The sequence below is a fragment of the Triturus cristatus genome, chromosome 4_2, assembly GCF_964204655.1.
Source record: "Triturus cristatus chromosome 4_2, aTriCri1.1, whole genome shotgun sequence".
Lineage (NCBI taxonomy): Eukaryota > Metazoa > Chordata > Amphibia > Caudata > Salamandridae > Triturus > Triturus cristatus.
This window is the reverse complement of record NC_140586.1, coordinates 951,083,452-951,371,809: the sequence shown is the minus strand read 5'-3', so window position 1 is coordinate 951,371,809 and position 288,358 is coordinate 951,083,452. Positions and strand designations below refer to the sequence as shown.

Genomic DNA, 288,358 nt, shown 5'->3' with positions numbered 1-288,358 from the left:
TTGTGGGAATGGTATTGCAGTGCCACTGTTGAATATTGGATTGTACTTAGTAAGGATTCCCAAATTAATTTTGTATTATTGTTTGTGTTCCCAATGTTGCTTCGTTCTGAGCTTGCGATTTTAGGTTGGATTGTAGGGTCATGACTGTAGGAGGCAACTAATTCCTCCCACTCTGGAGAGGCTAAGAAGGACATGTCATCATTGTCAACATTTGATGTGTGGGAGTCTTCCTTTGGGAGTGACTGACCTTGTTCTGGTTGAAGTTTTTCGTGGGGATTGCCAGATTCCAAAAAAACCGTCGAGGGCTTTGTATCATCCAAGCGGGAAGGTGACAAGGATTTTGGTTGTAATACATTCTCCCTTGTTTTATTTGCCTCCTGCTGAGTTGCTATTTGTGAGAGGACTTGACGGGACTCGTTGACAAGTCCCATGTCAGGCTCAACTTGCAGCAATGTAGTTGGAGTGTCTATACCAAGACCAAGACCAATCTCTGCAACTTGCGGGGAGGATGAAAAGAATATGGAGTCTGATCTTGGTCTTGTCCCCCCTTGTTGATGAAATATTAAAGACGCCGAGTCTTAAGGCCTTCAAATGTTTCCCTGAGCTTCTCAAGAGCGACATGGCAGTCCAGTTGGTCTAAAACATGCTCCTTGTTTATGCAAAGGTTATTTGATTCTTCTACCGTTTGCATTACTTTGGACTGTGCCAAGTGAGCAGCTCCTCCTGCCTAATGTTCCCTTTGACTTTATCTTTTAGTCCATCTCCGGGATGAGTTGGTTCAGCAGTTGGCTTTGTTATAAGGTGTACAGTTTGGTCGGGACAGCCAGAAGGTGAGTTCTTGTTTAGACTATCTGCTCCTTCTTGATGTCTATCGATGGAGTGAATTAATGCTGTGGTTTGCTTTTTGGTTGATTGAGGAGCTTGAGCAAGACTGCCTGATGATGTGGGTAAAAGAGGAGTTTGCAGCCCTTCTATGGCGCCGCTCTTGGAGAAGATTGCTGTGCCAGGATCTTTCAAGAAGAAGAATTTAGTGTAAATCTTAGTCTGGAAGGAACAAGGAATTCTCCTCGATGGCAACCCTTTAATTCCAATTAGGGCTGATCCTCAGGACCAAGCCTTGTGTTAGCTACAGCTTCCTCTCCCATTGAAGTTCCAGTTGCGCTTGGAGTTGTGGTTAGAGATTTACTTTCTTCCTGGCTTAGAAAGTCATTGCTAGTTGTCACGTTGTGTGACAGTCTGTTAAAGGGATTGAGGGTTGTGTTGGGCACCAGATTGTTTATTAGCCCGTCAGGTTTTTCGTGTTTTATTTTGGGGCTATCTGGGCTAAATTCAGATGGGCTAGTAAACCTAATCCCACTCCTGTCCTAATAATTCCATATCAAAGTGTCCTCATTGCCCTTTCACTCTCTCTCCCCATATCCGGCCGCCTTCCCCTCCAAGAGTTGCTTATAGAATTCTGCTTTTAAACTGTAGATCCCTCCCTAAGCACTCTACGGAGATTTCCTACTACAAGATTCTACCCAAGAGGTTCTATTTTTAACTGAAACATGGCTCAACGCCAGTTCTGAGCCTGACATAGTACAAACTCTGCCCCAGGGGTATGTGATTCAAAGGTTGGACAGAACTACAGGCAAAGACGGGGTAATCGCGATCGTCTATAAGGACCACCTCACATGCCGCCTACTTGGCAATCCTCTCCTGGGCTGCGAGAATGTACGCTTCTCTCTGGAATTCTCACCTCTCCTCTCACTCTCAGGCATTCTGATCTACCGCCCCCCGGTGCGGTCGGCTCCTTTTGTAAATCTCTATTAGAAACAGTCATCGATCTAGCTGGCACTTCCGCTAATTTCATGCTGCTTGGTGATTTTAATCTGCATTTCGATGACCCATGAGCCACCTCTGCTGTTGAACTTGCAAAGGACCTTGGGACACTCCAACTGGTGCAAAAAGTTCTTCTACCCACACATGCGAAGGGACATTGTCTTGACCCAGTGGCCTTATCCTAGCATCCACCAATACCCACCCCCCTCCCACCCCGTACAGACCCTAATCCGACCTTGGTCCAAGCTCTCTCAGGAGAAGTGGATTCAAGAATTGGATGATAACAGACCTCAATCTGCCCCCTGCCCAGTCATAATGTATAATAACTTCTGCAGCTGGATAGAGGACTCATTGAACCAGGTCCTCGCTAAAGCCCAGATCATAAAAAAGAACGCCGCACACAGAGCACCCTGGTACTCCGCTGAATTACGCACCCTGAAACAGGGCTGTAAGATTTTAGAAAGACGCTGGAGGAAAGACTTTGCTTCCGACAGCAAGATCACTTACAGAAAAGCCGTCTGCAAATACAGAGCTGAAATGAAGATAGCGCAGGCACCCTTCTATGAGGAAAGAATCCGGATAGCCTCCAATTCCCCCCGAGAGACCTTTTCCATCATTAAAAAGCTCCTAAAAATCCCAATTCCTCTACAAAGGCAGCTGCCACTATTGGCCCCACGATCACCCATGTTATCAATTCCTCACTTAGCACAGGGGTAGTCCTAGTCCCTCCCCTTTGGAAAGGGGCAATGGTCAAAACCCTTCTTAAAAAGCCTCAACTGGATCCCGCAGACCTTGGCAACTACCGCCCTATCTCTCTTCTGCCTGGGATCGCAAAAATCACTGTAAAATATGTTCATCATATTCTTTCAAATTTCCTGGAAACTTTTAATCTGCTACAACCGTCCCAAACAGGCTTCCGGCCTTGGCAGAGCACGGAAACTGCCCTGCTAGCGGTAGTGGAGGAAAGCAAAAAAATCCTAGATGCTGGAGGCTCAGCAGCCATCATATTATTGGACCTGAGCGCGGCATTCAACACGGTGAACCGCCAAGTCTTGATTCAGCGTCTCACTAACTTGGGAGTAGCCGGAACTGCTCTGAATTGGATCTGTTCCTTCTTGAAAGGACGATCGTTTCAGGTATTTGAAGAAGTTGTGAGCTCCAAACCTCGGCCTCTCCTGTGTGGCGTACCGCAAGGTTCATCTTTGAGCCCTTCGCTCTTCAACGCGTATATGTCTCCTTTGGCTTCTATCGTGGCTTCTTTTGGGATCCACATGGTTACCTACGCTGACGACACCCAACTGGTCGTAGCTTTAAATCAACCCACATAATACTTCACTACCCTGAAAGCATGTCTGACGGAAGTTGTAAAATGGATGGGGGCATCCCATTTGGAACTAAATGGAGAAAAGACCGAGATTATGACTCTGGGCAACTTTGACAAAATGACTCTTAGAACCATCTGGCCAGAATGCATGGGCCTGGTACCTACCCCCAAGCCAGAAATAAAGAGTCTGGGCATCTGGTTAAACCAGAACTTGACTTTCAAAACTCAAGCTAGAAAACAGTTGCAACCTGTTTCAGCCTGATCAGAATGGCCAGGAAAATGCTCCCCCTGCTCCCTTCCCAAGCCAAGAAAATGTTGGTCCAATCTCTCTTACTTTCCAGATTGGACTATGGCAATGCGCTTTATCTGGGAGCCCCTACCTCTGTGATCAATAAACTTCAGATTGCCCAGAACTGCGCAGCCAGACTATTGATGGGAACTCCTAAATTCATATCCGCTACGCCAGCCCTCCGCCTCCTACTCTGGCTCCCAGTCAAAGAGAGAATCATCTTCAAATGCCTTTGCATCGTCCATAGATCCTTGCAGGGCATTGGGCCTCCTCTTCTCTCGGCTGTAATTCAGCCTTATAAAGCAAGGAGAGAGCTTCGCTCGGATGAACTTCACCTAATTGACACCCCTAGAATCAAATGAGCCAGAAGTGGCGGCAGACTCTTCTCCCTGAATGCCGGTAGGCTCTAGAATGCTCTGCCCCTCCACCTCCAGTAAGAGACTCGTCACCTTGTCTTCCGGAAACAACTTAAAACCTTCCTGTTCCCCTAAATCTTTTGCCGTCCCTTCTGATCACTAGTCATGCCTAGCGCTGGGAGGCCTTCTGGTAGCCATGCGCTCTATAAATGTTCCTTTCATTTCAGTTCATTTCCTCGCTCTTTTGTTTTGTCGCATTGGGTTGAGGTTGAGGTTTCGATTTAGCTTTCACTGGGGCTTTTCTTACTCTACCCGGCCTCATGATTCCCTGCCCGCTGATGTGCCCGCAAGTGTGGCTGGCTTGCTGAGTCGGAATTGTCTAAATTCCTTCCCTCCTTCCTTCCTTCCTTCCTTCCTTCCTTCCTTCCTTCCTTCCTTCCTTCCTTCCTTCCTTCCTTCCTTCCTTCCTCCTGATGCAGAGTCAGGTGCAAAGCCAAATTTCCACTAACTCCCAAGAAATTAAGGCAACTGAAGTGTTGAGGTTTAGTCAAAAGTCAGTGTCATTCAGGTGACAAGCAAGGCGTGCAAGGGCCTCAGAAGGGGTCCAAGGGGGAGGCCCCCTGCGCCTTGCACCTGCACCCTTCGAGTGGAGCTATGCGTGCTCTATCCTGCGCTCAGTCCTATGCCCCTCTCAGGTGGCGTGGTGTGTGCGTGGCTTCAACTCCCAGGAATAGTAACAATGCACCTTCTCACATTTCCCGCCGGTTAAGAAATCGGCAATATCCAAGCTGCGACAAAAGCGGCAATAAAAGTGCAGTGAAGGCAGCAGTGAAAGTGGTGGTGAAAGCTGCCCAGATGTAGGGGCAGGGAGGCAAGGAGAAGAAAGGTGGATATAACGGAAAGTTATATCAACGCCGGGCCAATGCCGCTAACCTCGGGGTTCGTTCAACAACCACTCTCCAACTGCAGAGTAAGCCGCCAGGAAACTTGCCGTCTTGCCGTCCGAGCTGCAAGGACCACAGGAGTCGCACTGGTCCGGGAGCCGAGAGCCTGGAGCTGAGAGCCGCTGAAAGCTGCTGGTCTCTTAACTCAGTGCACCCTCTGCGGCTTGCTCCCCGCGCTCCCCGCTGTTGCTGCTGCTCTTGGTGAACTGACTGCCAAACTTGCAGACTGACAAAAAGCCTGGAAACCTCTATGCACCACTGCACTATTCACCACTGTACTGTACACCACCTTACTATATGCCACTTCACTCAATGCCACTGCACCCTACCCTGCACAGCTCCACTCTATGCCACTTCACTCTACTCTGAAACAATCTACTCCATGCCTTACACTCTACACCACTCTACTCCACTCTGTGCCACTCCACTCTGTGCCACTACAATCTATCCTGCACCACTACACTCTACACCACTCTACACTACACCACTGCATTCTCTACCACTCTACAGCAACTACTACACTCAACACCACTGCGCCCTATGCTAATGCACTGTCCGCCACTTTTCTCAAGACCAACACACTATTCGAATATACACTGCACTCTATGCCACTCCTTTCTACTCTGCACTACTGAACTCTATGCCACTGCTCTCTATGCCAGTCTACTCTACACCACTCTTCTCTGTGGCACTGGACTCTGCACCACTCTACTATATACCAATACACTCTCCACCACTAAACTCTTCGCCACTCTAATCTGCTCCACTGCACTCTATACCACTGTACTCTACTCTGCACCACTCTGCACACCACCACATTCTACACCAGTGCACTCTACCCTCCACCACTGCACTGAGACACTGCACTCTATTCCACTGCACTGCAATCAACTCTACTCTATGCCGCTGCACCACTCCAATCTATACCACTTTATTCCACCCTGAAACCATCTACTCTATGCTACTGCACTTTACACCACTCTACTCTATGCTACTCCACCCTGTGCCACTCTCCACTCCACCCTGTGCCACTGCTCCAATCTACCGTGCACCACTCTACTGTACTCTGCACCACTTTACTCTAGGCTACTGCACTCTACACTGCTACACTCTCATCTACACCAATCCTCTCTGCACCATTGAACTCTACTCCACTATACTCTACTATGCAACACTCTACATCACTGCACTCTATGCCACTCTGTTCTACTCTGCATCACTGTACTCTATGCCTCTCTGTTCTACTCTGCATCACTGCACTCTGTGCCACTTTAATGTACGCTGCCCTACTGCACTCTATGCGACTGCACGTTACACCACTCCATGGCACTCCACGGCACTCCACTCTGAGCCGTGCCACTCTGTTCTGCACCACTCTACAATATGCCAATGCATACACTCTGTTCCACTGCACTCTATGCCAATCTATTCTGCTTCACTGCACTCTACACCACTGCACTCTGTTCTACTCTGCATCACTGCACTCTGTGCCACTTTAATGTACGCTGCCCAACTGCACTCTATGCGACTGCACGTTACACCACTCCATGGCACTCCACGGCACTCCACTCTGAGCCGTGCCACTCTGTTTTGCACCACTCTACAATATGCCAATGCATACACTCTGTTCCACTGCACTCTATGCCAATCTATTCTGCTTCACTGCACTCTACACCACTGCACTCTGTTCTACTCTGCATCACTGCACTCTGTGCCACTTTAATGTACGCTGCCCAACTGCACTCTATGCGACTGCACGTTACACCACTCCATGGCACTGCACGGCACTCCACTCTGAGCCGTGCCACTCTGTTCTGCACCACTCTACAATATGCCAATGCATACACTCTGTTCCACTGCACTCTATGCCAATCTACTCTACTTCACTGCACTCTACGCCACTGCACTCTGTTCTACTCTGCACTACTGGATTCTTCACCACTGCTCTCTATACCACTCTATTCTGCATCACTCAACGCCACTGCACTGTATGCCAGTGCACTCTATGGCACTCTGCTCTACACCACTGCACTCTACAACAATCTACTGTGCAGCACTGCACTCTCTGTCACTGAAGTTTATGGCACTCAATTCTACATTCCTCTACTGCACTCTACACCAATGCACTCTACACCACTACACTCTATGCCACTGTACTCTATGCCACTCTAATCTACACTGTCCCACTACATTCTATGCCACTCTACGCTACTCTGCTCTGCGCCACTGCACTCTGCTCCACTGAAATCTACACTGTGCCACTTCACTCTGCACCACTCTACTCTTCACCACTCCACACCACTGCACTCTATGCCAATCTACTCTACACTACTATACGCTATGCCTCTTCCCTCTAAGCCACTCTATGACAATTCACTCTATGGCATTATACTCCATTAATCTCTACAAAACTCGACTTAGCTCTATGGCAGTCCGCAACACTCTACTGCACTCTGCAACACTATACAAAAGTCCCTCTAATCCACTCGATTCCACTTTATTCCTCTCTATTCTATGACACACTTCTGCCCCCTGCTCCACTCCCACTCCACGCCTCTCCACTCTATGATACTGTACTCCACTGTATGCCATTGCAGTCTGCTACACTTCTCCACTCTATGCCACTCCACTTCACTCTACACAGCTCCTTCCAGACCACTCCATGTTACTTTACTCCACTCTATGCCTCTCCACTGTACGACACTCTGCCAGTCCACACTGACACTCTTCAACCTCCATGAGACTCCATGCCACTCCACTCTACATCATGCCATGCCACTCCACTCTCTGCAGTGCCACTCTATGACACTCTACACCACGCCTCCCTCCTTTACGCTATTAATCTTAAGCCATGCTGAACAGTAGCCACGCTGGTGTACAACATGGCTCAAATACATTGGCAAAGCCGCTAGCTCTTGCCTACGTGAGACCTATTGGCTTTGCCAATGCTTGTTTTATCTGCTAGCCACGCTCCTTGTCCTAATGCCTGGTTTCGACAGACAGTTACAGATTGCTTTAGTTCAAACCCATTGAGCCGGATGAGCTGCAATCTTGCATGTATGCGGTTAAGTCTGGCTGCCCCTCCAATCCGGCTACTGGCATCTTGGAGTGTGGAGCAGGCGAACGTCTTCCGACTTTCAGGGATCTTCTTAACAACTCTTTCGCAGTGGGCCAAGTAGTACTTAGATGGAAACATGCATCTGTAATTCCACTGCTTAAAAAGCCTTCTCTTGACCCTACTAAGCCTGAGAATTACAGGCCAGTCTTGTTGCTGCCTTTCCTTTCGAAGATGGCAGAAAAAATCATCAATCAGCAGCTATCGGAATTCATCGAGGAAAAGAATCTCCTGCATAGTACTCAATCAGGCTTTCACCCTCGGTACAGTATTGAGTCAGCCCTCTTGCATGCCACAGAGTCCATGTGCTAAATCATGGATAGGGGCGATACTGCAGCTTTGCTGCTGCTGGAACTGAGTGCTGCCTTCGACACTGTATCCCCCAGACGTCTCCTGGAGTGGCTGTGGGATTATGGTGTTGGTCACAGGGCGCTAAAATGGTTGGCATTTTTTCATCAGGGCTGCACTTTCACATTGTGCAGAAGCCTTTACAGTCAGAGGTGGTCTCACTGCTCCAGGGGGTGCCGCAGGGCTCTTAGTTGAGTCCTTCTTGGTTCAGTTTATACATGGGCGCCTTGGCCAGTATCATCGAGCGTTATGGTTTTGACATCATATCATATGCCGATGATACTCAGCTGATTGTAACACTGTCACAGAATTCCACCACAGTGGCTGCCTCCTTGAGGCATTCCCCATCTGAAGTAGCTCAATGGATGGACCGCAATTGCCTGGCAATTCAACGCAGGAAAGACTGAGGACCTCTTCCTCGGCAGGTCGCCTTCGATCTGGTCACCTGACTGATGGCCAGTGTCTCTAGGTTCTTTTCCTTTGCCAAAGTCTAGGGTTAAGAACTTAGGCATGTGGTTTGATGAACATCTCACCTTTGACAGCCAAATCATGGCCTTGGCAGGCAAGTGCTTTGGGATCCTCAAATCTCTCAAAAATATCATCAGCGTGCTGCCTCGCTCCGCCCAGAAGACAGCGATACAAGCTTGAGTGATCTCTTGGCTGGATTGTTGCAATGTCCTCTACTTGGGAACTTCCCCGTCCAGGCTGATGCGACTCCAGCGGGTTCAAAACTTGCCAGCCTGGCTTCTATTAAATCTCCCCGAAACAGGCTTCCATGAGCTCTGTACTTGTCAAACTTCATTGGCTCCTGTCATTCTGGGCAAATCACAAAATGAATGTGTCCGTCTGTAACTCAACTGGTGCTCATGTAAAACACTCTGATACCTTCAGGTTGAGTTCGCGCTATATAGAACTAAACTAAAAACAAACAAAAGGCTAGATTTCAAGGCCCTCTGTGCCTGCTACAGATTTATCAGGGAGACAAGTGCGGCCTACCTGCACCTGTTTATCACACCATACTCTTCTTGGAGACGTCTTAGGTCCTCTGATGCTCTCCTAGTGCAGGTTCCCAACGTGAAGAGAGTTCACTTAGGGTGGAGCCCTCTCAGCTTCCTCGCATCTAAACGATGGAACTCTCACCCACGTCATCCGAAGCTATTCAAGACAGAACTTCTGTTCTGGAAAAACCTGAAAACATGGCATTTAGATAGGCGGTCTTTGTTTCCTTCAGGTTTCATGCGTCTCCTTTTGGGAACTTGACCTTTTGGGGACACTACTGTGAGAGTAGCTTTTCACTTTACAAGCCTGTTTCTTTCATTCATTCATTCATTCATCTGTTTCCTGTATGGTACAAGTCTGAAAGAATAATAAGTGTGCCACTTGGTGCCAACCCTCCTCCACCCCCTTGTCCTAGGCTCCATTTTCATGTTCCTAGAAACCTTAGCCCGCAACACTCCAGACAAAGGCTTCTATCTTTTTTTTGCAAGGTGACTCTCTTCTCCCTGTGGGTAGGGGAGGGCATAGCTTGGAATAAATAGAGGAGTTATGACAAAACATTAATTTTAACCGCAGGTATCTTTCCCAACCGCTAGAGCAGTAGAGCGGTCCATCTGGTCAAATCCTTTTTTATTTCACCCTTCGGCTTCACCCAGTTAGCCTGTAATTTTTTCTGAAGAGGGAGATATATTTCTACCTCAATACCGTTTGTGATGGATTAAAAAATATTTGCTTCTCAATTGAATCACTTCTTCCTGTGCCAGGTTCATATCTAGTATCTCAGATTTGTCCTTATTAATCTTAAACCCAGCTATCTGTTCAAAATATTCTGAATGGTGATTGACTGCTGCCAAGTACTAGGCCCAGACACACAAGTAGGGTAGCATTTTTATCAAGAGAAGTGAAGGATCCTTGGTTATGAATTCTGTGGATCTGTGTATATTCAGAACCTTCCCTGACAAAAAAGTTAGGAAAATGTGTCACTAGGCAAAGTGTGAGGTTTGTAGGGCTTTGCGATTATGAAAGTGTTGTGGGATCCACGCAAGGGACACTACCTTGGACTTCCCCAGCTCTAGTTTCCAAAAGTGTCTGGGTTTGGTATGTTTCCCTGGGTGGTGGCGAGCCGGGGCCCAAATACTATAGCTGTCCTCCAAGCTAAATTTTGAGGCCTTCTGTCACAAGCATATTGAAGCTAGCAAAAAGGCTGTTGCGATTGTTCTCGTTGGGAAGTGGCATGCTCCGTCATTGGGTAACCTGGGTAATACTCAGATTACGCGATGATGAAGCATGCTACTTAAATAAGTGGATGAGAACTTTATAAAAAGCATAGAAAACCTCCCAACCCCATAGAAATCCTTAAAATGGGCCCTCTGTTATAGTTGGTTTGTATGTATATCCAGTGAGTTTAGACTCTCTAAGATTAGATATTAAGGGGCCTGTTTCTGGGCTGGTTTGCATTACTCTTTCAACACACAACGTGGTGCAAGAGCGACGCAAACCTTACGTGTGATTTATGAAGCCACGCAAGGACACTTTGCGTGGCCCTGAGTGGCTCCATAAATCTGGAGTAATGCAACGCAGCACAAATCGCTGCGTTGCATTACTCTGCCCTGGGAAGGCGTTCCATGGGCGTTGTGTGGGTGTTCCCATGCAACTCCCATGGTTTTTAATACTTTCACAGATTTACCAGAACTGGTAAACCTAAGAATGCGCCAAAAAGATACGCCTACTCGTAACTCCCTCCACCCTGCTACCCTGCTTACTGGAATTTGAACTACCCACTTCCCCAACTAGCAGAGTGCCTGTCGCCCCAAACATATCATCTAGTGGGGGGGTGTGGTGCACCCACCCAGTCAACTGCTTATCGGTTAGATACTTTGTCTATGATAAGAACATCCCCTGTAGCCAAAAAACTAAAATTGGCCTATCCCAGCTTCAGTTTGATGCAGCTTCTCCCCCATTTCTGTATCTGCCGTTAATCTCATCCTCAATCCACCCCCACACACCAGCACCACCCCCTCGGCCAATTACCACCCCGAAGTTCTCACAGTGCAGGTGCTCACGTGGGATGCGTATCTCATTGGCTGTCCTGGGGGGGGCAACTCTCCTCTCGCCGAGGCCGCTAACCTTGTCTTTTCTTCTGTCGCCAGCAGTCCCCTTTCCGAACACTCTCCTGCCCTCTGGCCAGTCCCATACTGCTTCTGGGGTCGCAAAGTGTAGTGTTTTTCTATCTGTGATGGCTGCCAGCTTAGAGGGGTAGAGCATCATATATTTCACTTCCTTGGCACGTAGGGCCTATTTACCTTCGTCAAAGCTTTTGCATTGGTGCTGGACTTGCAGCAGTAAAGTATGGGAAGAAATGGATCACTGCGTTGCCCAGGTGTAAGTCCTCCTGCGCCCATGCAGCCTGTAGTATTGCATCACAATCTCTGAAGTTCAATATACAGGCAAAGATGTTGTGCGGAGGAGGTCCGGCTTCGGCGGTGGGCCCAGCACCCTATGACCCCTCTCCACTGAGAAAAAGGTTGAAAATCGCTTTGGATTTAATTTGTTAAGAATCAAGTCTTCCAGGAACTGGTCAACGCTGGGGCCCTCAGAGTGCTCCGGAACCCCAACCACCCTAATGTTGTTTCACCTCGCCCTCCCCTCCTGATCCTCCAGTCTGGCAGACATGATCACACTATGTTTTGTCAGGTTCTGTACTTGTTCTTCCAGGCGCATGGTTGTGGAGAGCAGTCTGTTTATTTTTGCTTCTGCCACTGCCACCTTTTCGGAGATTTTTTTAAAGTCAGCCCGGAGTAAGTTGACATCCGCCGTTACTGCATCCAGCTTAGGTTCAATCAGGGCTATGGAGCCCCTGAGCTCCTGTATGACGGTCATTATTGCTCACAAGGACGGCTCTCCAGCTGGTTGTTGATCCTCCTGTGAAGCTATGGCCTCCGCCCCATGGGCCAGCGACCCGGACGGGCCAGCGACCCGGACACCGACAATTTCACGGTCGGTGTCTGGGTCGGTGACAATTTCACGGTGTATTTGTCTAGGTTATTTTGTTGTGAGGGCTTCTGGGGGCAGCCTTTTGTCATCGCAGGGGCCTCCACTCCCCTAGTTGCTTGTCTTTCCGCCACTATTTGACACTTTGCTGGCTTCGCTTTAATTGCTGGGGCTATCAGTTTTTGGAGAGCAGCTCTCCACTTGCTTGGGACATTTCCAGTGGGTGGCCACCTACCTCTCCCAATCAGGAGCATCCCAGCACGCCCCAACTGACCAGTTTCTTCGGGCCCAGGTGGATTACTTCAGAACTGGGCCTTCCCAATCTACTGCTTCCCTGTGTGTCAGCGGGCAGCCCCCCTAAACTCAGTCATCCAGGGCTCCTTATTCGTTATTATGTGGGCATGTAGGTCATCGGGTAAGGCCACAATTCACACCACTTTTATTCCGTGAGGTAGGTCCCATAATTTTCAAATCCTTGTCTTCAAGCCTGTGGGGGGGCGAGGAAAAGGACCCCCAGCCGACTTTCTTGCTGTTAGGCCTGTTGCAGCCGCACCTTGTTGCGCAGCACTTCCTGGAGGCCTACTATGTTAGACAGGCCCCCGGCCCAGAGCCGGGTCACCGTTCTTGGGAGGCCCCTTGCCCTGCTCCTATCATCTCTTCAAGGTCAACTGGCCTATCGTGGTCACAGGCAGGGAGAGTAATGGGGGTCAGGGTCCACCTCAGCTGCCCCGTTGCCCGCATCCACCCCAGAGCTTACTCTCGAGGGCCGGGGGGAGGTCACTCAGCTCCGAGCCCCTCAGACAGTTGGATCTTAGACAGCATTTCCCGATTATCTGCGCAGTCTCGCACACTCTTACTTTTCAACGGTCAGAAGATCACCCCTCGCACTTGCGGCTTGCAGCCGGATCATCTGGGAGCTAGCTCTGCACCACACTAGTCGGACCAGGTCCGATTTTCAGGACACAGCTACGGTTATCAGGGCTGCACAAAGCTCTCCTCGGAGGCAGCCATCTTCCTCGGCTGCAAGCCACGCCCCCAAACTCTCCTTTCATAATTCCAGAGAGGGTGAATATGGCCTGGTCAGGGTCAGGAGTCAGTGGTAACCAGGATCCCCATGGTTAGACTGGAAAGCACCCTCAGGCGCCATGGAGGGGACAGATGCCTGCAGGAGCTGTAGAAGAGAAGGTGAATATGGCCTGGTCAGGGTCAGGAGTCAGTGGTAACCAGGATCCCCATGGTTAGACTGGAAAGCACCCTCGGTGCCATGGAGGGGACAGATGCCTGCAGGAGCTGCAGAAGAGAGGGTGAATATGGCCTGGTCAGGGGTCAGTGGTAACCAGGATCCCCACGGTTAGACTGGAAAGCACCCTCGGTGCCATGGAGGGGACAGATGCCTGCAGGAGCTGCAGAAGAGGAGGTGAATATGGCCTGGTTAGGATCAGGAATCAGTGGTAACCAGGAACCCCGTGGTTAGACTGGAAAGCACCCTCGGGCGCCATGGAGGGGACAGATGCCTGCAGGAGCTGTAGAAGAGAAGGTGAATATGGCCTGGTCAGGGTCAGGAGTCAGTGGTAACCAGGATCCCCATGGTTAGACTGGAAAGCACCCTCGGGTGCCATGGAGGTGACAGATGCCTGCAGGCGCTGCAGAAGAGAGGGTTAATATGGCCTGGTGAGGGTCAGAAGTCAGTGGTAACCAGGATCCCCGTGGTTAGACTGGAAAGCTTTGGGCCTCAGTCAGATGTGTCAGCACCTACCTGCTGTCTTGAACATAATGACCCAGCAGAGGTGGGGGCTGCTCTGGCGTTCCAGCTATAGGCCATTGCTTTTACAAGGAGTGTCACCTCTTGCCGCATTCTTCTCATACTCATTTCGACTTTGGCATTGCATGGGTTTCTATGTTTCGAGCTGCAGGGCTCGCACGCATTCACTGTGCAGTGCTTTGTGAATAGAACTAAAATGTAATGAAATGTCACAATTATTGGCTACACGAGCTGTGGGCTCTGAACAAGGGAAACGCCTTCTGCTTTTCTTTTTAATGAAGGGAATCACCAAAGTTCTGGAAAAATACGCACTGTCAGAAACACGTCACTGGTACATGGCGATGATGCAACTGGCGGTGCCCCTGGCAGGCTTTGAGGGCGCACCGGGGAGACCGGGGACCCCTGCTTCAACAGGCCGTTTACTGCGAAGCTTGGCGTGTTCGAAATTGGTGATTGTAAATGTCTCTGTACTTTATCCGCAGGAAAATGGCTGTTCTTTATTTTGTTGTTTGTAAGACAGAGAGGTGTGTAGCAGCCTGTGTGTCCCCAGTCCCTGTAATGCTAAGCTGCTGTTTGAAATGCTGCCAGTGAATGATAACATAGAATGCTGATGTGGTTTGGAAAATGAGAGTAAGGGACAGTGGAGGGATTATGGAATTCTGCCAGGACCTACCTGCTGCTGCCATAACCAAAGGGCCTCTCATAAAATAAATAACTTACCTCCTGCAGACTCTTCTATGAACACTCTGCCCTCCAACTACAAAAGGCAAGCTTCCCTGTGATAAAATCACTATTTGTGGCTTTTGCTACCCTTCCAATCTTCACCTTGTTACAAAGTATTTACTGCACTTGTCTTGCGGTGGCCTGTCCCATCCAACACCAATTATTAACTCACACATTATGAGAAGGTGGCCTGATATATGCTGTCCACTAATTATAGTTGGCACCTTGTATCAGTCCAAACAACCCCTTATGGTGAATAGGTAAAAGACAACCTTTATTGAAAGCTATCCTAGTGGTAGCTATGGAGAGCAGCCTTCAGGCTAAGTCTAGAAGTAATGTAAAGCAGCTTATTTTACCAGTCTATAATCTCTTGAATGATCAAATGAAAGGACAATCACACCAGGTATATATTCAAAATATATGTATTTAAGATAAAACACACCCCTATAGTCTCTTTATGAGACTGGATTTCGAAGTACTTAATTTACAAGTTAGCAATCAACAGTAATAGCACAAATACACGTTTGGGCCCTAGGGGCGTACCAAACCATATACCAAAAAAGTGGTATAAGAACCACGACTGAACTAGACACAAGGCCTAGAGCCTGTAGAATCGCTGGGACCCCAAGGAACCACCCAAGGTAGTGACACACGGGACCCACGGGGGCAGTGTGCAGTGTGTAAACACAACCGCGGGTTCCCGTTAGCTTCTATGGGCAATGTCGCGGTGGAAATGTAAAGATTAGGGACACTTAGAATCGAGTTAGGACCAAACCCTTTTGGACTTAGGAAGTTCTAGGGCTAGCACCCACGGGAGCACTGGAGTACTTGTGTTACCTCACCCAGGGAAGCCGGGTGCATAGGTGTCTTTTAGTGTCGGATCGCGTTGTCGATTTCAATGGCAGCTAGCGAAGTAGTGCTGCTGCCGTGAAGAGGAGAAATGTCTGAAGAGATCCAAGCCTGGATCTAGGACCAGAAAGGTCTGAGGGACTCACCCAGCAAGGGTAGTTCAGTTCAATTTACGTTTATTTAGACCATTGGTCCTCAAACCTTACACATATAATTAAAATACATCTATAATTGCATAACCTTAAATACACTAAACGCATCTTAAAACGCATACAATTAATACACCCTCCATTAATTAATTACTTCTTGGTGGCTTAAAACTCATTTAAAACCAATAAGAAGAAGTGCCTTCACTCTTTGCATAAACTTCCCAATAGCAACAGCAATGTCTAAGTGGCTCATTTCAGTCACCAACGTTACAGCCTGGGCCCTAGATTTTATCTCATATTTCCTAAAAATCGGTCTTAAAAGCATAATTCGAATTTCAAATACCTTCTGGCAATCTATTAAAATATGTAACAAGTCACATGAAGTGCCCAAAGTGCAAGTACATCTTCCCATCTTATCAATCGTTGAACTTTTTACCACATTATTTACATAACACGGGTTTACCTCAATTCTTACCCTTAAAACCTCTCTTCGCAAACGGCAATCGGGTAACCTGTCAACGTAGGGAAAGCATTGTTCATTTTTCTATGCCATAGTCATAAAGTGTACTGAGGTTTTATTCGCAAGGTAGTTTTGATGCTGTGCCTGCGATATTTCGTTCCCCAACATCCTAAGTACCTTCTTATCACAATTAATCGTATAAGTGATGGGGCACAATTTGACCTTCATCGTACAACATAGTTTTGTCATTATAGCTCTAGACTCTTTTGCCCATTTTAATTCGCTGTTCTGAATTTCGTTTTTACACCATTGTGATATTTTGGTGTTCTCACCTACTCCTAGGCGTTGCCAAAAATGGAGAAGAGCCATACTGGCTAGAATGCCCCATGAGGTCAGTCCTAACTCAAGTCTTGTGGCCTGTACCATTGCCCGCAAGGGGAGTGAGAATAGGTTTTTTAAACATTTGCCTTCCTCAATATCCCAGCCCTGTTTGCCGCTCAAGTATAGAAGTTCCGCGCCATACAGAAACTGCGGTGGTACCATGGCAGAGTAAGCTTTTAACACTGGTCTATCTGACATCGCACCATAGGTTTTGTTAAACAATTTCAAACCGCTAATTGATGCTGATGTTCTTAATTTTACCGTATCTAGATGGGTATGCCATTTCAAATTTCTTTCAATCCACATTCCCAGATACCTATATTCTGTGACTGTTTCTACTTTGTCGGTCCCCAAAAACCATACAAACCCAGCTTTCCTCCGGCCAAATCTCAGTGCTTTAGTCTTGTCCATATTAACCACAAGTTTTTTCTTGGAGCAATAATCATTAAATATCTTTAGTTTCCTTTGCAGGCCGATTTCGGTCTGATCCATGATCACCAGGTCGTCCGCATAGAGCAAACATGCAATATGCTTACCATCTTGTTTTGGGCTTGCCCCGTTGGCGGTCTCTAGGGTCGATGGCAAATCTGCCAGGAACAAGGAAAACAGCAGGGAGGCCAATACGCATCCCTGCCGCAATCCATTTCCAATCTCAATCTTCCTAGTTAAACTTCCATCCACATCTAAAATTATCTGGGCCCAATTCTTTGTGTGGAGCGTTTGCACCAGACTTAGCAAATCTTTTGGGGTACCATAACTAATTAGGGCCTCCCACAATAGCTCCCGGTTCACCAGATCAAAAGCTGGACGGAAGTCCACAAAACAACAAAATTAATTTCCCCGCTGTTCGATCGACTTCCGCGCTATGGACCAGAGAGCAAAACAATGGTCAATTGTGGAATGACCCGCTTTAAAACCCCCCTGTTCTGGGGGTATAATCTGATTTTCCTCCGTCCACTCTTTAAGTAGTCCCAAAATGACTTTTGCAAAAACTTTCTCCCCTACATCTAGGAGATTTATGAACCTATAGTTCTTCTGTAATTTCCGATCGCCCTTCTTATGAATTGGTCTTATAATTGCACCCCTCCAACTTTCTGGTACAATTCCTGTCTCCAAGATCACTTGGTACATCTTTGCAAAAAACTCTGCCCACCATTCTGGTCTAGTCTTTATTATTGCTGCTGGAAGATTGTCTGGGCCAGCAGCACGGGTGAGGTACAAATTTGCTATTATTTTCTTTATTCAACTGGAGGAAAATTGTTCTTTTAGGTCGTACCTCACCAGTGGCCAAGCTGGCATCTCAGCCTTATCTTGTATTGGCCAGTTCCCATAAATCTCTCCCAGATAACCCACCCAGTCGTCCTCAGGGACCATACAGTCTAGGGATCCTGCTTTTCTACCCGCACTTTCTTGGACCAATTTCCAAAAACCTTTTACATCTCTGGTTTCAATTACCTCCAGCATATTTGCCCAGCAGTTATGTTTATAAGTTCTTTTTTAATTTCTAATTAATGTTTTATATCTTACCCTGAGTGACTGGAGGGACTGAGCTATTTCCACATTAAACCTACCCTTTAGCCTTCTTTCCTTCTGCCTGATCTGAGCCTTTGCTACTCGGCATTCATCATCAAACCAGGCATGCATATTTTTATTAGCTCTCTGGCTTCCAAGCCCTGACTTTCTTGGTTTACATTTTATCTTTAGGGTGTCCACTAGCTTACTTATAATGGTTTCGAACCAGATGCTTCCATTTCTAGAATGGATTTCTTCTACCGGGATCGTCAGCTGGGTTTGTTTTAATTTCTCAATGTGTTCCTCTGTTATCCTGGTTGTCAGCCGTTTAGGATAAACCACATGTACCTGTAGAACCCTTTCTCTCTTCTTACTGCTTGCTAAATATAATTCTGTCCTCAGAGGGTAGTGGTCACTGCCTTCCATTTTCACCACCTCAAAATTTTTGATTAGCCCAAAATGCGAAGCATGGGCGAACACATGGTGCCGATCACGATCCGGTAAAAATGTACCCCGTACGACTCGTATCCGGTCTTTTTACCGTACGAATCGTACAAGTGCCGTACAAACTGCCAATTACGATTTGCATGGGAAAAAGACCATACAAATCGCATTCGGAATAGTTCCCCACACGTCCTCGGGTCAGAAAATGTGTCCGACACGTCCTCGGACGATTTACCGTACAAATGTGAAAAGTGAAGTCCGATCGCGGAATCACGATCCATCCCGTGCGTCCGATGTTACAACCGTATGGAAAAAACACCATCCGCACCGAACTCCCATAGCAACCATGGAGACATGTGCCCGCATACGCGCCCAACACTCCCCCCAGCCCCCGTACGTTCGAGTCGTACCACCCGTGTATGTTCACCCCCACCCGTGCATGTACACCCGTGCATGTGTCGTACCCCCCGTGTATGTACACCCGTGTTGTACCCCCCGTGTATGTACACCCGTGTACGTGTCGTACCCCCGTGCATGTACACCCGTGTACGTGTCATACCCCCGTGTATGTACACCCATGTACGTGTCGTACCCCCGTGCATGTACACCCGTGTATGTGTCGTACCCCCCGTGTATGTACACCCGTGTACATGTCGTACCCCCGTGCATGTATACCCGTGTACGTGTCGTACCCCCCGTCTATGTACACCCGTGTACGTGTCGTACCCCCCGCATGTACACCCGTGTACGTGTCGTACCCCCCCCTGTATGTACACCCGTGTACGTGTCGTACCCCCCCTGTATGTACACCCGTGTTCGTGTCGTACCCCCAGTGTTTGTACACCCGTGTACATGCCATACCCCCCGTGTGTACGTGTCGTACCCCCCGTGTATGTACACCCGTGTACGTGTCGTACCCCCGTGTATGTACACCCGTGTACGTGTCGTACCCCCGTGCATGTATACCCGTGTACGTGTCGTACCCCCCGTGTATGTACACCCGTGTACGTGTCGTACCCCCATGTATGTCCGTGTCATACCCCCCCGTATTTACACCCGTGTACGTTCGTGTCATACCCCCATGCATGTACACCCGTGTACGTGTCGTACCCCCCGTGTATGTACACCCGTGTACGTGTCATACCCCCGTGCATGTACACCCGTGTACGTGTCATACCCCCGTGTATGTACACCTGTGTACGTGTCGCACCCCCCCTGCATGTACACCCGTGTACGTGTCGTACCCCCGTGTATGTACACCCGTGTACGTGTCGTACCCCCGTGCATGTACACCCGTGTACGTGTCGTACCCCCCGTGTATGTACACCCGTGTACGTGTTGTACCCCCGTGTATGTTCGTGTCGTACCCCCCCATATTTACACCCGTGTACGTTCGTGTCGTACCCCCGTGCATGTACACCCGTGTACATGTCATACCCCCGTGTATGTACACCCGTGTACGTGTCGTACCCCCGTGCATGTATACCCGTGTACGTGTTGTACCCCCGTGTATGTACACCCATGTACGTGTCGTACCACCCCCCTGCATGTACACCCGTGTATGTGTCATACCCCCCCCCGTGTATGTACACCCGTGTACGTGTCGTACCCCCGTGTATCTACACCCGTGTACGTTAGAGTCGTACACCCACCCGCCTATGCATGGAGCGTACCCCCACCACAACATTCTAAGTACGGAGCGCACCCCAGGCCCCAACATCACAACCGCATGTACGAGTCGTACCAAGCCACACACAAGGACAGCACTCTACAACAAAATGGCCCATGTACACACCGTACACACGCAAAAAACGCATGTACACAACCAGGACAAACCAAAACGACACAAGAATACACCATTCGAATGGCACTAAGCCACAAAACATGTCCAACAACCACTAAAACAACACATTCACTGACCTGCAACTGCCAAAAACAAACAGAGGCCCAAAACACAACCACTCCTTATAACACACCCACCCAAAGTTCAAACACAGCCACACCCACCAATGGACCAATAAAAAGGGCCCACACACACAAACCATGAGCCTTTGCAACAGACTCACTGCTGCTAGACCCCACAGACAACCTACAGCACCATACTAGAAGCTTTACCACACCTTACACTTGCACACCTTCACACACACACCTTCACAAACACCCCTTCATCACATTCACACACACACCTGCACAACCACACCCACACACCCACAACCATCCACACACACCCCCCCACCATCCACACCCACACCCCTCACCGTGCCCACTAACAAGAATCCAAAGTTCACTAGCCGAGAGTTGGAGGTCCTTGTCGATGAAATCCTCAGAGTCGAGCCACACCTCTTTGGAACATTGGTCAGACAGACCAGCCCTTCAGCAAAAACAGCCATGTGGCAGACCATCGTCGATGCTGTGAATGCTGTTGCGAACACCAGAAGGACCAGGCATGAATGCCAAGCCAGGTGGTACGATCTGCGGAGGAGGGTCCGAGCCAAGATGACGGATGAACACAACCAGGCCAACGTCACTGGAGGAGGGCCGTCCCGCAGATCCGTACACTACCATCCCTGGGAGGAGAGGGTGATGGCCATACTGCTGGTGGAGGCAGTGTCCGGATTAGGAGGACTCCGAGACCCGGGTGAGTACACAAACAACGCACCTCACATGGGGGGAACGTCATCCACAACCAAACTCACAAACAGGCACGCAACCACCCCAAGCTATCGCATGACTCAACCACACTCCATGAACACGCACATGCCACTGGCGCCACCATGCCCCATGCACCCAGCTGGACAATGTCAAGTCACAGGCCACAGAAGACACCAACACATGACACGGTAAGCCGGATGGCGGGAGGGTGGGCCCCAAAAATCACATAGTGCAACTCAGAAGCAGACAACAATGCCCTCTGCCCATATGGCCTAGGTCACAGCCAGACAAACAGTGTGTCCCCACACAGGAAAGACTTGCCAGCAAATGGCGGACGCCTTGCATTAACACATGGGGGTGAAGGCACGTTTTTGCACATGACAGCAGCTAATGAACAGCCAACACTGTGAAAGAGTGGCAGCACACACCACCACAGCAGCAGTGCAGACACAGACACTACACCCAATGGGTGCCTGGAGATCAGAAACAAACTCACATCAACAAGCCAAGGGCCATTCAAAGATCTGCAAAAAGTGTGTGCCTAGGAAGCTGGGCTGAGGTGACAGAGGGTGACACACAGAGGGAGGGAGAGGGGGAGAGAGAGGGAGGGAGACACAGGGAGACGGACAGAGGGAGGAGGCTGACACAGGGAGGGAGGGAGAGGGGGACAGAGAGGGAGGGAGACACAGGAAGACGGACAGAGGGAGGAGGCCGACACACAGAGGGAGGGAGAGGGGGACAGAGAGGGAGGGAGACACAGGGAGACGGACAGAGGGAGGAGGCCGACACACAGAGGGAGGGAGAGGGGGACAGAGAGGGAGGGAGACACTGGGAGAGCAAATCAGCCTTGTGGTGTGTGGGAATGTCTGCTCGTCAGCAGGTGGACTGCGTGCATGTAGACAAGGGTGGCCAGTGCCAGCACCCCCCCTCTCCTCCATGGCAAAACACAGGGCCATGTCTCAACCTGTGCACGAGCACAACGACAGCTACCTGCATCATATAAGTGTGTGGAACAACTTCATGTGCCCACGTACAGTGCTACACGGAAGGCGCCAATGCACGGCTCGCCACACCTGCCCACTCCACTGCTGACTGCAGTCACACTTGACGCAGCAAGTAAGACTGTGCCACACATAGGTAAAGTCGCCAAAGCTGTGCCCAAGGGACATACCCATGCACAAGTGCACTGTGAGTGGAATGCAAGACATATCTAAATTCCCAGAGGAAAAGTTCCAACTCTGAAACTAATGAAACATGGATGTTGCATGGAACAAAATTAACATTGTCTCTCTCACACACAGGTCAACGTCGTGGATCACCCCCCAACACTGGGGTGAAGACTCACAGGACCCGGCTCGGCGGGATGAAGGAGCCACCGGCAGCGACGACTCTCACCACTCTGTGGACGAACCCGACCCCGACCAACCTGGCCCCTCTGGTGTCCAATGACCTGCAGCACCTGCGTCAGGTACAACGGGGCCAACCACCACCCCCACTCCTGCCACATCCCAGGAGACACCCAGGATCCCTGCCCCACCACCACAAAGCAGCCAGGCTGGCCAGGAGGGACACGGTGTCCCGGGCACCCAGGAGGAGGCAGGCGACAACGCCAATGCCACCCCTCAGGGGTCCCGGAGACCCGATGTGCCCACAAGGGCAGGCCAGGTGCAAGTGGGCAGGGGTGGTGGGAGTGGAGGACGGCGGAGGCGCCAGCCTGACCAGTTGGCTGGGGAACCGGTATATTCCCATGTCCGAAACATCCTGGACACATACCGGCAGGACACCACGGGCATGGCCCAGGTTGTGTCCACCCTCAATGACATGAAGGGGACCCTCGATGAGATCAAGACCCAGCAGGCCCAGCAACATGCGGAGCAACATGCCTGTCTACTGCAACACCAACGGAGGATGGAGGACAGACAGGCTGAGCTCGTGACGGTGTTCACGGGAATTCACAGTACACTCCGTCGGATGGCCGACAACATGGGCAACCCTCCCTGTGCCAGAAGGCGTAGAACATCACCACCCACAGGGAGGGATCAGGAGGAGGAGGAGGAAACATCCGATGGAGCATCCCAAACATCGTCACGGCCTGCTTCTGAGGGTCCCCGCAGGAGGGCGGGTCGTCCACGTAAAAGACCGTGAGGGTCAGCGCTACAGCACCATCTCCCAGGACACCTGGCCTGGCACCTGGCACACTGGAGCAACAGCAGCACAGCATCAAAAGACATTCTCTGCCACATGGCCTTGCTGGTCACTGTCTGACCAATGTTGACAAAGACTGTGGCATGGACTCTGAGGATTTCTAATGGCAAGGACACCAACTCCCCTAGTGAACTTTGGATTCCACACCCCCGGAAAGCCCCTCATGTCAAACCCCCCCCCCCACTAAAATAAAAAGTCACACCATGAAGAGAAGATGCCTGCTGGTTGCATTATTACCTTACATGTGTCTTGTAAAGTCTAACCATGCCTGAGTTCTCATTTGACTTCAACCATCCACACCCTGGGGCCTGAGTGTGGCACAGGACACACGGGTCACAGTGTATTAGGCAAGACAGACATGGAGCACCATACACACCCGTGATGGGCCCAACCAGCTGAGGGGGTGGCCGCACAACCGTGCCGACAGACATATTGAGTACAGCAACAGTCATGCGCAGAGGTCAGGGATCATGTGGAGTGTCCTGGGGGGCACCCAGGTATGTGTGGACAGGTGGCAGAACCATGTCCTGCAAGCTTGAGTCAGGTGGATGCAGAGAATGGTGGCCTGGCCAACGTTGGATGCATGGGGATGGCACATGTCACAATACCCACACAGTCATGGACATCATGCACAATACACGGTCTAATCCCACACAAACAGCTTGCATCTTGCTACTCTACACATAGACACATAGCCACTATCACGGAAAACCATGCCAGACATGCCGGATGCACCGTGGCAACACACCAGCATTGACAGAGAAGAGGCACCTTGGAGGCATAGGGACACCTTTATTAGTCATGTATTTGGGATTGCAGAGGCAAGTCGGAGTACACCTGAACGGGTCATGTGGACTAACATGTGGGTCCAACACTGGCACCCCCCTTCTGCACCACAAATGCGTGATATCCATGGAACTGGCACACAAGTGTCAGCTAACAGCTAAACACCCCCTGCTGCTCACGGAGAGCCTGCCATACACCATTGATCCGCTGATGTGGAAGTCCCACACCATGTCAAGCCAATGCAAACCGTATGTGTCCGAGGGCAGTGTTACACACATTGATGCCATCATCACATTCCACAATCCCATCACTGATGACTGTCAACAAGTCTGACCATCTATTCAGGTGTACCCATCTGCATGTCATGTGTACCATGGTGATGCAACATGTCTGCAGAGGAACCAAACATCGACAGGGGCAGTGTGCATACATCGTGAACTACTGCCACACCCAATACACCCCTGATGCATCCCTTACCCTAAGGAGACTTCCAAACTTGTCCGTGCGTGTAACGCTGAGTCAGCACACGATGACGTGTCCATGAGGAATAGCAGTGCCACAACAATGCAAGCAGCAGACGGCATGCGCAAGTACCTGGGGAAGAGAGACACACAAGAAGTCAGCCACAAAAAGCACAGCCACTTGCATGTGCATGTACTCGACACATGTATGGATGACAACATGCTAGGTCACAATTATGACTGGGGAAATACACTCATCACTGGCACCATCACTCCAGTGACACATCCACACACACCTCTGACTCACGTGCCATACATGCAGATGGAGACACACATCGCAACACATGCCACACGGGGACCAATGCGTGCACACTCAGACACTGGTACTCACCACTAAGCAAAGAAGTCGCGTATGAGCCGAGTCCGGATGTCCTCTTGCGGCTCCACATCCTCCACATCACTAGCCCCATTGCCAAGCCCTTCGTCCTCCACGGGTGGATGGTCCTGGTCATCTTGATCCAGGTTGAGTGGCACAGCTTTCTCAACTGCCATGTTGTGCAGCATGCAGCAGACCATGAAGATTTTGCAGACCTTCGCCGGGGCATATTGGAGGGCGCCGCCGGTCTTGTGGAGGCATCGGAATCGGCTCTTCAGGAGGCCAAACGTCCTCTCTATCACTCGCCTTGTCCGGCCATGGGCGGTGTTGTAGTGGAGCTGGGCCGGCGTGATGGGGTTGCGGAGAGGTGTGATCAGCCATGGCATGTTGGGATAGCCAGGGTCCCCTACATGGAAAGCACATGGACATAAGTAGGACAGGAGAAGCGGTCGTGCTGGAAGTCTACGCAAAATACAGGACAGACAGACTGTACCCACCAACAACACATGCTCGTTCGTTGCGCAGCTGCGTCATCATTTCAGGCACCCTGCTACGCCTCATGATGTAGGCATCGTTTGCTGATCCTGGAAAACGAGCACAGACATGTGAAATCACCATGTTGGACAGACACACCACAAGGGCATTGATGGAGTGGTAGTGCTTGCGATTCCTGTATGCTACCTCCTGTGCCTGTGGTGGTACCAAAGACACGTGTCCCATCTATGGACCCAATGACATGGGGCATCCCTCCCAGGGCATAGAATCCACGCTTGACCCCAGTCAACATTTCAGGGGTTGGGAAATGGATGAAGTCATCCAGGTGAATCAACATGGCCTCTAAGAAATCATGCAGCACACGGCAGAACATGCTCTGGGACATGCCACCAACATGAGCTATGGTATTTTGAAAGGTACCCGTGGCTAGAAAATGTAGGGCTGCCATTACCTTCAGCTTGGGTGTCAGTGCCGTAGGATACCTGTGCAGCGGTTGCAGGTGTGGTGCCAGTCTCGCCGTCAACTCCAGAATCAACCATTGGGGAAAGCGGTAGCACCGGATACAGTCATTCTCCCGCATGGCAGCCAAGTCCGGAATTGGTCGGGGAACAGGCGGCGCTCTGCAGTAATTTGGAAGTGACAAGGAAGAGTGAGTGCACCACAACAACAATTTATTTGTACTGAGCACATGTTAATCTGTCTATACACATATGCTACATACGGAGTCAGGTATGTGCCACATGCCCTGGATACGTATGGCTGCCAGGTGACACTCCTACCAAGACCCAGCTACACACGGAGATTGTGAACCTCCACATGCCATGGCATGGGATTAGCTGTGTCCCAGTGTAAGTGAACAGCCAGACGCAACACAGGAGTGACATACATCCACACATCAGCAGAAGTAGGATGTCGATTGCAGAGACTGGTAGTGAAACACTAGAGCCACAGGTCACATGACATTACACTAGGACAGCCCACACACCTTGCCATTAAGGTGTACATGTGATGACTCACCACACATTCATAGGGAGGATGCAGACATGTCCTTGTTACGCTACTCCGTGTCCCATGCATACATACCCACCTCACATCCGATACCACATGTGGCATGGTGTGCGGAACAGTGTGCCATGTCCATCTACACACAGACACATGTTGGTTGCTGCAACAGCTGCAGCTTTTGAGGGAGCTCCAACATCAAGCTTATGGAAATCCCCCACACATACATGACATAGTCACATCGTGCACCGTGGGTAGTGACATGTCAGGTGTGGTAACCCCTGTACCGGGCCTCAGGGGACACTTCCGTGTGTTGTTGTCCGTGCCATGCCAGTGACGCTCATCCCAAGTGTGCAGTACGACATGCACACATGTCAAAGGAGTCAAGGGCATGCCTGGCACACATTGCACCGTCACACATTACATGTGTACACATCTCATCATACATCTGGTGCCCTCTCGACTCTGGAGTAATGTGCCACATCACAGCCTTTCACACCTGTGCCCCACACATGTAGTACTGCCCAGACAATGCCTTGATGTCCATCCATGGACAAGTATGTCAGCCCTATTCCTTCCTGTGTGCTGCCTGTCACCACTGTGATGTGTGAAAACCACCGTACTTTCGCTAAGAGGGCCTGTGTACGTTCCCGTATCACTATGGGAGTGCTGCCGTATGCGTACCCATAGTGATAGTGAGCGTACAGGCGTGTGTACGGTCCGTACCACCATGAGTACGCATACGCGAGCACACCCATAGTGGTACGGACCGTACAGGCGTGCGTACGTTCACTATCACTATGGGAGTGCTGCCGTATGCGTACCCATAGTGATAGTGAGCGTACAGGCGTGTGTACGGTCCGTACCACCATGAGTACGCATACGCGAGAACACCCATAGTGGTACGGCCCGTACACGCGTGCGTACGTTCACTATCACTATGGGTATCCTCGCGTATGCGTACTCATAGTGGTACGGCCCGTACACACGCCTGTACGTTCACTATCACTATGGGTGTCCTCGCGTATGCGTACTCGTAGTGGTACGGCCCGTACACACGCCTGTACGCTCACTATCACTATGGGTGTTCTCGCGTATGCGTACTCGTAGTGATAGTGAATGTACAGGCGTGTGTACGGGCCGTACCACTACGAGTACGCATACGCGAGGACACCCATAGTGATAGTGAACGTACAGGCGTGTGTATGGGCCGTACCACTACGAGTACGCATACGCGAGGACACCCATAGTGATAGTGAACGTACAGGCGTGTGTACGGGCCGTACCACTACGAGTACACATACGCGAGGACACCCATAGTGATAGTGAACGTACAGGCGTGTGTACGGGCCGTACCACTACGAGTACGCATACGCGAGGACACCCATAGTGATAGTGAACGTACAGGCGTGTGTACGGGCCGTACCACTACGAGTACGCATACGCGAGGACACCCATAGTGATAGTGAACGTACGCACGCGTGTACGGTCCGTACCACTATGGGTGTTCTCGCGTATGCGTACTCATAGTGGTACGGCCCGTACACATGCCTGTACGGGCCGTTGCTATGCATTTGGGGTGCCCTAGGGCCCCGGAACGCACCATACCTGTGTGTGAATATCAAAATTACATAGGGGACACATGAGGGACAAGTATTAAGGCCTACATGCATGCTGGTTGTCATGGAGACCAAGTTTAAAGTTTGAATTTGTTCTGGAAGGTGCACAGCAGAAGTCAGTTGGAATGAATCTACTTTGTTGCAATGTGTTTGTGGGGTTGACATCATGCTGAAGAAAAAAACACAATAAGAACCAACTTACTGTGCTAGGTTTGAAGGGATTGGAGGAAACATAGGATGCAAATGTGAGTGACCAATCACTCTGTACTCCTGTGCATGAAACAGGCCAGCAAGGCAGATATAAGGCAGCCAGGTCCCATGAGGGAGCACTTGCCTGCACATCTCTGTATTCCACGACCCAGCTGCTGCTACTGATTCCCTGGAACCATGTCAAGGTCTGTGGAGAGGTCACAGCCCTTCACCCTGGAGGAGAACATGGCTTTGCTGGATCTGATCCTCCCACAGTACCCCATGCTGTATGGGCAATCAGGGTATCAGGTGAGTCCACTAGCACAGACTGTGTCCCTTTTTTGTGACTGTGACTTCTGGCATTGTGTCCAGGTGTCTCACACATGCTATGTACTGTAGGGGGGGTCCCAGGGGGGGAAATGCCTGATGTCTCCCAGCCAGAGCATGCAGTGGTGCATGTCTGCCGTCCTCACTTGCATCGTGTTTACTGTGACAATCACTGCATGGTGCATGCCACATTCTGCCTGTCTTATCCTCCTGGGAATGTTGCCACTACAGTCCTCATGTGATTATGTGCTCATCCCAGTGTGACATGTGACTGTACCCACAGATGTGTTTTAGTTCTGTGTACCTGTGCTGAGAGTGTCTACATGATGTGTTCGTACCCTGGACATGGGTGTGTGTGTAAGTCCCCTGTCATGTGGGTGGGTGCATATGTGGAGTGTAGCACCCCAGCTGCATGAGTGATGGATATACCCTGGCCATGTGATGTGAGCAGGGAGCAGTGCTGTGTGTCTGACGTGCAGAGCCAGCCCCACACCTGTGAGCCCCCCCGTATAGTGGCACATGTGCAGAGTGAGGCTTGTCGCTGCATTTTGCAATGGCAGGTAAATGTCCTGTGCCTGTGTGTGTCTGTGTACTCTGCTGCGGTAGCGTCAGTGGCCTGTGGCATGTGACTGCTTAGAGGTGCTGCACATTATCCTGGTGTAGCCTGTGATGCACAGTGTGAGCCTGGATCATTGATTGTGTAGTTGCCCTCATTCCACCTGTGTCCTTTCAATGGCACGTACTGCTTTTGCCCTTCCCCAGAGGATCATGTCCCTATGACAAAGGTGCAATGCATTGGATGCATACTATGCCTTGTTGTAAACAGCAAATGTGTTCTAATATGTGTCTCTGTGACATGTGCCAGGTGTATTGATGTAGTGTCACTTGTTCATCCTCACAGGTAGGCGCCTCTGCCAAGGAGCAGATATGGCTGACCGCCGTCAGCGCCGTGAGGAGTGCGGATGGTCGGAAGCGGCGCCTGTCCCAGGTGAGGAAACGCTGGCAGGATATCCGGTGCTGGACGCGGAGGATCGCACGGGTCCTGCTGGGGGACTCACCTGAGAGCCATAAGAACCGCGGGCACCGCCGACTGAGCCACATCCACAAGCGTGTGCTGCCGGTGGTCTTTCCAGACTTGGAGAGGCGCTTACAGGAGATGCAGCAGCAGGAAGGGGGTAGGTACATGTGTGCTTGTTGTGTTTCACCAGCATTTGTAAGTGCACAGTTGCATGGATACACTGCCAGGGTTTAAAGGTGCTGTGCAGATCCAGTTACCCGCTGTATAGCTGTGCTCTCCTGCCTCCCTTCCCCTCCTTGCAATGTGTTCCCTGGTCTGTGTGTAGTCACTCCTTCACAAGGTTATCTAGGCTGGCACTTTCTCCACGTGAACTATGCCTGTAGCATCATTTGTGGGGGTGGTGTGTAACAGGTTTTGGGACCTTGCCTGTGCCCTGTCCAGTTCAGTACATGTGGGTTCCATGTCAGTTGGCACTGATGCAGAGTCCAGACATGGGAGTTAGTCTCACAAGTGTCATGCCTTACAGTGCGCATGTCCTATGTTGTGGCCTGTGACATGATGTGCATGAGTGTGCGATACGCATAGTGCAGGGATGGTGGCGTGTGTTGCAGTCATTCCCATTCAGGACCATGGAGCTGTGTTGCCACTACTGTCCCCTGGGTCATATTTTCCTAGGTGTCATGTGTGTCATCACAAAACGTGGACACTCTCAGTGTCTACAGCATAGGTTGTGCTCTGTGCCATTGTCCCCTGGCACCATGTATATTGCCGTGTCCACTGTACAGCCTGACCTGATTTTCCTTGTTCATAGTCACAGTGGCCAGTGCCTGTGTGTCTAGTTACAATCATCTGATGCTGGCCATTTGTATATGATTATTTGGACAGGCGCACCTCGGGTATTTGGCGTCCAATCTTGCATTTATGCATCCCCTGTGTATTTCACCCAGACTAAGAGATGTAAGTGCCACCTGTGTCTCAACAAATTGTCTCATGTAGGGGGTGGTTGGTGCGGGGCAAGCCTACATGTCAAAACCTGAAATCTCCTTGCTAGTTCTAGCCAGTGTGTGATGTTTGGCTGGACATACACTGAAGGTGCAGTGAGCCAGTCATGTTGGGCATGTGTTGAGTATTACCTATGCAGCATGTGCCTCAAGCTCATGGATTTGGTCCCTCCTCATCCCTATTGTCGGCAACGCTGTGTGGTGCAGATGCAGTGCTGGATTGTCCCCAGGACCTGGCTCCTATGTCAAACTCCATTTCATGTCATTTGCTATTGTGTCATGCTCTCCATGGATTTTCATTGGCATGGTGGGTCAACCAACTGTGTGTTGCATGCCCTACATCTGTACCTTGTTTTGTAGGTGTTACTGATCTTTCTTTGCAGGCTATGCACTGTAACCTATGTAGATTGGACTCATGTGACATATGTATACAGGTGTGTGATTAATTGCTGTCTCATCACCTTGCCCACAGCATCGTCGGGGGACACGGAGGGAGACATGAGCACAGACGGAGCGGAGGGACCGAGCACCAGTGCCAGCGTTGACATCGTGGCTGGCACATTGAGTGGTACAGAGGCGGAGGAGAGTGAGGCCGAGGACCTGTCCACTGGCACCACCGAATATGAAGCCGACGGGTCCGAGGATGATCTCTCCGAGTGGGCGGAGGCTGCACCACCAGCTGACAGCGGCACAACATCGCACCCCGCCCCCTCCATTGCCATCAGCCGCCTCCCACTTGCTCGTGTCCCTTCCCAACGTGCCCGGTCACCACATGTCTCCTTCCTGCCAGGCACCGCACCCCCTGCCCCTGTCTCCACTGCTGCCGCCAATGCCGAGTCTGTGGACATCCAGCGGCAGTTGCAGATTGGTCAGGCTGCGATCCTTAATGTCCTCCATGGCCACAGCCAGGTCCTCAACAACATGGAGGCATACTTGGAGGGCATTCACTCATCGCAGGCTGACCAACGCAGCTTGCTGAGGTCGATAGACTCGACACTGACTGCAGCAGTGGGTCTCCTGCAGCGCTACGTCCAACCCCCTACCCCTGCCCCATCCACACCTCCCACTCCCATGCCTGTCCCACGTACACCCAGATGTCAGCATGCACCCACCACGACGGACACAGGCACCACACCAGCAGGGAAGGTCACCCGCACACCTCCTGGCACGCACGCACAGGGTGAAGTAGGCACACACACTGGGTCGGGGGGCAAACGTAAGACACGCAGCCAGAGTGGGAGTCCGCATTCCACCAAATCCACTCCCTCCAAATCCCCTCCCCTCAGCTCTCCTGGCCACATATCACACAGAGACTCCTTCATGGCCGCTCTGTCCCTGAGCCCCACTGTGACACCACCCCGCAAGCAGTCAAGGGAGTCCCCAGTCAGGGTGGTTGATTCCCCCCCCTGTCTACACCCTCCTCCAGTGGCGCTGCGACCCATCCCTCTGACCCCCCCCCCCCTCCTTGGGGCCTGTGGTTCCTTCGGGTGCAGGGGATTCCCTGGAGGACCTTGCTAAGGTGTGCAGCGAGATCCTGGCCTCCGCCTTTGGCCCTGCCCCACCCCCTGTGGTGGAGTCCTCCATCCCTGCACCCACGACACCTACCCCTCGCACTCCTGTCCCTGAGGTGCCTGGTTCTTCCCCCCCACATGATGCCCTCACCCCTGTGAAGACGACGGAATCTAACTGTGCAGGCAAGCTAGGGGACACGCATCCCACTGTGTCCCCCATCCAGTTGTGACTTCTGGACTGCCCTATGGGCTTTGTAAATATTGAACTTCCTACAAACAAGATTTTTTGGTTCATGCTGAATAAAGGAATTTATTTTTTTCTCCTTGGAACACTGCTGCTTTGCTGGTATTGCTGTTGGTGGGGCTGCTACATGGTTTTGGGTGGTGTTCATGTGTTGGGTGTGTGGGAAATTTTGTAGTGTGCTGGTCATAGGGGGAACCCTGGGATCTGTGTGCCATCACACGATGTTAGCTAGGTTTCTCTGTTCATGTAAGCAGTTGCTGCATGGTGAAATTGTCCAAAGGTGTATTCCTTCCTCTGTGTACCCTGACATCTTCCCTGCAGGGTGTTCCCAATATTTAGCGCTGAGCTGTGTGTACATTAGCTGGGTGTGTGACGGACTCCTTCAACTTTGCACATGCATGCTGAGCAATGTCTCCGCCTGCATCTTTCGTGGCATCCTTGGTAGTCATTGTACTTGTGTATGTGGACTATTGACATGACTTCATGTGGACATGTTTTCTTTTCTGCGCTATGCATGCGTATACTCCCAGCCTCGCACACATGTGGTACATGTACTGCAGGGTCTTTGTGCACCTGACTGAAATTTGTGGGCATGGTATCTGTGGCTACTCCACCCTTTGCGTTCCATGGGCACTGCTGGGAGGACTCTGCCCACACCCCTCCTGTGTCTGGGCACTGCTGGGAGGACTCTGCACCCACCCCTCCTGTCTCTGGGCACTGCTGGGAGGACTCTGCACCCACCTCTCCTGTCTCTGGGCACTGCTGGGAGGACTCTGCACACACCCCTCCTGTGTCTGGGCACTGCTGGGAGGACTCTGCACCCACCCCTCCTGCGTCTGGGCACTGCTGGGAGTGATAGGCACCCACCCCTCCTGTGTCTGGGCACTGCTGGGAGGACTCTGCACCCACCCCTCCTGCGTCTGGGCACTGCTGGGAGTGATAGGCACACACCCCTCCTGTCTCTGGGCACTGCTGGGAGGACTCTGCACCCACCCCTCCTGCGTCTGGGCACGGCTGGGAGTGATAGGCACCCACCCCTCCTGTGTCTGGGCACTGCTGGGAGGACTCTGCACCCACCCCTCCTGTGTCTGGGCACTGCTGGGAGTGATAGGCACACACCCCTCCTGTCTCTGGGCACTGCTGGGAGGACTCTGCACACACCCCTCCTGTCTCTGGGCACTGCTGGGAGGACTCTGCACCCACCCCTCCTGTCTCTGGGCACTGCTGGGAGGACTCTGCACACACCCCTCCTGTCTCTGGGCACCTCTGGGAGGACTCTGCACACACCCCTCCTGTGTCTGGGCACTGCTGGGAGGACTCTGCACCCACCCCTCCTGCGTCTGGGCACTGCTGGGAGTGAAAGGCACCCACCCCTCCTGTGTCTGGGCACTGCTGGGAGGACTCTGCACCCACCCCTCCTGCATCTGGGCACTGCTGGGAGTGATAGGCACACACCCCTCCTGTCTCTGGGCACTGCTGGGAGGACTCTGCACCCACCCCTCCTGCGTCTGGGCACTGCTGGGAGTGATAGGCACCCACCCCTCCTGTGTCTGGGCACTGCTGGGAGGACTCTGCATCCACCCCTCCTGTGTCTGGGCACTGCTGGGAGGACTCTGCACCCACCCCTCCTGCGTCTGGGCACTGCTGGGAGTGATAGGCACACACCCCTCCTGTCTCTGGGCACTGCTGGGAGGACTCTGCACCCACCCCTCCTGCGTCTGGGCACTGCTGGGAGTGATAGGCACCCACCCCTCCTGTGTCTGGGCACTGCTGGGAGGACTCTGCACCCACCCCTCCTGTGTCTGGGCACTGCTGGGAGTGATAGGCACACACCCGGCCTGTCTCTGGGCACTGCTGGGAGGACTCTGCACACACCCCTCCTGTCTCTGGGCACTGCTGGGAGGACTCTGCACCCACCCCTCCTGTCTCTGGGCACTGCTGGGAGGACTCTGCACACACCCCTCCTGTCTCTGGGCACTGCTGGGAGGACTCTGCACCCACCCCTCCTGTCTCTGGGCACTGCTGGGAGGACTCTGCACACACCCCTCCTGTCTCTGGGCACTGCTGGGAGGACTCTGCCCACACCCCTCCTGTGTCTGGGCACTGCTGGGAGGACTCTGCACCCACCCCTCCTGTCTCTGGGCACTGCTGGGAGGACTCTGCACCCACCCTTCCTGTCTCTGGGCACTGCTGGGAGGACTCTGCACACACCCCTCCTGTCTCTGGGCACTGCTGGGAGGACTCTGCATCCACCCCTCCTGCGTCTGGGCACTGCTGGGAGTGATAGGCACCCACCCCTCCTGTGTCTGGGCACTGCTGGGAGGACTCTGCACTCACACCTCCTGTCTCTGGGCACTGCTGGGAGGACTCTGCACCCACCCCTCCTGTCTCTGGGCACTGCTGGGAGGACTCTGCACACACCCCTCCTGTCTCTGGGCACTGCTGGGAGGACTCTGCACACACACCTCCTGTGTCTGGGCACTGCTGGGAGGACTCTGCACCCACCCCTCCTGCGTCTGGGCACTGCTGGGAGTGATAGGCACCTACCCCTCCTGTGTCTGGGCACTGCTGGGAGGACTCTGCACCCACCCCTCCTGCGTCTGGGCACTGCTGGGAGTGATAGGCACACACCCCTCCTGTCTCTGGGCACTGCTGGGAGGACTCTGCACCCACCCCTCCTGCGTCTGGGCACTGCTGGGAGTGATAGGCACCCACCCCTCCTGTGTCTGGGCACTGCTGGGAGGACTCTGCCCCCACCCCTCCTGTGTCTGGGCATTGCTGGGAGTGATAGGCACACACCCCTCCTGTCTCTGGGCACTGCTGGGAGGACTCTGCACACACCCCTCCTGTCTCTGGGCACTGCTGGGAGGACTCTGCACCCACCCCTCCTGTCTCTGGGCACTGCTGGGAGGACTCTGCACACACCCCTCCTGTCTCTGGGCACTGCTGGGAGGACTCTGCACACACCCCTCCTGTATCTGGGCACTGCTGGGAGGACTCTGCCCACACCCCTCCTGTGTCTGGGCACTGCTGGGAGGACTCTGCACCCACCCCTCCTGTCTCTGGGCACTGCTGGGAGGACTCTGCACCCACCCCTCCTGTCTCTGGGCACTGCTGGGAGGACTCTGCACACACCCCTCCTGTCTCTGGGCACTGCTGGGAGGACTCTGCACACACCCCTCCTGTCTCTGGGCACTGCTGGGAGGACTCTTCACCCACCCCTCCTGCGTCTGGGCACTGCTGGGAGTGATAGGCACCCACCCCTCCTGTGTCTGGGCACTGCTGGGAGGACTCTGCACCCACCCTTCCTGTCTCTGGGCACTGCTAGGAGGACTCTGCACCCGCCCCTCCTGTGTCTGGGCACTGCTGGGAGGACTCTGCCCACACCCCTCCTGTGTCTGGGCACTGCTGGGAGGACTCTGCACCCACCCTCCTGCGTCTGGGCACTGCTGGGAGTGATAGGCACACACCCCTCCTGTCTCTGGGCACTGCTGGGAGGACTCTGCACCCACCCCTCCTGTGTCTGGGCACTGCTGGGAGGACTCTGCACCCACCCCTCCTGTGTCTGGGCACTGCTGGGAGTGATAGGCACACACCCCTCCTGTCTCTGGGCACTGCTGGGAGGACTCTGCACACACCCCTCCTATTTAACAATATGTACGCTTAGAACATACACGTGTGTGGGTTCGCTCCATGGGGGTACGGGTCGTACTTACACTGTTGGGGTGGGAGTACGCTCCATACGTACGCGGGTGGGGTACGGGTCGTACTTACACTGTTGGGGTTGGGGTACGCTCCATGCATACGAGGTGGGGGTACGTGTCGTACATACACGGTTGGGGTGGGGGTACACTCCATGCATACGCGGGTGGGGGTATGGGTCGTACTTACACTGTTGGGGTGGGGGTACGCTCCATACGTACGCGGGTGAGGGTACGGGTCGTACTTACACTGTTGGGGTGGGGGTACGCTCCATACGTCCGCGGGTGAGGGTACGGGTCATACTTACACTGTTGGGGTGGGGGTATGGTACGTACATACACGGTTGGGGTGGGGGTACGCTCCATGCATACAGGAGGTGGAGGTACGGGTCGTACTTACACTGTTGGGGTGGGGGTACGCTCCATGCATACGCGGGTGGGGGTACGGGTCGTACTTACACTGTTGGGGTGGGGGTACGCTCCATGCATACGCGGGTGGGGGTACAGGTCGTACTTACACTGTTGGGGTGGGGGTACGCTTCATACGTACGCGGGTGAGGGTACGGGTCGTACTTACACTGTTGGGGTGGGGGTACGCTCCATACGTCCGCGGGTGAGGGTACAGGTCGTACTTACACTGTTGGGGTGGGGGTACGCTCCATACGTACGCGGGTGAGGGTACGGGTCGTATTTACACTGTTGGGGTGGGGGTACGCTCCATACGTCCGCAGGTGAGGGTACGGGTCGTACATACACGGTTGGGGTGGGGGTATGCTCCATGCATACGGGGGGTGGGGGTACGGGTCATACTTACACTGTTGGGGTGGGGGGTACGCTCCATACGTACGCGGGTGAGGGTACGGGTTGTACATACACGGTTGGGGTGGGGGGTACGCTCCATGCATACGCGAGTGGGGGTACGGTCCGTACATATCCGTACCCACGCTGTTGCATGCTTGTGCGGGCCATACCCAGGCCTTTGCCACGTGGGTACAGCCGTCCCGCCATTGTTGGGGTGACGTAGGTGTGGGCGTGGTACGACTCGTACCCATGCTCTTAAGGCGTGGGTACGGGACGTACCTGTATTGTTGTGTTGCCGGTTCGCGTCGTCAGGCACTTCCGTTGTGGCGGACGCTGGCTTTGCTGGACACGCCCCCCCCCCTCGTAGTGACCAGGGCCTGGGGGTCAGGTATGTCCAGGGCATGTGTGCTGTGTGACTTTGGTGGGGGTTTGGTGGCCTGCCCCTGGTCCTGCCCCCCCTTTCCCCCCTCCCTTAGTTGTTCTGACCTTCTGCGGCGTCTGCGTCCGAACCTGTAGAGGAGGTCGACTGCTATGAGGGCCGGGATGACACGTAGGTTCGGGTCCATGTCTGTCCGTCGCGTACAGGTACTCCTTGTTCGCGTCGTACTGATTTCCCGGCAGTTTTTGGCAGCCGGAAAATATTGTCCGTGCGGGATGACGTCGGTGCGAATCGTAATTCCTGGTTCGTGAATGGCAGGCTGCGTGCGTCCCGACGTCACGTCGGCGCTTTCCCGGATCGCATTTGTATGTTTATTTTCGTCGGTCGGGGTTTTGTACGATTCGTACGGATATTGAGTTTCCGTGCGAATCGTAATTCCATGTTTGTATATTGTTACGACCGGGTACGCGTCGGACGGAGAATATGCTCCGTCCGACGGTTCGTACCCGGTTTTTACAGGATCGTAATCGGCACCTAATCTATTGGGTAAAGTTGCTGGCCCTTCATAAAAGTGCGACTTGCTGGCCGATCCAATTGCATTCTCCCATTTAGACATACCATACCTAATGAACCCATCAACTGAGAACATTTCGTATCCTGTGGAGAGGTCTCTCCTCTAGGGAAGTTGGCCACTTCAGTATTATAAGATGTTAGTAGTTCCTTGTGCCAGCTATCCACCCTTCTGGGATCTAATCTATGATTAAAATCACCTAGCACCAATAATATATCCTTCTGATAATTTTCACCTACGAACGCTATATCTTCTTTCAGCTTCCTCAGGTTCTCCTTATATTCATAGTCTTTTCCCTTCTGTATATATACATTTATAATGCATATTCCTTCATAACAGGGATCTGACTTCTGTAGCAGAGCCCTACAGCCTAGTGCCCAAACACAGTTTAGCTTCACATTTTCGACCTTCCTAGCTATTTGTTTAGAGATCAGCGTTAGTTGCCCCCCGATGGCCTCCCCAAGGTGTTTTTCTTTGCTGCTTTAGAGTGTTGGGTGAATCCTTCTATAACTAGGGTTTCTAGGGTATCATCACACAGCCAAGTCTCCTGCAAGCACACAATATCGCTACTTTTGATGAATTTATCAGCATTAGCTTGGATCGATATTTTCTTGTATCCGTTTATATTCCACGATAAGATTGATAAGCTGTGTGACGACCCATGCTCCTAGTCAATTTCGCTCAGGAACCCCTCCTCATCATACTCCCTAAATTCTGGGGTTGCTAGGGCATTATACCTATATCCAGTAAGTATGTCTCTTTCATATCCTGCAATCTCATTATCAGTTATAGTTATTGCAAGATCCTCCTTCTTATTCCAACTTGAGTTGATTAATCTTACTTGCCGTATCCCTAATCCTGCATGGTTCGTAAGGAAGTGCTGCCCCTGGATTTCCTCTATTCTTACCAGTCTAATCCCCTCCTTTTGCAGCTCATTTTTTGCTTTTTCCACCGCTTCCTTTACCAAGGCAGAGTAAAAGAGAACCTTGGTTACTTCCCCCCCTTTACTACTCATAACGAACCCTACTTCTCTAAGGTCCTCTGTGCCAATGCTGCAGAGGCTTGTACATTTTGACAAGGAGAATAGGAGCTGTGAACGATTTAATGGGTTTAATTTCTTAGCTCTTTTCCAGCCTTTACCCTGTCCGGAAGGTTCCAGGAAAACCCATAAATCGGGGGTACATCCTTGCCTTACACCATAGGGGCCCCTGTTAATCCGGTTTCTCATCTCTTTGACAGGACGTCTTCTTTATCTTTTCCCATAAGGACCTTGCTACGCCTAGGGCTTCTAGATCCCAGCTGGGCAATTATCCGCTTTTCTGTGTCTTTCCCCTCCTTTCTATTCGATGTTGGCATCAGATTTCTTTTACTATTCTTTGATCTTTCTAACGGATTCCCGTATTTTTTTTGTTCAACCAGGGGCTTTACCTTATTCTGCTTTGCTCTTTGCGTCACTCTTGATCTTCTTTTTTATTCCTTTCCTCTTTCCCTCTTCTCCCCTTTCTTTTCTGGTTGTTTTAACAGTTGTCTATTTCTAGAGGCGACCACCTCCCCCCTAAACCTTGAGAAGCCCCTCATATTATATCTTCTTTCGCCCCATTTCCATACAATCATGGACTGTCGAGATATATAAACACTCGGTTCCTCTTTTTGTAGATTGGGGGCCCTTAGCACAACTTCCTCTTCCTCTTTACTGCCTACCCCGTCCTGTTCTTCACCAACCGGTCTAACTAATGCCGGCATTAGTCCTTTAATTTGTGTCAACTCTCCCAACATAGCTTTAAACTGCTCCCCTTGTGTTTTTAAAATGTCATTATTTACTACAGATACCTCTAATAGGCCTTTCAGGGTTTTTTGGAGGATCCACATAACCTCGAGCATGGAAGTACTCGAGGCTCCTGTGACCTCCAACCCATGCAATGGAGAGTGCAGAGAGTGCAGAGATTCACTCCCCATACCGAAAGAGCCCTCCATGCCAGCGTTCTCCTTGGTTTGAGCAGTTGTCCCATCTTTGCCTTTTATACTCGGTTCCTTGCAGCTTGGTGTTTCATCTTCACCTTCGCTCTCTGTTTCATGCTCAAATAACTGCTGAAACATTTTTGGTGAAGAGGACAGCCGTGGGTTCAAAGAAGCTCCGGAAATATTGAAGATGGTCTGCATTGAAGAGTCTAAGGGCTCCGAGGTTGAATGTACCACGACGCTTGTTTCCTTATCCATCGTGTCCATCGTGTCCTTCCCCTTAAAATGTCTTCCCAAAAAATCTTTAATTGAGTTAGACACTGATGAACCACCATTTATTATTTTTGATTTTGCTAATTTTACTGACTGCGGTGTTAGCGTCAAGGATTTAGTGTTTCTACATACTGTTTTTTTCTTTCCAGTTGGCTCACTTGTCGCCCCCTTTGGCTTAGAAACACTGTTCACTTTGCCTACTGCTTGAATGTTCGTTTCATTCTTTTTCCCATTTTTTTTGGGGGGGGGGGGCCTTACGGGCTCTTACTTTGGCTGGTGCCATTTTTTAGTTCCTTTCTTCGTTACCCGCCCTCAATTCACCAATTCTGTAACCTGTTCAAGGCTTGGTAATAATAGGATGCAACTGCTTACAATCACGAAAGAAGAGCTACTTGTTCAAAAACTGTACACAACCTCACATTAGGCCAGCAGGGGGCGATCAACGTGAAAGATGCAAATGGCAAGAAGACTCTTTTTTAAAAATGTCACGTGTTTCCAGATCCGTAATGGAGAAACAAAGCAGAAGAACTACTGGCGTGGCTTTGGAGGTCAGTTAAAATGTCTTTTGTTCATTAACCGAGTTTTAGCATGTGAACGTGAGCAAACGACGCTCCCAACGTTCACTTAACGATGCGGGAAAAATTACTCTGGTCTCTCCGCTAAACGAACGGTAACCTTAATATGACAGCGTGGGCTCGACTTGCTCCCAACGTCTGTCATGCGTTACGCGTTACGCGTTAAGCAACAGTGGAGATAAAGGGGCTGAGTACACTTTCCACTCGCAAGCCTCCTCTTCCTCCCACCGCACAATCTTTCATGGGGCAAAAGTATGTCGATACACCTTGAGCAGCGTCGTGACAGTTTATGTGCTGAGTTCAGATTCCTCACTGAAAACGGCTCGAGGATCTTCACAGCATGGAAGGCACTTAACCTCGTCTCCTCCCCTCAATGTGGATCGTGGCACCCACGCTGCGAACAGACTCCTCACCCCTCTTCCACAGCAAAAGGGCACCAGAGTCAGTATCTTGGAGTCCATGGATCTACATCCACACATGAAGGACTGCTGAGCGCCCAGCCTTCCGGCCGCTGACGGGGTCCCGACTCTGCCTGTCCCGCTCAGGGCGTACCCGGCCCGAGGCAGCTGTAGATGTAAACACGACCAGAGTCGATGTCCAGACTTCCGTCGGGGAGAGCCGCCCGGCCCGTACGCTGCATCAGAAGCGCGTCGCGTCCCTTGACCTCCATCAGAATTCTTTCTGGCGTGCAACAGGCTACTAAACATCTTGTGTCTTGAGAAGACAGACCCTAGGTGCAAATTACTCTTCTCAACCACCTCTGTCAATCCCGTAACCTCATTAAAGCTGTGCACGCAATACTACTAGCCGCAGCTCGTGACAACGCATCCATGTTTTTAAGTAACGGGCTCCCAGCAAGGGTAAGTTGGAGCATGTCTGGAGCAACCAGGAAAGCCCAATTAGAAGAGGAGTTGCCTTTGTGGGGACCTACTAGCCAACGGGCTAGCGATCGCGAAGGAGCCTCGAGTGGTCGCACTTGAAAATTGCCCACAGGTTACTCGTGGAGTGGAGGCCAGCAATCTTCGGTGCAGGAGGTGCTCAAGGCTGGGGCTACTCGGAGCCCAAAGCACAACTTCGAGGAAGACCAGGAAGATAGTGTTGCTGCAAAAGTTTGCGGTGTCCAGGGGTCACGGTTCCACGTCACCCACGATAGCCACGGGCCTCAGTTTTGCTGTGGACTCAGGGTAGCCTCGGGGAAGTCTGGAAATCCACCTCTGGTGATGCAAAGACTTCGGCGTCCGGCGGGAGCTTCAGTGATGCAGACCAGTCAGTTGCTTATTTGGTGCCTGCCAAGCAGGGGAGTCACTCCTTGACCCCAAGGGAGATTTCTTCAGTCTTCTAGTCAAAGTAGAATGTTGAAGGTCTAGGATATATGTTGCAGAGTTTCGTCCAGGGTAATCTAAAGTCGCAAGGACTGGGTTCCCGTACTTATACAAAGTTTGGGGGTTGGACATACTCTAGGGACCCACCTATGGGAGTGTTTGGAAAGAGGGGTGGTTACACCCATTTCCTTTGTCCAGTTTTGCACCAGAGCAGGGGCAGGTAGCCCCTGCAACCGGTTTGAACTGGACTATGCACAGGGACACCAAGTGTGCCCCCAGTGCAGGACTTCAAAGCAGCAGAGAGTGCTCCCGCCCAGCCCCAATACACATCTGTTTGTCTGGAGTGGTGGTTACAACTCCCTAGGACAGGAAACCTATTGTCCATGCCTCCCCTGCCAGAGTTTCAATCAGCAGCAGGAGGCCAGACCCGTGTCTGTGGCAGAGGTATCCATTTTGTGATGCCAGGGCTTTAGAAAGTCCTACCGGGTTAGACTAGTGTGAACATATCTCCCCCTCTAGAAGGGTGGAATGCAACCCCCGCCGCCAGAACTGGCAGGGGGGTTGTATTCCAAAGCGTTTGACAACAAACACGACATGTTTCCGTGCAGCCATCCCAAAGTTAGCATTTACCACGAGGTTATAATGCACTTAAGAGTACATGGTCAGGCTGCACCACAAACAGCATCAGAGGAGGTACTCCGAACGCTGCAGAGGGGCTCTGCTCATGCAGGGGCACCCTCTCACATAAAAACCAAGCACTCTGCCTTCAGGATTGTTAAGGCATGCCATAGGAGTGACTTATAGGTTTTATATGTGTGTGCAATGGTAGTGATATAGGTAGCCTATACCACTGTAAGGGGTGCAAGCACACCCTTACCCAGCCTGCAGTAGCAGACCTGTGGTGCCATCTTGGAGTGCTTCCCAGGGGTGGCAAAATACATGCTTCAGCCCCTGGTAGGCCTCTGAGGTACCTATGCCCTAGGTACATAGTATACCATATGCTAGGGGCTTATAAGGCACTCCAGAATCCAATTGTGAATGTACCTAATATACATGAAAACCATTTTAGAGAGGAAGCAGCTAGGCTGGGGTCCTGATTAGCAGGGCCACAGCCAGACTAAGGTCGAAAAACAGTGAAACACCAGCAAAAAGTGGGGGTACCCATGTGAAGCAGATCCTACCCTCCTACACACATCTACACACAACCTATGTTCAGGGACACTGGGGCAGTGTGCAAATAGTGTGCCTCCGAAGAGGAGGTGAAATGAGGATACAGAATCCCATGTCTCTTTGTCATGTCCAATTACTATGTGTCCAGCATTCCACACGACACATAGAAGGAGGGAATTGCATAGATGGTGTGTTAATGGTGCTGGAATGTGTACATAATAGCATGAAGGCTTGTGAGGACATTAAGCTGACACATGTGCACTATGGTACACGGGGGGCTGGTGGTAGCACTAGTAACTATCATGTGATGTTGCGAATGTGGACAAACCGTGGATGTGCTGCATGTCAACTGAAAGGCAAAATCCATAGATTTCCTTTGGATGCACGTTGGCTCAGCCAGTTCACATCCATTGCTAGCCAGGGCAACAAATGCTACATGAGGCCCTGTGTGTGCATTCAGTAGTGTCAAAACCCCTCACAAACGCAATAACAAGTAAAATTATGCTTCCAAATACCCTGTTGAAGCAAGGCAATCCCTTTGTCTAGCCTGTGTCTCACAGGTAAATCCCATAGTCAGGAGGCTTGGAGATGCATCCCAGACCTGTGAAACTGAGATATATGGCCACAGGATCGGCACTAGTATGCAACATGATATCCATCATCATATACACACATCCCATTCTATGTGCATGACATTTTTATTTGTGCAGAAACCATTACAGCATTCATCCAAGGCGCCTGACTGTGCAGTAAGTTGCAGCCTCGTGCACAAGCTACATCTCCCAAGACAGCCAAGATTACAGTTCTCAGGGAAATAATGTGTCTTGGAGTGATAGAGATCAGGGTATCTAAAATATGCCCACTACCACGGATAGAGTAATCACACAGTTACACGCACATACATTCATCATACGCTAGGGCCCATTTCACTAACATACGCTCAAATACTCTACCAGCAATAAACCTGTGGAAAGAAAACACCTAAACACCCTGCATCAATATCAGGTCGATCGGATCTGGTTTAGTGACTGTCCTAATCAAAAACATAATCTACAAAACATTTACAATAATGATCAAAAATATAAACCCAATAATTGACAAGAAAGAAAATTCAACACCATGTTTAAAATTATATTGCTTTATCTAAAATTAGTCAAAGTAAAATCAATCAGAAATAATCATTTCTCATAGTTACCTATTCTAACTAAGTGTCAGAACGGGTCAGGACAAGTCTCTCGGTAAAGTTTCTCAAGACGAAGTCCTCAGCACAGTCCTCAGCAACGCAGCTTCACGCAGCAAAGGTAAAACGGCAAGTGGCAAAAGGGTGGCCAAAAGAGTGGGGGGATCCCTCCCTAAGCTAACAGTTTTTATAATGAAAAATACAATGGAAAGACTCATCAAGTTTGAAAAAAACACTGAATCACTGAGCAGAGCGAGAAGGAAAGGATGCAACATTGCAACATTTATGAACCTCCGCTCAGGAAAAATACACATAGCGAAGACTACGGAACAGGAACCAAGAAAATAAACATGTAACACATTTAATCCGGTTTCTCCTCGGCCATCGAGCCACAGTTCACAGTTTTCCTCTACGGCTCCTTTGTCTCTCGAGATTGCCAAGGACACTTTCATTTTTCTTGGAGAACACCCAAAGCTGCTGCCGTCCTCATGGAAAGTTTCATAGAAGGACCATGGTCAGTCACCCTCAAGACCATTTCCAGCAGGGGTCTCCCTCGTCACGTCTTTCACATATTCACTCGAGGCCAGGCTTCAAAATTAGCCATCATGGATTAGGCCTCCATAGGCCACAATAGACCATCTCAATTAAAAGAAATAAAAACAACGTTACTACAGCATAATGATTAAACAGTGTTAACCCCACTAATACCCTTATGTGTATGCTTTATCTAGCTTTTGCGACATAGGAAAGCATTAATTCAGACAGCGTTTTGTGCTCAAAATAAACAGCACACAGCAACGTTTAAACATGAAAACTTGCACGTTATTTTTTAGAAAACAAAAACAGCACACACATGCTAACCCTTGTGTAACTTTCTCTTATGTTAAGACAAACGAATTGATTAATAAAATACACACTTGCACAAGACAAATAATTAATTTGTTATTTATTAATATTTAATAAAACGCATAGACATACTAGAGCTTCAAAAGCCCCTGAATTTTCATAAATGAAAACTCTGCTCCAGCAATCCCCCCTTTGGTGATTTTATCACCAAATAAACCCAAAAAAAAATTAGTGAAAATTTAGTCCCATTTTAGGAGAAATCAGAAATGTCTTTTCCCCTTACACAACATTAAACACTAGTCACTCTTTCATCATCTCTCTTTGTCTCTAAGTAAACACTCTCCCTCAATTCTTCTAGTTCAATTTCTTGAGGTTCTCTTTTCAACTTCTTATTTTTCTTTTCCTTATTCAATTTCTTTTTCCCTCCCCTGTTTTTACAACACACACACACCAATCTTATTATTAATAAAGCCACAATTATACAAGACAAGGGAAACAATATTCTACCTATAATAGTACTACCTATTTTTGCAATAAAATCCTTAACATCTATCATTTTATTAGCTATTTTAGTCCACAAACTCCCAGCTTCAAGTGGTACTAATTCTTCATGTAAATCAGTAATATTTTTGATATAGACCTTCAGGTCTTTACTTTCGTCAGGAATGTAAGTGCAACAATGTTGAACTTTCAATATTCCACAGACTCCACCCTCCTTGGCCAATAGAATATCAAGGGCAAGTCGATTTTGCATAGACATGGCACGTACGGCACTTAATTCCGTATTCACCAAAAGAAACCCTCCTGCGGTATTTGTCGATAAGCGATCAACCACTGTGGACAGTTTCCGAATTCCATAAGCATTTAAAGAAATTCCCACTGCTGGAATCAAAACCCCAAAAATATCACCCACAATTTCAGACCAAGTTTCTCTCTTTAAACGTGTTAATAAGTTAATATCTTCTACATCTTTTATTTTATCTGTATGAAAAATCTTAGGAAAAACCAGGCCCACATAACACGTGCCATACCAATGGTCAGGCAACTTGTAATAAGCCTTGTTCCCACAAACATAGTACACTCCTGGAAAAATCGTATCTTCTCCACCTCTGAAACCCCAACCTGTCGCAATGAAGTATGTATCATGGCACTCACTAGTTCCCACAAAATATGTATCATATTGGGATTTCCTTCTGGTAATGCAAAGTTTACCCTTCTGTGGCGCATCTAGAGCTAAAGTTGGACTAGCCCCATTCTTCAACTCTTTTCCCATCTCAATGTCCCAAATTGTTTCACTCTCTTCATATTTTCTCCCTTTCTCATGCATGTTCACTCTCCTTTCTTCTACCATATCAAGGAAAGCTCTCTCCTCTTCTTTCAAACTGCAAGTTAAATTATTCTTAAAAATGTAATCTAATGTTAATCCTTTTTCTTCAATAAAAATCTCACCAAAAGTGTTAGCTTCTTTAGCTGGATTCAGCTCTTTATTCATTGGCAAGTGCCCAAAAATACTATCTCTGTTAGACATCTTATAATCTACTTTCCGTAACAAATAAAAAACACTACTCAAAATACTACAAGAAATACCATATGTAGCTGGTAAATGGTGATAAGTAACACCCTCTGAGACGGATGCAGGTAATTGCATACAAACGTAGCAATCCCTTACTTCCATTGTCTTCACATATTCATATAACAGTTTAGAAAAAACATTACTAGAAAAATTATTAATTGACCTATCTTTGTGTATGTAACTACTACTTCTGATTGGAACTACTTTTTGTGAATTCTTCTCTACATTTGTCACATTTTCTATATTCATTCCAAACTCTACTCTAAAAGTAACTAATAAGATTAAAACACCCCATAGAAGCATTAATAATCCAGTACAACAGCAGCACATTCTACACCACCTCTTAAAGAAGGCACATTTATTTCTATTATCCTCTATGTTAGCCATTTTAGTTTAGTCTCTACTATTCCACTACTGTTTGAACTTCTTCAATTCTTCAGCAATTCTTCAGCTTTCAGTTTATCCAAATGATCTCTTCGTTCACTTGATCCAAGTGAATCCTTCTTTCACTCAGTTTGGATACTTGTCATTCTTCACTTCAATTTCTTCAACATCAAATTGTATCAGATCTCCAACATCAAGATCCTCAGTACTCGACTCTTCTCCAATGTCAGTCAAGAGTACTTTCAGAATTTCACCAGTATCTTCCTCAACCACTTCTCTCAAGACCACTTCCGGATTATCTCGAGTCACTGTTTCTTCTTCTCCTCCTTCAGACAGTGTCACATAAGACCATTCCGGTGATCTGTACTTTTGGTTGGGTCTTCTTACTCTTTTTATTTCCACTGGTTCGTTTGACTCCTTTGATTCTTCTCCTTCAGCTTTTGAACTTTGACTTGAAACTTCATTCACTTGTTCAGCTTTCGATGAATTTGCTCTTATTACTTTGTATCTCAGCCTCTTAACTCTGTTGTTAGGCCAACGATCTCCTCTTAACACCTTTTTCGGCTTTGTTTCTTTATTACTCCTTTCTCCAATCCAAGTTCTCTTTCTCAGAACTCGACCCTCTGTTTGTTCATCCTCATCATCTGTTTCAAGTGCCTCTTGTTTCCGTTTTCCAGCAGTTTTCTTCTTTTCCACAGATTTTTTCACCACTGTTTGAGACTTCCCTACTCCTGTCCCTCCTCGGGTCTCCGACACGCAATCTTCTTGCTGTCTACTTGTCCCTTCACCTAGCTCCTCATGAATGTTCCCTACACCTCCTCGGGGGTCTTCCGCAATCTGTCCCTCTCTATCTTCTTCTGACCCTACTTCTTCAAGTATAATCTCAAGTGGTTCTTCAATCTCCTCCTCTTCTGATTCAGGAGTAGTCTCTGTGTGATTTCTTTTTTCTTTTCTTTTTCCTTCACTGCTGTTTGAAACTTCAGGCTCTCTTACAGAATCTGATCTTCTCTCTGATACTCGCAGTGATTCTCTTGAAGCTCTCTCTGCTTCTTTTCTCACTGATTCCGTATCATCAGTATCTTCATCATCACTGGAATCTGACTCTTCAAAATACTCTTTACCAGTCCTTTCTTTCGGGTTTGGAACTCTCAGAGTATGACTTGCATGTACCCAGTGCTTCACTCCAGCACACTTTACTGCAGTCGTCGTAGTCAGAATAACTTGTCTCGGCCTTCCCCACCTTGGAATCAAGCAATTTCTTCTCCTGTGAACTTTTATCCTCACCCAATCTCCTGGACTCAGATCATGGGCTTGCTTCTTCTCAAGTGTGGTAGCTTCTTCTCCAACCTGGTGAAACACAAAATGAACTGCGTCAGCCAGGCCTTTACAGTAATCCAAAATCATGTCATCAGTTATTGTCACCAACTTATTGACAGGCACGAATGCATGGCGCATTGCACGTCCCATGATTATTTCATGCGGGCTCAAACCAGTAGTTCTATCTGGAGTAGATCTCATTGTCATCAGAACTAAAGGCAAAACATCTGGCCATTTCATGCCAGTGGCTAAGCACATCTTTCCAATCCTATTCTTGATCGTACCATTAATCTGCTCAACCACACCAGAAGCCTCTGGTCGGTATGCACAATGTAGCTTCTGCTGAATTTTTAATGCTTCACAAATCAAACCCATGAGCTCATTCTGAAAGTGTCTACCTCTATCAGACTCAACTGTAACTGGAAACCCGTACCTAGGAATCAACTCCCTCAACAGTAACTTTGCCACTGTTAATCCATCATTTCTTCTAGTCGGGTAAGCTTCCACCCACCTTGAAAACAAACAGACTACCACTAGAACATACCTCAGTCTGTTCACTTGGGGCATCTCAATGAAATCAATCTGCATTCTTGTAAAAGGACCTCCTTCTCTGCCTATTGTTCCCAGACTCACCACTGTCTTTTTCCCAGTGTTAAATTGCTGACAAACTAAACACCTCTGACAGATGCTCTCTGCAATCGTCCTGAACTTTGCATTGTACCAGGTCTGTTTAAACGACCTAACCATCGCGTCTCTCCCCAAATGTCCCTGGCCATGATACATCCTTGCCATTGACGACAAGATAGAGTTAGGCATTACTGGTCTGCCATCTCTGTAAACCCAAACATGGTCTGTTTCTCTTGGAGCACATCCTGCCTTAATCCAATCTTGTTTCTCTTCATCTCCTGCCTCATCTTGTAACTGTTTCACTTCATCCCAGGTCTCTAGGACATTAGTAAACATCACAGAAAGAAAAGACATTTCCCTCTCTCTTTCCCTGTTAATAGACTGATTGGTCTTGGCACAATACTGCGCAACATCGTTTGCATAACGGTTTCCAACCGTTATAAAATCCTCCCCTGGACCATGGGCAGCACATTTTACAACTGCTAACTCCTTAGGCAGCTGTATCGCCTCAAGCAATTTTCCAATCATTTCAGCATTCTTTATCGGAGTTCCACTCGATGTCAAGAAACCTCTTTGTAGCCAAAGTTGACCAAAATCATGCACCACTCCAAATCCATACTGACTATCAGTCAACACAGTCGTCCTCAAATCTTTCCCAATTTCGCAAGCTTTTGTCAATGCTATTAATTCAGCAACTTGCGCAGATTTTACTCCTTTCAATGGTGATGCTTCCATGACCTCTGAAACTTTGCACACCGCATATGCTGCACATAGCACACCATCATCATTCCTCAAGCATGATCCATCCACAAACAGCACATGATCATTCTCAGGTAAGGGAATATCCCTTATGTCTGGTCTCGGTTTTGTACAGTACTCAAGCACATCCAAACAATCATGATCATCTTCCATCTTTATACCCACATTTTCAATATCCGGCAAGAGTGTCGCTGGATTCACATTCACACATCTCTCAAGAGTCACATTTGATGCTCCCAGTATCACTTTTTCATACTTAGTCAACCGACTATGTGACATGTACTGAGTTCTGCTTCTTGTCAAAAGAATTGCCACATTGTGAGGTACGAATACCCTTACAGGATATCCCATTATTATTCCCTCACTCTGTTCCAGGCTCCTGCATGTTGCAGCCACAGATTTCAAACAACCTGGTAAACCCACAGCTACAGGGTCAAGTGTTGATGAGAAGTACGCAATAGGCCTTCTCAATTGTCCATGTTTCTGGATTAACACTGAAAGTGCACATCCATTTCTCTCACTGCAGTACAGCTCAAATTCTTTCTCATAATCAGGCATACCCAAAGCTGGAGCCTCACACATTTTACTTTTGAGCTCTTCAAATGCTGCCAATTGTTCTGCATCCAGATCTAATGGATCTGTCATTTCACTTTTCGTCAGTTTAATCAGTGGCTTTGCTATCAGAGAAAAATTAATTATCCACTGACGACAATAACCCACCATACCCAGGAACATTCTCACTTCTCTCTGGGTTTTTGGAGCTTTCATTTCTCTGAATATTCTGATCCTGTCAGTAGTCACTTTTCTCAGACCTTTTTCAATATTGTGTCCAAGATAATGAACCTCTTTCTTGCAAAATTGCAATTTGGCTGGAGATACCTTTAACCCTCCATCTGCCAGATGATTCAGTAAAGCTATGGTATCCACTTCACAAGCTTCACGTGTCTTTGATGCCACCAGTAGGTCATCAATGTACTGCACTAACACTGAGTTTTCGGGCATAATCAAACTTTCCAACGATTTCTTCAATAACTGATTGAATATCGAAGGACTCTCCGTATACCCCTGTGGGATTCGACACCATGCTAAAATACGCTGGCCAAACCTAAATGCAAAAATCGGCTGGCTGTCATGATGCAATGGAATTGAAAAGAACGCATGACACAAATCAATCACTGTATACCACTCAGCATCATGTGGAATTTGATACAGAATCACTGATGGATTTGGCACAATAGGACAACATGCCACCACAATTTGATTAACTTTTCTCAGATCCTGTACGATCCTAAATTTGCCATTGGGCTTTTTCAGTCCCATTATCGGCGAATTACACGGACTACTCAGTAGTTCTCTCAGAACTCCCTGCTGAATCATTTTCTCAATTATAGGAGTTATCCCTTCAATTATTTCTGGTGTCATTTTGTACTGAGGAATGTTAGGATATGTAATTCCCTCTTTCACTGCAATTTTCACTGGATCTACATTATTCATCAATCCCACATCCTCTCCTGTAAAATCCCAAACTACTCTTTTCACTGTGTCTCTCAGCTCTTGAGGCAAATCCTCCGGATTAAACACAGCAAATGCACCAATTAACTCACTCTCTCTATTTTCTAGAGTCATTCGGTAGAAAACATCATCATCTGGTGTCTCAAAAGCTATTCCATCTGGCGTACAAAAAATTGTGCAATTCATCTTACACAATAAGTCCCTACCTAACAGGTTCACTGGACTCGTGTCACAGACAATAAATCTGTGCATGTCTGAAAATTTCCCTATCTGTACTCTTACTGGTTCAGTAAGACGTGTTCTGATTTGTGTATTGGCTACACCAACTACTTGGATTGCTTCATCCGAGAGACGAAGATTTCTAACATCTGTTGACCTGACAGTTGATCTTGTCGCACCTGTGTCTACCAAAAAAGTAACACTCTCCTCATTTATATTCCCATCCACAAATGGTCCTGCCTGGTCTATTTCTAGAGTTGCACCAAGTATGCACTCTTCTTCCTCTCTTCGGCACCGTCAATAATCACCCTCAGACTCACTCCCTTCACTCTTTAACAAGTACTGCTGTACTTTGTTAGAACGTCTTGGTTTGTTTACCTGCTCATCATTGTAGAATCCTGAGTCCTGATTATATTTTTGTACCCCTCTATTCTGCGGCAAGGGCGGTTTTGGCTCTTGACTCTGCTGTCTCACAACTTTCTGTTGTTGCTGTTGATTATTCCCTTCATTCTGGTTCTGCACCTGTTGATTTAAAGGTTTATTTTCATTACTCACTAATGGTGGATTAGGACATTCAGATCTCCAATGTCCCAGCTGGCCACAGTTGTGACAAGGGAACTTTTTCTTTGCTTCCTCAAGACTTCCTTTCCCTTTTCCTGCATATCTGGGTCTATTTCCTGCATTATTTCCTGGATTATTCGCCTGTTCCACTAACTGTGCTTCCTGTCTTTCTGCAACTTTCACTTGTGCCCACATTGCTTTCTCTTTCAGCTTTCTTTGTTTTGCTTCAATTTCATCACTGAAGTATTTTGCATGTCTCAGGATCTCATCTACTTTTTTACTCTGCCAATCCACTGTGTGTTCACGAATTCTCTCACAATGCCAGACTGGTTCTGCCTGCGAAGTCACAGAACCCTGGACACTGAATCATGTGGAAGATATAGCCTACACTGTCCACAAGACGTGAGGCCCTGTAGTGTAGTTAGTCTAGCAGCTGCACTGTACAGTGAATGATCGACACATTTCTTGAACCCCTTGTTTACTTTCACCATAGTGGACCCAGTGAACTGCCAAGTCTACACTATCATGTTCCACATTTATACCCACTGACTATCCTTCCCATGGCGGAGCACATTGAACAATATTGACTCCAATTCTCAGTGCAATATATGTGTGACTGAAGTAACACACATCACCGGCTCCTGTTACATGTAGTCAAATATGACAGGAATCTGTTCAGGAATGCATTAATAGCCATTAATAGACATAATAGATGAATGCGAGACATGTGTCTACTCAATGCATAAGCAGGCATAATAATAATACTTTGATTTGTTAAAAATCTAAGCAACCATGTAGAGAGACAAAAGGTCATTCATTAGATACTGGTTTTGACAATAAAGTTAAAAGCGTCATTGTATCATAGAATCTAAAAATTCATTGAATACTAGCTTTCAACAATTGGTAATTAAAAGAGAATCATTGTAACATAAAAGCCTCTATTGCATGATGCTAGGCCCAAGATGCTATGTAGATTGTACTTGTTTGGAAGAGAGGGTTTGGCATCTTCCTAAAAGAAGGGGGAGAGTTATATGGAGAGAACAATTTGGACAGATACTCTCCTATTGTACCATGCATTTATTGAAAGTCGATAGCATGTCTGTTGGTCGGTGACTGAAGGTGATTGTCTCAGTGAGGGCGAGGGGACAAGTTGCCGGTCTGACCGTCCCGTTCACATCTCGCCTCCTCTAGCTTCTTGGTGAAGCGATCTATAAATCTGACCAATGCACAATTCAGAGTAGTATTTGAGGGTTGAAAACAGGCCAGGACCGCTCCTCTGCAGGATCGTATGTCTTTTGCAATCCAACCCCTTCGTAGCAGAGTCCTTCTGTCTTCTAAGAGGTTGGGGCACAGGCACACTACATGTGAGTAATAAGTCAGGATAACTTTCCTCATCATGCATGTCCCCTAAAGTGACAGGTGCCACGCCCCCCTCGCTGTGTCACCAAAGGTGGCAGGTCCCAAACCCTTATGATGGATATAGGTGTCCATTTGAGCCAAGGGGCGGTCTGCCATAGGGCAGGCTGCTTTTGAGGACATCAGCGAACCAGAGCCCTATGATGCCTGTATGCCCTTGTTGTGGTGTAGAGGTGCACGCCCCCTTTAAGAGACTGTTTAGGATACATATAAGGCATCCTTAAGAGCCTTGTGCAGGAAGCAGACGCCTGAATACGAAAAGGTGCCCATAGCAAAATGTAGAGATACAGCCTGCTTGTGAAAAGACCGGTGTTGGGTGGCTCCCAGGCCACTATCAATAGATATATCCGCAGCTTAACACACCGGGTAATGGACGAGAATGCTCAACAGGAAACACCTAAGGATATGGGCTGCGACGTTACTGGTTTTGGCAATAACCTTTGTTGGGGTGTGGAAGAACTCAGTCTCAAGGATTGCGTATGCCGGATGTCTCGAATTAAGGGCGATAGCAGCGAAAGTGAGGGCTCATGTAGTGGCAGCGTGTTTGCTGGCCTCAGTTTCATGGACATGGAGGAAGATGAGGAACCGCTAGTTCCACCTAACACCCCCTTCGATGAAGACATGAGCTTTCAGGAGGAAACGGCGCCTGAGAAGGTCGTTGTGCAAAAGCCGGGTACAAGCGTCGAAGATGATGGGTCATCCCAGGACATTAGCGACTCTCAAGATTTCAGAGCAGCCGCAGAGGGAGGTGAAAATGCGGAGGTTAGTAAAAATAAAAAATAAATTATGAGCAGGCAGTTACATAAGGATGTATTTTATTTCTTCAACCAATGGCCTGTCAATCTTTCTTCCTTTTAACCCCTAGAGAGCAACTCCAGCTGGATGCACCTAATTCATAATGCGCTATGGTGAAGAAGCTGTAGCATCTCCTAACACACCTGTCTATGAAGACATGGTCCTTCAGGAGGATGCGGATCCTGAGAAGGTCGTTGTGCAGCAGCCGGGTACAAACGTTGAAGATGATGGGGCATCGCAGGACATTAGCGACTCTCAAGATTTCAGAGCAGCAGCAGAGGGCGGGGAAAATGTGGAGGTTAGTAAGAAAATGTTATGCGCAGTCAGCTACATAAAGATGTATTTTATTTCTTCAACTAACGGAAGGCCAATCTTTCTTCTTTTGAACACTAGCGAGAAGTCCCAAAGAGGCCTGCGGCAGAGTGGCGACCTGCAAAAACAAGCAACATGATTTTCAATTGCCTGTGGTGTTCAAAACAGGCTGAAAGTTCCCCATGCCAAAACAGTGATGGGTGTGACAAGTGCGTATGCGGCTCTAAGAGCAGCGCGTGTGTAAAGAAAGATCCAGGATTGTCCTACTACGACCGGCAGGCTGATAAGGGTTTCGCAGCAGTGGTGGTACTAAACTGTGTCAAGCGTGCCTATTACAGCCTTTGTCACGTACATCAAATGAACGATCCACAGCAGGCGGCTCACAAATGTTTTGTGCAAATCATACAGAACAAGAACAATACGATATATTTGTGGTTTGTTAGACCCGTACAAGGTGTATAAACTGATAAGGGTGGTGTACGGGCTGTACACTGAAAAGAAATATGTCCACCCTGATATCTTGTCAGCGGCACTCAATGAGATCCGATACTCCCATGACCCAAGCTTAAAACTACCTGGTATACAGGGGATGTGCACGACTTTGATAGAAAGATGATAGAAAGACTCGTAGAAAGACTTATGTGTAATCTGTATAAGAAAAATAGAAAAATAGGGTCTCTGGCCCCCCGAAGACTATTTAACTAAGGTCTTATGCAACGTTACATGATAGCGTGTATTTAGAACAAAGTAGTGGAATGTTACACCACAAGGTGGCTGTGTGTTAATCCGTCCTTACGACGCTTACTGTGAAAATGTAAAGTGTATGTGTATGTGTATGTTTTGTAAAAAAAATTATTTACTTTTAATAAAAGGTACTTATGCAAAACAAGTGTCATTCATTGCCGGGGGTGTAGCGGATGATAACATGCCGGGGTCCCGGTTAAGAAAACTTTATTATACACGGGGAGTTGGCAGCTTGGGAAGCGCCGAAGCTCTGTGTAGAAGGGCTGTAGATGAAAACGACCCTGGACGCAGAGATCTGGTGAAGACGTGGTTATCAGGAGAGGAGGCGTATTCACTCCATAAACCCGCCAGTAGACGCTTTAAGAGATGCCCTACAATCGTTAATGCGCAATTAGATTATCAATGGCAGGCGGATATCATCAGCCTTCAAGATATAGCAAAACATAACAACGGAGCTCGTTATAAATTAACCGTCATAGACGTGCTGTCCAAGTGCGCCTACGCAGAAGCGCTACACGATAAAAGTGGGGCGAGCGTCACGGCCGCTTTTAAAGCCATCTTTGAGAAGGGTCGAATTCCTCAAAAACTACAAACAGACGCCGGTAAAGAATTCATAAACAAGACATTTCAGAAATTATTGAAGCACCACGGGGTTCAACATTTTGTAACACACACGGAGGTTTAGGCCGTGGTTGTAGAGCGGTTTAACAGAACTTTAAAGTCTAAGATGTGAAGGTATTTTAAAGCCCACAACACCTACAGATATGTCGATGTTCTACAGGTTTTTTTAGCTGTATATAATGCTAGTTATCATAGGACCAACAAAACAGCGCCCTTAGAGGTAACTCCTAGTAATTCTTTAACTGTTTGGAGAACGGTGTACGGACATAAGTTTGCTACAAAGGTGAAGAAGCCTATTTTTAAAAAAGGTGATCATGTAAGGATTTCAAAATTGAAAGGTGTCTTTACCAAGGGCTACCATCAGACTTTTAGCAACAAAATATTTATAGTGGAAAGTGTGGAGCTTAAAGAAGGGTTGTATATTTACAGGTTAAAGGACTATGATGGGGAAACGGTGTCGGGGGTCTTTTACAAGGAAGAGTTACAAAGGATACACGACTATCCGCACAGGGTGTATAGGGTTGAAAAGATTCTGAAAAGGAAAGGTAGAGGTGCTAATAGCCATGCATATGTCAAATGACGGGGCTGGCCGGAGAAATTTAACAGTTGGGCCAGCTCCCTGAAGGGTGTGTGAGCTGAGGACCGTCTAAAAGCTGCTGTTAAGATGGAGACAACACCCTTTTATATCACCCTGCCGTCCAACGCTTCTAAAGGCATGTTTCCCGACAACCAGATTTCTAATTGTACTGTGAAATTGGCTAAGCCTGTGAACCTGAAAGGGGATTTGGAGGTAGCCCTAACCGAGATCAAATACCCTAGAACCTGGAATACATTTACACAGAGTGAGGCAAAATTTTACATAAAGCGTGAGCAGGCCCCTGTGAGCATGCACAAGAGCATCCCAAACAGCTACTACCCAACCGTTTCAAGTGTTGTTGACCCCATCAACAAAGCGATAGGCAGCATGGAAACATATACGAATACTCATCTGTCGCTAGATAACGTCAGAAGGAAGGTATTTCTTAAAGCCCCTAATCGCACAACGACGTTTAACTGCTCCGGTAAATTAAGAAGAGTTTTAGGCACAGTACAGAATGCAAGAAGTCCGATCGAACAAGATCACAGATGCCCTGATATTAATGGGGGATTCTACACGCTCTATGTGTATAGCGATATTGTAGAGGCCCAGAGGATCGGAGATAGTTACTCGCCGCTGTTAAGGTACAGGGCGAAAATAATACGATGGTTAATATTCAACAAACCCGACTACGTCGCAGTCTCATGACACTATTTCAATTATGATCTTCGATGATCAGTCCGACCCTCTGTCCTTTAAATACAGGAAAGTTATTGTTAAGCTTCATTTAGGACCGAGACGCGGCAGAGGCTATTAAGCAGGCATCATGGTGGTTGTGAAAACATACGGGGACCCTTCTATGTACAGGGACTATTACAGAAAACAGGCCGGATATGGAGGCCCGCCGTACTTTCAAGGGTCACCTGTTATATACGGGGATTGTCTAGGAGGTTTCTTCCGCAGTCTGTTTGGAAGAGCTATGCCCTTCTTGAGAAAAGGCTATGAAATTGTAAAGCCGCATGTTAAAGTGGAGGCTACGAACATTGCCCAGGACGTGGTAGGGTCTGTTACTTCGGCGGTTGCCGAACGCATGAACAAACATCCGCAAGAATGCGCTGGCTTGGTGTACAGACCGCGCAGGAGTGTTAAAAGGAAGCGCCGCGCTTCGAGACACAGAGGACCAACTGCCCCCTATAAAACAAGCAGTGGCATAGCCAATAGGTCTCGCCTTTGGGACCTTATAAGTGTTTAGCCATGCAACACTTAATGTTGTTGCTCCAAGGGTATTGTGCTGGATAAAAAACACTTATTAGATCCCAAAAGCGAGACCTATTGGCTATGGCAATGCTTGTTTTTAAAGGCGCAGTTCTGCATTGAACCGTCACATCATGATATGGCCCCAAGATGCAATTGCTGCCCTGAGTTTCCAAGTTTTGTTGTCATTAAAACATACACTAACTCAGTGACATTTTGAGATGATTTATGCACAAATGACATCATAAAACAACTTACCAGTAAGAGAGCACAAGGAAATGCATAAGCTAACCAGAGGGGGGAGGAGGAAAGGCAAGAGGCTGGGGGGAAATGAGGACACACACAGACACACGAATAGCACACATGGGAATCTTGTCTCCTGCACTAGGCAAAGCATAGAAACCTCGTTGTAGCAGAAGAAGCTGGAGAAAGGGAGTTGTTTATGGCTGCAAGTGTGAATGCACTGAAAGGAAGGGGTTGTGTGTGTCGGGGGTATTACAGACCACCCTCCACAAATTGTTGCCCTTAGAACAGAGGCAGAAACAGGAGCACTGATAGGGATGGCAGGACATTTCTAAGGGGGTACTAAGGAGAAGGGGTGACAGAGGACTGAGTGTTTTGAGTCTTGGGGAAGCATGGTGAAAGGATGGGAGGGGGCTGGCAGGGGAGGGAGAGAGAGGTGGTGCCCCTGCACAGACAGTTTTGTTGACGATCACTCACCTGGGTCTGCAGGGACCATGGGGCCAGTGATAGAGGCGCTCAGCCACCGGGGGTGTCCGGGGACCCCGGTGCTGTTGGCTGCAGAGGAGGAAGGGGCTGATCCACAGCACTGCCGGCTATCTGCCGCCTCTGTTGCCCGAAGGTGGGGGGTAAACGCTTCAAGAAACATAAAGCGCAGTGTCCAGGAAACGCACAAGTATGCTGATTAAAAAAAAAGCGCATGCACTAGTGACACACAGCAGATCGATCTGCCCCATAGCCCCAGTTGAGGGGCTGACACGAGGTCAGAGCCCCCAGCCTACACGTGTGCCCATACCTCTGCATGTATGTGATCAACAAGGCTTCAAAGCACCTAAGAGGAACACTGAGAGCGCTCCTTGTTGGAGAGCACGGACGCACCTTGATAGTCTTGAAGTGGCCCACTATCACGTGGCCCCAGTGCGAAGGGTTAAGAAGCATATATAAGAAACCACAGATAACGTTTTAGCCAACTGCATTATGGGGTTTGTAGTTTTCCAGTTACCATCATAAATATATGCAATTAATTGCACGTGTACCTATTGCTTCCATGGTATTATGTACACCATGGAAAAGTGAGCACCCGGGTAGTTTGTATGTATGCACATTTTCCATCATCTGGAAAAGTCTTTTGCGCTAAAAGCTTCGCATTCCCTGGGACTGGCCAGTGGGTTGCACCATTGAGGTGGGCTGCATCTGCTGTTTTCAGAGGGCACTGCTCCGACGGGTGATGCCTTTGAAGTCAATACTACAGTTCCTTCGTCACACGGTTTCTAGATGATCCTTGTGATTTCCTGAACTGCTCTGCGTGTATGCCTCAACTCCTAGTATCAGTGCATACTTTTGCTAACTGTGCTTCTGTTGTGGAAATGCCCTGCAGCCTGTTGCAACACCCTCCGTAAAGTCTCATAAAAGGAAAAGACCAGGCAGGCCCGCCAACCAGGCCGATGCTTCACGTAGTTCCTGCCAATTCCCAACCCACCGAGGTAACACGACAAGCAGCGGATTCTTTTGGGCCAGGAGCCCTCTCCTCACAGACACTTCACGGGCAGACTTCCTAGACTCGGGCGCTGACTTCCTGCTGGACGGTTCCTTTCTTTGGCGGCGATGCCTCTATGGAGACGCCCCGGTGTTGAGGGGAAGGGGGGAGGGTGGGAGGAGGCGAAATGAGGAGAGGAGAAGGCAGCAGGGGGAGGGGAGAGAGAAGGGGGCCTGCGCCTGTTTCCCTTGCGGGAGCGAGCAGGAGCACCATATGTTTGCAAGTTAACCCCTTTAGCGCTCATGACGGAGCCACTCCGTCATGAGCCACGGGTGCCGTGTGCTCTTGACGGAGTTGTTCCGTCATGCTGCGGCCGTTGGCCGCCGTTCCTCCCACGCTGCGCTGATTCCCCGCCTGTGCGGGCGATTAGCGCAGTGGGCGGAGTCATGACGGAACCACTCCGTCATGAGCACAGCTCAACCGTGGCTCATGACGGAGTGGCTCCGTCATGAGCACAGCGCCACCGCGCTGCCCCCAAACCCCCCCAGCGCTGCGGCGGGATTCCCGCCGCAGCGAAGGGGTTAATTACAAACATATGGTGTCAAAGCTCGCACCTGCAAGGGAATCGCCAAACGTGCATGTGAGAAGTTGGCCTGGTATTTGCTGTTCACTAGTTAAAGTGACCACCTTGTACCATGCCAAGCAACCCTTATGGTGTGGTTGTAAGTCAACCTTTTCGGACTAGCTGCCCTAGTGGTAGCGTAGGCTAAGCAGTCTTTGAGGCTAAACTCGTTAAAGCGTGTTAAGCAAGCTGTTTTCCCATATGTAACCCCCCTTTATACCAATGAAAGGACACCACACAGATATATATTCAAAATATATCTGTATTTATTTCTCAAAGTATCCCCTAGACTCTTTATGAGCACAGGAGCACAAATCGTTAAACAAGAAAGTATTACAATATACAGAAGTTGCACTCTATATGGATAGGCCCTGGTGGCCGATCAAACCATATACTAAAATAGTGCTATAAGTACCATGAACAGGAAAGGGAAAAGGCCTAGGGCCTCTAGAATCGCTGGGCCTACAAGAAGCTAACTTCAGTTAGTGACCAGGAGGTCCACGGGTCACGTGTGCAGTGAGGAAAGTTACACGCGGGCTCCCATAGGTTTTCAATGGGTGCGTAAAAGTTCAAAAGTTACTGCTAGAAGGGTCTTCTGAATGGACTACGAACTTAAGACTTAAAACACAGACACTAGAGATGTTTCTCTACACTTGGGCACCGGAGTGCCAGCTTTACCTCACCCACAGAAAGCGGGTGCATAGGTCTCGAAGTGCGTCGGGTTTCGTCTATCTGTTCAATGGAGCCTGATGACAAAGATGCTGCAGGCGGTCAGTCCAGAAGAGATGCGGTGGATCCAAGGGTGGATCGGAGTTGTAGAAGACCTGAAAGCAGAGGGGACAGTGTTCACAGTCACTAGCCAGTGACCGACGTGGCACCAGGTAGGTACCAGGCGATGTCGGGTGCAAACAGGTGATAAGGTGTAGCTTGTCTCCGCAGCCACGTGGTCCCTGAAGGTCAACGACGTCCAGGAGTCAGTTCACGAGCTGTCCCACGCAGGCTCTCGCTGTCGGCGGTGTCGGCGACTCGAAGGAAGCAAACAAGCCTTGGCAAAAGCAGGAGTCGTGAAGAATGAAGAAAGCTGATGGTTCTGACCAGCAAGGTCAGAGGGGCTGCTCCTTTGGAGAGCAGCAGGGGCCAGTCTGGAGCAACCAGACCAGTGTTGTAGTTTTCAAGGTTCATCGCCAAAATGGCCACTAGCCAATGGGCCAGGGACCGGGCAGGCGCGTCGAGATGCAAAGTGCAGAGGGGCCCCACGCAGATCGTGGAGATACAGGAGGGCTCACCTTTGGTGCAGATGCTGCTCGGGTGTTGGGCTTCTCAGGACCCAAAGCACAACTTGGAGGGAGCCTCTGTTGTCGCGCTTGCAGCTTGTCGTCGGTCTTTCAAGATGGCTGGCTCCACGTGTCTCGGTGCCTCCACGGGTTCCTTCTTTGCAGGGACTGTGGATTGGGCTGTGAGAGGTCTGGAGGTCCAGGTCTTGTTGGGCTCTGGGCTTGGGCTCCGGCAGGAGGCGGCGGCAAAGTAGATGTCGAGTAGCTGGTTGGTGCTTGCGTTAGCAAGATGGTCACTCCCTGACCATAGGGGAGATTTCCTTCTGTCCTCTGTGCAGCAGAGCGTCGAAGTTCCCGTCTTCTTCTTTGTAGTAAGTTGATTCCAGGATGTCTGAAGTCTTAGGACACAGCTCCTACCTTTAAGCGGATTCTAGGGGCCGGACTACCTGCTAGGTCCCTCCCTAAGGGTGGGACCAGGAAGGGGGGTGGTTACACCCCCAATCCTTTGTCCAGCTCGCCCCAGGTCTGGGGCTGGTGTGCCCCAGGACCGGATTGAACAGGCATATGCACCGAGGCTCCTTGTGAGCCTCAGGCATGTCTGATTCTATTCAAGCCCTACCTGACCAATACACAAAATCCTGTCTGGGGTGGTGCTCGCACCTCCCCTGTCAGGAAACCCTTTGTCCACGTCTCCCAAGCTGGAAGGACTCCCAGCAGCAGGAGGGCAGACTTGTGTCGGTGGTGGCAGCGTCCATTTTGTGGAGCTGAGGCTATGTCTGATTTTACCCGGGTTTCAGGTACTGTACATGTCGTGTCCCTTTAGAAGGGTGGAATGCTAACCCCGTCGCTAGAATTGGCGAGGGGTTAGTATTCCAATTCGTATGACACCTTACTCGACATGTTTTGATAAAGCCAAACCAAAGATAGCATTTAACCGCGAGGTTCATAATGCACTTAAGAGTATATGGTATGGCGATATCTGGAAACGGTAGAAGGAAGTTGTTCCGACCACTGCAGACAGGCTCAGCTCATGCCAGAGCACCATCTCACATGGAACCAAGCACTCTGCCTTCAGGATTGTCAAGGCCTGCCGTAGGAGTGACTTATAGGTTAACATGTGTCCCATTTAAGGTTAGGTATAGGTATACTACACTTAAGTAAGAGGTGGTTACACCAACTTACCCCAGCTGAGTGATCAGCCAGTTGTGTCAAATTGCTAGGCCAGGTCTGGGGTGGCATAATACATGCTTCAGCCCCTGGTAGGCCTTAGATACACCAATGCCCTGGGTACCTAGTGTGCACTGGTACAGGGGCTCACAGGGTGATCCAATTCCAATTGGTTATGCACCTATAGTGCATAGTGTCAATTTAGTAGAGAGAACAGCAGGCTGGGGGTCTGATTGGCAGGCCCACAGCCTCAATATGTCAAAAACCAGTGAAGCAAAAAGCAAAAATTTGGAGTGACCATAGGATAGCAGACCCTACTCTCCTACAGTGCACGTGTTGCCATTGAAAGCAATGCAACGAGTGCACGTTTTTAGGGCAAAAACCGAATCGATTCCAAAAGGTCTTTTTCCTTTGTAGCGCATGCACGCTGAGTAGGCAAGTTCTAAAAAGGAGGAGTTCTTCAAAGCGCGCTCAGAAAAGAAAAACTTCAAAGAAGAAGAGAGCCGCCTCTAAAGTAAATACTTTTTAAAGCGGCGCAAACTAAAGCATGGCCTTCGTACATTGTGCAACGGGCGAGTGCGCCAAATCCGAGTTAGACTTGTTTACTGTAAAGCCCACGCAGACAAGCATCGAAAACAGCTTCTTCATGGAGGTATCGCCTTTAGCCGCTTTGACGCCTCTGGCCCCTATTGAGTTTTATGTATCAGTGTCCAAGGATATGTATTTGGATCTCAACGACACGCTACTCCATCTTATGTGTAAAATCGTAAAAGCGGATGGTTCTGACATAGCAGCAGATGCTAAAGTGACGATGATCGCTTACCCCCTAGCAACCTTGTTTAATCAGGTGGACATCACCCTGGGCGATCGGCTCATCACACAGAGCGATAACATGTATGACTACAGAGCCTACCTCGAGAGTATTCTAAATTACAGCAGCGACGCCCTCGACACGCAGCTTCAGCGGGACTCTTCTACAAGGACACAGCCGGACACTTTGAAGCCAAGGAACTGGACGGTGACAATCAGGGTCTTGTAAAAAGAGCAGGATTTGCTGGGGGCAGTCGCCAGTTTGACCTCCTGGGGCGCATACATTCAGACCTCTTCTTCCAAGATAAACTGCTCATCAACGGAATTGATCTTAAGATCAAGCTCACGTGCAACAAGGATGCATTCTGTCTCAACAGCGGGGATGCGGACCAGTACAAGCTGGACATACTGCCAGCGAGTCTGTTTGTAAAGCGTGTTAAAGTGTCCCCGAGCGTCAGACTCGCTTTGCAAATATCAAACACCAAGTACGCGGCGGAAAGAGTAGCTCTGAAGGTATTCAGCATCCCTGCTGGTACCCGGTTAACTCAGCAACAGAATTTATTTATGGGACAACTACCCAAGCTTATCATCATCGGGTTTGTGGACAATACAGCTTTTAGCGGTGTCTATGGCTCAAATCCCTTTAATTTTAAGCACTACAACATCAACTACGCTGCGCTGGTCCACGAGGTCACCGTGATTCCTGCAAAACCCTACACACCCAGTTTTAGAACCTCCAACTACATCAGGGAATACCAGGGACTGGTTTCCATAACCGGGAAGCATCTACGGGACTGCGGGGTAGCCGTGACAAGAGAAGGCTATGGGGCCGGATACACGCTGTTCGCATTTGACCTGACTCCTGCCATGGAAGACGGTGATCACTACAACCTGGTCAAAAACAGCAATCGAAAAGCTGAAATACGATTTAGTGATCCGCTAACTGCGAATGTGAACATGGTTGTATTCTCGGTATTTGACAGCATCATTCAGATCAACCGTACCAGACAGATTTTGTTTGACTATCTTTAAAAGTTTGTGAAATGGACATTGTACAGATACGGGACTTCTTAAGCAGACATAAATACGCTAGGAAATACTTTTTAGGTTTTTTCCCTAGCGATGGGCTACCAATCGTAATAGGGCCAGAAAGACCATGCACCCTAGTCTTTAACACAGATCCTCATTACAAGGGTGGAACCCACTGGGCAGCAGTGTTTATAGATAGTGACAAGGTTACGGTGTTTGACAGTACAGCCAAGTTCCCTAAACACAGTACACAGCCCATACTCAAGTTTGTGAAAAAAGCCGCAGCGAGGGTTGAGTATTACAAGCTAAGGCTCCAGGATTCGTTAGCCATCACACGCGGGGAACACTGTATTTATTTTATCAGTAAAATGTCGGAGGGTGTGGCGTTTAGAAATTTCTTAAATTTATATTCGAGTGACCTTGTTAACAATAATAGTATAGTTGTGAAATATGTAAAAGAAAACACAAGGGCATCGGTCAGACCTGAGAAAACAGAATATAACGTTTGTCAAAATTGTAAGGGGCTGTAACGTGTGTATGTTTAATGATGAACGTTTAAAATAAAGTCCTGTTTTAAAACACGCATTCAGACTCTGTATTTCTATGCTGCTCCATACCCCATAATTAAAAAATGTTTTAAAAGATGAGTGAGACGTCTTGAAAAGTTATAAAAGTGTTTATAACAAACAGTTATGTAGGTTGCGCATTACAATGACATCTATTACTAAAGAAATATATGAAGAAAAATCAGACACGATTATACACGTAATAGGCACATTTATTCAAAAAGTCTGTAGAAACATTAAGGATGAATCCATGTATGGGCTTTGGACAACGGCCTTTTTCTCTGTATAAATGGCGCGCGTGTGGTACTTCAAGAGGGGGATAGTCGTGGGGCGTCAGAGGCGGCCGGCGATGGAGGGAGGGGTGTCTTTAAACTTGCAAGCATTTGGCGGTGATCGTTATTACCCACGAGCGTGGAAGGGATTTTGAGTGCAGCGGCTGCTCGTAGAAACTGATCCCAACCTCTAGGAGCATTTTGATGCGTTAGGGTCTTGGGGTGAGTGAGACCTTTGACTAGATCGTACATGTGTGAACCAACAACCAGCTGCCCCTTGTAGAGAAATACGCCTCGCTCATTCCACGCTGTAAGGTCTTTAGAAGCGGCAAATTTACTCATCAACATTTGCGCAGCCCCCTGTGCCTCTGACTTATATTTTTTTTGGAGGTCATCAACAAAGATATCCGAGGTCGGAGATGAGGCCGGCTGCGACTGTTGGGGGTGCGTAGCAGGCGCCGGCATTGCTGGCTGATCAGAGTCCGGGGCATATAAAGTTAGCTTATGTTTTTTCGTTATCCCACTGCTTATAGTAACTTAGAAAATGTTTAAGGGTGGTGGTGTAAAGGGCCGCTTTGTCATACGGGTTTAGATCAGTCCAGTTCAAAATGCCTTCAATTTCCGCATCCAGTCGTAGAGTCTCATTTCGTCGTATATCCCAGGCATTGTCCGCAGAAGAGCCCAATTTCTCCAACTGTTGGTTGTCTAGGAACCAAATACATCTTTGCGGCATGCTCCATCACCGTCCGAAAAGGAGGCTTGTAATTATGGGTATAGCTATGCCCAGCAATTAACCTATAAAACCCCCAGACTGTTTCACCAGTTTCTTCTTGGCGATGAGTGAGGCCCTTTTATTACTGAGCTTCTTGATAAGATGTTGCTTCTTCTTCAACACCTGTAACTGGCTCTTTGATATAGGGACGTTGCCTTTTAGGGTGTTTAGGGCTATTTCTGAAATGGCCGCCACTAAATCGTCAGAAGCAGCGCAGAGGAGGGCCTTTCTGTGCTGGGGACTGGCTATAACCAGCATTTTCAGGAGGGCCAAATTGCGGCGTAGGCGGTCAGACATGGTCAACACCTGGGTTATAAGGGCCGGGCTACAAATGTCTCAAAAGGTCTTCAGCGCTGCTTTTTATAGGCTTTGGACTTAGTCTTTGGGGTGTAAGCGACTGGGAGATCAGGAGGAAAAATATCAGCCATCAGTCGGTAGTCTTCTAGAGTGTTATTTTTTAAGTCGACCAGCAGGTAGCCGTGGGGTTTTGTTGTAGCGTCGTTAAAGGCCTCCATGAAAAAATTTGTGTTTCCCGGGTACATCTGCTTAGCTATGACGGATATTTGCTGTTTGTCACGGGAATTTTAAATAAAACAGGGTATGAGGCATTGAGTGCTATAGAGCGGCTGTTCTTACCCTTGTAAAACTAGTTCTGCACAATGTAGCATATGCATAGATTATGGTGGTGTGAATATTGAGTAAAAGCTCGCTCTAGCTCAGGATGGTCACCAACTTCACGCATAAGGTCATCGACAATTACCATGTTTACAAGGGTCGGGGGTAGCAGCACATCATCGTTAAGATTACCAGGTATACCTTCTATAAATCTGAAATGAGGGACGCTGCGGGACAGGTCAGTATAAAGATCTTGCCAGCACGAATAAAGCCACACAATGTTATTAGGTGTTTGGGATAAAGCACCGGCAGCATTTTCTATGAGCTTTTTTATAAAGTAGCTTTTACCACAGTTTGAGGGTCCTGCTAGCACGCATGTGAATGGATGCTGTAATCGGGTGTCCATTGTGCTATTGGTGCCCTCTCTAATGTGCCTAATAACCGTACGGCAGTATTTTATAGTCCGTGGTCAGGACCCTTTTGTCAAAAACAACACATAAGGTTTTATGTAGGGGCTGGATTGTCATTTCCCACTTCTTTTTGGATCTGACTATGCAGGGCTGGTTAACAACTATGGTTTTATCATTTTCATGATCGGCCGATGCAGAGTATTAGTGCACCAGATCCTTCAGACTGTCAAAATTAATTTTTAGGGTGTTGCTGACGTTTAATGTTATACATTTGACCTTCATGCGCACTTTGTTGGTGTTTGTTTTGTACGAGTATGTCTTAGGTCCGGCTGAGGTAAATTCTATTATATGTTCATCCTTCTCGAGTTCGCTGGTCAAATTACCTTGATAATCCCCAAGAGGAGGATCTACATCCCCCGGTTTACTCAGAAAAATCACAGAGTTGGTATCATGATACAGGCAGCGGTCCTGGAGTTTATCCATAACCCTGTAAAGCTCTAGACTTGCGTGGGCGGTTGTGAAGCATGCTATGAAGATGTTTATGTTGTTACACATTGTGGGGTATTCTTTTGTGTATTTTCAACACACAGCAGCGGTCTTGTCATCGATAAACTCGCAGCTGGACACTTCGTAACAAGGGGCAAAAAGGTACTTAAACAGTTCGTCAGGATCTGTTATTATGGTCTTATTTGACATGTTTGTATGCTGTGCGAACTTTCCCCATAAGGAGTTGAGGCAGAGTTTGGCTAACTTTCGGCGGGCAGGGTTGACCTCTATCAAATGGGGCCGTAAACGTATACCCTTGTGAGTGTGGTAGTCATCGATGTATTTCTGGTTTGCATCTTGACTACTACACCAGTTGGGATATCCTGAGGCCTCCTGTTTGTCTCTGAGAAACAAATTAATGTAGCGTGAAAAGAGGCGTGTCATGGTCCTCTTAAAATGCCACAACTCGTGTACTCTCCCGAGTCTGTAGCCTTCCTCTAAGGCAGCTTGGACCTCGATGCTACACCAGGTCCCGGTGAGCATCCTTTGTTCTTCGGTGTGACTGCAAACACCGACCTCTTTAAACACAGCGCAGGTTCGACAAAGGGGTAACATCAGCTTACCATCGACTCTGTATGGTAACATTGGAGCTGCCTTGGAGGATAGATTTCACATTTGACTAGCCCAAAGTATTCGGAAATGGGCTTAAAGTCTCTATATATGATGGTGGGGTGTCCTAAGGGGTATACCTTCATTTTGTTCACAAATGGGTACAGACTGGTGAAATCATAATAGTGGGGTTCCAGAGGATGCGGTAAGTCACGACTCTGAAGGAAAGAGCAGAGCTATGTGTCGGTTGTTAGCATATCTAACCACTCGTGCTCCCATAGGACCCTCATAGCAAAGCCACATTTTTCAACATATTGGGCCCTCATCAGAGTTCGTCTGTGTAAGTGCTCAAATTTGGCACCCATCAGTCTGTTAAACTCGTATGGTTTGTAACACTGAGGACAGCCCTGGTAAAAACAGCTGTTGAATTCAAAGGCCGTCGGCACTCCCTTAATTACAGCGTACCCATCCAGGTAATAGGGACCCAGGCGGTATTCACCACCCTGTACGGCGTGCTGAATATCTATGTCTTCCTTCTCTGAGACGTGCATGAGCCATTGGATAGATGGTGTTGAATAACGTTTCTGTTTACCGTTATAGAGGTCTGGCAGCACTAGAGCGATACTTTTTGGTCTTAAAAACATGTGTTTGTAGATGGACATACTGTCGCGACGTTAGTAGCAGAAGGGGGTTTTATAGCCACTAACCTCGGAAGATCTTCAGCAGGAACGATGGTAGGCAGAGAAGTCCCCTTACTCCCCTGGGCGCAGCCCCACACAGGGTGAAAAGAACACCGCTATGAACGTATGCACCCTGGGGAAAAAGGGAAGAGGATAAAATAACAAACACTGCGGACCCACTGGTTTCTCCTAGTTCTGCATATCATTCATGCCGCATCAGGACAGAAGCACGGGAGTCCAGTAGAGCCAACTGCACAAGGAGACAAGACAAGAAACCGGGGATCACTCTACCTTGCAGTAACCAATAGGAAAAATGCTTTGGTTGCAGTAAGGGGAATAAAGAGGCAGTCTTGACTCCTGTTCAATTATGTATGTTGTTTCATGCACAACCAGTAATCGTCTCGTATAAGCAAAATCAACAATAGGGGTTCCTGTGCAGTCAAACACGTTGGTTCCTGCACGATGTGTCTAAGTAACCCAAAACAAAATCAGAAATCAGGAATACTTCAGTAACCCAAAACAAAATCAGCAATCAGGAATACTTCGCGCATCTAGGGTTCCGATCCGACGAAAGCACTCCTGTGCAATGTTCCCCCAACAGAACAAAACCTAAATACCTGATATTGGCGCGAGCAAAGCGCCGCTGACATCTGCTTCAAACAATAAAGGCCCCCCCTCGGTTGCGTCACGGAGGAGGTGTCCGGACTTCCGAACCTTCGGCAGCTTGAAGACGAGTAATCCGAGACTCGGCGCTTCCGCGGGGAATACCTTCCGCCGGCCGAGTCTCAAACGAGCGTGGAAGTGGAGCAGGGTGCGCTCACAACGGGGACTCAGGGACACAGAGACATGCAGCATGGACGCCGTAGGGCCGCCATGGAACAATCCGGCAGGAACTCCTCGGGTAAGGCACCCTACCTCGATGGATGCGAATTGTCAAGCCCTGGGCCTCGGATGAGGAGGGGCTTTGTAGCCTTCCTGTGGTCAGAGCGCCGGGGCTTGCTTCCGGTATGCCGCAGATCAGGCCTCTGGGAACTGTAGTGCCGATCTTTCCGCTCGCCCCCTAGTGGCCCCCCACAGGTAGCGCATTCATACACAGGCATTCTCATTCGGTTTGCGGAAATGGGAAGCCTGTTTAGCTTTGTGAGCCCTTGTCTACGGAACGTGATTGCGACACATACACATGGAGGCCAATGTGATGTTTTGAAAAGGGTCTATGTATTCGACAGTCTTTGTCATTTGAGGCACCTTGGGTTTCAAGACCCTGACTTTCTTAGTCATTTGAGGTGTCTTGGGTTTCAAGACCCTGACTTTCTTAGTCATAGACACCACAACATCTCTGAAGAGGTTGCATGCTGGTCGCAGAATCATTACATTGGCCTGACAATAAGCTTTCAACTCGGTTTGAAAATGAAAATCCTTTTCACGGTTTTCAGAGTACCTTTGTAGAAAGCTCTCTTTCTCAGCAGGCATCATATATTCATCCCCGTAGCTGTCCGGAGGCGGCATGGGCCCCACATAATTCTGGTTCACCCAGGTGTTAAAAAAGTGTGGAAAATAATCTTTACACCCGGGGAAACCAAAGGCTTTTGGCAGCTTGCTCAATTTCATGGGTAGGAAATTCAGGGTGTCTATGAACCTTATTTGTAACTGGCCAGCCATTAACAACATCAGCTTGGAACCTTGAGTGATGAGTTCTACTTGCACCTTTTCACAAATCATATTTTGTAAAATAAAGAATGAGTCGTATGCTTTGAGTTATGGGCCAGCATGGTATACCCTTTGAATTTGGTTTGAATGAATGTATTAAGGGAATCACCAACGCACATTCGCCCCTCAAACTCCCAGCTGGCATCGGAAGTTAGATGGTGTGCATAAATATAGTTAGGTTGGTGTACCCCCGTCTCTGGTGTGCACTCTATATCAAACACTATGTAGTCTTCGGTTTTGGTCTGGGGTCTACCTTTACCATGTAACACTGATGTACAATTCCTACCCTACATGGAGTCTGGAACCTTGGGCATTTCATGCCTTTGCATTTGTGATCTGTTGCCACATACCGGCCGCACTCTCGGCAATCCATTTTAGGGATGCATTTAACAGCTTTGCGATGTATGCTCAAGCAGGCTTGCGAGCGACAAAACATCTTACAGTTGCGACATCTCACCTTCAGGGAGAAGTCTACGACGCACCCGTCCCTCTGACACATCTTACAGTGTATTTCACACTGATGATATGCCTTAGTGTTGTATATATGGTCGCAATGTGTGCACACATACTTGACTCCCCGAAAACTTTCAAGGTTCAAGATACCGTAAAAGTGATTTTCATGGTGAAGGATATATACGGTCTTGTTTTTCACACGTTCCCCGGTTGTAAAGTACTTCCAAGAACCGTTGTGATAAAGAACTTTCACAGTAACAGCGAAATAGTTCTCAAAAAGACCTATGTCGACAAAGCCGACCATGCGGTCTGGAGGTATTTCAAGAACCTCATGGGCTTCAGCCGCTCTAGACAGGATGGCAGCGTCGCTGGTGTTGCGCTCCATTAGCAACCCCACGATGCTGGCCGCCAGACAGGTGTTGGCTGCTCCGTTGTTAAAGTTGAGCAGCCATCGTTGTTTCTTACCAATTATCTTACTGTATAGCACGCTCTTTAAAGGCCTGGAAACACCCCCTGCACGACCCCGTACAATGAGGGCTATGACTCTGAAAGTGCCATAGGCGACTAGTTCAGCCTTACTCTGTAAAAGCTGCGAGAGGTTTTCTAAAAATTCCACGGCATCAAACACATCAAGGGACTTTCGTTTGGTGAACAAGGGACTGTCAATACCCTGCCCCTGGAAGCGTAGCTGGAAAAAATCATTAGGACCCACATCGCGTAACAACCTTTCTATGAGTGTTTCCACAGTCTGATGTATGGCTAAAACCCCATGAGTGGAGGACCTTATCTGCTGAAGGTTAATAAACCTAAACTTCTTGTAGTGTTCTGTAGTGTTAAATCTCTCTACAGTCCGGCTGTAACTTCTAACGCTCTCTAAGAACACAGGTTCTGAATCCTCATCATGAGGAATCTGACTTGTGGGGGAGTTTGCTGCTGTATCATTTTGGGGATTCTGGTTTAGCCCGGGATCTGGGGGCCTTTTAAGCCTCTGTGTAGCGCATATTCTGGCTTTCTTTCGTTTACTTATTAAAAGCCGGCGCTGCTTAGCGCTATTAGAGCACTTTTGCTTTTTACGGACCATGCTTTTCTAGGTAGCTTACCCCATCCTATCTGAACAGTATAGTTTGTGCCTGTGGTCCCCGTGCTCATAGAGGCCTCTGCTACAGACCCATCCCTTGGCCCTTCTGGGTGTTCCAGGTGTTGGCGTGTTGGCGCACTACCCCTCGATCCCTTCAATTGCACCCCCCTCGGACTGTTCTCTCCTGAACGTATGTAATGGTACTGGTGTATGTGATTCAGGTGCTGTTTGTGAAACTGTATGACTATGTTTGAGGGGTTCCATGTACTTTTTACGCTTGAGCAAGCGTAAGAAGCGCAGGAACTTTGTCAGTACCATGTGGACCTGACTGCTATATTTAGGTTTGCGCATACTTTTATTAATACCCTGGGCTTGTTGGTTCTTTAGGGGACGGCATAGGCCTAGTCACGTAGGGATACTCCATATGTCGGCCATTGTTGCTTGACACGTTTGGAGGATCACCTTTTTACACTGGTCAACCATTTGTATTATCTTCCGCTGCGCCTCCAGCCCCGCCCCGTCATCGCTATTGCCCAGCCCCAGTTTTAAGATGGAGGTGTTCGCCTGCCGTCTTAGCTTTCTGACCTCCAGCTGTATGTCTTTCACATGGGCCTCTAGTACCTCTTTTGGGTTTAAAGAATCATATTGTGGCGGATTAGGGATGAAGACAGTGCTTGGTTGTACAACTGCCTGTAACACCCCTGGACATTCTCTCGCCCCGTCCGCCACAACACCATTCTTTAATTGAGGGACCGGTGGGATCACAGAAACAGGGTCCCAGTGTGAACACCCCGGGGCGGCCGTGGAAGGGTCCTCACTAAATGTGCCCTCCAAACCCTGATTTGACCAGTCGTCCCAACCCATACTAATATCGCGGTATATTGCTGGTGGTGATGTGTGGTTTACACTGGACGTGGGGCTGGTTGGGTCGTACGCTCCCAGAGGGGTGATAGGTGACATAAGGGTTGGGGAGTGTAAATGGCCGTCGAAATAATCGAGGGCCCTATCGGCTAAGGAATTGTCGAGGTTGTGGGCGGGTGAATGTCTAAACATCTGTATACAAATCCCCATTGTACGTGTTAGAAGGACCCTTGTGCGCTGCTTCTGAGGGTCTATCAAGTTTGTCTATGCCTTGCGACACCCACTGCTGCTGTTATAAGGGGGTCCTGAGGGTTGAGCATTTTCAGACTGAGTTCCTAAACCCATCAGGCATGATTATAGCCGATTTTGGGCTCTGGTCTAGGGGGAGCCCCTCTACAGATGCCATTAATTTATTTGAAACTATAGAGGGCTTCAGGGTATGTGTAGGGGCCTGCGGTGTAATGGGCGTGATTAAGGGATCTGCTACTGTTTCCACCTGTTAAGCCTGTACCCCTTGCTTCTTCATAAGATATTTTCTTGAGAGGCGATTCACTTTAGGGGTTTGGGGCTGTACCAGATCTTCTGCAACGGCCTTCACAGCCGCTGGCCCATTAGAGATAAGGGATGCGGAGGGCTCATTCACAGATGTCACAATATTTTTTAATGAGAGATCTAGAGGTATAGTTTGGGGTTCAAGGACCACAGGTTTCTTCTTGAGGTCTAAAGGCTTTGTTTGGGACTGTGGGACCCCAGGCATCTACTTGAGGTTTAAAGAACATGGTTGGGGTTCCGGATCCCTCGGCTTCTTGTTAAGGGTGGATTTGCTTGAGAGGGGACGCCCTTATAAGGCATGGAGAGGGTTCAGATACGAGGCATCACTTTTACACCGAACAGGTATTACGTTGTCTGGGCTTGTAAGCACGTCTCTGCTGTTGTCCCCCTCCCTGTGCAGAATAGACATTCCTGTAGGAGTGTTCAACATGTTGGTGGAGGGCTTGATTTGACATTTCACAGCAGTGCCGCTTCTCTGTTGTATGTGCGTGTAGTATGTGCAGAGACGGTCCTGATGTACACGCCTACTCACACATTTTGCAGCAGGCTCAGCATTCTGAACTGTCTTTGTTATATCTCTTAAAGGATTCGCAGACCTCTTGACCTTACTCGTATTTTCACCGGTGTTCTTTTGAACGGCACCTAGAATGTAAGATAAAAAAAAAATAGATATTAGAAAAAATAAAGAACCTGTATAAGCTGCTTACACTACCCACAGATACCCCGCCGCAATAATTTCTACACACCCCCCTTTACATCCAGTACTACATGGCTGTGGCCCATTCTACTTGCGAGACTAAGACCCAGAGAGGTTGTTTTTTTTCCGCACCCTTTTGTAAAAACACACCTGATAGAGGTCTTTTCCCAGCTTTTTTTTTTGTTACACGCCTCTCTTTAGATGTTGAAGATTTCCTTTTCAGTGGCCTTTATTTTGGTGGCTGAGCCGTCTCTTGCACATCCCCGCCGACCGTGCATGACTCCGAGGACCCTGCAGAGAAAAAAATAATCACATTTGCGGTATAAACACAGCCTTAGCAGCCCCTTCTGAGGAGCCCTCCTACATTTCGCCACAGTGGTTTTAGGTCTAACAAAGCCTAAGTCTTAGACAGTTTAAAGAACCCTGGCAGTTTTGATTTACCTGTAAGAACAGCGTAATCCTGCACACTCTGCGACGCGTCTTGAGCCCCCAAGTACTGCTCTAGATCGTCACGATCTAGTTGTAGAGCTGCATCATAATTTATAAAAGCATACACACATGAGAATACCATTAGAAAAGCAGAGCTTCTGTGACAGCGGTGTACAAAAACTACTCAGAACTATACAACTCTAAACACATATACCTGCTTGCCTGGTGAACATTTCTGCGTCGGTGAGGGTTATTACAGGGATGTCCTATGTTTAGGGTTAGATAAAAAGAAGTCTGTTTTAAACTACGCCTCATAAACACGGCATTACAGTTTGTTACATTCACCTTAGAAACTGTAAATACATATTACATAGAGACACGCATCCTTACACTGGGTATACTTAAAACAACAGCTAGGTACATGCCGCTTACTTTTTAATAAGAACCCATGGTTGCCACCCACATGCCCCACCATATATACACCCGTATCATCTGTGCATATCCATAGTATACAGTCCTCAAGATGTTCTTTGTAACCCCTTTAATAACCATAGCAACAGGTTAGAATTTGACTTATAAACTGCAAGTAGCAACAGGATATCTCCTAGGGAAAAAAACAGGCACAATCTGACCCCAAATACATTAATACTCAGCGATGACTACACAGGACACCTTCTTTACAACATACCTATTATACCTCTTGGGTATTTTTAGGAACATCCAACACCACGACCACTAACAAAACCACATCTCACCAGAAAGAGCATTAATCATGTGTTATTTTATTTGTTTTATTTTTCCCTGGAAACTTGGGGTAAAATGATCTTGGCAGCTACTGATTAATGAAGGGCTGTATGGGCGAGCAAAAGCATAAGAAAAATCCGCTGCTCAACAACCTGTGCTTCTGGGCAAATCCCTTAATCTCCCACTGTCTACCTGAAATGAGTATGCCCTTGTGTAACATAAACATTGCGCCCGTACAAAGCGCACCAAGACCTTCGGGTTTAGTTGGTGCTATATAAAATGGTCCCATGGAAAAAAAAAAGAAAAGCCACAGGGATGCTGCTCAATGGTCCTTGTGGCTGTAAATAAATTTTTATTTTATTCATAGCCCATACGCAGGGGCGAGGTAGCGCTATATAAATATACTTCCCCATTCGGAAAAAAGAAAAAAAAAGAAAAGATATAGGGAAGCTGCTCAATGGTCCTTGCGGCTGTAAATACACTTGTTTTTACTTTATTTTATTTATTGCCCTCCCTGGGACATCCCCGGAGGCAGAATCCTTGCTGGGAGTTTCCTCGGCGTGTTTGCGATGGTCGGCCCGTCCCTTCCGTGACGTCGTCACGGGGACACCCTCTGACGTCACGGGAGGGGGCGGGCCGTTTCTCGCAGACACGAAGAGGAAGATACCGGCGACTGAGAAATTTCCTAGTTAGCACGAAGGAAAGTTTCAATTCTAATAAGGAGGCGGAGGCGAGGATTATGCATTACTTTCCTCACTTTATTTTCAACAGCAAGTTAAAAGACACAATATAAAAACAAAAGACCACAACTCCCATGAAGCTCGGGAGTAACCGTGGCAACCAGTAGTCCAATCATAGCAACGATGCATCCCATAAACAGTAGCAGTCTCCATAGTCCTTCCTCTTTCTCTGCTGCAGGAAGTTAAGCCCTGTGGGTCCTATTCCGCCTTGGAGTCGGAACCTAGGATGACAAGTACAAATATTGAAGACTGCTACCAACCATGACATTTATCAAGGTCAACCTGCTACGTATACTATCAATACAATTGCAAACTTTGCTGAAAACAATCAGAAACAGACATATAATACGAGAATGCCACAGCATGATAGAACATCAAACCCTGAAACCAAATGCATACAAAGTATTGAACATCATCAATAATCATTTACCATAAAAGTCTCAAAGGTTACTTCCCTGATACGAAACTCTGAATCACTCTGCTCCTAGAATCCTTACCAGAATTTACCAAGGGCGGGAAGGCATAAGAGAAACGTGCCCGGGTGGGATAATCCTTGCCTCCGCCTCCTTATTAGAATTGAAACTTTCCTTCGTGCTAACTAGGAAATTTCTCATTCTACAGCAGGAGCGGAGGCGAGGATTATGCATGTTCAAAGCCTCCTTACCACCAGAGCGGCCGCTTCATGGATTTGTTTAAAGTAGAACTTTTTAAAAGTTGAATCTGAAGACCAATCCGCCGCATTCATAATGTCCTCCAATCTACCCCCTACCTGAATGGCCTTAGAAGCCATTGCTCCCCTGGTAGAGTGTGCGCCAAACTCAGTAGTGTCAATACCGGCCTCAGCCATAATCCACCTGACCCATCTGGCAATGGTCGGGGAAGATACCGCTTTAAACGGTTTCTTAATGGCAATCAGAAGTTGCCGTTCGCCCGGAGGCCGTACCTCCAATGTCATATCCTCATAGGCCTTGAGGCATCGCACTACACACAATTTTGGGGAGTCTGGAAAAGCAGGATAAGATACTGACCTTGTACTCGTCTTAGTTCTCCTGGAGATGGTAAAGGTGACCCCTTCCGGGGTAAAGATCCGTGCTGTGAGATCCAAAGCTCTGACATCTGACGCCCTCTTGCATGAGATAAGGCATAACAACATAGACAATTTCGCCGAGATCTCCTTTCTAGACAGATACTGAATGTCTTGCCAGGACATCAGTAGACGTAAGACCAGGTTAACATCCCAGAGACCTGCACAACGGGGCTCAGGGGGGCGAGAAATTCTAATGCCCTTCAAGAGTTTGCATATCCAGGGATGTTCTCCCACCGGATTGTTATCAATGGGAACATGGCCCGCCGAAATGGCAGATCGAAATGAGTTAATGGTACAATAGGCCAGCCCCTCCTGGAAAAGCTCTGTTAGGAAGTTGATGACATCCGAAACGCTGGAGCCCACGGGATCCAGGTGTTTTGCCATACACCAATGTACCCATCGCCTCCAAGCTGATCTGTACCTTTTGATGGTCGCCGGGGCCCATGCCTGCTGGATGAGGAATTCAGCCTCCCGCGAAAGAGCTCCGTCCAACCAACGTCTCCGGAAATCCTCCACGCCATAAGTGGAAGATGGCCCTGAAGAACCAGGGGGTGAGGCCTGCCCAGGGGATCCACCAAGACCTTGTCGAAGACAGGCAGACGAACTGGAAGGTCCCAGCTCAGCTCTAGTAGAGAAGGGAACCACGCTTGAGAGCGCCAAATCGGAGTCACCAGGATCAAAGAGGCTCTCTGCCGCCGAACCTGGGCCGCCACTCTCTGGATGAACAAGAATGATGGAAAGGCATAAGCTGGTATCGAAGACCAGTCCTGGAGAAAAGCGTCCACCGCCACTGCCCCGGGATCCGGTTTCCAGCTGAAGTACCTGGGAAGCTGGGCGTTCCACCTGGAAGCGAAGAGATCCACTTGGCAGGGACCCCAGGAGTTCATCAGGGAGCTGAAGACTGTCGCATCCAGTCTCCAATTGCTGGTGTCCCGGAAATGCCTGGAATTCCAGTCCGCCACCGAGTTCTGAGCTCCCGGGAGGTACTCGGCCGTCACCGAAATCTGACGTTGAAGGCAATAATGCCAGAAGCCCTTGGCTAGGTCCACCGGAACCCTTGACCTCGTGCCGCCCAAGCGGTTGATGTACTGCACCGCCGTCGTGTTGTCCATCCGGAGGAGCACACAACAAGACACTCTGTCCGTCGTGAAGGATTGAATAGCAAAGGATCCCGCCAGGAGTTCCAAACAGTTGATATGCATGTCCACCTGCCCCCCACAGAGGTGAAGCCGCAACGGGCTCCCCAACCAAGGCGACTGGCGTTCGACTCTATCACCAGATCCGGCTGCGACCCAAAGATCGCTCTGCCATTCCACGCCTCCATGTGGTCGATCCACCACTGGAGCTCCCCTCTGGATTCCTGATTCAGATAGATCAACTGGGAGTAGGTAAGGCCCCTCCGTAGATGGGACGCCTTCAGTCTCTGTAGGGCACGGTAGTGCAGGGGCCCCGGAAAGATGGCCTGAATCGATGAAGATAATAGGCCAACAATCCTGGCCAACTGCCGCAAGGAGATCCTGTCCCTCCGCAGGACCTTCCTCAATTCATTCTTGATCGTCCCGATCTTCTGTTCCGGGAGGTGTAGGGTCGCCGGCCTGGATTCTATCCTGAACCCCAAAAAGGTCATGCTCTGCCGCGGGACCAAGTCCGACTTCACCTGATTGATGGTAAACCCCAAGCTCTGTAGGAGGGAGATTACAGTCTGTAAGTGGGAGAGAAGATGTGACCTGGACTGATCAATAATCAGGATGTCGTCCAAATAAATGATCAACCGAATGCCCAGAGTCCGGAGATGCTCCATCACCGGCTTGAGTAGCTTCGTAAAGCACCACGGAGCCGAAGATAGGCCGAAGGGAAGAGTCAGAAACTCGAAAATCTGTGTCCGCCACCGAAACTGGAGGAACCTGCGGTGTGGGGGAAAAATGGGGACCGAGAGGTAGGCGTCCTTGAGGTCCAGACGCACCAGCCAATCGTCCTGCAACAAAAGGTCTCTGAGAAGATGGATGCCCTCCATCTTGAAGTGGCCATAGACGAGCCACTCGTTGAAGTCCCTGAGGTTGATAACGGGACGGTAACCCTTGTCCTTTTTTTCCACCAGGAAGATGTTGCTCAAAAACCCCGTGGGATGAAGATCTGAAGGGCCGATGGCCCCTTTGCATAAAAGCTCCTGAACCTCTTGGTCTATGAGAGACTCGTCCTGAGAAGAAAACACCAAGGGTCTGGGCCTGACCCCTTGAACCGGAGTTCCGTAGAACTCTATGTGAAATCCTCTGACCGTCTCCAGCACCCAAGGATCGTGAGTAATCTCCACCCACCTGTGATAGAACAGGGCAATTCTCCCCCTCAATCGAACCGGGGTTAACAAAGGTACGCTTACCGCTGTTGTTGTGGGCGCCTCCCCGGCCTCGGGTGTTCTTTCCTCTGCCGCCCCGGGAGGGGTAGAAGATCCCTTGGCGACCGTCCTGCCATCCATTATTGCGCTTGTCTTGGGCTCTATTAGGGCCTTGATTCGATTGTCGGCCGGAGGAGCGACCCCTGCCTCGTCCGGCCTCACCGAAAACCTTCACCGGGAAAATTTTCTTCATCGAAGCCTGCGCCTAGTCCAAGGCTGAAAAGGTGGCCACAAACCTTCCTAACTCCTTGACAAAAGGATCGCCAAACAGGGAACCCTGGGCTATCAGGCCTGCCTCCGAGGAAGAGAGCTCACCCAGTTTGGGATTTATCTTCAGCAACAGGGAACGGCGACGCTCGGCCGAGAGGGCGCAATTCGCATTGCCTAGCAGGCACATCGCCCGCTGCGCCCAGCCCGTCACCTCTTCTGCAGGTAGGGGTTCCCCAGAGATTCGGGACCTCTCCGCTAATTCTATCACTTTAGTCAAAGGGCCCACTACATCTAAGAGCTTGTCCTGGCAAGCCCGCCATGATCTATCTATCCCTTTCTTGGGATCTTTCATATACTTAGCAAAGAAGGTGCACAATCTGGGATCAATATCGGGGGTCAAAGTGACGCCATTGGGCAGGTAGGGCCTGGGACATTCGGACCGAAGACGGGCCCTAACCTCTTTATTGAGCGGACGCCGAATTTTGTCGGCCACATAGTCAGCCACCTTTTTGTCGGGAACCCATTCCGTGGACCGGGGTCTATAAATGCACATGGGATTAAACATATCACTTGAGGGACCTTTTCCCTCTCCTACTGAAGGTGCAGAAGACTGGGGACGCCAAGACCTGTCATGCTCCTGGTCACCATCCGAGAAATCCCCGTCATCCTCGCTTTCCACCTCCCCCAATTCGGGAAACCCCTCTTCAGGGTCGTAATCTGTGGCGCCTTCGTCGCCGTTTTCTCCGGGCAAAACCTCCTCCCGGTAGGGTGCATCACGAAGCGTGCGTGCACTTTTCTGAAAGGCTTCCGCCAGACGGCTGAAGCCCTCAAGGTGCCCCGCGTCGCGATTGTGGGCCTTGCGCGGGAGAGCAACAGGCGCCCCGCTAGGCCCGGCCTCCCTGTCCCCCAAAATGCCTGTGCCCCTGAACACATGGGCGGACAAACGGTCAACGCTTTCCTGCAGAGGGGCAAGCGCCTGGGCGATGGCCGAAGAAAGGAGCCTGTCCGCCTCTGCAGGTCTGCGCACCTGGGACAGCCGGTCCTCTTCAGAGGACAAAGATGGGGTGTAATCGTGCTCTCTCTGAGCATGCATCATAATAAGAGGTGAGGGCACCAGTTTAAAAACGCCCCAAAGAAGTTAAGGGAGGCTCTCCCCTCGCCGGTGCCCAGGAGCTGACACCGCCCTGGTGATATACACCACACGCGGAGGAGGCAGCTCAGCTAATAAACACAAGGGCTATGCCCGTCAGTCTTACCGCGAAAGCGGTGTCAGGCGAGGGGTAGAAACTGAATAGGAGCGAGCGCTCGAAAATCCGAGGCAGAAGCCTCACACACGGCGCTTCACCGGCGCCTGAGGCTCCGTCGCGTTAGAAGCGCGAAATAGCACCACCTAGCGGACCCGCTCCGTATTCAGGAGAAACGCGCTCGGGCCGAAGCCTCCCGCGCGACCCACAGCGAGAGAGAAGCTCGCTACAGTGCACAGTGGGAAAACAAACAGAATTAAACAATACTGAAGAATAAACGCTATACAGAGCCCATGCAGCCAAGACCCAGACCCACAGTAAGGAGAGAAGGGACTTAACTGACGGGCCAGCAGTGAAGAAAGAGGAAGGACTATGGAGACTGCTACTGTTTATGGGATGCATCGTTGCTATGATTGGACTACTGGTTGCCACGGTTACTCCCGAGCTTCATGGGAGTTGTGGTCTTTTGTTTTTATATTGTGTCTTTTAACTTGCTGTTGAAAATAAAGTGAGGAAAGTAATGCATAATCCTCACCTCCGCTCCTGCTGTAGAATCTGCCTGCGCAGCCATCAGGAACCACGTGGGGTTCCGGGAAGCACCGCCGGCATCCCCTGACCCCAGAGCAAAGCGCTGAACAGCTCTGCCCCTTGGACCTCCAGCAGCAGGTCTAGGGCCACTGGCCCAACAACTCTGTGCCATCCTTTCGCTCCACGGGCTCCGGGCCGTCCACAAACGGTTACGGGCCCCACCGCAAATCATGGATATTCCCCCACAGCCCCAGCGGTGTGTCATAGCAGGCTCTGGGGCGTACCACAGTAGGTTTTGGGCCGCGGACCCGCCGCAAATTGCCTGTATTCCCCCAGAGCCCCATCAGTGTGGCAGCGGGCTCTGGGGTTGGGGACATATTTTTTTTTGCTTCGGGGCCTCGAGCCCCAGTGCCTCCCGAACCCAGTCACATGAACCCGGCCACAAGACCCCCAAAGCAGCGCCTTCCACACGCATGCTCTGGGGGCTTCTATTTTTATAAAAATTGGGCCGCGCGACCCACACCGCCTGTACAAGCCCCCCAGAGTGCCACGCTTGGATGCGGGCTCTGGGGGTCTTTATTATTATTATTAATAACGGGGCCTCGAGCCCACCGCTGCCACCATGCCTGCACAAGCTCCCCTAGAGTACCACGCTTGGATGCGTGCTCTGGGGGCCTTTGTTTTTATTATAAATAACGGGGCCTCGAGCCCACTGCCGCCACCACGCCTGCACAAGCCCCAGAGTTCTGCACTTCAGCAGCGGACTCTGGGGGCTTTTTTTTAAATAAATACCGGGACTGCGAGCCCCCACCCTCGTGGACCATGCCGCGCTCTGCCCCACAACCCCAGAGCACCGCCATGTTTCAGTGTGCTCCGGGGGATTTATTTAAAAACATGCTGGGGCCTGCTCTCGCCACACAGTGGCATAGTACACCGGACCCCGACACACGCCCCCAGAGCCGCTCTCGGGCCACCGTGGCCTCTGGGGGCTTCTATTTTCATAAAAAAATGAACGGTCCCTACCACCCATGACCTCAGACCCCTCCCGGACCACAGAGGGCTCTGGCGGCTTATTTAAAACACTGGGGAGCTCGAGCCCAGACACAGCAGCCCTCAACAGCTTTTGGCCTCTGGACCCACACCAGGCACCTGCCCCCACAGCTGCTCCCAGAACTCACGCCTTGGAGCATCGACCTCCTTGACTCAGGCAATGTGCCCGGGACACAAAACCCTGGAACAACATGCGCCAGAACCTGCGCCACAGCAAGCCTTCTCTCCTGCATGGACAAACGGCCTTGGCTTCCGGAGCCCCAGAACAACCCTGCAACACACCTCCTTGAGGCCCCACGACATGCACAGGACATCAGACTGGTGAGTACAAAGCTGTGTTTTTATTGTTAATTTATATGGTTTATTTTGTTGCCTTTAAAGCCATCAGTGATTCCTGTAAAATTGTTTCTAGGGTTTTGTAAAATATATGGTTACCTCTGCACTGCCTAGTCGCGCCTCTGTCTTATACACCTTAAACGCAAACCCCCAAATGTATTAAGTAACATTTAAAATTACACCACATTTCACTTGAATACCTCCAACCTTATTCACATTAACCAGCAGCCCATAACCCCACATCATATATTATTTAAAACACTATAAACACAGTCCTACATAGCGCTAAACCCGTTTGAAAATGCAACCTTGTTCACATTAAATGCGTTGCCCCACTACTTTAAATAAAACCTTACATCCTTAAACATACAACATTGCGCCATCCCCCCTATTTTACTTACATCCATTAACGTGTAGCAGGCGGCGTCAATCTGTGAGAAGTTGCTCTGATCCATTGTGGCCTTAAGTTTCTGATGCAGGTCTGTGCAGCAAACAATCCAAACACGGCGTTCCAAAAGGGATTTATTTTCTGAATGGCTATTTCTGCTGACCCCCCATAGTATGCTTTTTCTACTTGTCCTGACATGCTAAGTAGGTCACCACCCTTTATGGAGGTGGGGTTTAGAACCAGGTAGTGGGGTTCCTTGGTGGGAACATTTTCTGCCCGGTGTACAGCTTATGCTAGATGCCACTTTAACATTTGACCTCTGTTAATTAAACCTACGTGCCTGGTGCTGGGTAATTACCTGTGCTTAGGAATCATTCTCCTGGGAAGGATGGCTCCAGCTGAAGTTTGGGGCCATGACGGATGACCATGGTACATTTTCCAATCAGGGCTTTGTTTGTTAGAAACGCCCATTAGCATTTTGGCAGCTTCTTGTTAAACCTAAGGCCTGTCTTGGGAAGAGCTGCGTAATCAGCTGTGTTTGGGACTCATTCTCCTGGGAAGATTGGCTCCGTCTGAAGTTTAGGGGCATGTTGGATGCCCAGGGCGCATTTTCAAATCAGGGTCTTGTTTGTTAGATGCACCAATTAGCATTTTGACAGCTTCTTGTTAAACCTGCGGCCTGTCGTGGGAAGAGCTGAGTAATCAGCTGTGCTGGGTACTCATTCTCCTGGGAAGCTTGGGACTGGCTAATTCGTTTTTTCCTCTTCTCAGCTTTGCTCTGCACACATTTTAAACATGCCTCAGACATCTCCCTCTTACATGAAGTCACTTATTGCGCACACATTTCTCTTTACATAACCTAAATGCCCTGCTAGCCTAACACAGCCTTCAACACTCTCATGCTCTGACACACCCCCACACAGCTCAGCTCCGGTTAGGGCTGCCACACATACATCATGTCCAGAAACATTTTGCGCACAAGCTGCCACTTTTAAGGACAGAAACGCCCTGCCACTTTTAAGGACAAGCGTTTCATGAACCTCACACTGACACCCTTGGGGGTGGGGGATTTGAGGACGGCCTGCACATTCACAGCTCAGCATGACTAAACACCATCTGTCACAGCCCTGCCGTCACAGTTTTAAAACATGCCCATCAAAACACTTTTGTGCACTCCCCTAGGAACACAATTATTTTCCTTACATGATCCTGCTAACCTAACAACACCTTCAACCCCTGCTCACACTCCGCCACAAACCACGTGCCAGACCCCACAGCTCATCTCCTGGTAGGGCTGCCGCACATTCATCATGTCCCCAAACTTTTTGTGTACCAACTGTCACTTTTGGTGACACACAGACCTGTCACTTTTGGGGACACGCATGATGAGGAAAGGTATCCTGACTTTCTCCTCGTGTTATGTCCTCCTTGTGTTGGCTACAGAGCCGACACACTTTCTGAGCGCAGTCTCATTTCCATATTGGGAGGTTACAGACATTCTCAGCTTTATAAACTGTAACTTAGTTTGTTTGTTGAAAATATTCATTAAGTAGCACTGGGGTTTCAGTTGTATGTAAGTGTGTAGGGTCAGCCAAACATGGGGAACAACCTTTACAATGCAACTTTTACAACGCACTACACTTACAACGCAATTTTTACAACGCAACATCCACTACAACGCATTCCATTACATCGCATGACACTACAACACCTTTTTAAAAACTACCTTTACAACGCATTCCATTACATCGCATACTACCTTTACAACGCATACCATTACAACGCATAATATTACACTACACTATCCAACACTTACCCTACTGTTGCACCCCCTGGAGTTAGAATAGTAATTTTTACCACGATACTATCCAACACTTACCCTACTGTTGCACCCCCTGGAGTTAGAATAGTAATTTGTACCCCTATACTATCCAACACTTACCCTACTGTTGCACCCCCTGGAGTAAGAATAGTAATTTTACCCCTATACTATCCAACACTTACCCTACTGTTGCACCCCCTGGAGTTAGAATAGTAATTTTTACCCCTATACTATCCAACACTTACCCTACTGTTGCACCCCCTGGAGTTAGAATAGTAATTTTTACCCCTATACTATCCAACACTTACCCTACTGTTGCACCCCCTGGAGTTAGAATAGTAATTTTTACCCCTATACTATCCAACACTTACCCTACTGTTGCACCCCCTGGAGTTAGAATAGTACTTTTTACCCCTATACTATCCAACACTTACCCTACTGTTGCACCCCCTGGAGTAAGAATAGTAATTTTTACCCCTAAACTATCCAACACTTACCCTACTGTTGCACCCCCTGGAGTTAGAATAGTAATTTATACCCCTATACTATCCAACACTTACCCTACTGTTGCACCCCCTGGAGTTAGAATAGTAATTTTTACCCCTATACTATCCAACACTTACCCTACTGTTGCACCCCCTGGAGTTAGAATAGTAATTTTTACCCCTATACTATCCAATACTTACCTTAAATGCAATGTAATATTATGCGTTGTAATTGTATGCGTTGTAAAGTTAGTATGCGATGTAATGGAATGCGTTGTAAAGGTAGTTTTTAAAAATGCGTTGTAGTGTCATGCGATGTAATGGAATGCGTTGTAGTGGATGTTGCGATGTAAAAATTGCGTTGCAAGTGCATGTGTTGTAAAAGTATGCGTTGTAACGTCATACATCCTCCAAACATGATTCCATACAGAGAGGCTGTCCCTATTTTCTATTGAGGAAAGTCGGTTCGTGCTGATTTTTGCTAACCTCTTAAATTCATGCTGGCTGACGTGTAGATCCCAAAGGTGATTCAGGCCGAGAGTACTGAGGGCTCGGGACAGACAATGATGACCCGCTGCCCAGCAATTTGTATTAAATTCATCCATAAGTTGTGGGCCAGAGTGCCTTCCTTAGAGGCCCCAAGCTTGTGGCAGCCTATTAGGAAGGCTGCCATGCGGGCCAGTGCCTGTCTACAGATTCCGAATCCCAGACTAATTTGTGCTGGAGATGTATAAGACGGAAGCTGGAAGATCGTTCTGTAGATTTTTGCAATTATTTTGTCCAATTGCCTGCTGTCCCCACTTTCAGAGCCTCACATCCATATTTTATGGTTGGAATAACGTTCGCCTGGGCCACCTGGAGAATTGGAGCAAAGGAAGGGCCATTTAGTTTTTTGTAAATGGATCTAAGTGCGAATTACAGCACGGTACCTTTCTTTTTTAGTTCCGCCAGCTGGCTTGTGTACCTACCATTGTTGTTATAGAGGACGCTTAGATTACTTGTAGCAAATAGTAGCTTCTATTCTTTCCTGGTGTAGGGACCATACTGGCTTTATAGTCCCAGTTGCATGGACCACAGTGATTTTTTTTTTGTTTATATGTAAGCTGTTCCTATCAGAGTATGTGAAGGTCACGTCCAGGAGACGATGTAAGCCAATGTTTGTGTGGCGGAGAAGGACCAGGTCCTCAGAATAGAGTAACTTAGATAGATGGAGACCGCCCAAATTGGGTGGATGTGAATTCACTGAGTCAAGAACAGAAGAAAGGTCGGACAGGAATAGGTTAAAAAGCATAGGTGAAAGAACACAACCTTGGTTAAGGCCTTGCATGGTAGTTATAGGCCTTGACAGGTGTGATCCGTCCCCGCTCTTAATCCTGACCCATGTATCATGATGCAAAAGCTGCAGGGCACTGAGCAAGCTGTTTGGAATGTTGAGCAGGGTGAGTTTCTGCCACAGCTTCCTTCTGTCAACACTGTCGAAGGCAGATTTGTAGCCCATATATACGGGGCTAAGGTTGAATTCGGCCTGGTTGATCAAGAGACTAAGGTGCCGATCACGATCCGGTAAAAAATTCCCCCGTGCGACTCGTATCCGGTCTTTTTACCGTACGAATCGTACAAGTGCCGTACGAACTGGCAATCACGATTCGCATGGTAAAAAGTCCATACGACCCGCACCGGGAATCATTCCCCACACGTCCTCGGGTCGGAAAATGTGTCCGACACGTCCTCGGACGATTTACCTTACAAACGTAAAAATCCAAGTCCGACCGAGGAATCACGATCCATCCCGTGCGTCCGAGCCTACAACCGTATGGAAAAAACACCGTCCGCACCGAACACCAATAGCAACCATGGAGACATGTGCCCGCATACGCGCCCAACACTCCCCCCAGCCCCCGTACGTCCGACACGTACCCCCCGTATATGTATACCCCCACCCGTCTAGGTACACCCCAGTACGTTCCAGTCGAACCCCCACCCCAGTACGTGTCGTACCACCGTCAATGTAAACCCCCCCACCCCTGTACGTGTCGTACCACCGTCAATGTACACCCCCCCACCCCTGTACGTGTCGTACCACCGTCTATGTACACCCCAGTACGTTCCAGTCGTACCCCCACCCCAGTACGTGTCGTACCACCGTCAATGTACACCCCCCCACCCCTGTACGTGTCGTACCACCGTCAATGTACACCCCCCCACCCCTGTACGTGTCGTACCACCGTCTATGTACACCCCAGTACGTTCCAGTCGTACCCCCACCCCAGTACGTGTCGTACCACCGTGAACCTACACCCCAGTACGTTCGAGCCCCACCCCCACCCCAGTACGTGTCATACCCCCGTGTACCTACACCCCAGTACGTGTCGTACCGACGTCAATGTACACCCCCCTACCCCTGTACGTGTCGTACCACCGTCCATGTACACCCCAGTACGTTCCAGTCGTACCCCCACCCAGTACGTGTCGTACCACCATCAATGTACACCCCCCCACCCCTGTACGTGTCGTACCACCGTCCATGTACACCCCAGTACGTTTGAGTCGTACCCCCACCCCAGTACGTGTCGTACCACCGTCAATGTACACCCCCCCACCCCTGTACGTGTCGTACCACCGTCAATGTACACCCCCCCACCCCTGTACGTGTCGTACCACCGTCCATGTACACCCCAGTACGTTCCAGTCGTACCCCCACCCCAGTACGTGTCGTACCACCGTCAATGTACACCCCCCCACCCCTGTACGTGTCGTACCACCGTCTATGTACACCCCAGTACGTTCCAGTCGTACCCCCACCCCTGTACGTGTCGTACCACCGTCTATGTACACCCCCCCACCCCTGTACGTGTCGTACCACCGTCCATGTACACCCCAGTACGTTCCAGTCGTACCCCCACCCCAGTACGTGTCGTACCACCGTCAATGTACACCCCCCCACCCCTGTACGTGTCGTACCACCGTCAATGTACACCCCCCCACCCCTGTACGTGTCGTACCACCGTCTATGTACACCCCAGTACGTTCCAGTCGTACCCCCACCCCTGTACGTGTCGTACCACCGTCTATGTACACCCCCCCACCCCTGTACGTGTCGTACCACCGTCCATGTACACCCCAGTACGTTCCAGTCGTACCCCCACCCCAGTACGTGTCGTACCACCGTCAATGTACACCCCCCCACCCCTGTACGTGTCGTACCACCGTCAATGTACACCCCCCCACCCCTGTACGTGTCGTACCACCGTCCATGTACACCCCAGTACGTTCCAGTCGTACCCCCACCCCAGTACGTGTCGTACCACCGTCAATGTACACCCCCCCACCCCTGTACGTGTCGTACCACCGTCAATGTACACCCCCCCACCCCTGTACGTGTCGTACCACCGTCTATGTACACCCCAGTACGTTCCAGTCGTACCCCCACCCCTGTACGTGTCGTACCACCGTCTATGTACACCCCCCCACCCCTGTACGTGTCGTACCACCGCCCATGTACACCCCAGTACGTTCCAGTCGTACCCCCACCCCAGTACGTGTCGTACCACCGTCAATGTACACCCCCCCACCCCTGTACGTGTCGTACCACCGTCAATGTACACCCCCCCACCCCTGTACGTGTCGTACCACCGTCAATGTACACCCCCCCACCCCTGTACGTGTCGTACCACCGTCTATGTACACCCCAGTACGTTCCAGTCGTACCCCCACCCCAGTACGTGTCGTACCACCGTCAATGTACACCCCCCCACCCCTGTACGTGTCGTACCACCGTCAATGTACACCCCCCCACCCCTGTACGTGTCGTACCACCGTCTATGTACACCCCAGTACGTTCCAGTCGTACCCCCACCCCTGTACGTGTCGTACCACCGTCTATGTACACCCCCCCACCCCTGTACGTGTCGTACCACCGTCCATGTACACCCCAGTACGTTCCAGTCGTACCCCCACCCCAGTACGTGTCGTACCACCGTCAATGTACACCCCCCCACCCCTGTACGTGTCGTACCACCGTCAATGTACACCCCCCCACCCCTGTACGTGTCGTACCACCGTCAATGTACACCCCCCCACCCCTGTACGTGTCGTACCACCGTCTATGTACACCCCAGTACGTTCCAGTCGTACCCCCACCCCAGTACGTGTCGTACCACCGTCAATGTACACCCCCCCACCCCTGTACGTGTCGTACCACCGTCAATGTACACCCCCCCACCCCTGTACGTGTCGTACCACCGTCAATGTACACCCCCCCACCCCTGTACGTGTCGTACCACCGTCTATGTACACCCCAGTACGTTCCAGTCGTACCCCCACCCCAGTACGTGTCGTACCACCGTCAATGTACACCCCCCCACCCCTGTACGTGTCGTACCACCGTCAATGTACACCCCCCCACCCCTGTACGTGTCGTACCACCGTCTATGTACACCCCAGTACGTTCCAGTCGTACCCCCACCCCTGTACGTGTCGTACCACCGTCTATGTACACCCCCCCACCCCTGTACGTGTCGTACCACCGTCCATGTACACCCCAGTACGTTCCAGTCGTACCCCCACCCCAGTACGTGTCGTACCACCGTCAATGTACACCCCCCCACCCCTGTACGTGTCGTACCACCGTCAATGTACACCCCCCCACCCCTGTACGTGTCGTACCACCGTCAATGTACACCCCCCCACCCCTGTACGTGTCGTACCACCGTCTATGTACACCCCAGTACGTTCCAGTCGTACCCCACCCCAGTACGTGTCGTACCACCGTCAATGTACACCCCCCCACCCCTGTACGTGTCGTACCACCGTCAATGTACACCCCCCCACCCCTGTACGTGTCGTACCACCGTCAATGTACACCCCCCCACCCCTGTACGTGTCGTACCACCGTCTATGTACACCCCAGTACGTTCCAGTCGTACCCCCACCCCAGTACGTGTCGTACCACCGTCAATGTACACCCCCCCACCCCTGTACGTGTCGTACCACCGTCAATGTACACCCCCCCACCCCTGTACGTGTCGTACCACCGTCTATGTACACCCCAGTACGTTCCAGTCGTACCCCCACCCCAGTACGTGTCGTACCACCGTGAACCTACACCCCAGTACGTTCGAGCCCCACCCCCACCCCAGTACGTGTCATACCCCCGTGTACCTACACCCCAGTACGTGTCGTACCGACGTCAATGTACACCCCCCACCCCTGTACGTGTCGTACCACCGTCTATGTACACCCCCCCACCCCTGTACGTGTCGTACCACCGTCTATGTACACCCCAGTACGTTCCAGTCGTACCCCAACCCCAGTACGTTCCTGGCGCACCCCCAACACAACCTCCTAAGTACGGAGCGCACCCCATGCCCCAACATCACAACCGCATGTACGAGTCGTACAAAGCCACACACAAGGACCAAATCGTACAACCAAATGGCCCATGTACACACCGTACACACGCTCAAAACGCACGTACACAACAAGGACAAAACAAAACAACTCAACAATACACCATTCGAAAGGCACACAGCCACTAAACATGGCCAACAACCACTAAAATAACACAATCACTGACCTGCAACTGTCAAAAACAAACAGAGGCCCAATACACCACCACTCCTTATAACACACCCACCCAAAATTCAAACACTGCCACACCCACCCATGGACCAATAAAAAGGGCCCACACACACAAACCATGAGCCTTTGCAACAGACCCACTGCTGCCAGACACCACAGAACCAGACTACAAGCGACACCACATCTTACACTTGCACACCTTCACACGACCACCCTCACAAACACCCTCTCATCACATTCACACACACACACAACCATCCACACCCCCCCCCAACATCCACACACCCCCCACACCCACACCATCCCCACCCACACCCCTCACCATGCCCACTACCAAGAATCCAAAGTTCAGTCACCGAGAGTTGGAGGTCCTTGTTGATCAAATCCTCAGAGTCGAGCCACAGATCTTTGGAACATTGGTCAGAAGCACCAGCCAGGCAGCCAAAACAGCCATGTGGCAGACCATCGTCGATGCTGTGAATGCTGTTGCGGACACCAGGAGGACCAAGCAGGATTGCCAGAACAGGTGGTACGATCTGCGGAGGAGGGTCAGAGCCAAGAGACAGGAGGAACACGACCAGGCCAACGCCACCGGAGGAGGGCCCTCCCGCAGACCCGTACAGTACCATCCCTGGGAGGAGAGGGTGATGGCCATACTGCCGGTGGAGGCAGTTGAAGGAGTAGAAGGACTCCGAGACCCGGGTGAGTACACAAACAACGCACCTCACATGGGGGGAACTGCAACCACAACCAAAATTAATAACAGGCACGCAAACACCACAAGCCATCGCATTACTCAACCACACTCCATGAGCAGGCACATGCCACTGCTGCCACCATGCCCCATGCACCCAGCTGGACAATGTCAAGTCACAGGCCACAGAAGACAACAACACATGACACGGTAACCCGGATGGCGGGAGTGTGGGCACCAAGAATCACATAGTGCGACTCCAAAGCAGACAACAATGCCCTCTGCCCATATGGCCTAGGTCACAGCCAGACAAACACTGTGTCCCAACACAGGAATGACTTGCCAGCAAATGGCGGATGCCTTGCATCAACACATGGGGGTGAAGGCACTGTTTTGCACATGCCAGCAGCTAATGAACAGCCAACAGTGTGAAAGAGTGGCAGCACACACCACCACAGCAGCAGCGCACAGACACACAGCAGACAAAATGGGTGCCTGGAGATCAGAAACAAACTCACATCAACAGGCCAAGGGCCACTCAAAGATCTGCTAACAGTGTGTGCCCAGGAAGCTGGGCCAAGGTGACAGAGGGTGACACACGGAGGGAGGGAGAGGGGGACACAGAGGGAGGGAGAGGGGGACTGAGAGGGAGGGAGACACAGGAAGATGGACAGAGGGAGGAGGCTGACACACAGAGGGAGGGAGAGGGGGACAGAGAGGGAGGGAGAGGGGGACAGAGAGGGAGGGGGACACAGGAAGATGGACAGAGGGAGGAGGCTGACACACAGAGGGAGGGAGAGGGGGACACAGAGGGAGGGAGACACAGGAAGATGGACAGAGGGAGGAGGCTGACACACAGAGGGAGGGAGAGGGGGACACAGAGGGAGGGAGAGGGGGACACAGAGGGAGGGAGAGGGGGACACAGAGGGAGGGAGAGGGGGACAGAGAGGGAGGGAGAGGGAGGGAGAGGGGGACAGAGAGGGAGGGAGAGGGGGACAGAGAGGGAGGGAGAGGGGGACAGAGAGGGAGGGAGAGGGGGACAGAGAGGGAGGGAGACACAGGAAGATGGACAGAGGGAGGAGGCTGACACACAGAGGGAGGGAGAGGGGGACAGAGAGGGAGGGAGAGGGGGACAGAGAGGGAGGGAGAGGGGGACAGAGAGGGAGGGAGAGGGGGACAGAGAAGGAGGGAGACACAGGGAGAGCAAATCAGTCCTTTGGTGTGTGGGAATGTCTGCTCGTCAGCAGGTGGACTGCGTGCATGTAGACAAGGGTGCCCAGTGCCAGAACCCCCCCTCTTCATCATGGCAAAACGCAGGGCCATGTTACAACCTGTACACGAGCACAAGGACAGCCACCTGCATCATATGAGTGTGTGGATCCACTCCATGTGCACATGTACAGTGCTACAAGGAAGGCGCAAACGCATAGCTCGGCACACATGCACACTCCACTGCTGACTGCAGTCACACTTGACGCAGCAAGTAAGACTGTGCCACACATAGTTAAAGGGGCCAAATTGGTGCCCAAGGGACACACACATGCACAAGTGCACTGTGAGTGGAATGCAAGACAGATCCTAATTCCAAGAGGAAATGTGCCAACTTTGTAACGGATGCAACATGGATGTTGCATGGATCAAAAGTAACATTGTCTCTCTCACACACAGGTCAACGTCGTGCTGCACCCCCCAACACTGGGGGGGAACACTCACAGGACCCGGATCTGCAGGAGACCGATCCCACCGGCAGCGACCACTCTCACCACTCTGCGGACGACCCCGACCGACCTGGCCCCTCTGGTGTCCAACCACCTGCAGCACCTGCGTCAGGTACAACCGTGCCAACCACCACCCCCACTCCTGCCACATCCCAGGAGACACCCAGGATCCCTGCCCCAACACCACAATGCAGCCAGGCTCGCCAGGAGGGACACGGTGTCCCGGGCACCCAGGAGGAGGCAGGCGACAACGCCAATGCCACCCCTCAGGGGTCCCGGAGACCCCATGTGCCCACAAGTGCAGGCCAGACGCAAGTGGGCAGGGGTGGTGGGAGTGGAGAGCGGCGGAGGCGCGAGCCTGACCAGTTGGCTGGGGATCCGGTATTTTCCCATGTCCGTAACATCCTGGACTCATACCGGCAGGACACCACGGGCATGGCCCAGGTTGTGTCCGTCCTCGAGGGGATCAAGGTCCAGCAGGCCCAGCAACATGCGGAGCTAATAGCCTGTCTACAGCTACACCAACGGAGGATGGAGGACAGACAGGCTGAGCAAGTGACGGCGTCCCAGGGGATTCACGCTGAACTCCGTCGGATGGCCGACACCATGGCCGACCCTCCCTGTGCCAGAAGGCGGAGAACATCACCACCCACAGGGAGGGATCATGAGGAGGAGGAGGAAACATCCGACGGAGCATCCCAGACGTCGTCACGGCCTGCTGCTGAGGTTCCCCGCAGGAAGCCGGGTCGTCCACGGAAAGGACCGTGAGGGTGGCTGCCACATCACCATCTCCCAGGACACCTGGCCTGGCACCTGGCCCACTGGAGCAACAGCATCACAGCATCAAGAGACATTCTCTGCCACATGGCCCTGCTGGTCACTGGCTGACCAATGTTGACAAAGACTGTGGCATGGACTCTGAGGATTTCCAATGGCAAGGACACCAACTCCCCTACTGAACTTTGGATTCCCTAATCCCGGAAAGGCCCTCACTTGGCCCCCCCCCCCAATAATAAATCACACTATTAAGAGTAGATGCCTGCTGGTAGCATTATTACCTAACATGTGTCTTGTACAGTCTAAACATGCCTGAGTCATCTGTTCACTTCAACCATCCACACCCTGGGTACTGTCGGGGGGGTACCAGGGGGGGGGTGCCTGATGTCTCCCAGCAGTGCCCTGAGACAGGAGGGGTGTGTGCAGAGTCCTCCCAGCAGTGCCCTGAGACAGGAGGTGTGTGTGCAGAGTCCTCCCAGCAGTGCCCTGAGACAGGAGGTGTGGGTGTGATGCACAGTGTGAGCCTTGATCATTGATTGTGACATTGCCATCATTCCACCTGAGTACCCACTATGGCACGTACTGCCTTTTCCCTCACCAGAGGATGATGTCCCTATGACAGAGGTGCAATGCGTTGGCTGCATTACATGCCATGTAGTAACCAGCTATTATGTTCACATATGTCTCTCTGTGACATGTGGCTGGTGTATTGATGTGGTGTCACTTGTACTTCCTCACAGGTAGGCGCCTCTGCCAAGGAGCAGATCTGGCTGACCGCCGTCAGTGCCGTGAGGCGTGTGGATGGTCGGAGGCGGAGCCTGTCCCAGGTGAGGAAACGCTGGCAGGATATCCGGTGCTGGACGCGGAGGATTGCACGGCTCCTGCTGGGGGACTCACCTGAGAGCCACAAGAACCGCGGCCGCCGCCGTCTGACCCACCTCCACAGGCGTGTGCTGCCGGTGGTCTTTCCAGACCTGGAGAGGCGCTTACAGGCGATGCAGCAGGCGGAAGGGGGTAGGTACATGTGCGTTTGTTGTGTGTCACCGGCATTTGTAAGGGCACAGTGGCATTAATTCACTGGCAGGGTTTAAAGGTGCTGTGCCCATCCAGTTTGCCCAAGTGTAGCGCAGCGCCCCTGCCACCCTTCCCCTCCTTGCAATGTGTTCCCTGGTCTGTGTGTAGTCACTCCTTCACAAGGTAATGTAGGCTGGCGCTTTGTCCACGAGAACAATGACTGTAGCATCATGGGTGGTGGTGGTGGGTAACAGGTTGTGGGACCTTGCCTGTGAACTGTCAAGTTCACTGCATGTGGGTTCCATGTCAGTTGGCACTGATGCTGGCTCCAGACATGGGAGTTGGTCTCTCATGTGTCATGCCTTACAGCGCGCATGTCCTATGTAGTGGCCTGTGACATGATGTGCATGAGTGTGCGCTACGCATAGTGCAGGGATGGTGACGTGTGTAGCAGTCATTCCCATTCAGTAGCATGTAGTTGCGTGCCCAATACTGTCCCCTGGGGCACCTTATCCTCAGTGTTGTTTGTGTCATCATCAACGTGGACACTCTCACTGTCTACAGCGTAGGTTGTGCTCTGTGCCATTGTCCCCTGTCACCATGTATATAGACGTGCTATTATGTACAGGTGTCCACTGTGCAGCCTGACCTGATTGTCCCTCTTCATACTCACAGTTGCCAGTGCCTGTGTGTCTTGTTATACTCATCTGAGGATGGGCACTGGTACCTCATTATTTGTACAGGCGCACCTTTGCTGTTTTGCGTCCAATCTTGCCTTTTGCCTGCCACTGTGTTTATCACCCAGACTATGAGATGTTGGTGCCACCTGTGTCTCAGCAATTAGCATCGTGTGGGGGTTGCTTGGGGCGGGCAATGCCTATGTGTCAAATCCTGATTCCTAATTGCTGGGTCTGGACAGTGTGTGATGTTACTGGACACACACGCAAGGTGCAGTGACCGAGTTATGTTGGGCATGTTTGCAGCATTACCTATGCAGCATGTGTCTCAAGTTCATGGATATTGTCCCTGGTCATAGGTATTTTCACAAACGCTGTGTGGTGCAGAGGCAGTGCAGGATTGTCCCCAGGGCCTGGGTGCTATGTCAGACTCCGTTTCCTGTCATCAGCTATTGTCTCATGCTCTCCATGGTATTTCAGTGGCATGGTGGCTCAACCAACTGTGTTTCATGCCCTACATCGGTACCTTGTTTTGCAGATGTTAGGGATCTGCCTCTTCAGGCTATGCAATGTTGACTATGTAGATTGGACTCATGTGACAGATGTGTACAGGTGTCTGATTAATTTCTGTCTCTCCACCCTGCCCACAGCATCGTCGGGGGACACAGAGGGAGACATGGACACGGACCAGGCGGAGGGACCGAGCACCAGTGGCAGCCGTGACATCGGGGCTGGCACATCGAGTGGGACAGAGGCGGAGGATAGTGTGGCCGAGGACCTGTCGACTGGCACATCAGACTACGAAGCTGACAGGTCCGAGGAGGATGTCTCAGGGTTGGCGGAGGCTGCACCAGCAGCTGACAGTGGAACAACACCTGCCACCGCCCCCTCAGTTCCCACCAACCGCCTCCCACTTGCTCGTGTCCCTTCCCAGCGTGCCCGGTCACCGCATGTCTCCTTCCTGCCAGGCACCGCACCCCCTGCCCCTGTCTCCACTGCTGCCGCCAATGCTGAGTCTATGGACATCCAGCGGCAAATGCAGGTTGGTCAGGCTGCGATCCTGAATGTCCTCCATTCCCACGGGAAAACCCTCACCAACATCGAGGCATTCTTGGAGGGCATTCATTCTTTGCAGGCTGACCAACGCAACTTTCTGAGGTCCCTAGACTCCACACTGACTGCAGCAGTGGGTCTCCTGCAGCGCGACCTCCCCCCACCTACCCCTGCCCCATCCACACTTCCCACTTCCATGCCTGTCCCACGTACACCCAGACGTCGGCATGCACCCACCACAACAGACACAGGCACCACACCAGCAGGGAAGGTCCACCGCACTCCTCCTGACACGCACACACAGGGTGAGATAGGCACACCCACTGGGTCGGGGGGCAAACGTGTGACACGCAGCCAGAGTGGGAGTCCGCATTCCACACAATCCACTCCCTCCAAATCCCCTCCCCTCAGCTCTCCTGGCCACATCTCCCCCAAGGACTCCTTCATGGCCGCTCTGTCCCTGAGCCCCACAGTTACGCCACCACGCAAGCGGTCAAGGAAGTCCTCGGTCAGGGTGGTTGAGTCTCCCCCCCTGTCTCCACCCTCCCCCGGTGGCGCTGCAACCCATCCCTCTGAACCCCCCCCTCCTTGGGGCCTGAGGTCACTTCGGGTGCAGGGGACTCCCTGGAGGACCTTGCTAAGGTGTGTAGTGCCATCCTGGCCTCCGCCTTTGGCCATGACACACCCCCTGTGGTTGAGTCCTCCATCCCTGCACCCACAACGCCGCCCCTTTGCCCTGATGTCCCTGCGGTGCCTGTTGCTTCCCCCCCCCCTGATGCCCTCACCAGTATGGAAGACGATGGCATTTGACTGTGCAGGCAAGGTAGGGGACACACATCCCACTGTGTCCCCCATGCAGCTGGGAATAATTGACTGCCCTATGGCCTTTGTTGACTTTGAACTGCCGTTGATCCACGGACATTGTGCTCATGCTGATTAAAGCTTATTTTTTTTTTCATTATCACACTCCTGCTATGGTGGTATTGGTGTTGGTGGGGCTGCTACATTGTTTTGGGTGGTGTTTAAGGCTTTGGGTGTGTGGGATTTGTAGTAGTGTTCTGCTCTTTGGGGCCACCCTAGGATCTGTGTGCCATCACAAGGTGTTGGCTAACTTCCTTAGGTCATGTCAGCAGTTACTGCATGGTTCAATTGTCCCAGGGTGTATTCCTTACTCTGTGTACCCAGTTTCTTCCCTGCAGGGTGTTCCCAATGTTTAGCGCAGAGCTGTGTGTACATGAGCTGTGTGTGTGACGGAGCCCTTCTACTTTGGCCATGCATGCATGGCCATGTCTCCACCTGCAACAATCGTGGCATCCTTGGTGATCACTGTACTTGTGTGTGGAGTCAGTTGACATGAGTTCATGGGGACATGTTCCCTTGTAGGCAGTATGGATGTGGGTAATTGTGGCATCACACACATGTGTTACACCCCTCCTGGGTGTGGACACTGCTGGGAGGACTCTGCACCCACCCCTCCTGGGTCTGGACACTGCTGGGAGGACTCTGCACACACCCCTCCTGGGTCTGGACACTGCTGGGAGGACTCTGCACACACCCCTCCTGTCTCTGGGCACTGCTGGGAGGACTCACCACCCACCCCTCCTGGGTCTGGACACTGCTGGGAGGACTCTGCACCCACCCCTCCTGTCTCTGGGCACTGCTGGGAGGACTCACCACCCACCCCTCCTGTCTCAGGGCACTGCTGGGAGGTCTCTGCACCCACCCCTCCTGGGTCTGGACACTGCTGGGAGGACTCTGCACACACCCCTCCTGTCTCTGGGCACTGCTGGGAGGACTCACCACCCACCCCTCCTGTCTCAGGGCACTGCTGGGAGGTCTCTGCACCCACCCCTCCTGGGTCTGGACACTGCTGGGAGGACTCTGCACACACCCCTCCTGTCTCTGGGCACTGCTGGGAGGACTCACCACCCACCCCTCCTGTCTCAGGGCACTGCTGGGAGGTCTCTGCACCCACCCCTCCTGGGTCTGGGCACTGCTGGGAGGACTCTGCACACACCCCTCCTGTCTCTGGGCACTGCTGGGAGGACTCTGCACACACCCCTCCTGGGTCTGGACACTGCTGGGAGGACTCTGCACCCACCCCTCCTGTGTCAGGGCACTGCTGGGAGGACTCCACACCCACCCCTCCTGTCTCAGGGCACTGCTGGGAGGTCTCTGCACCCACCCCTCCTGTCTCAGGGCACTGCTGGGAGGACTCCACACCCACCCCTCCTGTGTCTGGGCACTGCTGGGAGGACTCTGCACACACCCCTCCTGTCTCTGGGCACTGCTGGGAGTGATGGGCACCCACCCCTCCTGTCTCAGGGCACTGCTGGGAGGACTCTGCACCCACCCCTCCTGTGTCAGGGCACTGCTGGGAGGACTCTGCACACACCCCTCCTGTCTCTGGGCACTGCTGGGAGTGATGGGCACCCACCCCTCCTGTCTCAGGGCACTGCTGGGAGGACTCCACACCCACCACTCCTGTCTCAGGGCACTGCTGGGTGGACTCTGCACACACACCTCCGATTACTGGATATGTGCGCTTGGCACATACACGGTGGGGTTACGCACACTGCATTAGAGGTGAGGGTACGTGTCTACTGACACTGGTGTGGTGGGGGTACGCTCCGTACGTCCGCGGGTGTGGGTACGGGTCGTACTTACACTGTTGGGCAGGGGGGTACGCTCCTTGCATTCGTGGGTGGGGGTTCGAGTCGTACTTACACTGTTGGCATGGGGGGTACGCTCCAAGCATACGCGGGTGGGGGTACGGGTCGTACTTACACTGTTGGGCAGGGGGGTACGCTCCTTGCATTCGCGGGTGGGGGTACGGGTCGTACTTACACTGTTGGGCTGGGGGTACGCTCCGTACGTCCGCGGGTGGGGGTACGGGTCGTACTTACACTGTTGGGCTGGGGGTACGCTCCGTGCGTCCGCGGGTGGGGGTACGGGTCGTACTTACACTGTTGGGCTGGGGGTACGCTCCGTACGTCCGCGGGTGGGGGTACGGGTCGTACTTACACTGTTGGGCTGGGGGTACGCTCCGTACGTCCGCGGGTGGGGGTACGGGTCGTACTTACACTGTTGGGCTGGGGGTACGCTCCGTACGTCCGCGGGTGGGGGTACGGGTCGTACTTACACTGTTGGGCTGGGGGTACGCTCCGTACGTCCGCGGGTGTGGGTACGGGTCGTACTTACACTGTTGGGCAGGGGGGTACGCTCCTTGCATTCGTGGGTGGGGGTTCGAGTCGTACTTACACTGTTGGCATGGGGGGTACGCTCCATGCATACGCGGGTGGGGGTACGGGTCGTACTTACACTGTTGGGCAGGGGGGTACGCTCCTTGCATTCGCGGGTGGGGGTACGGGTCGTACTTACACTGTTGGGCTGGGGGTACGCTCCGTACGTCCGCGGGTGGGGGTACGGGTCGTACTTACACTGTTGGGCAGGGGGGTACGCTCCTTGCATTCGCGGGTGGGGGTACGGGTCGTACTTACACTGTTGGGCTGGGGGTACGCTCCGTACGTCCGCGGGTGGGGGTACGGGTCGTACTTGCACTGTTGGGCTGGGGGGTACACTCCTTGCATACGGGGTGGGGGTAGGGTCCGTACATATCCGTCCCCACGCTATGTGATGTTTGTGCGGCCCGTACCCAGGCCTTTGCCACGTGGGTGCGATCCGTCCCGCCATTGTTGGGGTGACGTGTGTGGGCGTGGTCCGACTCGTACCCACGCTCTTCAGGCGTGGGTACGGGACGTACCTGTCTGGTTGTGTTGCCGGTTCGCGTGGTGACGGACTTCCGTTGTGGCGGTCGCTGGATTATCAGGACACGCCCCCACCCCCTCGTGGTGACCAGGGCATGGGAGTCAGGTATGTCCAGGCCATGTGTAGTGTGTCACTCATGTGGTTGTTTTGTGGCCTGCCCTGGTCGTGCCACCCCCACCCCACCCCACTTTCCCCCCTCCCTTAGTTATTCTGACCTTCTGCGGCGTCTGCGTCGTAACCTGTAGAGGAGGTGTACTGCTATGAGGGCAGGGATGACTCGTAGGTTCGGGTCCATGTCTGTCCGTCGCGTACTGGTACTCCTTGCTCGCGTCGTCCTGTCGCGTACGGGTCCTCCTTGATCGCGTCGTCCTGTCGCGTACGGGTCCTCCTTGGTGGCGTCGTCCTGTGTGTCCGTCACGTACTGGTCCTCCTTGTTCGCGTCGCCGTCTGTCCGTCGCGTACTGGTGGTCCTTGTTCGCGTCGTCCTGATTTCCCGGCAGTTTTTGGCTGCCGCAAAATATTCACCGTGCGGGGTGACGTCGGTGCGAATCGTGATTCCTGGGTCGTGAATGGCTGGCTGCGTGCGTCCCGACGTCAGGTCGGCGCTTTCCCGGATCGCATTGGTAGGTGTTTTTTGTTCGGTCGGTCTTTTTTACGATTCGTACGGTAATGGTGTACCCGTGCGAATCGTAATTCCATGTTTGTATATTTTGACGACCGGGTACGCGTCGGACGGAGAATATGCTCCGTCCGACGGTTCGTACCCGGTTTTTGCCGGATCGTGATCGGCACCAAAGTGTGATGAGATTCACTGATGTCCCAGGGTCGCTGGTGAATCCTGTCTGGTTTGGTGGTATGGTTTGATTTGTCTCAGCCCGTAATCGTACAGAGTCCAGTAGTACAACTGTGAAATATTTTGCTTCATTATCGATTAGCGCGATCAAGCGGTAATTTCCAGGGGATTTTTTATCACCGCCTTTGAAAGTCGGAGCAAGAATCGGTCCATGCGAAGAGACCGGGATGGAGTTCTTTTCTAGGATAGATAAGTAGAGCGGGGATAATTGAGTGGCCCAAAAAGCTGGATCCTCCTTGTATAGAGATGGTGGTATTCCACCTTGGCCGGGATCCCCATCCTTGCGTCCCTTTGCAATATGCTTTTCGATTGAGGCCTCTGTAAATGAATGACTTGTAATTCATGACTTGTCGTGAATAGTGGTTTGAGCCTTCGGGGAGGTGATGCACACAAGGCCTTTGACCTGCTCGCCGTTCAGGTCTGACAGTGGGGGGCGTTGAAATGGTCGTGTAGAAAGAGGTACCAATCTGGCTCCGAGATGTTAGAGAAGGCTACCTTGGGAAGCGCGCCCCCAGGCCATTTATTGTGTGCCAGAACTTAGCAGAGTTGCTGGTACTTATATTGTGTAATAGTTTGGCCCAGAATGAGTTCCAGGTGTTTCTTCGATATTCGTGCTTGGCCACCTTCAAATGTCTACGAGCCTCTCTTAGTTTATTTATTATTTTTGGGTCCATTGGTGACGTTTTAAGTTTTCGCCACAAAGGATTTATGATTTGTTCATATTGCGTAAATGGAGCTATTCATTTGTGTGGCTGACATTCTTGGTTTACTCTGTATCGATGTTGAGTACCGGGCCGCCAATTTTTCAGAAAACATTGACGAGTTGACGAGTGGGTCTCCCTCTGTCCCGTAGATGTTAACAATTAGTTGCTTGGCTTCTGTCACCAAGGTCGGAAGATTGTCTACTCAATGGCAAAATTACTCTCCTTACTGGTGACAAATCAATACCTGCATGGCACTGGCACACATCAAGAATGACAAATAGTAAGTGAATCACAGAGGGCAGCACAGATGGGTGTGTAGCTCTGCGTCAACCATTTCCAATCCCTACTTGCATGTATGTCACACAATGTCATAGCACATCTATTACTGGAAGCAAGGTGTATGAGTCAAGCAGGATACAGAACAGATTCGAAACGAATGCTGGGCTATCCCTTGTCATTACTCTTAATTAATATGACACCTACTTTCTTTTCAGCAGACCAAGTTTATGCTTTGATGCAGTGGGTAATGACTTCAGTCTAGAACCCACAAGCAGAAGCCTACCGGCCATACAACCTTGCCCTATGCCTTACCAGGTACATCATTCAGTGGACATTCAGAGTATTAAAATCCCGTTTCCAGAGCCTGGACATATCTGGGGCAGATTGCTCTATTCGCCACCCATTGTGTGTAAAATTATTTTGGTCTGCTGTATTTAGCACGGATCTCTGACATATTATCGAACTACACAAATATAGCAACAAAAATATCGACATCAAAATTATCGACATTGTATACTTAATTAAAAAACTACACTAATATCGACATTACAATATCGTAATACAATTATATCGATCACACAAAATTCGCACACATCAATATCGCAATACTAAATATCGACATAAATAAATAAATATAACACATGTAACAAATATCGATAACCAAAATATAGACATCAATAATATCGTTTTTTTAAAAATATATCGACAATTCTAATACTAATAAAACCAATACTTTAAACAACATAAATACAATATTTTCCTAAAACATACATTTTCCTATTATATTCAACTTAAACATAAACATAACATTTATAACTATATAAATATTTAACATTATAATAAAAAAACACTGAAATAATTATCACATAGGCATTTCGAACACATTCAAAAAAATTAAAACACATTATAAACAATCTTTTTCTATATAATTATTTAAAACTCTCCTCCTTTAAAACTAAATATACTCTTACTTAGCATTTTCCATAAAAGGAAACCAATTAAATAAAAAAAATTCAAAACATCCAATAGAAAGGCCACATACAGAAAACAACCAATAACATTCAAGAAACAATTTAAAACCACTATATAAACCAATTAAAACAAGTCTTCTACTGTGCCTTAAACCAAAGCATTGAACGAAGAAGAAACTCTGCTAAACAGAAGAAACCTACATCCTACTACTATTCTAAAAACGTAAGTAAATTATCTTTTCTAACTAAACTGCCAAATTAAACTAAAACACTAATTTATCTTTACTCTAATAAATAACTAACATATATTCCATCTCTTTATGTTTCCACTACAGATATTACTCAAAACAGCTAAAGAAAAGATTGAACATTGCCAGAAAGGACTCACTAAAAAAGTAAGTATACTATCAAAATACTTTCTAAAATATTAATTATATCCTACTCAAACCCCAAAACATCCTAAACCCCTAAACAAATCCATGTTCTCTTTTTTAAGTTTTTAAAAACCTGTATAAATTAACACCTATAGTCTATACCACTCGGCATGAGGGAAGGCTCAGTTTGCTTAGGGAGAGGTTGGGCTCCTGTATCTTATTTATTAGGGAGGAGGGGCACATCGGAAGAGGGGTAGGGGACGGGGGCACACCGACATGGGGTGGGGTAGCGGGGGGGTAGGGGACTGGGTGGGAAGGTTGTTCCTTCTCCTTGATAATTGGTCTTGATGATAAATGTGTAGTACTTCCTGGACGGGTGGAGGCGGGGGGATGTTTGTTGAGTTGTTGATTTGGAAAACAATAAAAAACGTTTCAACAAAAAAAATATAGTCTATACCAAACAGCAATACCACCCCACTTAAAAAAACTAAAACAACCAAAACAATATATGTTCTTTAACTTTCAGAGACTACATCAACTAAACAGCATTTTGTCTACAACGAACATCTTCACTCAAATACAACCAAAAACACTTGGTAAGTATATATAAAAAAGTTTTTTTGTTTCCTATTTTCATAGAAATATATAAAGTACTATTGCATATATTTTCATATACATTTTTTCCAGATTTCTAACACATCACAATGACAGAAGAAGCCCAATTTATAACATCGCAGAAAGGGAAATTCCTATTGTGTTACATGGGTTACACATACACCCAAGAAAAGCAGACGGAACGAAAAGTGAACTGGAAGTGTTCTAAATATTATTCTAACAAATGCTACGGACGAGCAACAACAAGAGAAACAACTGTACTATATACAAGAGAGCATAACTATCCACCCAATCTCTCTGAAATAGAAGTCAGATCAACCCTTGAAAATATAAAAGAATTAAGCACTGGTTCACAAACTGCTACAAGTGTAATCCTAAAAGAACTATTACCTAGAGTGCCCAAAGAAGCAAGAGGCCAATTACCATCAATTGCTTCTATAAAAAGAACAATTGCTAGGACCAAAAAATCAACCACAACAACAATACCACCCCCTAAAACTTTTCAAGATATCATCATTCCACCAGAATTAACTATCACCCACAATAATGAACCTTTTATTTTTTTTGATAACAAAAGTACAGAAAAAAGAATCATAATGTTTGCTACTGCAAACAATATAACTAAACTCCAACAATGCCAAACATGGATGATGGATGGCACCTTTACAATATGCCCAAAACCATTCTACCAGCTTTACACAATACACGGTCAATATCACAACACTTCCATACCTTTAATCTATGCACTATTACCTAACAAACAAAACACAACATATAATGAAATGCTAGGAAAACTAAAACAAGAATCAAATGATTGTTTCCCTGAAAGAATTATCATAGACTTTGAGCAAGCCATGATAAATTGCATTCTAAAACTGTACCCCCATACAGCTATCCAAGGATGTTACTTCCATCTAAACCAATGTATATGGAGACATTTACAAAAATCTTCACTAAGTGTAGAATATGCCACAAACATATGTTTTGCACATCAAATAAAACTTCTAACAGCCCTAGCTTATTTACCAACCACAGATGTTGCAGAACATTACAATCTTTTATTAGAAAGTCCATTCTACAAACAAAATGAAGTAAAGTTATCTCCCCTCTTAGATTATTTTGAGGATACCTGGGTGGGGAGACTACACAGATCAGGCCATAGACGTCAGCCCAAGTTCCAAATACCTTGGTGGAATGTATATGTAAGTACACTCAACCAACAAGCCAAAACTAACAACGCAGTCGAGGGCTGGCATAATGCATTCCTAACTTCTACTGGGAGAACAACTCCAACACTACAAAAACTACTAATTGCCATACAAAAGGAACAAAGTTTCCAAGAATTAAGAATGCAACAATCTGTCCTACAATTAAAACCAAAACAATCTAGACAAACTACTCAAATGTATAATTACCTACAACAACAGGTACAGCTATACCCATCCACAAGAGGACTTGAGTACTTAAATATAATAGCTCAAACTCTCTTCTAAACCCTGTCAAAAATATAAACCCACAATTCTACTAAAACAACTATCACAACATAAAGAAACCACTTTATTATATCACATATTTAATTATGTGGTCTAAAATATATAAATAATTTATATCTACATATATTTAGACAACATAATTAAACAAAACAAGTACACAACAACAATATTAAATATATAAGTTTTGCCCACCCACAATTAAAATATTTAAATGAACTTACCTTTCTAGTTGCTCCAATAGGATAATAACATTCCTTCCAAATAAATCCAGGTAGTTCAAAATCCATAGGTATCAAAAATGAATTCAAATAAAATGGAAAAATACAACTGTTTTTCGAAAAAAACGTCTACGCCAAAAAACGACAATCCATTAACCATAAAAATCCCGAAAAATATTAAAAAGATAAATAACCGCTCCTGGAAACCCGAACAATAAAGGAAGTGTAAAATAAATATTAGTAAACACAACTAATACACACTTCCTTTTTTAAAAAAACGGTGTTTGAAAGAGACGAAAATATCTTCTCCGTAAAACCTACAAAAGAGAAACAAACATTCCCACCCACACACAAACACACATAATCCACCTAAAAACATCACTACAAACATTATTCAAAGACTATAAAACTTTAACACACCTAAATAACAAAACACTAACAAAGCCGCAAACACGGAACACAACGTAAATTATAAAACCGTATACAAACTATTACTAACACCCTAACTTCTAAAACATCAATCCATACACACTTATTACAACATTACTACTTCCACAAAACACTTAAAACTATTTAATAATAAAGAAAATAACTCTTACCTTCTCAAACGCGAAACAGCTCCCGACCGCGACCTGGATTCTACCAAAATAACCCAAAACAACAGCGAGCGGTTACAAAATAAAAGACCCAAACAAACATAACAACTAAAAAAATACCAATAAATGCCCTAACTATTTATTGAACATTACACATTACTTTAAAAATTAGTAAAACATTAGAACTAAATACACTAAAATAATACCTATTTTCTTTATATATGTGAAAATTATTTAACTTATAATAATAAATATAATAAAAAAAATATATTTACTAATATAATAATAAAAATGTATATATTACCAAACAAAATGTATAAACATGATATAATTAATATATTGTAGCTACAACATACCAAAACTAAAAATAAAAAGAACTATTCTAAAATGTAAACATTTTCAATATTTATTATCTAATAATAATATTAATAATAAAAATATATTAATCATATATTTCAAAACATACAATTTCTTATAAATTCAAATAAAGTCTGAAAATATTGCGAGTACACAATATAAATTTAAAAATATTAAACAGCTATAAAAATCAGAAAATTTTATTTTTAATTATTTTGTCTGTTCATATATTAATATCAAAAATATACATTACAAAAATATATATCCATTATAAAAAAATTATTACAATAATACAAATGTTAAATATTAATTATTTTATTACATGTTTATTTCAATGATTTAATTATTATAATATGCGTAATAATAAACAATATTTTCTCTGTAATTAATATACATTCCAACAACTATAAAACAAATCTTATTTTCCTTTCTACTATTTTATACAAAAATTTGCAATTTGCATTCTGATATAACTTCTATCTTTTATCCAACCAAAACTAAAATCTACAGATTTATTGTAAATTAAAACAAAGTAATTTAACTGTTCCTATTCAACTCTATATTTAATTATAATAATTGCTATTTAACAAACTTAATTAATATACTACTCCCACTACAGACTGAACTTAATTAATTTACTATTCTCACTCCAAAATATATTTAATTAGGGTAGGTGCTGGACACTGAACTTAATTAATTTACTATTCTCACTCCAACCTATATTTAATTTGAATAGGTGCTGGACACAGAACTTAATTAATTTACTATTCCCACTCCAGTCTATATTTAATTAAGGTAACTGCTGGACACTGAACTTAATTAATTTACTATTCTCACTCCAACCTATATTAAATTAGGGTAGGTGCTGGACACTGAACTTAATTAATTTACTATTCCCACTCCAGTCTATATTAAATTAAGATAAGTGCTGGACACTGAACTTAATACATTTACTATTCTCACTCCAACCTATATTTAATTAGAGTATGTGCTGGACACTGAACTTAATTAATTTACTATTCCCACTCCAGTCTATATTTAATTAAGATAAGTGCTGGACACTGACCTTAATTAATTTACTATTCTCACTCCAACCTATATTAAATTAGAATAGGTGCTGGACACTGAACTTAATTAATTTACTATTCCCACTCCAGTCTATATTAAATTAAGATAAGTGCTGGACACTGAACTTAATTAATTTACTATTCTCACTCCAACCTATATTTAATTAGAGTAGGTGCTGCACACTGAACTGAATTAATTTACTATTCCCACTCCAGTCTATATTTAATTAAGATAAGTGCTGGACACTGAACTTAATTAATTTACTATTCTCACTCCAACCTATATTAAATTAGAGTAGGTGCTGGACACTGAACTTAATTAATTTACTATTCCCACTCCAGTCTATATTTAATTAAAATAAGTGCCGGACACTGAACTTAATTAATTTACTATTCTCACTCCAACCTATATTTAATTAGAGTATGTGCTGGACACTGAACTTAATTAATTTACTATTCCCACTCCAGTCTATATTTAATTAAGATAAGTGCTGGACACTGAACTTAATAAATTTACTATTCTCACTCCAACCTATATTTAATTAGAGTAGGTGCTGGACACAGAACTTAATTAATTTACTATTCCCACTCCAGTCTATATTTAATTAAGATAAGTGCTGGACACTGAACTTAATTAATTTACTATTCTCACTCCAACCTATATTAAATTAGAGTAGGTGCTGGACACTGAACTTAATTAATTTACTATTCCCACTCCAGTCTATATTAAATTAAAATAAGTGCTGGACACTGAACTTAATAAATTTACTATTCTCACTCCAACCTATATTTAATTAGAGTATGTGCTGGACACTGAACTTAATTAATTTACTATTCCCACTCCAGTCTATATTTATTTAAGATAAGTGCTGGACACTGAACTTAATTAATTTACTATTCTCACTCCAGTCTATATTTAATTAAGATAAGTGCTGGACACTGAACTTAATTAATTTACTATTCTCACTCCAACCTATATTAAATTAGAGTAGGTGCTGGACACAGAACTTAATTAATTTACTATTCCCACTCCAGTCTATATTTAATTAAGATAAGTGCTGGACACTGAACTTAATTAATTTACTATTCTCACTCCAGCCTATATTAAATTAGAGTAGGTGCTGGACACAGAACTTAATTAATTTACTATTCCCACTCCAGTCTATTTTTAATTAAGATAAGTGCTGGACACTGAACTTAATTAATTTACTATTCTCACTCCAACCTATATTAAATTAGAGTAGGTGCTGGACACTGAACTTAATTAATTTACTATTCCCACTCCAGTCTATATGTAATTAAGATAAGTGCTGGACACTGAACTTAATTAATTTACTATTCTCACTCCAACCTATATTAAATTAGAGTAGGTGCTGGACACTTAACTTAATTAATTTACTATTCCCACTCCAGTCTATATTTAATTAAGATAAGTGCTGGACACTAAACTTAATTAATTTACTATTCTCACTCCAACCTATATTGAATTAGAGTATGTGCTGGAGACTGAACTTAATTAATTTACTATTCCCACTCCAGTCTATATTTAATGAAGATAAGTGCTGGACACTGAACTTAATTAATTTACTATTCTCACTCCAATCTATATTTACTTAGGGTAGGTGCTGGACACTGAACTTAATTAATTTACTATTCCCACTCCAGTCTATATTTAATTAAGAGAAGTGCTGGACACTGAACTTAATTAATTTACTATTCTCACTCCAACCTATATTTAATTAGAGTATGTGCCGGACACTGAACTTAATTAATTTACTATTCCCACTCCAGTCTATATTTAATTAAGATAAGTGCTGGACACTGAACTTAATAAATTTACTATTCTCACTCCAACCTATATTTAATTAGAGTAGGTGCCGGACACTGAACTTAATAAATTTACTATTCCCACTCCAAAATATATTTAATTAGGGTAGGTGCTGGACACTGAAATTAATAAATTTACTATTCTCACTCAAATCTATATTTAATTATGGTAGGTGCAAAACACTAAACTTCATTAATTTAGTATTCCCACTCATAAATATATTTAATTACACTAGATCATGTATACTGATATTAATTAATTTTATATTCCCACTCCAATATGTATTTAATTACATTAATTGCAATACAAATATATAAAGATTAATATATTAAAAAAAAGATGTTTTAATCATTATTAAAATTTTTACATATAACAATACCCACACTTATCCTCTACAAATCCAACTTCCCAATCTAAAATGTATCCCTAAATATTATATTATAATATATTTTTTTTAATATAAATTACTCAATATTACTAATTTTAAATAAATTTTTAAAACACTCCCCAAAATTTTTTTTAAATTGTACAATCTAAATCAAAATTTATAAATACTTTTTCTACAATATTACCAACATGTTACACATTTTTATAAAACTCCACACACTTATCCCCATAACACAACATCCCACTCCTAAAATTAAATATAACGTTCTAAATTTTATTCTAATTTTCTAAATTTTTTATACAAATAATTCCTACATAAATCAAAAATTTTAAAACACTCCCCACCCTCATCCCCTATAACCCAACATCCCACTCCTAAAAGATAATATAAAAAATATATTTTTATTCCAAATTTCAAATTAAATTTATTAAATATTCCAAATTAAAAACTAAATTTTACAACACTTCCCACCCTTATCCCCTGTAACCCAACATCCCACTCCGAAAATTAAATATAAAATTCTAAATTACATTTACAATTATAAATTTATTTTAAAAAACATTCTAAAATATATAAACATTTTTAAAACACTTACCACCCTTATCCCCTATAACCCAACATCCCGCTCCTAAAATTAATTTTAAAATTCTAAATTAAATTTAAAATGTCTACATAAATTTATTTTAAAAAACATTCTAAAATATATAAACATTTTTAAAACACTTCCCACCCTTATCCCCTATAACCCAACATTCCGCTCCTAAAATTAATTTTAAAATTCTAAATTAAATTTAAAATTTCTAAATAATTTTTTTTTTAAATTCTAAAATATATAAACTTTTTTATAACACTTCCCACCCTTATCCCCTATAACCCAACATCCCGCTCCTAAAATTAATTTTAAAATTCTAAATTAAATTTAAAATTTCTACATAAATTTATTTTAAAACACATTCTAAAATATATAAAAAATTTAAAACACTTCCCACCCTTATCCCCTATAACCCAATATCCCGCTCCTAAAAGTAATTTTAAAATTCTAAATTAAATTTAAAATTTCTAAATAATTTTTTTTAAAAATTCTAAAATATATAAACATTTTTAAAACACTTCCCACTCTTATCCCCTGTAACCCAACATCCCGCTCCTAAAATTAAATATACATTTCAAATTTGAAATAAAATTTACTAATTAAATTTCAGAATATATTACAAAAAATTTACCTTTTTTAAAACACTCCCCACCCTTATCCCCTATAACCCAACATCCCGCCCCTAAAAGAATATAAATATTTCTCATATTATATACATTTTAACTATTTATACAAACAACTTCAAAATATTTACTAAACATACAATAACGATATTTTAACATGTCGATATTATTACTAACGATATTACTTACATTGACATATAATTAAAAAAAAACGATATTTTTCACATCGATATTATCTATTTCGATATTTTGTACTTTAGATATTTTTGACTCGATATTTATGTCCCTCGATATTAAAAAGTCGATATATAGACTGCTCACCATTTAGCACAATATCTGTGTCATGACAAATGTGCCATGGGCAGATGAAAATGCAGAGGAGGAAATCCGGAGGAGGAAGATGAAGGACCTAAGCAACCTGGAGAAACAGTTGCCACAATACGGCAGAGGGACAACATTATAAATAGTTTTTTTTACTGAGCCATGAATGTTCAAAACCACAGCCAACAATGATGAAATATCACACATTGTTCATCAATCTGTAAAGAAACTTCTGAGCACAACTACTGTGTATGCATTTTTATTCCATAGTCAAAGTAAACACTTAAACATTCACATTTTACCTGTTACTTTTTTCTCACACAAATAATGAATGTAGCTATGTATAGCAAACAGCATTGACCAACATCTGGTACAAATGACTTAGGTGCCGATCACGATCCGGTAAAAAATTCCCCCGTGCGACTCGTATCGGGTCTTTTTACCGTACGAATCGTACAAGTGCCGTACGAACTGGCAATCACGATTCGCATGGTAAAAAGTCCATACGAACCGCACTGGGAATCATTCCCCACACGTCCTCGGGTCGGAAAATGTGTCCGACACGTCCTCGGACGATTTACCGTACAAACGTGAAAATCCAAGTCCGACCGAGGAATCACGATCCATCCCGTGCGTCCGAGGTTACAACCGTATGGAAAAAACACCGTCCGCACCGAACTCCTACAGCAACCATGGAGACATGTGCCCGCATACGCGCCCAACACTCCCCCCAGCCCCCGTACGTCCGACACGTACCCCCCGTATATGTATACCCCCACCCGTCTAGGTACACCCCATTACGTTCCAGTCGAACCCCCACCCCAGTACGTGTCATAGCCCCGTCTACCTACACCCCAGTACGTCCCAGTCGTACCCCCACCCCAGTACGTGTCGTACCACCGTCAATGTACACCCCCCACCCCTGTACGTGTCGTACCCCCCGTGTACCTACACCCCAGTACGTTCCAGTCGTACCCCCACCCCTGTACGTGTCGTACCACCGTCAATGTACACCCCCCCACCCCAGTACGTGTCGTACCACCGTCAATGTACACCCCCCACCCCTGGACGTGTCGTACCACCGTCCATGTACACCCCAGTACGTTCCAGTCGTACCCCCACCCCAGTACGTGTCGTACCACCGTCAATGTACACCCCCCACCCCAGTACGTGTCGTACCACCGTCAATGTACACCCCCCACCCCTGTACGTGTCGTACCCCCCGTGTACCTACACCCCAGTACGTTCCAGTCGTACCCCCACCCCTGTACGTGTCGTACCACCGTCAATGTACACCCCCCCACCCCAGTACGTGTCGTACCACCGTCAATGTACACCCCCCACCCCTGGACGTGTCGTACCACCGTCCATGTACACCCCAGTACGTTCCAGTCGTACCCCCACCCCAGTACGTGTCGTACCACCGTCAATGTACACCCCCCCACCCCAGTACGTGTCGTACCACCGTCAATGTACACCCCCCACCCCTGGACGTGTCGTACCCCCGTGTACCTACACCCCAGTACGTTCCAGTCGTACCCCCACCCCTGTACGTGTCGTACCACCGTCAATGTACACCCCCCCACCCCAGTACGTGTCGTACCACCGTCAATGTACACCCCCCACCCCTGGACGTGTCGTACCACCGTCCATGTACACCCCAGTACGTTCCAGTCGTACCCCCACCCCAGTACGTGTCGTACCACCGTCAATGTACACCCCCCCACCCCAGTACGTGTCGTACCACCGTCAATGTACACCCCCCACCCCTGGACGTGTCGTACCCCCCGTGTACCTACACCCCAGTACGTTCCAGTCGTACCCCCACCCCTGTACGTGTCGTACCACCGTCAATGTACACCCCCCCACCCCAGTACGTGTCGTACCACCGTCAATGTACACCCCCCACCCCTGGACGTGTCGTACCACCGTCCATGTACACCCCAGTACGTTCCAGTCGTACCCCCACCCCAGTACGTGTCGTACCACCGTCAATGTACACCCCCCCACCCCAGTACGTGTCGTACCACCGTCAATGTACACCCCCCACCCCTGTACGTGTCGTACCCCCCGTGTACCTACACCCCAGTACGTTCCAGTCGTACCCCCACCCCTGTACGTGTCGTACCACCGTCAATGTACACCCCCCCACCCCAGTACGTGTCGTACCACCGTCAATGTACACCCCCCCACCCCAGTACGTGTCTTACCACCGTCAATGTACACCCCCCACCCCTGGACGTGTCGTACCCCCCTGTACCTACACCCCAGTACGTTCCAGTCGTACCCCCACCCCAGGACGTGTCGTACCACCGTCAATGTACACCCCCCACCCCTGTACGTGTCGTACCCCCCGTGTACCTACACCCCAGTACGTTCCAGTCGTACCCCCACCCCAGTACGTTCCAGTCGTACCCCCACCCCAGTACGTTCCTGGCGCACCCCCAACACAACCTCCTAAGTACGGAGCGCACCCCATGCCCCAACATCACAACCGCATGTACGAGTCTTACAAAGCCACACACAAGGACAAAATCGTACAACCAAATGGCCCATGTACACACCGTACACACGCTCAAAACGCACGTACACAACCAGGACAAAACAAAACAACACAAGAATACACCATTCGAAAGGCACACAGCCACTAAACATGGCCAACAACCACTAAAATAACACAATCACTGACCTGCAACTGCCAAAAACAAACAGAGGCCCAATACACCACCACTCCTTATAACACACCCACCCAAAATTCAAAAACTGCCACACCCACCCATGGACCAATAAAAAGGGCCCACACACACAAACCATGAGCCTTTGCAACAGACTCACTGCTGCCAGACACCACAGAACCAGACTACAAGCTACACCACACCTTACACTTGCACACCTTCACACGACCACCCTCACAAACTCCCTCTCATCACATTCACACACACACACAACCATCCACACCCCCCCCCAACATCCACACCCCCCCCCACACCCACACCATCCCCACCCACACCCCTCACCATGCCCACTACCAAGAATCCAAAGTTCAGTCACCGAGAGTTGGAGGTCCTTGTTGATCAAATCCTCAGAGTCGAGCCACAGATCTTTGGAACATTGGTCAGAAGCACCAGCCAGGCAGCCAAAACAGCCATGTGGCAGACCATCGTCGATGCTGTGAATGCTGTTGCGGACACCAGGAGGACCAAGCAGGATTGCCAGAACAGGTGGTACGATCTGCGGAGGAGGGTCAGAGCCAAGAGGCAGGAGGAACACGACCAGGCCAACGCCACCGGAGGAGGGCCCTCCCGCAGAGCCGTACAGTACCATCCCTGGGAGGAGAGGGTGATGGCCATACTGCCGGTGGAGGCAGTTGAAGGAGTAGAAGGACTCCGAGACCCGGGTGAGTACACAAACAACGCACCTCACATGGGGGGAACTGCAACCACAACCAAAATTAATAACAGGCACGCAACCACCACAAGCCATCGCATTACTCAACCACACTCCATGAGCAGGCACATGCCACTGCTGCCACCATGCCCCATGCACCCAGCTGGACAATGTCAAGTCACAGGCCACAGAAGACAACAACACATGACACGGTAACCCGGATGGCGGGAGGCTGGGCACCAAGAATCACATAGTGCGACTCCAAAGCAGACAACAATGCCCTCTGCCCATATGGCCTAGGTCACAGCCAGACAAACACTGTGTCCCAACACAGGAATGACTTGCCAGCAAATGGCGGACGCCTTGCATCAACACATGGGGGTGAAGGCACTGTTTTGCACATGACAGCAGCTAATGAACAGCCAACAGTGTGAAAGAGTGGCAGCACACACCACCACAGCAGCAGCGCACAGACACACAGCAGACAAAATGGGTGCCTGGAGATCAGAAACAAACTCACATCAACAGGCCAAGGGCCACTCAAAGATCTGCTAACAGTGTGTGCCCAGGAAGCTGGGCCAAGGTGACAGAGGGTGACACACGGAGGGAGGGAGAGGGGGACACAGAGGGAGGGAGAGGGGGACAGAGAGGGAGGGAGAGGGGGACTGAGAGGGAGGGAGACGGTCAGAGGGAGGAGGCTGACACACGGAGGGAGGGAGAGGGGTACACAGAGGGTGGGAGAGGGGGACAGGGAGGGAGGGAGAGGGGGACTGAGAGGGAGGGAGACGGACAGAGGGAGGAGGCTGACACACGGAGGGAGGGAGAGGGGGACACAGAGGGTGGGAGAGGGGGACAGGGAGGGAGGGAGAGGGGGACTGAGAGGGAGGGAGACACAGGAAGATGGACACAGGGAGGAGGCTGACACACAGAGGGAGGGAGAGGGGGACAGAGAGGGAGGGAGACACAGGGAGAGCAAATCAGTCCTTTGGTGTGTGTGAATGTCTGCTCGTCAGCAGGTGGACTGCGTGCATGTAGACAAGGGTGGCCAGTGCCAGAAACCCCCCTCTTCATCATGGCAAAACGCAGGGCCATGTTACAACCTGTACACGAGCACAAGGACAGCCACCTGCATCATATAAGTGTGTGGATCCACTCCATGTGCACATGTACAGTGCTACAAGGAAGGCGCAAATGCATAGCTCGGCACACATGCACACTCCACTGCTGACTGCAGTCACACTTGACGCAGCAAGTAAGACTGTGCCACACATAGTGAAAGGGGCCAAATTGGTGCCCAAGGGACACACACATGCACAAGTGCACTGTGAGTGGAATGCAAGACAGATCCTAATTCCAAGAGGAAATGTGCCAACTTTGTAACGGATGCAACATGGATGTTGCATGGATCAAAAGTAACATTGTCTCTCTCACACACAGGTCAACGTCGTGCTGCACCCCCCAACACTGGGGGGGAACACTCACAGGACCCGGATCTGCAGGAGACCGATCCCACCGGCAGCGACCACTCTCACCACTCTGCGGACGACCCCGACCGACCTGGCCCCTCTGGTGTCCAACCACCTGCAGCACCTGCGTCAGGTACAACCGTGCCAACCACCACCCCCACTCCTGCCACATCCCAGGAGACACCCAGGATCCCTGCCCCAACACCACAATGCAGCCAGGCTCGCCAGGAGGGACACGGTGTCCCGGGCACCCAGGAGGAGGCAGGCGACAACGCCAATGCCACCCCTCAGGGGTCCCGGAGACCCCATGTGCCCACAAGTGCAGGCCAGACGCAAGTGGGCAGGGGTGGTGGGAGTGGAGAGCGGCGGAGGCGCGAGCCTGACCAGTTGGCTGGGGATCCGGTATTTTCCCATGTCCGTAACATCCTGGACTCATACCGGCAGGACACCACGGGCATGGCCCAGGTTGTGTCCGTCCTCGAGGGGATCAAGGTCCAGCAGGCCCAGCAACATGCGGAGCTAATAGCCTGTCTACAGCTACACCAACGGAGGATGGAGGACAGACAGGCTGAGCAAGTGACGGCGTCCCAGGGGATTCACGCTGAACTCCGTCGGATGGCCGACACCATGGCCGACCCTCCCTGTGCCAGAAGGCGGAGAACATCACCACCCACAGGGAGGGATCATGAGGAGGAGGAGGAAACATCCGACGGAGCATCCCAGACGTCGTCACGGCCTGCTGCTGAGGTTCCCCGCAGGAAGCCGGGTCGTCCACGGAAAGGACCGTGAGGGTGGCTGCCACATCACCATCTCCCAGGACACCTGGCCTGGCACCTGGCCCACTGGAGCAACAGCATCACAGCATCAAGAGACATTCTCTGCCACATGGCCCTGCTGGTCACTGGCTGACCAATGTTGACAAAGACTGTGGCATGGACTCTGAGGATTTCCAATGGCAAGGACACCAACTCCCCTACTGAACTTTGGATTCCCTAATCCCGGAAAGGCCCTCACTTTGCCCCCCCCCCCCACAATAATAAATCACACTATTAAGAGTAGATGCCTGCTGGTAGCATTATTACCTAACATGTGTCTTGTACAGTCTAGACATGCCTGAGTCATCTGTTCACTTCAACCATCCACACCCTGGGGCCTGAGTCTGGCACAGGACACATGGGTCACAGTTTTCTAGGCAAGACAGACATGGAGCACTATACACACCCGTGATGGTCAGAACCAGCTGAGGGGGTGGCCGAACAACCGTGCTGACAGACACATTGAGTACAGCAACATTCATGCGCAGAGGTCAGGGATCCTGGCCCGTGTCCTGGGGGGCACCCAGGTACGTGTAGACAGGTGGCAGAACCATGTCCTGCAAGCTTGAGTCCGGTGGATGCAGAGAATGGGGTCATGGACAACGTTGGATGCATGGGGATGGCACATGTCACAATACCCACACAGTCATGGACATCATGCACATTACACAGTCTCAGCACACACACACACAGCTTGCATCTTGCCACTCGACACATTGACACATAGCCACAATCAGGGAATACCATGCCAGACATGCAGGATGCACCGTGGCAACACACCAGCATTGACTGAGAAGAGGCACCTTGGAGGCATAGGGACACCTTTAATAGTCATGTGTTTGGGATTGCAGAGGCAACTTGAAGTACACATGAACACATCATGTGGAGTAACATGTGGCTCCAACACTGGCACCCCCCTTCTGCAGCACAAATGCGTGATAGCCATGGAACTGGCACACAAGTGTCGGATAACAGCTAAATACCCACAGCTGCTCACGGAGAGACTGCCATACACCATACATCCGCTGATGTGGGAATCCCACGCCATGTCAAGACAATGTTAACCGTATGTGTCCGAGGGCAGTGTCACACACATTGATGCCTTCATCACAATTCACTATCCCATCACTGATGACTGACAACCAGGCAGCCCATCTATTCAGGTGTACCCAGCTGCATGTCGTGTCCCATGGGGATGCCACATGTCTGCAGAGGAACCAAACCCCGACCGGGGCAGTGTGCACACATCGTGAACAACTGCCACACCCAATACACCCCAGATGCATCCCTTACCCCATGGAGACTTCCAAACGTGTCCGTGCCTATAACGCTGAGTCAGCCCACGATGCCATGTCCATGAGGAATAGCAGTGCCACAACAATGCAACCAGAAGACGGCATGCGCAGGTACCTGGGGAAGAGAGACACACAAGAAGTCAGCCACAAAAAGCACAGCCACTTGCATGTGCATTGACTCGACACATGTATGGATGACAACATGCTAGGTCACAATTATGAGTGTGGAAATACTACCATCACTGCCACCATCACTCCAGTGACACACCCACACACACCTCTGACTCACGTGCCATACATGCAGGTGGAGACACGCATCACAACACATGCCACACGGGGACCAAGGCGTGCACACTCAGACACTGGTACTCACCACTAAGCAAAGAAGTCGCGTATGAGCCGAGTCCGGATGTCCTCTTGCGGCTCCACATCCTCCACATCACTAGCCCCATTGCCAAGCCCTTCGTCCTCCACGGGTGGATGGTCCTCGTCATGTTGATTCAGGATGAGTGGCACAGCTCTTTCAACTGCCATGTTGTGCAGCATGCAGCAGACCATGAAGATCTTGCAGACCTTCGCCGGGGCATATGGGAGTGCGCCGCCGGTCTTGTGGAGGCACCTGAATCGGCTCTTCAGCATGCCAAACGTCCTCTCTATCACTCGCCTTGTCCGGCCATGGGCGGTGTTGTAGCGGAGCTGGGCCGGCGTGATGGGGTTGCGGAGAGGTGTCAGCAGCCAAGGCATGTTGGGATAGCCAGCGTCCCCTAAATGGAAAGCACATGGATATCGTTAGAACTGGCGAAGCGGTAGTGCTGCTCGGCCAAACAGAATACAGGACAGACAGACTGTACCCACCAACAACACATGCCCGTTCGTTGCGCAGCTGCATCATCATATCAGGCATCCCGCTACGCCTCATGATGTAGGCATCGTGTGCTGATCCTGGAAAACGAGCACAGACATGTGAAATCACCATGTTGGACAGACACACCACAAGGGCATTGATGGAGTGGTAGTGCTTCCGATTGCGGTACGCCACCTCCCGTGCGTGTGGTGGTACCAAACCTACATGTGTCCCATCTATGGACCCAATGACATGGGGCATCCCTCCCAGGGCATAGAAACCACGCTTGACCTCAGTCATCTGTTCAGGGGTTGGGAACTTGATGAAGTCATCCAGGTGAATCAACATGGCCTCCAAGAAATCATGCAGCACACCGCTGAACATGCTCTGGGACATGCCACCAACATGAGCTATGGTATATTGGAAGGTACCCGTGGCAAGGAAATGTAGGGCAGCCATTACCTTCAGCTGGGGTGTCAGTGCCGTAGGATACCTGTGCTGCGGTTGCAGGTGTGGTGCCAGTCTCGCCGTCAGCTCCAGAATCAACGGTTGGGTGAAGCGGTAGAGCCGGATCGTGTCATTCTCCTGCATGGTGGCCAAGTCTGGAATTCTTCGGGCAACAGGAGGTGCTCTGCAGTAATTTGGAAGTGACAAGGAAGAGTGAGTGCACTACGAGAACAACTCATGTCTACTGAGCACATGTAAATCTGGCAATACACACATCCCACATAGGGAGTCAGGCATGTGCTACATGCCCAGGACACGTATGGATGCAAGGTGACACTCCTTCCAAGACCCAGCTACACACGGTGATTGAGAACCTCCCCATGCCACGCCATGAAAATAGCTGTGTCCCAGTGCAAGTGCACTGCCCGACGCAAGACAGGAGTGACATACACCCACACATTAGCAGAAGTGTGATGCCGATTGCAGAGACTGGCAGCGGAACACTTGAGCCACAGGTCACATGACATTACACTAGTCCAGCCCACACACCTTGCCATGAAGGTGCACATGTCATGACTCCCCACACATTCCTTGTGAGTTTGCTGACATGGCCTTGTCACGCTACTCCGTGTCCCTTGCATACATGTGCACCTCACATCCGATAACACATGTGGCATGGTGTTGGGAACAGTGTGCAATGACAATCTACACACAGCCACATGTTGGTTGCTGCAACGGCTGCAGCTTTTGAGGGTGCTACAACATCAACCCGATGTAAATCCCGGACACATATATGGCATAGTCACATTGTGCACTGTGGGTAGTGATGAGTCATGTGTCATGACCCCTGTACCGGGCATAATGGGACACTTCCGTGTGTTGGTGTCCGTGCCATGCCAGTGACGCTCACCCCAAGTGCGCAGTCCCACATGCACACATGTCAAAGGAGTCAAGGGCATGCCTGGCACACATTGCACCCTCACACAGTACACATGTACACATCTCATCATACATCTGGTGCCTTCTCCACTCAGGAGGCATGTTCCACATCACAGCCTGTGACACCTGTGCCCCACACATGTGGTAATGCACAGACGATGCCTTGATGTCCATTCCTGGACAAGTATGTCCATCCATGGACAAGTATGTCCGCCCTATTCCTACATGTGTGTCGCCTATCACCACAGTGATGTGTAAAATCCGCCGTACTGCTGCTGAGAGGGCCTGTGCATGTTCCCAAATCACTGTGGGAGTGCTGCCGTATGTGTACCCATCGTGATGGCGAGCGTAGATGCGAGTGTACGGTCCGTACCACTACGAGTACGCATACGCGTGCAGACCCATAGTGATAGAGAGCGTAGATGCGAGTGTTCGGTCCGTACCACTACGGGTACGCATACGCGTGCAGACCCATAGTGATAGAGAGCGTAGATGCGAGTGTACGGCCCTATCACTATGGGTCTGCACGCGTATGCGTACCCGTAGTGGTACGGACCGTACACTCGCATCTACGCTCTCTATCACTATGGGTCTGCACGCGTATGCGTACCCGTAGTGGTACGGACCGTACACTCGCATCTACGCTCACTATCACTACGAGTACGCATACGCGTGCCGACCCATAGTGATAGTGAGCGTAGATGCGAGTGTACGGTCCGTACCACTACGGGTACGCATACGCGTGCAGACCCATAGTGATAGAGAGCGTAGATGCGAGTGTTCGGTCCGTACCACTACGGGTACGCATACGCGTGCAGACCCATAGTGATAGAGAGCGTAGATGCGAGTGTACGGTCCGCACCACTACGGGTACGCATACGCGTGCAGACCCATAGTGATAGAGAGCGTAGATGCGAGTGTACGGTCCGTACCACTACGGGTACGCATACGCGTGCAGACCAAAAGTGATGGAGAGCGTAGGCATGCATGTACGGGCCGTTGCCATGCATTTGGGGTTCCCTAGGGCCCCCACACGCACCGTACCTGTGTGTGATGCTCCAAATTACATAGGGGACAAGTATTAAGGCCTACATGCATGCTGGTTGTCATGGAGACCAAGTTCAAAATTCGAAATTGTTCTGGAAGGTGCACAGCAGAAGTCAGTTGGGATTTGTCTACTTTGTTGCAATGTGTTTGTGGGGCTGACATCATGCAGGAGAATGAAACCGATCGAGAACCCACAGACTGCTAGGTTTGAAGGGATTGGTGGAAACATAGGATGCAAATGTGAGTGACCAATCTCTCTGTACTCCTGTGCATGAGACTGGGCAGAAGGGCACATATAAGGCAGCCAGGTCCCATGAGGGAGCACTTGCCTGCACATCTTTGCATTCGTCGACCCAGCTGCTGCTACTGATTCCCTGGAACCATGTCAAGGGCTGTGGAGAGGACACAGCCATTCACCCTGGAGGAGAACATGGCTCTGCTGGATGTGATCCTCCCACAGTACTCCATGCTGTATGGGCGACCAGGTTATCAGGTGAGTGCATAGGCCACTGCCACAGACTGTCCCTATGTGGTGACTGTGACTTCTGCCATTGCGTCCAGGTGTAACACACATGCCATGTACTGTCGGGGGGGTCCCAGGGGGGGGGTGCCTGATGTCTCCCAGCAGTGCCCTGAGACAGGAGGGGTGGGTGCAGAGTCCTCCCAGCAGTGCCCTGAGACAGGAGGGGTGGGTGCGGAGCCCTCCCAGCAGTGCCCTGAGACAGGAGGGGTGGGTGCAGAGTCCTCCCAGCAGTGCCCTGACACAGGAGGGGTGGGTGCAGAGTCCTCCCAGCAGTGCCCTGAGACAGGAGGGGTGGGTGTGGAGTCCTCCCAGCAGTGCCCTGACACAGGAGGGGTGGGTGTGATGCACAGTGTGAGCCTTGATCATTGATTGTGACATTGCCATCATTCCACCTGTGTACCCACTGTGGCACGTAGTGCTTTTTCCCTCGCCAGGGGATGATGTCCCTATGACAAAGGTGCAATGCGTTGGCTGCATGACATGCCTTGTTGTTACCAGCTAATTTGTACCCATATGTCTCTCTGTGACATGTGGCTGGTGTATTGATGTGGTGTCACTTGTTCCTCCTCACAGGTAGGCGCCACTGCCAAGGAGCAGATCTGGCTGACCGCCGTCAGTGCCGTGAGGGGTGTGGATGGTCGGAGGCGGCGCCTGGCCCAGGTGAGGAAACGCTGGCAGGATATCCGGTGCTGGACGCGGAGGATTGCACGGCTCCTGCTGGGGGACTCACCTGAGAGCCACAAGAACCGCGGCCGCCGCCGTCTGAGCCACCTCCACAGGCGTGTGCTGCCGGTGGTCTTTCCAGACCTTGAGAGGCGCTTACAGGCGATACAGCAGCCGGAAGGGGGTAGGTACATGTGTGTTTGTTGTGTGTCACCGGCATTTGTAAGGGCACAGTAGCATGAATCCACTGGCAGGGTTTAAAGGTGCTGTGCAGATCCTGTTTGCCCCAGTATAGCGCTGTGCCCCTGCCACCCTTCCCCTCCTTGCAATGTGTTCCCTGGTCTGTGTGTAGTCACTCCTTCACAGGGTAATGTAGGCTGGCGCTTTGTCCACGGGAACAATGTCTGTAGCATCATGTGTGGGGGTGGTGTGTAACAGGTTGTGGGACCTTGCCTGTGCACTGTCAAGTTCACTGCATGTGGGTTCCATGTCAGTTGGCACTGATGCTGACTCCAGACATGGGAGTTGGTCTCTCATGTGTCATGCCTTACAGCGCGCATGTCCTATGTAGTGGCCTGTGACATGATGTGCATGAGTGTGCGATACACATAGTGCAGGGATGGTGACGTGTGTTGCAGTCATTACCATTCAGTAGCATGTAGTTGCGTGCTCACTACTGTCCCCTGGGGCACCTTTGCCTCAGTGGTGTATGTGTCATCATAAACGTGGCCACTGTCAGTGTCTACAGCGTAAGTTGTGCTCTGTGCCATTGTCCCCTGTCACCATGTATATAGACGTGCTAATTTGTACAGGTGTCCACTGTGCAGCCTGACCTGATTGTCCTTCTTCATACTCACAGTTGCCAGTGCCTGTGTGTCTTGTTATACTCATCTGAGGATGGGCACTGGTACCTCATTATTTGTACAGGCGCACCTTGGCTGTTTGGCGTCCAATCTTGCTTTTTGCCTGCCCCTGTGTGTATCACCCAGACCATGAGATGTTGGTGCCACCTGTGTCTCCACAATTTGCCTCGTGTAGGGTCTTGTTGGGGCGGGCAATGCCTATGTGTTAAATCCTGATTACCACTTGCTGGGTCTGGGCAGTGTGTGATGTGCCTGGACACACACGCAATGTGCAGTGACCGAGTCATGTTGTGCATGTTTTCAGCATTACCTATGCAGCATGTGTCTCAAGTTCATGGATATGGTCCCTGGTCATCGGTATTTTCGCCAACGCTGTGTGGTGCAGATGCAGTGCTGGATTGTCCCCAGGGCCTGGGTGCTATGTCAGACTCCTTTTCCTGTGTTTAGCTATTGTCTCATGCTCTCCATGGTATTTCAGTGGCATGGTGGATCAACCAACTGTGTGTTTCATGCCCTACATCGGTACCCTGTTCAGTAGATGTTAGGGATCTTCCTTTTCAGGCCATGCAATGTTACCTATGTAGATTGGACTCATGTGACAGATGTGTACAGGTGTCTGAATAATTTCTGTCTCTCCACCCTGCCCACAGCATCGTCGGGGGACACAGAGGGAGACATGGACACAGACCAGGCGGAGGGACCGAGCACCAGTGCCAGCCGTGACATCGGGTCTGGCACATCGAGTGGGACAGAGGCGGAGGAGAGTGTGGCCGAGGACCTGTCGACTGGCACATCAGACTACGAAGCTGACAGGTCCGGGGACGATGTCTCCGAGTGGGCGGAGGCTGCACCAGCAGCTGACAGCGGAACAACACCTCGCACCGCCCCCTCAGTTTCCACCAGCCGCCTCCCACTTGCTCGTGTCCCTTCCCAGCGTGCCCGGTCACAGCATGTCTCCTTCCTGCCAGGCACCGCACCCCCTGCCCCTGTCTCCACTGCTGCCGCCAATGCTGAGTCTGTGGACATCCAGCGGCAACTGCAGGTTGGTCAGGCTGCGATCCTTAATGTCCTCCATGCCCACGGCAAAACCCTCACCAACATCGAGGCTTTCTTGGAGGGCATTCATTCATCGCAGGCTGACCAACGCAACTTGCTGAGGTCCATCGACTCCACACTGACTGCAGCAGTGGGTCTCCTGCAGCGCGACCTCCCCCCACCTACCCCTGCCCCATCCACACTTCCCACTCCCATGCCTGTCACACGTACACCCAGACGTCGGCATGCACCCACATCAACGGACACGGGCACCACACCAGCAGGGAAGGTCCACCGCACTCCTCCTGACACGCACACACAGGGTGAGGTAGGCACACCCACTGGGTCGGGGGGCAAACGTGTGACATGCAGCCATAGTGGGAGTCCGCATTCCACCCAGTCCACTCCCTCCAAATCCCCTCCCCTCAGCTCTCCTGGCCACATCTCCCCCAAGGACTCCTTCATGGCCGCTCTGTCCCTGAGCCCCACAGTTACACCACCACGCAAGCGGTCAAGGAGGTCCCCGGTCAGGGTGGTTGAGTCTCCCCCCCTGTCTCCACCCTCCCCCGGTGGCGCTGCGACCCATCCCTCTGACCCCCCCCCCCTCCTTGGGGCCTGAGGTCCCTTCGGGTGCAGGGGACTCCCTGGAGGACCTTGCAAAGGTGTGTAGTGCCATCCTGGCCTCCGCCTTTGGCACTGACCCACCCCCTGTGGTGGAGTCCTCCATCCCTGCACCCACAACGCCGCCCCTTTGCCCTGATGTCCCTGCGGTGCCTGTTGCTCCCCCCCCCCTGATGCCCTCACCAGTGTGGAAGACGATGCCATTTGACTGTGCAGGCAAGGTAGGGGACACGCATCCCACTGTGTCCCCCATCCAGCTGAGAATCATTGACTGCCCTATGGGCTTTGTGAAGATTGAACTGCCTGCGATCCACGGACATTGTGCTCCTGCTGAATAAAGCTTAATTTTGTTCTCATTATCACACTACTGCTATGCTGGTATTGGTGTTGGTGGGGCTGCTACATGGTTTTGGGTGGTGTGTAAGGGTTTGGGTGTGTGGGATATGTAGTAGTGTACTGCTCATTGGTGGGACCCTGTGATCTGTGTGCCATCACAAGGTGTTGGCTAACTTTCTTTGTTCATGTAGGCAGTTACTGCATGGTGCACTTGTCCAAGGGTGTATTCCTTCCTCTGTGTACCCAGCTTTCTTCCCTGCAGGGTGTTCCCAATGTTTAGCGCAGAGCTGTGTCTACATGAGCTGTGTGTGTGACGGAGCCCTTCTACTTTGGCCATGCATGCAGGGCCATGTCTCCACCTGCGACAATCGTGGCATCCTTGGTGATCACTGTACTTGTGTGTGGAGTCTGTTGACATGAGTTCATGGGGACATGTTCCCTTGTAGCCAGTATGCATGTGGATAATTCTGGCCTCACACACATGTGTCACACCCCTCCAGTCTCAGGGCACTGCTGGGAGTGATAGGCCCCCACCCCTCCTGTCTCAGGGCACTGCTGGGAGGACTCTGCACCCACCCCTCCTGTGTCAGGGCACTGCTGGGAGTGATAGGCACCCACCCCTCCTGTGTCTGGGCACTGCTGGGAGGACTCTGCACCCACCCCTCCTGTCTCAGGGCACTGCTGGGAGGACTCTGCACCCACCCCTCCTGTGTCTGGGCACTGCTGGGAGTGATAGGCACCCACCCCTCCTGTGTCTGGGCACTGCTGGGAGGACTCTGCACCCACCCCTCCTGTCTCAGGGCACTGCTGGGAGGACTCTGCACCCACCCCTCCTGTGTCTGGGCACTGCTGGGGGGACTCCACACCCACCCCTCCTGTCTCAGGGCACTGCTGGGAGGACTCTGCACCCACCCCTCCTGTGTCTGGGCACTGCTGGGAGGACTCTGCACCCACCCCTCCTGTCTCAGGGCACTGCTGGGAGGACTCTGCACGCACCCCTCCTGTGTCTGGGCACTGCTGGGGGGACTCCACACCCACCCCTCCTGTCTCAGGGCACTGCTGGGAGGACTCTGCACCCACCCCTCCTGTGTCTGGGCACTGCTGGGAGGACTCTGCACCCACCCCTCCTGTCTCAGGGCACTGCTGGGAGGACTCTGCACGCACCCCTCCTGTGTCTGGGCACTGCTGGGGGGACTCCACACCCACCCCTTCTGTCTCAGGGCACTGCTGGGAGTGATAGGCACCCACCCCTCCTGTGTCTGGGCACTGCTGGGAGGACTCTGCACCCACCCCTCCTGTCTCAGGGCACTGCTGGGTGGACTCTGCACACACACCTCCGATTTCTGGATATGTGCGCTTGGCACATACACGGTGGGGGTACGCACAATGCATTCGAGGTGAGGGTACGAGTCTACTGACACTGGTGTGGTGGGGGTACGCTCCGTACGTCCGCGGGTGTGGGTACGGGTCGTACTTACACTGTTGGGCAGGGGGGTACGCTCCTTGCATTCGCGGGTGGGGGTACGGGTCGTACTTACACTGTTGGGCTGGGGGTACGCTCCGTACGTCCGCGGGTGGGGGTACGGGTCGTTCTTACACTGTTGGCATGGGGGGTACGCTCCGTACGTCCGCGGGTGTGGGTACGGGTCGTACTTACACTGTTGGGCAGGGGGGTACGCTCCTTGCATTCGCGGGTGGGGGTACGGGTCGTACTTACACTGTTGGGCTGGGGGTACGCTCCGTACGTCCGCGGGTGGGGGTACGGGTCGTTCTTACACTGTTGGCATGGGGGGTACGCTCCGTACGTCCGCGGGTGTGGGTACGGGTCGTACTTACACTGTTGGGCAGGGGGGTACGCTCCTTGCATTCGCGGGTGGGGGTACGGGTCGTACTTACACTGTTGGGCTGGGGGTACGCTCCGTACGTCCGCGGGTGGGGGTACGGGTCGTTCTTACACTGTTGGCATGGGGGGTACGCTCCGTACGTCCGCGGGTGGGGGTACGGGTCGTACTTGCACTGTTGGGGTGGGGGGTACGCTCCTTGCATTCGTGGGTGGGGGTTCGAGTCGTACTTACACTGTTGGCATGGGGGGTACGCTCCATGCATACGCGGGTGGGGGTACAGGTCGTACTTACACTGTTGGCATGGGGGGTACGCTCCGTACGTCCGCGGGTGGGGGTACGGGTCGTACTTACACTGTTGGGGTGGGGGGTATGCTCCTTGCATTCGTGGGTGGGGGTTCGAGTCGTACTTACACTGTTGGCATGGGGGGTACGCTCCATGCATACGCGGGTGGGGGTACGGGTCGTACTTACACTGTTGGCATGGGGGGTACGCTCCTTGCATTCGTGGGTGGGGGTACGGGTCGTACTTACACTGTTGGCATGGGGGGTACGCTCCATGCATACGCGGGTGGGGGTACGGGTCGTACTTACACTGTTGGCATGGGGGGTACGCTCCGTACGTCCGCGGGTGGGGGTACGGGTCGTACTTGCACTGTTGGGCAGGGGGGTCCGCTCCTTGCATTTGCGGGTGGGGGTACGGGTCGTACTTGCACTGTTGGCATGGGGGGTACGCTCCGTACGTCCGCGGGTGGGGGTACGGGTCGTTCTTACACTGTTGGCATGGGGGGTACGCTCCTTGCATACGCGGGTGGGGGTACGGGTCGTACTTGCACTGTTGGGCTGGGGGTTACACTCCTTGCATTTGCGGGTGGGGGTTCGAGTCGTACTTACACTGTTGGCATGGGGGGTACGCTCCATGCATACGCGGGTGGGGGTACGGGTCGTACTTACACTGTTGGGGTGGGGGGTACGCTCCTTGCATACGTGGTGGGGGTAGGGTCCATACATATCCGTCCCCACGCTATGTGATGTTTGTGCGGCCCGTACCCAGGCCTTTGCCACGTGGGTGCGATCCGTCCCGCCATTGTTGGGGTGACGTGTGTGGGCGTGGTCCGACTCGTACCCACGCTCTTCAGGCGTGGGTACGGGACGTACCTGTCTGGTTGTGTTGCCGGTTCGCGTGGTGACGGACTTCCGTTGTGGCGGTCGCTGGCTTATCAGGACACGCCCCCACCCCCTCGTGGTGACCAGGGCATGGGAGTCAGGTATGTCCAGGCCATGTGTGGTGTGTGACTCATGTGGTTGTTTTGTGGCCTGCCCTGGTCGTGCCACCCCCACCCCACCCCACTTTCCCCCCTCCCTTAGTTATTCTGACCTTCTGCGGCGTCTGCGTCGTAACCTGTAGAGGAGGTGTACTGCTATGAGGGCAGGGATGACTCGTAGGTTCGGGTCCATGTCTGTCCGTCGCGTACTGGTCCTCCTTGTTCGCGGCGTCGTCTGTCCGTCGCGTACTGGTGGTCCTTGTTCGCGTCGTCCTGATTTCCCGGCAGTTTTTGGCTGCCGCAAAATATTCACCGTGCGGGGTGACGTCGGTGCGAATCGTGATTCCTGGGTCGTGAATGGCTGGCTGCGTGCGTCCCGACGTCAGGTCGGCGCTTTCCCGGATCGCATTGGTAGGTGTTTTTTGTTCGGTTGGGCTTTTTTACGAATCGTACGGTAATGGTGTACCCGTGCGAATCGTAATTCCTTGTTTGTAAAATTTGACGACCGGGTACGCGTCGGGCGGAGATTATGCTCCGTCCGACGGTTCGTACCCGGTTTTTGCCGGATCGTGATCGGCACCTTAGTGTGCGTGCCAATTACCTGTAGCAGATAGACCTCCACTGCCAGCCACAATTTCCATGGTGTGGTCACGTAGATAGTGTGTCTTTCCTGATGCTAGCCATGTGCACGGCCTCATACTTGTGGACTATAGCAGAGGCCACTCATAGTATAATGACTTTCGAGTGTTCCACATAGTATGTGCATGGAAACACAGTCCGAAAAGTAGTCAACATAGTCCGAAAATTAGTCAACATATGCTACAACAACTGCATCCACATGTCAAATCCATTAGGTGATCACATCTCACATAGAGAAATGCTACATACCGTACTTTGGCAGTCCATCAGTGTTGCATGTGAACACCCACTCCTATGCACAAACAACACCGCCTTGATGCAGAGTGCAGTCATGGTGTGATTTACGTAGCCTTACTATCAGCCATATGTTGGAGGTCACACCAAGGATAGCACCATCACCATTAGTGAGAATCATGTTTGGCACAAAATATGACATTGTCACTTTCCTGTGGGGTATGTCTCTTTGATATGGAATGCAAATACTCTAAAAAACAAATGGCACCAGCCATACATCCTCTTCCAATTGCTGCACACCCTGAAAGTTCAACACAGCCTGATGCCCCCACTGTGGGACACTGTGCTGTTTGGCAGTAGACTAAGCAGTCCTAGATGTGGGTGCCCTGTCCCCATGGCAGTGATAGGCTCTTGCATCCCTGGGTGAAGCTGATACCATTTCAATGGGTGCCATTAATAACTTAGCACAAAGGGCACCTCTAGGAAGGTGCGCCATTGTGCTACCATAGGGGTTGGGCACTATTAAAAGTATGATCACTGAACAGGATTAACCCACACATATGAACACTTCATAACACACATATGAAACAAATGCAAACACTGTAAACAACTCAACTCCACTATTCAGACACAGCACTTCATTCACTGTTTATTTTACATGATTTGCACATACCAAAACACTGCAAAATAATTTAGACCTCTTGCATGGAAAAAAATAATAACACACCCTTCAGTGTGAAATCTTTCAGCCGCTGTGTCAGTTAAAAAAGACGGTATCCTGTCGAAGCACGATATAAACTGTATTTTCCATTGTCAGGCCTTTTGTGAAATTGGCGCATTGAGCGGTAGCGTTAAAAAAAACTACGCATCGGCTGAAAACGTGCCACATCCGCTCAGGAAGTGTAGTAATGGACAAAGGGAAGTGATTTCATGGATCCTGCATGCTGCAAACTAGAAACTGTGAAGTTATTTTCACTTTCACAATAAGTCACAGTTTACAGTCTGAACTTGGGAGCGGTGGTGTTGTACTTGTGCTGGAGAGTGGTGTTGGTGTTTTTGGACCTGGTGTGTCGTGCTATCTCTGTTGTGTCCCTTTTTTGTGCGTATTTGTAGTGTATTGTTGTTTATTGTACTGTGTGCTGTTGGGTGCTTGTCTTTTGGGGGTAAATCTGTTATAGTTTTTTTTGTTGTGTTTGGGTTTGATTATTGTGGGTAGGATCATGCCGGGACATAGTCATTGTCGCCCCATGAGTGAGCAGGAGTTTGTGGCATTCCCGTGGCTAGTCTGCCATTATATGCCCAACATGTTAGCCAGTGGGGGCCATGTCATCAAGGCCTACCCTTGAAAGGAACACAAGCATTGATGGAATGCATACACCTCCAGAAGCTGCGGCTCTGTGGAGTTAACCGGGACACCCAGCAGTTGAAGCATCGCTGGGCAGATGTGGTTGGCAAGGAGTCAGACCTCCTACACTATGCGGGCACTAAAGTTGGTGGAGCAACATATAAGCACACATAGTGGTGCCGATCACGATCCGGTAAAAACCGGGTACGAACCGTCGGTCGGAGCGTTTTCCCCGTCCGACTCGTACCCGGTCGTAAAACTTTACAAACATGGAATTACGATTCGCACGGAAACACCATTTCCGTACGAATCGTAAAAAACACCGACCGACGAAAATATACATACGAATGTGATCCGGGAATGCTGCGACGTGACGTCGGGACGCTTTCAGGCAGCGTTTCACGACCCAGGAATTACGATTCGAACCGACAGCAGTCTGGACGGCAATATTTTCACGGCACCCAAAAAGTGCCGCAAAAGCGAAGTACGGCGCGAATCGACCAGAGTAGGTGGCCCGGTACGCACCGTACCCCCCCCGTCCCCGTAGGTACGCGCCGAACCCCCCCCAGCCCCCGTAGGTACACGCTGAACCCCCCTGTATGTACACCCGTGTACGTGTCGAACCCCCCCCGTGTACGTTCGAGTCGAACCCCCCCCGTGTACGTTCGAGTCGTACCCCCACCCGTGTATGTACGGTGCGTACCCCCCCGTGTATGTACGGTGCGTACCCCCCCGTGTATGTACGGTGCGTACCCCCCCGTGTATGTACGGTGCGTACCCCCCCCGTGTACGTTCGAGTCGAACCCCCCCGTGTACGTTCGAGTCGAACCCCCCCGTGTACGTTCGAGTCGTACCCCCACCCGTGTATGTACGGTGCGTACCCCCAGCACGTAGCGCTGGGGGTACGCACCGTACATACACGGGTGGGGGTACGACTCGAACGTACTTGGGGGGTACGCACCGTACATACACGGGGGTACGCACCGTACATACACGGGGGTACGCACCGTACATACACGGGTGGGGGTACGACTCGAACGTACACGGGGGGTACGCACCGTACATACACGGGGGGGTACGCACCGTACATACACGGGGGGTACGCACCGTACATACACGGGGGGTACGCACCGTACATACACGGGGGGTACGCACCGTACATACACGGGTGGGGGTACGACTCGAACGTACACGGGGGGGTTCGACTCAAACGTACACGGGGGGGTACGCACCGTACATACACGGGGGGGTACGCACCGTACATACACGGGGGGGTACGCACCGTACATACACGGGTGGGGGTACGACTCGAACGTACACGGGGGGGTACGACTCGAACGTACACGGGGGGGTTCGACACGTACACGGGTGTACATACAGGGGGGTTCAGCGCGTACCTACGGGGGCTGGGGGGGGTTGGCGCGTACCTACGGGGGCTGGGGGGGGGTCAGCGCGTACCTACGGGGGCTGGGGGGGGGGGTCGGAGCGTACCTACGGGGGCTGGGGGCGCGTATGCGGGCACGTCTCCATGGTTGCTATGGGAGTTCGGTGCGGACGGTGATTTTTCCATCCGGTTGTAACCTCGGACGCACGGGATGGATCGTGATTCCTCGGTCGGACTTCACCTTTCACGTTTGTACGGTAAATCGTCCGAGGACGTGTCGGACACATTTTCCGACCCGAGGACGTGTGGGGAATGATTCCCAATGCGGTTCGTATGGACTTTTTACCATGCGAATCGTGATTGCCAGTTCGTACGGCACTTGTACGATTCGTACGGTAAAAAGACCGGATACGAGTCACACGGGGATATGTTTTACCGGATCGTGATCGGCACCAAAGTGTCTGCTATCCTATGTTTCCCATGTACACATTGATGATTTGTGGAACCATTAAGTATGGCTCACAAGAAAGTTTGGCTCAAATTAGCCATGCCCCCATGCAAAAGGGGCAAATACCGTGCTTATAGTGCAGGCACAATAAGTGTACCAATGCTATCTGTGTCACTGTGTGGCCCACACTAGTATTACCGTAGGTGACAGGGATGAGTCCCAGGGAAGCATGGAGCTGACGTACATTTGCCATAGCTCGTCCAGACAACTCATGTGATGACAGAGCAGGTAGTGCAGATGTGCTCCAGAGTTGCTTATTTCACAAAAGGCATTTGTCCTGTACAGTTGCGATCGTCCATCACAGAACATATATCATACATAAAGGGGCTTATTTACAAGGCCATTGCACTGCTGGCATGTCACTAATTACAATGTCAAAAGTGATGCACCGGCTGCGTTAGAGCCTTATAAAGGACCCCATAGTGATGTGGCAAGAATCCTCCTTGGCATACCTCCCCTGAGTTGTCAGCATTTACGACGTCTACCATTGCTTACACTGCTTAGCTCACCTCTGAATGTGGCAATACACATAGCACTGGTGTGAAAAGTTGACCTGGTATATGCTGGTCACTAGTTAAAGTGGCCACCTTGCACCAGTACAATTCGACTCTTATGGTAGATAGGTTTAAGACAACCTTTTAAAGAAAGCTATCCTAGTGGTAGCTGTGGAGAGCAGCCTTCAGGCTGTCTTTAGAGGAATGTAAAGCAGCTTGTTTTACCTTATAATCTCTTGAAATACTAAATGAAAGGACACCACACAGGTATATATATAAAATATATATGTATTTATTTCTATACACACTTTACTAATCTCTTTATGAGATTAGAAGTCAGAAACATATGCACAAATCAACATTTCACAACAAGTTAAGCACAAATATGGCTGGGGCCCTAGGGACATACCAGACCATATACTAAAAAAGAGACTTAAGAATAACGACTTGAGAAGGGACAATGCCTAGGGCATTCAGAAGCCCTGAGGCCTCACTAATCCACCCAAGGCAAGTAAGTAAAGGACCCACGGGAGACGCATGCAGTGTGAGAAAACAGCCGCGGATCCCAATTGACTTCAATGGAGCAAGTCGCGATTGGAAATTTAGAGTTTTAGGATACTTCGGGAGAGTCTACAAGCAAGTCACTTACAGGATAAGTAGTTCTAGAGCCAACACCCACAGCTGGAGTTACCTCACCCAGGGAAGCCGGGTGCATAGATGTCTTTTGGTGTCGGGTCGCAGCGTCGTTTTCAATGGGAGCCAAAGAAGACTTGTTGCTTGGGAAGACAGGAGAAGTGTCCGGTGGAATCCAAGGCTGGATTCTGAAGAAGGAAGACCTGAAAGCAGAGGGGACAGGGTTCAAAGTCACTTGGCAGTGACCCGGGGCAAGGGAGATGGGTGCCCACAGTCATCGGGTGATTTCAGGTGATCCATGGGTGTCTTGACTCTTCAGCCATGAGATCCAGGAGGTGTCAACGATGACCAGGAGCTGGATTCGGCTTGTCCCACAAAGACTGCAGCTTACTGAGGTAAGATTGGACCCAACAAGCCTTGGCAACAGCAAGTCTCGTGGAAAGTGTAGAAAGTCAGCGGTGCAGACCAGCAAGGTTTGAGGGACTCACCCAGGGAGGGTAAGTCAGGGCAGGCCTGGAGCAACCAGGGGAACTCTTTGGTTTTGTAGAAAAGTCTTCTGGGAACCCACAAGCCAACCGGCAAGGGATCACAAAGACGCCTCGGGAGGATTCACTCACCAGGGGCCCACGGCCACTCAGGATGGGGTAGGCCTCCCATCTCCGGAGGGAATCCTGCTGGTGGCTTGGACCACACGTGGTCCAAAGCACAAGTTCGTAGAACGTCGTGAAGGGGTTACACTCAAAAATAGTGAACGGTACTCAGGGATTGCGGTTCCTCAACACTCGTGGGGTCCACTTGCCTCAGCGTCGCTGGGGACTCACGGTGGCCTTGGAGAAGTCAGGAAATCCTCTTCCTAGGATGCAGGGACTTCGAACTCCGGCAGGAGCGGGAAAGTGTGCGACCGTTGATTGCAAGATTGGGTGCCTGCCAAGCAGGGGAGTCACTCCTTGACTCCAAGGGAGATTCTTCAGTCTTCCAGAGGTAGTGGAACGTTGAAGGTCCAGGATTCTTCTTCAGAGCATCGTCCAGGGGTATCTGGTTTGCAATGGCAAGGGTTCCCTAACTCATACTAGAAGGAAGGGAGGGACTAGCTCTATGACCCCACCTATGGGAGGGTCAGCGAAGTGGGTGGCTATACCCACTTCCCTTTGTCCAGTTTCACGCCGGAGCAGGGGCAGGTAGCCCCTGAACCGGTTTGAGCTGGCATATGCACAGAGGAGCCTACTGCTCCCCCAGTGCAGGACTTCAAAGCACTCTAGGGGTGCACCAACCCAGCCCCAATACACTAAACCCTGTCTGGGAGGTGACCATACCTCCCTGTGACAGGATGCCTATTGTTGGGCCTCCTCCACTGCGAGTTTCAGTCAGCAGCAGGAGGGCATCCCAGTGTCTGTGACTGGTGGCATCCATTTTGTGATGCCAGGGCTCTTCAGGATTCTACTGTGTTTCCACTGCGGGTACATGTCTATCCCTCTAGAAGGGTAAGATCATACTCCCACACCAGTTACTGGTGTGGAGGTATGATTCCAAAGCGTTTGACACCAAACACAACATATTTTGATGCAGCCATCCCAGAGTTAGTATTTACCCCGAGGTTATAATGCACTTAAGAGTATATGGTTTGACCGCATTCACATACAGCCCCAGAGAATAGACTCTGAGAGCTGCAGAGGGGCCCTGCTCAGGCAGAGGCACCCCCTCACATGGAAACCAAGCACCCTGCCCTCAGGATTGATAGGGCCTGCCTTAGGGTGATTGATAGGTTTAAATGTGTGTGCAGGGAGAGATATAGTGAACCTATATCTCAGTGAGGAGTGCTAACACTACCTCACCCAGGCTGCAGTAGCAGGCCTGTGGTGTCAGATTTAGTCTGCTTCCCAGGGGTGGCATAATACATGCTTCCGCCCCTGGTAGGCCTGTGAAGTACCTATGCCCTTGGTACCTAAGGTACCATATACTAGGTACCACAGTATCCAATCACTAGTGCATCTAATATGCACTCCAAGTTGTTTAGAGAGAACAGAGAGGCTGGGGCCCTCATTAGCAGGATCCCAGCCAGACTATAGCCAGAAACCAGTGTAAGCATCAGAAAAAAATGGGGGCAACATAAGGTACAGATCCTACTCTCCTACAACTGGTCTTGAACAAAATTTCTTATGAGTTAGATATAGTTCATTGATGCCCACAATGGCTACGCTGTGCTTTGCACTGGCTTGACAGACTACATTGTATTGTATTGTATATAGCATTTTTAAAGCACAACAAACACTATATGGGTACCCTGGCGCTGTGGTACAAGACGGAACCCATCATAAAGTGAAGAGGGTAGAAACCGATTAGACCGCACATAAAGACAAGAGATCATTTTCTGGGAAACAGCCACGTTTTAATCCTTTTCCTAAACAGAGACACGGTGTTGCATTGTCTAATTTCAAGTGGTAGCTTGTTCCATAGCCTCGCAGCAGCAGTGCTGAAAGCCCTCCCTCCCATTCTAACCTTGTTGAAACTAGAGACCTTCGCCAAAGAAGCAGAGGAGGAGCGGAGTCTCCGAGTGGGAGTGTACCAAACCAGTGTCTTCTGCAGAGGCTTAGGGCCAGATCCATGCAAAGCCCTGAACACTACACACAGGGACTTGAAATGTAATCTTTGCAGCACTGGGAGCCCATGTAACTCGGCTAAACATAGTGATGCAGAAGAGTCTCGTGATCTGAACAACACCAATTTTGCCGCCGCATTTTGGACGCGCTGCAGTCGCTGAACCAGATACTTTGGTGACTCCAACAGTAGGGCCTTGCAGTAATCAAGTCTGCTTAAAATAATGCCTCGTACTGTTACGGCTCTGGCTGATTTAGAAAGCAACAGGAGGATCTTTCTCAGAGCTCTGATCAAACCAAAGCAGCATCCCACCATTTTATTCACTTGCGTCTCCAAAGACAAGTTGGCGCTAAATGTGACTCCCAAATTTCGCGCCGTTTTAGTCGGAGCCAGAGGAGTAGAAGTTACAAGGGGCCAGAAGTTATGAGGGAGGGGCGGAGGGACCATCCCAACTGTACAGTATAAAATTTCGGTCTGAATTAAATTGTAGAAAGTTGTTCCGTAGCCACTGCGCAGTATCAAGCATACAGGCGTGAAAATCCTCCAAGGCGTTAGACTGGGTTCCATCCAAGGATAAGATAATCTGGGTGTCATCAGCATAGTTGACGAATTTCACATTGTGAGCCCGAATTATGTCAATCAATGGGCTCAGATATATATTAAACAAAATTGCGCTGATGGCAGACCCATGAGGAACACCATGCCAGATATTGGAAAAGGCAGATTGAAACAGAGGAAGAGCCACTGCCTGAACCGTGCCGGAAAGATAGGATCGAAACCAATCCAGAGCAATGCCCACTATTCCTACCTCCTCTAGACGGGTCAGCCATTGTTAACCGTGTCGAAAGCGGCAGACATGTCAAGCAAAATAAGTATCGCCGATTGTCCCCTGTCTGCCAATAGACGAAGATCGTCCATCACGGTTACCAGAGCAGTCGCTGTTCCATGTTCCGGGAGGAAGCCAAATTGTACATCCGCCAACTTGTTGCTAAGTTCTAGGAACTGTGACAGAGATTTTCTGACCAATCGTTCAAGGATCTTCACTGGGTAGAGTAGGAGGGAAATGGGCCGATAACTTCGCGGGCAGGTTGGGTCAAGAGTGGCCTTCTTCAGGACTGGTGTGACCACGACCTGTTTCCAGCAGGATAGTATAACCCCACTGGATAGTGATTGATTGCAGATCTGCCGGAGTCTAGGAAAAAGTTCTGAGGCAAATTCCTTCCAGATTTTATGGGGGAGGGGATCCAATGGGGAGCCAGAGAAGACACCCAAGGCAGTCCTGCAGAATTCTTCCTCCGAAGGAAGCTCAAAGTGATCCAGGAGACTCATATTGGCAATCCCTACACCAGGCTGGTTTCCTGCAAAAGATACCTTTTCTATACCAGTGGTCGAGGCTACTGCTCCATAGTCATAACTTCTTCCCCTGTTGATAGATTTGTTTTAAGACCATTAATGATAGTACTAACTTTTTCTTCGAAAAAGGTCGCTAAACTATCACAGAGATCCTGGGTTGGCTGAGTTATGTTTTGTGAACAGTTCAGGTTAGTGATGTCATCAACTATTTTAAAGATACATTTAGACTTATTTAGCAAGTTCATAATGATCTCTGCAAAATACTCCGCTTTGGTGGAGAAAATGTCTTTTTTGTATATAGATATGGCCTTTTTCCATGCAATCTTGTCCTCATCTGCATAAAACTTTCTCCATTTTCTTTCTGCCGGTTTGCATTTCATTTTCTGGGTTTACAGTTTATCATTAAACCAGCTGGCAGAAGGTTTACCACTTTTCTTTCGGTCTTTCAGAGGGGTGATTTGATTAACTGTTGTCGTGATTTGATTATAAAAATCTGCATAATTCTCCTCTACTGACCTGGATAGATCAACATCTCCTTTGATGGCAAACGTTGGTGAACGCGTTGCCTTTCCCAATATCCCCTTCCAATCCCTACTCGAGAAACTCTTAGCTTCCCTAGTAGCTGGAGCTCCTTTACTGGGGATAAAAGTATCAAAAATTTGACCAGATGGTAATCAGTCCAATCCACTGGGAGCACCTTCACATGTCTGGTGACCCTTTCCTCACTAAAGATTAGGTCAAGTATGTGCCCCCCTATATGTGTAAGCTCTGTCACCCTTTGTAGTAGGCCTAGGCTTTCACAGGATTGAAAAAGGTTGTTATATCCTGTATATAAAGTCCCGTTTGGCCATGAATTAAAGTCCCCTACAATGAGCAATCTAGAATGAGTAAGGGCCATATTATTAAAGACGTCAATCAATGCCTGCAATTGAAGTGGACTGACTGCGCCCAGGGGTTTTAACAGATTATGCCGTCCAATAGATAATCTCTGGGGTCCTTTAAAGAGAACACCAAGAGCTCATACCCCTCCACTACATCAATATACACAGGGACAAAGTCCCACCTGTCTTTAAACAAAACGCCAACCCTGCCACCTCTGCCTGTAGCTCTTGGCTTGTGAAATATCTTATAGCCAGGGGGACATGCAAATCTTGGTTCGAGAACAGAATCAGGAAATGTCCACGTTTCGGTCATAAATAGAACATCTAGGTGATGTGCTTCAACAATGAATTGAGTCTCTATAAAATGTTTAGGGAGAGATCTGGCATTTAGTAGTCCGCATACCAAAGCCTCCCTTCTAATAAAATTAGATTTTGGACTGGCGGTTTCCTCAAATCTAGGCAAGCCTACCTCACCACCACTAGCCTCGCCTATCTTCCGCAGGGCCTCGCTGGAATAGCAGATTTTCCTCGTGTCACGGGTAGCGTGGCTGGCGCTGTGCGCAGTCTGTGCGCGGGTGGGCGCAGACAGGCTTGCCTTTGGCGCGTCGCCAGCGTGTCCGCTGCGCATCCACGCCAGCGTACTGGTAAAATAGCTGCTTGGTGAAAAAGACTAGAGCGCTGACCGGAGCACTGACTGCATTGCAAATCCCACTTGCTGCTTTTGCATGGCCTTGTGAGGCCAGAGCCACTGGAGCTGCCTTTACATATGGAACTCACATAGTCCATGACTCCAGTATGCCAGCCCAAATGTATGTCAGATGGGAGCCCACTCACATGATACAGTATCCAAGGCTATGCTAGCCTGAATGAGACACATTTCAAACTATACCATACATGTTATTGTTCAATTATGCACTGTTAAACTTAGGAATGCATGGAACACATGTGAACAATATCATGCAGTCGGTAGAACTGACAAGTACATTGCTCACGTTACTAAGGGAACAAGTACACATGAAGTGAGATGTACCTAGCATTTAGGAGGGCCTCTGTATAGCATCACCTTGCTGAGTATGGTTGTGAATTATGCAGGTGAACAGCATCATCCAAGTCAGCTACCATTGTGTAATTTGGTAGTGATGCAGCGCATTACTTGGTTCTGCAAATTGGCCAACAGGTGCATGCTTAAGGCATTCATATGTATGTTCTCCTCAGCCAGCCTTACCTATGTCTATCGTCCAGGCATGTCAAGTATGTCATCTGACCTTTGCAACCTGACGGGTTACATAGCCAGTATCCTTCTATAAGTACTGTGCTGTTGTTGCATATCTAATATATGTAGTAAGTTAAATGATGTGATTTACATGTTATGTCTTGTAGCAGGACCCCAACATGCATACAACATGAGGTGGCGAACTTCAAGAACCCCGACTTCACCGGTGCTAATTGCGTAGTGCAAGGAGTGAGTGTGATGTCAGACGCTGTGGTAATTGCCAGAATCAATGAGCATTCCTATCACAATTGAACTTTTGGAAGGAGATAAATAGGTCATGACAAGTTAAGGTGAAGTGTTGCATGTCTATCAGCCTTTGACTAACGTCACGGAGAACACTTTGCCAATCTGGGGTGGACCACATGATAGTTGCTTGACAAGGAGCCACGATCCAAGTGGCAGACAATGAAAATGTATTTGGTAGTGGATAAACATCTGAAAATGGATGTGGCTGTGAATGTTATAGAATGCATGTCGGTTGCACATGGTATGATACTGGGAGCAAGTATTGAACGTTGGCATGGTTCACCTTGGAGTGACTACAGGTCAAATATGAGAAGTTTCATATGCCTCTTTATGATGTGAGGTACAAATCCTGCGTCAATTGTAACATGTCATACCTGCCAAGTTTTCTGTATAGGTATAGGTAGCAATGTGTCCTGATATTTCTCATTGCCTTATCAATTACAAACCTTTGTGAGACTATATATGTACTGTCAAGACATAGCACTTCTTAATATGGCAAATGCCTATGGCATAAAGCCCATTGCAGGATGCAGAAGGTACACTGATATACTGTACCATGTGTACTATTCCATGGGGGTAAACAACCCTGACCACGCAACCGTGACCCCGCATGTTGTTACAACGCGGTCGTTACAACGAACGCATTGTAACAATGCATACCATTACCCCGCAAGTCGTAACAACAACTTGCGGAGGGGGGAGAAGGTGTTGGATTTAAAATCCAACACCTTCCCTACTGTCCGCACAGACTGGAGTTGGAATAGTAAATTATACTATTCCAACATCCAGCGCCCCCCTCTGCAAGTCAAGGGTAATGGTATGCGTTGTTACAACGCGGTCATTACAACAACCGCGTTGTAACAACATGCGGGATCATGGTCAGCGGGAAAAAGAGGCATATTCCATGGGTACCAAAGATATTCCTTCCCAAGCATACTCAGTACTGACATGGCCATACCTAGATCTGCCAATGGTGTTGAAACTGCATAGTATAACAGTTGGCCTGCATTTGCAATTAGGGCTGAGGAGATCTGATATGATTGATAATAGATATGTGCATGGTCTCTCTAAGCCATGAGATGAATTTAGGCTGAAGGGGCTTCTACCTTAGATGTAATGTAAATAATGATATTTCATGATGTTGATACCTGTTCCTAGTCAGCCTTTGAGTCAAATTTATTCTTATTGCTTCAACAGACAACATGGCCCCAGATGAGCCGAGACTATATAACATGAAAAAGGTGCGCTTCCCCCAGGCCCTGTGTGCCTTGGGTCACCAAGGCACACAGGGCCTTGAAGAAGAGATAAGAGGAGGAAAAGACCCAGGGAAAGTTGTCTAGCTTCCCTATGGGACCACCAACCACGGCCAAGGGGAGCTCTGCCAGGCATGGACTATCTGCTTCAGGTTCCTCCCACCCAGCCATACCAACAACCTCCAGTAACCGCCCTTCTTTTCCACCGGGCCCCAATCCTCAGGCCACAGGAGGGCTCACATGTTTTGGGATGGACATGAGAAAGTACTTGTCGGACCTCAACCTATGTGGGTAGTCCTTGAAAATAAAATGGACCAGGCCTCATCACGACTGCGGGAAATAAAGCAAGCAGTTGGGCAACCCAAACGGGGAGAAGATGTAGCCTAATGGCTAGGGAGGTCGATCTCAAATCTGGGGAACCGGGTTAAAGTCTCGACAATGACTCTCAACAGCTTGTGATTCTGGGCAGATCACTTAATTTCTCCGTGCCCAACAAAAATTAATGTGTCCTTGTGTAAGCAACTGGTGCTCATGTAAAGCGCTCTGATAACCGATACCTTTGGGTCAAGTTTGCACTATATAAAACTCTGAGAAAAAAAATTGACACAGGGACCCTTTCTGCCCTGTCCTCTGCTTGACAAGTAGTTTTTATTATTATTAATAGGTTTTTATAGCTTAGTTTAGGTTAGTGTAGTTATAGTGATAGTGTATGGATAGTGTTTTTAGGGCATTTTAGGGGTGGTTAGATTGTTAGTGGGAGGGGGCCTGTGAGTTATAACGGGATGGGGGGGTGATGTGTTTATATGTAATAAAAATAAAAAAACAAAATTGTTTTATACATTTATGAAAAAATACAAAATAAATATGCTTGTTGGTAAATGTGTAAAGTAAGCTAAGTTAAGGTAGTGACATTAAATGTCATTGTTTGCTACATACAGGTCTACTTCCTGATTTACTGTAAGGGAGTTAGCATGTGTGCTCGGGAAAAGAATTTTAAAGCATATGTCGTTGCTAGCAGTATCTGGCAATATGTGTGAGTAGGTGGCTTACCTATGGACAGGGATCTGTCAGGCTGGCCATGGCTTTACGTCGAGAACAAGAACAAGGGGAGCTAGGAACCGGGGTAATAATACTAATCAATAATGATAGTAGTATGCACAATCGCAATAAAAAAAATGGGTTATGGTGATGTCAGAGAGAAAGAAGACCTCGTAGACTTTTGCTTGTATAGACATTCATTCTTTTATAGAAATTACGAGATTCAGATTAATATATACAGAAAAAAGAAAACAATGATGCTTTTGTGTCCCCAAATGAAATGGAACCATAAAACAAGAAGTGAAACAAAACATGTGACATGTACAACTTGGTTTGCACAATTTTTAAAGGCGACCATAAGTGACTTTGTAATAATCCCAGCTGCTGTGTACAATAATCAGAGCTTAATAGATTTTGGACTCATACACTGATGGCTACCCCGTACCCACTCGACTTGCAGTGTTTCCTTGTCAGGCCAATGTTGCATGCTTACAGGAACCATGGGTGGACCTGGCATTTGTGGGGTGACTTTATTCATCATTCACATTGTCTGCATGAAACCAGTTTAACTTAATGCTTGCAACCTTGAGTAAGCACTTGCTAGTCATCACACAAATAGTGATCACAAAATATGTTACTCTTACTGCCTAGCATTCTCCTGGGCTCCACAAAACATGTTTCCCTTTGGCAAGTAGTAGGTGTAGTTGCCTCCCAGAATGGCCAGTGGTCAACCTGGTCCTGACTCCTAGAGACACACAACACACAGTTGCATTTATTTACAAGTGCACATTTTGTAGGAGATCACAGCTAAAGTTGATTGGACAACAACCCCAAAGGATGTTTATAGCCAGTGGATGCCCAGACAGAGTCCATGCGGGGAACATGTCATGGGACATGTTGAGGAGAGGAGTGCTTCCATCAGGAGGATGACCACAATGTCATTAGGGAGAATAGGCCGCATTGACAGCCCCAAAATTGTCAATTTGAACAGGGCAAAGTGAAAATGAGGACAATGACAGCAGATGTTCCCAGGCATGTTAATCAGCACAGGGCTAAGGAGAAACTGGGTTTATGGCACAGAAAAATGCTAACGGACACTTCTTCATTGGAAAGAGGTACCATCCACATCTTCCTCATCTGATGTTTGCGGTGTCTCCCATGAGGATGGAGTTGTAGATGCGGCATCCAAGGGAGACATACACACATCAGAGGCAGAAGATGTGAAACCCGTGCCCACAGTAGCATTCATCTGTGCCAACACATGAGGCATCATTGCAGCGAGGAGAATCTGCTGGTTTTACAACACAGCAGCCTGCTTCCGCTCCATGGACTCCAAGATGGTTCCGATTGCCCCCAGCTCTTTGGCCATGCTGCTGGTTCTACTTTGGCAGGGCAGTTGTTGATTCCTCTGCCTCTTGAGACCAGCGATGTCAGCCAGGGACTGGTGGAGGCCAGGGAGTGGAATGTACGTGTCTCTGATGGAGACAGTGTTGTCCCTATCGGGATGAAGGCACCCACGGACTCACCCTAGGGTGGCCGCCACAGTCACCATCCCCGCCTGCACCTGATCTGCCAACGCCTGCTGGACTCCGACCACAGTGCATTGGAAGATAATCTGTGGGTCCTCGGAGTCTATGGTTCTGTGTGGGGCGGCAGGTGCCGCCTGTTGGTTGTTAGGCAGAGGATGTGGAGACCTCACAACGCTGCTAACCCTCCCTGTGTCCAGAGATGTTGTCCCAATGGAGTCCAGGAGTTCTTGGAGGGTGTCATGGTCAATGGTTGGTAGATTTTCATCATCGCCATCATCCCTGATGTCCGGGACAGGATGCTTTACAGGAGGAGAGGGTTCATCCTCTGCAATGAGATGTGAAAATGCTATTGGTGACGTCTTCTACATGTTGACATGGTTAAAGCAGTTGACCAACAACATGCATTACATTGCACTTTCAGTTCCTCATTGATGCATAGGACAGCTGTAACGCAAAGGTATGGATTGTAAATAGCACTGTATTTCCCTTTCAGATGACTGGATGCCTGCATTGTCATCACTATCATTGCGTGCCTACTCTGAGTGGATGGGCCCTGTCATAGTAGTCAGAATACATTCACTGAGGTTTAAGCCATTTCATCATGACCGGAGTTGTTTATCAGCAGGGTATCACACATCGTTTTCATCAAACCCGTGGAGCTGTATGTGCACATGCCCCCTCTGGCTGATCCAAATTTGGTCCTGGCAGCCCACTTACTGCCACACAGTGACGGGACCCTGATCATACATTTACTCTCAGGTGCCTATGACACCTACATTATGAGAGGCTATTTCCAATAGGCTGACATGGCAAGCTATTGTAGGGTGACATGTGTCAGGCAGCACCCCAGATGGTAGTAGAGCTGGGAATGGTGATATGTACCTAATGAGGGGCATGTTCACACAGAAATGGTACAACATGGCGGTGCAAGCACTTTAGCTGTGCCACCCTGCGTAATTACACAAACACAGAAAAGCACCGTATTCACAAGGACACGGCGCACCTCATTTGTTTTACCTTGTGCTGGCACCAATAATAACAGCCAAGCACCAACACAGACATTCTGCGTTGGCACATGGCTCTTCTTTTTGCAACGGCGCAGGATTGTGCACCAGGGTGTGTCCCCTCTCAGGCTCGCACGCTCCCTCAAGCAGTAGCCATTTTTGAAAGCGCCATGGCCCCTCTGCCCCTCCCCCCCCGCCGACCACCAGCGCGTTCCCTAGGCGCTGCAAAACATCCCCCGCGCGCCGGTCACCCCCGCTCCCTCATACATAGGCCATGAACCCTCTCCTTCTGCGCGACCCTGCCATGAAACCACATCCCGCACCTGGCCAACACCTCCTTTTATCCCTTACATGGTCATACATCCTTTCGGTAAACCCTTCCTCCACGCCTGATCGTCCGAACTGATCACAGGCCATCACCTAGCCCTGCGGACGCAGTTTTATTGCCCCTACTGTAAAGGAAGCACCTCACATCTAAGGGATTGCAGTAGATCAAGGCCCCCAACCCTTGTGACCCGATCAGTCGCACTCACCCCCCGGGAATTGGCGGAATGTTCAGCTGTGTGATAGCCATCTCCTACTGTGGGTGGGGTGGGGACTTCCACTGTAGATATGTGTGGGAACGAGCCTGAAGTGGGGATTCCAAGGATGTCTTTCCATACATCAAAGTCTCAACAAGAATGTGTAACATGTAATAAAGCAATAAACCTGTGTATAAGAGGCCAGGCCTCAGAGATGTGATTAGAGCACCTCGAGACGATACCTTGCTGTCCGATCTGATGTGTTCTGCTCCGACGGAATAAAACTTTGTTTCCTGCCTTCCAGTCTCCGGCGCCTGCCTCTTTTTTTGGTTAATCATCGAATGGTGTAAGAGGTGATTACCGCCGGGCAATACTTGAAAAGTTACCGACTGAACCTGCCTACCATTTAACAGTGGCACATATTCCAATAACTACAGACAATCCGTGCATTTGTGAAATGATGCAGCTTGGCGCTGCAGATTTGTTAGCATCGATGCTCTGCGCCTTTTCACTTTAAATAAGGCCCTTGGTACGCTGATTTACATAACTTGCATTCACCCCCACACCCAGTCATATATATTGTAATTGCATTCATGTAGCGCTTACTGCCCCTGACAGGGAGTCAAAGCGATTTTCGGCGAGTAGCTCGCTACTCCAGAAGCCAAACAGGATTAGTGGTATATTTGTATTGGGAAATATGAAATTATTTGAGCAAGGACATATGAGTCTGTTAGTTGGATTGAAAAGGAAAGTGGAGGGATAGAAGAGGGAGGGATCATTAATCATTATTCTTGTGATTAGACCTGAAAAGATTTCAGAATGGAATTTAGGCATTGGTGATTTTGACATTCAAAAATCCAGTGCATGGATCTATAGCTCTCCAAAATATGTTACTTCTTTCAATCTACTTGATGATCAAAAATGTTACATCTATCAACCTACTTAATACCAACAAAGGTGAAATAATAAATTCTGAAATAAGTATGAATAAACTTGATGATAGAATCAAAGACCAAAGTCCAGCAATAAGGCTCAAATGTTCCCCCCACTCCCCAATTTCGGAGATAAAGGGCTAGAGGTACAAATCAATCAATCAATCAGAAGATCTGTAAAGCGCGCTACTTACCTGCGGGGGTCTCAAGGTGCTGGGGGGGGGGGAGGGAGGAGGGTGCTGCCACTGCTCGAAGAGCCAGGTTTTGAGGAGCCTTCTGAAGGTGAGCAGGTCTTGGGTCTACCGTAGATGGGTGGGCAGGGTGTTCCAGGTCTTGGCGGCGAGGAAGGAGAAGGATCTGCCACCGGAGGTTGTTTGTTGAATCCGGGGGACGGCGGCAAGGGTGAGGCTGGCGGAGCGGAGCTGACGGGTGGGGGTGTGGAAGTTGAGTCTGTCGTTCAGGTATGCTGGTCCGGTGTTGTGGAGTGCTTTGTGTGCATGGGTGAGGAGTTTGAAGGTGATCCTCTTGTTGACGGGGAGCCAGTGCAGGTCTCTTAGGTGGGGGGTGATGTGGCTGCGGCGGGGGATGTTGCTGCACACTGTACCACCAGCGCAAAGTTGGTGGTAACCCATTTGCAACTGGGAAGGAATTTCCAGGGACCCTTTCCCCTTTGAGAATATTTGAAATAATATTTTATTAAGAGCAGGCAGTGGTCCCATGGACCACTGCCTGCTCTTAAAAAATAAAAATGAAATTTTTCATTTTTATATTTAAACATATTCCGTTTTTCTTTAAGGAAAATTGGCTGTGTTTGAAAAAAAAGGATTGTTTTATTAAAAAGCAACACTGACATGGTGGTCTTCTTACCCCAGCAGGCCACCATTGCTTAAGAAGACAAGGGCAACCCCTACTCAATGTTGGTTTGTTTGTGGTTTAGATGTCGATGTTTCGACCTTGCTACGGACGTAGGGTTTCATCAGGACCAACAGTTATAGGGACACCTCACTCTGTCGCCTTTGATATTGTACAGTGTGTACATCTGTGAAAGTCACCCAAGGTGAAAAGAAACAAGAACGTTACTTACATGGGGAACTCAATATGAGTATCTCTGAGATAAATTGTACAGACAAATGGCAGTAATCAGTCCAATTTAATGCAGGAAGATGTCTGGATGAAGGCTGGAAACCAATACTTTCTCTGCTGAGGATAACCCTTAGCAGAGCTGCATCAGCACTGTGAGAAGTTGGCCTGATATATGCTGTCCACTACTTATAGTGGGCAACTTGTATCAGCCCAAACAACCCCTTATGGTGAATAGGTTAAAGACAACCTTTATTGAAAGCTATCCTAGTGGTAGCTTTGGAGAGCAGCCTTCAGGCTAAGTCTTGAAGGAATGTAAAGCAGCTTGTTTTACCAGTCTATAATCTCCTGAATGACCAAATGAAAGGACAACCACACCAGATATATATTTAAAATATATGTATTTAAGATAAAACACACACCTCTAGTCTCTTTATGAGACTTGAGTTCGAAGTACTTAATTTACAAGTTAGCAATCAACAGTAATAGCACAAATACAGGTTTGGGCCCTAGGGGCGTACCAAACCATATACCAAAAAAGTCGTATAAGAACCATGACTGCACTAGACACAAAGCCTAGAGCCTGTAGAAATGCTGGGACCCCAAGGAACCACCCAAGGTAGTGACACAGGGGACCCACGGGGACCGTGTGCAGTGTGTAAACACAGCCGCGAGTTCCCGTTAGCTTCTATGGGCAATGTCGCGGTTGGAAATTTAAAGATTAGGGAAACTTAGAATCAAGTTAGGACCAAACCCTTTTGGACTTAGGAAGTTCTAGGGCTAGCACCCACGGGAGCATCAGAGTACTCGTGTTACCTCACCCAGGGAAGCCGGGTGCAGAGGTGTCTTTTGGTGTCGGGTCACGTCGTCGATTTCAATGGAAGCTAGCGAAGAAATGCTGCTGCCGTGAAGAGGAGAAGTGTCCGAAGCGATCCAAGCCTGGATCTATGATGGAAGGAACCTGAAAGCAGAGGGGACAGAGTCTGGGTCACTTGCCAGTGACTAGGGGCACGATGGACCAATGCCCACAGATGTCGGGTGCTTCAGGTGAGTTGATGGGTGTCTTGACTCTTCAGCCACGAGGTCCGGGAGGCGCCGATGATGACCAGGAGCTGGATTCGAGCTGTCCCACAAAGTCTGTTGAGTGCTGCGGTGTCAGTGACCAGATTGGACCCAACAAGCCTTGGCAACGGCAAGTCACTTGGAATCAGAGAAAGGACGGCGATGCAGACCAGCAAGGTCTGGGGGACTCACCCAGCGAGGGTAAGTCGGGGCACATCTGGAGCAACCAGGAAAGCCCAATCAGAAGAGAAGTTGACTTCGTGGGGACCTACCATCCAATGGGCTAGCGATCGCGAAGGAGCCTCGAGTGGTCGCACTGGAAACTGGCACACGGGTCACTCGTGGAGTGGAGGCCAGCAATCTTTGGTGCAGGAGGTGCTCAAGGCTAGGGCTACTCGGAGCCCAAAGCACAACTTCGAGGAAGACCAGGAAGGTGATGTTGCTGCAAAAGATCACGGTGTCCAGGGGTCACAGTTCCACGTCACCCACGATAGCCACGGGCCTCAGCTTTGCTGTGGACTCAGGGTAGACTCGGGGAAGTCTGGAAATCCACCTCTGGTGATGCAAAGACTTCGGCGTCCGGCGGGAGCTTCAGCGATGCAGACCGGTCAGTTGCTTCTTTGGTGCCTGCCAAACAGGGGAGACACTCCTTGACCCCAAGGGAGATTTCTTCAGTCTTCTAAGCAAAGTAGAACGTCGAAGGTCCAGGATATATATTGCAGAGTTTCGTCCAGGGTAATCTAAAGTCGCAAGGACTGGGTTCCCATACTTTTACTAAGTTTGGGGGTTGGACATACTCTAGGGACCTACCTATGGGAGGGTTTGGAAAGAGGGGTGGTTACACCCATTTCTTTTGTCCAGTTTCGCGCCAGAGCAGGGGCAGGTAGCCAACCGGTTTGAACTGGACTATGCACAGGGACACCAAGTGTGCCCCCAGTGCAGGACTTCAAAGCATCAGAGAGTGCTCCCGCCCAGCCCCAATACACATCTGCCTGTCTGGGGAGGTGGTTACACCTCCGTGGGACAGGAAACCTATTGTCCAGGCCTTCCCTGCCAGAGTTTCGGTCAGCAGCAGGAGGCCAGACCCATGTCTGTGGCAGAGGCATCTATTTTGTGATGCCAGGGCTCTAGAAAGTCCTAACGTATTAGACCAGTGTGAACATGTCTCTCCCTCTAGAAGGGTGGAATGCTACCCCCGCCACCAGAACTGGCAGGGGGGTAGTATTCCAAAGCGTTTGACACCAAACACGACATGTTTCCGTGCAGCCATCCCAAAGTTAGCATTTACCGCGAGGTTATAATGCACTTAAGAGTATATGGTCAGGCTGCACCACAAACAGCATTAGAGGAGGTACTCCGAATGCTCCAGAGGGGCTCTGCTCATGCAGGGGCACCCTCTCACATAAAAACCAAGCACTCTGCCTTCAGGATTGTTAAGGCCTACCATAGAAGTGACTTATAGGTGTTAAATGTGTGTGCAATGGTAGTGATATAGGTAACCTATACCACTGTAAGGGGTGCAAGCACCACCTTACCCAGGCTGCAGTAGCAGACCTGTGATGTCATTTTGGAGTGCTTCCCAGAGGTGGCATAATACATGCTTCAGCCCCTGGTAGACCTCTGAGGTACCTATGCCCTAGGTACATAGTATACCATATACTAGGGGCTTGTAAGGTACTCCAGAATTCAATTAGAAATGTACCTAATGTACATGGAAACCATTTTAGAGAGGAAGCAGCTAGGCTGGGGTCCTGATTAGCAGGGCCACAGCCAGACTAAGGTTGAAAAACAGTGAAACACCAGCAAAAAGTGGGGTACCCATGTGAAGCAGATTCTACTCTCCTACAAGCTCTGCACTCTGTGTCTCAGTCAGTGGGACATCTTATATAGGTTCCTGGTATCTCAAACGAAAGGCCTGAATATACCTTGTACCCAGCACCTTCGTTCTCCTTCCCAGTGTTCATGGATAACTAGTACTCCAATGCTCTCCAAGTGTTGTCACAAGGTATAGGCAATAGGATTTCTTACCTCTTTATCTAGGCTCGCAGGAGAGATGTGGGTACCCCATGTCTCTACCCAATTGCAAATGACATGACTCTAAACACCAGACTGTTGAAACTATTGGGGGTGAGGGAAGGAGACAGAGAGAGACTTATCTGCAAATCTTTGGAGAACATCTGAAGTATACAATTGTAAGAGATGATATCAATGCATAAAACTAGTGCTAACACCAGTATTGGTAACCCAGCACCTTAGAAATAATGTAACTGTGGTATCTATCCATAACAGTGGCCAGTCATCATACATGTAAGTTCATGCCTCACCCAAAACAGCCATCCGCTTTCAGGTGATTCAAGAACACCCACAAGTTTGGGTATTTTTTCAGGAGGTTCCTTGGGTCCTCGATATCAAGCCCAGATTGGTCTCAGGGAGCTGACTAGTGGTGGGAAGAAGATGAAATTCAGTGTAGGTCTTCCCTGATGGGCTTTGGGATTCTCAGAGGTATTTGCGGTCTGTGAGGGTTACATAACACATAGAGGGACTTGTGGGACTCAGGGACATGAGAGCTATGAAGGACATGGAGGTCAGAGAGGGTCTCATGGAGCATACTGCGTGTGGATGACGGCTGAAACCATGGGCTGGGTTGGGAGGCAGGACATGACTAAATTGGGTGCTTTTCTGACAAATTACTGTAGAAGGAGCCCATTAGACATTTGTCAAATTCTCTTGAGACTCGCTCCCATTACCCTGTTGTCTATGTGTCCCTTCCACTTAAATGAAGCACTCTGCCCCACATTTGGAACAGTTGGGTCCAAACGTGCAAAATGCCTTTTTGCAGAAGACTTTGATGAAAGGCAATCATTCTTTATCTGGCAAAAGCTGTCTTCTTCTAAATCCACTACCCATAACTGTTTAAGACACAAACTCCCCAGCAAGGGTTGATACTGACCTGGAAGAACATGCACACTTGATCCTGGCATAGTTGGTGTGATCCCCTCTGAGAGCTCTTTATTTAAATTTTCTCCATCTTACCTCCAGGTCTACAGCCATCCCTTTTTTCTAATCTATTCCTCATCATATTATTCCATGCCATGTCTCAGAAATTCATGTTTTCCGCTTGATGCCTATATAGTTGAAAAGTGCAGCACATTGTTCTTTGCGTTCATTAATAACACTAGCATGAATTTAAAAATATGGGTCTGATTCACATGTGGAAGTTACACTTTTGAGTAAATTTACACTTCTGAAAAAGTTTACTACTTTTCAAACTGCACTTTTCTATAAACTTACACTTTTGTAGTAAGTCCAGCACTAAACATGGCAACCACTGCTACGGGAACATCCTCACATTGAAAATAATAGAGGCAAGGACTTATTATAAAAGTGTAAGTTACTACAAAAGTACAGTGTGTGAATAGCACTTTGTAGTAAGCCATGTAGTCAGGACAGTAATGCTATACAACTTACTACAAGGTGCAGTTTGTGAATTTGACCCTTGATGTCTAGCTTTCAATGGTGACCGGGACCCTTGATCACTTAACTCATTCCTACTCCAGCGATAAACCGTCTTTGTCCCTACCTTCCTTATTTAACAATTTAAACGCATGCACAATCCTTACGCTTCCTAGTTTCACTTTCTTATCCACCCCTCGTTTCCTATGGTGTCCTCCTCCTTTTGTCCACTCTTCATCCGCCTCTCCCGACGCCTTGATTCCCCGTTTGGCCCCACACCTTCTCTAACCCCAGTCAGTAACCTCTTCCCCACGATCTGCCCCATCTCTTTTTCTTTGCCCCTTCTCTCTTCGCTCTGTTTTGCCTGTGGCTCCCTTTACGGGAGTAGTATCTCTTCGCTGCGCAGGACGGGACTTTAGCCTCGCTCTGAGAGTAGTGTCTCTTCGCTGCGCAGGGCGGGCGCAGTCCTCGTTTGGGGGAGTAGTGGCCCTTCATTGCACAGGGCGGGAGCTGTCCTTGTGGAGGGGGAGTAGTGTCTGTTCGTTGCGCAGGGCGGAAGCAGCCTTGAATCTCATCCTGACCGTGAGGTGCGGAACAGTGTAATGTCTAAAACGCATGTGCAGAGCAGTGTGAAAGTTTTTACTGCGCATGCCGATTAGGTCTGGGCCTCTTTACTGCGCATGCCCATTAGGTCCTTTTCTACTACGCATGCCCAGTGACGGGCTTTCCCACTCTCGGTAACGGAAGCTTACATCAGGCGGCTCTGAGGGCGTGTCTCTGGGGTGTTGTTTTTCAGGGACGGCTTGCACCTGCCCCCGGTGCCAGAGCACTTGTACTGATCCAGCAGAGCCGACAGCCCGGGCCCTGCCGTCGGTGCTAGTGCCCTCCAGGGCAGGCCCTGTGTGTCTGTGATCAGTCACCGGTAGAGCGTAGACGTGTGAGCTGAGACACCCTGGACCACGCCGTGAGTGATACTGGCGGCCCCCACCCCAGGCAGACACACTAAGACAAGCCGACAAGAGCTGTCCCGGCAGGAGGAAGTAAGTAGATCCGTTTAGAAGATGTGTTTATTTATTTAATGCACTTTTATATAGCGCAAACTTTACCCAAAGGGGTCAGAGCGTTTTACAATAGAACCAAGTAAGGTACTTGTGATGGAATTAACACACTAACATGTTACATATACAATCAGGATGAATAAATGTGGCAACAGTAGGTTAATGCAGGTATAGAATGCATATTTACAAAGTTGATCTCATGTGAATGCCATGAGGGTCATAACCTGGGTTGAATTATTCCTGGAAGTGTCTTGTCAGGAGAAGAGTTTTCAGGTCTGTTTTGAAAGTCCGGAAAGAGGCGGTGCTTCCGAGGATTATTGGAAGTGAGTTCCAAATTCCAACCGCATTGCCTGAGAAGGATTGACCCTTAAATCTTTCCCTTTTGAAAATAGGATGTTCAATCAATCAATTAATCAACTAGGGGAATTGTAAGCCCGTGAGGGTCTCAAGGCGCTAAGGGTCTAGATCAGTCTAGCTGAAGAGCCCGGTCTTGAGGGTCTTCCTGAAGGTGTTCAGGGAGGGGGCTCGTCTGATGTCTGCCGGTAGCTCGTTCCAGGTCTTGGTTGCGATGTGGAAGAAGGATCTTCCGCCTGCACTGGCTGTGTGGCTGTTCGGGGTTTCGGCCAGTGCAAGGCTAGAGGATCAGAGGTTTCTTTTGGGTACGTGGAAGTTGATTCTGTCTTTGAGGTATTTGGGTCCGTTGTGTAGGCATTTGTAGTCGTGAGTGAGGATTTTGAAGGTGACTCTTTTCTCCACGGGGAGACAGTGGAGTCTTCGTAGGTTCTGGGTGATGTATTCGTGCCGGGGGATTCCGAAGACGAGTCTGGTGGCGGTGTTCTGTATTGTCTGGAGTTTGCGGATTAGGGATTTGTGAATGCCTGCGTAAAGTGCGTTTCCATAGTCCAGTCTGCTGGTGATGAGTGCGTGAGTGACTGTCTTCCTTGACTCAGGGGGGATCCACTTGAAGGTGTTGCAGAGGGTGTTGAAGCAGCTGGAGGTTACGTCGTTGCTCTGGCAGTTCATGGTGAGTGATGAGTCGAGTACAATGCTGAGGTACTTGTCGTGGTCTGCGGGGGTAGGTGGGCTTCTGAGGGCTGGTGGCAGCCATGTGCTGTCCCATGCTGATGGGGTGGTACCAAGGATGAGGACCTCTGTCTTCTCGGCGTTGAGCTTCAGGTAGCTGTTGGTCATCCAGACTGAAGTCTTGCATTCCTTTCTGGAAGTTGAGTTTGGTGGTGGTGGGATCTTTGGTGAGGGAGAGGACGAGTTGGGTGTCGTCAGCGTAGGATACAATGTTTATGCCGTGTTGTCGGATGACGGCTGCGAGGGTGGCCATGTAGTTGTTGAAGAGGGTCAGGCTCAGAGATGACCCCTGTGAGACTCCACAGGTGATTTTCGTGGGGTCGGAGAGGAAGGGTGGCAGTGTGATCCTTTGGCTTCTTCCAGTGAGGAATGATCGGATCCAGTCCTGGGCTGTTCTTGTATGCCTGCGTCATGTAGTTTGCTGGCTAGTGTGCGGTGGGAGACGGTGTCAAAGGCCGCTGATAGGTCGAGAAGGATGAGGGCTGAGGAGTGGCCTTGGTCCTGGAGGGTGCGGAGGTTCGAGCAGTAAGCTTTCAGCATTTCGTGAAGGTCTAGAGCCACCTGAGATTTTGAGTTTATTTGCCAGATAGCCATGGGTGGAAGTTTGCAAGGCTTTGTGGGTGATGCAGGCAGTCTTGTAAATTGACCTAGCTTCGATGGGAAGCCAGCAAAAGGAAAACAGTATGGGGGTTATGTGATCATCTCTTTTGTCTCCATAAATGAGCTGCTGAATGGAGGATGGATTTTAGAGGGGAAAGGTGAGTTTTGGGGAAGCCAGCAAGGAGAGAGTTGCAGTAATCCAATCTGGTAAGAATACAATAATTGGACCAAAGTTTTTAGGTCTTGCTCAGGAAAGAAACGCCCCCCACCCCCGAGAAGGCGCAGCTGGTAACGTGCATTCTTGGCGATTTTATTGATATGGGAATGTAGGTTGAGCATTTTGTCTAGGATATCGCCCAGGGATTTGCCGCTGTCAACAATGGTAGGTTTGTTGTTAAGAATGCTCAGATTGTTCATCCATGATTGAACAGGAGAAGGACAGAGATAGGTAGAGAGGAGAAGGAATTCCGTTTTGGAAGGATTGAGAAATTGTTGACATGTTGACATCCAATCTTGGATCGAGTTGAGAGTGGTGTTGAGGATTGAAATGTCATGTACAGAAGACAACTTTAGGAGATTTGGGCGTCGTCAGCTTGAGGGGATAATAGATCCCAGATTTTTTTAGATTTCTCAGCGGTTCCATGTAAAGATTGAACAGGGTGTATGATGATAGTCACAATATAAAGGGTGTATTATAATTTAGGCTCACAGTTTTCCTTTTTTACTGATTTTTACAGATAAATACAGACAGAAAACCATTTATTTTCTTGTCCGTATTTATTTTTAAATGTGGAGAAAAACTGAAATTGGGTGCTTTTTGAGTAATTCTAAAACACTTTGCCATGGCTGCCAGGCAAATAATTGTGTAGATTGATAGATAAGGTGGTTGAAAAAGAAAGGAATTTTAGTAAAGAGGCTTAAACAGCAGTAGCTATGCACAATGCTGATACTGAAATGTGCATATTTTCATTTAAATGCATTGATTTATCTTCTGCGTGTGTTCATATCACTTAAGCTTGGCAGGCATTCAAGCATGACCGCACATTTATTGTTTAAATCGATGAGGAAATATACCAGTTTCAGCTTTACTTTTTGCACAAAACCCATAATAAATATGGATAAATACAGACTGAAATGACAAAAAAATAAATACCATAAAACCGAGACCCCTAATTGTAATTATTGCCTGATTAAGTGTTGGCCCTGGCCCTCTCTGCAGGGTCACCCCAAACTTTTTCCTTTTTCCCTCCTCTTTTTACTAAATTAGTTTTTGTTGGCCTAAGGACACAGTGACTTTATCACTGCTAACCAGTGCTAAAGTGCCTGTGTTCACTCCTCTAACACATGGTTAAATTGGCTTATACCAAATAGGCATATTTAATTTAGTTCTAAGTCCATTGTAGTGTGGTATACCATTAATCGTGGCCTGTAAACTAAATGTTACCACTCGGCATGTAGCACGTATTGTTCCACCCACTTAAGTAGCACCTTAAAACATGTCATGTGCCTTCCATTGTAGACTGAATGCACTTTTAAACTGCCATGTAGACTTGGCATTAAACCCCCTTTGCCAAGACTCTTATTACATATGTCACCCCTAAGGTAGGCCCAATGTAGCCCATAGGTTAGGGTGCTGTGTAATAAAAAGGTCGGACATGTACTTTTTAATTTTACATGTCCTGGTAGTGAAAAACTCCTAAGTTCGATTTTCACTACTTTGAGGCCTACCCCTCCATAGGATAACATTGGAGATGCCTTATTACATTTAATAAGCTGTAATTTCCAATTGGGAGCAGGTAGCTATCTCATGTTTGGTGTCTTTGGAATTGTAATGAAAAACCCTATGTAATGGTAAAGTTGGGGTTTTGATTACAATTTTGTAAATGTCACTTTAAGAAAGTTGGCATTTTTTCCCTTAGCTATTTTCTGCCTGTAGCCTGTCTAGGGTCACATCACTGGGTGCAACTAGCAGACTTTGTAAATTTCTCCCAGACAGCCTCACAATAGAGGGATTAGGTGTGTTGTAATTGGCCCTCACACAAAGAACCTAACACCTACCTGTTGTCAATATAGCCAGCTTGGAGCTATGGCGGGGGAGTCAACAAATTTCATGCACTTCAAAGCCACAGTCCAGAAGCTTCTCCGACCTTCCAGAAGTAGGACACCTGGGTATTAAAAGAGAAACTCAGACACCAACTCTTCAGTACATTTCTGGACCTGTGGATACTCTGCCAGGAAGAAGGTCTGCTGTGCTGTTGAAAGGACTGCCACTCTGCTGAACTGCTGCTCTGAAGGACTGCTGCCCTTCTAGATTGCTGCCCTGTTGTCCTGCTGCTTTGCCACCTTCTGCCCGGGGGCAAGGACTGGATCTTCAACTGTCACTGGGCCTCCAGAGTGACTTACAAGGGCTAGTTTACTGGCCTCCTCTTCAGAGTCACAGGGACACGAAGGCTTCCTTCATCTTGAACCTGCACCTGGACCCAGACTGAGTGCGCCCTGACTCCAAATGGAGCCCCTCCAGTCCTGGACCCTTAGAAGCGGTGCTAAAGGTGGCCAAAATAAAAAAGTGGGGACTTAAACATTTTTGGGCTAAAAACAGCTCTGAGAATCAGGAGGAGACTGGGACCTATCTGCTTCCCTAATCGCCCGAGGTACATCGCTAGTCGGATTGACTTTCCGTCGACTCACCCTACATTCTTCTTCATAGCAGCAAATGCTTTTCAACGGTCCTTTGCCAAAGAAGTATCCACCCTTGTGGAACTGTCTTTGGCTGCACCCTTCTGCCAATCGTCCCGCTGGGTTTTCGACTTCCATTTCAGAGACTAAGTCCGAATAAATCTTCACCGCGTCTTCGACCCATGGCTATCAGACGATGACTCTCCCTTCTTGGATACAATCTGCAGCCTTCCTTGCTGAACTTTACCTTTTAAGAACATTTTTCCCAAGAATTCTTCTAAGTCCCAAGGTAAGTGTTGACCGGGCCCAATCCACTTCTTGTATCCGAACCTGGTCTTGCTCGACTTAGGGGCCTATTAGGATGGCGGGCGGACTTTAGTCCACCTGCCACCCTAGCGGTGCTACACTACGTTACACTACTTACCTAAACTACACGAAATAATAATTTGGACACTATAATATGTAATCCTTCCACATTGTAACAAAATGCGTCTAACAGTTTTCGCCAAACGGAAAATACTAACGTTTATATGAAATACATTGCAATTAAGCATGTTTTGGGACCCCCCTTATTTTTTGGACCCCCCCCTTGACTCAACCCCATAAAACTTTTAGTCCTTCCCAATGAAACAAGTATGCTGAATTTCACGAAGATCGGACAAACAAGTCCAAGATTATTAAGGTAGAAAATATTTGAAAATCCGTAGGTCGATAATATCTACACATCTCTAAACAAAGACATTTAACCTATTAGCACTGAAATACAGTGGTAATAGGTTGTTAATAACAATAAAACTCAATCCTTAATTATATGGAACATCATAAGCCATAAGTCAGCAAAACGCTGATCGCACAATAATGGAAAGTTGTGATAAAAACTATGTGGCTGATGTTTACCTTTGGTAAACACAGCCATGAACCACTCACATACCCAGTCATGAGCCCCATGTATTGTGGTATACTGTAAACTTAGCACAGTATACCATAGCACAATATATAAGTATGTTTTATACAACATATAAGTTCAACATTACTTACACTATTTACATATAGAGCCAGAAAGTGTTATTGTACTTATTATAATATATATTTACAGATATAAAATTGAATTTTTTTTACACACTTTGGGGCACATGCATCAAGGTAGGCTTTTGCGATTGCTTAATTGCGAATATTAAGGAATCGCAATTAAGGAATCGTAAAAGCCTATGCATGTAGAAATCGCTAAGAAAATAGCGATTCCTAAACATTTCTTAATTGCGAGTCGCAAATTGCGAGTCGCAATTAAGGAATGTCTTCCCATTCATTCCTATGGGCCTAAAGTTCCATAGGAATGAATGGGAACTGCATTCGTAATTTGCGAGTACCAATAGGTACTCGCAAATTGCGCATGCAATTTCAAGGGTGCAAGGGTTCCAAAAGGATACCCTGTTGCACCCCTGAAATCTGCATATGAGTACATGTTATACACACATATGCCCTAAGGGCATGTGTGTGTGTAAAATGGAACTATGAAAAATGCACTTTAGTGCATTTTTCAAAGTTTTTGCAAATTACCATCAAGTACAAATTGATGGTAATTTGCGACTCCTATAAGCGAAATTGTTAATTTTTTTTTTAATGCATTGAATTTAAGGAATCTCAATTGGCGATTCCTTCATTGCAATCGCAATTTAAGTAATCGCAATTTAGAGATTACTTAAATTGCGAATTTTGCATTTGGCATGATGCATCCCAAATGCAAAAATACCGGTCGCAATGGGGCAGATTCTGAGAATCTGCCCGTTAGTGACCGGTTTTTCTTTTGATGCATGTGGCCCTTTAACCCTATGTTTCCTTTAATTTACACACTCCAATTTACGCCACTCTGCTGTATAACATTCACTTCAAAGTATGACTCTCCGCTTTACAACACTCCTGTAAACGGCACTATATTGTACGCTAATTTACTGCACATTAGTCCACTGAACTCCACTGTATGCCACTCCAGTCTACAACACTGTACTCTACGCTATTATACTGTTCACCACTGTATTCCATTACACTTTTGTGTATGACAGTTTCTGGACACCCCTAATCTGTTACACGCTACATGCTATTCACTGTACTCAACTCTAATTTACACTGTTACACTATATTCTATTAGACTATGCCCCCCTTCAAAGTACAGTACGGAGTGTACGCTATTCTAGCGTATGCTACTCCACTATAAGGCACTCCAATGTACTGAAATATAGTATACGCCACTGTACTGTACTGCAATTCACTGTATGCTGTTATACTTTACAAGACTACATTATGTGCCACTGCGCTAAATGACACTTCACTGTATATTACTAGACTTTACACTTTGATAATTAACCCTATTCAATTGTACAATACTCTGCTGTACTGTACATATATGCTTCTCCGATATATGTTTGGTGATTTCACTGCTCCAAACTGAATGTTATTACACTGAAGACTACCTAGTTCTGCGCTACTCCACTTTATGGCACTACACAGTATACGCCACAGCACATGTACCCTATTGCACTGTACGCCACTGTAATGTTTGATATTTTGTGCCGTTGAAGAAGAGACTTGTATAAGCATGTGGCACCTGCGCCATGTGTGCCTGAATGGACTTGTATGAAGGCTAGCCCGTAGCACTTGTCCCAACGTGTGCCCATGTGGACTATGTTCCTATAAGTGAAACTGCTGCCCAAGCACTTGACACTGTGTTCGATTGTGCAGCTGCTCATGGCACTGGCCGGATGTGTGCCCTGAGAGACCAGTGCAGCACTAAAGCACCTTGAAGCGACTTAGCTGCCTTCCCCAGACGTGACTTGGAGAGAACCGCTGGACATGTATAGTGATCTGGAAGGGTTCTCCAAAGTGTCCTTGTTTTAGGTAGGGGATTACGGTCCCTGTCATTGGTTTTAATGTGGTAGCGGAAACATACCGTGTTTTGAGAATCATTAGTTTGACTGGACCTTTTTATCTGGGTCACTGGAGTGGAGGCCTACAGACCCAATCATTTGAAGTTCCACTTCTTTAGCACGGAAATGTGGCAAGGGAGCACCTGCCAGAATTCTGCTGTATGCAAGAGAGATCAAACTAAATTAAGAATTCAGATTATGAGCAGGTAGACAACCTAAAGTTACATGGCCCCAGAGTCTGAGGTTCAGCTTCCTTTACCGTAATCTCCTTTTCATGATTGTATGACCTATACAAGACAGGGCAGTGTTTGCCCTACATTCACCCCTTTGCAACAACATTGGCCCCAAAAGTTTCAGGCTAGCTGACAGTGAAAAAACATTAGCAACTTGCTACGGAGATTGGCTATCTCCAGGTGTGGGATTTGTAGGAAGCTGGGTTTTATTGCACTAACCCCCGCCCTTCACTTTTTGCCAGACTACTGATGCACTTTGACTTGATGTTCCCATGGTCCCTGCCAATCAGGTTCCCAGGGCCTGTGTTATTTCCCAAAACTGTACCTTGTACCCCCAATTGGCACTTCTCTGGCCACATGTCAGTCCCTTGTAAATGATACCATGGGTACGAAGAGCACTGTTACTAGGGAAGGCCTCTAAGGGCTGCAGCACCTATTGTGCCACCCTTAGAAGCCCTCTACCTTTATATATATTTATACACACACACACACACACACACACTCACTCACTCACTCACTCACTCACTCACTCACTCACTCACTCACTCACTCACTCACTCACACTGCCATTGCAGGCTGCATGTTTTGGTGCGAAGCAAAGTGAAGAGTCGACATGGCATACATCCCTGTGTGCCATGCCTACAACCCACTGCCCTGGCATAGGTCAGCCACCCCTCTAGTTGGGTGCCAGTGGTGAGGGTACAGGTGCATGAGCCCTGTACCCCTACAGTGTCTAAGCCAATTCTTAGACATTGTAAGTGCAGTAATACCATTAAGATTATATGGTGTTGGGAGTTTGTCATTACGCACTCCACAGCATCATAATGGCTTTACCAACAAGCATTGGCATAGCCAATAGGTCTCGCCTTTGGGACTTTATAAGTGTTTAGCCATGCAACAGTTGCATAACTAAACACTTATAAGGTCTCAAAAGCGAGACCTATTGGCTATGCCAATGCTTGTTTTAACTGCTGCAATCTATTGAAGCCTATAGGAGAACATCAAAGCAGCCGTGCGGCCGCGAAAGTGATCGCGATCAAACATCAAAGTGGCAGTAATCGCGGTAAAGCGCGACGCGCGCGCCCGCTCGCATGCACTGTAGGTCTAGGCTGGCCTGGTAGCACTTTTTGGAGCCCTCACAAAATGTCTCGCCAGACCAGCGCATGTGCTGGGTCAGGCGAGACCTAAAAACTGGGAAGTTTGGGATCAAACTTCTCAGCACATTAAACCCACACTGATGCCAGTGAGGGTTTATTGAAAATTGCACTCAGAGGGCATCTTAGAGATGCCCCCTGCAAAACAACCTGACTGGTACACACCGGCCTGCCACCACAAGACATGTTTCTGGACCCTTGTGGTGGGAGCCTTCGCTCCCTGAGTCCAGAAACAAAGCCTTTCCTGGGCAGAGGTGTTCACACCTCCCCCAGGCCGGGAAGAAACATCTGTGGCAGGGAAGCTTCAAAGGCCTTGCGCCTTTGTAATGCGACCCCCAGCCTCTCCTGCTATCAGAAGCAGGCCCCCTTCCTGTCTCCCCTACTTTTCTGCAGGAAAGCAGATGGAAAAAATTATGCACAGCCCAGAAGGTGTGCCTACCTCTGCCAACCCACCCCTCAGGTGGGGGAGGCGAGGTGAAGCGCACTCTTCAGTGCCCACCATCTTGCAGATGGCAGGCACTCTAATCAGGATTAGGGATTGTGCTCACTCCCCCACGTGGGGTGAGCACACCAGGGGTATAGTCACCATAAGTTCAGTAGCCCATTGACTACTGACCTCGAGCCCCCAAAACGCCCCCTAAGTACAGTATATAGAGGGCAGCCCTGAGCCAAGAAGTCAGACAAGCAACGACCAAGAAGAAAAGAAGAAGGACAGAACAGCCGTGCCGAAGCCAAGAAGAGGACGCCTACTGACTTGGCCCAAGCCCTACCAGCCTGTAATCACCTCGAACATGCAGAAGCAAAACTCCTGTGTGTCCTGCAGCCAGCAACCTCAAGAACCCCGAGGACCTTCCCTGCCTTCCAAGTAAAAGACTGTGTCTCCCGTGAACACCGGATTTGTACACCAACAGACTCCAGCTCCGGCGAAACCCGTGAGTCTGCACCACTCTGCACTCGACATCCAAGGCCCGAGTTCGAGTGGCCCAACACCACGAGGAGGTCTCCCCAGCGATCCTGACCCAAGATCCAGTGATCCCTGACCTGCCTCCAGTCGACGCCTGCAGTCTAAATCCGGAGGGATCCCCTGATTGCGACCAGGAGCTGGTAAAAAGATCCGACCCAAAAAGACACCCCTGCACCAGACGCCCCACAGCCTTGGGTAGCCCAACCAACAGTGTCTAGCCAACTCCCAGCATCCCAACTTACCTCTCCAAGTGGTGGTTGCACCCAGAAGACCCTTGTCCCCGAGCCAGGCAGTGTATTTGCAAACCGGAAAATCCCTATTGCAAGTAACAGGACACCGACGCCAAAACAGCACCCTGTATACAGCCACCCTAGTGCCGCTGGAGGTGTACCTTTGGTGCTAACTTGAACCCCCATTTGCCCTAAGCTTAAGTCCAGGAGTTTTGCTCCCACAACCTTGTGGCCTGCTCATCAGCAGTCACCTACCGCAGGCTCCCTATTCCCCATTGGATAACTTTGAGTCTCAGCACTCTGCACCTGGCCGCGATAGTGCCGCTGGGGGTGCTTTGAGAGTGCATCCTCGACCATGGGGGACCCCTGAGTCTAACCACAGAAACCCAACTTCGACAACAAAGTACTTACCTCTGAACCGATAACACTATTTTCTCTCATAGGATAACAATGACTGTTTTTCTGTGAAAAAGTTTCTAAGTGTGGAGTTGGAAAATCTATAAAAATCTCTAAAACTGTAACTGAATAAACGACTTTTACTTACCTGTTTACAGGAAATGTCCCAGTGCATTATCCAGGTATACTACACTGTGTAAGAAAAGTAATCTGTAAAGTAACTTACTTGACTTCCCATTGAAAAGTCAATACAAAGTATATGTACAACATTGCAAAGTATTGCATTACCAGTAATTCTACTGTAACCAAACTAAAGTATATATACAACTGCAATTCAAACTGTATCATTACTGCAAGGTATACATCCCTTACCTGTGCCAGGCTTGCTTGGTTCTAGGAAATAAAATAACTAATAGAATATTTTTATACAAAACCCTGTCGTGTAGTTCCTATAGTACCCATGCAAGACCTGCGCATTTGGATTACATATCTTATCTTATCTTAGGTGCAATTTGTAAAGCGCACTGACGCCGAAGCTTCCTGGCGCTGATAGACAGAATGAGAGAGGAGGGAGCATGAATGGCGGGATTCTAGCCAGGGGGAGGGAAGAGGTGAGTTTTTAGCAATTTCCTGAAGTTCAGAAGGGAAGAGGAGGATTTGATTGAGAGAGGAAGGAGATTCCAAAGCACGTGAGCCAGGTAGGAGAAACGGCGACCGCCGAATTTCTTAGTTATATTTTTAGGAGCGACTAACAGATGACGGTGAGCTGATCGGAGGTTACGCATTGGACAATGAGGACGGATGAGAGATTTGAGGAACGCGGGGCCAGAGCAGTGAAGGGCTTTGAAAGTGAGGCATGCCACCTTGAAGGCTGCCCTTTGGTCTATTGGGAGCCAATGAAGGCTATGGAGCAAAGGCTTGGCTGATTGCCATCTGGGGGTTCCACGAATTAAGCGGGCCGCTTGATTCTGAACGACTTGGAGGCGATGTAGCAAGAATTGAGGGAGACCATGGTAGATGGAATTGGAGAAGTCCAGACGGGAGAGCACAAGTGAGATGACAGTTTGGGTAAGTGCCGCAGGGGGAAGAAGGTGGCGGACTTTGCGGATCCTCCGAAGTTGGTACATGCAGGATGAGACTGCCGCTCCAACTTGGGCTCTAAGGGAGAGTTCGGCGTCAATGATTACACCCAAGCTCTTTACTGTTTTTGCCGGGACAGGGGGAGAGCCAAGCTCCGGAGGCCAGAACTGCGGGCCCCAGTGGGCGTGACTGAGTCCAGGGAGAAGGAGCTCAGTTTTACCGGGGTTCAACTTCAATTGGTTCTAGTTCATCCAGAGTTGGATGTGAATCATGGCTGCGTGGAACGTATTGATGGCATGTGGTGAGTTGAGTGATAGGATGATTTGTAGATCGTCGGCGTAATTATAGATGATAATATTCCATTTCAAAAGAGATTGAATCAGTGCCCGGAGATATAGATTAAATAGAAGCGGGGAAAGGGAGGAGCCTTGGGGGACTCCGCAAGACGTGGGAGTTTTTTTGGCAGTGTAGGGACCCAGGCGGACCGCCTGTGTTCTTCCAGTGAGGAAGGACCTGACCCACTCAAGAGCAGTACCCTGGATGCCTGCCTGCTCGACACGGTGGAGAAGGATGTTATGATCCACCGTGTCGAATGCGGCCGACAAGTCCAGGAGAACGAGGGCTTGGGGGAGCCCCACGTCCGCGTTGCTCCTGAGTGTGTCAAGGACTGCCAGGATGACGGCCTCTGTAGAATGGGCAGGTCTGAAGCCGGCCTGATTAGGCTCAAGATGACAGGAAGATTCAATAAAGTTTGACAGGCACCGGGTTACGTGGGCCTCCATTAGTTTAGAGAAGTATGGGAGAAGGGAGATGGGGCAATAATTCGACGGCTCCGCAGGGTCGGCCCCGGTTTTTTTGAGGAGGGGCACTAGGATGGCCTCCTTGAAAGAAGTAGGAAAGATGCCACTGCTAAGAGACCTGTTAAGTAAATGTAGGATACAATCTGGCAAGTTAAGGCATATACTCCGCAGGACGGACGGTGGACAGCAGTCGTTCGGGGAGCCAGATTTCACGGGGTGGCAAGTTCCGCTAGGGAAGTAGGGAGATATCCAGTGAATGTGACTGGGGAAGAGGGGGGATAGATTTTTTTAATTTTTGTGATCTTTTCCAAGAAGAAGGAGTTGAGGGTGTCGCAAGCCTCCTGAGTGGGGGTCTGGGCTGGGAGGGTTCTGTCATCTGTAGTTAGCTCGTTCAAGACTCTGAACACCTCCTTAGATTTGTCGACCGCCGAAGAGATCCTGTTGGAAAAGTGTTCCATCTTAGCTAAACTGATGGCTGCTTTATAATCTTTATGCGCGGCCAGATAGGACTTTCTGGCTGAATCGGAATAATCGCGTCTCCAGGTGCGTTCTAACTGGCGCCTTTTTAATTTCTGAGCCTTGAGGTCGTCAGAGAACCACCTATGGGAGTTCCGATGCCTGGTGCGGGGGAATTTGACTAGGGGAGCTGGCCGATTCTAACCAGGAGCCGATGTCTTGTTCTAGTTCATCGATGTCGTTAGAAGGGGGAGAGGCTGGGCGGGTGTCGGCCAGGGCAGTGAGGAATCCCTGAGAGTCGTATGTTCAAATATAACACCCTGATGGACGTGGTATTCCTAATCGGCATAGCTGAAGGTGTGCGTCCGCATAGATGGAGTTGGTCAGGGCGCATAAGGCCAGCAGTGACTATGCGGCGAATGGCCGTTGGGGATGGCATGGTGGTAGTATGTTGTAGATCTCTGAGTAATTGGGGTGAATACGTGATAAGATGGTCAGCGTGGCGTGCCCTAGGGCCCGTCCTGGCGCGGACGGGCGCAGACGGGCTTGCCTTAGGCGTGCCTTCGGCGCGCAAACGGCGCTCACGCTGCGCTCATCCGCTGCGCGTCCTGAAACGGCACATGATTTATAGAGAGAGGGCGGGCAAAGAAGAGGGCGTGGCCTCACTGAGGGGCGTGGCCTCGGCGAGCGCCGGTGATGGCGCCAAGAGTATCCCGGGTCGACTACCGCAGCAGCGCTGGATCCGCTGCGCGGCGTGGTCGGGTGACCAAGTTACCGAAGAGGCGCTGGGAGGGAGCAGAGTGAGTAGTAAAAACACAGAGAATAGTGACACTCAAATTTTTAAAATAGCACGAATCACACTCCCGGCTTTCCGCCTCAGGAGATACAATCTGTCACCTAATTGTTGAGCTTTTACTGTGGGGGAGCCTCATAAGTTGGGACTCACCCACAACCAAACTGTGGGATTGGTGGCAGACTGACTCTGAGCACCCCTACGATAAATGTTATCCTGTTCGCATTAGCTAGCTCATGCTGCCATTAGTGTCTCCTCTTATCGGGGAGAGAATAATTTCTGGCAACTTTAGAACATGACAACCCTTATCCCTCAGGATCGTGGAAACAATGTACTACTTTTTGCTCAGTCACTCATGCTCACTTAGTTTGTCTCAGAGATACACAGAATAAACAGCCTGGTCGTTTCAATAAGAATTTATTGAACAGTTGTTATTCTTGTATAGAATATATGAGCTGCAACAACCATTAGACAGTAGCAGAGATATATGATTAGCAGTACAGTGAATATTAAAGGATAGAACAGTTCTACCATCTTGCAATAAGCATAAATAAATACATGAATATAAAATGCAGGATAAAATTGCGCGTACTCTTACGATTCCTGTCAAGATGTACCTAAGTGTACCTAGCATGTGAGTAGGTGTGAAGCCAAGAATCCCTCTAGGATTTAGTCGAACCCCATTACCTGAAGTGTGAGTATGTAGGAGCCCGTCACGGTCTCGAGTTGGACACCCCGCGAGGGATGTTTAGACCACTTGCAGCTGGAGCGTCTGCATGCAGGAGCCTCAGCGTCTCTGGTCAGTGTGTCGGCATGGAAGTCTCGGTTCCCTCTACCAACCCTAGCAAGTTGTGCTGTATTTATACAAAAAGTATCTAGGGTTTCTTTGTCCCTTGTCTCATGTATTAGCCATTGTTGGATGTGAGGATGATGTATGGGATGAAACTTGTACGTAGATATGGTGGGGTAGGTGGTGTAGCCCCTGCCTGGTTTCCAAGAACCCTCATGAATATTCATTTATACTGTATGAGTCCATTGATGAAGTTATAGGACGCTATTGTTCAGGAGAAACCCTCCTTCTGCACCCAGGACTAGAACTAGGTAAATGTTCAATACTAAAGGCTTGTTACTGTGTAGTATAATGGAGGTAATGTAGGTGAAGGTGTATGATATTACCTGGGCGGATATTAGGGTACCTATATGAAACATAACACCCACTCCTCTTCCGAACAGTCAACAATGATAAAAATGCTAGTTAACTACTCGTTTTACTTGGTAGTAGCGCATAAAAATATCAGTGAGTTTTATAAAAACATTATCTGTAAAAACCCATTAAAAAACAGTCTAAAAAGGGCAGATAAAAGGAAAAGTTATTTCGAAAGTTCAAAATTGGAAACGTCACTTTAAGCCAAAGTCCTAATCGAGTTTATTTATATAAGTCGAACCACTATAAGCGATAGAAGGCCATGCTTCCTCAGTGAAAGTGTCAATTTGAGGAAATGTTCCAAATTTAGACTACTTCTGAAACAAATGGAAAATGCAGATTTCTTTGCCAGCACATGATGAGCCAATTGCTGATTTAGTGCCCTGGCTGGGAGACGCAACATCGCTGTCACTCGTTGCCGCAGAGGACGGTCCTTGTAACACCTCGCAGAGTACGTCAATGGAGCACAGATGATACTCAGAACTGCCAAAAGCTGGTGTCGAGGCAGCTGGTGCTATAGTCGATACCTGAGTGCTGGTGGTGGAGCTGATGCTCAACCCAGTTGTAGTGAAAGGCACCTGCGGGTTCTCGAGGAATACAGCCATCATGTATAGGAATACGCTGGGGACACTGCTGAGCATGGGACCTCAAAGGTTCCAGCCTGGTATTCAAGTCCGCAAGTCTGTCCAATGCAAGTGTCAGACAGAGATCCAACACACATTCTTCACCACAAAACAGGAATCGAAGAACAGGTAAGATGCAGTCCATCCAGACTGATCTAAATTATAGGAACCAAGAGGCGCTCAGTTCCCGTAGGCTAGGTGTGCCCAGATGCTGTACCATGCGTTCACAGTATTTATGCTCCAGGAGCGCTTTCGCCATCTCGTTGGTGATTGGGCCGTCCATTGCATAGAAGATAAATGACAATCAGGATTCCTGCTATAGAGAACAGGATCAGCGGGAGACCTCCAAAAAAGCTTCCCAATACGGAGTGTATGAAATTTTGAATAACTCAGAGGATTGTCTGAAAGGTGCTTAGAAATCCTCACCCTATGGTCTTAAATAGGTGAACCATACCACTCATATCAGACATATTGAAGATACGACCCACCATTTCTGCTAAATGAACAGGGCAGTTTGTACATATAAGTGCCTGTATCTCAGTCAAGGTCCTTGCGATTTGAAGATCAAAGGTCTCTCGGGCGGAGGTTAAGGGTACAGTTTGTTGTAAAAGCGTGGCTTTCAGTCTGCTCAAAGTATCAAACTGTATAAAGGAAACAGTCAACGAAGGCCATAACAGTGCCTCCCTACCTGTACTTGTTGGGGTAAACAATACTTGCATACAGCAAGTAACCCTGGAGTTTACAGTGACCAGATAGGCAATACCCGGAAGCATCCCACAACAAACTTAATCGTTCAGCATCAAGTAACTCCCATTCGAGAACAGCTCGAATACCGGTGTAATCACAGCTGCTGGAGTCCCTTTCATGTGGCAGGACAAGTTCCCCACTGAACCATTACAAGATCCGTGCAGTGAAATGTCCTGGCACATGAGAGAACTGCTTAAAGCGCTCTTGCAGTTTGCACCGCTTAGAAACACCTCTCGATCCCCTCTCCGGCATCGAAATCTGTATGGCAACTCCCAAGATTCCTTAATATATTCTCTACCCATCTTTTCATATTTGCCTGCCTTTGCTCAAGGCAATATTGAAACTGAAAGGTAGTGACCGGTAGAGTTATGTGGCCATGGATTAGCCACTCTGTGGATGGTGATTCCGCTACCGTGAATGGTAATCTATCCAGTTTTTCAATACGCAGCATTGTATACTTTGCTCCCCTTTGTGCCATTTCTATCTGTTTATCTGTTAGATTGTATTCTGTAAACAGAGACGTACTGTTGATAAAACACCAAGGCACATAGCCTGCACGCAAAGATTGCAGCGTCCAGCTTAATAACATAATAGAACTGAGACTGCCCGTTTTGTAATAAGGCCAAATCTTGTTCCAGTATGCCTATCGCAGAAGATACAATGTTGCCTAAGGAATATATCGTAGAGGTCAAAGTTGTTAACCCATTGTCTTCTACCGCGAATGCCTTTTCCAAGTTAATACGGTCTATTTCCCGTATTCTCTCAGCGGCCTCTTGTTGAGATATTTTCCAAATTTCATTGTAGGCAGCATAAATGCCAGCATATATGAAACGTTTTGGACGTGGTTTCCTGGGGCCTAGTAAAAAATCCCTAAGATCCATGTCTTGTGTGAGTAAGGATAAGTGCTGTTTCACTTCTGTGAGTGTTGAGGTTTCTAGTCAATCAAAGCACACATTCCCAATACTGTAGGATGTCACTACCCCTGGGTGTTCTCTTTGTACATAGCGTGGATCTGGCCTATGGATACCGAACCCTTTGGTGGCACCCCAGAATCTTTGTTGACATCTGTTTGTGTCTATGGGCCAGACCAACCATTCTTTCCAATTAGGATCCGATCTATTGTACCGTAAAATGTCATCTATTCCTACCCCTTCTTGTATAGTTGAATTTTGCCACCCATCCATTTGTGATGGTGTTGGGAACCAAGGTGTGTTCAGGTCCTTGTTCTTGGCTAGTCCAAGACAGGATGTCTGTTGCACAGTGTCATTTAGAAATAGCATCTGCTGTGGAATGAGGCATGCTCTAAATAGCACTTCTGTTCCCTGGACTTGCCAGTCTCTAGAACCCCAGACTGATTTTAGGTCTGTTGTGTCCTTCCATAGGTCAAAACCCTGTTCAGACAATTGGGCAATAAAGGAAGCAGAGTAAATCTGTTTGGTGTTTGTCAGCATAATTTTCAGTGTTGATGTTGGTGTAACTTTATAATAGAATGACGTTGGGTTAGAAGTGTTAAACCCAGAAAAATATGAGACTTTCTGTGCAAATGTTTGCGAACTACTTTTAGGTGGTGTAGGGTAATGTTCCAATTGGTGGTACTCAAAAACATTTCTAAGTGATATAGATTTGTGCAGGAAATGATGACTATAATGTTGGTAACAGTACAAAGTGTCATAGTCCGAATTACCTTCTAACATTTCAGTGTTCGGAAATGCAGCTGTTTTTTCTAAATCAGACAACACGTTATTCACAGTTTCAGAGTCCCAATCATCAGAAAATGTACTGGAGGTAATGATATCACTTAATGAAATCTTAAACACATGTGAACGTTTTAAAAGTTCAGTCTGACTGAATATATCAAAATCAACCTTGTCCCAAACTATACCGTTCAGTATAGGAACTGCTGTGATGTTCACTGATGACAAGTCTCTTTGTTCACGATGAGATGATTGATGCGGTTTTAAAATCAAATTAACTTTTTGGGCTGTAGAGCTGTGTTGAAGTTATCGTCCATTAATAAGCATGCTAAAAGTTATAACTAAGCCAAGCCTGAAAAGAAAGAACAGGATCCCAGTAATTACCCAGAGTTCTACCCAAGGTGATACCAGGTAAGTCTTTTTGAGAAAGTTCACAAAGTTCTTGACGTGTTGCTTGCGTGTTTGTTGTGCTGGCGTCGTTTCCGGTTCACTTGGATCCAAGGAAAACGTATCATAGTTCATGAAGTTGCCAGCAGCAATTCGATCAATTGTAGGAATTGAATCGGGATTTTTTTAAATCGTAGTTTGCTCTTGTCGAGGCATGTTGATGTAAACATCTGTATTTGGTCTTATATGCCACTTGTGTGTTATTTTGAGTTTGATTTTGAAGTCGAACTTCTGGTTCAAGGGGAACGAGTTCCATAGCATTTTTGCATAGTCCTTCATTACATACAGGAGGCTCTTCGAATGTGATAAGTCTTTCTGTTTGAACTTCTTGGATTGTAGCTACAGGAGGGCATCTGCTACTGTGGAGTCCACGAGGCCTACTGTTCAGTATCGGCCACATAGTGTGGTTTGATTAAGTCAATTGAGACAAATCTTTTCTCCTTTTTCCCGGCAAGAGGCGGCAAAAGTACAGTTCTTGTTCCTTGAACTGCTAGGACAGGTACAGGCTTTCTGTATGATGGGCCAAATTCCTTTTTGTCTGCTATTTTCTCTCTCACCAAATCCCCGAATTTTGGGATCCAGACAGGTCTTGCCGTGACACACAATAAAGGGCTCCCACAAGACCTATATCTCTTTTGTCACAACTGGACTAAGTTCAACAAGGGCTCGACAAGCAATTAGATCATAACAACAAGATTAACAAAATTGATTTTATCATCTTTGTTTATTTTAGCTTCTTTATATATTGAAAAATAATTCATTTCTTTCTTTTTTTTCCTTTTAAAACCTTTTTTGTAAATATATCTGTACATAAAAGTCAACAGTATTTCCACATAGAATTCTGGAGTACATACAGTATACTGTTGAACAGGTAACCCCCAGAAAAGAAACATGTACATATACCAAAAACAGACAGACTACAAAACTCATCCAGACACATATAGACTCATACAGCATTCACAAATAAGCGCATCTGGGAAACGGGGAGACTAAAGATTGTAAGATCTCCACGACCAAGTGTGATGTATATGTTCAACAGGATCTGAACATTAGATCGACGCTCGTTTCGGTGGCATGAAGAGAGAAGTGCGACCACCTTCTTCAGGACCTTTTAAAGATACCCACAAAATTCACAAAACACCCAGGGGACAAACTATGGGGATGGCCACTATACTGCTGATGAAATGCGCAGCAGAATCTTGCAAAGATGATATATGATCTAGAACACTTTCATGTAGTGTCCAGTGGGTGAAAAAATCTTATTTCAACAAGGACTGTGTCTCAACAGGACTCAATTTTCTAGTTTAGTAAAACAAGACGTTTTATGCAGATACTTTTGTTCCCAAGAGTAAATGTCTGTGAGTTGCATGGAGTCCAATAGCTGTCAAACTGTATAGGGTTAAAACGACATCTTCCTACCGACAAGCTGCCGAAATGAATCAGATAAATTTCCTGTGCGCAGATACATCGGCTACCAATCCCCCAGCCAGGACTACCTTGACTTCCCCTTTGGCGGTCTGTTTTAGGTGGACGTTGCTTTGTTGTGTCCTGGATTCTTTTAGATCCTGTAAAACAGCCAAACGATCATGGATATCAAATGGTTTCCCATCCGCCACTGCGCCTTCACAATCAAGATTAGGTACCCACATTCTTGTCCCAAATAGGACCTCGTAATGAGTAACACCCCCTAGAGAACTTCTTGGCTGGTTATTGAGTGCTAGCTGTACCCCTTATAGATGATTGACCCAACTACCGCCCTTGCATAATACCCTAGCTGTTAAAGACTGCTTTAAGTCCCGTTTTCTCCTCTCCATGACTGAATTTCCCTTAGGATGGTACGGAGAGGAGTACCGCAATGCTACGCCCATACTTTCCATGGCCTCTTTGTAAGCCTGAGAGATAAACGCCGGGCCACAGTCAGAACGTAATGTGTCAAACTGCGCATGTCCCTATAAAGACTTGCAAATCTTTGACAACAGTTCGAGCGTCAGCCGAGCGCTGAGGCCATACCCTTAGGAATCTTGAGCATGAATCCACTGCAACCATGATATACTTGTAAGCCCCATTAGATTGTAAGGGGCCGAAGTGGTCCATATACACACATGCGAGAGGTTTGTCAGATATCATTAATGGTGTCTGCGCAGTGCGTGTTATGGTGGCGCCTTTCATCTGTTGGCAGATGTCACATTTCAAGACATAGTCTTTAGTTTGCTTTGTTAGACCCGGCCACCAATAGTGCTGTTTCAGTAATGGAATAGTCTTGGTAACGTCTATATGCGCAGAACCCAAACCCTCGTGTGCTGCTAGTATGAAACCTTGCCTACGATCCATATTTAGTATTACTCTGTCACCAACTCCAGGAATCTGAGCATAAGAAATGCTGTTTGCATCTAACTTGTAGGAGTACTTGAGTGGAAATGTCTTTGGTACAGCTGAGCTGCCATTGCTTGAAGCAATGAAAGCCACCATTATCTCACCGTCTATCCTCGTTTTTGAACAAGTGATTGCAGCTACCGAAGCCATGCGTACAGCCCCCTTCGCTGCTTCATCAGCCAATGAATTCCCTTCAACGTGAACGCATCACGTTGATGACTCAGTGTGTGTATCAAGTGAGCCCGTGGTAGTTCGTTTTTCAACTCAACTACCTGTTCCCATAGCATTTTATGCTTAATTCTGCCACCTTTTGCATCTTTAAATCCGTTTAGTTCCAAATGATGTAAGTATTCATTGTATGACTGCACACAGTAAAAAAGAATCACACACTATTAGTGTGGAGAATTCGTGATCCGTATTTACAAGTGCCAGTATCAGTGCTTTTAACTCTGCCAACTGAGCCGTGCAGTCTCCTAGAGATTGCGTTTTAGTGCAACTTGGATGGAACTTTCCGTCCCGCATGCAACCTTTAACGATAGCACACGCTGCGTTGTATTGTTGCTTACTCCCTAGGGCTTATTTCAGGAATGCTTGTGTTTTTAGACTTGGATCAAATCTGTATTCAACATCCGTTGCAGTAAGAGAATTAGCCCATTGTATCCATCTTGGATGTAATGCTTTTGCATTTGGAATGCTAGCCTTTGTAACAGCTTCTAAAGCAGGTACCGGAGTTACGACAATTATGCATTTCCCCTGAGCCAGTGCTCTTTCTCTTGCTACAGCGGTCTGAACTGCTGTCCGGATTTTTTCTGTTGAAGTGAAACACATTTCTGCGCTTGTGTACAGGTGTAATTTGTAAGCGATTAGTACTGTTTCGCCCTCATTGAAGGTTAATTAAGTGTACCCGCATTGACCCGCTATTACTCAGTGTGGGAGAGTAGGATCTGCTTCACATGGGTACCCCCACTTTTTGCTGGCGTTTCACTGTTTTTCAACCTTAGTCTGGCTGTGGCCCTGCTAATCAGGACCACAGCCTAGCTGCTTCCTCTCTAAAATGGTTTCCATGTACATTAGGTACATATCTAATTGGAATCTGGAGTGCCTTATAAGCCCCTAGTATATGGTATACTATGTACCAAGGGCACAGGTACCTCAGAGGCCTACCAGGGGCTGAAGCATGTATTATGCCACCCCTGGGATGCACTCCACAATGGCACCACAGGTCTGCTACTGCAGCCTGGGTAAGGGTGTGCTTGCACCCCTTACAGTGGTATAGGCTACCTATATCACTAACATTGCACACATATATAAAACCTATAAGTCACTCCTACGGCAGGCCTTAACAATCCTGAAGGCAGAGTGCTTGGTTTTTATGGGAGAGGGTTCCCCTGAATGAGCAGAGCCCCTCTGCAGCGTTCGGAGTATCTCCTCTTATGCTGTTTGTGGTGCAGCCTGACCATATACTCTTAAGTGCATTATAACCTCGCGGTAAATGCTAACTTTGGGATGGCTGCACGGAAACATGTTGTGTTTGGTGTCAGACGCTTCTGAATGCTACCCCCCCCCCCGCCAGTTCTGGCAGCGGGGGTAGCATTCCACCCTTCTAGAGGGAGAGACATGTTCACACTGGTCTAGCCTGGTAGGACTTTCTACAGCACTGGCATCACAAAATGGATGCTTCTGCCACAGACACGGGTCTGGCCTCCTGCTGCTGACCGAGAAAATTCCGGCAGGGGAGGACTGGACAATAGGTTTCCTGTCCCAGGCAGGTGTAACCACCTCCCCAGACACGCAGATGTGTATTTGGGCTGGGCGGGCGGGAGCACTCTGGTGCTTTGAAGTCCTGCACTGGGGGCACACTTGGTGTCCCTGTGCATAGTCCAGTTCAAACCGGTTGCAGGGGCTACCTGCCCCTGCTCTGGCGCGAAACTGGACAAAGGAAATGGGTGTAACCACCCCTCTTTCCGAACCCTCCCATAGGTGGGTCCCTAGAGTATGTCCAACCCCCAAACTTTGTATAAGTATGGGAACCCAGTCCTTGCGATTTTAGATTACCCTGGACCTTCGACTTTCTATCCTGACTAGAAGACTGAAGAAATCTCCCTTGGAGTCAAGGAGTGACTCCCCTGCTTGGCAGGCACCAAAGAAGAAACTGTCCGGTCTGCATTTCCAAAGCTCCCGTTGGACGCCGAAGTCTCTGCATCCCTAGAGGTGGATTTCCTGACTTCCCCGAGGCTACCCTGAGTCCACAGCAAAGCTGAGGCCCGTGGCTATCGTGGGTGACGAGGAACCGTGACCCCTGGACACCGCGTACGATTGCTGGTACATCGACTTCTTGTGTATTCCTGAAGTTTTGCTTTGGGCTGCGAGTAGCCCCAGCCTTGAGCACTGACTGCACCGAAGATCTCTGGCCTCCACTCCACTTCTGCTTGGGCTTTCCTGGTTGCTCCAGACGTGCCCCGACTTACCCTAGCTGGGTGAGTCCCTCAGACCTTGCTGGTCTGCACCGACGTCCTTCTTCCCTTTTCACGAGACTCGCCGTTGCCAAGGCTTGTTGGGTGCATTCTGTTTGCCGACACCGCAGCACTCGACAGACTTCGTGGGACAGCTCGAATTTGGCTCGTGGGCTTCGTCGACGCCTCCTGGACCTCGTGGCTGAAGAGTCAAGACACCCGTCAACTCACCTGAAGCACTCGACATCTGTGGGCATTGGTCCATCTTGCCCTCAGTCACTGGCAAGTGACCCAGACTCTGTCCCCTCTGCTTTCAGGTTCCTTCCATCCTAGATCCAAGCTTGGATCTCTTCGGACACTTCTCTTCACGGCAGCAGCAGATCTTCTCCAGCTTCGCCAGCTTCCATTGTAATCGACGACGCGACCCGACACCAAAAGACACCTATGCACCCGGCTTCCCTGGGTGAGGTAACACGAGCACTCTGGTGCTCCCGAGGGTGCCAGCCCAAAAGGGTTTGGTCCTGACTCGATTCTAAGTGTCCCTAATCTTTAAATTTACAACCGCGACGTTGCGCATAGAAGCTAACGGGAACCCTCGGTTACACTGCACCCAGTCCCCGTAGGTCCCCTGTGTCACTACCATGGGTCGTTCCTTGGGGTCCCAGCGATTCTACAGGCTCTAGGCCTTGTGTCTAGTTCAGTCGTGGTTCTCATACCACTTTATTGGTATATGGTTTGGTACGCCACTAGGACCCAAATGTGTATTTGTGCTATTACTGTTGATTGCTAACTTGTAAATTAAGTACTTTGAACTCCAGTCTCACAAAGAGACTAGAGGGGTGTTTTTTATCATAAATACATATATTCTAAATATATACCTGGTGTGGTTATCCTTTCATTTGATCATTCAATAGATTATAGACTGGTAAAACAAGCTGCTTTACATTCCTTCAAGACTTAGCCTGAAGGCTGCTCTCCATAGCTACCACTAGGATAAAGGTTGTCTTTAACCAATTCACCATGAGGGGTTGTTTGGACTGATACAAGGTGCCCACTAGAACTAGTGGACAACATATATCAGAACAACTTCTCACACTCAGATCACTAAGTTAGGAACATATGTTAGGAACATTTGTAGTGCTCACAGCTGCCCCAGCTAAGGGGCGTCCTGGCGCATGACAAGGTAGAACACAACTAACACTGAACAGAGAAAAGGGCGTAGCTAGTAAGAGGGAAAAAAGTAAAACAGGAAGGTTTTTATGGCTTTACGGAACAAAAGAAGGTCTTCCATCGAGCGAATCTCAATCGGAAGAGAGTTCCAAAGCACTGCTGCTTTTACCCGGAAGGACCGGCCACCAGCTCGGCTAAGCTTAAACCTCGGGACCACAGCAAGCGCTTGGCCCAGTGATCTCAACGAGCGGGTCGGAACATAGCAAGACAAGAGATTCGAAAGGATCTGGGGGGCTGATCCCTTCAAGATCTTAAAAGCCAAACATAATACTTTAAAATGAATTCTTGTCTTAACCGGCAGCCAATGCAAAGATCGAAGGGTACTAGAGACAGAGCAGGACCTGGGCAAGCCAACTATGGCTCTAGCTGCGGCGTTTTGGACACGTTGAAGGCGGGTGATTTCTGCCTGGTTTGCCCCTACCAGGAGAGAGCTGGCATAATCCAGACGAGATATTACTGTTGCCTGAACCACCAGCTGCCTGGTAGGGGGGTCAAAAAACTTCAGGACAGGTCTTAAGCCCTGAAGGACCCCAAAACAGCAGGCCGCGGTTTTCTTAGTGTGCCCGACGAAGCTAAGAGTGGGATCCATCCACACTCCCAAATTTCTCAACTCCGTAACCGGAATTGGAGACGGCCCAAGCTCCGGAGGCCACCATCTGTCCCCCCAGAGTTCCTTCCCCTTCCCGACAACCATGACCTCGGTCTTCTTGGCGTTGAGCTGGAGACAGTTGGCATTCATCCAGCACGCCACCGCCCTCAGTCCGCTCTGGAACCTAGGGGCATCCTGCTCAGCATCCCCGCTGATAGTAACCGCTAGCTGAGTGTCGTCAGCATATGAGACCATAGTCATGCCCCACTGCTTGACGACATCAGCCAGCGGTCTCACGTAAAGGTTGAATAATGTGGGACTCAGCGAGGATCTCTGCGGCACCCCCAGGCCCAGAGGATGGAATTTGGACTGGTACGGTGGTATGGCAACGTAGAAGGAACGGTCGTCGAGAAAGGAACCGAACCACTGTAGGGCGAGCCCACCAATGCCTATCTCCTCCAGGCGATGCAGAAGGATGCGGTGTGAAACAGTATCGAAGGCGGCGCTCAGGTCTAATAATACTAGCGCCGCCGTCTGTTTACGCGTGTCTGTAAGTGTTTGGAAGCTATCATGTCTTCTTGTAGTGAACGTAGCATGTTTGTGTGTTCCTGCACCAATGTCTAACTGAAAAGTCAGGTTTTATTAAGTCGTAGAAAGGTTTTACCCTTTCTGCGTAATCCAAAATGTATGTTCTGCCAAAATTTAGGAATCCCAGTATTGATTGTAGATTTTTAAATGTTTTTGGAGGTTAGAGAAGCGCACACTAAAACGTTGGCTGCCAAATTTTTCCCTTCACTTGGAAGCTCATATCTTAAAAACAGGACATTGAGGTGGGCTATTTTCGATTTCTTAAAATTAAATTTGTAGCCGTCGGAGGCGAATCCCATAATTATGGTGCTCACCCTGGTCATGTGCCTCTTTAAGTCATCGTCCGTCATATAAATATCATCCACATAGAACAATGCTTCCTCATCAAAATTTTGTAGTAACTCAGTTACTCTTGCTGAAAATACCCCTGGGCTGTTCTTATACCCCTGGGGGAGACGACAGAATTGTCGCTGGGACCCTAATGCAGAGAATGGGGACAAATACCTGCTTTCAGGCGCTATATTTTGGCAGAAAAATCCATTTCAGATGTCAAGTGTAGTTTTGTATTTTTTTTTGCACAGTGTTATTCATTAATGCGGCACTATGTGCATTTTGGACAGCAAATGTCTTTGTGCAAGTGTTTAGATGTCTGTAATCTAAAACTAGACAATATGTATTGTCAGGTTTCATGACAGGAAACAAGGGATTGTTCATTGGTGAGGTGCATGTTTAAGTGACCCCCTGGTATTCAAGTTGATCTAAGATCTTCCTGACCGGTTTTTAAGCTTCTTGCTTTATTGGATATTGCCTCTGTGTATTTGGTGAAACTTTTAGCAGGATCACGTGGTGGGTTGAATTCTCATCCCATCCAGTATGATTTTATACAATGCTGGAGCTAGGGCTACTGCCCACTCCCGTGCATATGCATATTTAAGATGTATGGGAACGAGGTCGTAGAAACCTAGAAAAATTACTGTTTTTCCCCTAGGGCACTCAATACGAATTCTGGCGGCCAATCTTGTTCTGCTAATAGGATGTCATAACCAGATGACAGATTTTCCCAAAACAGACTTTAACTTTCCTGGGCTTGTCCCCCTCCATTTGAAGTGTTATTTCATGTAACTTATGTGGGACGCTCACCCTCGTATCTGGTGTTTCCACTTTGATATAATCATTCAAGTTCGCTGTCACCAGAAATTCCATCAGGTTCTGGCAAGCTATTGTTACTTCTGCCACACTGTCTAGCATCTATAAAGAAAACAATGGTTCTGTCGGGTATCACATATAAATCAACAGCCGAAAAACTCGATGAGTTATTCAAAGACATGTTTACTTTCAAGCAAAGGAACACACATGAAGACCAAATGGGGTATTGCATTAATTTTTATAAATTACATCATTTATAAATACCCCAACATACTTTGTAAGGCTGTCAAAACACAAAGTGAAATATGTTGTGATCTGTGACAAAAGTGACATCTAGTGCTCAGTAATACAGTAATGGTGCACAATATGTACAAGATGAGTAAAAATATGTACAAGAAAATTTGTGGCCAGGAATCAGGTATTGGAAATCAATGATTCTGTGAATTGATTGAATAATTCTTTTTCGCAGAGCATAAGGACTGGTCCAAGGGATATTGTCGACGTTTCAACCCAGGGTCTGCACTACTAGTTAGTCAGTGCGGGTCTTCGTCAGAACATAGAGGGGGATGATGACAGCCTGTGAACATGAAGGCGTATGGGTCAGGTGTGTTCCAAATCAGTGTATACTAGTGTTTGTATGATCATTGTGTCAAGCGGATGCGGGCGACTCACCTAATAATGCCCCGTTGGGCAGTGAGGGCGCCTAGACACCGGCGCCGCCTTTCCGTTGTGACCGTTCAGGACTTGCGATTGACTTCCTATATACCTCTGACTAAGGGTAAGAAGAGATCACCGGGAATCCGACTTAGCCCTCTGGACGATGTCAAATAACGACGGGATATATAGCAGCATGACTCACTCTATAATTAATCTTGAGCGCGGAAACTCGCGTCTCGGGGCTTCCTTGCTGCTGGCGGGTTCTGCGGGTAAACTGGAGTGGGGAGGTTTAAAACCCTTTTGTGACTTAAAAGGCAGATAGTGGGCACACGTACTGTATCTAAGTACCATCCCGTTTCTCTCACCTTTTGTAGTTATTTAGAAAAGACTCCAGTCGTCTTGGACATACTCAGGCGTAGGACCTGGCATGCCGGTATGAATCAACAACTGGGAAACCTTGTCGGGCTGCTGATATGTCTGGACGACACGTGATGGGCGTGCGCGTGTACGTCGCGTGATTGGGTGCAGCAGCAGAATGCTAAGTGGGAATGGTTGCTAGGCAACCTCCATCGATGCTAAGATTCGTTCATGACACGTTTAAAGTTACGTGTATGCGTCATGCAACGTTGTGTCTTGTTGAGGGCTCGGTTGCTGGGCAACCAGCGAACCGTATCTGGGACAGGTTAAGACTGATATTCACTCTTGGCTTGACCCAGCGCTATACCTGGATCGTACGTGGTCGCTGTTTGGGGTGAATAGGATCTGAGTACAATAATGGTGCATACATTTCTTAATTGCGAATGCGTTTTTTCTACGTTTACACATTATGCAGCCATTATAAAGTAATTACAGCGCAACATTGTACAAACACTGTACCAGATGAGACAATACATAATGTACTGAAGAATTGGAAATTACATTACATAGTGTGCATTGTGGCGAACAAGTGAGACATCTTTAAAATTGGATTATACTGATTGTTCCTTCTACTTCCTATAAATCGTTAACCGCAAACCCAGTTGTATATGCTCATGAAGTAATTGTAGCTTATCCCAGCTGCTAAAATATGCAAAATTGCATAGTCGTTTTAACAAATACAAAAACTGCCCTGATACGTAAGAACTTACATCATGCACAGAGGTGGCAATATGGTGGACAATACAATTGCAGCATATCATTACAGCTGAAATAAAAACGGGGTTCGTGCTTGTACTCAGATGTGCACAGCTACAAAACTAAGTGTGTATGCTCCTATCCGTAAAGTATTTACAGTGATTGAGACGTGGATGTGTTCTTATTCGGAAACATATTCACAGCGATAGAGACGCGGATCTTGCAGATCATGAATAGTAAAATGTGCATATATTTACAGTGAGGGAAGCATTGCGTAGGTTGCAATGCACAAGCGTTTTAGTGAACTGAGCAAGTCCAAACAATGGGTGCTCGCGCTCGAGGTACTTTCCAGCCGATCATGTATGCTAAGAGTGTACCCCAGGCGCGTTCATCAAGGGTTCATGTATTGCAAATCGGTTCAGTAATATGTGAGGACCACCAAGCACCATTGGATGCTAAAGTTGGCCCATTTGTCTTGCGGTTTCCTCCAACTCATTTAACCCATTTTGTACAGTGTTGAGGGAGTGTATCCATTTATACTCTTTGTAATTTAGGGCCCATGAGGTGGACCCTCCTCTAGTGGGGGCACTGATCTTCTCTATGACCCGCCATCTTCTGTCATCAGGGGAGTGATTGTGTGTCACAAAATGATCAACCAAAGGTGCACCCTGTACCCAGCATCTTTCTTTGCTCATGTGCTGTAATATTCTGGTTTTCACTTTCTGAGTGGTTTGGCCCACATAAACTAAACCACACGGGCAACGGATTAGGTATATCACGTTGGAGCTGTTACAATTAGTGAAGTGCGGTAGCTTATATGTTCTGTTGTTATGTGTGAATGAGGATCCTTCGTCACATAGGGGGCACGCTTTGCACTGACCACATTTGTGATGTCCAGTAACAGGTGGCAGGCCCAGATGGCTCCTGAGGTCTAGTGGTTTGGGGGAATCTACGTATGCCCTGACGACGTTGTCTTTAATATTTCTGCCTCTTTTGAACGCGAAGATGGGGTCCTCATTGGTCTGTAGTCCACTTGCAACCAGATTCCAATACTGCTTCACGATCTTTTTTATATCGTTGCTCTTGGTATTAAATGTTGTTACGCAAACGATATTCTCTGTTTTAGTAGATTTCACCTTAACCTCCAGCAACTGGTCCCGGGGTCAGTACCAGACACGTTTTTTTGCACGTTTCAATAATCCTGTTGGATACCCCCTCTCTTTCAGACGGCTCGTGAGTGTTTCAGCTTCTTTGAAGAAAGCTCTCCTCCTGGTACAATTTCTTCTGAGCCTGAGGTATTGCCCGTAGGGTAGATTGTCCCTCAGGCTGCGCGGGTGATGTGATTCATACTTCAGCAACGTGTTTCCTCCCATGGGTTTTCGGTAGAGGTCACAGTACAGTAAACCTTCCTCAACTCGGAAAGTCAAATCCAGGAACTCTATGGCCTTATTGTCACTCGTCATGGTGAATTGGATGTCCCTTGACCTGGTGTTGAGCCAGTTGTGAAATTCATTCAACTCATTGACATCCCCTGACCACACCACTATGACATCGTCAATGTATCGTTTCCATACTGTCATCTGGTTGAGGTATGGGTTATCATGGCTATACAGGTGTTCCTCTTCGTAGCAGTCCATGAAGATGTTCTCCAGACTAGGTGCGTAGGTGGCCCCCATCGCAACTCCCTTGCATTGGTAATAGAATTGTTTTTTAAAAATGAAATAGTTTCTTTTCATGGCAATCTCCAATAGTGAAAACAGATAATCAGTTGGTATCCTAGTGTGGTCTGGGCCGTGTATAGAGTATGGTTCTAATTACGTCCAGTGCTTTGTCTTGGGGAATTGACGTGTACAATGAGGACACATCGAGTGTCACAAGTAGTTGACTCTGGACATCATATGGTTGCCCCTCCAGTAGTTGTATGATGTGCATGCTGTCTCTCACAAAGTATTTCAGTTTGGGAACCAAGGGTTGTAAGAAATAATCAATTAACTGGTTCAGTGGTTCCAGGATAGACCCACAGCCTGAAACAATCGGTCTACCTGGTGGCTTCTCTATCCGCTTGTGCACTTTGGGCAGAGTGTATATCATAGGGATCCTTGGTTCTTTCTTATTTAGGAATTCGCATTCAGGCTGGCTCAAAAATCCCTCCGCCAATCCATCCCTAGTTAGTTTCTCTATCAAGGTTTTGAGCTCTGTAGTAGGGTCTCGTGGGATAGGCTGATAACTTTCCAAGACCCCCAGTTGCAGATCTATCTCTTCCACATAGTCATATTCTGTAGTACTAACGCTCCACCCTTATCCGCCGCCTTGATAATGATGGAATCATTGCTGCCCAGGGATTGTAGCGCTAGTCTCTCCTCCTTGCTGATGTTATACTTTATGTATTTCCTTGCCTCCAAGAGTTGCATGGTTTCTTGGAGGACAATCATCTCATAGGCAAGTATCTTCTCACTCATTAGAAATTCACCTGGAGTGAAGGTAGATGGGGGTCTGAAGTTTGTATCTGCCGCTGCTGGGTTGTAGATACTTTTACTGAAGTAATATTTCAGTCTGATTTTGCGGAAAAATCTTTGCAGCTCAAGTTTAACCTGGAATGAATCCGGTATCACGGTCGGCAAAAACGACAGTCCTCTTGAAAGAACCTCTCTCTCAGCTGGGTACATGATGTGGTTAGACAAATTAATTATGGGGTCCATGTGATTGAAGATGTGAGCATGTTGTGCACCCTCCGTCGAGTTCAATGGTACATCGGTGTTCGTGCTGTGCATATCAACGATTGTTCTCTCTGGGTTGGCCATCGTTTGAGTGTTGCTGGTAGTGTGGTCTACAGTACATGTGTCAAGAACAGTGGGTGGGGTACATTCCCTCAACAACTGGGTAAAGACGCTGTTCTCTACGCAGGTTCTACCACCTGTACGTTTGCCTGCGTGTTGAGATCTCCCCATGTGTTTCTGGCTGGAGTCTTTTCTAAATAACTACAGAAGGTGAGAGAAACGGGAGGGTACTTAGATACAGTACGTGTGCCCACTATCCGACTTTTAAGTCACAAAAGGGTTTTAAACCTCCCCACTCCTGTTTCCCTGCAGAACCCGCCGGCAGCAAGGAAGTCCCGAGACGCGAGTTTCCGCGCTCAAGAGTAATTATAGGGTGAGTAATGCTGCTATATAACCCCGTCGTTATTCGACATCGTCCAGAGGACTAAGTCTAATTCCCGGTGATCTCTTCTTACCCTTAGTCAGAGGTGTATAGGAAGACAATCGCACGACCTGTACGGTCACAACGGAAAGGTGTCGCAAGTGTCTAGGCGCCCTCACTGCCCAATGGGGCATTATTAGGTGAGTCACCCGCATCCGCTTGAGACAATGATCATACAAACGCTAGTATACACTGATTTGGAACACACCTGACCCATACGCCTTCATATTCACAGGCTGTCGTCATCATCCCCCTTCTATGTCCTGATGAAGACCCGCACTGACTAACTAGTAGTGCAGACCCTGGGTTGAAACTTCAACAATCTCCCTTGGACCAGTCCTTGGGCTCTGCGAAAAAGACGTATTCAATCATTTCGCAGAATCATTGATTTCCAATACCTGATTCCTGGCCACCAATTTCTTTGTACATATTTTTAGTCACTTTGTACATATTGTGCACCATTACTGTATCTCTGAGCACTAGATGTCACTTCTGTCACAGATCACAACATATTTCACTTTGTGTTTTGACAGCCTTACAAAGTATGTTGGGGTATTTATAAATGATGTCATTTATAAAAATTAACGCAATACCCCATTTGGTCTTCATGTGTGTTCCTTTGATTGAAAGTAAACGTGTCTTTGAATAACTCATCGAGTTTTTCGGCTGTTGAAGTAATATGTGATACCCGACAGAACCATTGTTTTCTTTATATACAATTTCCCAGGTTCTGAGGGATACTGGGTTGCCCCATTGCTACTGAAACTTGAATCAGCACTGTCTAGCATCGTCAGAGCCCATTTCCCGTTCAGAAGCTGCGTCCTCAGAATTCTGGAAATGTCTGATATTCAGCCCTGCAACTTTCTTCTTCTTTTGATTTTGTCTTTTCTTCTTTTTTGGAAGTATTGTCTTGAGCATGCTACTTGTCTCTGGACTTTGTACTCTCTTCTTTGTGTTCTGACCGTCCTTCTCTCTCTGAGTTTTTCGTCAAGCCCTGAAAGGAACAAGAGGAACGTGTATCAGTATCCTGATACCTGTCAGGTTTCCTAATATTATCCCCATTCCTAAGGTTGTACCTCTTTTCAGAACGCTCTTGTGGAGGAGATCTACCTCTGGATTCAGATCTGTCTCCCTTAAAGTTCTGTTGTTTTATATTATCCCACTTCTTTTTTGAAGAAGCAGGTGTCTGCTTGGAAGTGTCCTTTTCGGGACTGGCCATCAGTTGTGGTTTTAATGCTTTCCCACCCAAACAGTCTCTGCCTAATTCTGCATATGCATTATTTTCGGTAGTTCGTGTTGTTGTTCTAACTGACTGAACTCCCTTAGGCGTTGGCGGATTGCTTCCCCTTTAGTATTAGCTAGTATTATGGCTGATACATGGTCATAGTTATTTAGTTACTTCATCCCTAAGTTCAGAGCAGGCTCTGCTCCGTACTCGTTCTGTATTTGTCTTAATACATCCGGTATCACCACTAATGAAGTAATACCTTGAGTCCTGGTAAATATGGCTGCAAAGACTGTACCCCAAGTGGTACAATCTTCTACTTGTGATGTTATCCCCATGGGCAAGCAGATTGTTAGCATTCTGTGTTTTTCATACGAGGTAGTCTTCGGGAATACTGCCTCGAGTTGAGTTATTTTTTTTTTAGCTACCCAGAATGGCAGTTGTTCATGTTTTGTGGGCATTTTGCCCATTATCAGGTGTAATGTTTGTGGTGTGATTTTAGCTGCTGTACCCTGAGATTGATTTCCATTTGTTGCAACTATTGCTGGTTGGACTGTGAAAGTCCTCACGACGAATTGCATCAGGTTGCTGTAAATTTTAATTAAATCTTTGTGTTGTAAGAGTAAGTCTGCCAGTGGCATTGTTTCGATGTGGTGTGTAGGCCGCTAATATTGGCCATGTTGCCCCGTCTCCTCCGAGCGGGTCTAATCTTACTCTTGTTTCTTATATGTGGTAGGGCACCCCTAAACCAGTATAGGTGTTCCTGGTATTTGAGTGGAATCTCTATGTCCTCGCATGGACCATATTCCAGTGGTGCATCTCCTTCTGTATAGTAGTGAAATGTCTGTATTCTCGCATCTGCTTCTGGGAATGTAACCCATGAATAATATACCTATGTTTTGGTTGATTTGTGTGCCTCAATCACAAAAGCTACTAAGCCACCCCTAGCTGATAAATCATTTTCTCATAGTTTCAGGGTGATTGTATGTCTGAATTTATGTTCAATGAGAATTGCGTTTAAATCTTCTTCTCCTGTTGAGAGCTGCAGATTCCCTCCTAGGTTATCTTCTCCCTCAGTCATTTTTGTAACAAAGAAGTTTGTTTAAAGGGACTTAGATAAGGATTTTTTGCACAATTTTAGGAACACTATGTCCTTCAAGCTTGATTAACCAACAGCTAAGCAATAGGATTTTTCGCCTACTCAGCTGTGGCGGAGTTTGTGCCCACCCACTCCAGACGTCTCTGATGTTTTGTGAGTAGGGGTCTCTGAGAATAGAACAACTGAACTACTCAGATTCTACTGTTAAATAAGTACCCAACCAACGTTGGTGGCGCCATGTCGTGTAGTTCCTATATTACCCATTCAGGACCTGCGCGTTTTGATAAGATAAACTGTGGGATTGGTGGCAGACTGACTCTGAGCACCCCCACGGAGAAATGTTAGCCTGTTTGTATTAGCTAGCTCACAGTGCCACTAGTGTCTTCTCTTATTGGGGAGAGAATAGTTTCTGGCATTCTTAGAACATGACAACCCTGATCCCTCAGGATCATGGAAACCGTATACTACTTTTCGCTCAGTCACTCGTGCTCACTTAGTTTGTCTCAGAATAAACAGTCTGGGCATTTCAATAAGGATTTATTGAACAGTTGTTATTCTTGTGTAGAATATATGAGCTGCAACAACCATTAGACAGTAGCATAGATATATGATTAGCAATACAGTGAATATAAAAGCATAGTACAGTTCTACCATCTTGCAATAAGCATGAATAAATACATGAATATAAAATGCAGGATAAAAGTGTGCATGCTCCCACGATGCCTGTCGAGATGTACCAAAGTGTACCTAGCATGTGAGTAGGTGTGAAGCCAAGAATCCCTCTAGGATTTAGTCGAACCCCATTACCTGAAGTGTGAGAATGTAGGAGCCCGTCCTGGTCTCTAGTTGGACACTCCGCGAGGGATGTTTAGACCACTGTCAGCTGGAGCGTCTGCATGCAGGAGCCTCAGCGTCTCTGGTCAGTGTGTCAGCCTGGAAGTCTCGGTTCCCTCTACCAACCCTAGCAAGATGTGCTGTATTTATGCAAAAAGTATCTAGGATTTCTTTGTCCCATGTCTCATGTATTAGCCATTGTTGGATGTGAGGATGACATATGGGATGAACCTTGTACGTAGATATGGTGGGCTAGATGGTGTTGCCCCTAGCTGGTTTCCAAGAACCCTCATGACTATTCATTCATACTGTGAGTCCATTGATGAAGTTATAGACACTATTGTTCAGGAGAAACCCTCCTTCTGTACCCAGGACTAGAACTAGTTAAAGGTTCAATCCTAAAGGCTTGTTACTGTGTAGTATAAGTAAGGTAATATAGGTGAAGGTGTATGATATTACCCGGGCCTATATTAAGGTACCTATATGAAACATAACAACCCATTGATAGGCAGTCCAGTCTTTGAGTGTGTGCAATCATTTGGTGATTGAGTGTGTACAACAAATGCTTAATTAACACTACCCTCTGATAAAGCCTTACTGCTCTCCCACACTACCACAAATAGAAGGTAAGGTGCTATCTACGTTTACCTCTGCCTACCTTCGGGGTTCCACTGGGCTCTGTGCACACTATACCTTACTTTGGTATAGTATATACAGAGCCAGCTTCCTACAGGATTCCCTCCCAGTTATGAACTGTTTGCCTAGAAATAGGCAATTTCACCAATTTCTGTATTTTTTGAATTCCAAATGCCAAGTCCTTTTCACCATTCTCCTTTTGTAAAGCTTTACCTCTTGAAATGGGTATGGCAAACTGCTGAAGCAGAGGGGTTTTCCATTAACCTCACAATCTCATTTCAACTAGTAACTCCTGTTACTATTCAAATCAGTAGGCACATTAGTAATTTCTGCCTATCTTTCATAAGTACCTATGTTTTCAATATCTTACTGTACAGTGTATTCTACATGGTAAACTCCCTGTGATTCTTGTTTTTGATTAATACTGTGGGCATTTCCAAATGGATCGCAATGGAGCAGTGAGTGTGCTCAATCCCTAAAACATGGTAACATTGGCTTAAACCCAATTGCCACATTTAATTTACTGGTACGTTCCTAGCAAAGTGGTACTACATGTATCCAGGGCCTATAAATTAAATGCTACTAGTGGGCACGCAGCACTAATTAGCCTTTTAAACAGTTCTCAGGCCTGCAAATGCAGCTTGTATATGCATCTTTAAACTGCCATATTGGCCTAGCAAAATAAACGTTTTGCCAGGCCTAAACCTTCTTTTTTAATGCACATGTCACCCCTATGGTTGGCCCTAGGCAGCCCAGAGGGCAGGGTGTGGTGTATTTAAAATGTTGAACAAGTACTTTTATGTTTTACATGTCCTGGTTGTGACTAACTCTTCAATTTGTTTTCCACTACTGTAAGGCCTGGCTCTCCCATATGATAACATTGTGTTACATTATTACATTTAATAAGTGCTAATGTTCAATTGGGAGCAAAGAGCAATGTCAAGTTTGGTGTCTGAAGAATTGTATTTTAAAACCCTCTTTATTGGTGAAGTGTGATTTTAAGTCACAATCACACTTTTAGAAAGTTGTAATATTCTTGCCCCAACCAATTGGTGCCTGCAACCTCTATCCTGGTTTACATGACTAAGTGTAGCTGGCTGTTGGTCTTTATGTATTGTTCCCAGATAGTGAGACTAAGGGAGAATGGGTTATGGAGGATGGGCCATCTCTTACTTGATGGGGGGGGGCAAAGCTGTCACCTACCACACTTGCACATCACAAAGCCTCCGCTTGAGCACAATCACAAAGGACTATATACTAGTCTTTATACTGTATGCCCCCGTACACGCTGGGGTCAGAGCAGGGCAGCAGGAAATTCCAACTCAGCTCTAGGAGTGTAATCCTTCAGAACCTTCTCCTACTTCAAAGCTGGCACCAAGTAAACCTATTAGACCCTTAGACCAAATTCCATACTTGTGAATACTACAGAAGAAAGACTGCTGGGCTGCTCTGCTGCCAGAAGGGCTGATACTCTGCTACTCTGCTGCCCTGCTTGCTCAGAAGTGAGGCGGGACCTGCACCTTTTATCTGAGGCTGAAGTGACTCCAAGGGCCTCCTTCTGAGCTACAGGGACATCACAAGCTCCAGAGGTCACCTTGCATCTTCCCAGCTGACCTGCTGTCTGGACCTGCAACTGCTTGGACCTTACTGGCCCCTGCTGGAGTGAGTTCCTGATCCTCAGGAGGTGCCCCTCGGGTCCTAGACACTTGGTGTGACGTCAGTTGAGTTCCCTCTCCGAGAAAAGGAAAAATCCTGAATTTGTGGCTATCCGCAACTACATACAAGCCTGTTCACAGCAAGATCTTACCACCCGCGCCGCTCACAAACGCGAATGTCCCAGCAAACCAGACTCTTCACACCTCAGCAACCGTCAGTGCCAACTGGCAACGCGGGAACTGCACTTCGCACTACTTCGCTGTGACAGCCACCGCGAGCCTCCAGTAACGACTATCCGTGACGCCTGACATGATCCTCGCCCCACAGCAGCGACCATCCTCAAAGCCTGGCCTGCTCTTCAGGCTACAGCAACGACCATTCACAATGTTCTCCCTGCTCCTCGCAGCCTCCTTAATAGCGACCAGAACTCTTCGCGCTGAACTTTTGACGATAACTCTTTCAGCAGGACTAAGCTGGTCCTTGTATACGGCCTGCGCTCCTTTGCTGTTGGCCTGAACTTGTGACTTTCACCGGTTTTGCATGACCAAATAACCGCAAGTGGCGCTTTGTGCCTTTACGCAATATATTGACCTAAACTCGTTACATATCTCCAGTTTTACTGATTGGTTTTTTGTTGTTTTGGTCTCGAATATTTTATTAAATTTGACTCTATTTATCTAAATTTGTGTTAGATTTTTCTTGTGTTGTGTTTTAAATTTATTACTGTTTTACGTGTTGCATAAATACTTTACAGATTGCCTCTAAGTTAAGCCTGACTGCTTTTGTACCAAGCTACCAGAGGGATAAGCACAGGTTAATATGCTGTTGGCTCGTGTTTCACCCTGATAAGAATTGTGGTTGTTGCTTGATTAGGGCTTTCACCCCCCTCAGCCAGTAACCTGATTTCTTACAATCACACAAGAACCTGTTCACTGACTGTTTTCCTTCCAAACTTCAGGTTCTGTGATTGTGTCCTCCACATTTTCAATGAAGGAAGAACGGGAAGAGACGCGCCCCTTGGATGATAAGGATGCCCAGAGTAAAAGCAGCAGTAACCAAGCAAGTAAGTGACAAATAAGACACATTTTATCATTAACCTGATGATAAGTCACAAAGAATTCTCTTCGCACATGGTGAATACACAGAGACATTGATGTACATGGACACACATGCACATCGAAATACATTCTCTTCACCTCACCTCAGAACAGTAACGTGGCAGATGTGATTGGGATTCTGGCCTTCCTCTCCACGGACATGTGATCTTGTATTTGCAGACGTTCTAATCCAAACCCATCAGCAGGTCATTGCTTTGTGCTATATAAATCCCTATACCTCCATATGTGGAATTTGAAGAAACTTTGGGGGTACGTGAGCACATACAACACTGTGAAGTGCTCCTAGAGGTTCCTCTGACACCTACACATGTCATCAGGGCAAGTTTGTTGAGTATCCCTCACCTCTTCAAACACCTGAGCATCCAGACTGAAGGCACAGGGGGCGTGGTCTCAGATATTTCCATGGCTTTCACTCTGTGACCATTGCCTAATTCTATGAGGTTATTGCATGATTTGATTAGGATGCCATATTGCAGCATATTAGTCATAGATGGAGGTTTTGTGGCTGACAGAGACATCTGTCTCTGGGGGCTGACCTGAAATTCCAGTGTTGAGGGTTGAACACTGGAAGCATTGAGCAGAGGCAGTGCTCGCTGCGAGATACCATGACATGTTTAAAATGCATTTTTATGATTATACTTTTTCCGACATAGAAGAAAAGGAAACTGGGTGGGTTTCAGTGCAGCGCAAGAAAGGTTGTTTGGCAGAGGACAGATGTGGAATGCCCCAGTTCATTAAACCCAGTAAGAGGTAGGACACACAGAGAAACAGGTCTGTAGGTGTCACCTGCTCTGTGTCCTTGGATGGTTTGCAAGGAATGTTCATATTGTGCAGACCGCATAGTGTCCCACCCCCATTCCTTTGGGTGACATTCTCTTAGACTGCTGGACGGACATGTGTACTCACACTCTACCTCCCCTTGTCTCTCACTCACTCTCTCCCACACTTCCCCATATGCCTCACACAAGGAAGGACAAGGACTCAAGGTAACCTGGGCTTGTCTGATTTCACCGGGGAGGGCCAGTAGGCAGCCACCCCTTAATAGGTGCAGCTAAAAAGTCTTCTGCCCCTGAACTGACATCAGCTGACCACATGGTCCAGTGACCTCATGTACTGGTGGGAGGAGGCAGTAGAGACCGTCGGCTATGAGTGGGGGGGGGTGGTACCCTTTTGCTGACCCACTTTCACCATAGCCTTAGCTCTTCTGTGAAAACGTCTCGCCTTCCAATGGACACAGTAGATTGTCTGCTTTATTAGTGGAAAAATATCAAAATCTTCAGGGCAGAGCTGCCCAGATCTGACATGCAATGCTAGTATGTTTATTCTCACACTATGCGCCTGGGTTGCCATTTTGAATACACTGAGAAATGTGTTCGCTCTGCTGGGGAAGTCCTGGTCGTGTATCTCTGACAGTCTTTAAGAGCTAGCATCAGTGTCCGAGACAAGAACGCCTGTGTTCGATCGCGGTTCTAGAGGGTCAGTGTCTCGTAGTGACGCAGGATGCCACTGTTCCTGGAGGGTCTGTGGTCAACAGAAGTGGCATCTGTCCACTCACACAGACCTTACGATGACTCTTTAGTGTCAGTACCTCAGTGAGAACCAGAGGAGACTCCCGGAGCAGCGACTCCACCACACTGCGCTGGATTCAGTGAGAACCAGAGGAGACTCCCGCTGTTGGAGCAGCGACTCCACCACACTGCGCCGGATTCAGTGAGAACCAGAGGAGACTCCCGCTGTCGGAGCAGCAACTCCGCCACACTGCGCCGGATTCAGTGAGAACCAGAGGAGACTCCCGCTGCCAGAGCAGCGACTCCGCCACACTGCGCCGGATTCAGTGAGAACCAGAGGAGACTCCCGCTGTCGGAGCAACGACTCCACCACACTGCGCCGGATTCAGTGAGAACCAGAGGAGACTCCCGCTGTCGGAGCAGCGACTCTGCCACACTGCGCCGGATTCAGTGAGAACCAGAGGAGACTCCCGCTGTCGGAGCAGCGACTCCGCCACACTGCGCCGGATTCAGTGAGAACCAGAGGAGACTCCCGCTGCCGGAGCAGCGACTCCACCACACTGCGCCGGATTCAGTGAGAACCAGAGGAGACTCCCGCTGTCGGAGCAGCGACTCCGCCACACTGCGCCGGATTCAGTGAGAACCAGAGGAGACTCCCGCTGTCGGAGTAGCGACTCCACCACACTGCGCTGGATTCAGTGAGAACCAGAGCAGACTCCCGCTGTCGGAGCAGCGACTCCGCCACACTGCGCTGGATTCAGTGAGAACCAGAGGAGACTCCCGCTGTCGGAGCAGCGACTCCGCCACACTGCGCTGGATTCAGTGAGAACCAGAGGAGACTCCCGCTGTCGGAGTAGCGACTCCACCACACTGCGCTGGATTCAGTGAGAACAAGAGGAGACTCCCGCTGTCGGAGTAGCGACTCCACCACAATGCGCTGGATTCAGTGAGAACCAGAGGAGACTCGCGCTGTCGGAGCAGCGACTCCGCCACACTGCGCTGGATTCAGTGAGAACCAGAGGAGACTCCCGCTGTCGGAGCAGCAACCCCACCCCACTGCACTGGATTCAGTGAGAACCAGAGGAAGCTCCCGCTGTCGGAGCAGCGACTCCGCCACACTGCGCTGGATTCAGTGAGAACCAGAGGAGACTCCCGCTGTCGGAGCAGCGACTCCGCCACACTGCGCCGTATTCAGTGAGCACCAGAGGAGACTCCCGCTGTCGGAGCAGCGACTCCACCACACTGCGCCGGATTCAGTGAGAACCAGAGGAGACTCCCGCTGTCGGAGCAGCGACTCCGCCACACTGCGCTGGATTCAGTGAGAACCAGAGGAGACTCCCGCTGTCGGAGTAGCGACTCCGCCACACTGCGCTGCATTCAGTGAGAACCAGGAGAGACTCCCGCTGTTGGAGCAGCAACTCCACCACACTGCGCCGGATTCAGTGAGAACCAGGGGAGACACCCGCTGTCGGAGCAGCGACTCCACCACACTGCGCTGGATTCAGTGAGAACCAGGGGAGACTCCCGCTGTCGGAGCAGCGACTCCGCCACACTGCGCTGGATTCAGTGAGAACCAGGGGAGACTCCCGCTGTCGGAGCAGCGACTCCACCACACTGCGCCGGATTCAGTGAGAACCAGAGGAGACTCCCGCTGTCGGAGCAGCGACTCCACCACACTGTGCTGGATGAACGACTGCAGGAGACATAAGACACCTAGTTGGCGCTGTGGCTGAAAAGACTTCTCTGGTCTTAGAGATCTCACATATTCTGTAATCCTGAGTCAATCTGAACACGCACTGCTGCTTCATCAGAAGAGTTCTTTACAACACGAACAAGTAAAACGTTATTTAAGTAGAAGCAGAAGACAAGATGGAGAATGGCATAAGGGAAAGCCATAATGAGAATAATGGAGCTACATAATTCAGTTTGGAGGCGCAGATGGGAGGATGAGATCAAAATAGAATTGGGCTCCATAAATGGCGACATAAGTTGCACATGTGCAACAGAAGAAGGATCTACTTGAGGTGATATCAAAGAATCTCAGGCGTCATAAAAAGCTATTTTGTTTTCAAGTCGAAGTACGAGCACAACCGGGTGTTACTGATGCAGAGTTACACAGTGGTTCTTTAGATCACTTTTGAGTTGAGCCAGAGTTGAGCAAGTCGGGGAGGGAGTTCCAGATCATGGGAACATTCTTTTTTTTTTTATAACTTTATTTTTGTGCAGGCATGAAAAGATTACAGATGTGGCACGTCCATACCATCATGTCAAACTTACATCTTGTTATTAGTCCACAGCCGTTATGCCCATAACCCTGAGGCCGGGCAGCTACACCTAGGTATTCCAATAGTGTGCAAATGTTTCCAATGTTACGCGTTCCACATGGAACCCCACGATCCTGCTTTTTGTCTATTTTCTCCCACAACACCCCCCCCCCTTCCCCCACTACCCCCTACAGAACTAATAGCACGTCCCCCTCCAGGGTTGACAGATAGCTCCCAAGTCCATCCAACTATGTGTCACCAGTCCACCGGTTTCATTCGTGCATAGTGCATTAGTGCTTGTCCCCCCTCCCATAACACAATATAGCATCTCGCATGTACGGAATCTCTAAATGAATCACTGTCACTGTCTTGTACGGGTACTCATCGTTATCAGGTGGTCCCTCCCGCCCATCCCCGCCATCTACCCCTCTATGTGTGTCCTCCTATGTGTCCCACCTCTAGGCCATGGTATTGTCTCCATTTGCTCCATATCTTTCGGAATTTTTTTGGACAGCCTCTAGCTTTGTATGTCACTCGTTCTGCTGCCATATAGAGGTCCAGACCTCTCCTCCATTCCTCTATCACTGGCCGCTCCGCCACCCCCCAATATTTTGCAATGTCCCTTTTCGCTACCACCAGCGCCAACACCAAGAAAATGATATGTGGGCGCGGCAGGTCTACTTCGGTCACCATTCCCAGTAACGCCAGTTTCGGGTCTAGAGTTAGCTCTATTCCCAACACCTCCCCCAATTCTGTGAAGATGTGAGACCAATACGTTTGAATTTTCTCGCAGGACCATATAGTGTGATAGAAATCTCCCTGTTCGGTATTGCATCGAAGACACGTGGCGTCTGCTATCCTACCCATCTTGTGGAGACGCCTCCGGTCGAAGTATGTCCTGTGTAATACATTTAATTGGATCAGCCTCAGCCGTGACTTAATGGCGACTTCTCGGGGGTGCATCAGTATCAGCTCCCAGTCTAAGTCCTCTAGCTGCCCTACGTCCGCCTCCCATGTACCTCTGAGTTTCGCCAGATTTCCCAACATGTTGTTTGTGAGGGTTTTATATGTAAGCGACACTGCCTGGTGTACCATCTGCTCCTGTAGGAGTCTCCCTTCCAAAGGTGCATATTCCGGTATGTCCTGTAGTGATATCTGCTGTGCATTCCAGGCATGTACTAACTGCAGGTGCTTGTACCGTTGTGTGTGGTGTAAACCGAACTCCGCCTGCAGCATCGCGAACGTCTTCAGCTCACCTTTACTAATCACGTCCGCAATGGTGGAGATCCCTATGTCATCCCACCTTTGGAAGCCTTTCAGTTTATGGAGTTCCTTGAACCATTTGCAGTGCCACAGTGGTGTCTGACGTGTTGGCCTCCCCTCCCATCCCGTGGATCTAGTAGCTCGGGACCATGCTCTAATCGTAATCAAAGTCGCTGGCAGGAGCGTTCTCTCCGCCTTTCCCCCATACAGATAGTGAAGTATATTGTGTGCGGATAATTTATGCCTCTCTAATGCATATGTTGGGTGGTCTGCTGGTGCGTGCAGCCAGTCATTGATGGGGGTCAGGTGTTCCGCCCAATAGTATGCCTCCAGGTTCGGTAATGAAATCCCTCCACTATATTGATGTCGCTGGAGTGTCTGGAGCGCAATGCGTGGTTGTTTGCCTAGCCATATGAATGACCGCAGGTCTGCGTGTATTCTGGTGATAGTGTTAGTCGGAAGCGGATAGTACTCGTTTTGAAGTGCGTAGAGGAATTTGGGTAGGGTAATCATCTTATACATCGCCGCCCTTCCCAGTAGGGTGAGCGGCAACTGTCTCCATCTTGTCATATCCTCTACTGCCTCCTTCAGTATTCGTTCCACATTTCTCTGGAACGAGAGCTTTTTGTCCAAGGTGACATATACCCCAAGGTACTGGAACCCCTCAGCGGTGGTGAGTAGACGGTCCGGTAGCGTTACTCCCTGTACTGCTCCCCGTGGCGTATACAGGACTGATTTATGCCAGTTGATGGTATGGCCTGCCATTACCCCAAAGTCTTCCAACTCTCTGAACAACTTCCCTACGGAGACCTCGGGGTTCGTGATATACAACAGTACATCGTCTGCATATAACGAAACCTTTTCCTGAGTATCCCCCGACTCGGTACACCTGAAGCCATGGATCTCTGGGTTCTGTCGAATTTTGGCCGCCAGTATTTCTATAGTGAGAGTGAAAAGGAGAGGGGACAGCGGGCATCCTTGTCTGGTGCCCCGCTCCACCCGGAATTCGCGCGATAAGCACCCATTCACTCGTACCCGCGCCTTCGGCGCCGCGTATAGCAGCCCTATCCATTTCTGAAAGTGTGGGCCAAAGCCAAACCGACGCAACACTGCCATGAGAAAGGGCCAATGTACAGCATCGAACGCTTTTTCCGCGTCCAAGGACAGGAACCAGTGCGGCTCCGTTCTACCTTGTATTTCTTGGAGCCAGTTGTGGGTCCGTCTGAGGTTGAGTTTTGTCGCTCTATCCGGCAAAAATCCGGATTGGTCTGTGTGTATAAGGTCTGGGACCACCGTCCGTAGGCGCGCCGCTAGAATTGTGGCCAGTACTTTGACCTCCATATTTAAGAGGGAGATGGGGCGGTACGAGGCACAATCCTCCTTCGGCTTGCCCTGTTTGTAGATCGGCACTATGGTTGCTAATGCTAGATCTCGTGGGAGTCTCCCTAGTCCGTATGCTTCAACATATAGAGCCAACAGGTGAGGCGTCAATAGGTCGGCTGTCTTTTTAAAGAATTCCGCCGGGAACCCGTTGGGCCCCGGTGTTTTCCCCGTTTTTAATTTATTGATGGCTGCGGAGATCTCCTCCAGTGTGATTCCCGCCTCCAAAGGGGCGCTGAGTTCCTCATCCAATACTGGGATATCCAGATTTTCCATATAAAGTAAGGCCTCGTCCACTGACCCGAGGTCTCGGCCCCTATAGAAGTTCTCATAGTGAAGTGCGAAGGCTTCTGCTATGCCCCTGTCGGTAGTTTCCAGGCCTCCCCCATCCTTCCTGATTCGTTCCACCCACCTCGCGGCGTGTTCTTTCCTGCTAAGCCAAGCCAGGAGCTTGCCTGACTTGTCGCCTACATCATACAGGCGGTGTAACGTTGCTAGGGCTTGCGTCTTTGCCTCATTAGAGACCAGTTCCCTATACTCCTTCTGTTTGTCTTGCAGTTGCCGCAGTATACCGTCCCCTCGGTTTACAAGGTAGTGTCTTTCTAGGGTCAGGATTTCGAGTTCTAACGCTGTTGCCTCCCTGTGCTGTTTGCTGCGCTCATCCCGTAGTCTCCCTCTAAGTCTATCTCTCATCACAGGCTTCATGGCTTCCCAGAAGATAATGTTAGATTCCACTGAGCCCTTGTTCTCCGCTACATACACTTTTATGTCTGCCCTCAGACCCCGTACTATTTCAGGGGATTGAATATCCCAGGCTGCCAAGCGCCATTCCGTCTCACGCCTTTCGGTGTTCTTCCCTAAGAGCGCATATAGGGGGGAGTGGTCTGAAATTCCCCTTGCCTTGTACGTGAACTCATCTCCTTCCGACAGGTACTGTCTTGCCACAAAAATATAGTCTAGCCTGGAGAAGGTTTTGTGGGCCCCTGAGTAAAAGGAGAACGTCTCTTGCATCGGGTGTCGCCATCGCCATGCGTCAGTGAGTCCCATGTCCGCCACGTATTTCGCAAGAGCTGTTTGTGTCCCCCCTCTGCGTGTTGCCCCCGAGCGGTCTAATTCTTCCGACATGACGTCATTGAAGTCCCCCCCCACTATTTGCATCGTATCCGCCGTTTCCAGTAAGATGGACGCTACCTCCCTGAGTGTGCGTGGTTGGAGTTTCGGTGGGGCATATACTGAGATGACTGTAATGCGTTGTCTGTTCCACACTCCCTGTACTCCCACATATGTACCCTGTGTATCGCTCCATGTGCGCGCTACGGTGAAGGGGTGTGTTTTGTTAATTAGTATTGCGGCTCCCCTGGCGCCTGACGTGTAGCCCGCGTGATTCAAGACTTTGTATCTCCCCCTCGCTATGAATGTACATTTTCCCGCCCTAAGGTGAGTTTCCTGCAGGAGGATGAGGTCCGGGGCGGTCCTCTTTATGTATAAATTCACTAATCCCCTCTTTATTTTGGAGCCCAGACCATTAACATTCCAAGTCATAATGGAGATCCCCTTGTGTATACCGTCTGTGTTTGTTAGTGTACCTGCCATACTGTGTAGGTCTTCTGGAGGTCAATAGGCGACCATAGCGGCTGTGTGTGACAGTGTTGACTCCCATTCCTCAGATTGTGCCTCTTTGTGCTATCCCTTGTCCAACTCCCTCCCCAACTTCCCCAACTTGTTGAAATTCCCCTGTGCCCTCTCCCGCCCCCCACCCCACCTCTCTCCCCTTCCAGACTCTTCCCCATCAAGGTCCAAGCTGTTAGTAGAAGTCGGTCTGTCACCCCCCCACTCCCTCCCTCTACCGAACTATGGCCCGCAAGAGCCGCCTATAATGGTCCGTGCTGTATCCCCCCCGTCGGGCTTGTACCCCGACAAGGGTATGCACCACTCCTGGGCTCCTGTCCGGACTATGAAAGAACTGTTGTTGCTAACAAGTAAACCGTACCTGAAAACACAAAAAGATTTAACGAAAGGAAAAAAAAAAAAGAAAGAAACAACAACTAAAAGGGTGTTGGCCACTTGCGTGTCATGGCCGTGTCCCGGCCGACAATCCAATCATCCACTTCTTCCAGGTTCACGAATGTGAGTCTTGCGTTGTCGGTACTGTGCTGCAGTGTTTGTCGGATACGTCCTGTTCCAACAGCCGGATCTCTGTTTCCAGTGGGTGTAAGGAGCGCTGGCCAGTGTCAGACACCTCGCCCTCCACATCCGAGTCCCTGAGGTGTTCTCCTTCTCCTTCCGAGCATGCCTGGTCCCGTGACCCTTCCTGTGTTCTGTGTGCCGTCCTCGACGTCCCGGGTGATTCCGATCTCCCCCTCCTGGATCCTGCCGATGTGCGTGAATGGTATGGGGTGCCTGTGTATCTCGAGTAAAGTCTCCTGGATCTCCTCCTCTGCTGTTTTGGCGAGCCCCACCGCGCCTTGTCCTGTGCCGCCCTCACCAGCTCCTCTCTCCCTGCCGTTTCCCGACTATTGAAGATCGGTCTCTCCTCCAGCCATTGCCATGCATCCTCCGGATGGCTGAAGAAGTGCGCCTTATCCTTGTAGATGACTTTGAGTTTTGCTGGGAAGAGCAGCATATACGTAATGTTCAGTGATCTCAATTTTACTTTCACCGAATCAAAGGAGTGCCGCTGCTTCTGGACCTCCTGACTATAGTCCGGAAAAATCATTATGTTGGTGTTCTCAACTCGGATTTCGCCCATTTTCCTCGCTTCCCGCAATATTAAGTCTCTGTCAGCGAAGTTTAGGAATCGTGCGATCACTGGCCTGGGTCTCGCGCCCTCCGGAGGTTTCGCCAGGAGCGCCCTGTGCGCTCTTTCGATCACAAAGCAGGAAGAAAAACGGGCTCCAGGGAAGGTGTCTGTGAGCCACTTGTGCAGGAAGGATGCCATATTGTTCCCCTCGATTCCCTCTCTAAATCCCACGAATCGGAGGTTGTTCCGTCTCGCCCTATTTTCGGCGTCATCCACCTTCCAGAGCAGCTGTCTGTGCGACGCCTGGAGCTCCGCCATTTCTCTTCGAAGCGTAGTTATCGAGTCCTCAGCCTCTCCAATGCGTGTTTCAGTCTCAGTCACTCTGGCGGAGAGGTTTTTGAAATCTTGGCGCAGGAGTGTGACCTCAGCGCCCACTTCCCCAATTTTGCCCTCCAACGCGGATCGGGATTCCTGGATATCCGATCTCGATGCCTGGATTGCTGCAAGTAACCTGTCCGTGTCAGTGGCCCCCTCTGCTGCCGCGCCTGTGTTGTCTTTGGATGTCCTTGGCGCCGCGAAGAGATCCAGAGTGCCTTGTTTGGGATGCTTGGGTGGGAGGTCCCTCTTCCCCATCCTAACTGATTCAGTGGTGAGCCCAGCTGTGAGGGATGTGGGCAGAGTGGTTTTAGCGGCCTCCTCGTTGTGTGCCCCACAGGGATCCAGAGTGTCCAGGCACTGCCCACCGTGCGTCAAATCTCCAGTACCAACCCTTTACGAGGCAGCCCCCCCGTTATCACCTCACTCTGATCGTCCAAGGTGGTGTACTGGGTTGGTGCTCCTCTTCCTCCCCGCCTATCTGGTAGCGGGTATCCCGGCCGTATGTCTCCGAGTGACCCTCCGCTCTGCCTGACCCACTACGCCTCAGTGTTGCACAGTGCGGTGTGCGGCGTCGCCCCTCCGAGTTAGCTGTGGTGGGCCCACCCTATGCAGAAGCACGTCCAGCAAGGTTCCAACCGGCGCCCATGTCTACACCGCCGCTGGTTGCAATCTCAGCCCTCCCTCAGGGCCCTTCGACAGTGCAGCGTGGATGTTACCTTCTCCCCTGCTCTCCAACCTTGCGCTGCACTACTCCTGCTTCTTTACAGGGCTAGCCCTCTCATCGCCACTGGTCTCATCAATAGTGCTTCCTCGGGGTGGTCAGGGGGCGCCTCTCCCAGGTTCGCGTGGCTGCCAGTGCGTGGCGGTCACCAGTGTGGCCTGCGCGCTTACCTCCGTGGGTTGGCAGTGAGGGCGTGAGGAGTGGGGGGGGAGGGTTATCTGCCACAGTAACCCCTCGTTTCAAGTCAGATGCACCCCACTACCGGCTTCTGTGTGTTTGGGTGCGCAGGGCCGCCTTCTCTCGCACCGCTCACTCACCGAGTGCGTCCGAGGTCGCGGCCGCCATATTGGTAAAGGTGGGCTCTCGGCGTCCGCTGCTCCCCCGCTCTAGCCGTAACCAGTGTACCGCCTCCGTGTCTTCGCTGTAGCCGGTGTGGGCAGGGAGGTCCTGTCTCCCGCCGTGGAGACCGCAGGGCTCTTCTCTGGTCGTCAGTCCGGTGCAGCGGCCGCCACGTTGAGTAGGTGCGCCTCGAGTCTCAGCGACACCCGCTGCACCCGGTCCACTCAGCTTGCGGCCCGGCGTCCCTCTCTGGCCCAGTCGAGGAAGCCGTACCGCATGCCACCCTGGGTTCCGGCCCCTCCGCAGTCCGCTCCCGTGCAGCTTTCCTTCACCTGAGCGCCTTCGCTGTGCTCCGACTCTTCGCCCGGCGGGCGGACCTGTAGGCACCCGGGCTTGTACGGCTCTCCGGGCTCGGCTGGTGTCAGTGTCCGATGGCGCCTCGTCACTTACAGGTAGTCTCCTGTTCCTGACGGGATGCGGCACTCTGCCCCGGGCCGTTCACCGCGCCGCCATCTTGTCCGGCCGTTACCCCTTCACCACGGGCGCCGCGTCAAGGTCGGCCAAACTCCCTCTGGAGGCTTTGGTTTCGGGCTTTGTCGCGCTCGTCCCTCTCCAGGCATCCACCGACAGCCAGTGTGTGGTTTTAGGCCAGTGGAGATGTGTAATTGGTCGGATATATAGACGTCGGCCGGGAGCTCCCGGGAGACACGTCTAGCCCTGCATGCTGCTGGCCACGCCCCCCTCATGGGAACATTCTTAGAAGAGCGCCTCATTGTGAATCTTTCCCTGAGGTTTGCATTTTAAAAAGAGGAAACCCTCGGCTTCTGGAACCTTCCAGACATGTTGATTTGGATTTTAATGTGCTCAGGGGAGCCGTGGTGTAATGCATATATATGTGATGTAGGCGGTCTTGTATGTACTTCATGTTTGAAGGTGGTAGATCACTCAGGCATCATATGGTCAAATTCCACTTTTTCTGGTGCCAGAGGGCAATCAATGGTCAGCAGGCTGCAGAATGACTTTGGGGGAGGAGGACTGTCTTGTCTTAGGAAGACTGGCAGAAAGGTACCCCTTACTGTAAGCGTGCAATTACTGTTATTTGGACAATGGTCTTAAGTTGGCATTTCGGAAGGAAGGTCTGATGTTTCTAATGATTCTTTTACTATGGCTTTAATGTACGTTTTAAGTCCAAGTTTGGATTTGCGGATGACGCCTCAGATTTAGTTGCAGTAGCTACTTAGAAAGTGATCGTAAGGCTGTTCTGAGTGTTGGGCAGTTCTGGTGGAAACTGGTGATTGGCTTTCAGACTGAGGATAAGGAATAAAGCGTTTTTGTAGAATATGTTTCCCTTTGATCTGTTTCACCCTGGCCCAAGCCGGTGACATGCGGGTACCTCCCAAGGTAAAACCACTACTAAATATATTTCCATGTTAAATGTAACTAAAATAGCCCCAAAGGCATACCCTGCGTAGTGTAGCACACCTGACTCCAGTCCACTTTTTACTTGCAACACCCAAATGCATTGTGGGAGGTGTATACAGACAAATGTAAGGGCAAGGCAAGGAGGGACCAACACAGCTTTAGCGCAGCAGAGTACAGCAAGGAAGTGACTAAAGTAGACTTTGTCCATAATTTAAGTACATTTATTAGACATTTGCATGCGCTATGTCACAAACATGTGCACCAAAAAAGAACTGAACTTGCACTGTTTAAAATCACAGATGCAGCAGCTCAGGAGAGTGACGTGGCTGACGTCCACGAATCAGAGGGACTAATGGAACAGTCTGAGGAGGAACCAAAAGGGCCAGCATCCTCACCCATACCTGCTCCCACTCGACGCAGGTGAAAAGTCCCACCACTGTCTGCTTCGGACAGTGATGAAGAGAGGCACACAGGTACTCCCACACAGCAGGTTGGCAACACACCAACAGCGGTACCAATGCGGCGCAGGTCCATCCATTTCCGCAGGCGAAAGCCCAGGGCAATCCTGACGTCTGCAGAGGACAATGGGGCAGCTGCCTGGAGTGGGCTAGAGGGCAAGATGCTGAGGGTACATCGCCTGCAAGGAAGGAACATGAGGATTATGCAGGGTCAACTGGGGACAATGGCAACACACATGGGGGACATACGTGACTGTCTGAGAGAGCTCACCACTGCTGTAGTTGAAGGGCAAAGGGCAAACACGGAAAACCTAGCCATTGTTGCAACAGCTATGCACGATTTGTGCAGGGTCATCCAGGGTGAGCATGCCTCCCATGGTAGGAGGCATCACAGTTTGTTGGGGCACCTGGACGGTTACACCAGGGCAATCAATAGGCTGAGCACAACTACAGATCAGCTTTCCCATCGTGCTGTCAGCATGCAAGTGGAGATGAGCCACTGCTGCGGGGATGTGGCCAGGGGCCTCATCCAGGTCACTAATGCAGTGAAACAACTGCAGACTACTGCAGCTGGTGGCACCAACGTACTTGCAGGGGGGGGGGATAGTGAGGCCTACTGGCACCTGTCACAAATCCCAGAAGGCGCAGTACCAGGAGCAACACTGGCACGGAAGGCTCAATTGGGGATGTGGCTGAGCCTACTGAGAGGACCACGGGAGTGCGTGGCCAGCAAAAAGTAGTGACCTGGACAGGTACTATTCTGGTGAGGTAACCAGCAGCATGTACATTCTTCATACTGACGTGTAAGTGCCAAGGCAATGTCATTTAATTGTCTGTATTTACACTACACTTTTCTGCACCTGGTATGTGTGCATTAACACTACCACAATATTGTTAGAATAAACCGTTGAGCACCTACTGTGTTGTCTCATGATAACCCACCTTAGAAATAATGTTGAGTGATTTCTGCACGTCTCCGTCTCCCCTCTGCTGCATTTGGCCCGCTTGCCTCTTGTGGTGGTTGTCTCGGCTGGATGTCTACCTATGGCTCGCTGTCAGTCTTCCAGGGGAATGCCTCTATTTGGGGCTATGTTGTGCAACATGGCACATGTGGCGACTATTTTGCAGCAAATCTCCGGCCTATACTATAATGCACCCCCAGTTTTGTGGAGGCAGCGAAACCGAGATTTTAGTAACCCAAATGTCCTTTCAATCACGTTGTGTGTGGAGATGTGTGCCTCATTGTATCGCTGCTCACTTGGTGTAGCAGGATTCAGATATGGAGTCCGGATGAAAGAGCACACAGCGTATGCGCTATCACTTACAGGATGTAAAAAGAAAATACATTAGTCACTGCAATGTGTCACCATGGCAGACAGGTGTGCAAGTCAGTATTACATCTGTTTACCAAGCAAATATCCTTCTCCAAATTCACCCACAAGTAGACGTCTGTGTATGCCACTATGTCTGAAGATATAGGAGTCATGTGCACTGCCAGGGTAATTAGCCACAATGTCTGTGATTATGTTTTTAGAATTGCAGATAACTTGAATGTTCAATGAATGGTAAGATTTCCGGTTTCGGTAAATATGCTCATTCCCTGAGGGGGGACAAATGGTTACATGCGTCCCATCGATGCAACCTATGACATGTGGAAAATGGGCAACTTGATGAAAATCTTATTTAGTTTGTAGCAATTCCTGTGGTGTTGTGGGGAACCGAATGTGGTGGTGTATCCTCTGCAGCACCGCATCAAGGAATGCATTTAAAAAACGTTGAAAGGGCACTTAGGGCGACACCTCCAGCAGCAGCAATTACTCCCTGGAAGCTCCCTGAAGCTTGGAGGTGCAGAGAACAGAGGACCTGCACATGAGTGGGGATGGCATGTGTCCTGCGAGTCTGACACTGCAGTATTGGATCCAATCCAGGTATGAGCTCATAGATTGTGTCAGCATTCAGCCTATATTTATCATAAATCCCTTCCTCCGTCTGCCCCAACAAAGTAACGCGCAATCTGAATACACGCTCCTGTATCCTCCTTCTTCTCTGTGCTGCTGCTCTAAGCCTCATTCTCCTTGGCATGACGTAGAGCGCAGCCATTGTGAATCATTCTGAGGCCTTCTGGGACTGTTTTAATAGTTTGCTGATGATTTGCATCTGATTTGTTCAATTTAAAATTGTTACCACCTGATATAATTTGTTCTCATTTAAGAATTGCTAATTGCGCTTTTTTGAGGATTCGCAATTTGCTATTTTGTTCATGCATAGGTTTTGCGAATCTTTAATTGGGATTACCAATGGCAGAATCGCTAATTCAAAATCGGTATTAAGGTAATCGCAATTTTTAGCGAATTAGTTTGCGAATCAGCTAATTTGCTTCAGGCATTGTGTTAGGCTATTTTGCAATTGCAAACAGCCTTTTTTTTCGATTCGCAACGTTTGCAATCACAAAATAGCTTGATTCATGGGTCCTTAAGTGATTTACCCAGAATCACAGGATGTTGGGCGTCCCTGCCGAGACTCAAACCTTGTTTGACCGCTCTAGCCGTAGGGCCACATCCTCGCCCCAAGTTGAACAGCAATCATTAAGAACTGAGCATTGAGTAACTCTGAAGGGTGAAAACTTAATATTAGAGAAGATGTAATAATTTTCCACACAATTTCTCCTCTGCCTCATCCTTATCCTCTTGATTTCTTGGCCATTTTCTTTTGCAGCCTTTAGCTGCACTTCTGCGGTTCTATTTCTTCTGATTCTTATTTTATTTTTCACAGTACTGGTAAGCACAACGTCTGCTGTTTCATCAGACATTAAGGTGGAGGCCCAGGACTGCGCTATTGAACACGATCATGAGGACTGTGAGACAAAGAGAAGCCTCAATATTATTACAGGTGAGTAAACAAGGCCCACTTGAAAAAGACATAAAATGTCCTCTCTTAATCCCAAAGGTGAAAGAGTCCACCCCTCTACTCCTTAGTATCTGGGAGCTGTTGAAAGTTGTACATTTCCCTCGTCCCTTTACTATCTGACAGATGATGACAAAGACATAGGCATAATTATTCACTTATTACCGGACATAGGCTTTAGCATAATGCATCCACCTCCACACACCCTGTTTATTCTCCCCAGCCATCAGAGTTGGCATTTGACATAGATCTAGAAAGAGACCCTGCCCTTCCTTCGTCCTGCCTAAGGAATTCAGCCTTTTTGCTTAATATGTTTCAGTTGTATCTGTCTCACCCATGCCCAGACCGTAGACATGCAAGTGGGTATGGTATCGCTTTTATTTGTGCAGTCCATTCTCTGGAATGACTGAGTATAATCAGTGTATGGGTGGACATAGAATCCCCGGGTGTGTACCTGTTCACCGAACAGCAGTGGCATAGGATGGAGCCTGGGGTAACTCTGAAGGGTGAAAGTGTAACTTTAGAGGAGTCGCCAGTTTTACTTTTCTTCCTCTGCCTCTCCCTCGTCCCCTTCCTCTTGCTTTCTTGACCATTTTCTTTTGCAGCCTTTACATGCACTTCTGTGATTGTATTTCTTCTGATCCTCCTTTTATTTTTGGCAGTCATGGTAGACACAGGACTTGCTGTTTCATCAAACTTCAAGGAGGAGGCCGAGGACTGCCCCATGGTGCCCGATAATGAGGACTATGAGATCAAGAGAAGCCTCAATATTATTACAGGTGAGAAAACAAGCTTACAAATATCCTCCCTTGATCCCAATGATGATGGAGAAAACACCCCTCTACTCCTTAGTATCTTAGAGCTTTTAGGTTCTATATTTCCCTCATGCCTTTACCCTCTGACAGATGTTGACAAACGCACATAGAGTCTGATCAGTGTCTTGGTACCAGACAGAGACTTCAGCATTATACAATCCCCCACACTCTGGGCCCGATTCACAAAGAGTCTCTGCACTCGTGGTGGAGGCTTTGCAGTCGTGGCAGGATGTCCACACTCGTGGTGAGATCTCCACAGTACAGTTTTTTATTGCGCAGATGCCACCACGAGTGCGCAGCCTCTGCCGCGAGTGCAGATCCTCGGCCACGAATGTGGAGCCTTGGCCACTAGTGCACAGCATCAGCCACGAGTGCAGAGCCTCTGCCATGAGTGTGCAGTCTCTGCCACAAGTGCGCAGCCTCCGCCGCGAGTGTGAAGCCTCCACCGCCTCTGCCGCGAGTGCAGAGCCTCCACCACGAATGCAGAGCCTCCGCCACAAGTGCTGAGCCACATCCACAAGTACGAAGCTCCCACCACGAGTGATGAGCCTCCACCACGAGTGTAGAGCCTCCACCACGAGTGTAGAGCCTCCGCAACGAGTGCGAAGCCTCGGCCACGAGTGCACAGCCTCCACCATGAGTGTAGAGCCTCTGCCACGAGTGCACAGCCTCCGCCACGAATGCGCTGCCTCCGCCACAAGTGCGCTGCCTCCGCCACGAGTGCGCTGCTTCTGCCACGAGTGCGCAAGGAGAGCTACAAAGGCAACATGCCCCCCCACCACCCCCACTTGTGCAATGTCTCTGCTGTGTAATTGTCTTCGGAGATTCCTGTTATGTGCACAGATTTGGTAATATATAATTTGTTTACAGTAATGGCAGACATCAAACCGACTACTGTACCAAACATCAAAGAAGAGCGAGAAGATTGCTCTGTGGATGGCCAGGACTCGAAGGTGAAAGGAAGCACCAGTGATCAGAGAGGTGAGTAAATAACACCAAATATAAATAGATAAGAGACCTCCTTGATCCCAGCAGGAGTGCCGAGTGTCATCTACTGTGGCCCAGTAGTTGGCATTGGCTCATCCTTTGTGATGGTGCTTTCATTGGTGTTTGTTTTACAATTAAACAAATGGCATCTTTGTTTGTTTTGTCATTTCTTTTCCTCATCTCTATGTTGTTTTCTCTTATTTGAAATATTCGTTTACATGTTTCAAGCTCCTAGTTTCTTGTTCTTGCCCCAAATAGCACTGCTCACCCAAGATCTATTTACTATCCAGGATTAGGGGCAAGATTGAGTGCTGTGATTCTATAGCAGTCTCCTCGTCTGTTTGCTTCTTGGCACACAATGCGTAGCTCTATCATTCTTGCTCCATTTGTGATATTGGACAATTGAGGCATTGAATGTAGTGCAGGGTGCCCGTGGGTGCTGTAGAGTACAAGCATCGCCACTGAGAGCATCCATGCATCCACTGGTATCTAGGTGTGGGATTGCAGACTGGGGCAGGGTGCCCGTGGGTGCTGTAGAGTGCAAGCATCACCACTGAGAGCATCCTTGCATCCACTGGTGCTAGGTGTGGGATTGCAGACTGTGGCAGGGTGCCCGCAGGTGCTGTAGAGTACAAGCATCGCCACTGAGAGCATCCCTGCATCCACTGGTATCTAGGTGTGGGATTGCAGACTGGGGCAGGGTGCCCGCAGGTGCTGTAGAGTACAAGCATCGCCACTGAGAGCATCCCTGCATCCACTGGTATCTAGGTGTGGGATTGCAGACTGGGGCAGGGTGCCCGCAGGTGCTGTAGAGTACAAGCATCGCCACTGAGAGCATCCCTGCATCCACTGGTATCTAGGTGTGGGATTGCAGACTGGGGCAGGGTGCCCGCAGGTGATGTAGAGTACAAGCATCGCCACTGAGAGCATCCCTGCATCCACTGGTATCTAGGTGTGGGATTGCAGACTGGGGCAGGGTGCCCGCAGGTGCTGTAGAGTGCAAGCATCACCACTGAGAGAATCCCTGCATCCACTGGTATCTAGGTGTGGGATTGCAGACTGGGGCAGGGTGCCCGCAGGTGCTGTAGAGTACAAGCATCGCCACTGAGAGCATCCCTGCATCCACTGGTATCTAGGTGTGGGATTGCAGACTGGGGCAGGGTGCCCGCAGGTGCTGTAGAGTACAAACATCGCCACTGAGAGCATCCCTGCATCCACTGGTATCTAGGTGTGGGATTGCAGACTGGGGCAGGGTGCCCGCAGGTGATGTAGAGTACAAGCATCGCCACTGAGAGCATCCCTGCATCCACTGGTATCTAGGTGTGGGATTGCAGACTGGGGCAGGGTGCCCGCGGGTGCTGTAGAGTACAAGCATCGCCACTGAGAGCATCCCTGCATCCACTGGTATCTAGGTGTGGGATTGTAGACTGGGGCAGGGTGCCTGCAGGTGCTGTAGAGTACAAGCATCGCCACTGAGAGCATCCACTGGTATCTAGGTGTGGGATTGCAGACTGGGGCAGGGTGCCCGCAGGTGCTGTAGAGTACAAGCATCGCCACTGAGAGCATCCCTGCATCCACTGGTATCTAGGTGTGGGATTGCAGACTGGGGCAGGGTGCCCGCGGGTGCTGTAGAGTACAAGCATCGCCACTGAGAGCATCCCTGCATCCACTGGTATCTAGGTGTGGGATTGTAGACTGGGGCAGGGTGCCTGCAGGTGCTGTAGAGTACAAGCATCGCCACTGAGAGCATCCACTGGTATCTAGGTGTGGGATTGCAGACTGGGGCAGGGTGCCTGCAGGTGCTGTAGAGTACAAGCATCGCCACTGAGAGCATCCCTGCATCCACTGGTATCTAGGTGTGGGATTGCAGACTGGGGCAGGGTGCCCGCAGGTGCTGTAGAGTACAAGCATCGCCACTGAGAGCATCCTTGCATCCACTGGTATCTAGGTGTGGGATTGCAGACTGGGGCAGGGTGCCCGTGGGTGCTGTAGAGTACAAGCATCACCACTGAGAGCATCCCTGCATCCACTGGTATCTAGGTGTGGGATTGCAGACTGGGGCAGGGTGCCCGCAGGTGCGGTAGAGTACAAGCATCGCCACTGAGAGCATCCCTGCATCCACTGGTATCTAGGTGTGGGATTGCAGACTGGGGCAGGGTGCCCGCAGGTGCTGTAGAGTACAAGCATCACCACTGAGAGCATCCCTGCATCCACTGGTATCTAGGTGTGGGATTGCAGACTGGGGCAGGGTGCCCGTGGGTGCTGTAGAGTACAAGCATCACCACTGAGAGCATCCCTGCATCCACTGGTATCTAGGTGTGGGATTGCAGACTGGGGCAGGGTGCCCGCAGGTGCTGTAGAGTGCAAGCATCACCACTGAGAGCATCCCTGCATCCACTGGTATCTAGGTGTGGGATTGCAGACTGGGGCAGGGTGCCCGCAGGTGCTGTAGAGTACAAGCATCGCCACTGAGAGCATCCCTGCATCCACTGGTATCTAGGTGTGGGATTGCAGACTGGGGCAGGGTGCCTGCCGGTGCTGTAGAGTACAAGCATCACCACTAAGAGCATCCCTGCATCCACTGGTATCTAGGTGTGGGATTGCAGACTGGGGCAGGGTGCCCGTGGGTGCTGTAGAGTACAAGCATCACCACTGAGAGCATCCCTGCATCCACTGGTATCTAGGTGTGGGATTGCAGACTGGGGCAGGGTGCCCATGGGTGCTGTAGAGTACAAGCATCGCCACTGAGAGCATCCCTGCATCCACTGGTATCTAGGTGTGGGATTGCAGACTGGGGCAGGGTGCCCGTGGGTGCTGTAGAGTTCAAGCATCACAACTGAGAGCATCCCTGCATCCACTGGTATCTAGGTGTGGGATTGCAGACTGGGGCAGGGTGCCCGTGGGTGCTGTAGAGTACAAGCATCACCACTGAGAGCATCCCTGCATCCACTGGTATCTAGGTGTGGGATTGCAGACTGGGGCAGGGTGCCCATGGGTGCTGTAGAGTACAAGCATCGCCACTGAGAGCATCCCTGCATCCACTGGTATCTAGGTGTGGGATTGCAGACTGGGGCAGGGTGCCTGCAGGTGCTGTAGAGTACAAGCATCGCCACTGAGAGCATCCCTGCATCCACTGGTATCTAGGTGTGGGATTGCAGACTGGGGCAGGGTGCCCGCAGGTGCTGTAGAGTACAAGCATCGCCACTGAGAGCATCCTTGCATCCACTGGTATCTAGGTGTGGGATTGCAGACTGGGGCAGGGTGCCCGTGGGTGCTGTAGAGTACAAGCATCACCACTGAGAGCATCCCTGCATCCACTGGTATCTAGGTGTGGGATTGCAGACTGGGGCAGGGTGCCCGCAGGTGCGGTAGAGTACAAGCATCGCCACTGAGAGCATCCCTGCATCCACTGGTATCTAGGTGTGGGATTGCAGACTGGGGCAGGGTGCCCGCAGGTGCTGTAGAGTACAAGCATCACCACTGAGAGCATCCCTGCATCCACTGGTATCTAGGTGTGGGATTGCAGACTGGGGCAGGGTGCCCGTGGGTGCTGTAGAGTACAAGCATCACCACTGAGAGCATCTCTGCATCCACTGGTATCTAGGTGTGGGATTGCAGACTGGGGCAGGGTGCCCGCAGGTGCTGTAGAGTGCAAGCATCACCACTGAGAGCATCCCTGCATCCACTGGTATCTAGGTGTGGGATTGCAGACTGGGGCAGGGTGCCCGCAGGTGCTGTAGAGTACAAGCATCGCCACTGAGAGCATCCCTGCATCCACTGGTATCTAGGTGTGGGATTGCAGACTGGGGCAGGGTGCCCGCGGGTGCTGGAGAGTACAAGCATCACCACTGAGAGCATCCCTGCATCCACTGGTATCTAGGTGTGGGATTGCAGACTGGGGCAGGGTGCCCGTGGGTGCTGTAGAGTACAAGCATCGCCACTGAGAGCATCCCTGCATCCACTGGTATCTAGGTGTTGGATTGCAGACTGGGGCAAGATGCCCGCAGGTGCTGTAGAGTACAAGCATCGCCACTGAGAGCATCCCTACATCCACTGGTATCTAGGTGTGGGATTGCAGACTGGGGCAGGGTGCCCGCAGGTGCTGTAGAGTACAAGCATCGCCACTGAGAGCATCCCTGCATCCACTGGTATCTAGGTGTGGGATTGCAGACTGGGGCAGGGTGCCTGCAGGTGCTGTAGAGTACAAGCATCTCCACTTAGAGCATCCCTGCATCCACTGGTATCTTAGGTGTGGGATTGCAGACTGGGGCAGGGTGCCCGCGGGTGCTGTAGAGTACAAGCATCACCACTGAGAGCATCCCTGCATCCACTGGTATCTAGCTGTGGGATTGCAGACTGGGGCAGGGTGCCCGCAGGTGCTGTAGAGTACAAGCATCGCCACTGAGAGCATCCCTGCATCCACTGGTATCTAGGTGTGGGATTGCAGACTGGGGCAGGGTGCCCGTGGGTGCTGTAGAGTACAAGCATCACCACTGAGAGCATCCCTGCATCCACTGGTATCTAGGTGTGGGATTGCAGACTGGGGCAGGGTGCCTGCATGTGCTGTAGAGTACAAGCATCGCCACTGAGAGCATCCCTGCATCCACTGGTATCTTGGTGTGGGAGTGCAGACTGGGGCAGGGTGCCTGCAGGTGCTGTAGAGTACAAGCATCGCCACTGAGAGCATCCCTGCATCCACTGGTATCTAGGTGTGGGATTGCAGACTGGGGCAGGGTGCCCGCAGGTGCTGTAGAGTACAAGCATCACCACTGAGAGCATCCCTGCATCCACTGGTATCTAGGTGTGGGATTGCAGACTGGGGCAGGGTGCCCGCAGGTGCGGTAGAGTACAAGCATCGCCACTGAGAGCATCCCTGCATCCACTGGTATCTAGGTGTGGGATTGCAGACTGGGGCAGGGTGCCCGCAGGTGCTGTAGAGTACAAGCATCACCACTGAGAGCATCCCTGCATCCACTGGTATCTAGGTGTGGGATTGCAGACTGGGGCAGGGTGCCCGCAGGTGCTGTAGAGTGCAAGCATCACCACTGAGAGCATCCCTGCATCCACTGGTATCTAGGTGTGGGATTGCAGACTGGGGCAGGGTGCCCGCAGGTGCTGTAGAGTACAAGCATCACCACTGAGAGCATCCCTGCATCCACTGGTATCTAGGTGTGGGATTGCAGACTGGGGCAGGGTGCCCGTGGGTGCTGTAGAGTACAAGCATCGCCACTGAGAGCATCCCTGCATCCACTGGTATCTAGGTGTGGGATTGCAGACTGGGGCAGGGTGCCCGTGGGTGCTGTAGAGTACAAGCATCGCCACTGAGAGCATCCCTGCATCCACTGTTATCTAGGTGTGGGATTGCAGACTGGGGCAGGGTGCCCGCGGGTGCTGGAGAGTACAAGCATCACCACTGAGAGCATCCCTGCATCCACTGGTATCTAGGTGTGGGATTGCAGACTGGGGCAGGGTGCCCGTGGGTGCTGTAGAGTACAAGCATCGCCACTGAGAGCATCCCTGCATCCACTGGTATCTAGGTGTTGGATTGCAGACTGGGGCAAGATGCCCGCAGGTGCTGTAGAGTACAAGCATCGCCACTGAGAGCATCCCTACATCCACTGGTATCTAGGTGTGGGATTGCAGACTGGGGCAGGGTGCCCGCAGGTGCTGTAGAGTACAAGCATCGCCACTGAGAGCATCCCTGCATCCACTGGTATCTAGGTGTGGGATTGCAGACTGGGGCAGGGTGCCTGCAGGTGCTGTAGAGTACAAGCATCGCCACTGAGAGCATCCCTGCATCCACTGGTATCTAGGTGTGGGATTGCAGACTGGGGCAGGGTGCCCGCGGGTGCTGTAGAGTACAAGCATCGCCACTGAGAGCATCCCTGCATCCACTGGTATCTAGGTGTGGGATTGCAGACTGGGGCAGGGTGCCCGCGGGTGCTGTAGAGTACAAGCATCACCACTGAGAGCATCCCTGCATCCACTGGTATCTAGGTGTGGGATTGCAGACTGGGGCAGGGTGCCCGCAGGTGCTGTAGAGTACAAGCATCACCACTGAGAGCATCCCTGCATCCACTGGTATCTAGGTGTGGGATTGCAGACTGGGGCAGGGTGCCTGCAGGTGCTGTAGAGTACAAGCATCGCCACTGAGAGCATCCCTGGATCCACTGGTATCTAGGTGTGGGATTGCAGACTGGGGCAGGGTGCCCGTGGGTGCTGTAGAGTACAAGCATCGCCACTGAGAGCATCCCTGCATCCACTGGTATCTAGGTGTGGGATTGCAGACTGGGGCAGGGTGCCCGCAGGTGCTGTAGAGTACAAGCATCACCACTGAGAGCATCCCTGCATCCACTGGTATCTAGGTGTGGGATTGTAGACTGGGGCAGGGTGCCCGTGGGTGCTGTAGAGTGCAAGCATCGCCACTGAGAGCATCCCTGCATCCACTGGTATCTAGGTGTGGGATTGCAGACTGGGGCAGGGTGCCTGCAGGTGATGTAGAGTACAAGCATCGCCACTGAGAGCATCCCTGCATCCACTGGTATCTAGGTGTGGGATTGCAGACTGGGGCAGGGTGCCCGCGGGTGCTGTAGAGTACAAGCATCACCACTGAGAGCATCCCTGCATCCACTGGTATCTAGGTGTGGGATTGCAGACTGGGGCAGGGTGCCCGTGGGTGCTGTAGAGTACAAGCATCGCCACTGAGAGCATCCCTGCATCCACTGGTATCTAGGTGTGGGATTGCAGACTGGGGCAGGGTGCCCACAGGTGCTGTAGAGTACAAGCATCACCACTGAGAGCATCCCTGCATCCACTGGTATCTAGGTGTGGGATTGCAGACTGGGGCAGGGTGCCCGTGGGTGCTGTAGAGTACAAGCATCACCACTGAGAGCATCCCTGCATCCACTGGTATCTAGGTGTGGGATTGCAGACTGGGGCAGGGTGCCTGCAGGTGCTGTAGAGTACAAGCATCGCCACTGAGAGCATCCACTGGTATCTAGGTGTGGGATTGCAGACTGGGGCAGGGTGCCCGCAGGTGCTGTAGAGTACAAGCATCGCCACTGAGAGCATCCCTGCATCCACTGGTATCTAGGTGTGGGATTGCAGACTGGGGCAGGGTGCCCGCAGGTGCTGTAGAGTACAAGCATCGCCACTGAGAGCATCCCTGCATCCACTGGTATCTAGGTGTGGGATTGCAGACTGGGGCAGGGTGCCCGCAGGTGCTGTAGAGTACAAGCATCGCCACTGAGAGCATCCCTGCATCCACTGGTATCTAGGTGTGGGATTGCAGACTGGGGCAGGGTGCCTGCCGGTGCTGTAGAGTACAAGCATCACCACTGAGAGCATCCCTGCATCCACTGGTATCTAGGTGTGGGATTGCAGACTGGGGCAGGGTGCCCGTGGGTGCTGTAGAGTACAAGCATCACCACTGAGAGCATCCCTGCATCCACTGGTATCTAGGTGTGGGATTGCAGACTGGGGCAGGGTGCCCATGGGTGCTGTAGAGTACAAGCATCGCCACTGAGAGCATCCCTGCATCCACTGGTATCTAGGTGTGGGATTGCAGACTGGGGCAGGGTGCCCGTGGGTGCTGTAGAGTTCAAGCATCACAACTGAGAGCATCCCTGCATCCACTGGTATCTAGGTGTGGGATTGCAGACTGGGGGAGGGTGCCTGCCGGTGCTGTAGAGTACAAGCATCACCACTGAGAGCATCTCTGCATCCACTGGTATCTAGGTGTGGGATTGCAGACTGGGGCAGGGTGCCCGTGGGTGCTGTAGAGTACAAGCATCGCCACTGAGAGCATCCCTGCATCCACTGGTATCTAGGTGTGGGATTGCAGACTGGGGCAGGGTGCCCGTGGGTGCTGTAGAGTACAAGCATCACCACTGAGAGCATCCCTGCATCCACTGGTATCTAGGTGTGGGATTGCAGACTGGGGCAGGGTGCCTGCAGGTGCTGTAGAGTACAAGCATCGCCACTGAGAGCATCCCTGGATCCACTGGTATCTAGGTGTGGGATTGCAGACTGGGGCAGGGTGCCCGTGGGTGCTGTAGAGTACAAGCATCGCCACTGAGAGCATCCCTGCATCCACTGGTATCTAGGTGTGGGATTGCAGACTGGGGCAGGGTGCCCGCAGGTGCTGTAGAGTACAAGCATCACCACTGAGAGCATCCCTGCATCCACTGGTATCTAGGTGTGGGATTGTAGACTGGGGCAGGGTGCCCGTGGGTGCTGTAGAGTGCAAGCATCGCCACTGAGAGCATCCCTGCATCCACTGGTATCTAGGTGTGGGATTGCAGACTGGGGCAGGGTGCCTGCAGGTGATGTAGAGTACAAGCATCGCCACTGAGAGCATCCCTGCATCCACTGGTATCTAGGTGTGGGATTGCAGACTGGGGCAGGGTGCCCGCGGGTGCTGTAGAGTACAAGCATCACCACTGAGAGCATCCCTGCATCCACTGGTATCTAGGTGTGGGATTGCAGACTGGGGCAGGGTGCCCGTGGGTGCTGTAGAGTACAAGCATCGCCACTGAGAGCATCCCTGCATCCACTGGTATCTAGGTGTGGGATTGCAGACTGGGGCAGGGTGCCCGTGGGTGCTGTAGAGTACAAGCATCACCACTGAGAGCATCCCTGCATCCACTGGTATCTAGGTGTGGGATTGCAGACTGGGGCAGGGTGCCTGCAGGTGCTGTAGAGTACAAGCATCGCCACTGAGAGCATCCACTGGTATCTAGGTGTGGGATTGCAGACTGGGGCAGGGTGCCCGCAGGTGCTGTAGAGTACAAGCATCGCCACTGAGAGCATCCCTGCATCCACTGGTATCTAGGTGTGGGATTGCAGACTGGGGCAGGGTGCCCGCAGGTGCTGTAGAGTACAAGCATCGCCACTGAGAGCATCCCTGCATCCACTGGTATCTAGGTGTGGGATTGCAGACTGGGGCAGGGTGCCCGCAGGTGCTGTAGAGTACAAGCATCGCCACTGAGAGCATCCCTGCATCCACTGGTATCTAGGTGTGGGATTGCAGACTGGGGCAGGGTGCCTGCCAGTGCTGTAGAGTACAAGCATCACCACTGAGAGCATCCCTGCATCCACTGGTATCTAGGTGTGGGATTGCAGACTGGGGCAGGGTGCCCGTGGGTGTTGTAGAGTACAAGCATCACCACTGAGAGCATCCCTGCATCCACTGGTATCTAGGTGTGGGATTGCAGACTGGGGCAGGGTGCCCATGGGTGCTGTAGAGTACAAGCATCGCCACTGAGAGCATCCCTGGATCCACTGGTATCTAGGTGTGGGATTGCAGACTGGGGCAGGGTGCCCGTGGGTGCTGTAGAGTACAAGCATCGCCACTGAGAGCATCCCTGCATCCACTGGTATCTAGGTGTGGGATTGCAGACTGGGGCAGGGTGCCCGCAGGTGCTGTAGAGTACAAGCATCACCACTGAGAGCATCCCTGCATCCACTGGTATCTAGGTGTGGGATTGTAGACTGGGGCAGGGTGCCCGTGGGTGCTGTAGAGTGCAAGCATCGCCACTGAGAGCATCCCTGCATCCACTGGTATCTAGGTGTGGGATTGCAGACTGGGGCAGGGTGCCTGCAGGTGATGTAGAGTACAAGCATCGCCACTGAGAGCATCCCTGCATCCACTGGTATCTAGGTGTGGGATTGCAGACTGGGGCAGGGTGCCCGCGGGTGCTGTAGAGTACAAGCATCACCACTGAGAGCATCCCTGCATCCACTGGTATCTAGGTGTGGGATTGCAGACTGGGGCAGGGTGCCCGTGGGTGCTGTAGAGTACAAGCATCGCCACTGAGAGCATCCCTGCATCCACTGGTATCTAGGTGTGGGATTGCAGACTGGGGCAGGGTGCCCACAGGTGCTGTAGAGTACAAGCATCACCACTGAGAGCATCCCTGCATCCACTGGTATCTAGGTGTGGGATTGCAGACTGGGGCAGGGTGCCCGTGGGTGCTGTAGAGTACAAGCATCACCACTGAGAGCATCCCTGCATCCACTGGTATCTAGGTGTGGGATTGCAGACTGGGGCAGGGTGCCTGCAGGTGCTGTAGAGTACAAGCATCGCCACTGAGAGCATCCACTGGTATCTAGGTGTGGGATTGCAGACTGGGGCAGGGTGCCCGCAGGTGCTGTAGAGTACAAGCATCGCCACTGAGAGCATCCCTGCATCCACTGGTATCTAGGTGTGGGATTGCAGACTGGGGCAGGGTGCCCGCAGGTGCTGTAGAGTACAAGCATCGCCACTGAGAGCATCCCTGCATCCACTGGTATCTAGGTGTGGGATTGCAGACTGGGGCAGGGTGCCCGCAGGTGCTGTAGAGTACAAGCATCGCCACTGAGAGCATCCCTGCATCCACTGGTATCTAGGTGTGGGATTGCAGACTGGGGCAGGGTGCCTGCCGGTGCTGTAGAGTACAAGCATCACCACTGAGAGCATCCCTGCATCCACTGGTATCTAGGTGTGGGATTGCAGACTGGGGCAGGGTGCCCGTGGGTGCTGTAGAGTACAAGCATCACCACTGAGAGCATCCCTGCATCCACTGGTATCTAGGTGTGGGATTGCAGACTGGGGCAGGGTGCCCATGGGTGCTGTAGAGTACAAGCATCGCCACTGAGAGCATCCCTGCATCCACTGGTATCTAGGTGTGGGATTGCAGACTGGGGCAGGGTGCCCGTGGGTGCTGTAGAGTTCAAGCATCACAACTGAGAGCATCCCTGCATCCACTGGTATCTAGGTGTGGGATTGCAGACTGGGGGAGGGTGCCTGCCGGTGCTGTAGAGTACAAGCATCACCACTGAGAGCATCTCTGCATCCACTGGTATCTAGGTGTGGGATTGCAGACTGGGGCAGGGTGCCCGTGGGTGCTGTAGAGTACAAGCATCGCCACTGAGAGCATCCCTGCATCCACTGGTATCTAGGTGTGGGATTGCAGACTGGGGCAGGGTGCCCGTGGGTGCTGTAGAGTACAAGCATCACCACTGAGAGCATCCCTGCATCCACTGGTATCTAGGTGTGGGATTGCAGACTGGGGCAGGGTGCCTGCAGGTGCTGTAGAGTACAAGCATCGCCACTGAGAGCATCCCTGGATCCACTGGTATCTAGGTGTGGGATTGCAGACTGGGGCAGGGTGCCCGTGGGTGCTGTAGAGTACAAGCATCGCCACTGAGAGCATCCCTGCATCCACTGGTATCTAGGTGTGGGATTGCAGACTGGGGCAGGGTGCCCGCAGGTGCTGTAGAGTACAAGCATCACCACTGAGAGCATCCCTGCATCCACTGGTATCTAGGTGTGGGATTGTAGACTGGGGCAGGGTGCCCGTGGGTGCTGTAGAGTGCAAGCATCGCCACTGAGAGCATCCCTGCATCCACTGGTATCTAGGTGTGGGATTGCAGACTGGGGCAGGGTGCCTGCAGGTGATGTAGAGTACAAGCATCGCCACTGAGAGCATCCCTGCATCCACTGGTATCTAGGTGTGGGATTGCAGACTGGGGCAGGGTGCCCGCGGGTGCTGTAGAGTACAAGCATCACCACTGAGAGCATCCCTGCATCCACTGGTATCTAGGTGTGGGATTGCAGACTGGGGCAGGGTGCCCGTGGGTGCTGTAGAGTACAAGCATCGCCACTGAGAGCATCCCTGCATCCACTGGTATCTAGGTGTGGGATTGCAGACTGGGGCAGGGTGCCCGTGGGTGCTGTAGAGTACAAGCATCACCACTGAGAGCATCCCTGCATCCACTGGTATCTAGGTGTGGGATTGCAGACTGGGGCAGGGTGCCTGCAGGTGCTGTAGAGTACAAGCATCGCCACTGAGAGCATCCACTGGTATCTAGGTGTGGGATTGCAGACTGGGGCAGGGTGCCCGCAGGTGCTGTAGAGTACAAGCATCGCCACTGAGAGCATCCCTGCATCCACTGGTATCTAGGTGTGGGATTGCAGACTGGGGCAGGGTGCCCGCAGGTGCTGTAGAGTACAAGCATCGCCACTGAGAGCATCCCTGCATCCACTGGTATCTAGGTGTGGGATTGCAGACTGGGGCAGGGTGCCCGCAGGTGCTGTAGAGTACAAGCATCGCCACTGAGAGCATCCCTGCATCCACTGGTATCTAGGTGTGGGATTGCAGACTGGGGCAGGGTGCCTGCCAGTGCTGTAGAGTACAAGCATCACCACTGAGAGCATCCCTGCATCCACTGGTATCTAGGTGTGGGATTGCAGACTGGGGCAGGGTGCCCGTGGGTGTTGTAGAGTACAAGCATCACCACTGAGAGCATCCCTGCATCCACTGGTATCTAGGTGTGGGATTGCAGACTGGGGCAGGGTGCCCATGGGTGCTGTAGAGTACAAGCATCGCCACTGAGAGCATCCCTGCATCCACTGGTATCTAGGTGTGGGATTGCAGACTGGGGCAGGGTGCCCGTGGGTGCTGTAGAGTTCAAGCATCACAACTGAGAGCATCCCTGCATCCACTGGTATCTAGGTGTGGGATTGCAGACTGGGGCAGGGTGCCCGTGGGTGCTGTAGAGTACAAGCATCACCACTGAGAGCATCCCTGCATCCACTGGTATCTAGGTGTGGGATTGCAGACTGGGGCAGGGTGCCCATGGGTGCTGTAGAGTACAAGCATCGCCACTGAGAGCATCCCTGCATCCACTGGTATCTAGGTGTGGGATTGCAGACTGGGGCAGGGTGCCTGCAGGTGCTGTAGAGTACAAGCATCGCCACTGAGAGCATCCCTGCATCCACTGGTATCTAGGTGTGGGATTGCAGACTGGGGCAGGGTGCCCGCAGGTGCTGTAGAGTACAAGCATCGCCACTGAGAGCATCCTTGCATCCACTGGTATCTAGGTGTGGGATTGCAGACTGGGGCAGGGTGCCCGTGGGTGCTGTAGAGTACAAGCATCACCACTGAGAGCATCCCTGCATCCACTGGTATCTAGGTGTGGGATTGCAGACTGGGGCAGGGTGCCCGCAGGTGCGGTAGAGTACAAGCATCGCCACTGAGAGCATCCCTGCATCCACTGGTATCTAGGTGTGGGATTGCAGACTGGGGCAGGGTGCCCGCAGGTGCTGTAGAGTACAAGCATCACCACTGAGAGCATCCCTGCATCCACTGGTATCTAGGTGTGGGATTGCAGACTGGGGCAGGGTGCCCGTGGGTGCTGTAGAGTACAAGCATCACCACTGAGAGCATCTCTGCATCCACTGGTATCTAGGTGTGGGATTGCAGACTGGGGCAGGGTGCCCGCAGGTGCTGTAGAGTGCAAGCATCACCACTGAGAGCATCCCTGCATCCACTGGTATCTAGGTGTGGGATTGCAGACTGGGGCAGGGTGCCCGCAGGTGCTGTAGAGTACAAGCATCACCACTGAGAGCATCCCTGCATCCACTGGTATCTAGGTGTGGGATTGCAGACTGGGGCAGGGTGCCCGTGGGTGCTGTAGAGTACAAGCATCGCCACTGAGAGCATCCCTGCATCCACTGGTATCTAGGTGTGGGATTGCAGACGGGGGCAGGGTGCCCGTGGGTGCTGTAGAGTACAAGCATCGCCACTGAGAGCATCCCTGCATCCACTGGTATCTAGGTGTGGGATTGCAGACTGGGGCAGGGTGCCCGCAGGTGCTGTAGAGTACAAGCATCGCCACTGAGAGCATCCCTGCATCCACTGGTATCTAGGTGTGGGATTGCAGACTGGGGCAGGGTGCCCGCGGGTGCTGGAGAGTACAAGCATCACCACTGAGAGCATCCCTGCATCCACTGGTATCTAGGTGTGGGATTGCAGACTGGGGCAGGGTGCCCGTGGGTGCTGTAGAGTACAAGCATCGCCACTGAGAGCATCCCTGCATCCACTGGTATCTAGGTGTTGGATTGCAGACTGGGGCAAGATGCCCGCAGGTGCTGTAGAGTACAAGCATCGCCACTGAGAGCATCCCTACATCCACTGGTATCTAGGTGTGGGATTGCAGACTGGGGCAGGGTGCCCGCAGGTGCTGTAGAGTACAAGCATCGCCACTGAGAGCATCCCTGCATCCACTGGTATCTAGGTGTGGGATTGCAGACTGGGGCAGGGTGCCTGCAGGTGCTGTAGAGTACAAGCATCTCCACTTAGAGCATCCCTGCATCCACTGGTATCTTAGGTGTGGGATTGCAGACTGGGGCAGGGTGCCCGCGGGTGCTGTAGAGTACAAGCATCACCACTGAGAGCATCCCTGCATCCACTGGTATCTAGCTGTGGGATTGCAGACTGGGGCAGGGTGCCCGCAGGTGCTGTAGAGTACAAGCATCGCCACTGAGAGCATCCCTGCATCCACTGGTATCTAGGTGTGGGATTGCAGACTGGGGCAGGGTGCCCGTGGGTGCTGTAGAGTACAAGCATCACCACTGAGAGCATCCCTGCATCCACTGGTATCTAGGTGTGGGATTGCAGACTGGGGCAGGGTGCCTGCATGTGCTGTAGAGTACAAGCATCGCCACTGAGAGCATCCCTGCATCCACTGGTATCTAGGTGTGGGAGTGCAGACTGGGGCAGGGTGCCTGCAGGTGCTGTAGAGTACAAGCATCGCCACTGAGAGCATCCCTGCATCCACTGGTATCTAGGTGTGGGATTGCAGACTGGGGCAGGGTGCCCGCAGGTGCTGTAGAGTACAAGCATCACCACTGAGAGCATCCCTGCATCCACTGGTATCTAGGTGTGGGATTGCAGACTGGGGCAGGGTGCCCGCAGGTGCGGTAGAGTACAAGCATCGCCACTGAGAGCATCCCTGCATCCACTGGTATCTAGGTGTGGGATTGCAGACTGGAGCAGGGTGCCCGCAGGTGCTGTAGAGTACAAGCATCACCACTGAGAGCATCCCTGCATCCACTGGTATCTAGGTGTGGGATTGCAGACTGGGGCAGGGTGCCCGCAGGTGCTGTAGAGTGCAAGCATCACCACTGAGAGCATCCCTGCATCCACTGGTATCTAGGTGTGGGATTGCAGACTGGGGCAGGGTGCCCGCAGGTGCTGTAGAGTACAAGCATCACCACTGAGAGCATCCCTGCATCCACTGGTATCTAGGTGTGGGATTGCAGACTGGGGCAGGGTGCCCGTGGGTGCTGTAGAGTACAAGCATCGCCACTGAGAGCATCCCTGCATCCACTGGTATCTAGGTGTGGGATTGCAGACTGGGGCAGGGTGCCCGTGGGTGCTGTAGAGTACAAGCATCGCCACTGAGAGCATCCCTGCATCCACTGTTATCTAGGTGTGGGATTGCAGACTGGGGCAGGGTGCCCGCGGGTGCTGGAGAGTACAAGCATCACCACTGAGAGCATCCCTGCATCCACTGGTATCTAGGTGTGGGATTGCAGACTGGGGCAGGGTGCCCGTGGGTGCTGTAGAGTACAAGCATCGCCACTGAGAGCATCCCTGCATCCACTGGTATCTAGGTGTTGGATTGCAGACTGGGGCAAGATGCCCGCAGGTGCTGTAGAGTACAAGCATCGCCACTGAGAGCATCCCTACATCCACTGGTATCTAGGTGTGGGATTGCAGACTGGGGCAGGGTGCCCGCAGGTGCTGTAGAGTACAAGCATCGCCACTGAGAGCATCCCTGCATCCACTGGTATCTAGGTGTGGGATTGCAGACTGGGGCAGGGTGCCTGCAGGTGCTGTAGAGTACAAGCATCGCCACTGAGAGCATCCCTGCATCCACTGGTATCTAGGTGTGGGATTGCAGACTGGGGCAGGGTGCCCGCGGGTGCTGTAGAGTACAAGCATCGCCACTGAGAGCATCCCTGCATCCACTGGTATCTAGGTGTGGGATTGCAGACTGGGGCAGGGTGCCCGCGGGTGCTGTAGAGTACAAGCATCACCACTGAGAGCATCCCTGCATCCACTGGTATCTAGGTGTGGGATTGCAGACTGGGGCAGGGTGCCCGCAGGTGCTGTAGAGTACAAGCATCACCACTGAGAGCATCCCTGCATCCACTGGTATCTAGGTGTGGGATTGCAGACTGGGGCAGGGTGCCTGCAGGTGCTGTAGAGTACAAGCATCGCCACTGAGAGCATCCCTGGATCCACTGGTATCTAGGTGTGGGATTGCAGACTGGGGCAGGGTGCCCGTGGGTGCTGTAGAGTACAAGCATCGCCACTGAGAGCATCCCTGCATCCACTGGTATCTAGGTGTGGGATTGCAGACTGGGGCAGGGTGCCCGCAGGTGCTGTAGAGTACAAGCATCGCCACTGAGAGCATCCCTGCATCCACTGGTATCTAGGTGTGGGATTGCAGACTGGGGCAGGGTGCCTGCAGGTGCTGTAGAGTACAAGCATCGCCACTGAGAGCATCCCTGCATCCACTGGTATCTAGGTGTGGGATTGCAGACTGGGGCAGGGTGCCCGCGGGTGCTGTAGAGTACAAGCATCGCCACTGAGAGCATCCCTGCATCCACTGGTATCTAGGTGTGGGATTGCAGACTGGGGCAGGGTGCCCGCGGGTGCTGTAGAGTACAAGCATCACCACTGAGAGCATCCCTGCATCCACTGGTATCTAGGTGTGGGATTGCAGACTGGGGCAGGGTGCCCGCAGGTGCTGTAGAGTACAAGCATCACCACTGAGAGCATCCCTGCATCCACTGGTATCTAGGTGTGGGATTGCAGACTGGGGCAGGGTGCCTGCAGGTGCTGTAGAGTACAAGCATCGCCACTGAGAGCATCCCTGGATCCACTGGTATCTAGGTGTGGGATTGCAGACTGGGGCAGGGTGCCCGTGGGTGCTGTAGAGTACAAGCATCGCCACTGAGAGCATCCCTGCATCCACTGGTATCTAGGTGTGGGATTGCAGACTGGGGCAGGGTGCCCGCAGGTGCTGTAGAGTACAAGCATCACCACTGAGAGCATCCCTGCATCCACTGGTATCTAGGTGTGGGATTGTAGACTGGGGCAGGGTGCCCGTGGGTGCTGTAGAGTGCAAGCATCGCCACTGAGAGCATCCCTGCATCCACTGGTATCTAGGTGTGGGATTGCAGACTGGGGCAGGGTGCCTGCAGGTGATGTAGAGTACAAGCATCGCCACTGAGAGCATCCCTGCATCCACTGGTATCTAGGTGTGGGATTGCAGACTGGGGCAGGGTGCCCGCGGGTGCTGTAGAGTACAAGCATCACCACTGAGAGCATCCCTGCATCCACTGGTATCTAGGTGTGGGATTGCAGACTGGGGCAGGGTGCCCGTGGGTGCTGTAGAGTACAAGCATCGCCACTGAGAGCATCCCTGCATCCACTGGTATCTAGGTGTGGGATTGCAGACTGGGGCAGGGTGCCCACAGGTGCTGTAGAGTACAAGCATCACCACTGAGAGCATCCCTGCATCCACTGGTATCTAGGTGTGGGATTGCAGACTGGGGCAGGGTGCCCGTGGGTGCTGTAGAGTACAAGCATCACCACTGAGAGCATCCCTGCATCCACTGGTATCTAGGTGTGGGATTGCAGACTGGGGCAGGGTGCCTGCAGGTGCTGTAGAGTACAAGCATCGCCACTGAGAGCATCCACTGGTATCTAGGTGTGGGATTGCAGACTGGGGCAGGGTGCCCGCAGGTGCTGTAGAGTACAAGCATCGCCACTGAGAGCATCCCTGCATCCACTGGTATCTAGGTGTGGGATTGCAGACTGGGGCAGGGTGCCCGCAGGTGCTGTAGAGTACAAGCATCGCCACTGAGAGCATCCCTGCATCCACTGGTATCTAGGTGTGGGATTGCAGACTGGGGCAGGGTGCCCGCAGGTGCTGTAGAGTACAAGCATCGCCACTGAGAGCATCCCTGCATCCACTGGTATCTAGGTGTGGGATTGCAGACTGGGGCAGGGTGCCTGCCGGTGCTGTAGAGTACAAGCATCACCACTGAGAGCATCCCTGCATCCACTGGTATCTAGGTGTGGGATTGCAGACTGGGGCAGGGTGCCCGTGGGTGCTGTAGAGTACAAGCATCACCACTGAGAGCATCCCTGCATCCACTGGTATCTAGGTGTGGGATTGCAGACTGGGGCAGGGTGCCCATGGGTGCTGTAGAGTACAAGCATCGCCACTGAGAGCATCCCTGCATCCACTGGTATCTAGGTGTGGGATTGCAGACTGGGGCAGGGTGCCCGTGGGTGCTGTAGAGTTCAAGCATCACAACTGAGAGCATCCCTGCATCCACTGGTATCTAGGTGTGGGATTGCAGACTGGGGGAGGGTGCCTGCCGGTGCTGTAGAGTACAAGCATCACCACTGAGAGCATCTCTGCATCCACTGGTATCTAGGTGTGGGATTGCAGACTGGGGCAGGGTGCCCGTGGGTGCTGTAGAGTACAAGCATCGCCACTGAGAGCATCCCTGCATCCACTGGTATCTAGGTGTGGGATTGCAGACTGGGGCAGGGTGCCCGTGGGTGCTGTAGAGTACAAGCATCACCACTGAGAGCATCCCTGCATCCACTGGTATCTAGGTGTGGGATTGCAGACTGGGGCAGGGTGCCTGCAGGTGCTGTAGAGTACAAGCATCGCCACTGAGAGCATCCCTGGATCCACTGGTATCTAGGTGTGGGATTGCAGACTGGGGCAGGGTGCCCGTGGGTGCTGTAGAGTACAAGCATCGCCACTGAGAGCATCCCTGCATCCACTGGTATCTAGGTGTGGGATTGCAGACTGGGGCAGGGTGCCCGCAGGTGCTGTAGAGTACAAGCATCACCACTGAGAGCATCCCTGCATCCACTGGTATCTAGGTGTGGGATTGTAGACTGGGGCAGGGTGCCCGTGGGTGCTGTAGAGTGCAAGCATCGCCACTGAGAGCATCCCTGCATCCACTGGTATCTAGGTGTGGGATTGCAGACTGGGGCAGGGTGCCTGCAGGTGATGTAGAGTACAAGCATCGCCACTGAGAGCATCCCTGCATCCACTGGTATCTAGGTGTGGGATTGCAGACTGGGGCAGGGTGCCCGCGGGTGCTGTAGAGTACAAGCATCACCACTGAGAGCATCCCTGCATCCACTGGTATCTAGGTGTGGGATTGCAGACTGGGGCAGGGTGCCCGTGGGTGCTGTAGAGTACAAGCATCGCCACTGAGAGCATCCCTGCATCCACTGGTATCTAGGTGTGGGATTGCAGACTGGGGCAGGGTGCCCGTGGGTGCTGTAGAGTACAAGCATCACCACTGAGAGCATCCCTGCATCCACTGGTATCTAGGTGTGGGATTGCAGACTGGGGCAGGGTGCCTGCAGGTGCTGTAGAGTACAAGCATCGCCACTGAGAGCATCCACTGGTATCTAGGTGTGGGATTGCAGACTGGGGCAGGGTGCCCGCAGGTGCTGTAGAGTACAAGCATCGCCACTGAGAGCATCCCTGCATCCACTGGTATCTAGGTGTGGGATTGCAGACTGGGGCAGGGTGCCCGCAGGTGCTGTAGAGTACAAGCATCGCCACTGAGAGCATCCCTGCATCCACTGGTATCTAGGTGTGGGATTGCAGACTGGGGCAGGGTGCCCGCAGGTGCTGTAGAGTACAAGCATCGCCACTGAGAGCATCCCTGCATCCACTGGTATCTAGGTGTGGGATTGCAGACTGGGGCAGGGTGCCTGCCAGTGCTGTAGAGTACAAGCATCACCACTGAGAGCATCCCTGCATCCACTGGTATCTAGGTGTGGGATTGCAGACTGGGGCAGGGTGCCCGTGGGTGTTGTAGAGTACAAGCATCACCACTGAGAGCATCCCTGCATCCACTGGTATCTAGGTGTGGGATTGCAGACTGGGGCAGGGTGCCCATGGGTGCTGTAGAGTACAAGCATCGCCACTGAGAGCATCCCTGGATCCACTGGTATCTAGGTGTGGGATTGCAGACTGGGGCAGGGTGCCCGTGGGTGCTGTAGAGTACAAGCATCGCCACTGAGAGCATCCCTGCATCCACTGGTATCTAGGTGTGGGATTGCAGACTGGGGCAGGGTGCCCGCAGGTGCTGTAGAGTACAAGCATCACCACTGAGAGCATCCCTGCATCCACTGGTATCTAGGTGTGGGATTGTAGACTGGGGCAGGGTGCCCGTGGGTGCTGTAGAGTGCAAGCATCGCCACTGAGAGCATCCCTGCATCCACTGGTATCTAGGTGTGGGATTGCAGACTGGGGCAGGGTGCCTGCAGGTGATGTAGAGTACAAGCATCGCCACTGAGAGCATCCCTGCATCCACTGGTATCTAGGTGTGGGATTGCAGACTGGGGCAGGGTGCCCGCGGGTGCTGTAGAGTACAAGCATCACCACTGAGAGCATCCCTGCATCCACTGGTATCTAGGTGTGGGATTGCAGACTGGGGCAGGGTGCCCGTGGGTGCTGTAGAGTACAAGCATCGCCACTGAGAGCATCCCTGCATCCACTGGTATCTAGGTGTGGGATTGCAGACTGGGGCAGGGTGCCCACAGGTGCTGTAGAGTACAAGCATCACCACTGAGAGCATCCCTGCATCCACTGGTATCTAGGTGTGGGATTGCAGACTGGGGCAGGGTGCCCGTGGGTGCTGTAGAGTACAAGCATCACCACTGAGAGCATCCCTGCATCCACTGGTATCTAGGTGTGGGATTGCAGACTGGGGCAGGGTGCCTGCAGGTGCTGTAGAGTACAAGCATCGCCACTGAGAGCATCCACTGGTATCTAGGTGTGGGATTGCAGACTGGGGCAGGGTGCCCGCAGGTGCTGTAGAGTACAAGCATCGCCACTGAGAGCATCCCTGCATCCACTGGTATCTAGGTGTGGGATTGCAGACTGGGGCAGGGTGCCCGCAGGTGCTGTAGAGTACAAGCATCGCCACTGAGAGCATCCCTGCATCCACTGGTATCTAGGTGTGGGATTGCAGACTGGGGCAGGGTGCCCGCAGGTGCTGTAGAGTACAAGCATCGCCACTGAGAGCATCCCTGCATCCACTGGTATCTAGGTGTGGGATTGCAGACTGGGGCAGGGTGCCTGCCGGTGCTGTAGAGTACAAGCATCACCACTGAGAGCATCCCTGCATCCACTGGTATCTAGGTGTGGGATTGCAGACTGGGGCAGGGTGCCCGTGGGTGCTGTAGAGTACAAGCATCACCACTGAGAGCATCCCTGCATCCACTGGTATCTAGGTGTGGGATTGCAGACTGGGGCAGGGTGCCCATGGGTGCTGTAGAGTACAAGCATCGCCACTGAGAGCATCCCTGCATCCACTGGTATCTAGGTGTGGGATTGCAGACTGGGGCAGGGTGCCCGTGGGTGCTGTAGAGTTCAAGCATCACAACTGAGAGCATCCCTGCATCCACTGGTATCTAGGTGTGGGATTGCAGACTGGGGGAGGGTGCCTGCCGGTGCTGTAGAGTACAAGCATCACCACTGAGAGCATCTCTGCATCCACTGGTATCTAGGTGTGGGATTGCAGACTGGGGCAGGGTGCCCGTGGGTGCTGTAGAGTACAAGCATCGCCACTGAGAGCATCCCTGCATCCACTGGTATCTAGGTGTGGGATTGCAGACTGGGGCAGGGTGCCCGTGGGTGCTGTAGAGTACAAGCATCACCACTGAGAGCATCCCTGCATCCACTGGTATCTAGGTGTGGGATTGCAGACTGGGGCAGGGTGCCTGCAGGTGCTGTAGAGTACAAGCATCGCCACTGAGAGCATCCCTGGATCCACTGGTATCTAGGTGTGGGATTGCAGACTGGGGCAGGGTGCCCGTGGGTGCTGTAGAGTACAAGCATCGCCACTGAGAGCATCCCTGCATCCACTGGTATCTAGGTGTGGGATTGCAGACTGGGGCAGGGTGCCCGCAGGTGCTGTAGAGTACAAGCATCACCACTGAGAGCATCCCTGCATCCACTGGTATCTAGGTGTGGGATTGTAGACTGGGGCAGGGTGCCCGTGGGTGCTGTAGAGTGCAAGCATCGCCACTGAGAGCATCCCTGCATCCACTGGTATCTAGGTGTGGGATTGCAGACTGGGGCAGGGTGCCTGCAGGTGATGTAGAGTACAAGCATCGCCACTGAGAGCATCCCTGCATCCACTGGTATCTAGGTGTGGGATTGCAGACTGGGGCAGGGTGCCCGCGGGTGCTGTAGAGTACAAGCATCACCACTGAGAGCATCCCTGCATCCACTGGTATCTAGGTGTGGGATTGCAGACTGGGGCAGGGTGCCCGTGGGTGCTGTAGAGTACAAGCATCGCCACTGAGAGCATCCCTGCATCCACTGGTATCTAGGTGTGGGATTGCAGACTGGGGCAGGGTGCCCGTGGGTGCTGTAGAGTACAAGCATCACCACTGAGAGCATCCCTGCATCCACTGGTATCTAGGTGTGGGATTGCAGACTGGGGCAGGGTGCCTGCAGGTGCTGTAGAGTACAAGCATCGCCACTGAGAGCATCCACTGGTATCTAGGTGTGGGATTGCAGACTGGGGCAGGGTGCCCGCAGGTGCTGTAGAGTACAAGCATCGCCACTGAGAGCATCCCTGCATCCACTGGTATCTAGGTGTGGGATTGCAGACTGGGGCAGGGTGCCCGCAGGTGCTGTAGAGTACAAGCATCGCCACTGAGAGCATCCCTGCATCCACTGGTATCTAGGTGTGGGATTGCAGACTGGGGCAGGGTGCCCGCAGGTGCTGTAGAGTACAAGCATCGCCACTGAGAGCATCCCTGCATCCACTGGTATCTAGGTGTGGGATTGCAGACTGGGGCAGGGTGCCTGCCAGTGCTGTAGAGTACAAGCATCACCACTGAGAGCATCCCTGCATCCACTGGTATCTAGGTGTGGGATTGCAGACTGGGGCAGGGTGCCCGTGGGTGTTGTAGAGTACAAGCATCACCACTGAGAGCATCCCTGCATCCACTGGTATCTAGGTGTGGGATTGCAGACTGGGGCAGGGTGCCCATGGGTGCTGTAGAGTACAAGCATCGCCACTGAGAGCATCCCTGCATCCACTGGTATCTAGGTGTGGGATTGCAGACTGGGGCAGGGTGCCCGTGGGTGCTGTAGAGTTCAAGCATCACAACTGAGAGCATCCCTGCATCCACTGGTATCTAGGTGTGGGATTGCAGACTGGGGCAGGGTGCCCGTGGGTGCTGTAGAGTACAAGCATCACCACTGAGAGCATCCCTGCATCCACTGGTATCTAGGTGTGGGATTGCAGACTGGGGCAGGGTGCCCATGGGTGCTGTAGAGTACAAGCATCGCCACTGAGAGCATCCCTGCATCCACTGGTATCTAGGTGTGGGATTGCAGACTGGGGCAGGGTGCCTGCAGGTGCTGTAGAGTACAAGCATCGCCACTGAGAGCATCCCTGCATCCACTGGTATCTAGGTGTGGGATTGCAGACTGGGGCAGGGTGCCCGCAGGTGCTGTAGAGTACAAGCATCGCCACTGAGAGCATCCTTGCATCCACTGGTATCTAGGTGTGGGATTGCAGACTGGGGCAGGGTGCCCGTGGGTGCTGTAGAGTACAAGCATCACCACTGAGAGCATCCCTGCATCCACTGGTATCTAGGTGTGGGATTGCAGACTGGGGCAGGGTGCCCGCAGGTGCGGTAGAGTACAAGCATCGCCACTGAGAGCATCCCTGCATCCACTGGTATCTAGGTGTGGGATTGCAGACTGGGGCAGGGTGCCCGCAGGTGCTGTAGAGTACAAGCATCACCACTGAGAGCATCCCTGCATCCACTGGTATCTAGGTGTGGGATTGCAGACTGGGGCAGGGTGCCCGTGGGTGCTGTAGAGTACAAGCATCACCACTGAGAGCATCTCTGCATCCACTGGTATCTAGGTGTGGGATTGCAGACTGGGGCAGGGTGCCCGCAGGTGCTGTAGAGTGCAAGCATCACCACTGAGAGCATCCCTGCATCCACTGGTATCTAGGTGTGGGATTGCAGACTGGGGCAGGGTGCCCGCAGGTGCTGTAGAGTACAAGCATCACCACTGAGAGCATCCCTGCATCCACTGGTATCTAGGTGTGGGATTGCAGACTGGGGCAGGGTGCCCGTGGGTGCTGTAGAGTACAAGCATCGCCACTGAGAGCATCCCTGCATCCACTGGTATCTAGGTGTGGGATTGCAGACGGGGGCAGGGTGCCCGTGGGTGCTGTAGAGTACAAGCATCGCCACTGAGAGCATCCCTGCATCCACTGGTATCTAGGTGTGGGATTGCAGACTGGGGCAGGGTGCCCGCAGGTGCTGTAGAGTACAAGCATCGCCACTGAGAGCATCCCTGCATCCACTGGTATCTAGGTGTGGGATTGCAGACTGGGGCAGGGTGCCCGCGGGTGCTGGAGAGTACAAGCATCACCACTGAGAGCATCCCTGCATCCACTGGTATCTAGGTGTGGGATTGCAGACTGGGGCAGGGTGCCCGTGGGTGCTGTAGAGTACAAGCATCGCCACTGAGAGCATCCCTGCATCCACTGGTATCTAGGTGTTGGATTGCAGACTGGGGCAAGATGCCCGCAGGTGCTGTAGAGTACAAGCATCGCCACTGAGAGCATCCCTACATCCACTGGTATCTAGGTGTGGGATTGCAGACTGGGGCAGGGTGCCCGCAGGTGCTGTAGAGTACAAGCATCGCCACTGAGAGCATCCCTGCATCCACTGGTATCTAGGTGTGGGATTGCAGACTGGGGCAGGGTGCCTGCAGGTGCTGTAGAGTACAAGCATCTCCACTTAGAGCATCCCTGCATCCACTGGTATCTTAGGTGTGGGATTGCAGACTGGGGCAGGGTGCCCGCGGGTGCTGTAGAGTACAAGCATCACCACTGAGAGCATCCCTGCATCCACTGGTATCTAGCTGTGGGATTGCAGACTGGGGCAGGGTGCCCGCAGGTGCTGTAGAGTACAAGCATCGCCACTGAGAGCATCCCTGCATCCACTGGTATCTAGGTGTGGGATTGCAGACTGGGGCAGGGTGCCCGTGGGTGCTGTAGAGTACAAGCATCACCACTGAGAGCATCCCTGCATCCACTGGTATCTAGGTGTGGGATTGCAGACTGGGGCAGGGTGCCTGCATGTGCTGTAGAGTACAAGCATCGCCACTGAGAGCATCCCTGCATCCACTGGTATCTAGGTGTGGGAGTGCAGACTGGGGCAGGGTGCCTGCAGGTGCTGTAGAGTACAAGCATCGCCACTGAGAGCATCCCTGCATCCACTGGTATCTAGGTGTGGGATTGCAGACTGGGGCAGGGTGCCCGCAGGTGCTGTAGAGTACAAGCATCACCACTGAGAGCATCCCTGCATCCACTGGTATCTAGGTGTGGGATTGCAGACTGGGGCAGGGTGCCCGCAGGTGCGGTAGAGTACAAGCATCGCCACTGAGAGCATCCCTGCATCCACTGGTATCTAGGTGTGGGATTGCAGACTGGAGCAGGGTGCCCGCAGGTGCTGTAGAGTACAAGCATCACCACTGAGAGCATCCCTGCATCCACTGGTATCTAGGTGTGGGATTGCAGACTGGGGCAGGGTGCCCGCAGGTGCTGTAGAGTGCAAGCATCACCACTGAGAGCATCCCTGCATCCACTGGTATCTAGGTGTGGGATTGCAGACTGGGGCAGGGTGCCCGCAGGTGCTGTAGAGTACAAGCATCACCACTGAGAGCATCCCTGCATCCACTGGTATCTAGGTGTGGGATTGCAGACTGGGGCAGGGTGCCCGTGGGTGCTGTAGAGTACAAGCATCGCCACTGAGAGCATCCCTGCATCCACTGGTATCTAGGTGTGGGATTGCAGACTGGGGCAGGGTGCCCGTGGGTGCTGTAGAGTACAAGCATCGCCACTGAGAGCATCCCTGCATCCACTGTTATCTAGGTGTGGGATTGCAGACTGGGGCAGGGTGCCCGCGGGTGCTGGAGAGTACAAGCATCACCACTGAGAGCATCCCTGCATCCACTGGTATCTAGGTGTGGGATTGCAGACTGGGGCAGGGTGCCCGTGGGTGCTGTAGAGTACAAGCATCGCCACTGAGAGCATCCCTGCATCCACTGGTATCTAGGTGTTGGATTGCAGACTGGGGCAAGATGCCCGCAGGTGCTGTAGAGTACAAGCATCGCCACTGAGAGCATCCCTACATCCACTGGTATCTAGGTGTGGGATTGCAGACTGGGGCAGGGTGCCCGCAGGTGCTGTAGAGTACAAGCATCGCCACTGAGAGCATCCCTGCATCCACTGGTATCTAGGTGTGGGATTGCAGACTGGGGCAGGGTGCCTGCAGGTGCTGTAGAGTACAAGCATCGCCACTGAGAGCATCCCTGCATCCACTGGTATCTAGGTGTGGGATTGCAGACTGGGGCAGGGTGCCCGCGGGTGCTGTAGAGTACAAGCATCGCCACTGAGAGCATCCCTGCATCCACTGGTATCTAGGTGTGGGATTGCAGACTGGGGCAGGGTGCCCGCGGGTGCTGTAGAGTACAAGCATCACCACTGAGAGCATCCCTGCATCCACTGGTATCTAGGTGTGGGATTGCAGACTGGGGCAGGGTGCCCGCAGGTGCTGTAGAGTACAAGCATCACCACTGAGAGCATCCCTGCATCCACTGGTATCTAGGTGTGGGATTGCAGACTGGGGCAGGGTGCCTGCAGGTGCTGTAGAGTACAAGCATCGCCACTGAGAGCATCCCTGGATCCACTGGTATCTAGGTGTGGGATTGCAGACTGGGGCAGGGTGCCCGTGGGTGCTGTAGAGTACAAGCATCGCCACTGAGAGCATCCCTGCATCCACTGGTATCTAGGTGTGGGATTGCAGACTGGGGCAGGGTGCCCGCAGGTGCTGTAGAGTACAAGCATCACCACTGAGAGCATCCCTGCATCCACTGGTATCTAGGTGTGGGATTGTAGACTGGGGCAGGGTGCCCGTGGGTGCTGTAGAGTGCAAGCATCGCCACTGAGAGCATCCCTGCATCCACTGGTATCTAGGTGTGGGATTGCAGACTGGGGCAGGGTGCCTGCAGGTGATGTAGAGTACAAGCATCGCCACTGAGAGCATCCCTGCATCCACTGGTATCTAGGTGTGGGATTGCAGACTGGGGCAGGGTGCCCGCGGGTGCTGTAGAGTACAAGCATCACCACTGAGAGCATCCCTGCATCCACTGGTATCTAGGTGTGGGATTGCAGACTGGGGCAGGGTGCCCGTGGGTGCTGTAGAGTACAAGCATCGCCACTGAGAGCATCCCTGCATCCACTGGTATCTAGGTGTGGGATTGCAGACTGGGGCAGGGTGCCCACAGGTGCTGTAGAGTACAAGCATCACCACTGAGAGCATCCCTGCATCCACTGGTATCTAGGTGTGGGATTGCAGACTGGGGCAGGGTGCCCGTGGGTGCTGTAGAGTACAAGCATCACCACTGAGAGCATCCCTGCATCCACTGGTATCTAGGTGTGGGATTGCAGACTGGGGCAGGGTGCCTGCAGGTGCTGTAGAGTACAAGCATCGCCACTGAGAGCATCCACTGGTATCTAGGTGTGGGATTGCAGACTGGGGCAGGGTGCCCGCAGGTGCTGTAGAGTACAAGCATCGCCACTGAGAGCATCCCTGCATCCACTGGTATCTAGGTGTGGGATTGCAGACTGGGGCAGGGTGCCCGCAGGTGCTGTAGAGTACAAGCATCGCCACTGAGAGCATCCCTGCATCCACTGGTATCTAGGTGTGGGATTGCAGACTGGGGCAGGGTGCCCGCAGGTGCTGTAGAGTACAAGCATCGCCACTGAGAGCATCCCTGCATCCACTGGTATCTAGGTGTGGGATTGCAGACTGGGGCAGGGTGCCTGCCGGTGCTGTAGAGTACAAGCATCACCACTGAGAGCATCCTTGCATCCACTGGTATCTAGGTGTGGGATTGCAGACTGGGGCAGGGTGCCCGTGGGTGCTGTAGAGTACAAGCATCACCACTGAGAGCATCCCTGCATCCACTGGTATCTAGGTGTGGGATTGCAGACTGGGGCAGGGTGCCCATGGGTGCTGTAGAGTACAAGCATCGCCACTGAGAGCATCCCTGCATCCACTGGTATCTAGGTGTGGGATTGCAGACTGGGGCAGGGTGCCCGTGGGTGCTGTAGAGTTCAAGCATCACAACTGAGAGCATCCCTGCATCCACTGGTATCTAGGTGTGGGATTGCAGACTGGGGGAGGGTGCCTGCCGGTGCTGTAGAGTACAAGCATCACCACTGAGAGCATCTCTGCATCCACTGGTATCTAGGTGTGGGATTGCAGACTGGGGCAGGGTGCCCGTGGGTGCTGTAGAGTACAAGCATCACCACTGAGAGCATCCCTGCATCCACTGGTATCTAGGTGTGGGATTGCAGACTGGGGCAGGGTGCCCGCGGGTGCTGTAGAGTACAAGCATCGCCACTGAGAGCATCCCTGCATCCACTGGTATCTAGGTGTGGGATTGCAGACTGGGGCAGGGTGCCCGCGGGTGCTGTAGAGTACAAGCATCGCCACTGAGAGCATCCCTGCATCCACTGGTATCTAGGTGTGGGATTGCAGACTGGGGCAGGGTGCCCGCGGGTGCTGTAGAGTACAAGCATCACCACTGAGAGCATCCCTGCATCCACTGGTATCTAGGTGTGGGATTGCAGACTGGGGCAGGGTGCCCGCAGGTGCTGTAGAGTACAAGCATCTCCACTGAGAGCATCCCTGCATCCACTGGTATCTAGGTGTGGGATTGCAGACTGGGACAGGGTGCCCATGGGTGCTGTAGAGTACAAGCATCGCCACTGAGAGCATCCCTGCATCCACTGGTATCTAGGTGTGGGATTGCAGACTGGGGCAGGGTGCCCGTGGGTGCTGTAGAGTACAAGCATCGCCACTGAGAGCATCCCTGCATCCACTGGTATCTAGGTGTGGGATTGCAGACTGGGGCAGGGTGCCCATGGGTGCTGTAGAGTACAAGCATCACCACTGAGAGCATCCCTGCTTCTACTGGTATCTAGGTGTGGGATTGCAGACTGGGGCAGGGTGCCCGCCGGTGCTGTAGAGTACAAGCATCGCCACTGAGAGCATCCCTGCATTCACTGGTATCTAGGTGTGGGATTGCAGACTGGGGCAGGGTGCCCGCAGGTGCTGTAGAGTACAAGCATCGCCACTGAGAGCATCCCTGCATCCACTGGTATCTAGGTGTGGGATTGCAGACTGGGGCAGGGTGCCCGCGGGTGCTGTAGAGTACAAGCATCGCCACTGAGAGCATCCCTGCATCCACTGGTATCTAGGTGTGGGATTGCAGACTGGGGCAGGGTGCCCGCGGGTGCTGTAGAGTACAAGCATCGCCACTGAGAGCATCCCTGCATCCACTGGTATCTAGGTGTGGGATTGCAGACTGGGGCAGGGTGCCCGCGGGTGCTGTAGAGTACAAGCATCACCACTGAGAGCATCCCTGCATCCACTGGTATCTAGGTGTGGGATTGCAGACTGGGGCAGGGTGCCCGCAGGTGCTGTAGAGTACAAGCATCTCCACTGAGAGCATCCCTGCATCCACTGGTATCTAGGTGTGGGATTGCAGACTGGGACAGGGTGCCCATGGGTGCTGTAGAGTACAAGCATCGCCACTGAGAGCATCCCTGCATCCACTGGTATCTAGGTGTGGGATTGCAGACTGGGGCAGGGTGCCCGTGGGTGCTGTAGAGTACAAGCATCGCCACTGAGAGCATCCCTGCATCCACTGGTATCTAGGTGTGGGATTGCAGACTGGGGCAGGGTGCCCATGGGTGCTGTAGAGTACAAGCATCACCACTGAGAGCATCCCTGCTTCTACTGGTATCTAGGTGTGGGATTGCAGACTGGGGCAGGGTGCCCGCCGGTGCTGTAGAGTACAAGCATCGCCACTGAGAGCATCCCTGCATCCACTGGTATCTAGGTGTGGGATTGCAGACTGGGGCAGGGTGTCCGCAGGTGCTGTAGAGTACAAGCATCGCCACTGAGAGCATCCCTGCATCCACTGGTATCTAGGTGTGGGATTGCAAACTGGGGCAGGGTGCCCGTGGGTGCTGTAGAGTACAAGCATCGCCACTGAGAGCATCCCTGCATCCACTGGTATCTAGGTGTGGGATTGCAGACTGGGGCAGGGTGCCCGCGGGTGCTGTAGAGTACAAGCATCACCACTGAGAGCATCCCTGCATCCACTGGTATCTAGGTGTGGGATTGCAGACTGGGGCAGGGTGCCCGCAGGTGCTGTAGAGTACAAGCATCGCCACTGAGAGCATCCCTGCATCCACTGGTATCTAGGTGTGGGATTGGAGACTGGGGCAGGGTGCCCGCAGGTGCTGTAGAGTACAAGCATCGCCACTGAGAGCATCCCTGCATCCACTGGTATCTAGGTGTTAGATTGCAGACTGGGGCAGGGTGCCCGTGGGTGCTGTAGAGTACAAGCATCACCACTGAGAGCATCCCTGCATCCACTGGTATCTAGGTGTGGGATTGCAGACTGGGGCAGGGTGCCCGTGGGTGCTGTAGAGTACAAGCATCGCCACTGAGAGCATCCCTGCATCCACTGGTATCTAGGTGTGGGATTGCAGACTGGGGCAGGGTGCCCGCAGGTGCTGTAGAGTACAAGCATCGCCACTGAGAGCATCCCTGCATCCACTGGTATCTAGGTGTGGGATTGCAGACTGGGGCAGGGTGCCCGCAGGTGCTGTAGAGTACAAGCATCGCCACTGAGAGAATCCCTGCATCCACTGGTATCTAGGTGTGGGATTGCAGACTGGGGCAGGGTGTCCGCAGGTGCTGTAGAGTACAAGCATCGCCACTGAGAGCATCCCTGCATCCACTGGTATCTAGGTGTGGGATTGGAGACTGGGGCAGGGTGCCCGCAGGTGCTGTAGAGTACAAGCATCACCACTGAGAGCATCTCTGCATCCACTGGTATCTAGGTGTGGGATTGGAGACTGGGGCAGGGTGCCCGCAGGTGCTGTAGAGTACAAGCATCACCACTGAGAGCATCCCTGCATCCACTGGTATCTAGGTGTGGGATTGGAGACTGGGGCAGGGTGCCCGCAGGTGCTGTAGAGTACAAGCATCACCACTGAGAGCATCCCTGCATCCACTGGTATCTAGGTGTGGGATTGCAGACTGGGGCAGGGTGTCCGCAGGTGCTGTAGAGTACAAGCATCGCCACTGAGAGCATCCCTGCTTCCACTGGTATCTAGGTGTGGGATTGCAGACTGGGGCAGGGTGCCCGCAGGTGCTGTAGAGTACAAGCATCGCCACTGAGAGCATCCCTGCATCCACTGGTATCTAGGTGTTAGATTGCAGACTGGGGCAGGGTGCCCGCAGGTGCTGTAGAGTACAAGCATCACCACTGAGAGCATCCCTGCATCCACTGGTATCTAGGTGTGGGATTGCAGACTGGGGCAGGGTGCCCGCCGGTGCTGTAGAGTACAAGCATCGCCACTGAGAGCATCCCTGCTTCCACTGGTATCTAGGTGTGGGATTGCAGACTTGGGCAGGGTGCCCGCAGGTGCTGTAGAGTACAAGCATCGCCACTGAGAGCATCCCTGCATCCACTGGTATCTAGGTGTGGGATTGCAGACTGGGGCAGGGTGCCCGCGGGTGCTGTAGAGTACAAGCATCGCCACTGAGAGCATCCCTGCATCCATTACCAGTAGGTAATGCAGCTCCACCACATCAAATACCTTTTTGACATCTAGCGCTAAAGGACCGTGTGCTCTTCCAGACTATCACTTCTCAACAGAGATCCAAACAACCGCCTATGGTAGTGCTGCGTGGATATCAGGGGCTTAAGACATGACTGGTCTGGGGCTAATAGCTTGTCTACGACCTGTATCAGACAAATCACCAGCACCTTCGCCAGAATCTTCACTTTCAGTTTAAGCAAAGTGATGGGTCTGTATGAGGCACACTGCTCTCGCAGTTTTCCCTCTTTATAAATCTATACTATGATGGCCATCCTGAGATTCTGTTGCAAAGATCCCAATATCCTTTAAAGTTTCCACTACTTTACTCTCCAGGCCTTTAACTTGCTCGACCTCTTGAAGGAGCATGCATGCACAACTGTACCCAGAATGTAGCATAGGTTCACTCGTGCAGTGCAGTGGCACCCTGCACCCAAAGTAGTAGCTTGACTCGACTGTGGAACAAAGTCCACAGAGCATCAGTGGATTCCCTCTCTGCTCTCAAACAATTTGAACCTATTCCCTGGACCATGACGAATGAATCCAGCTGAGATATGTTGTCTTGTGCCATGGCGAAATAGTCTTGCAGCGTTTTCCAGGGTTACTCACGCTACTTTCATTGGGCTAGTGAGTGTGACCACCAACTCAGGGGGTGCTTGGGGGGTGTTGGGGAGCCCTGAGTAGGGTACTATAGTACCACAACCCCATACTCTTAAATCATCTTGCCAATGATGAAATTGGCAAACCCTCTAAATCAGGTGTCTCTAATCAGTCGATCGCGAGCTACCAGTAGCTCCCAGGCACCTTCAGAGTAGCTCACATCCTTTCATTTTTAAATAAGAACAAGGTCACATTTTCCTTTTAAAGTTGTTTTTGTGAATATTTCTTTATTAAGTTTCAGTGAAGCTTACACAACTCCAAAAAAGGCAGGAGTTTTCCATAGTGCACTATACCATTATTATTATACAATAAGATCTACAGTTTACTTGACAAGAACATCCACTTAGTTACAGTGCTGCTGTCGGTATCACCATATATTCATTTCACATTTATACAACAAATCAACATAATAAGTTCTGCAATTCGCATCTGGAAGTATTCCGACCATCTAGCAAAAAGGAGGCAGGTTATATCTTGCCCAGCGGGTGGGTATCCATATGTAGATGAGAGATACGTTCAAACCGTAGGCTTGCGCGACGAGGGGAGTACAACGCCAGAGTATCGATGCACAAGTATGCCTTGAATGCATTGTATGGCGGGGGGGGAGAAGGGGAGGGGTGTGCCCGCCCAAGGTTAAAGTAGGGGTGTGGGCCTTCCAAGTGGCAGGAGGCCCTCCATGGTGAATCTCTCTCCCTAGATGGACTTGGTCGTAAAATCACCCCAAGGGGCTGGTGGGTCAGGGAGGGTGCAGGGTAGTTTAAATTCGATAACCATGAGATATTTCTTCCAGTCTGGGAGGTGGGGGGCGGTAGGGCAGCCTAGTATATTGCCACAGGACATTTCGTGTTCTGCCACCAATGCTCTGCGTAGGTCAGCGAGCCATGTTTCAATGTGAGGATCTGAGTGTGATTTCCAGGACATGTCAGTCTCTCTTTGGCTAATACCAAGGCTAGGTCTAGAAATTTGATGAGGGTTTACCACTTTGTGTTATGTTTTGTGATGCCAGCAAAAAGTGCAAACTGCATGATGCCATTGTAGTGCCTGTGGCCTCTGTTAGCGTATCGGCCACCGTTTCCCAGTACATTATCAGTTGTGGGCATTCTCATACCATATGCATAAACATAGATTTCGGGTTGTGGCAGCATGGACAACTGTCGGAGGAACCTGGGTACATTTGCGCTAGTCTGTGGAGGGTGAGATATGTATGATGGAGAAAATTAAATTGTGTCTACTTAAACCTGGTGTTCGTTATGACGGTCTTTGGGAGCCCCACGCCTTCTTTCCATTGCTTGTCAGACGTGGTCATCGAGAGTGCTGTGTCTCAGTAATCTCCAAGCTCTAAGCGCTGTCAGAGGGAACGCAGGATCCATTCTCAAGGAGTTTTACAGCATGGTAATGGCTTGTCTGCCTGTGCCATGTACATGTTAGGTTTGTAGTAATATGTATGTCTTAGGTTCGTCACATGTTTTGCCCCAAACCCTGTACAATTGATGAGAAAGGGATGCGTATATCAGAGAGGAGCCTGGAGGTATCCCATAGTCGTCCATCAGGGTTTCGAACATACATAGAGTTAAGTCCGTGAACAGATCACCCCAAGTAGTGACACCAGCTCTGGCCCATTCCGCTACTTCCTGGCGGGGGGCAATGTTGTACATACAGGAATCACCCAAAGAGGCAAGTCAGTGGCATAAGGGAGTGGAGGCTGCTTCTTGTGTAGATAACGAGTCCAACAGTAGTGGGCCGTAGACATTAAAATGTTTACCACTCGTTTCGGGATTAGAGTCTCTGACTTCAGCAGCCACTCCAATACCGTGTATTTGTGTAGCCCCGTAGCCCAGCACCCCAGCTCTGTAGTATTGTGGCCGGCCAACCAACACATCGGCCACTGCAGCTGTGCAGCCATGTAGCATTGTTCATAATTGGGGGCACCCAAAACCCCCTCAGCCAGTGGGACGTAGAGTTTCGGAAGGGAGACTTGTGTTCTATGTTTGCCCCAGATGAGGGATATTAGTAAGGACCTGAGATCAAAGAACAATCTACGGGGAACCGGGAAGGGAAGGCCGGCAAAGAAGTAGAGCAGTCTCACGGATCACACACTTGGGGTGCTTTATATAGGGAGGTGTAATATGAGCGAAAGGTAGAATTAATCCCTTCCTGAGTATTAAAAAGATGTCATTTCATATCTTGTATGGCAATAATTGGTGTTCTGGGTGTGTCAGAATTAAGGAACCATGCTAACAGTCTACCTGTCTTGTCCCCCTCCTCGTGTCTTCTGGTTAGGTTTTCCCTGTAATCTTAGGCGCTCAATTGATCAAGCGTTGTTTTATGTTTTAATCTGGTTTGGGCTAGTATAGTTGCAACCTGCCGGGTTGTGGGGAGTATCTGCTCAAATCTCTTCCTCCATGACACCCAGTTCCCTGCGAAGAGTCATGCGAACACTGTATACTGCCTTTATCATGTGTCCGCGTAACACAACCTTGAGTGCATTCCATTCTGTCCCAGTTCCGGATGCGGTGCCTTCGTTGTTAGGAAAGTAGGACGTGATTGAATTCGAGAGGTAGAAACGCAGTGGGCATCTTGAGGCACTTTTAAGGGCTGGTGCAGATTTGGGTTTCCCCCATGTCAGTAGTAGCTGTGGGGGGCTGTGGTTGGACATTGTGCGACCAAGATATTCCGCACGGGACACCTCGATGACAGTGTCACATGAGCAGTATATCTGGTCGATTCTGGTATGCAGGTCGTGTAGCCCTGAATAGTATGAGTACTCCTTGTCGACAGGGTGTATGCTCCACCACACCTCTAGTATTTGGAGATTATTAGCCATTGTCTGAAGGTGTTGTGCAAGTAAAATTGAGTGAGTGCCTGGAAGTGGGGGGCGCCCCAGTAGGTCAGTGCCATAGGATTACGAAGCAGCACTGGGGTCAGTGATTGCAAAAAGGAGGATTGGTCAGAGTTGGGTCCGTATAATGAAACCATCACTATCGGAATTCCATCTAGTAGCTCTTCCAGCACCACAAAGCCGCCCTCAGGGTCAATGCGAGTGTATAGAATTTCTAGTGGGGGCCTGGGAGCCACCCAGATCATGGCACCTCTTGCATAACCTGAATACGTGGTCCCCACCATTGTACCTCTCCTTCGTTCCCTAATCGAATTCACTGTCTGGAAAGTCAGGTGGGTTTCCTACATGAGTGCAATTGTGACCTTACACCTCCGTAGATATTGATATACCCAGTAACATTTAGCATACCCTGCGAGGCTGCGTACATTCCACGTCATTAACAGTGTGGGTGTTCCTTGTGTACCTGTTCTTGTAGCCATGATAATGTGAACAACTCCAGTTTCTCAGTTAGTAGCACCTTTTTCCCCCTCCCACACCTGGCATCCCCTCCCCACAGGGCATGCAAAGAAACCCACTGATTAGGATCAGGAAATACTCCCTTGTGCTTCAGGCAATTAAACCTAAACAACAACATTTCCCAACTCCCAATCCCCGGCCAGTCCGCCAACGGGTAGCGGGCCATCAGCACTCGTATGCCAATCAAACTGATCAAAGATCAACAGTGTCTACAACAGTAATGTAATGTAAGTAAGTGAGGGACAAAGCAAGAACAGCAATCTCTGGATGCCCGCCTATCATGGCTTGCCACCCGCAGCCAGTGTCAATATGAAACATTATATATTTCCCCATTGGGCACAGGGTCAAGACTGATTTGCATATGGCTGGGTCCAAACTGGAATGGCATGGTGAGCAAAAAACGATGGATTTAGGCCCAGATCTCTGTACTGGGGTGAATGTATGACATTGTTCTGCATTCTATCCATCAATAGTTCTTTTTGCATCTGTAACCCCAAGTGGGACGGGTATGCTCAGACGTGAGTCCCGTGCTCTCCATGCCACTGGAATCAAGCTATCCTGGCTGAAGAGGGGTGAAACCCCGAAACCGGTCCTAGGATGCTTGGTTCCAGTCCAGGGAGGACCTGGCTTGGCACTTCGGGCTGGACTGTTCCCATGATGCACAGGGTCAAGACTGATTTGCATATGGCTGGGTTCAAACTGGAACGGCATGGTGAGCAAAAGAACGATGGATTTAGGCCCAGATCTCTGTACTGGGCTGAATGTATGACATGGTTCTACATTCTGTCCATCAACTGTTGTTTTTGCATTTGTCACCTCGAGTGGGACTGGTATGCTCAGACGTGAGTCCCGTGCTCTCCATGCCACTGGAATCAAGCTATCCTGGCTGAATAGGGGTGAAACCCCGAAACCGGTCCTAGGATGCTTGGTTCCAGTCCAGGGAGGACCTGGCTTGGCAGTTCGGGCTGGACTGTACCCATGAGGCACAGGGTCAAGACTGATTTGCATATGGCTGGGTCCAAACTGGAATGGCATGGTGAGCAAAAAATTGATGGATTTAGGCCCAGATCTCTGTACTGGGGTGAATGTATGACATTGTTCTGCATTCTGTCCATCAATAGTTCTTTTTGCAATATAAAACATTAAGGCGCTAATGTTCTCCCGGCCCAGGTATACACATAAGCATTCATACAGTTCCCCTCCAAACCGATTCGAAGTTCATCACATTAGTACTTTGGATGTTTGTGGGGTAACGGAGGAACCCCCACCCAGCATCACTGCGAACTGTGAGTCCTTCAACGATGGAGGGTCCTCTTTTGGGTTCTCTGCCTCCGAGCCAGAGGCCGAAGGAGAACGCGATGCAGCATGTCTCTCCGCGTCCCTCAATGCCTGGGCCCACTCCTTTGCCTCTTGTTCTTTCATGGAACCTTGTGCGCGACGCTTGTTGCATGTTCCCCGGCGTCTCTGCAGTTGCCATAAAGAGTAGGAGCTGGGTGTGACTCCTTGTGGTGGCGCAAAACCATCTTGTTCCTTCCAGGTCCAGGCCTCCTCTGGAGCCGTGCAGAAGGTAGTAGTTCCCTTGTGTTTCACCCGAAGTGTGGCTGGGAACTGAAGAGCGTACTTCACATTATGTTCTCTTAGCTATTTCTTCACCTCAAGAAAGAGGGATCTGCGTCTCTGAACCTCTGTAGTGTAGGAAAATATGCCGTGATCGTTCTCTACCATCTAAGGGCCCTGCACCCTTGTCACCTGCACAATGGGGTTCATATCACGGTAGTTAAATAGGCGTCCCACCACCGGCCTCGGCGGGGCCTAGGAAGGGGTGGGGGCTACTGGCACTCTGCTGGCTCTTTCCACAGAGAAGAAAGTAGATTGCTTTTCCTGAAGGATTGTGTGGACGTACCAGTTTTTAAGATAGAGTTCCATGCTTTGGCCCTCGGTTCGTTTGGGCAAGCCCACTATGTGAACGTTATTTCTCCGGGACCTGCCTGTGTGATACTCAACCTGGTCCCTCAGATATTTGACCTCCTCCTCTAGAACCTTAAGGCGCCCATCAGCGTCTAGAACCATGGGTCTAAGAGTACCCAGTGTTGATTCAGAATCATCAACCCGATCCTTCAGTTTTTTATGGTCTTCGCGGAGGAGCCCTACCTCTATGCATAGAGAGTCTAATTTGGGTCCGAAGGTAAATTTGATATCTAAAACTGCTGAAAGCAGCTCGTCGAATCGGCGGGAGTGGTCAGTATAGGGTGTCCGCAAATGTTGTTTCAGCATGGGCGGTGCCCACTGGGTGTTCAGTATGGCCAGTCGCTCTGCCAGCCTGAGCCTAGGGCTTGTCCGCTTTGTTCTTGACCACTTGGAGGAGTCAGCGTAGACCGGGTGGTACCATCCAAGTGGAGACCGACGAGGCTTCTAACAGCGCTACTCGTCGGTCGCCACTTGGATGGTACCACCCGGTCTACGCTGACTCCAGGCCTGGGCAACCCACTAAAGGGACAGGTCCCCCCTTATTGGGGAATGCCTCCCTGGCCACTCCCCTCCTTCGGGGCCCCAGCAACCACACTCTCCGGAAGCTGGCCCTGTTTCGATGGTCTACCACTGGGAGGGCTCCCCTGCGCGAAAGAGCAGATCGAGAACTGAGATAAAGACTTCAAGTGAAGTACAGGGCACAGATCATCCCTACATAGGCAGTGTTGAGGAACGTTAATGCTTCACAGGGGTCGGTTCCCTTAAGTCACGAGTCTGCAGTTCCCGCTCACAGCCTGGGAGTATTATATGGATAAGTCTAATTGTATTCCAATGGTCCTTTGCGTTGACTTCATCTTGGGAGATTAAGATACCTAAGTATCTGCTGCTCTTCGTCTAGTTCCTCAGAAACCCCTGGGAGACCTGGATATATGGCCACATTCACAAGGTTTGCCTCATTCACAGTGTTCTCCACGCTGCTAGATTGCCCAGTTACACAGCTGTGGGCTGTGCCCAGTGGATGGCCCGATGTAGGGGGTGCCCTGCGACCATCGCTGTGTTAATATTAGCAGAGAGGTCATTGCCCGGGGGTCCACGGCAGCCGGCTGCCGCCCCCCCTCCTCAATTTCGTGGCCTGTTAATACCCAGGTCGTCGCAGTAGCGGTACACCGGGGGTATGCAATATCGGTTTCTTCCTTACCCGGGCAGTGTTTTGTGCGGCCTCCGATTCAAGTGTCCCGTGTCAAGACGGCTTCTGGTCCATCACCAGTGTGCGATATCCCGTGGCACCGTTCCCTCCTTAACTCGGCGTCAAAGCGATGTCGCTGCAACATCTCAGGCCTCCCGGCCCGTGGTCAGAAGCAGCCCAAATCAGGGTTGTTGTGCGTGGCCACCCCCTGATTCACACCTGAGGGGGGCGCACAGGTGTAGGAGGGAGCACATGTGTGGCACTGGACGTCTCAGCTTGCGGCAGACCCAGTGTGGGAGGCGCTCCCAGGTCTCCCTGCATCCATTGGTACGGGAAAGCCGCTGTTTCAGTTCCTCTAACAGGAAACCGCGATCTTCTACTCACCGCTGCTCTGAGGTCTGGGGGCTGATCCACCCCTCTGTGTATTGGTGCACCAAAAGCGTTCCGGCACCTCTAGAGACAGCCACCAGTAATCCTAAAGAACGGTCACCGCAGCCGACATCTTCAATACTAACCCCGCGGCACCTCAGTTCAAACTGGGCCGCTGCGTCGGCTTCCAGGTTAGCAGTCTAATTCACCCAATTTGTGTCCTCTTAGCGCGGCCTCACCCAATTCTGGAGGGAGGGCGCTCCTGCGCAGGGGCAAAACACAGGCAGCACCGGAACGGCATTGGGCAGTTGGTATATCAGGATACTGCTGGCCGATTGCTCAGCTCACTATCGTTCGTCCGCACCGGTCGCCATCTTGGCCACGCCCCCGTTTTCCTTTCAAAGTTAAGGGAAGGCTGTGTTTATTTTTCAGGCTGCAGATAATAGAGCCTGATAATGAGCAGTGCTGGAATCAGATTTATGACCCAGGGCACAGATGTGAACAACTGAAGCACTGAGGTATTTAACTCTTAAACCAAGGTCCTTGTCAACTCAATATTGGAGCTGTAAGAACAAAAACCCCATGTGGGTATCTGTTCCGCTATACAAGCTTACATAATAATAATAAATTATGTTTTGGAATGCTTTTAAATGGGAGAAAATTACATGAAAATTACCTGAATGATTGGGTTAACCCTTCATTTCAATTTGTCTCCCATTTCAAAGGGTTGTGTCTTCAAACAGAAGGCCTCTAGCTCCCAGTGGCCAGAGGACACTGTGCCATGTGTATAACTGAATAATACAGTCATTTTTTTTAAGTGGGAGAAGTTTAAAGTGCGTTTTTAACATTTTTGAAGAACATTTGTCTTGCCTTTAAATTTCTCCCATAAACAAAATGGTTGTATGTTTGTGTTATACATGTAACGGTGCCACATATGGCAAAAGGAAGGGCCTGTGCCACAAGTACATATACGGGCTCTCAGACACCCATACACATATATTCCATTCATATGCACACATGTTGATACACCCCCACAGACCATGCACTCACAGACGCGCATGGCAGCCCTGCTATAGTGCCCTTAGTCAAAGTATGTTTTTTGCAACCATAATTTGTGGCTCCAGGGACACTAGCCTTATAATCAGTGAAGCTGGGGGAGGGAGTGTGTTATAACAGTGCACCAGTTGTTTAGTCTTCAGTAGCTCATGATGATTTTCACTGATCAGAAGTAGCTCTCACTCTAGAATAGATTGGAGACCCCTGCCCAAATGAAATTAAAGTCATTTTGGTTACAGCAGCAAGACTTTGTACCACTGGTGGCACACAGAGTAGAGGACTGCACTAGTGGCTGCCCCTCAGCAAGATACACAAAGGTTATGGGTTCAGCTGCTGTGAGCAGTCAGTGACCGGATGCGCAGTACTAGAAGGATCATAAGCTACCTAAGCTGAAGGATAAGAGGAGGGAGGGAAAGAATTGCAAAAAAGTTCAAGAGAAATACTCAAGTTAGGATATCGTCAAGCACCAGAGAAGCAGGTTCTAATCTATACTGCTCAGCATCAAAAAAGGTAACTGGCCGCTAGGGAGAGGAAATGCAATGGGAAGGGAGTGTGCCAAGTGCCTGTTATGGGCGCTCAAAGACTGGAATGAAAGCTATAGAAAGCATCTCCTCTCCCGCCACTAGTGGCAGGGCACCAGGTAAGATGTGAATGGAAAAGAGCGTTGTATTTGGAAAAGAATCGGAGTATTGTAAACAAAGAAAATATGATCCAGCCAAGTAAATGATTACTTTAAGAGGCTTCATAAAGATTGAAAAGCATCGAGTATGGAGATCACACAGACCAGTGACTGGTTGTGTGCAAGAGATTGGGAGAGAAGCACATATATGTTGAGTACTGTCGGTCAAAAAATCGGAAAGCTGAAGGGGAAGTATGTCACTGACTCCCACTTGTGCCAGGCAAGACTGTTCATGATTTCACAATCCTCGCCTATAGCAAGGAGGCCAAAGAGCTAGAGGGAATGGGCTGGGGGGCTGTACTCGTCACAGCTATATAATACCAGAGGCCCAGGAACAAAAGATTGCGAAGGATTCAAAGGCGGGGAAAGGGACATGTTGGCTTTACGGAGTCTGTTTTGCTAACCTTGTGAGAAAGCAGACAGAAAGGGCTTTATAAAGGATGCCTGGAAGGGCTGATCGAGATTGCTGAAGCTGTCTGCCTGGAAGCATTCTGGAAGATACTGAGCACATTTCTGAGAGAGTTCCGTGTGCTGTAGACCCTGCTACAGAATGTTGAATGTCGCCTGCATGGTAAACGGGGATGTACCTCTGTCCTGACTGCATGTGAAATTGGTACCCTGACTCTCTTGTTTTAGATTTGGCATCATGCTAATACAAAGTGTACGCTGAGAACTAGGTCCGCCCCAGACAATGTGAGGTCCAGGACCTGTTCTGTAACCTCAGGGGTGTATCAATCGTGCTCTCATAGGCAATGGACGTCATAGGAAAGTGACCACTGTGCTTGACGTGGTTAAATCACTTGGGGCCAGATGTATGACCCGTTTTTGCATGCGCATACCTTAACTCCCACTACCAAATACTTATCTCAAAACCGATACCACTATTTTCCTCCACATTGACTGTTTTTCTGTGAAAAGTTTGGAATTTGAGAAACTAAAGAAATTCTTTAATATTGCATAACCTAGCAAAAACGATTTTACTTACCTGTTTTCAGGAAATATCCTAGAGTACTATCTAGGTATACTACTCTGTGTAAGCCTAGTAAACACAAAAGTTACTTACCTGCTGTTTTACTAAAAAGCCTATTCAAGTCATGTACTGCATTTATTGCATTTCTCTGCATCCATATTGTAAATCAAGTCAAACTGCATATACAAATATCATTCAAACTGTATTTCAATTGCATTACTACTGTAAATTATTTATTGCTTACCTGTGCCGGGCTTGCTTGGTTCTAGAAAAATAAAATAACTAAAAGGATATTTTTATACAAAAACAATTGGTCTGAAGTTCAGTCTTTGAGTGTGTGAATTCATTTGCTGACTGAGTGTGTACAACAAATGCTTAACACTGTTCTCTGATACTGCCTTACTGCTCGACCGCACTACCACAAATAGAGAGTGAGGTGCTATCTAACTTTACCTCTGCCTACCTCTGGTGATCCACTGTACTCTATGCACACTATACCTCACTTTGGTATAGTATCTACAGAGCCAGCTTCCTACAGGCATTCGACCTCCTAGAGGGGGGCTATTTGTACGAAGTGATGTTGCATATGCAGCTGGGAAGGAGCTTCTTGACTTAGACTAAGCTGCTCTACGCTGACCGGTATCCAGGGTCTGAACGGGCAGGACCATATCCAAGGGCTATGCTAGTGCGGGGCGCTTCAGAGGTGTCCTCTATCACCTCTGCTTTTCATGTTGGCTATGGAGCCTTTGGCAAGCTACGCGAGAACAAGGAACGAGTTTCAGCGGCTGCAAGTTGTAAGGCACTATCACCGCATAGCCCTGTATGTGGAAGATTTACTGATCTTTCTTAAAAACATGATAGAAGACATGGACGGGCCTAGGGCCCTGTTGAAGCATTTTGGTTCCTTGTCAGGCCTAAAAGTAGACTGGCAGAAACCCAGACTATTCCCAACAGCGTCAAACCGAGATCCTCCGGAGGATTTGGCACAATTACAGTGAGAGCCTCGATGTCTGTCCTATTTGGGAGTTAAGGTCTAGCATGACCGAGCCAATCTGCAGGACTGAAACGTTGGGTTGGCTATCTGGTCACTCCCATCGAACATGGAATTTTCAAAAACACTACCGCGATCACCTGCGGGGCGTATAGCCCTACTAAAGATGGTGGCACTCCCGCATCTGTTGTACTTCTTTGGGACGCTACCGATCTGGATCCCTTAGGCAATGTTCCAAGTACTTGATTCCTTGATCACTGATTTTATATGGGGGTCGGGTCATAGGGGAATGGCGTTATCTGCACTAAAGTGCCCTACGATGACCATGGGGTTGGCAGTCCCTCACTTTGAGGCATATCATATTGCAGCCCAACACCAATGGTTCGTGCAATGGCTGGCGGGCAGGCGTAATCCAGACAAAGTCTTGGAACCCTTTGTGCCAGAGCTCCCGGATCTCACCTGAGTACTGCTGTGGGTGAGGCGCTCTTCGTCCGGGGACAATCGGGAGTTCCAAGTAATATCTCAGTGTTCGTACCAATGCTTACAAAAAACACATAGAAAGATCCTGTATTCCACTGATCTGCCTATCACTCTTCTAGCGGTACTGCTACACAGGGGACAATGGAGGTGGGTACTTGAGGAATGGGCCGCGGCTGGGGCAACAACAGTGGTAAACTTATTTAGAATGGCAAAACTGCTCCCATTTGGAGAATTCCGCTCGGAATTTGATCGCCCGTAGGGCGGTGTAGGAAGCTGGCTCTCTATATACTGTACCAAAGTAAGGTATAGTGTGCACAGAGTTCAGGAAGTTGTCAGAGGTATAGCAGAGGCTAAATTAGGTAAGTACTAACCACTCTCTTTGTGGTAGTGTGGGCGAGCAGTTAATCTTATCCAGAGGGTATGTTGAGCATTTATTGTATTCACTCACTCAAGGACTGAATACACAGACTCAAAGACAGAATCCAGACCAATTGGGTAAGTATAAAAAAGGTATACTTGTAGTTTATTTCTAGAATCAAGCAGGACTTTGTACAGATAGGTAAAATATACTTTCAATTGTAAACCTTTACACAGAAATGAAATTGGGAATGGATTTGCAATTGTTACAGGTTTGTATGGTTTCAAAAAGCAGTTTAAATTACACAGTAATTACTTTTAGGATACTTTTTGATTGCTTTTAGATTACATCGACTACATGGGGTAGTATGCCTAGATACTACACCAAAGGATCTCAAAATACAAGGTAAATAAGACTTTTCTTGGTTTAAGTTGGTTACTTTTTCCTCCATACAAAACAGCTGTTTAACACTTAGAACATTTTAGGCCCAAAAACACATAACATTGGTTCCTATGTGTGAAAAATGGTTATCAGTTTCACAGGTAAGTAAACGTCTTCCGATTGGGCGTTTTGGGGTTTAGGACCAAGGTTCCACGAGGTCTAGGTAGGCACTCAAGTTACACCATCAGCAGCACTGGGGCGGACGGGAGCAGAGTGCAGGGGCCCAATGTTAGCCAATGGGGCTAAGGGGGCCTTTGGTTAGGGGCTTCTTACGAGCAGACTACTCGTGTGTAGGAGCAAAGCTCCTGGGTTAAGGTCAGCACTGCATGGGCTAACAATCAGCACAAGAGCTGCACCACCAGCAGCACAGAGGTGGCTGGGTGCAGTGTGCCAAGAAGATGTTGGGGACCCTGTGATATCCAATGGGGTCATTTGGTTCAGCAAAGATGCTGCAGGCTCGGGCAGGGTGACTTCCTGAAGGTGACCACTGGCTGGAGAGATAAGTTGGATTCTTGGGGGATGCCTGGACACCGTCTATTGGGCCACCCAAGGCCATGGGGCCTCGGGTGTAGGGGTGTCTTTTGACATCGGTTTTTCTTACCATCTCCAGTCGCGGTGGGGGGACCCTTCAGGTTAAGGCTGCAGGTGTCGTCTTGAAGCTTGAGGGATGTCAGGGATCACCAGATCCCAGGTCAGGATCGCTGGGGAGACATCCTCGTGGTGTTGGGCCAATCAAACTCGGGCAGTGGGCTTTGGGTGCAGAGTGGTGCAGAATCGCCGAGCCGCCTAGATCCGGTTTCGGTGGGTGAGTCTTTGCTTGAGCAAGTCTGGTGCTCACGGGAGACAGAGTCTGTAAGATGGTTGCAGGGCAGGCCCTCTGGGGGCACTGCTGGACATGCCGGTTTCTTTGCTGTAGGCAGGTCGGAGGCAGACAAGCCGGTAGGGATGGGGACAAAGCAATAGCAGTCCTCTTCTTCATCTTTTTCCTGGGTCAGCACAGCTTTTCAGTCCTTCTTCTTTCTTCCTTGAATATGAGGAGGCAAGGTTCAGGGTCGCCCCTAAATACTGAATTTAGGGGTGTTAAAAGGGGTGTGCAGGTCAGGACCAAAGGGTCCCTTCCTTGGGGTGGGTACACCCCCTAGTATGCCACCCTCTAGTGGGAGGGGGCATGAGCCACTTCCTGATTGGTTGGGTCCCCTCATCTTTAAGATGGAGGGGACTGAGATGTGTGCTTCACCTCATCTCCCCCATCTGAGTGGCGGGGTTGGCAAAGGTGGGCTCACCTCTCCTCCTAGCTTGGTTTTCTCGCCGATTCTCCCATCCAAGGTGGGTGGCAGAACCAGTGGGAGCCAGTTGCTGGGGGCAGCAAAAGTCAGGGACAGCTCACAAAGGCGGCAGATCTTTGAAGCTTCCCCTTCAAAAACCCAGCCCATCCTCGGGGAGAAGGCATGATGCCTCTCCCCAGGATGGGCGTTGTTTCTGAACCCAGGGATTGGAGGCTCTCTACCCAGGGGTCCAGAAACCTGTCTGGTGGAGGCAAATGTTGGGCAGCCATTCAGAAACCACACCAGGGCTGGTTGTTTTTCAGTAGGCATCTCTAAAATGCCCTCTGAGTACATTTTTACCACACTCGGCTTACCTGTGATCAGAAATGTGCCAATTGTGGGTACAGAAGTACAGCTGTGGGAAAGAACACAGGCCCTGGGAACCTGATTGGCAGGGACCCAGGGCACACCAAATCACAAGTGCATCATGGGTCAGGCAAAAAGTGGGGGGGGGGACCATGCAAAAAGGGGCACTTTCCTATAGGCGGTTACAATGGCGTTCCGCAAGCACTGGAACACTGATACCTCTGAACCACAGATAAACAAGAGCTGCCAATGCATGGTTCTTTCTGCGGGCACTTTTAAGGCAGTCACATGTCAGTAAAGGGCGATACAGGAGGATCTGCACCTGCCATTTGAGTCAAATATATAAACTTTTACGTCCTTCAAAGAGCATACCTCACTCTGGAGCGCATTCAATCAATCAATCAATCAATCATTCGCATTTATAAAGCGCGCTACTCACCCATAAAGGGTCTCAAGGCGCTGGGGAGGGGGGGGGGTCAGTGCTCGAAGAGCCAGGTCTTGAGCTGCCTTCTGAAGGAGAGGTGTTCAGGTATGGCGCGAAGGTGGCTGGGCAAAGAGTTCCAGGTCTTCGCTGCCAGGAAAGAGAAGGATCTTCCTCCGGCGGTGGCTTTGCGGATGCGGGGTACGGCTGCCAGGGCCTGTCCGGCGGATCGTAGAGTGCGCGGAGGAGTGTAGAAGGAGACGCGGTTGTTGATGAGTTTGGGTCCGAGGTTGTGAAGGGCTTTGTGTGCGTGGGTGAGGAGTCGGAAGGTGATCCTCTTGTTGACGGGGAGCCAATGGAGTTTTTTCAGGTGTCCTGAGATGTGGTGGTGGCGAGGGATGTCCAGGATGAGTCTTGCGGCAGCGTTCTGGATCCGTTGGAGTTTCCTCAGCAGCTTGGTGGTGATGCCCGCGTACAAGGTGTTCCCGTAGTCCAAGCGACTGGTGACGAGGGCGTGGGTGACGGTCTTTCTGGTGTCGGTGGGGATCCAGCGGAAGATCTTGCGGAGCATGTGGAGGGTGTTGAAGCATGCTGAGGTCACCGAGTTCACCTGTCTGGTCATGGTGAGGGATGAGTCCAGGATGAAGCCGAGGTTGCGTGCGTGGTCGGTGGGTTGGGGAGTGCTGCCTAGGGCGGGGGGCCACCAGGAGTCGTCCCATGCGGTGGGGGTGGGGCCGAGGATGAGGACCTCCGTCTTGTCGGCGTTCAGTTTCAGGCGGCTGTCTGTCATCCAGTTCGCCACTTCCTTCATTCCTTCATGAAGTCTGGTCCTAGCTGAGGTGGGGTTGTTTGTGAGTGATAAGATGAGCTGGGTGTCGTCGGCGTATGATATAAGGTCCAGTCCGTGTTTGCGTGCGATGTTCGCCAGGGGGGTCATGTAGATGTTGAAGAGAGTGGGGCTGAGGGAGGATCCTTGAGGTACGCCGCAGATGATCGCCGTGGCTGTGGATCTGAAGGGAGGCAGGCGGACTCTCTGAGTCCTTCCGGAGAGGAAGGAGATGATCCATTCGAGGGCCTTGCCTCTGATGCCGGCGTTGCTGAGGCGTCGTATCAGGGTGCGGTGGCAGACCGTGTCGAAGGCTGCGGAGAGGTCCAGGAGTATGAGGGCCACGGTCTCACCCTTGTCGGTCAGGGCTCTGATGTCGTCCGTGGCTGCGATGAGGGCGGTTTCGGTGCTGTGGTTGGTCCTGAAACCGAACTGTGTGGGGTCGAGGGAGTCGTTGGTTTCCAGGGCGTTGGAGAGTTGAGTGTTGACAATTTTCTCAATCACTTTCCGGATGATTTTGTAGCCGTCGGGGATGGCTATGGCGATGTCGGGTGCCGAGGAGGGATTCATCCAGGTCTCGGTGAGGAAGGCGATGTCCGGGTTCGTAGAGTTGATGAGGTTCCACAGTTTGATGGCGTGCCTGTGGATGGATCGGGTGTTGACCAGGATGCAGTGGAGATTGCTTCCGGGGGAGTTGTTCTTGACGGGAGCGGTGTTGGTCCGTGGGCAGGTGAAGTGACAGTTGTTGCAGGTGAAGGGTCCGTGGGTCCGTTTAGGGTGGGCGCGGTAGCAGCCCGGAGTGCGGCCGGGGTTGAGGTTGACGAGGGTGGCGGAGTCGTAGGTCAGGCGGGGGGCGCAGGGGCCAGGGGTTCGGGCGCTGAGCGCGGGCCAGGCACGGACGGGCGCAGACGGGCTTGCCTTAGGCGCGTCCGCTGCGCGGCCTCGCAGCGGCCGCCATTTAAGGGGCAGCCGGGGAGGCGGGGTCAGCTGGGAGGCGGGAGGAGGGCGGGTAGGGGAAAAAAGCGGCAAAAAAGCGGCGGTGGGAAAAGGCTCCGAAGGCGAGGAGGCCTAGAAAAATGAAAAAGGCGCAGAAAAACAGGAAAAACGAGAGGGAGACGGCGGGAGGGCAAGGGGGACGGCACTCAGGAGATGCAGGCACTCGGGGATACAGAAGGAAACCAAGGGAGCGCGATCACACAACACAGGCACTCGGGGATACAGAAGGAAACCAGGGGAGCGCGATCACACAGCACAGGCACTCGGGGATACAGAAGGAAAAAAAGGGGAGCGCGAACGCAGACAAGCGGCAACACAGGCACTCGGGGCACAGGCAGCGATGCAGGCAAAAGGAGAAGGCAGAACAGGGGATCTGGTGGCGCTGTGAGGACAGGGGAGCGACCTACCCTGGGGTCAAGGGTCGCTTAGCAGATACTTCAATGTGGCCGGCGTAACATGCCCGAGATGCGCAGAGGCAGGAGTTGACCTTTTGCATATTCTCGGGTCCTGCCCCTCACTGCATTCCCTTTGGGAGGAGATCACAAGAACGATCGTAGGCATTATTGAAAAGGTTCTTTGCTCACCTGGCCATTGTCTTCTAGGTTGGTTCCCACACAGTTCCAAAACCAAGGTCACAAGTAAATTCCAAGACTTAGCTTTTATTCTGGAATTGATTAGTGTTATAACATATTTACAATCTTAAAGCGACTCCTGGGGCGGAGGAATGCGTTAAAGTTGATTTCATTGGGATGTTGACTGTGCACTTTGGAAGACACCTGATGAACCAATGTAATCCGCATATTATCAGTTAAGCCATTTTTGTTTGCATGACGTAAGTGATGTAAAACCCAATAAAATATGTTTTTTTAAAATCCAATCATTGGTCTGCAACCAGTCACGAGGGCCATAGCTATTGAAGATTGGAGCAGCCGCACAGACATGCCCAGTGAGTCCACTCCTTGGATTTTGATTAAAAAAGTGCTGCCACTGTAGCTATTGCAAAGAAAGAACCAATGCCCTAAGGGTGGGGGCGCATCCCAAACACCCCTTGCAGCCTGAAGTGCAATGCAACTAAGAGCAGGTCAACATGGGGCTAGCCCTGCATGCGGGGACAAAGACTGTCTCAAGTGGCAAGACTGCAGCACCACTTAAGACTTTTTAACAAAGGGTCGAACAAGATATTGAACTGAATTGCTCTACTAGTGAGTGGGATTGTTTTGAGTTGCCTGCACCAGTACCTTATCATTGCCTACTCCAAATTGAGTTAGGAACTTTAAAGACAGAAACTTGACCATACCAAGAAGGAGAGGGGTGGTAGGAAGAAAGGGGGTGTAGCGCTTCACTGCTAGATGCAACTACTTTCAATACTGTATTATGCTCTCATTGTGTTGTGTAGTAGTTCGTTTTGCTGTGTGATTTAGGTAATTTCTTTTTCTGTAAAAGCCAAGCACTCAGTTGGGCATTCCTTTATTGTGTCTGATGGTTGGCTATTGAGGTCTAGTCTCTTGACACATTCTCTCTCTCTCTCCCTCCCTCTCCTCTGACTGCTCACCCTTGTTACACCGAGAGTCAAGTGTGAAAAGTGTTGTACTTGGCTCTGTTTGTGGAGTCAAGTTCACCAGTGACTAACAACCCCAAACACTGTGATTGGGGCCCAATAGCCCCTGTCTGATCTATGGCCCCTGAACAATCTGACAGACTGCCTTACTGCAGCTGTATTGCCAAGCATTTGCGAGTCACAAGATTGCAGAATATCAGCCAATTCCCTTATTCATTGTGTGGCCAAAAATCCTGGTATTGTCCTTTGGCAAGACTAATGGATAGCACTTGATATTAGGGACTGTCCAACATGTGTTGTATCAATAGAAAGTATGAAACTTTCATTTTAGTAAGTTCCCAACATCTTCCTTTAAAAGCGACTGTGCAGCTTTGATATTTAGCATCGCAGCTCTGTTTTTATATTTTATTAAACAAATTCTCATTTTTAAATTTGCCTTTCTTATTTTATTCTGCAGCACAGCAATTGGAGACGGGAAAAATGAATGAGAAAGAGTCCTATACATGCTCTGAATGCAAGGTGAACTTTACTCACCAGTCCACCTTAAAAAAACATCAACAAATCCACAAAAAGCAAAGATTGTTTCCCTGTACTGAGTGCGTGAAGAGTTTTTTCAAAAAGGCAGATCTTGTAGGGCATCGTAGAATCCACGAAGGTGTGAGACCTTTCCAATGCAATGAGTGTGGGAAAAGATTTACTCATCGGGCAACTCTTTGTCATCACCGAAAAATACACTCAACTGTGAGGCCTTTTACCTGTACCGAGTGTGAGAAGAAATTTATTAGCAAGGAAGTTCTTGAGGTGCATCAGAGAATCCACACAGGGCTAAGACCTTTCCCCTGCACTGAGTGTGGAAAGAGCTTTACTACAAAGTCATATCTTCGAGAGCATGAAAAAAGACACACAGGAGTGAGGCCTTTTCATTGCTCAGAGTGTGACAAGAGCTTTGCTCGTAAGTCACGTCTTCTAAATCACCAAAGAACACACACAGGTGCGAGGCCTTTTCAATGCACTGAGTGTGACAAAGCTTTTTCTCAAAAGTCAAATCTTCATCAGCACCAAAAACTACACACAGGAATGAGGCCCTTTCCATGCACCCAGTGTGAGAAGGGATTTATTAGTAAGGCAAGTCTTCTTGAGCACCAACGAATACACACAGGTTTGAAGTCCTTTCACTGCACCAAGTGTGACAAAAGTTTTACACAAAAATCTAATTTCCTACGTCATCAAATAACTCACACAGGGCTGAGACCATATCACTGTAATGTTTGTGAAAAAAGCTTTACCCATAAGTCAACTCTTATTTCTCATGAACGAATACACTTAGGAGTGAAGCTCCATCAGTGCACAGAGTGTGAGAAAAGCTTTACTCGAAAGTCAACTCTTGTAGTTCACCTAAGGGTACACACAGGAGTTAAGCCCTTTCACTGTACTGAATGTGAAAAGACCTTTACTCAAAAGATAAATCTTATAGAGCATCAAAGAATACACACAGGGGCAAGGCCATTTCACTGCAATGAGTGTGAGAAAACATTTGCTCGAAAGTTGGGCCTTCTTGAGCACAAAAGGACACATGCAGGCGTGAAACCATTTCATTGTACAAAGTGTGAGAAAAACTTTACTCGAAGGTCAGATCTTACAAATCACCTTAAAATACACACAGGCTAAAGACCACTTTTATTCTGAAATGGGAACTTAACGAGCATGCGGGAATCCGCAATCGATAACCCAGTTTCAATACCAAGCGTATCTTCAGAATTTTACATTGAAGGCTGGTGTTCAACAACGTCTCTCGGATATAAAGTACAGATAATTTTTATTTAAAGAAAACATTATATACATATACTTATTTATGGATTGGACATTTATTCTATTACCACATATTTATGGAGTTTTTTGTTTTGGGAATTTTTTAAGATAAACGATGCCCCTTCATCTGATTTTTTCCATTGCCTTTAAAAGAGGCCCTTGCTTTCTTGAAAACCTGAAACGATGATAAAGTTATCACTACAGCATGATTGCCTTCCACTTGTTGATTTTATTTATATAAATAAATGAACTTTTAAATGTTGATTTCATTGATTTGTTTTAACTGGGTCTTGAAGTCGAACATGATATTAAAATGAGTACAGAAGATCTGCATTCATGTGAATAATGCAGGGTAAAGTCCATTCTTTTGTTCATTGTTATCCTGCGCTTCAGGGCCGTGAATCTCCATATGTATTGCAATACCTTGATCACTGATACTTCACACCACCATCACTCAATCACTTTGTTATGGACTTCTAGCTAGTGCATGTTAAGCTCACTGAAACATGGATTCATAGTCGCCTTTCCCAGCACAGTGAAAAGAGGCAGAGGGGCCATTTAGGATCAACTTTTATCCTGGCTGAGCAAACGGCTGAAAGGAGAAAGAGAGATAATCAATATAGGTACTAATTGTTGCACTATAATGAAATTTACTTTACCGTGGCACCAAGGTCAAATGTATTTCCGGAGGTGCTGTTGTGGCTGAATTGAATTGTCCCTGTTTCCTTATAGTACTAGCAGTCTTGTTGAATTCACAGTATAGTCTCAAGGGGTTTCAATTGCAATTAAAAGAATGTATCCAGGGAGGGAAACAAATTCTACAGACTGCATTGAGGATGATGCAAAACCTTGTTGCAGTAACAAAAAAAGTTAAATATACAGAGTCCATCTGAAGAAAAATAAAAGGAGTTCCCAAAAGCTTATTTTATTTCCTAATTAAATCAGCTCTGTGATCCTCCAGAATCTGTAATAATGTCTCCAAACAGAAATACTGGTATTTTCAGATACCAAATAACTAAATCAAAAGTCCGACAAAACAGCAGCTGTATTCAGATTGACTAGTGCTAGCTTAAGGTAGGCATTCTCCTAATATGGAATTGTACAACGATTCCAGCATCATGACCTCAACTTGTGTATGTACGTCCAAATATCCATCTAAGATGTGTAGGGTTTTTTCACCTCTTGTAACCCATATACATAATGCCCAATGTGCTTGCCTGTGGAATTCAAAGACGAAGCCGGTGGCTCTGATGCGGTAGGGGGGTTTGTTCTAGACTTTTGGGGCAATGTAGGAGAAAGCTCGACCTCCGGCTCTAGCCTGGCAGATGCAGGAGATGTGAATGGGGAGTGGGTTAGCGAGGGTGTCTGGCCCCTGCTGTGAAACAGGATGCGGTTTTTAAGGTAGCCTGGCCCTTGGTCATGTTAAGTTCTTTAGGTATGTATGACGAGTTTGAAAACAGAGCTCTTGTGGAGAGGGAGGTAGTGAAGGTATTTGAGGTGTTTGGATGTTTGAATGCAGTGTGGCGGTTTTAGTGTGAGTCTTTCAGCTGTGTTCTGTATAACTTGAAGTCTTTTTGTAAGTTGGGCAGTGATGCCAATGTATAGGGCATTGTTGTAGTCCTGGCCTGCTGGTGACGGAGACTTCCATGACGGAGCTGCATGCATCCAACCTGAGCCATTTGGAGACTTTTCTGAGCCTTTTGAGGGTGTAGAAGCAACTATGTTAACTTGATTGGTCATGTAGCTGTCGATTGTAAATGTATTTATATAGTTCTTACTACTTGTGATGATGCCCAGGTTCCTCTTAGCCCTGGATGGGCAGGGAGTCAGACCTAGCTCAGTGGGCCTCCAGCCTGGGGATCAGAAAAAGGTGTTTTTGTCGAAAAGGACTTCTTCTGTTATGTTGCTGTTGAATTTCAGGTAGTTTCTGCTTTTCCCAGTGTGGTTCTGAGGACATGCAGTCGTCAAAGTTTTCTTGGTCAGTGGATGTAACTTCTGGTAATGAGAGGGGGAGGTGAGTGTCGTCTGTGTAGGATATGATGTCGAATCGATAGGAGCGAATGGTGCCTAGCCGGGTCTGGTGGCTCAGTGGACTAATGCATCCGCTGCAGGGGCCTGTGTTCGACCTCATGGTCACAGGTTCAAATCCCGGCGAGTCCACTCAGCCTTTCATCCACCTGAGGTCGATAAAATGAGTACCATTGAGTTGGGTAACAATAATAATCTGTCATTCAGCACCAAGATGCCTCCGGGTGAACGTGCGCTTTACAAATATACATGTTATGTTATGTTATGTTTATGCTGCATGGCTGGAGGTTATGTAGATGGTAAACGGTGTAGGGCTGGAGTGACTCTAATAAAAAGTAGGCCCTTCTATGAACTTGGGGCACCAGATACAAATGCAATGAAGAGGAGCACGTCCAAGATTTCTCTTCTGAAAGGTGCATGAATGTAAGTAAGTTCTAGTTCTTTGTTTAACTCAAAGCATAAAGGTGACACTCTGTATTATCCACTGAGGGTGGCGCATCTGCTGAAGCTGGATGTGGGCTGACATCTGTCAGCCAAAGGAAATGTGAATAGGATCCTGATGGAATGGCAACATTAAGTGAATTGTGCACATACATCTCTACAACTGCCCTCGTACATACAGCATAGTTAGACTTTTATCACCTCCTGGCAGACACACGCATAAACCAACTTACCAACAGTAGCAGGAAAGGCAGACAGGCTGCGGCCCATGCACCTCCCTCCACTTATCTCGGGATAATGCTTATTGGGCAACAACCAGTCCTGTGAGAGGATACCAGGAAGACATTTATTAGTGAGTTCTGAAGCTCCTTTCCCCTAAAAGTGGAGACACATAAGAAATACACACTATATATATATATATATTCACTGAAAAAACCATAGGTTTCACACATGTTATAGTTAGCGGAAATTTTACTGATAAAAAACCAATGAAATTCCCCCGTTATAGTTAGTGCAGGCAACTATAACTCACGCGACCGCAATCCTCTGCTGATGCTAATACTGTATTTAGACACTTATTTGCCCATGTCTTCTTCCATAAATTTTTAGCTATACATATATTACAAATATTTTTTTTTCATAAAGACACATATGTCATCAGCAGAAGATTGCGGTCGCGTGAGTTATAGTTGCCTGCACTAACTATAACGGGGGAATTTCATTGGTTTTTTATCAGTAAAATTTCCGCTAACTATAACATGTGTGAAACCTATGGTTTTTTCAGTGAATTTGCAAGGTTTTTTAAATGCTAATTCCTAACTATAACGTGTGTGAAACCTATGGTTTTTTCAGTGAATTTGTACGGTTTTTTAAATGCTAAGTTACTTTACGCCATTTGTGGCGTGCGCGCCCACTTAACGCAGTTCGTTCCGTGCGCGCACGGTGCGCTTCGCGCACCGTGCGCCCACTTTACGCAGTTAGTGCCGTGCACGCACGGTGGGCACGCGGTGCGCTACGCGCACCGCGTGCCCACGTTACTCTAGATGGGCCATGTACGCACGATGCGCTTCACGCACCGTGCGCACATGGAGGACATATGATGCACTTCGTTTTGAAATGTTAGATTTTATTTTTTCATTATGTGTTATAAGCCTTGCACAAATTGTGCCCTTCGGGCACCATTTGCACACGGGGTGGGGAGAGTGGGGCTAATTTTTTTTTTTAAATATTTTTTTACCGTACGCGTACGGTAAGCGTAATCGGCGAAATTAGCGAAAAAATAAAAATTCCGTTTTTGGCCTTGGGGGATCTTTGGGGACTCCCTCAACATGGCTAGGTGTTTTGGAGCTGTCCAAACAGCCCCTTTACATGTTTTTGTGCTTTGTATTTTAATCCACACTCTCAGTGCGAGAGAGAAAATGGCGGCCGCCGCTTCCTGGTTTCGGCCGATTCGAATGTTTACTAAGATCTAAGAGCCAATCAGAATCGCGCTCGCGCACGCCACCGTACGCGTACGGTAAGCGTACCGTAAGCGCACCGTAAGCTGGCTCAGATATATATATTGATTTAAAGGCTATTTTCTCAGAATCTACTGAACAGATTTACACCAAACCTACAAAAGGCACTTCCTTGACCTGGGGACTACCTCTCTGCCAAATTTCATTAAATTCTGTTCAGCCGTTCGGGCTGTAGCCCTGTCTAAAGGTCCTATGGAAAAATGCATGGGAAAAACGCGTTTTGGGACCCCCCTTTTATCTCAGCCCCCGCTTGACGAATCCCCCCGAGACTTTCAGGATAGGAGCGGAGCGTAGCGCCCCACCTATTTTGAAAAATTCGCGAGGATTCGTCGACCGGCGCCAAAGTTATTCAAAATAGAATGTTGCGGATTTCCTATGGAAACGTGGTCCTAACTATAACTACCTACTGGCGACCGCCAGTAGGTAATATATATATATATATATATATATATATATATATATATATATATATATATTAAGTCTCTGTCTTTGTTTTGTGCTGCTCCTAAGAAAGTGCCAGTGCATGACCTTCAAGTAGAAATGAAGAAGATACGCTCAACTAAAATGCCTTTATATCTAATACAGAACACAAATACAAAAGCAATAAAAGCGCAAAGCGTATGAAACCCCGATTGATAGGGCAACACTTCTAGTTAATATGTGCACATTCTTTCAATAAACGACCGGGCTTGAAAAAAGCTCTCTGCCTAATTCACAAATGCCACATGGTACAAAAACAAAAAATCCAAAAAGAATTCTACGCAAAAAGCGGACTTTGGATGGGATGGCTAAAGTAGGACCAGCAGCAACTGGTCCCTTTCCTCTTATTCACCTGCGTTTGTTTCATTCCGGAATAGATGGCATATCAAAAGGTGAGACTTCTACCGCTGCAATGTCAAGACTGAATCCATGAGTGGAGTTGATGACATGATAATTCCTGTTTCGATCAGAAGAAGCTGTAAGGTAGGAACCCGCTGCATTAGAAGAACAACTGTAGACAATGAACGTGGCAAATCGTGGGCAAACATTAAAGTCCTAGATGATGCCGGTGAATAAAGCATCAGATGCGACATCAAAGGCGAAATCAATGGTGCAGCTGCTCCGACGGGATTGACATGTGAAGTGTCATGTGACACATATGAGAATGGTGAAGGGTGGTTCCACAAACGTTTGATGTGGCACTTGTATCAGTTCCAGAGTTAGTTCAAATTAAGCAGCTTAAGGACAAGCATATTTTATCTAAAAATAATTGAATTAAGCCAAGTAGAACAGAATCGTTGTTCAAGGCAAGTCCTAAGCTTTTATTAAAACTTGGAAAAAAAAATTGTGTGAAAAAACCAAGGCACACAAAGCCGTTTATACCTTACAGAAAAGAAAAGGCACGACCACTGAAGTGGCTGCAAGAAATCCGAGAGATGTAACCAATGCTGCATTTGTTAATGCAGATTTCTGACTAGGATAGTAGGGAAAAGTGTCCCAGCAATATACCTGAGGGGGGCCTAGATCATAGTCTTAAAAGGGCTCTTACCGACTGGATGCCAGTTTATTTGCTTCTAGAAGGGTGACATATGAAAATGCTACGAAGGTTAAGAACGAGTCTGGCCGCTGAGTTCTGGACCTCCTGCATCCGAGCCACCAGGGAATTCGACATACAACGCTTTCCTGTAGTCCAATGTGGACACAATCAGGGCTTGAGTGACTGATTTGTGAGCCTTGATGGGATGAACCTTGAAGATCTTGTACAACATTATTTTGTCATAAATGTTTTTACTGAGCAAAAACAGGCATATCAATCTCTGAATATCATGAGGTATGAGATTGTTCCATCCATTACCCCCTTATTTTTAACATAACTCCCCTCCCACCAAAGGTCACCCTCCCCTCCCCACACACACAGACACACACACACACACACACACACACACACAACCAATAAAGGTAGTGCCTTGTCATCCCACCTTTGTTACATATTTTGCATCTTTTGTAAGTCAGCCCCCACACAGTGTTAGTTTGAGTCCAGACTCTTAGGGGCATATGTACAAGGAGTTAACGCTGCCATAGCGTCAATTTACGACGTTACGTCGGCTCTTTTTTTATCGCCATATTTACAAGGTGCCGCTGACCGAGGTTAACGACAGTTGTGTGGCGAAATCGTCAGTTTTTTCACTCGCCACTTCCGTTAGTGGTAGCTAACAAAAATGAGATGCAAAGTAGGCGTTTCCGTGCAAAAACGGCCGCTAACCCCACTTTGCAATATTTACAATGATCGCCCGGTCCGGCGATACTTTCCAAAAACAGCCGCTAAGGCCCGTTAGCGGCTGTTTATTAAGACCATAAAAAAGGTGGTCTAAAAAATAGTGATAAAAAAACAGGACATAAGGGAGACTACCCCAGAACCTCATTTGCTAACATACTGATACCACGGAGGTACTACTCGTGCAGCTCTGAGCCCCAAGAACACCACAACAACCACCGCCCCCAGGACCACCACAGAGGCAGCGCCAAAAAAGAAAGCAGGTCTATCACCAACGCATCACCCAGCTACACCTCACGCCAGAGGATGTGATAGCCCACTAGAGGCTTTTATGGACCTCCATCCTCTGCATAATGACCCAAATGCCTCCAGGCTGCAGGCACCATCACAGCGTGGCACCAACATCGCTCCGCAGACAAAGCTACTAGCAGTGCTGCACATGTTGGCCTCTGGTACCTTCCAACCAACCACTGCCAGAGTTGGTGCAGTCTCCTAGTCATCCTTCTCAAGGTTCCTCCCAACTGTCTTGGATGCCATTATCAGCCTGACGCCACAGCACCTACACTTCCCCAACACTACGCAAGAACAACTTGACACCAAGCAAGGCTTCTATGCCATTGCTGGCGTTCCACATGTGTTGGGGGTAATTGACTGTACCCATGTTCCACTTGTGCCTCCTGCGGACACTGCACACATCTAAAGGAACAGGAAGCACACACACTCCATGAATATACAGGCAACCGCGGACCACCGGGGCTTGCTCACCAATGTTGTTGCCAAGTTTCCAGGGAATGTGCATGACTCCTACATCTTTCGACAGTCCATCATTAACCAGCTGTTTGAGAATGGCACATATGGAAATGGACTGCTTTTTGGTAACTACTAGCTGAACACACCACACACCTCAAGTCCCCAATCATGTAGCTCATAATGTGATAATGCACATGTAGCAAATGTAATACAACATGCCTTGTAATAGGTCTGCCTACCATACACAAGAACCCAAGGGACTGCGGTTAGGGGGGTAGCCTTGTAGACAAACTGTCCTCAAAGGTCCTGCCCCTCCGTCACACATTTGAAAATGTGTTGAGGCACATTAAATCCACCTGAATAGGGCGCACAGAAAACACTACAGAACTGAATGGGAGATCAGCATACCTTCCACCTTTTCCTGAGAGTGCTGCTGTCTGCGCCCTCAATTGAGAACAAGATAGGGAAACACCCCAACTGAAGACCCAGGAAGGAAACCCTATTTTGCCCTGAAGAAAACCCAGGACTCATGTGGGCCACCCAGTAGGGGGGAAACATGTTGGCATGACATTAGGACCATCATTTCCTGACAACTCCCGTTTATTTTCTTTCTCAGTTCCCCTTAGACTCAATTATTGAAGGGATACCTGGAGACGGAGGAGGATTTGTAATCTTCAGACCCCCTGGCCTATCTTAAGTGCACCCTGAAATATTGTTGAGCCCACCCTGACCTTTAGGAGTCAGGGTGAACCCGATGATGATGCATGACACCACTCGAGTGTGTGAGTGTTATTTAACATAAAGGAATAGCGTCCTTCCCTACATTTGAGTGGTTGATGCCACGAGAGTTTAGTGCCGAGCTTTCATTACACTGGATGGGATACCTCTGGTGAATTGTATTTCATTTGGAAGGAGGTATGCACACCCGGGAATACCTCTCTACCCTTGCGGCTTAGGAGAAGGGCTATTCTACCTTAGCCAAGTATAAATGCATATGACTACCCTGGTGAGGTGCAGCAATATGATGCACAAAAGCTGAAATAATGTGTGTCGATTGTTAACTGACACACACTGAAATATTGAAGGATATTATTCAAACATGCATACATGCAGAGTCAAAGTCAATTCATGCACAAGGACATCAATGCATATGTACGTTGTCGTCACATGTCACAGTCAGTACACTGCACCAGGTAGCAGTGCCACTGTCACTCAAACACTGACCCACCTTTGGGGCAAGGTGGATGTAATTAGCCCACAATGACTTCAACGTTTAGCAGGTAAGGAATCTGTCTCACAGCTACCCTCAGCACAATCACTCACAACGAGGCATATAGATGATGTCCCAAAATAGTAATCGTCTAAAACTTAAGGGGGATGTTTCAGCGGGCACATGTGCCAATGGTGCACCCCATTAAATATGTGCACGTGAGAGGATCAGTATGTGCAGCGGGCCTGTAAACAAACTGTAATCTATTTACGAGTTAAACATACATCCTGACAGTCACGACATGGAGGCAATACACAGGATCCAGACCACGCCACCATGGGGATGACCAGGAAAAAGAGGCAGATGCTGCACACACCACAGCTTCTTCTGCGGCAACAGCAGGGAGGGAACGAATAATAAATAATTTCTTCACATAATCCCAATATCAAAATATGACATCCCTGGAAAATGCACATAAACCTAGTTTGTGCTATAAAATATCACTACATCAAAACCTTGTGTGTATGTTTATTCTCTACATAAGTTCATATATCTGACAATCGAAAGTTAAACATTGTGCATGGGTATGTGTTTTGGGGTCAGATATGAATTTTAGGGTGTGTTTTGGGGTCAGAGATGAATCTAAGGGTGTGTTTTGGGGGTCAGAGGTGAATTTGAGTGTGTGTTTTGAGGTCAGATTTGAATTTTAGGGTGTGTTTTGGGGTCAGATATGAAATGTCATCAAATCCTGTTCATCTGAGGAACAACTTGCACTTAGCATCCAAATTTTGGTCGCCTTAACACAAACATGATAATTTTGGGAAAATAATCGCTAAATACATGTAACAACACAGAATATTACCGCTAAAGCCAATTTACGTGCAGAATCTCACTGCAGTCAAAAAACGGGCCACAAACACACAGGAAGGGATGTCAGCATGCATCCTGTTTAATGGAGGAGTACTGTGCACTTTCACTTTCTCTTTTGAGAACACTGCTAGTGACTGTGGAGAGTGTCGGAGGTGTTTGCAGTTGTGTGCTGGTGATTTTGGAAGTTGAAAGTTTTGTTGTGTCCTGTGAACTGTCCCTAGTGTCTCTATGAAGTCTTGTGTACTTGTCCTTACGTATTTTTTGCCTCTTTCTGGGGTATATATTGGGAATTTATTTTTTCAGGAGTGGATTTAGGTGTGTTCTGGGAGATGGTCGGTGTGGGTAGGGAGGGCAGGATGTCAGAGGGGGCATTGGGAGGCTTCCTCTGGCTAGTTAAATACCACCTGCCCTTGATGGTTGAAAGTGGGGGTCAGATCCTGCAGGGATATGCCGTTTGTGTGCGGATAGTGAGGTGGGAGCATCTGAGGAGTCCGATGCTGCGGATCTTTGGGGTGGACAGGACTGTCTGACAATGGAAGCACTGATGGCAGGATTGTGTGGACAGTGAAGGTGACATGTTTGACCACCTTGGAGTCCTCATTGGCCTACAAGGTGGTAAGTGCAACCTCAAAATGTTTAAATGAACACTTTTGTAACAAATCAAAAATGCTGTCTGTAACACAATGGGGCATATGTTCAAGAAAGTGGCAGAGTGAGGCGTTAGCCATCAGGGCTTAACGCCTAACTTTGCCACTTCAGAAATGCAAGGCTGCACCATATTTACAAGCATATGGTGCAGGCTTGCGTTTCCCCCTGCACTGGCACTACACTTAGCAGTGTAGTGCCGATGCAGGCACCCTTGCACCATGGTGCAAGGGTGTCTGCGTGCAGGGCAAAGATTGTTCATGTACAGGAAGGGTGACCTTCCTGTACATAAACAATCCAAGGCATTTTGCTTTTTCCATGTGTGCTGCACATGGCAGCACACATGGAAATTGCAAAAAGGATGAGAAATAATGCATTTCTCCTCGTTTTGCAAAGTTAGCATCATGTTTTCCCTGACCGAAACTTTTGGCTCTGCCTCCTATGTACGCTGCCCTTGTACATAGGTTTTGTGTAACGTATGATGAGATAGGAAAATGTGTTCATTTAAAATAGGCGATCTCCAGAGTGTCAGTCTGCCACATACTGAAGGTGTGATCTTACACCATCAATAGTTGTGACACACCCTTGTGCGATCTGCAGCGATGCTATTGTCTTCAGACCATGGAGAACATGATGTTGTTGGGAGAAACGGGGCCTTGGAATGTGTCACACAAGTAGTGTGTGCAAATGTGCAAGCAGGGTTGTCTTGTGTTGCCAAACTCAGCATTATCATGTCTTGTGGGAATAACAGGCGAAGTAGACACAATCATGTATGCAGCCTGAACGGCAACAGCGCAGTTACAGAGCATTGTCATTGATGAATCGGATGATGAATAGGACATGCGTGAATTTACGTCTGATACCAACACACGTTCCTTGTCATGTCTCACAGCTGGCAGAGCACTGATCACACAAGGAGACATCGACGCTTTCAGGGGCCAACATGTCACTGGTGAGTTCACCCATTAAATATTGTCGTTGTGAGATGTGATGAATGTCTGGGTATAATCCGGCTCGTAGTAGTATGCAGTATGGGTGTGTATCACATGTACCTTGCCTACAGTGTGATGCTGTTTTGAAGAAGTGTGAAGTGTGAACAAATCAGTAAGTGAAGATGGAGCAATGCATATGTCTTCCGGATGTAACTTTGCACATCCCCAGTCAGTGATACCCATGCAATAAATATCAATGGGTTCTGTCACTACAGCACATGCATGTGGATTACACAGCGTACAGACAGGAGAAGAGACATGTTAGTGGTGTTGGTGATGAGTATGTAAGTGTAATGTAATGTAATGTAAGTGCCAATTTGTATCGCGCGGCAATCGCTCCAAGGAGCATCTAGGCGCCCAGAAAGGACCACCAGATGTTAGGTAGCCCCTATGCTTACTTGACCGAGACCCGAATTACACTAGGCTTCTGGCAGTTATATCTTGGAGATTAAAGATCCAGGTTTTTAGATGTTTACGGAAGTCTATTTCTTTATCCAGTAATCTCAACTGGGGGGGAAGAGTATTCCATGCTTTTGCTCCCAGTACCGCCAGGGATTTGCCCCCTCGAGTTTTGAGTCTAAAATTCGGGACGGTAAGCAGGTTGGCCGTTGAAGAACGCAGTGCTCTGGTTGGACAGTATCTGCTGAATTTTTTCCTCAGATAGGACGGGCCTAGGTTGTGAACAGCTCTAAAAGTAATTAACAGTACTTTAAACAAAACCCTTTTTGTAATGGGCAGCCAATGTAATGCCTTGAGGGCTTTGGTTGCAGATGATCTTTTCGGCCATTTTAGAACCATCCTCGCTGCTGCATGTTGCACCATCTGAAGTTTGTGTGTGACAACTTTATTTGTACCAGCATAGAGGCTGTTGCAGTAATCGATGCGCGATGTTACAAGTGCAACCGTAACTGTTTTCCTTGCTTCAAGGGGCAAAAGATCAAAGAACTTTCTCAGTCCCTTTATTACCCCAAAGCACATGCCTGCCACTCTAGCTGCTTGTTGTCTAAAAGACAGGTCAGAGTCAAAATGCACCCCCAGATTACGGGCCGAGTTGGTTGTATGAGGTGGTATTTCAGCTTTTTCTGGCCACCATAATCGTGGGATGAACTCATTTTTTGGGCCTATAGGCATGATCTCTGTTTTACCTGTGTTGCATTTCAGGTGATTTAGGCGCATCCATTCAAAGGTGGCCGTTAGGCAACCTTTGAGCTTATCCTCCCAGGCTTGGTTATCCTTATCCATTACCAGGATAAGTTGTGTGTCATCGGCATAGGCTATAGCGTCTATGCCAAATGACGATATCAGTTTTATCAGGGGTGCAGTATAAACATTAAACAGGGTCGGGCTCAGGCTCGAACCCTGCGGAACTCCCGTCAACAGCGCTTTTTCACTGGAGCAGAATTCCCCCAGGGTCACCACTTGCCTCCTGTCACTTAAAAAGTTTCTTATCCACTCAAGCACTGTCCCTGTGACACCAGATGTTATTAACCGGTCTAATAGGATGGCATGTGAGACCGTGTCGAAGGCCGCCGATAGGTCTAATAAAATCAGGACGGCCTTCTTGCCTTGGTCTAGGGCTGAGCGGATAGTTTCTGTAGTGAACAGGAGGGCCGATTCGGTGGAATGTTGGGCCCTGAAACCTGCCTGGTTGGGGTGCCATACATCACTATCTTCCAAGAAACGAGTAAGTTGTTTATTTACAATTGACTCTGTGACTTTGCACAGGGCCGGAAGTAGTGAGATGGGTCGTAGGTTCGACAATGTGGTGGGGTCAGGGAGTTGTTTTTTTTGCAGTGGTTTCACCGCTGCCAGTTTCCACTCTGGGGGGACTTTGGCTGTGGACAGTGAGGTGTTGACAATGGCATTTATTATTGGATTGGCAATGTCCACAATGAGGTGTAAAAGTCTAACTGGGCATGGGTCGAAGGGGGATCCGGATTTTGTTGCCAGAATTCCTCTTTTGGTATCCTCCAGGCTAACTGGAAGGAAAGTTGTCAACTGCGTGGCCCCTTGCCTCACTATATCATCCTCTGTTCTTGGCTCTAATATAGGGACATCGAAGTCCTTCGTCAGCCCCTGTACTTTTCCCTCAAAGAAATCTGCGAACTTGTCACAGAGTGCCTGCGAGGGCGGGATATCCTGCGCTAAACATTTAGGCTTATTAAAGCCGTTTACAATTTTAAATATTTCCTTTTGTTTGCTGCTGGCTGTTTCTATTGCCAACGAGAAGTACCTTTTTTTAGCCTGTTTAATTAGCGCATGATAGGCATTTTTTATCCTTTTGTATTTGCTACGTTCTAGGCTAGAGTAGTTTTTCCGCCAGCTTCGTTCAGCTCTTCTAAGCTCCCCTTGTTTATCTTTGAGATCTCGATCGAACCAGGGTGCAGATGTTTTCTTTCTACCCTGCCTCGTTCTGTTTTTTCCCTGCCCAACTGTACCTTTCAGATCATTCATCCATGTTCTGAAACTGACGGGATTTACAGGTACTACCAGCTGGGGTCTACAGTTCCTGGCTATAGTTATAAGTTCTGGGTGGGACAGTATCGTTTGCCATTCATCCCTTGTGACCTTGCTGTGTTCCTTTTTATGATCGTTTTCTCGGTAGGACATAAGGGGAAGCATAAAAGGAATCAGCATATGGTCAGTCCAAATTTGGGGTCTAAGGGGGTTAGTTGTCAAAGTGTCTAGGTTAGTGGCAATGCAGTCTATTGTATGCCCTGCCTCATGGGTGGCTAGGGTGTCTCGAATAGTGAGGCCCAAGACCTCCATGGTTTCCCGATAGGAGGCAGCAGGTGCATCGGTTGTGGACTCTAGGTGGATGTTTATGTCACCCATCAGAGTGAAATTAGAATATCTAAGTATCAATGGGCTGAGCACCTCTCCGATGTTACCCAGGAAGCCAGCACAGGGTCCTGGTGGGCGATAGATCAAAGCCCCCGAGAAGGAGAAGTTATCATTAATTTTAATTATGAAACCCATCCCTTCTGCATCTGTTAGCTCTTGCAGTGGTATCGTCGAGCAGCTAAGGGAGTCCCTATATATAATGGCCACTCCTCCACCACATTGTTCATTCTCTCTATCTACTCTTTGTATTCCATATCCAGGAGGCAGGGTGTGAACCACATCAGGGGTGCACCAGGGTTTAAGCCATGTCTCCGTAATGAAGAGACAATCTAAATTGTCATCTATCAATAAGTCCTGGATATGCTGGGCATGCTTCGGTACAGATCTGGCATTTATTAGGGCTGCTTTAAAGCTATCCTGGGGTGTTGAGAAGGCCGAAACTTGGGACCACAGAAAAGTGTGGCGACAGGCCTGGCAGCTCACTGGGCCTGCCCAGTATGAGGGATCGAGTTTATTTGAGCCACAGCAGGGCTTTGTTTGTAAGGCAAGCAGATCCTGTCTATCATAGCACCTGGGTATGACATTTTTCACAGGGTCCCTTGCCCTGTGCCCGGCCTGTGCGCGGACGGGCGCAGACGGGCTGGACTCTGGCTTGACTCCGGCGTGAATGCGGCGTGCCCGCTGAGCGCGTCCGCTGCGCGGAGTCATAGCCGTCTATTTATATACTATCTAGCCCTACCCAAAATGGCCGCCGCCGTATTCCTTCCGTGTCCCGGCAAGACCGCCCTGAACTGGCCGGTTGCTCTGGGGGGAGGCTGAGGTGCTGTCCGTGCAGCGCGGAATTCGGGGGGGTGCAGGAGGTAATTTTTAAAATATTAAACGAATCTATGCCTCCACCCTCAATTGGTGGAGACACGCGCTGCGATAAATCCGCGCGCTGTGCAGGGGGGGGTAGGACACAGAGGGAGTAATATCACACAAGAATATTTAAGAATCAAGTAAAAGCATCTGCCCGGCTCAAGCCTCAGGCATCAAGTGGCATGGACATGCATGGAATGCGGGAACATCCTTGCCTGAGATGACTGTGCAAGTGGGCCAGATTATGCACAAGGAGGTAGTGTTTTTCAGGCCTTGCAGGGTCAGACATAGGTATGCTGTATACCAGCTGTCCAGAAGTTGCAGGGCATAGCTTTAAGCCAAGGATACCAATGGCACGTTCCACAACCACCTAGCAAAGATGGCCCTATTTATCTAATTGCCATGTTTTGGCACTGCAATGGTGTTGTCAAGCTGTCTCCTTGGGGTCATTCCCCTGGTAGACTCAGGGGCAAATGTACAAGCGCCGCTCACCACCACTACGTCACCTATTGTGAAGTTGTGGTGGCGAGAGGAGCTGCCCCTCTTGTAAAAGTCAGTGTTCAGCCACCTAACGGTGTTTTTCCATGTGCGCTGCCTTGTGCATTGGTTGTTTCTGTTCAGGATTGTTCTTGTGCAGGAAGGGACACCCTCCTATACATAAACAATCCTCCCCTTGCACACAGACACCCTGGCACTCTTGTGTAAGGGTGTTTGTGTTGGGGCTGAGTTGATAAACTTAGGGCCATCGCCGGGGGACACGCAGGGCTGCACCACATTTTTGTACATATGGTGCAGTCTTGTGTTACAGAAGTGGAGGAACGAGGCGCAACACCCGGGGGGCTAATGCCTTTCTTCTCCAATTCCTTGTACATGTCCCCTTCAGTCAAGATATGTGACAGCACCATCATTTGACATCGACAATCTCATTGTGTCGTGACACTCCACGTCACATGCCATGCAGTATCATGTCAGTGTCACCATCATGTTGTAACTGATCCTTAATTCAACATGCATTGTCCATGTCACTTTCAAACTTCACAATCTTTCGTTAGAGTGTGGGCTCCCATGTTTCACTGACCTTGTGTTTCAGAGTTAAATGGAGAACATAGACATAGGCGTCAGGTCTCACTTATTGTCATTGATCTTATTTTACAGACATGTCGCCAGAGGAGACACACACGTTTCAGGTCAGGAAAGACCGATATCTGCATAAACGCAGGGTGGCCAAGGGCTACCGCAACATGGCGAGGAGGCACCGAGCAGACTGGTCAGCTGGGAGGTGGAAGTCTCTACCTAAAGTTGTTCTGCACCGGATGCAAAGGGACACACAGGCCATACCTGGCCCTTCTGGTGACAGGCGTGGGTCCCGACATGGCCAGAGTACAGCCCATCACACCAAGACACCACACAGACAAGCTGCTGCGACAGGATCCAGCACACAATCTGGTGCCCCCTCACGGCCACATGGACAAGGGACTGTCACACTGCCATCTGCAGCACCGACACATGTTGGATTTACCATGAGGGACAGTCGCTGCATAATGGACATGAACGTGACACTGAAACAAATCAAAAGGGAAATGGCGGAGCTGAGCACCCACCTCCAGGCCATTAAGGCTGCCCTGGGTCTCCCATTTTGACACTGACCAATAGTGACCCATCCCCCTTTTCCCGTTCCCCCAATGTTTTTTCATATCAATAGTTAGTTATAGGTACGTTTTTTAAGTGTTAGGTAGTGTAGTTGTAGTATAGGAATAGGTAGTGTAAGATTTTAACAATGTTTTAGATTTTTTTTCTTTTGTAGTATTTGGGGATACGTTTCCTTTTCCTTTGGGTGGGCAGTTGATGTATTTGTTGTTATATAAAAAAAGATATATATATATATATTTATGTAGGATAACTGTATAGTTAGTTAATGTTCAGCTAAGATGTATTTTACCTGTCTTCTAATGTGCTTTAAGGGCGGGAGGGGGTTGATGTCTTAGATATGATGTTGCGTGATTAGGATTAGTTATGGTAGATAGTTTAGATTAGCATTTACTTAGTTCCAGTTAGTTAAGATTAGGTTAGTTGTATTAGTGCTTAGTGTTAGTTTAGGGTAGTTAATTTTGTGAATTGATAATACATTTTTACTGGTTTTGAATTGTGGTTGCACTTATGTCTGAAGTGATTTGGTGGAGTGGTGCTTTTTACCTTGTATAAAACGTATTCAATCATAGAACAGTCATTTGAATGTGTACATGTGGTCATGACATGGATGGCTGGATGGATAGTGTCCGGATCCATTTGATTTGTGCTCAGGAAACTTGCATGGATTGCAGGGTGGCAAATAGGAGTTATGCCCTAGGTTAGGGACACTCTTTGGTGAAGTTGAACCTCTTATGTGTGACTCACAGAGTTGTGCACCACATTGTTGCCCATTTACAACACAATGTAGGAACATGGGCTTGAGCAAACCTTAACATTGCAACTCTTATCCATCATTGAGATGGTTGTATGCGCCGTGATCCCCAGATTACGGACCCACCATGCATTCTACATGAGCCTGGCACAGAGTCCATCTACTATGCACAGACATAGGCACACTTGCTACGTAGGAGGTCTAGCAGTCTGGGTGAACATTGGACTTGGGTGCAAAGCTAGACAGCTGCAGGTAGAGTCGGAAGACATATTAGCCCTTGAAGTTAGCACCAATAGTGGCATTAGAACTAGAATTTTTAATGTCTATAATAGGGTACAGAAAGGTATGGTTGAAACAGATACTCTGCGCATTCTTGACACTGCACTAACCCAATATTCCCATAAATCTCAGTTATTGGTTTGTGGGGATTTTAATTGTACATTCGAGCCTTTGGTCTCAATTCCCCCCGATTTAACTGATGAATGGGATAGTGAATGGCAGGTTCCTCAACTAGATTTGCCACCGGTTAGGTGGAGTGCAAGAGGAGCGCAGCTGTTGGCACTTACACTGCAACATGACCTCAGGGCTACCAATAACAGGACCCTATCAGATGCAAAAGGGGACCCTACCTTTAATAGGACTGCTCAGGAAAGCAGAATTATTTACTGCCTTGTATCCTTAAATTATTGGCATCTTGTATTGGACATGGCAGTGGTCATAAGGGCCGATAGCGACCATAACGCCCTCGCTCTTACCCTTACAAATCAAGCATCCGGGTGGACCGTAGACCGGGGTTACCCAGATATTGGGCTCCTGTTAGTTGCTAATGATCAGAGGAGAATCAAGTGGAACTGGGTAGCGGCCCACCCGGAGGTCTTGGGTGCAGTAAAGGGGAAGGTCTCTGCATTCCTTGAGAAAGCCGCTAGATCAACCATGGAGCAGGTCGATGATGTGATAGGCATGAATCAGGATCTCGTCTATAGAGAAATCCGGGATCTATTGGGTAGCCAGGGGAAGTCGCACACGAGAGAGAGAATAAATCCCCATTATGCACAAAATAAGCAGGGAGCCTGGTATACAAAGGCATGTAGGCTGTCAAAGCAGGAATTATTAAAGGCAGTAAAGCAAAAATCTCGCCCTGATATAATGCTTTGCCGCGCTAAGTATAAAAAATCCATTGAAGAAGCGAAAAAGGAGTGGGAGGCCCATGTTTGGTCATCTTTAAGGAGTGCTTTGCTAGCAAGGGACTTGAAAACGTTCTGGAGTCGGGCAACACACTGGTTAAAGGATAATAAGTGCCATCTGGAATTTACGGTTCAACCGGAGGCCTTGGAAACCCACTTTTGCACCCTATACGAATCTAGGGACAAGGCACCTGTAGGTCAAGACGTAAGTCTGATTGATGAGGCCCTGGATGTAACTGATCTTCACATCTCGCTAGAGGAGAACCGAGTTGCAATTGCTTCTTGTACCCTAGCACGTGCGCCAGGGCTTGATCGAATCCCTAATGATCTTTATAAGGAGGATGTGGCCTTATGGGGTCGGTATATAAACATACTATCAAATTCCATTCTTAGGGGTAGTCCTATACCTATTTCATGGAAAAATGCGGAGATCGTCCCGATTTACAAAAAAGGGGACAGAACAAAGCCCTCAAGCTTTAGGCCGATAAGTCTTATTGACTCCTCACAAAAGATCTTCTGCAAGCAGATATTAGCTCGACTCCAGAACTGGATCACAGAGTCTGAAATCTTGAGTGACCTTCAGGCAGGATTTCGAGCCAAAATTAGTACCCTGGACCAAACCTCCCTTTTGCTATGCTTATATTGGGAGGAAGTGTATACCAAGGGAGGGGAACTCTATGCGGCCTTCGTAGACCTGCGGTCTGCCTTTGATCTAGTTCCCCGGGCAAAACTATGGAGGGTTCTCAAAGAATTAGGCATGCCACTTAATCTTTTAGACATTTTAATAAGACTCCACACATCTAATACAGCACAGGTCAGATGGGGCGAGAACAACCAAGTTACGGACACCTTCCCTGTGGACTGTGGTGTGAGACAGGGATGTGTCCTTACCCCTACTCTTTTTATTCTTGTTATTAATGACGTTATAAAGTGGCTAGATAGGGACGGCCCTCCTCTTCGCTTACGATACTCTTTTAATTGCAAAATCTCCCCAAGGTCTCCAGCAGCTTTTAAATGATTTTATTCTGTTTTGCGAGGAACGAGGCCTGGTGTTAAATGAAACTAAAACAAAATACATGTTTTTTAGGAAGGGTAAGGACAAACAAAACAAATGACAGGTCCTTGCTGGCACTAGAAAGCTAGAGCGTGTGGAATTCTTTGATTATCTGGGCATTCGTTTAACTCCCACATTGAAGTGGGATCAACACATTGATAAGGTAAAGTTGCAACTTATCCTTCAAACCGCAAATCTGGCAAAAATACACAGAAATACTTTTACAAGGCAGTTAGCTCCAGCATTGGAAATTTATAATATGAAAATCTTGGGGGTTGCACATTATGGAGCAGAACTTTGGGGCTCTGGTATAACTGCTCCCTTGTCATTTGTTGAAAATCGTTTTCTTAGATCTTTGACTAATCTTCCAGTAAGCACGCCTCTAGTCCCCCTTTATTTTGACTTGGCACATAGACAGCTGGCCCATAAAATTAGTTAAAGGCACTTGATGTTTTGGCACAGACTGTGGACTGTAGAGGAATTGCGCCCATACCGGGAGCAACTTTGTGAGCTTATGAAATTTCCTATTATTAAATCTGTCCCCTGGTTTAGAGCTCTGAGGGCTCTCCTAGAGAGGCTTGGAATGATGGGGTACTGGTTTGACCCAGGAAGTATGGTTACCCTCTCGAGAGCTGTGCTGAAGGAATGGTATTGGAAAGCAACATCCCTACAAATTGCTCTTGACGCCAAGGGTAGCTTGACCACCATTTTTTTAAATTTTAAATGTGTACCTCGCTTTGAAGACTCATTGGATGAATTTGTCCCTCCCTTGGCTCGGAAGTTGTTTTTTCAGTTCCGTTATAAAACACTCCCGCTTAAAACGTTTTGCAAAAACTGGAGGTCAGACTCTGAGAATAACGATCAATGTCCTGCTTGTGATGCTGGTGCTGAATCTATTATTCATCTCCTATTTTTCTGCCCGATATATAAATTGCTGAGGGCCAAGTGGATTTTTCCACTTTGTAAAATTGTTGGCTCCGGCCACTATCTGGAGGTGCTTAGATTGCTAAGCACGGACGCAAGCAGACCTGTGGTTTTTGGTTTATCTAGATACTGGCATGCCTTATGGCTGAAAAGGACCAAATGCTTGATGTGATGGTCATTGTTGTGAACTGGATTAACTTTTATGCACTTTAGTATGGTAGTTACTTTCGATTACCAAATTGATTCACATGATTTCTTGCTTGACCTTCTTGTTCCCATCGACTGTACTGGTTGTTATTCCTATCGCTGTAACTTATTCTTATTTTTATATTGAATCTCACCATATTGTCTATTTTATATCTGTTTTTAAAATGTGTTCGTTTACCATGCTGTGTCTACTTTTATGACTTTGTGGTCGAAATAAAGTAATCTTTGATTAGATTTGCCAGTGTTATACCCACTTTTCCCAACTGTTACTTTTGGCATTGCCTCATAGTGATGCCGCCCTTGAAATGGTGGTACAGCATCTGACTATATGCTAATTGCAGAGCACTAAACACCACTAGACACATTGCCCTCTCCTTTCACAGTGAGCACAACATGAGAGGGTTCCTTATTTCCAAGACATTGTTAAGCCACAGGAAGTGGACTTGCACTTTTGGAAAAGTCCCTATTGCCAACACAACTCCACTGAAACAGACATTGTGGTTCAAATAGCGGGTGGTAGATATGTGCCATTACGATTCGTCATCAATGTGAATATGGTGTGTTCTTGCAATGTGATTGCAATGACCCCCATCACAACAAGCTTTGTTCACCCTGTTGAGTGTGAGTAGATCTGCCAAGTGAGACTTGTTAGCAATGCTAAATGAAGACATTACTTGTGGCATGCGACTGACTTGAACATTTTTTGTACATGCCTATCCTCATCATGTACGCAGGGCAATGTTGGAATCTTGCAAGAATGTTGTATTTGAGCAATGAGGGCACGGCTAGTTCAGACACATCCGGTCATCTCACTGCCTATCTGGGACACAGATTCAACATGACCATTTATCATATCACCACCGTTCCAAGTATCCACCGAACGACCACCGGCGGCAGATCCTTCTCCCACCTCGCCGCCAAACATTAAACACCCTCCCCATCCACCTGCGCCAGACCCAGGACCTGCTGACCTTCAGGAGACTTCTCAAGACCTGGCTGTTCGAGCAGTAGCAGCCCATCCCCCCCCCCCCCCCCATTTAGCGCCTTGAGACCCTCGCGGGTGAGTAATGTGCTCTACAAATGTCTGATTGATTGATTATGTCCCTCGGAGTATGTTTTGATGGATTCACTGACCCAACATTTTGTAAGACTTCTATACTTGAATTGTCATAGGCAACACACATCTCTGTGACCTAACGTTTTTTATTACCAATGCATTGACTTTGGTGAAGACTGGCCCAGTACTTGGTCACACAACCCCCAACATTCCATAGATGCCCAGTGGAGGGCCTGACAGAGTCCTTTGCTGTAACATGTCCAGAGACATGTTGAGGAAGAGGCAGAGTTCAATCAGCAGGCTGATTGCAGTGTCATTGAGAACAACACAAATTATGGCAGTCCATATCGAGGTCCAAGGTGAGTGTCGCAGATTGAATCTGGGGACAGTGGAAGCTGATGTTCTGGGGCATGATGCTAACCACAGATCCAAGAAGAAACAGTCCATTTGGCATAGATGAATGCTGCCGCTTTCTTCTTTGCAAGAATGCTGAATCATCCACATCTGCATCCTCTGATGTGTCATGTGCCTCCCGTGTGAGTGATGGTAGATTGGCTGGGGCACTGTGAGGCACTGACACATCAGGGGGCTGAGATGTGGATGTTGAAGCTGCAGCAGCATTCATCTGTGTCAAACCTTGAGGCAGCACTGCTGTGATGAGCAGCTGCAGGGCATGGACGATTCCAGCAACATCTCTGTGGTGTGCAGCCGTGACAGCCATTTGTGAGGCTTGCATCCGCTCCATGTTCTCCATGCTCATTCGCGTGTGACGCAACTCCTTGCTGACATCGCTGGAGCCACTCTGACTGGACAGTTGTTCTTGTCTCTGAGTCCATGCTCCGGCGATGTCAGCCATAGAATGCTGGAGAGCATGGAGTGGACTGTGGGTGACTGTGATGGTCTGTAGGTAGTCCCGAATGGGACTGAGACACCCACGTACCCCATCTAATTTGCCCGCCAGGCTATCAGACCCCGCCCGCATCTGACCAGCCATCTCCTGCTGGACCTCTACCGCACGACGTTGAAATGCCATAGTGGGTCCTCAAGGTCCTGGGAGACAGCTTTGGTGGTAGGTGCTTGCTGCTGTGTGGTTTGTGCAGGGGGTGGAGTTTCCACGGCGTTGCTGGATGGCCCTGCTTCCGGAGATGGCGTGTCAATGGAGTTTAGCAGCTCTTGGTGGGTGTCCTGATCGATGGTTGCGAGCTCTTCGTCTTCATCATTGAAGAGTGGGACAGGCTGCTGTACAGGAGGTGATGTTTCTCCCTCTGCAAGGTAAAGGGGAGATGCAGTTGTTTGTGTGTTTCAAGTATGATCATGCATTGGATAAGTTTACAAGAAGACTGCATGACAATGTCCATTCAGAATGTTTAGGAGGAGATGCCTATTACATGCCGGATAGTGATTCATTGTACAACATCACGGATCATCTCACAGTTTACAAGTATGCCACATTTGAGTGACCAATTTCTACGAACATGCAGCACCAGTTGTGTCCTCTGTTCAGTAGTGACAGTGATGCCATTTGTACCACATTGTTGTCAATGGTGATTAGCTCAGATTTATATGTCTCTGCACTGCATTGTGGGCGAGTCACTGCTAGTCAGTACACCCTGATACTTTTCCAAGATTGGTCTTTTTTGGAGGGGTGGATTGCATGGTGCCACACCTCGCTGTTGGCAATGCAACATGATTGTTGTTGTGCCATGATTACGGCTCTCCCACTGGTGTATTCTCGGTTGATGTGATTTGCCACATGACATAGGCAGGGAGGTATGCTTGATTTGCCATGATACACACAGTGTAGATACTTGTTTGTTTTGTTATGGCAAAGGGAGTGATGACATCTTAACGGAAGAATTGTTGATCTGCAGGTATAATACAGCTTTGGCTTTACTGCCCCTTATCCCTTCCACCCAGTGACCCTTTAACTTAGGTGCATTTCCAAAGGTGAAATGTTGCAAGCTTGACGAAATATGGGGCTTGGTCACAGTTGTGACACTTATGCATTGTTGGCCAGCAGATGTATTTCTTTCATCAGGGGTTGTATGAACAGGAGGAAGTGACAGAGTGTGACCTGCTCCTTTAAGTATGTAATCCCACACTCAGCCACTTCAGTGACCGTGGCCTGCACCATGTTAAGATGTTTATGGTATGCATGTCATCATGCACTATCACTTGCCTTGTCAGTGTGGCACACAGGCAGGCAGCTTTGCTGGGTAGTGCACATGTGCATGGGTTCGGGGCGTGAATGTTAATGTGTGAGGAGGGACCCCTTTAAGGACATTGGCAATGATGGACTAATTGCTGTTTCTATGTGTGCTGCACAATGCAGTACCCATGTACATCCGAATAGCTTTGGCTATTGGGGTTTCTCTTGTGTGCATGTCGTCAGTCATGTTTTTCCTTGCATGCATTGCTTACTGCCCTCCTGTTGGCTTAACCGTTGTGAGTTGTGACTTTCTATTGTTGTTGCAAGCTGAACAGACAGTGACAACACCCATTGACCTCAACGTTGACCCCACGTGTAGTGTGTAAGTGGACCTAGATTTCAGGGCTGTGGATTTCCAAAGGCTTATTAGTGGTAGTCAGGCCCTATCACCCTTCCACCCCCCCCTAAAATCACATCAGGTGCAATTGATGTGTGTTTGGGAATATACCACACAGATGGTCACATGGATGATACACACTGTCCTCTTTCAGATTATTGGATGCAGGGGTTTCTGTGCAGATGTTAACAGACATGACTGCATATTTGTTCCCTGACACTGTTGACTTTCCAAAAAGGACTTGTTTCCATGCACATCAAGGTGTAATGGGCAACTCACACCAGGTCTAATGTAGAATACTGTTTTCTGTATGGCACATGTGTCCACTTTAGAGTGGAGGAGTGCATTTTGACCTAAGGGGTGATGGTGCCATTTATCAATTTGACATTCTTTGGTGCTAAATTGCTATTCTTGCTTGGTGTCATGCTTGACTTGTCATACTTCTTTACAGGAACTTTTTACTTCTGTGAGTATGGTACACAGACAAGACATGTAGTAAAACATTTTAGTGACATTCCTGATATGAGTAGTCCATGCACTGTACTGTTGAAGGCATGTCCCCCCTGCTCATAGTATGACATCACATTATGGCTCAACTGTGCAGAATGTGTGCATTGTGGGATATGCACATTTTAGACAGAAGGCGACATGATCACTATGTTGTGACAATGCATGTGTTTACAGTATGCAGACGCACTACATGCTTTCTCACTTGGTGTACACAGGGCTGCATCTCATGAACAAGCAAAAGGGCACATTGACTGCAGATGCAGCTGGGTGTCAAAATGCCCCCCTTGTCTCAACACCACGTACATACAAATTGTCCGCACAGGGCTGCATCTCTTTGCCAACAATAAGAGGATGCACTGTGAACGTGACAGATTATGTGCATAAGTGAGCATGCCACCACCAATGTCAGCATTCATGCACCATAAACAAACTGCCGCTAACTAACGTTAGCGGTAGTTATCACCAGTCCTTGTACATACCCCCCCTTAGTCTATGCCGTCAAGCAAATGGTCTATTAGGGGTTGCCAAATCCTTCTAAAACATTTATGCTGGTTGTTCAAACCATGCATTATGTTTTCCATTTCTATTGCATTCCAAAACTTGATCACATCTAATTACTGTCAGATTTCTTCCCCTGTGTTGCAGTTAACTGTTTGGCAGCTGTTTTTAAATCTTCCATGGTTGTCTTCTGGCAGTAGCTGAGTGGATGCATAAGAGTTGCCTCAGCCTAAACTCAGATAAGTATGAGATTCTGGTATCGTGTACATCTTCTCCAATTGACATGATCATAATTTGGCCTACTGAGTTGGGAAAGCCTCCTGCCCCCACATCCGCGGCAAAAAATCTGGTTGTAAAAATAGATACGAACCTCTCATACAAACAAGTCAAGTCTACTGCTGGAATCTGTTTCTCTTTATTGAAATCTCTGAGAAAGACTCCTGCCAGAGAACACTCAGAAGGACATTGTCCATGCCTTAATCACATCAAGGTTGGACTATGCCAATGTCCTGCTTGGGCCTCCACAAGAGCTGCTCAGCAGATTACAACAGGTACAGAACGCAGCGACTTGACTGGTACTGAAAATTCCAAAACAATTCAAATTCAAAGCCCTTATGTACAGCAGACGGGCCCAGCTGATATTCAGGATAAGTTCAAAAAGTATCGCCCCTCCAGAACCCAGAGCTTTGTAAGCTAAAATCGTTGGTGCATTCCTAGGGTTCGTAAAGCAAGCGCTGGTGCTAGATTCTTCACTTTTGTAGCCCCCAGTCTGTGGAACTCTCTTGCACAACATCTTTGTGGTACCTCTACAGAGTCCGTCTTCAAGGCTCGCTTGAAGACCCACCTCTTGAAAGGAATATTACTCAGGATCTCCGCTCACCTCAGACACCCTACATTTCTGTAGGGAAATCATATTCTTGCTTTTCCTCATCAACTTAGCACCAGGATGCTCCAATTGGAGCAGCTGTTGTACTTTATAAATATGCCTCATTCAAATCGTGTATTTCACTGTTTTCTTTCTGTGGACAACTAGAAATGCAGCTAGACTCTACGGTATAGCGTGACCTACAACCTGCTTGATTTTACTAAGAGTTTTCCAGAAGTGCCCCAGCTTGATGCACCACCACCAGATGTGTCAGCTGGAGCCATCCATGACCCCGTGGCTCCAGGATGCTTGTGTTGCTTGAACATGAAATACCTTGAAAAAACAAGAGACAAGAGGCATTTGGCACTACACGAACAGTTTGTTTAAATTAACTTTGCAGCTGGGAGAACAGTTACAGGCATAGGGTCTGAGGACAATTTCATCTTACATTCGACCTGAGAAGGGTTTAAATACAATTAATTGAATGCCATAAACGGTTCTGGTGATCCTTGTTTGGGAAGGAATGCAAGCTGCTGCCTTTGGAGTCATACATTGTCTAATGAAAAGTACAGGTGGGCCTCAACCTTGCGTGGACGCAATGCAGCCAGTGGGTAACTTGTCCAGATGTTCGCATAGGCAGCGTGTGATCACATCGTTTACTGTGTGTGCTGTGTCCTGATGGCTATATGCTCCTTACATATGTAGCATCTGACTCTGATGATGTTTTGGGAGCGTGCGTACCCCTCCAGCCATTTGTGCTTTATTGAGGCCAATCTCCCAGGGCCATTGTGGTGTCGCTGCACATATCTGTGGGATTGATCTGGGGTTTCCTGCTCATGCGTTTGACTACCGGCTATGTGTGACCTATCAGTCAGTTGCCTCAGGCCTAGGTCTCAGAGCCTGCCTGACTACATATTTCTGACTCGGAGTTGACGTGGTGTTCACAACGGGCAAATTCGTTAATAAAGATGTGATTTAGTTTTTGTACATAAACGTATTGTTCTTCATATTGACCTCGACTTTCTCGATATTAACATTTGTCCCATGCTGCGGTATATCAAGAGTTGCGGGATAAGATACCAGTTGTATATAAACTTGTACACCCGTCCTCTGTGCATTACATTTTATAGCTGCATACTATATCCTCCCACAGCTTCTCTGTTATGTTCCCCCCCCATGGTTTATGCCAACGTCTTGAGAAAGCCCCACTTTCCTCTCATCTTGCCTCCCTTCAAGAACTTGTAAATGTTTGAGATCACTCCCTTAGATTCTGGACATGTGTAGGAACCTGGCTCTGTCTATACTATACCAGAGTGAGGTATAAGATGCACAGAGTCCGGGGAATCCCCTGAGGTATAGCATATGCTAAATTAGGTATGTACTAACAACTCTCTTTGTTGTAGTGTGGGTGAGCAGTTAGGCTTATCCAAAGGGTGTTTTAAGCATATATTGTATTCACTCAATCAAGACCGATTACACACACTCAGAGACAGAATCCAGACCAATTGGGTAAGTATAAAAATGGTATACTTATGTTTCTTTCTCGAAACAAGCAGGGCTTGGAACAGGTAAGTGAAATATACTCTCAAATGCAAGACTACAAGGAAATGCAGTTGTGGTTACATTTGCAATTATTACAGGTTTGCATATGATTAAAAAACAGTTCAAATTACACAGTAATTACCTTTGGAATACTTTTGGATCATTTTTAGATTACATTTACTACTTGGGGTGGTATGCCTAGATACCACACCGGGGATCTCACAATACTGGTTAAGTAAGACTTTTAAGGTTTGCAGTTTAGTTACTCTTTCTTTCATGCAGAAGTTCAACTTGACAGAACATTTTTAGGAACAAAACTCGTAACATTGGTTCCTATGGGAGAAAAAGGATTAACGATTCTCAGGTAAGTAAGCAATTTATGAATGTGAGTTTTGGGGGTTAGGACCAAGGTTCTCCAAGGTCTAGGTATGCACTCAATTTGCACCATCAGCGGCACTGGGGCGGTCGGGTTCAGAGTGCAAAGACCCAACGTTAGCCA

General features: G+C 49.5%; 2 protein-coding genes across 4 annotated transcripts; both read left to right on the top strand.

Annotated features, from left to right (window-relative positions):
• Positions 1-63,125: 63,125 nt before the first annotated feature.
• On the top strand, positions 63,126-64,420 carry LOC146839073 (uncharacterized protein F54H12.2-like). The gene is made up of 2 exons (XM_085600004.1): positions 63,126-63,596; positions 63,725-64,420. The coding sequence occupies exons 1-2, from the start codon at positions 63,126-63,128 to the stop codon at positions 64,418-64,420; spliced, it is 1,167 nt and encodes a 388-aa protein (XP_085456130.1).
• Positions 64,421-153,757: 89,337 nt separating this feature from the next.
• LOC146839072 (uncharacterized) lies at positions 153,758-277,214 on the top strand. Of its 3 annotated transcripts, XM_085603079.1 has the most exons (7): positions 153,758-154,074; positions 191,949-192,053; positions 207,354-207,470; positions 208,148-208,264; positions 209,171-209,281; positions 271,270-271,329; positions 276,227-277,214. In XM_085603079.1, exons 2-7 carry the CDS (start codon positions 191,978-191,980, stop codon positions 276,709-276,711), a joined length of 966 nt encoding a protein of 321 aa, XP_085459205.1. In that variant the 5' UTR covers positions 153,758-154,074; positions 191,949-191,977; the 3' UTR covers positions 276,712-277,214. The 3 variants fall into 3 exon arrangements, with proteins under 3 accessions (XP_085459205.1, XP_085459203.1, XP_085459204.1); XM_085603077.1 differs by lacking the exons at positions 271,270-271,329; positions 276,227-277,214 and adding an exon at positions 259,311-260,924; XM_085603078.1 differs by lacking the exons at positions 153,758-154,074; positions 191,949-192,053; positions 207,354-207,470; ... (1 more) ...; positions 271,270-271,329; positions 276,227-277,214 and adding an exon at positions 259,316-260,924 and having other exon boundaries at positions 209,170-209,281.
• Positions 277,215-288,358: the final 11,144 nt, after the last annotated feature.

Coding starts and splice junctions, on each gene's coding strand:
- LOC146839073 (XM_085600004.1), top strand. CDS start 63,126: ATGGCCTTCGTACATTGTGCAACGGGCGAGTGCGCCAAATCCGAGTTA. Junction 63,597..63,724: donor TGAAGCCAAGGAACTGGACG/GTGACAATCAGG, acceptor ATTGATCTTAAG/ATCAAGCTCACGTGCAACAA.
- LOC146839072 (XM_085603077.1), top strand. CDS start 191,978: ATGAAGGAAGAACGGGAAGAGACGCGCCCCTTGGATGATAAGGATGCC. Junction 192,054..207,353: donor AAGCAGCAGTAACCAAGCAA/GTAAGTGACAAA, acceptor TATTTTTCACAG/TACTGGTAAGCACAACGTCT. Junction 208,265..209,170: donor AAGCCTCAATATTATTACAG/GTGAGAAAACAA, acceptor ATTTGTTTACAG/TAATGGCAGACATCAAACCG.